The sequence below is a fragment of the Excalfactoria chinensis genome, chromosome 3, assembly GCF_039878825.1.
Source record: "Excalfactoria chinensis isolate bCotChi1 chromosome 3, bCotChi1.hap2, whole genome shotgun sequence".
In the NCBI taxonomy this organism is placed as follows: domain Eukaryota; kingdom Metazoa; phylum Chordata; class Aves; order Galliformes; family Phasianidae; genus Excalfactoria; species Excalfactoria chinensis.
Genome location: NC_092827.1, coordinates 99,200,474 through 99,443,956, shown reverse-complemented (window position 1 = coordinate 99,443,956; position 243,483 = coordinate 99,200,474). Strand labels below are relative to the sequence as shown.

At 41.0% G+C, this 243,483-nt stretch overlaps 3 protein-coding genes and 2 long non-coding RNA genes across 5 annotated transcripts; 1 reads left to right on the top strand and 4 right to left on the bottom strand.

Moving 5' to 3' along the window:
- Window positions 1-24,463: 24,463 nt before the first annotated feature.
- Window positions 24,464-119,577, top strand: PCSK2 (proprotein convertase subtilisin/kexin type 2). The gene is made up of 12 exons (XM_072333809.1): window positions 24,464-24,804; window positions 43,595-43,699; window positions 70,205-70,318; window positions 71,582-71,690; window positions 73,830-73,867; window positions 93,583-93,659; window positions 99,844-99,932; window positions 101,859-102,034; window positions 111,422-111,637; window positions 112,898-112,998; window positions 115,354-115,581; window positions 117,883-119,577. Exons 1-12 carry the CDS (start codon window positions 24,607-24,609, stop codon window positions 118,367-118,369), a joined length of 1,938 nt encoding a protein of 645 aa, XP_072189910.1. The 5' UTR covers window positions 24,464-24,606; the 3' UTR covers window positions 118,370-119,577.
- Window positions 119,578-122,475: 2,898 nt separating this feature from the next.
- On the bottom strand, window positions 122,476-138,508 carry BFSP1 (beaded filament structural protein 1). Its single transcript, XM_072333054.1, has 8 exons — window positions 137,972-138,508; window positions 133,390-133,450; window positions 129,701-129,796; window positions 128,751-128,843; window positions 127,980-128,087; window positions 126,781-127,001; window positions 124,891-124,976; window positions 122,476-123,832 (listed from the first exon to the last, which is right to left on the bottom strand). Exons 1-8 carry the CDS (start codon window positions 138,340-138,342, stop codon window positions 122,895-122,897), a joined length of 1,974 nt encoding a protein of 657 aa, XP_072189155.1. The 5' UTR covers window positions 138,343-138,508; the 3' UTR covers window positions 122,476-122,894.
- A 1,249-nt stretch (window positions 138,509-139,757) lies between these two features.
- Window positions 139,758-168,888, bottom strand: LOC140249945 (DNA topoisomerase 2-beta-like). Its single transcript, XM_072332221.1, is given in 29 exon segments — window positions 139,758-139,919; window positions 140,115-140,212; window positions 141,076-141,192; window positions 144,414-144,524; window positions 144,837-144,916; window positions 145,419-145,608; window positions 146,428-146,586; window positions 147,832-147,976; window positions 148,529-148,550; window positions 149,153-149,328; window positions 150,260-150,343; window positions 150,509-150,664; window positions 151,310-151,401; window positions 151,536-151,731; window positions 152,808-153,008; window positions 153,516-153,650; window positions 154,959-155,190; window positions 155,763-155,911; window positions 156,695-156,816; window positions 158,730-158,841; window positions 158,937-159,029; window positions 162,643-162,752; window positions 162,986-163,091; window positions 163,175-163,285; window positions 164,193-164,318; window positions 164,985-165,142; window positions 166,464-167,345; window positions 167,461-167,528; window positions 168,515-168,888. Coding segments are annotated over 29 exon segments (4,767 nt in total).
- A 29,186-nt stretch (window positions 168,889-198,074) lies between these two features.
- LOC140250690 (uncharacterized) lies at window positions 198,075-202,546 on the bottom strand. The gene is made up of 3 exons (XR_011903239.1): window positions 202,411-202,546; window positions 198,876-198,959; window positions 198,075-198,209 (listed from the first exon to the last, which is right to left on the bottom strand). It is a non-coding gene; the product is annotated as an uncharacterized lncRNA (long non-coding RNA).
- Window positions 202,547-213,033: 10,487 nt separating this feature from the next.
- On the bottom strand, window positions 213,034-230,372 carry LOC140250689 (uncharacterized). Its single transcript, XR_011903238.1, has 3 exons — window positions 230,326-230,372; window positions 213,461-213,546; window positions 213,034-213,326 (listed from the first exon to the last, which is right to left on the bottom strand). It is a non-coding gene; the product is annotated as an uncharacterized lncRNA (long non-coding RNA).
- Between the last annotated feature and the right edge of the window lie 13,111 nt (window positions 230,373-243,483).

Here is a 243,483-nt window from a genome sequence, read left to right as displayed (position 1 = left end):
CTGTTTTCTCCCCTCATCCTCTCCCAATTTTTAATGAGACAAGCTTATATAGAACAAAATTATACTTAGAAAGCTTTTAATTCAGCTTGATTGGAGTATCATGAAGATCTTAAGCTTATATATGCAGACAGAACTGGAAGCAAGAATTATCCAGTAGCATTATCTTTTAATGGCTGTTTCTATTTTTGTTCTGAATTCATTTGCTTAGAATAATAGCTAAAATCTTATGCGGTGTCTGGAGAAAGCATCACGGATGGTTCAGTTAGCAGACAAAGGGATAAATAGGTTTAATTTCATGGGAGCTTTGTTAGATGAATTTTGTTTAATGCCAAATCAACATTTGGTTTGTTTTTAGCTAGAAATAATTAAGCAGGATTGATGGCTAGTATGCTACCAGCAGGCTAAAATGAACCCTTGGCAGAATAGATGAGTTCAGGATGAACAAAGAGCCAAGGTCACTGTTAAATATCTTGATTATCTCAAGATATCTTGAGATAAGCAGTTACTCATCTTCTAAAGTATCCTGCTTTTCAGAGCTTAAATTTTTTTTAGAGATGGCAGCAAATTAGACTGAATATTCATGGCTGTAAGGGCAAGTAACTGAAACCTCTTTTTCTACAGGGTAGGTATTAAAAAGATGGGATTTGTGGTGGTTGTTAAATATGTATACAGTTGGGAACATTGCATTTTTATTGGGTTTCACTTCGTCTGTTTCCTTTTTTTCTCTGCAGGTATTCTATAATGTATGAAACTTGGGCATATTTTTATAAGGCTTTGGGCTAAATACTGAGTCTGGGAACTGAGGTAAGATCCTTCTTCTAGCACTTATTGGTGTGTTTACCTCATCTCATAGAAATAGGTGCTGATTTCAGGTGCCCTAAGGTTTTCAGTTTGGGTTTTCATTGGTCAGTTATATTATTTGATGTTCTAAAGATGAGTTTCAAAGATTAATTTCTTTCCGTCTCCGCACTGAGATCAGTTTTTATTGTTTTCTTCAGCTCAGTCTTCAGATTATTGGATAATGCCGCTGCTAGTATTCTCTCCATGAAACCAATTGTCTTATGAATTTAAGTGCTACGAGGCCCTGTGCTGGCTGGTTTTATAATAACAGTTTTCCTGTGAAAATAGCAGCACTCTTATTCTCGGATTTATAAATGCGTGCTATTCAGAGCTTTATGCTATACGGTCATTGGTAAAGGAAAAAACAAAGCCAGCCTAGGCAAAGCTCTCCATAAGCAGTAGGTAGAGCTCATTCGTATCACAATATCACTTGGAAATGGATGCTGCTGAAAAATGGATGTTGCATAAGTAGCTGCCATTTCCAAATGTCATAGAATTCTATGCCCTTAGAGGGACAGAGTGATGCCTAGAGCAGGTTAGCTTTAAATTTAATATGGCTTGTTCTCATAGTATATCCAGGCTTAGAGCTGAGGGAGGAGGAATGGATATTGATTCTGTAAGCTGGTTTGCTATTAATCTTGCAATATTATTATTGGTCTGGATAAATTGTTTAATACACACTTGCAAAATTTTCAGCCTGCATCTTTTAGTAGGTCTTTTAGTAGTTTTCCTTAATAGGCTGATGAAGAGCTAGTGAACCAACTGCAATAATTCAAACATTGAATCACACCTAAAATGTATTGGCTTGTGTCATGTAAAGAAGTGAACCAGATTTAGAAGAGAAGTCAGCCTTGTGCAAAGATGTAGGAGTAGAAAGAGAAAAAGCTGACACGGGGATGGGGTTTGAAATGCGAGAATAAAAACATGAGATTAGAGGAGGAGATGGAAATTAGATTTCTAGAGTACCCTTCTCAGGTAATCTTTACATAGATATTACGTTTTAATGAAGGAAGGAATTAATTTTCATTGAACTTGGGGATCTAAGTCCCTTTACTGTGTTGAATAGAAAAACTATTTATAAATCAGCTGGGCAGAGTTGAACCTTCCCACCATTATCTGTAGAGCATCACCAAATGTGTCCTATGGCTTTTCTTTTTTTAACCTATGAAGCACAGTTGTTTTGATGGTGCATGTAACACAGATATGCTCCCAAAAATAACATATTTAATATATGCCAAGTTGTCTGCGTTAGCAGTCTCAAACTGAGAAAATACCAGTTGTGTATTTTTAGATAGGTATAAAGATGTAGATACATCTTCATGCATGTTTCTTTCCTGGCCTCAGCATAACAGAGTCCCTTTCTTTAATAATTTACCCCTTTACATGAGGCTTCCAAGGGATATTAAAGGCAAACTGAGCATAGTATTCACATTCAGTTATCAATACCAGCAATCAATATTATGTGATATCAAGGCTTGGACAGCATACTGTATCCTGAATAAGTGTTTTTATTCAGTAAAGAACTTGGCTGAGCCCTGATTCTCCTTGGAGAACTTCAGAAAAGAGGATTTAGAAAAAGATTTATACGTCTATTTTGTGTTCACCTGAGAGACTGGAGATTGCTAGCTGGCTACAGTAGGTTTACCTCAATAGACTGCATAAGGAGATGGTCCTCAGCCCATCTTCATTCCTTCCACTTGACAAGTCATTTCTGCCTATATTTAAGAAGTGAAAAATCCTACTTCTCAGGATTTGACCACTGCTCTGAAAGTAATGCCTCCTGTTTCATTATTTGGTCCATGGAATAAGAGACAGATGTTGGTGGTATGGCAGTAGAGGTTAAACCTTCCCACCAATATTCCACTATGTTTCATTGCTGTGTGACAGATGGGCAGCAGAGGGGAAGTCTGACAGAATGGTGTCTGGCATGGAAGTGTGCATAAAGCAAGGAGTTGGAACTGAATGCTTCCATGTGGAAGAAATGGCACCAGACGTTCATCAACACTCACTGAATGGAGACCCAACAGTGGCTGTGAGCACAATGAGGTCAGGGGTGCATTTCAGCAATGGTGACAGATTTGTATAAGCACGGCATACAGGCTCTTGTTCACTGCTTGCAAAAATGCATCACTAATGGTAGTGGCTGTGTTTAAAAGTGGTGCTTTGTAGCTGAGGATTTGCTTTATCAGATAGTGTTATTGTGATCTTTGTATCTGTTTTAGTTTCCGTGGAAATAAATGGAGGGCATCACTTTCAGACCAGCCTATGTTTGTTGCTCTTGCTTTTTTCAGTAAAGACCTTCCTTGGCAGAAATGTGCTTTAATGTGTTATTTCACAGGTGAGCAACTCTTCTGTTTTAAATAGAAGCCCAAATCCCTACTGCTGATCTTGTCCTAAGTCAGATCTGCTTTGGCTAACAGAGACAGAAGGGAGCCTACCTGTGGAACGGCTGTTATCCTGAAGTGTGTTGGGAATGATGCCTCTAACACAAGAGGTGAAGTGACCAAATAATTCAAACAAATATTCATAACATTTTCATAGCATAATACTTATTTATAGCATGCAGCTCTTCTCTGTCTTGCTCAGGATCAGTGTGCCAAGCACACAAAATACCAATATAATACAATATACAAATACCAATACAATACTGTCTAATACCAATGTCACTGACCCTGGGGCTATTCTGCCCATTCTTAAATTCTCTTTAATCCTATGGGACACTGTGGGAAAGCACACAGTTCTTTTGTTTTAATTTTATTAGCCTCTGGTGCTTGATTCTGATACTTCGAATTTATGCAGAGACCTCAAATGTTCTGGTGACTTGGAAAGAAAGTCATACATGAAATTCAGTATAACAAAGGCATTCCTGAGGCAGTGGGACCTTTTGGTTTCCCTGGCTGGATCTGTAATTTGAGCAACACAGCAAATCAGTATTTCATTGAAGGCTTCCCTGGACTGGGGATGTATTAACTGTGCGTGTCAAAGGAAAACAAGTGTGTTTTCATTGAATGGCAGGTTGCTTGCAGAGCTGACATGGGAAGCAGGTAATTGAAAGATAAGCACTGAAGAACAGTCATCCTACTCCTGGGAGGAATGTATAAGGATATTCAAGTAGTCTTAATCTAAACTGTGTTAGCCATTTTCTATCTAGCATTTGGTTCTTCAAAAACCGTTACCTTTGGTCTTATGCTACTTGACAACAAGAGTAACGAATCAGGAGTGTGTGCATGTTCACGTTCTCCACCATTAGTGGCTGATAAATAAGGTGTTGGGTGATGCTGTGTACTTGGAAAGCAAAATGGGAGAAAGCAACGTTATAAGAGGAGACAGTTCTACAGGATGAAGACAGCCGCTGAAGGAGCGCAATGCTGTAGCTTGCTATTTGTAAAATACTATTTCAGTTAGGTATCTGTGGCAGAAAGATTTAGATTATAGGATATAAAAACATAGCAGATATGGGTAATCAGATAAGCACCTGTGTGGGGAAAAAAATCTATGAGCAATTGTTTTCTTGTTTATATTGATCTCTTCTCCATCACAAAGCCTGGCGTGTTTCTACCACAATTAAACCTTCTATAGCTGTTATTTCTGTGAACTGAGGCACAGTGAAACCCATAAACAGTTTTAGCAGTTGGGAGGCATCAAGGAAATATTAAATGTGCTGCAGGGGGAGTCCTGTAAATATAGGAATATTCTTCTAAAGCTGGATTGCAACATTTTACATGTAGGAATTAGAGCTGACCTATCTCTTCGCACAGTAATGAAACCTCAAGCTGTCTGTAGATTAAATCTACTGAGGGTTGTTTGGTCTGGATAGTTAGCTTCATTATTTGCTCTGTTATCCTCTTCTCATAGTCCACTCTGGTATATTAAGCATCGTTTACCTAAAGGTACAGCCTTACTAAAATGAACACAAAATAATAACTTCATGTCTTTCCAGAATTTTTTCTCCTTGAGCGTGATGGTGGTCTTTGCTTTCTAGTTACATTATGTAATGCTTTATTTAATGTTAAAACACTTACTGGGTTCTCCCTAAGTTGGTTGTGTATACATGCTTAAAGAATAGGTATTTATACAAAAACTAATGTTATTTATTTACTGGTTGGTTGGATCTTTGGGATTATTTTCAGCACGTTGTTTACACAGAAAAGTTTCACATCTGCTTGATACTGCTTTTAATGCATCAGCAACGAGGATAACTGATAGCATGTACCATTGCCAGGATAACTTCAGAGAGCTGTGACTGACAGCTGAAAGTTGCTGAGCTGATTACCTGGAGCATTAATGCATTGCCAGGTCTTAACCCACCCTTGGCACTAAACCATGGTATTAATATTTCATAAGATAAATCTCTGATAGCAAAACATTGTGAATACAGATTGAGTAGCAAAGAAAATGAGAGAAGCTGTCTGGTCAGATCCTCAGCTGTCATAATTGGCCCCATTGGACCACAGTGGTGTGCTGTGTTTTGACAGTGTTCCTTTGAGATCTTCCCACTGGACAGCTGTAGGTAAGAAAAGTGGCTTTCTCTAACTATCAGCTATGGAGAAAAACAAATAAAAGTTCCCCCTATACTCCTGTTTACAGTAGCTGGTAACTGGCTGCACCCACTTTTCCAGTTGCTCCACTAAGGTTCTATGTCTCTGTCCCAGCCCTTCTACCTCTCTCTTTCTCTTCCACTCCTGTGACATAAATGACCTAGCACAGACTGGCCTCCATCTTTTGCCACATGATGAGAAGAAATCTTATCTTGTTCTGGTTGCTGACATGAACACAGGCCCAGCTTTAGGCGTCTGTTAATGCCTTCTACAGAGCTGTAGCAGCAGACCCAATTGAGGCTGTGTGTGCGTAAACCCCCCGGCCTTTATCAAGTGTCTTCCTTGACTTGCCAGCACTTTTAAAAGTAGATAAACCTTTGGTCTTCTTTGAATCAGCACCATGAGCTCAAGGGGCATGATGGGGAGATGCTTCTATGTGTTAACAAACCGGTTGTGAAATTCTGATTAATTTTAGGCACAGTGTCAAATATTTCTTTACCAAAGAGATTGTGTGTGCACTTCACAGGGACAGGCGCTGTGCTTTACCTGAGCTCATCCAAACAGAGCAGAGAAAAGCTGTGCTAAACTTGTCTGAACCTGACCCTAACCCAAACTATTCTGTCTTAGCAGCAACATAGCTAATAAAGGGCCATGAAGACTTAAATCTTCTACAGTTTGTGTAGATATGGATCCATTTCACTTAGAGGCAGGAGCATCTGATTCTTCCTAACTTTTAGAATACAATTGTTTGAAGTCTTTGGCGCAGGTAAAACAGAAAACCAATTTTTAGTCAAGATTTAGCAGTGAGAGAGGCATCCATTTAATTGTTTTTAATATAGAGGTTTGGTCGGTATAAGAGAAGCAGTAAAAGTAATATTTTCTCCCTGCGATTTTTATCCTTTGTAATTGAAACGAAATTGACTGTAGTAGTGTTTTTTTCTGTAGCTGTGAAATAAATGAGTGGGATTTTCAGAATATTTAGAAGGATGAAGCCTGTCAAAAGTCACTTGGGCAAATCGCATGGAGAACAACCCAGGTGCTCAACTCTTCTTGAAAATCAGAGGGTGTGAGGTATGTATTGTCAAATCCAATTCACTGAACTGGGTGTATTTTGCTTTCTGCAGAGTGTTTTTAAACCTTCTCCTAATGGAAGACTCCTGGGTTGAGTGAGGGGAGGTGTATTACTTGAGGCCGCATCTAGTGAGTCAGGTACTTAGAAATCAGCCTTCTCATTTGCTCAGGTGGTCTGTAAAGGGCACAGAGAGTTTGGTGTTAGAGAAGAAACCTAAATTCTAATCCAAACCACCTAATAAGATTTAAAAAGAGGTAGAGTGAGTTGTGAATCTGTTTCAGATTAAGACCAAAAGATTTAAAGCTGTCCAATGGCACCCTATTCTGGTAGCTGTTTTTATTTCATCTTACTGAATGCTCATCCCCTGCTATCCCACATGCCTTTTACTTTTCCTGACAAACCAGCATTTTAAAGGTGAAAACAGTTATCAGCTGATTAAAGATGTGGTGTGCCTGGCAATTTCTTGCTAATGTCTCTCATTGTGCTCTCTTTAAAAATAACAGTCATGGTATAAATCCCATAAGTGCTAAGCTCTGAAAATGTCAAATACCTCCTGCTGTGTGCAAGGACTCAAATTTTATGGCATCAGACATTAGTGGCTACCTAAGTTGTTCACCTTTTTATCCTTTGCCCAATGCTTTGTACTTTCTTCTCTGCCACTCTTGATGTCATGAACCATTCTCATAGAAACAGTGCTTTAATGGGAGGGTTGATGGTCTGAGCAGTATCACGAGGAGACTTGGAGTGTATCACTGCCATGTCTTACTCTTGACCTCTTCTGAAAAATGTTTCTGAAAGCTCTTGATTGTTAGCTGCACGCTGAAGTGTAATGTAGCATTTACAGTAAGTGCTAGGAATTTTGGAGCCAAAATCAGTGCTAAATTTAGTCTCCATTTCAGAACTCTAAACCCTAAACACTTCTGGTCAGTGTCCTACCCTATGTCCATGGAAGGGTTTTCGCTGATTAACCGTAGGGCACACTGTGTTTTTATAAGTCACTGTGCTCAGAAGTGTCAGAGGGTGAAGGTAAATACGCAAACTGTAAAAAGGAAAGATCAGTTAGCAATGAGAACACGGTGAGATTCTGCATTAAAAAGGATTTACCTGCCTGCTTTGCCTCTATCCATCTCTGCAGATGTATGCGCTCTGTTTTTCAGATTAAAATCATTGGTCGGACTGCATTTTTTCATCAAGTTTTTCTCAGAGACTAGATGCAAAATTTCCTTTTTCACTGCCATCATTGGTTCCATTGGAAGACAACTGCTAATGCACTTGGGCCTTAATTCTAGGAAGCATTCAGTTATTTAGTTTCCTCTCATGACACCCCTAGACAAAAATGTCACTGTTGATATCTCAACCCAAGGGATAGCCAAGGGATACTGTGCTGCTAGCATCTTCAGATACATCTAAGTGCCCTGATTCTTAGTTTCAGATGCGTGTTCCAAAAGCTCTTCAAATACAAGCAGCAGAGAGTGTGTCAAACAAAAACAGAGCTGTAGGATCCCTGTAGTGTTGAGAAACAATATAGTATTAACTGTACAGGATGGAAGGCTGCTCATAGGACAGCTCTCTGAGTTATGGTTGTGTTCCCTTAGCCATGTAACAACTAGTGGGGGAGAGGGTAACTACTAGAAGAGGTGCACAGAATTTCCAGATAGTTGGTTGTGGATGGGATCTATTGCAGTGACTCTTAGGGGTTTTGTGTTGTGGTGGCCTTTGTTTGTTTTGTGAGACAGGGAGGGCTTCTGCTTGAGGAGAACTCTGTTGTGCTTTTCAACCAAGGCTGCATTCAGCTGCTGTCTTTGAGGAAGTGCCCTTGGGTTGTGCATGCTCTCACTAATTTCCTACTGTAAAAGACCTGTCAGAAAGAAGAAAATACCTAACAACTCTCATCTTTTCACAGCTCTGCAGCTGGGAGGACTGCCACTTTTCTGTCACTTCACTCAAAAAAAGAAAAAGAGCTGTAGTTTCTTTCTGTTTTATGGAAGCTTTCGAAAGCCAGGAGCAAATAAGTGTTGGAGAAATAAAGTAGTCTTATGAGTAGTAAATTTGCACCTTTATGACCCAGACAGCAAATGCCAAATTCACTTTATGTAAGCAGCCCTGCTGGAGAACTCTGGGTCTATGTGAAAACGCACTTTGAGCCACAGTCTGTTTTATAGATGTTTACTGGCAAATGAAAAGAGCGCATCGTTACAATTTGTTGTGCCTCCTTTGCAGCAGTGACATTTCTGTTGAACTCAGTAGGGCTTGTGTTGTGTAGTAGGGCTGAGCACCTTTTCTGTTCCAGGAATGGTGCAGTTTAATTCATTTTAATGAATGGGAGCATCTGATGCTTCAGCATTTTGATATTGCGACAAAGACTGGGTATAATTCAAGTCACCTCTCAGGAATTTGTGTGGTGAATCTAGTAGACAGATTTACCCTTATTGTGACTCTAGGGAATTGCAGGATAAATTAGCAACTGTTTATCCAAAGGCTTACACGTTCACTCTAATGGTGCTGCATTGCAGCCCTAACAGATGTGCAGGGACTGCACTAGCTGATTAATGATTGCAGTATTGCTTTTTGTATTTAGAGCTGGTTGCAAGATACTATGTCAAATTATTGAAATCAGTAGATGTGGAGATGAGTATTTAGGATTATGCTCAGCTGTACCAGGAGAGCAAGATACTGCTGGGAAGTGACCTGGAAGGAGGCAAGGGGGTTCCTTTTGCTGTAAGAAAGACACCTCACTCACATGTTCTCTCAGCTTTCTTTTTCCCACAGCAGTTTCTCACACTTTTCTGTTAAGGCTTTGCTTGGGTTTTGGCATGATCTCTCATGATCTGTGTGTTTCTTCCAGTTTTCATGCCATCTTTCTTTTGTTTTATCCATCATCAATTTCTTTATCCCTCCTCCATCCCGCTCTGCTCTCCCGCTACCTTTTCTCCTTGCTTTTCCTTTCTCACTCTTTCATACGCTTCTTCTCTTTAGTCCCCATTTGCCTCTTGCTTTGTTACTCTCACCCCTACATTTTCCAGGCAAAGTGCAATGTTCAGCTGATGAGATGCCATCACTGTGGCCATATCCAAATGGAAACAGGGCTGAAAGCTTCTTGAGACCTCAAACTATTGCATACTACATGTTCACTTTGAGGAATGAGAGGGCCAGCATGTGGATCCTCCTGCACTAACAGATCCAGGTAACATGCTGTACAGAGCAGCTCAGTTTATTCTCTCTAGAGACTCCAGGACTTTGATAAAAACCCTGCTCTTACATATTTGCCTTTATTCACTGTGCATTTGCAGCAGCAGTTATAACTGTAATGAAGGAAAAACAAAGTTTAACAAACTTTTGTTGCAAATCTCTAAGGGGAACAAAGCTTCTATGCAAATTGTTTTATGCGTATGTTTCTTCAAAGATCTGCCTTATGTGACCCCACCTTGTTATTCTATTTTAAAAGAAACACTGGTACAAAGAGCTGTCAGTACTCTGCAAGGTTAGTAGTTCATTTCAAAGATTCCCAGTGCAGCTCATCAAATGCTTGACTAAAGGGAGACCCTGCTTTTGACTGAAATAGGAGGTAACTAATAATTACCACGACTGTCAGTAGAAAGATAGCTGGTAAATACTTCTGAATTTCAAACACTCTATAACTTTGCAGAAAATACTGTTTTTTGAGACACCGTTTCCTTTAGATATGTGTGAGTAGTTCCCACAATGTTATAATTATGTCTTCTTTCCAGAAGTCATTCTACTTGCTGGATTTTGCCTGATTTTACCTTTTACATTCCATAAGAAAAATCCAGATCTGACATTTTAGCCAAATCCTCTGAGGTCAAGAAAACTGTAATTAGCTCATGTGCCCATCACCGCAATGCCATCCTTCTGTTGTGATATCACATCTCACTCTTGCTCTGATTTCTTGGTGACCTTTCATTTTAGTGCCCAGCCCTGTTGAGAATCTCATGAATGATACTGCAGAAATAGATTGAATTGCTTCCTAAGCAGAAAGAAGCCAGATCTTATCCCTATCCCTGCAGCCTGGTTAAGTGGTTAAGAATTATACAATGATAGAATGGTTTGGGTTGGAAGGGACCTTTAAGACCATCTAGATCTGACCCCTCTGCTCTATGCCTATATGTCTAGAGGGACACCATTGAATGCTTCCCAGGAGGGGGCATCCACAACCTCACTGCACATGTTCTAGTGTCTCACTACCCTCACATAAATAATTTCTTCCTGTTATCTAGTCTTCCAGTTTAAAGCCATTTCCCCTCATCCTATCACTACCTGCCCTTACAAAAAGTCCCTCCCCAGATTTCCTATAGGCCTCTTCAAGTACTGGCAGGTTGCTATAAGGTCTCCTCAGAACCCTCTCTTCTCCAAACTGAAGAGCCCTAGCACTCTCAGCCTGTCCTCATAGAGGAGATGCTCCAGCCCTCTGATCGTCTTTGTGGCCCTCCTCTGGACCTGCTCCAACAGCTCCACATCCTTCTTGTGCTGGGGGCTCCAGAACTGGACACAGTACTCCAAGCAGAGTCACAACAGAGCAGAGGGGCGGAATCACCTCCCTTGACCTGCTGGTCACACTTCTCTTGATGCAACCCAGGCTCCAGTTGGCCTTCTGGGCTGCAAGCGCACATTGCTGTCTCATAGTGAATCTTTCATCAACTGACACTTTCAAATCCTTCTCTTCAGGGCTGCTCTTAAGCCATTCTCAGCCCAACCCGTAACTGTGTTTGAGATTGCTCCAACCTAGATACAGAATCTTGCACTTGGCCTTCTTGCCCTTCATGAGGGTGATGTGGGCTCACCTCTCAAGTCTGTCCAGGTCTCTCTGCACGACATACCTTCCCTCTAGCATGTCAATTGCACTACTCAGTTTGGTGTTGTCTGCAAACTTCCTGAGGGCACACTCAATCCCACTGTCCACATCACCTACAAATATGTTAAGTAACACCAGTCCCAACACTAATTCCAGAGGAGTGGCACTCCTCACCAGTCTCCACCTGGACACTGAGCTGTTGACTGTAACTCTGAGTGTGACTGTGCGGCCAATTCCTTATCTAGTGAGTGATACGTCCATTTCTCTCCAGTTTGGCAACCAGGATGTTATGCAGGACAGTGTCAAATGTTTTGCACAAGTCCAGGTAGATGATGTCAGTTGCTTTTCCTTTATCCACTGATGCTGTAACTTCATCAAAAAAGGCCACCAAGTTTGTCAAGCATGACTTACCCTTGGTGTAGCCATATTAGTTACCATCAATCACCTTCCATGTACCTCCTGACATTCTTACCTGCCTTATTTTTTCTCAGTATACACTGCTTCTGGGCTTGAAGAGATGCTTCTTAAATACCAACCAGTTTCCTTGGGCCCCTCTTGTCTCCAGGGCTTTCTTCATGTTCCCCTGCTATACAGTTCCCTAAAGAGTTCAAAGTCTACTCTCCTGAAATCCAGCATAGCATATTTGCTGCACACCCTCTTTGACACCCTGAGGATTTTGAACTTCAAAATTTCATGGTCGCTACAGCCAAGACTGCCCTTGAACTTGACATTACTCACCAGCCTCTCCTCATTGGTGAGGACAAGGTCCAGCGTAGCACCTTTTCTCATGGGTTCCTGCGCTACTTAGAAAGAGAAAGTTATCATCAACACATGCCAGGAGCCTCTTCGGTATCTGCCATCCCTTTAACACTAACCCATAAGCTCCCTTTGGAACTCCATGAACTCCAGGAGGTCGTTTATGTAGAGGGCAACACCCCCTCTTCTTCTCCCCTGCTTGTCTTTCCTAGAGAGTTTATACACATCTCTTCCTACATTCCAGTTGTGAGAGTCATCCCACCACATCTCAATGACATCAAAGCCCAGCAGGCACACACATACCTGCAGCTCCTCTTGTTTGGTCCCCATGCTCCACACAGTGGTGTACAGGCATTTAAGTTGGATTCCCACTAAGGCTGATTGACCAGTGAGAGGTCCCTTATCCTGTACCTCCAAGAAATCAGTGGCAGACCCCAAAGGGACTTAATGTGTGTCTTAAGTGCCTTAATGTGTGCCTTAAGTGTAGGCATTTGAAGCACAGAGCTCACCTCCCTTTGCTGAATGCATTCTATCACTGCACTGTGTTTTCTTTTTACGTTCTATTGTCAGCATGCTTATCTGTCATGTATATGTGGGCACATTTATTAATACATTAGATGACTAATGTATTAGTATCAATCTCTACTCATCTTTAAGATGAGCCTAATTAATTATTCCTCAATGACATAATATGTACACTCAGTCTGTGTCTACATAGCAGTGTCGAGCCATAATAGTCACCTGTTAACCACAGTGGCTGAACATCTGATTTTCAGAACCTAACCTGTTTCTAAATCGATTCAGTTAAACTGATGAAACTCTTTTTACTGTTTCTTCCTCCTGCTGTGTGTTCAAGGCCATGTAGGCTAAAGACAACACTTGTCATTAGTGCTAAGCTTCTTTCATCCCTATTACTGGAGTGCTTTGCCAGGATGAGTGTTATCTGATTGAACAGCTATGCATACCCAATTACACAGACCTGAAGCAATTGCTGGAGAACCTGGTGAATGAGACTTAGGCTGCAGGGGCTCAGATAAGGGGAAAAGTGCCTTGATCAGTACCTGCAAGAATCAATCGTCAGAACTGAAAGATGCTCGTGGGTGTGTTTATCAAACAGAGCAAGAGGGCATTACAGGAGGTGTGCAAATGGGGGGAAAAAAGTCTTTTTTATAATAGTTCACGGACTTCTGGAAGATAGCTATTGCAGAAAGTGAAAATAACTTTTTGTTCTTCAGACTGACTTGATTTACTCTACTGAAAACCACTCTGTCTTTGCTCTGAAATTATGTTAAAGGAGCTAAAATGGTCATATATCCCCTCTAAAAAGGAATGATGTAACTGCTACTGATTGTTGTATTCCTATTACCGAAACTGCTGGAAATGAGCACGGCTGTTTGTAGAGCTATCCTGACTGCTTGGCACTGATTTGAGCTCAGGCAAATGGGAAGGATCCACTGTGCATACAGTGAAGTTAATTTGTTGAAATGGACGCCAACACAAATCAGCTCATCACATCAATGAAGTGGACAGAAACATCAAGGCATAGAATGCATTTTATTAAAGGGTGTTCCTTGGACAAGAAGGAAAGTCTAGCAGTGGGACTGAGGCTGTAACTGTTAACACGTTGAATGTGCAGGGGACTCTTGTGCAAGGCTGACTGTCCTCACTTGACATGTCTTGCAAATACAAACGTGTAAGGGTTGTGATTTCTCAGTTGACATCTAGGATCCACAGCTGAGAACAAGGAGTTCTGGGGCCTAGTCCCTTAACGAGCCCCTTATTTCTTATCCAGTGATTTATAAATATGAAGTGTATAAACATTAATTTTGTTTATTTATTTATTTTGCCATTTCCATGCTTTAGGTAATTACAGAGGCTAGTGGATTTTAAGGATGGCATTACTGGGCATGGTTAATTTTTGCATGTTTGAAGCTTTAAACCCTCTTTTTGCTACAGTGGCATTGCACATAGGTCCATAAGCCTTAGATACAATACACAGGATTTAGTTACTGAAGTCAGAATGAGATTTCAGTAGCGTCCAAAATTGAACTGGACACACATTTTGCTAAGGTTGTTTCGAAATGGAGCCTTGAATTTTTGTGTCGCTTCTGATATTTTGAAAGCTTCATTCAGGTTTAGAGGTAATAAAAACGCTCGTGCTTTTTACCCCACTATTTCACGCTGCCAGATTTGTTGTTAACAGCTTTCACAGACAGTTCGGCAGTTCAAGTAAAAGAAAAAAGCAGAAATAACTTTTTAGACTTTTAATATATATATATATACTTTCCAAATGCCATGGGCCAATGAGCCAACACATTGGCAGAGGGAGTTGGTAAAGAGCACTGGCTTCACAGCCATTATACAACTCTTGAACGTGGCCTAAAATCAACAGTGCTTTGCCTGATGGTAAGATCTGTGAGGGTGAATGATGGAAAAGGGAAGCCATCAGGAGGAGCTGGGATAATTTTCTGTGCACTTCTGAATAGGTGGTGGTTTGGGATTGGAATAGCTGAACGTCTGGTTAGGGACTGTGTTTATTTCTGTAGTAAACAGAAGAGATGAGGTCAAAGTTAGAATAGAATCTCTTAACCAGACAGATTCACTGAAGTGTTGTACACATTCTAAGTAGCGTGGCACCATCTCTGTGAGACCAGCATGCATCACTAACTGCTAAGTATTACCCATATAGCTGAGCTCCACAGACAGCTGTTGAAAGATTTAGAGCAATGCCACCTAGTGATAGAATATAGTCTCTTGAAATAAGTTTTAATTGTATAGATTTTGAGATTCTTATTCCTTTATTGTACTTTCCAGCAATTCCACTTGCTAGCATTGAACTTGGACAGCAAAAGTGCTTTAAGGCATAGCTAGATCTTGTGTTCAGCAACAGCTCAGGTTTGTTGGTATGGCTCACATGCCACCAGGAGCAGCAGGCAGAGCTGAACACAGAGCTATCTCAGCTCATTTCTTTTGTCTTGTCTTACACCAGTTAGTTGCTAAATGCTGATACCAGTATTTAGCAGGAGGACGTACATCTGAATCTGACCATTTTTAGCTTCTGATGCCTGATAGTAAGTTTTTTTTCCCAACAGCTGCTTGAATAAGATGACCATCTGTTCCTTGTAACAAATATATATATATATATGTATATATAAGATGCATGACGATTGCACTGCAAATAGAACGTTGCAGGCTCTTCTTTCCTTTTTACAGCATTCATTTTTTCCTTTGGTTTTCATATATCTTTTCATTATTACCTGGGATTTCCTAGTAACAGAAACAGTTATTCAAACCAAAATACATTATAATAACCCTTTAATAGCTAAAATTATTTGGACTGTTCCATATTATGAACTTCGATGAGAAAACTGAACTGATGGGTTTCTCACTCAGTTTACTTTTGTCCTTGATACCCTTCATGATGTTGATGATCCTGGTGCTTTATTTCATCATGCAAAGTATCCCTGTGTCTTCAAGGTAGTGGATTTTTAGAGCAGCCTGAGAAGGATTTGGCTAAAAGAACCCGCTGAAGCAAACCTTTGGGCAAACCAGCAATATACATTTGGAAGCCCAGATGCTTTAACTTTTTGGTGTTATTACATTAGATCCAGCAAGATCAGTATCCTATCATATCTTCTAGGTGAGGTAAATCTAAAATGGAAAATCTGTCATAAAAACTAGCCTTCTTGTTTTCTCCTTTCCCAACAAAAGCCACTTGTTTTGAATTGGAAATCACTGATTTCAAATGAAGAGTCAACCTCAACTCTTTCTCTGATATTGTTGCACCCTCTTGTCTAAAGTGAAAATCAAACAGAAAATTTGCTGAATCCTAGGTCCTCCCATTGGACATTGAATCTGAACTGTTTGCTCTGCACCCATCGAACACTGACCAGAGTTAAGGGTCACAAAGAATTACCCAATTACTGAGAAGCCTCTTAAACATCTCCCCTTAGCAGGATTGTAACTCTGTTGGCAGAAAGGTTCTCATTCCTTAAAATCCCCTTAAAAACTTATTTTTTGCTGTTCCCAGATCATTAATGAAGACTTATTATTGAAGACTGTAGGCTACAAGTAAATTAAGACGTAGCCAAGCACCATTTTTTCCTCAGTGCCTTAGAGATGAGCTCTTGAGCTCATTTCTTGTGAGATGTGCATTACTGTTATCTCACAGCAGAAGTAATTGCAAATAATGAATTTCTTCAGGAAGAGAATGACTTGTCCCTCAGAGCAATACTAATGTGTTTGTCCTAATTATTTTATTTGCTCTTTTTTTTCTCCCTCTTTTTGTCTTGCTCTGAAAGAAATGCCTTTTCTCTTTCGTTGCACTCTTATTTTTAATCTGTCCAGTTACTTTGTCAGTGAATTGATTGGGAAACTACAGTATTGCTTAGTGTAACAATATGCACATATAGTCTTCAGAGTGCTTTGGGCATGGGCATCACTATGGAAAAGAAGGCATAGGAATAGATATGCTTGATGTCAAAAATCCAGATAAAATTGTTTCTGATAGGGGAGAATCTTAAAGAAGAGAGAGGCTTTGTCATCCATCTCCCACACAATTTGAGTAGGCTTATACATGTTTTGCCTCTTCAAAAACCCTTCATATTTCTTTATTAAAAGAAAAAAAGTTTATTCTTCTTGTCTACAGTGCTGTGGACCTCAGACTGGAATTAGGTTTTACTGTGAGAGCAGTCTCAGTAGTCATTATATGAACGAGTAAAGGGAAACATTCAAGATTTTTGTTCTCCCTGTACCTTTCCCATTGCTAATCTATCTTGTCAGTGCTCTGGCCTCTTGCAAGCAGCTCTTTGTGGCACCATGTGAGGCAAAGCACCGGGCTGATGGGTGATGGCAGCCTGCACTCAGTGCCACCATGTCATGGGACGTGACATGACAGCCCTCATGTCAAGCTAGTATCGGCAGAAGACTATGCAGCATCCTCTGAGCTTTGTGTCCCAGCTGTTACCCTCTGGCAGCATCCCAGTTTCAGAGCCTCTGGGCCTGGAGTGTGGGGGAACTGCTGATTGCCAGGAGAAAGCTTTTATCACCTGGCCTGAAAAGGTGATAAAATCTAAAAGTAGCAGTGCAGGGATCCTGAAGGAAGTGAATCATGATGGGTAAATAGCTGTTAACTATTATTTCGGCAAGATGTTTGGGATTTTTTTTTCTATTTATGTATTTATTTTTTAGAGTGATGATTAAGACTTTTTAAATTCATGGTGACAGGAAGGAAGAACTGCTGGTCTGCAGCCTTCTCCAGGGAGGGGGATGAACTGTAGGCATATGAAATTGGGACAATAAAGAGCACGGACAAGTTCATCTCAGTCTCATATCAAACTGCTTAGCTCTGGCAGGATTTGGCAGCTGAATTATGAGAAAAGTGATCCAGGAAGTCCAGCAGATATGGTGGAGGTGTTTGTTTTTCTGCCTTTGCCTCTACTTTTCAGTGGGGTGGAAGTCTTCAACTAGAAATAGAATATACCTAATTTTTCTAAGTCCCACCACAGGGACTTATACACTGTTAAGTCTTCTAATATTTATTTTCCTATCAACCAAGAGAACAAAGTTAATGAAAGAGTTCAGTTTGCCCTTTAGAAACTTGAAATCCCAAAGACAAAAAAAAAAAAAAGACCAACCCTATATGAATATGTGGTGCCACATCTGTAACTTATGGAAACAACTTTAATTCTGCCCACATAGAGCTCTCAGCTCAGATGGGAGCATCTTCTTTTCTTTGTTCAGACTTGCCTTTATGAGTTAGCTTGTGATCATAACCCCCTTTTAGCACTTAAGTTAAAAAAAAAAAGCAACACACAAAAACACAGCTTTCCTAATTACTTTTTGTTCTCGCTTGGAAACAAAACCCCAGATTTTAGTGGAATGGAAATTAAAAGTAAGATTCTGAAAGCATACATTTGTTTCACACTGATGACTGCTAACTACTAAAGGAAAATTATTAAGCATACTACGGGAGTATAATGTATTTTAATGAATTAAATCTAAAATGAAGTGGACAACAGTAAAACCAAAATTTTTCAACATTATTTAATTAAGAATCAAGCATCTGGTTTTTACCCAACAAAATTGTCATGGCAACTGTCAACACTGCATATGGGTTTGAGTTGTAATGAACTGCTGTTTTGTCCCACATTTCAGCCATACAATAGCCACACATTTACAAGTTAGTGCTCCAACAAAGCTGAAGAGCTGATTATTAGATGTGTCACAACTGTTTAATAGAATCATAGAATGGCCTGGGTTGAAAAGGACCACAATGATCATCCAGTTCCAACCCCCTGCTATGTGCAGGGTCACCAACCAGCAGACCAGGCTGCCCAGAGCCACATCCAGCCTGGCCTTGAATGCCTCCAGGGATTGGACATCTGCAACCTCCTTGGGCAACCTGTTCCAGTGCATCACTGCCCTCTGGGTGAAGTTCCCTGTTCTTCTCTATCAAATGGATTAACAATTAGAAAGGCACCGGAAGCTGAATGAACTGTTATTACCTCCCTCTCTACCCACCTTCTCCAAGCCATGCTGTAATTCACTTGGGACACTGTTGGGATCTGTCCAAGGCAGATCTTTTACCCTAAATTCACACAGCTGGCAATTTTCCTTTTTCCCAGTCATTCCCACTGTTCAGAGATCTTGTTTACCTTTATTTTTTTCTCCCCTTTTCCCTCAAGTCTGCTGGCTTGTTTGTTTGTTTGTTTCTGTGTTTGTTTTTCCAGGTCTTGCTTAGGAGCTTTCTTTCACCATTGTTATCTCCTAAAATGTCACTGAAACCATCTGCTTCAAGCTGGCTCTGCTAAGCAGCAGTAGCTCTCTAATATTGTTTGCACAGACATCCTTTCCAGACAGACTCTGTCTTCAGCAGAGAACTCAGTAGCATAAAACCCAAACAAGCCTGGTAAACCTGACAAGCGTATCCCTTTAATATAAATGGGCCACATATTTTCATTACTTTTAGTACCTCTCTGCCGTGGCTGCCTGAGCTGAACATTTGTCTATGAGGATATTAAGCACTGGCTAAGAGTCAGATTCAGGAAACGACTTCAGCACATGGGTAATCATATTCCCATTTAGTGAACAGACATACATGCTGTAGTACCAGGGAAATCCATGAGGCTTTCATCATATGCCTAAAGTTAAGCATGAGAGATTGCTTTCACTGCTTACCTCAATGCCTTTCACCTTCTGCCTATCAGACACCATGTTACGTAGCAGCCCTTCTGTTGCTCCTTACATCTAGACATAATAAATAAAACAAAAACTGATTGGGAAGGAAATTATGCCTCTCTTTGCTCAGCCCACCTACCCTGCAGTCAATGTATGCTGAAAACCACTTCTGATAGTCTACTATTTGCATTACCGTGTCATTAATTTAGTAGAATTATTACAATTCTGGTCTACTCTGGTGCTTGGCAGTAAAAATTTAAATAGAAAAATGTGTGTTGTGGGGATTATGCCTGCAACTTGAAGTCTAACTAATTAGAAAGTGTGGACTAGGCTTCCAGTCTTCTGGTGTCCTGTAAGTTTGCAGTGTCTGTACAGTCCCACACAGTGATGGCATGAAACATTTCATCTTTGTTCTTCATTTCTGTGTCTGGTAGCTGCCAACCCTGCTGGGTACGCATAACTTACCTAGAAAGTGGAGCCTGCTGTAGTCTTGTCTCTCCAATAAATGCATTTAACGTAAGGTATAGCAATCACGTTAATTAATGTGTTTATGACAGTAATATTCCTATAGCATAAAACGATGAAAAAGTTCAGATGGGTATTTTGAAAAGGGCAGAAGATCTTGAAATTGCCTAAGTTAGCTGTATCCCAAGTTCTCTAACCTAGAGCCTCTCCATTAAACCATCAGTTTTTCCCAGCTTCAGCATTTTGCAGTCTTTCCACCATTGTGCTCAAATGGCCCAGACAGCCATGCCTGATTTGGCAGTCAGCCCGAGGTGGAGCAGCAGTGGCCGTGCTCTCTCTCAGCTCATTTATTGTGGTCTGCTTTGCTTTCCTCATCTCGATGCTGCTCAGTATCAAAATAAGCCAGTGCAAAGCTTGCTCTTAAATGCTGTCACCGGATGAACTGCAGCAAGGCTGATGCGCAGTCGTACCTTTAAGACATTTGTGCAGGAATCTTCCTAAGTGACTTTAATCCAGTGGGCCAACTCACAGCAGTGGGTCAAAGGGAAGTTTCTGGTGGCATTGATTCTTGATCGATTCTGGTGGTACTTGATTCTCTTCATACTGTGTATTCAATTACACAGATACTCGATTGTTTTGGATATACAGAGAAAGTAGGGCTCTACTTGCTTTTCTTTAGATACATCTACTTGTTCCCTGTCCTAGTAACTTCTAAACAAGACTGTCAAGCAATACTCCCATTCTCTAAGCCATGCTTTTCTTTTTGTAATATATGCATCCCAATCTTTCCTTTGAAATCTCTCCTCATGCCTTTTTAGCCTCATCTGCGTTGCTCCAGATGCAGGCTTTATCATTAAGCCTGCTTCAGGATCCAGTTAAAGCCTGGTTATATGCATGGTTCACAGCTTCACAAAGATAGGTGTAAGGGAGAATAAAACTTGTGCATGAAATTGTGTCCATCTCTTGGGAATGCTACTGCTCGCATACCTGCTAGGATGACCAATTGAAGATGTAAGCAATGTCAGTCTTGTACTTAGGACTCAGTTGACTTCCACACTGAGGAAACGAGTTCTTCCAGCTTCTGGTCTTTTTGGCATGACACTATCCTGTGCGGTTCCCAATAAGAGAAATACCTATCATGGTACTAGTTTGATGGCCTAATGCTAAAAGCCAACTACTTGTTGTAAAATAGTCATGATGATATGACTTAAGTGTTACTTAGAGATGTAGCCAGCAACCCATGTGGGATCTAGAATTGTTAAACTAGTGTTATATTACTTTTTAAATCACTGTTGTAGTTTTAACTGGTAAAACTAGTAGTGTTGTTTGCTAGCCTCCTGTGAGATGAGCCAAGATGTATGGGGAAGCTTTATCTCTTTTACTGGATGCTCTGATGTAGTTGGAAAAACAATATGCAGATTTTTTGATCCATCATATCTGCTATATTGGTTGTATCTGGGAGACACTTGATATCTCATGATGCTGATGAGTAAATTGGATACAACCTCAAAATGGCATTTGTGAAGCAGACTAAAACATGATTAAATGCTTAAGTAGAGTTACAAAGTGGGAATCATTGTTGAAGGTGATTTGTTTCTGGAGATGTTCCAGAGAGCTGGGGCCAAGAAATGATCTGTGTAAGACCTTGCTAAATCCAGTACATCAATGTACTGATAAAGTTTGAAGGTTACAGAAGGAAGTCATAAACAATAAATGAGAGAAGTGCTGACTGATCTGGATTGTTTGGAAAGCTCCATGCAAGTAAATTATATCTATTTCAATAAAGTAGAGTAATATATATATATAGGGACAAAGGTCATCATCCATGCTGCATGTAATAACAGCAATCCTGAAAAAGGCTTGGGGTAGATGAGAGATGTACAAGTTGGCTTGGGTAGTCTGCTAAACATCTGGGAGTCTCAAAGAGAAGGAGACTGAATGGACTTCCTGTTTGATTAAATGCTGGGTGTCCACTAAGAAAAGGAATGATAGAACATCCATTTAGCACCGGCCTGACCTGAAATATCTGGAGCTGAACAATCTGGAGCAGTTATAGTTCACAAATCAAGGAGATTAAATGGGAATTGTTGAAGGGGTGGCAAATGCGCTTTCCATTATGAGACTGAGGGAGTGCTAGCTAGATGTCTCTATCATCACCACCTTGAAGTTGCTGTTGAAGGGGGGAGAAGTGTGGTAAAATTTCAGAACATCAGCACAGAAATTCATAATAAAAACACTGTCCAGTAGTTCATGTGGAACCAATCAGTATTCTAAAGAAGAGGCAGAGTTACAATTTTTCTTTGCAAATGACTGTAAGCAATCACTGTAACATCTCCACTGTGGCTGTAATGGAGCAGACTTGATTTTTAACTCAAATCTACCACATCGAGTAGAAAAAAAAAAAAGACTACAGACTAGAGCAAAAATAGATACATACAAGTTCTACAGCTTATATAAAGTACTGGGTTAGAAATCCCAGTGGTGCTGTCTGATCTTAAACTGCTATAAAGACCAACTCAGAAAGACCATTTTTGTTTGAACGGTATATTGGAACTGACTTTTCCTGGTGCTATTCAGTTTTGATTTTTTAACTCAATGTTTCATAATATTTATGTTTTTCACCCCTTTTTATAAACATAATTGAAACCATCCAAGCTCAACAGTGTGAGGTTTACGCGCTAGAACCAGTTGGTTCCACCACCTCATCAGCATAATGTCCCAGGCCTATATGTTCTTTGGTAGCTTTGACTTGCAGAACAGCAATGTCAGGTGGCAGCAGAGAATGAGAGAAGATAGGCTGTGACTAAGTCAGATTGCTTGCCCAGATCTGTGAAATGGACCTTGTTTCTGAATGTGTGCAAGATCTTGCTGATTTGATGGAGCCAGGAGGGCTGCTCCGTTGCCTTTGTTATTGGTGTTACTCCTTCTCTGAGCTGATAACAAAACAGATGTATAGCAAGCAAAGAAAGATTGACTGTGAGGAAGGAAGTCTTACATATATCCTCATATATAGGAAAAAGTAGAGAAAACCCCACTTGGCTGCTTCTGTTTTAATTTCCCTCAGCTTCTCGTCCTGAGAAACAGCTGTGGATGGAAACCAGAGGGGCCTCCATTGGCTGGTGAGACACTGCCAGCAGCTGTTACTGGTCTGAGAGCCTCACAGCCCCTGAGTCACCTGGAAAGAAATCAAACTGCAGGGTCTGCTTTAATGCTGGGGGAGATGTGAGGAGAGGTATTGTTGAATATCGATGAAAGCAAGCAATTCGGCTTTAAGAAATATCATATAAAGTTGTTTTAATAACTGTATACGCTAAGAACAAGCATCGAAAATCAGAATTCTATTGATGTAGTGTCTTAATGAGGCTGCAAAGATGTTTTCCTTCTTTATTGTGCCATTTCTCATATTTTACCTTTCCCCAGTGTTTGATTTTATTTTATTTTTCCCCGACATCAGACTTTCATTTACTGCGCTTCTGTTGATTTAAGAGGGCTTTGGATCAGGCTCTGAGTTACCATTTCCCTTCTGTTTGAAGAGGGATTTTCTTTTACCCAGAGGAAGGAAATCAATAATTAGTCATGGCAAACTAACACTCATTTGGAACCACAAGCACATGGTGAGCTTTTCTGTCATTTTCTAAAGCTCTGGAGGTTAATGGAAGAAGAGTCCTGCTTGTGATCTTTGTTTTCTTTTGTTTTCCCCAATTGATTTAGGTACCATAATCCACCGGACCATTTGTAGAATGGATTGTGGTGAATGTATCACTATTTGTTTTAAAAGCAATGCTACCTTCCTGTGTTTTCTGTGTCCCGAGTTGTTTCCAGGGCACTATTCAGGGATCAATCTGAGGATTAACTTTTTTATTTCATGACATATTAACAAAGATAGTTGTAAGAACAGGTTATTGTATACCTTGATGGAACAGTGAATACTCTGTGCTGTTCATTTCCACTTGGAGTTTTGAACAGAGCAGATTTCCGTTCAGCAGAGCTCCCTTTCCTTTAGGCATGGCCGCCTCACTGAAATCCTCCCAGCACACCGACCCCCCATCCCAGGCTGTTTGCCTGGTACAAACAAGGTACAGGTACAAACCTGCTGTTGGCTTCCCTGCATCTCACATAGAGTTTATTCCTCAAGCCCAGAGCCCCGCACTTCCACGTGCCAGCACACAGTGATGCTCCCAGCACAGAGGGGACCCCCGAACCGGTTTTTTTCCCCTTGGTACTTCTCTGTGCATTGATTTGTGCCAGAAGGGGCACGGGGACATCTTGCTGCCCTGCGAGTAGCTGGGCAGGGTGCACTTGCTGTTCATCGGGCTCGCCACGGGAGCCAGCTGCTGGCAACGGAGCGCGCAAATTGCCAACACCTGCCCAGGTGCGTTCTGCTAAAGCAATCGACCCCCGGCCTTAAAGCTTTAGGCAATCAGAACCCGCTATGCGGGATAGCTCTGCGCCGGGACCCTCCACCCCGCCCTACGGGAAGCAGCGCTGGGGCTCGGGGTGGGGCTGCCGGGATGCTGAGCTGGGTGGGCTCTGGGGTGGGGGGGACTGCAGGCTGTGCGAGCGGCAGCCGCGGGCGGGGGGGAGCAGGGCGATCCTCCCCGGCCGTGATTGGCAGCGCGGCGGTGTCCCCTCCCGGCTGGTGCTTCCCCTTCGCCGGCTCCGCGTTGAGGAGGGGCCGGGGCTGCAGCGCCGGCAGCGCGCACACCGCCGCGCCCCGAGCAGCCCCTGCAGCCCGGCCGCTCCCGCCGCTTTCCTTAGCTTGGGAAATGTTTTGATATTTATTTATTTATTTATTTATTTATTCATTTATTTTGCTTGTTTCTTTCCCACCCCCATTTCGCCCCCCCGCCCTCCCTTTCCCCCCTTCCATCTTTTGGCCGCTTCCCCGTCTCGCCCGCCCGGCGCCCTCCCCACGGGCTGCCTCGGCGGGCGCGCAGCGCGGGGCCATGCCGGCGGGGCCGCCGCTGCTGCTGCTGCGAGGCGCCTTCGTCCTCCTCCTCCTCGTCCTGCTCCTGCTGCTCTCCCTCGGCGCCCCGGCCAGGGCAGCCGTCTATACCAACCAGTTCTTGGTGGAGCTGCACGGCGGGGACCAGGCGGAGGCCGAGCGGGTGGCGGCGGATCACGGCTTCGGAGGGGTGCGCAAGGTAAGGGCTGCCCGGAGCCGCTGGGAAGCGGAGATTGAGCTCGGCTGCGTCCTGCAGCCGCGCGGTTTCGGGAGTCCGCTTCCCGCAGCAGCTGCACGGCAGTCTCCTGGGAGGGCGTTCGGCTCGGACTGGGAGGAGAGGAGTCTCCCACATGCTGGCTTGCTCGGCGCCTTTGGACTTCGCTGCGTAAACATCCTCCAATTGAGCTCCCATCCTGAGGGGTTCGGGAACGGTGTGGGGCAGAGCGCAGCGGGGGCCGGGCCGCTCGAGAGCTTCCTGAGCACGGCTGGAATTGAAACTGCTCCGAGCGCTGAAAATAATTAAAGCTGCATCTCCATGGAGAAGCTCGCACACGATTTAAATGGAAGATTTCTTAGGGATTTTGACACATAAGTTTGTGAGGCTGGCAGCTTCCTTCATGTCCCTGTTATTCTAGCGGAGAAATAGGACATTGTCAGGGCAGAGAATCCACTTGATATTAAGCGTGGCACGCAATCAGTGCTCATCACAAATTGATGTGAGTTGGAAAACTTCGAGTTCCATCGGAGCCTGTTTTCTCTCCTGAGGTCATAGAAAGTCCTCAGTAGCTTTGGTGTCAAGGAGTCCCTACCTGGCTCCTGGTGCCCTTTTGTGTTAGAAATCTCTCACACTTCAATAGTAGTCAGAGCTCTGAACAGTTTAGGATACAGTCAGTGGGTCTAATACAGTGCTCAGGTCGGGATGATTCCTGGCAGACTCAATGCCGAGGCAGTACTTGGTTGGAGGAGTGTGGAGAGAAATAGAGTTGTGTGAGCATTACTTGATTTTCTGTTGTTGTTGTTGTTTTCTTTCCCTAGTAGTTATGCAATGAGATCCCGACCTGACTTCCAAGGAAGCGAATGGGAATTGCATGCTGAACTTGACTAAGTGAAATTATGCAATCCCCTGGTATACCTATGCGTCTGTCCTATGGAGAGAGACTCGCTCCCTCAGGCTGCCTTGTCTTGACTCTGGTGTGGGCTTGTTACAGAAATGAGGACAATGTCATTTTTGTTTTAAACACCACTAATGCCTGCTGCTGATAAGGTGCTTTTGTTTCGAGTTTGTCCTGGTGATGGTGGGGCTGCTCTTCAGCTGCCTTTTGGACAGGAGCTATTATAGGGATTTGGTCTTGTTACCTGAAACTTTGTAGATAGTGTTTGCTCAACAGTTTTCCCTTGTTACTGTGCTCTGCCTGCACTCCCTTCATCATATTCTACCCTATTCTGGGGGTACCTGTCTGATAAGGCCTCAGGAGGAGGGAAGAATACCTTGCTGTAGAGATGAATTTCTTTTTGTTTTAGCAGGATGCCTACAAATGCTGCTGTTTCCATATTGGGAAGAGATAGGAGGGGCTGTAGAATGAAGAAGAGCAGCTTCTGGGCTATTACAGTTATCTTCTCAGAGCTTGTTAGGATGTGTAGCGATTCCACACGGAAATCAGTCTTTTAGCTCGTCTTGGTAAGAGCTGGAGGGAGGTCCTCTGGGTATGTGGGAGGAGAGGATCTGCTTTCCTCTATGTGTTGCAAGGATGCTGTGTCCCATGGATGTGGGAGTCCCGAGGAACTAAGCCTGGCAGAGCTGTGGTGCCTTCTGTGTGTGCTCACAGCGAGGAGGAGGTGGCCAAGGCTCTTGTGCTGTGCATGTGCTGTCCCAAGAGGTTTTCAGGTTACATCATCCCAGTCCTTGAAAAGCTAGAAAGCCTCCCACCCCGTGCCTACAAATGTGAGAGAAAATAGCACCCTGCTGTCTGCAAGGCAGGGATTTTAGGGAGCAGGAGGAGTCCCTAGAGTTGGGCATTTAGCTGTCTGTGTCAGAGGATAATCCATCAGAGTCTGGCAATCTGCAGGGGAAATCTGAACAGGGGGATAGGTGTGTGTCAGGTGGTGCGCCATCTACACTGGTGTCTCCTCAGTTCTGCTGAACAGAAGAGCCTCCTGATCTGTTTTGCTGTCATTGGGCTTATCTAGCATCTCGGCTTACAATCTGCAGGCCTGGCTTTAACAGTAATAACAGCAGTGCAAAAAGTTGAACACGGGCATGTATGTGTATGCAAACAGCTGTGAGTGGTAAACTCTGGGGGAAAGTTTCGCGTGTAGAATGTGCTGTCTGCATTCTTGGGAAGCAGGGAAAAATGATGCTGCAAGGAGAAGTGATCTTTCCATGCTTCCCTGAGTGGATGGATTTAAGATGTGTATAAGAGGGATCGCCTGTATACTTGTTATGTATCACAGATGTGTGTTCCCGTGACTTTGTGGGAGCTGATTTTTTTTAAGTATTTTTAATGCTCGTGGCTTTTCCCCCAGTAACACACAAACTGTGAGCAGGTGCTTATTGCAGTTATTGAATAACAAACTTCTGCAGGAGTGCAAGGAAGAACATTGCCTTGAAGATTAATGTCACGAGCAGCGTGATGTGCTTTCTAATTGATTCCTTGGCCGTGTTCCCTGCCATCATTTCGATGCTGCTGCAAGACTTCAGGTGGGCTAAGATGTGTGATTTAAGCGCGGTGCCCATTTAGTTATTTCAGGAGGGCTCAGCGCTCACACAAACAACTGCCTGCATTTAGATTTAGGGCCTTAACATGAAGCGGAGTCTCAAGAACGCTGACCAACTTGCTTTAACTTTTCCTTATTCAACCTCAAATATGGACCTCTGCAACTATAATTGTGCTATTTGATATCTATATTATTTTAATGTTTGCAGTTTTGCAGTCCATTTGTACTTATTTCTGTATATTCCCTATGAAACAAATGCTGTGATAAAGCATGTTCTCCTTTTAACGCGGTTAGTCTTGCCGTCTTCAAGCAAACAGGAGTCATGAGGCAACCCCCTAATAGCTGCATCATGTTAAATTGTGAGAAATATGAGAGGGACAACTTCCTTTTTTCTGTTTGCCTTCTGGCATGCTTAGCATCAGAATGCATTTCTTAATGCAGGCTGAGAAAAAGGCTTCTTTTTGATCTTGCACTGCAGTTCTTTTCCCTTTCTACCAAGGGGAGATGAAAGAAAGGTTTGGATAGGTCTCATAACTGGAGATCAGAGCTCGGGCATCTCTTCCATTTCACCAGCGACACTGAGGCAGATACAATCTACAGAATGCCACCATATCTAAATACTCTGCTGGTAGCATTGAAGTGAAAGGTTTTAAACAGTTGGTGTTGAGTGGCCTCAGATTTTAGTATGGTGACTCATGGATTTCAGAACATGGGGAATCTTTGGCTGGTTTTGTTTTGTTGTTTTTCCCTTGATCCATTTATTACCTGGTCACCTGCTGTCTCTAAATCTTGCAGGAACAAAGGTAAACTGTCACAGTTGTGACTTTCTGCTTTCTGTTTTTTTGCTTAGGAGGCTGCTGGTTGAGGAGCAAGCTTTATGGAGCTGCCCATGAGTTTCTGGATGAAATGGTGGGAGCTCATGTGTATTTACATGGCGCAAACACCATTTTGCCTATAGCAAAACTTAACACATAACTAAGCCAGAATTCTTACTTGGGCAGCCCAATTCTTCTGCTTCTAATCATAGAATTACCCAGGTTGGAAAAGACCTTGATGTTCATCAAGCCCAACCACAGCCTAACCATAGTACCTTAACTCTAACAACCCTCTGCTAAATCATATCCCTGAGCTGCACATCCAAACAGCTCTTGAACACATCCAGGGATGGCAATTCAACCACCTCCCTGGGGAGCCTATTCCAGTGTTTAACTACCCTGTCTGTAAAGAAGTGTTTCCTAACGTCCAACCTAAACTTACCTTGGCGCAACTTGAGGCCATTTCCCTTCGTCCTGTCACTTGTCACCAGGGAGAAAAGACTTGCCCCGCTCTCAGTGTGAGCACCCTTCAGATACTGGAAAAGAACAATAAGGTCTCCCCTCAGCCTCCTTTTCCCCAGACTAAACAGCCCCAGCTCCCTCAGCCTCTCCTCGTAGGGTTGATTTTCCAAGCCCTTCCCGAGCCTTGTTGCCCCTAATGTGGAAACAGATGTTGCAGCAATGGAACATCCCACGCAAGGAGGAGACAGGGAACCTGTCCTCCCCACATGAGCCCATTGGAGTCTGAAGACTTGACGTCAAGCCTCAGACTGCAGTGTTTCCATGCGCTAACATGTTTAATAATTAATTAGCTTTGCATTTTATGTTGGCCTAGAGGAAAGGGTGTTTGTTTGCATGAAGTAATCCTTCATTGTAGAAACAGAAAAAGCCGTTCTAGAACTGGAGGGTACAACGTAACTAAGGAAATGCATAAGGAAACTAAGACAAGCAGAAGTAAATTCCTTGCAAATACTAATTGTTCAGCTACCAAGATTTCAATAGGTCTCACCATAAAAGAAAATGCTTCCGTTTTCAAGAGAGAGTTTGAGTTAATGTGTTCAAGTTAAGGGGAAGATGCAATTAACTGCTAGGACAAGTTTGACCCTGCTGTGGTAAGACGTGCTGCTGTGGGATGATGGATAGCCCAATTTTCCAGAAAGACCCTCGAAGAAAGTAATTGTGGAGAGAACAGCCACCAGGGGCTGGACCCACATCAGTTCCATGCCTGCAAAGTGCCGGCAGCGTATCGCTGGGCCCAGGCTGGGAAGTCCCATTAGCTCCTGTTTACGCTCTAGAGAAGTGTTAGAGGAATTAATTCAGTTATATGGTGGCAGCAGGGAGTTTGCTTCATATGTGAAATAGCATATTTCTTTCAAAATGGTGCTTTTTTTGGTTGTTGCTGGTATATTCTATTTTGCATTCCAACTTGGACATAGGAGCAGCCCCAGTAGCAAACACTTCAGATGTACTTGCTCATACATATGAAAGCTGAACTCTATGCACATAAAGAAAGCAAATGCTCATGCACATCCCTAAGTATCTGCTGAGCTCCTTCCCCATCAGAGACCCAAACCAGCTGCTTGCTGGCAGTGTGTGTTCTGGTTGGGGTTTAAAATGATTACCTTGTCAGCTTTCTGTAGCATTTATTCTTTGAATGCAAAACAAGGTCAGACTCCCCTGCTATGGATCCCTGCCGTAATTGCTCTATTACTGTTCTGAATATGTGGTGTAGTTCTGTTTCCTGACAAGACATGCAAGTTAAACCTTACTTTCACAGATAAGTTTTGTTTTGTTTACTGTGCTACAGCTCAGATGAAAAACTGTTTGCTTGTGAAGCTGCCTGTGTTTTTATTTGTTCCATTTAGCCTGAGCTCAATGGCAAAATTGCATGTGTGACAGAGAACCAGGATGTGCAGTTATTTCTTTTCATTTACATTATAATTAGTTTTTACCAGTGTCAAGGAGAAAAACTGAGAAAGCATACATAGAAGTGAACAGCATTTCCAGATACAGTGCTCACACCAGAACAACATGGTGTGTTACAGTCTAGCTTGAGCCTCTGTTTGTTGCAGTGTGATAGCAAGGCACCGGGGATGGTTTTCTGCTGCAGGATGCAGCTCCAGGGTCTGAGGACCTTAAACTGCTGAGGAACATCAGTGCCTGAAGCCTGGATGCAGCTGGCTGCCTCCTGCTGCCTGCTTCTTTCCATCCTCAGGCAAGGAGGGCAGCTCCTGGCTGCCACCAGACCTGAGCAAGCCTCCTGGGGCTGCATGCAGCATTGCATGTAGTGACTTCAGCCCCCCAGGCTATTTCTGTCCACGATGGTACATGGAGATCTCAGTGCCACACGTGTAAGGTTTGTGTTCTGTACCAAGAGAGACAGGCTTAGTATATAGAAATAACTCTCACTTTCTTTCCTTTGCTTCGAATCTGCCACTGGGCTATTTCAGACCTGTGCTGTCAAATTTATAGTTGAGTTATTTTAGTATTGGTGCTAGGTAAACAAAGACCATTAACATAGTGTCTGCATGTGAGTATACCATCCTGCTGGCAGCCTAGCATCTCCTACCTTTTGCCCAGATAGCTTTCCTACATGACTTTCAAGCTATTTCTGGATGCTACATCGTATGGGTATATTAATTGCCTGTATGCGCTGAAGCTTTTGTGATCCCTATGCAGTGGCTCTGTCTAGGGTTCTGTCTGGTGCTGTCATTCCTCTGGGCAGGTTTTCCAGATGTTGAGAGCAGCCTGATGGCTGTTCCCCCTAAGAAACAGTGTACATATCTGTGACTGTTACCTATGCTTAAGTCAAATTTGTCTCCAGTCCCAAAGCTGTGTAACAAAAGGATAACTGCTTCTGTGAAAGAACCCTGTTTTGGATGGCTGTTGTTTGGTATCAGAGCAGATGGACAGATCTTACTGCCGTGTAACAACCAGAACCAGATGGTTTCATTTCCTCTGTGTAAAGGTAGAATGTTTTGTTTCCAACTTGGGTGTTCAAGTCCATTCAGTTCTCTAGCCCAAAATAACTAAGTTGTCTGTGCTCTCCCAGCTCAGAGTGCTTCCATATGAGAACCTGAGGAGTCCCCTGGTATTCATTTGTTAGCAGGTAAATGGTCCCAGAGACTGATTATGCTGCTAGGCTGGGTGCCTTCAAGAAGCATGGAGATAACTGTAGGATTCCTGAATTTATTAGATGCGATCTTTTAGAAGGGCCAACTGGTGTGAAGGTGGAAGATAGCTTTGTGTTCTCCTCACAAAATATGGCAGGTGATAAGATATAACACTACATCCATTCTTAGAAGACTGCTGTAACAATACTAATGTGGTTAAAATGGGGAAAGCAAGCCCAACTGCAAAGCTGCTATCATCAATGTAGGAGTGCTAACATGTTTAACAAATGCCAGATCAGAGCAATAACAGCATAGATTTCATTTTAACTAGAACTTTTAACTAGTAAGCCTGTGCTGATTTAAAAATAAATAAATAAAATACATCAGGCTTCCTGGAACAGTTATAGTGGTAATGCTTGATATGGCAGCAAAGTGGAAGTTTGCATGTGATCCTTTTCTTCATCCATCTATAGAATTATTCCAGTTAAAATGAACCTGTACGAAGCAAGTGTCAAAAGCTCCTAATAAAGCACTTAGAAAGAAGCTGCTGAAATATATGTAGGATTTATTTGGTAGGTAGTTTCAATCAGTGAGTTTTGAGATGTGAGCGTGTTCATGGAAAATTCTGTGAGCTGGAAATCAGACCAAAATGATGAAGTGAAAGATAAACTGTGCCAGCTCTTGTTAAAATATTAGAGCAAGAAGCCATCTCATGCAGGTCTGGTCTTAGCACAAATGGCTAATTTCTGCGTGGGTTGCAGTAATGAACAGTTGTATGGATGTGAAGTTTACCTTTGCCATGCTGTGCTGTCCTAGTCAACAGAAAGTTTTGTTCTTTTTTCTTTGATTTCAGCTTTTCAAATAATTAATAGGTCAGGTTTCTACAGGATGCTGGCTGCATCTACAGAACTGTGGCTATAAATATTGCAGTGAGCAGCCTGGTGCTTCCATCTATCACTGGCCTCTGGTGGGAGGAAGCGAAACTGCTTGACTCTTTGTCACAGATGGGATTTCTCCAAGTAACCTGAAGTAGTCTGGTGTGTTGGTCCTTGCTATAAATCAGCGTGAGCTCTGTTTAACTCTTGTAAGTTCATTGAAAAGGCCCTGGGTTGTGCTTTGGGACGGAGTGAGCTGTGTGAAATTCTGCACAACCACCTTGTGCTGTTCTGCGTGATGAAACCTGATGTAGACTTGAAGTGATAAATCACTCTGAGTCTAGCTCAGCTGAGCCCTGGCTGTGTTTTCAAGTAGTGTCAGCTTCTACCTGGAATTAGGGAGTACAAGCTGGCTCAGCATTACCATTTACCACCATATGCGGGGCTGTAAACAGCTCAAGTGGATGGCAGTAGTGCTACTTTATAGTAGTGAACTGGGACATAATGTTCTTCATCATGCGTTATCTACCTTCTCAAACAATACTTCTGTGTAAATGTTACATCCTTAATTTCTTTGTCCACAGAAAGCAAATGGAAAGAGTGACCTCAGTGTTTGCATCAAACCAGTCAGCAGAAGTGTGTGACTGAACTAGATTATTTGCTTACCTGATGAGTAAAAGGGTACTGTGTCACACCTGGTTTCTCCTTGAGTATGCAGTGAGACTGTGAAAATTGAGAGACCCAACAACTGTTTATGTACTAATGATAAAGAAACTGGCCCTGTTATAAGGGAAGAGTATTCGATATCAAACTAGAGCTATGCAGTTAAAACTCGTAGATAAGTAGTTTTTAAAAAGGGGGGGAGGAGAGAATGGGGTTTTGTGTATGCTTTGTTTATGATAGAGTATCCTCCTTTCTGCGTATTCATCCTTTCTGAAACACAGGTGAAATGAATTGGTGCAAGTCTGAAATAGATGTATAGCTGAACCCTTCCTTTGTTGTTCATTGTGCAGAGCTGAGTACGGCAGAAGCTTCTGCCTAAGGCTTCTATCTGCATCCCAAATATGGTGAATTAGCTATAACCTTTACTGGTCCCCACAGGGACCTTGTGCTTTCCCATGATAGTTAAAAATGTCTGTCAGTTAAAAATGTCTGTCAGTGAAATTTAGCAATTTAGAAGTTAATCTGAATCAATCGTTATGTATAATCGTCATTTCTGAGTTTGGGTGGAGAAGTGTGACAAACCAGCGCCTGATCATATTTGCAGGCTAGAGGGGAAAACAACATAATGACGAAAATCAGTTGTTTACACTGGTTAAATGAATTTACACTGGTTAAATGAAGGCTGTGAGTCTGGGAATCATCTGAAGATTGATCTTTACAGCATTTCAGTCTATCGATTTTTGCATTACCATTTAGACCCTAAAACTTCACAGGTGACTGTACTTTTCTTTTAGTTGCAAAACATTTCCATTTCTCATGCAATTCATGTATAGTTGAGAACGTCCAGACAGAACTGATACGGTTTGTTTTCCCTCTTCTTTCTGATGGGATTAAAATACTCAATTTCCTTATGTAAAATACCTTTTTTCTCTTCTAACTGAAGACATTTTATTCACATTAAACATAGTGGTAGAGAAACCAATATTCCAAGCTCCAAAAACTGAAGCATGATTAAGAAATTAATTAAAAACCTATATTTTCTATGCTTAACTGATGTAATAAAGAAAGATCAGCACATGCTGGGTTGACCACAATTCCTGTCAGCAATAAACTTTTGTCATCCATCAGTTGGTAGTAACAAATAGTAAGAAGAAATTTTGTAGTTGACTGAAAGGTCAGTGGAGAAGGGAAAGAGGCAGTGGTGGATTTTGCTTTCCTTTCTCATAATTAATGCTAACATCGAGGCAGATTTGGTTTATCTTTTATTTATCATCTAACACAGAGCTCTTGAACCCACTCACAGCTGTTAGTCTGTTGTGAAGTGATGATCATACAGTGACTTACTGGAGCTGAGTTGTCTCCAGTTCATGATGATGTGAATAATGGACTCATTCATCTCTGACATGGTCTTCTATTAATATGGATAAATATCCATGACTTTCTGCTACCACAGTCAAGCAACTTCACAAAAGCAAGGAAAACAGCAATGCTCTGAAATGTCACTTTTCCTAGGCTCCACTGAAAATGTCTTCTCAAAGTTATAAGCCTGTCTTAAGTGTTAGGAAGGGCCAACATCTTTGCGTTAGTACAGTTCGTGTTTTTTGTGCCTGCTTGAGTAGTTCTTGTCAGTAGCCAACTTATTTTGGTCTGAGCTGCTTTTATATAGCTATATTTCCTTAGAGTTCATGACTACTTCTAGGCACTACATTAGCTGAGCACTTGCACATACTCGTCCTGCACACTTTATTCTGTAGACATTGATTTAAAAGCAATGCTGAATAATGCTTTGCAGAAATCGAGTGTCCTTGAGTAGCTGTGTCTTACCCCTTCTTCATCTCTGAGATGCAGATACCAGTTATTTTTAGCAGGGTTAAGCTATATCTTAATGCCACATTTTGAATATAACAAACTTTATTTCAAGTGTTCCATCTCTGTGCTCTTAGAGCTGATGTCACACTAGACCTTGGAGTAACAATGGTTACATCCTTAAAAGGACAGAGAATTGTGTTGTAGACTGGAAGAGAGGGAAAACAACTTCAGTGCTAATTGCTGTCAGTACTGATCTACCCTTGAATTTTCTCTATGGCACGCTGATAGAAAGATATATTATTTAATCATATTAGGATATTTACCAAATATCTGTCATTAAAGAGATACCTGATATACATATAGATTTACCCACTAATAGGTATTGACAACGGCACTTAGCATTTTATAATTTCAGTAGTGCTGTGCAAATATTAATTAAATGAATTCTATCAATAAGTGAAATCAGTAAGCAAGTACTTATTAGACTATGCTATTTTAAATGCAACTGAAACAAGAATATAAACAGCTGTAATTGCCTAAGATTCTCCTGGTATTAGTAGAAACAGGGGCTGCCCAGCATCACTTGCCAGGGCTAAGCTGCAAGGAGTATTTAATTTATAATTGAAAGCCATGCCCTGTGAGTCTTAGTTCTGGTTCTGTCCTATAAGTACCACCATGGTGTGGAAAAAAGAACCAAGAGGGGAAAAGGAAAATTAAATGCTCCTAGAGAGGATAATCTTGGTGGGTAAGATATTTGAGGTGTGAAAAATTTCACAAAATATTACCATCTTGGGAGATGCTTTGAAAGCACAGTATGGCCTTGAAAGAGCAACAAGAGACCCAGAGGCACTTCGTTTCTTCAGTTAGGAGACAACTGTGAATAGCATTAGTCTTGTTAGCCTTTAGTTGTAAAATAGAAAAGCAGCAGATCCACTCCTGGGATCCCATCTTTTATTTTCCTGATTTTTCATAAAGTGTTAAATGAACTAACTAGTTAACTGGGTCAGATACGGACCAGTTTTTTGGCTGTGATGTAATTTATGTGGCACAGTTGAGCTACTAGCAGGAGAAAGTTAAGGAAGTTAAATTTAGGGACAGATAATTCTCCAAAGAATGTCTGGAGTCTAATTTCTGTTTGCCTTTCTGGGTATGGGTTTTATGTTTAGTTTTCACTTGTTTTGTTGGTGCTTTTCTTCGCACAGGATTTTCAATATCTGTGTACAAGAACATCATGATGATTACTGAGCCTTCACTTAAGGCTTTCAATCCAACAGTAACAATCACCAGCTCCAGGTAATGATGGTCTGGATCAATCCATATGGTCCAATTTGAGTGCTGGTGTATAAGCAAGAACATTCATCTCTAAATCCAAGAAGTATTCTGCTTTGGCTGTATTCAGCAATGCACGTGATAGAATCAATAATGTGTTCTGTGGTTACTGGGAAGTAACAGATAAAACTCTAAAATGCACAGATCCATTCATCTAAAGTAAAATGTCTCTTTTAAAAGCCTGAAATGGCTTGTACAATTCACTGATAAAACTCACAGCAAATCCACAACCTTGTTGCTGATGACTTACATGACTCTTGCAGGCTTTCAGGATAAAGCTCTTCAGCGATGAACTTAAGTGATGTGAGCACAATAAAACATGAAAGCTTAGAGTCATTCAATTGTAAATCAAATTCCAAACATTGTGAACTCGAGACCAAACCAACGGGACAGTTTCTTGTTAGTGCTTGCAAGCACCGTGTGTGATAGTGTGAGATCAATAGTAATGAGAAATTGAGAATTATACTTGTGGTATCAGAATTGGCCTACCTGAATATGGATGGATGTGCTCTTACAGTCTCTGGAGCAAAAATGATGCTCCTGGGGCACAGCTCTGTTCATCTAGCATGGCCACCTGAAATAGGTCAAATGAATCATGCTCTGAAAGTGCCTTTTCTTTCTTTTTCTTTTTTTCCTTTTTTTTCCCCAATGAATTGTACGGGGAGCTCACATGAATTCTGAATTTCATGTGGTCAGACTGGACATCTAATAGTAATTCTGATCAGTTAAAAAGCTGGTTCCTTTTCACAGAATCGCAGAATCATAAGGGTTGGGAAGGGACCTCCAAAGATCGAGTCCAACCCATTTTTTCCACATTTTACAGACCTTCTTCTTTCCCTTTGAGTTTGTGCATGAGCTCCTTGCTCACCCATGCAGGTCTCCTGACACCCATTCCTGATTTCTTGCTCACAGGGACACACTGATCCTGAGCTTGGAAGAAGAGCTGTTTAAATGCTGACCAGCTCTGACAGGCCCCCTTACCTTCTAACACCCTGGCCCATGGGATAGCTCCAAGTAGGTCACAGAAGAGGTCGAAGTTGGCTCTCCTAAAGTCCAGGGTAGCAATCCTACTTTTTGCTTTGCTTCTTCCACTCAGGATCTTGAACCCTAGCATCTTGTGGTCACTACGACCCAAGCTGCCCCCAATCTTTGCTTCCTTAACAAGTTAGAGAGAATAAGGTCCAGTAACACCCCTCCTGTTGTCGGTTCCTCCACCACCTGCATCAGAAAGTTGTCTTCAACACACTGAAAGAACCACCTGGACCATGCGTGCGTGGCCACGTTGACACCCAGCAAATGTCTGGATAACTGAAGTCCCCCATAAACACCAGTGCCTGGGATTGTGACACTACTTCCAGTTGCTTATGGAAGGCCTCATCAACCTCCCTCTCCTGATCAGGGGGGCTGTAGTACACACCCACAACAGTGTCATCCTTACCAGCCTGCCCCTTGATTCTGACCCATGAGCTCTTCATTGCTACGTCACTCTCCCCCAGGCGGAGTTCAATACATTCTAGCTGCTCTCTCACATGAAGAGCAACTCCACCACCCCACCTCACCAGTCAGTCTTTCCTAAAAAAGCACATAGCCCCCCATGACAGAATTCCAGTCATGCCAACTGTCCCACCACGTCTCTGTGATCGCAATGAGATCATGGCCTTGCAACCACAGGCAGATCTCCAGCTCTTCCTGTTTATTTCCCATTAGTGTACAGACACTTTAGGAAGCAGCATCCTCCCACCCCTCTCCATCCCTTTGAACTCCACCCTCCTCATCCATCAAGCTCTGTTTTGAGCCTCAAACTACCCACTCAATCCCAGTGGCCCTTATTTTGTCCTCTTCCCCCTTCATACCTATTTTAAAGACCTTTCAGTGAGTTCCACCAGTTCCTCAGCTAGGATCCTGATCCCAATTACATTTCAGGAACCACTGGAAACTATTATTGGCGGCTTGAGAAAGACTTAATATAATGTCAAGGGTTAACCTAAAATCTACCTGCGCCCGTGACAGTGTTGCCATGTTCTTAAAGATAACCAGTATCCTGAGAATGGCATATATCCTTGTTACCATGTATGTTATACTATTTCCATTGACTTCTGGAAAAAAGAAGAACAGACCAATGATCACTCAACCAAGTAGTTACAGTCCTTTCTTATTACTGCCTGTGGATTAGAAGAATGTACAACATAGATAAGAACATATGTAAGTAGCTAAGCCAGGTGCTTCTGAATTAGTCAGTAGAAGACATGCCGAATTGTGTGAGTCTCAGCTGACTTCACAGGGATCATCTTGTGTATAATGGATGTTTTAATGGGATTTATATGTTGGAAGAGTTAAAGCTGTGGTGAACACCTCCACCTGCTAAATTTGCCAAGATAAATAGGATTGGGTTTGATTATTACTTGGATGGAGACAAATAGCTAACAAGTAGCACAGTAAGTACAGTGTAAAGTGGTCAGAGCATTCAACCTTGGCACTTGGTTGCGGCAGCTTTCAACACTGTTTGGTGTTTGTGTAGATTCTACCTGAGCTCCTTTGGTTGAGGCTTTTGAGTAATTATAATGAACTAATGAGGAAGTGTGAAATCCTTGCCTGGGGCCTTGGGCACACCAGGTTTCACGTTGAGCAAGCTCTGGCAAAGCTTTAGCCCTCTGTGCTATTCCACACTTCCCTACCACCATTTGAATTATCCTTTCTTATTCATACTTTGTTCTGTTCTACTTCTGTGCCTCGAGCTGTCTGAGTTTCTAGCTGGCTCTACTTGTATGAGGTCCTCGTCGCTATAGTGAGTGAGTGCCTTTGACTTCAGATTTGGCTCCCATCTGTATATTTAAAAGTAAAACGATTTCTAATGCTAATCAGAGTGAGGGAAAATGAGAGAAAGAGTTTTAAAAATTCATATTGAATATTTATAAGCATCCTCGGTGCATTTGGTGGAGCTGGGATGAAAAGGTTTCTAAAAGGTTTCTAATTTCTGCTGTGAGGCACTTCGTTGTGCTTCAGCTATAATGGCAACTGAAGGAGCAGGGCCTGAGGGGCCCGTGAAGGCTCCAAACGCATTTTCTTGTGCCAGGTCTGGGTTGTATAATTACTGAGCAGTAATGAGATGAAAACTCACCTGCAGAGATCTATGGCCCCTTTTGAAGGCAGGAACTGTGATTGCGCTATGTTGAGAAGAGATGCTTTGTGTTTGTATGCTTTTTGTTTTCTTTTAAATTGAGGGCAGGTAGTTGTTGTTTGTTTTTTTTTCCCCTCAGAGCAGATAAAAGGTTTCTTCAGCACCAGTCTTGGTTTGTAACCCTGTGTACTAGTCCCATATTTGTGCAGGTAAGGAGCCCCAAAAAAAATCTTTGTCATCTTATCTGGATAAGGAATTTCAGTCAATTTTACTGACAGATCCATTTATGCTGATTTCAGTGGCAATCAAGAAAGGTGACGCTGGGGTAATTGTTATAAAACTGCTTTTGCTTTTGTTTTTTAATTATTTTGCTTGAAAGAAGCTGTTGCAGACTGTTGTCTCCATTGCAGACTGGGGAGAGCAACCACAGCAATAGGTTCAAGTAATTTGTTTATTTACTATTATAGAGTAATGTGATGTTGGGGGAGAATCACTGGAAATGAGACATGAAACCCAGCAGAGCACTTCAGGGATGTTGGGTTAAAGGGTGCACAGGCTGCCCATGAAGCCCAGGCAGAGAGAAGACCCATTAAAACTGGACAGAGCTATCCAGTCTGTTCTTGCTTCCTGTGTGTGCCAGAATTTGCTTATAAGATGTATGGGAAATAGAGCCCTGAAGTGAGTCAGTGCCATTTGATGGGAAAGATAAGCCTGGGAAACAAGGTTCCTCTATGGGTTTGCATTGCATTTGTCACCTCTTAAATCTAAAGACAGGCTGTGAGTAGTCGATCTTACTGTGTCAAGGTAAAATAGTGATCCCACTGATGGCTTTATTCAGCATTTTGTTAGTTTCTAATGTTAGCGTTTATTGGTGCTTTATAATACATGAGTTGCAAACATAAACTCCTGGCTAGTCTGTACCTTTTTTCTCCACTGTTGTGTCTCTCCAAGGTAGCCCAGATGCTACTGGTTTAGGTAAGGGACACAACTGGAGTTTACTCTTTCCATAGCTTCTTTTCTTTAAACCCCTTCACTGTTGTGCAGCTGATCTTGATGCCCTGTGCTTTCAGATAGACAAAATTAGATCTGATGCCAATGTGCATTGTCCAGCACAAGACTGACAAGGAAATGCAGTTGGACCTTCTCTGTCAAGCTGACAAAGTGGGATGGACATCCACTCCAAGGGAGCTGCTTGCTACCCTGACCTGGATCAGGCGCCTGTGAGGAAGAGGATGTCATATGACATCCTTCTTGGAGCAGATCTTCTTGGAGCAGATCTGCTGCTGGAGGTTCAGCAGTGTGCTGAGCCTTTTGGACCCTTTTTGTCCCTTTCACTATTGCGGGCTACAAACCCTGAGCCTCCATTAGGAGCAGTTTGCTGACAGGCTGTAACAGAGTTCAGCGGCTCAGAAGCAATGCAAGCAGGGTAGCTGCCTATTTGCAGCCCCTTTCATTGAGGACTGCATTCAGGATAGCACCGAGTAAATTTCCTGCATGGGAAAGGCTGCATATGAAAGGAAGGGAGTGCAGAAAGACTATGGACCATGAGTTTATCTCATTTTTATTTCAGTACTAATTGCACCCATACTGCTCTGTTACAGCAGTAATCTGATAAAAGCGAAGATCCTAGCCATTTCCATTTCTAGATAAGCCTCTTCCATTTAAAGAGTTATTTTCTTTCCTCCACTTAGTTGAACACGAAATTTCAAACATAATTTTCTGGTCCTCATTCTTTTCTGGAAGGAGGTTAAGTACTTCATCAAGGCAGTTGCAAAGCTGAAGAAAAGGTTGGCACAGATTGACGGATGAAGGCTTGCTCTCCTTGCTGTGTTCAATTAGTGATTCTGTTTTTGCTTGTGTCTTTTTCACCAGTAATTTTATACAAGTCATTACATAATCCCTGAGTTTCTTGGAGTCTGCCTTATTTATACACCAAGGCAATAGTAGGCCTGCTTTTTTATTGCTCTTAATGATCCTTCTGACTTTAATTTTCAAGTGCTTTCCAGCAATTAGTAATCTTACATAATTGCTAGTTTTTGTGTGAGGGCAGGAAGCTTTGCTTCTTGCAGAAAGAGCCACAAGATTGAGTGAGTTATTCTACTCCAGTTCCAGTTTTACAGTGAACATATTATGAAGTAAACTTCTGCTGGTGAATCTTCAGGGCTTGTGGTGCACATGAGCCCTTTGGTTTGCATTTCACATTGTTACGTGCAGTGTTTATATGGTCATGCTGAGCTGTTAAGCAGAACTGAGCTCCCAGGGAACCTCATGGCAGGAAAAGCAATCCAGCTGTCAGGTACCAGCATCCTGGCATTTGGAGTTTTGAGTCAGTATCAGCAATCTGTCAAACATGAAGCACTTCCGTGGCTTCATGGATTTCATTGCAGAAACCCTCATCATGTGCTGTTTTTAGGTACTTTGCTGGCATCTGACTTTCCTTGCTTTCCTATATTTTAAAGATTTCTTGGAGAGTTGAGATTCTTCCTGCATGTTGCTATTTTTGCTGTTATTCACAACTGATGATGTTTGATTATGCCATGTTTCAGTTATTGCCTTAGCCCCCTTCCTTTCTATCCACCCACAGCTTCACTGAAGGTGTACAAAAACTGCAAACCGTAAAACATCTGGGTTTCCTGAACATTATTGGGATATCTATTAGAGTGATGAGGCCCTGGCACTGCTGTCCAGAGAGCTGTGGGTGTCCCATCCCTGGAGGTGCCAAAGTCTAGGTCAGATGGGCCTTGGGCAGCCTGAGCTGGTGGGGGGGCAGCCAGCTTATGGCAGGGGTTGGGTGGGCTTTGAGGTCACTTCCAACCCAAGCTATTCTATGGTGTATGGAAAGAGCAGAATATTCAGTTAAGTGCTTCAGGATTACCTGTGATTTTGTATGTGAATCTGGTGGCTTCCATGTGATGCTGTTATTGCTTTCTCGTGTGATTGGACTTTAACAGACTGACTATAAAGGTTTACTGGGTGGTGTATTTCCTCATTCTAGTTGATACTAATGCTACACCAAAAATGAGTAAGTACCTGTCATGTATCTTCAATATCCTTCCAGATATCTCCAATATCACGGAGAGCTTTTCTTAAAGGAAGAACATTGAGATCAATATTTGACTGGAATGGATTTGAGTGTTTGATACTGAGACAGGAAGAAGGGAAACAGCCTGATTTCACTGAGAGAGTTAGAGAGGAAATTGAACCACAGCTTCTAATGGATGGTAATAGTTAGCACAGCTAGTTGTATTTTAAGGTTTAACTGATCTGCCTACTTAGATTTCTTTTTCCCTGGTTATTTTTGAGGTGTTATATTTCCTACATGAGGGAAGAGACATTTTCTCAAGAGCCAGATCTATTGACAAACTCTGCATCGTAAAATTACCTTATTATCCGTTTTGTGGAGTTACCAGATCTATACTTTTAAAACATGAAACGTGGATCCGCTTATTAAAAAATTAGCTAAAACTGAACAGAATTGGAGCCTTAAGAGATGTAGCCACGAGGGTAGATGGAGGTGCTGGAGACCTCTATGGCCATTTCTGGGAGCTTTTTGTGCTCTGGTTTCCCCTTCAGATTCAGTTGTGTTGTTTTTCATGTGTGTATGAAGCTGATACAAGATATTCTGGTTATTTTCCCAGAAAGCTTCTCCAGACAGAGCTGAGACTCAGCTCCAAGGGATCACAATGGTTTTGTTGAAATCTGCTTGACCTGCAGTTACAAGGAGGTCTTTGTAGCAGAATGGAATGCTTTGGTTTTATTTTATTTAATCCTTAAAGTTCCTTTGCATGAGTGCATCACATACAGCGGGATTTTAAAAGTCAAAACGGAACACTTTGATTTCATTGACGCAGACTGTTTGAAATGGTATAAAAAGACTTTGCAGGAAGAAAAAGTCATTTCTGAAATGTGCCCAAATTTTAAACTTCCAGAATTTCCTGAGGAACTGACATTCCTACTCTATTCCACACAAATGCCAAAATACATTTGCAGAACTGCAATAGATACTGTGATAAATGTAGTGAAACATGAAATAATATCATAGCAGGAAGACTATATCTGTGAATGGCATGTGTACGGGTATGGTGTCTCATTTATGACAACAGGATCCTGCTGCCCTTATTCATCCCAGGATATGTCAAAAATGGCGTTGCCTCACATGCATTCTAATGACTTGGAAAGGCACTTGTGTCATACCTTACTGTTGGAGGACAGTTTGTGGTAGTTTCAAATCATTTGCAGTTTATTTTGTTCTTTTACTCCCATCTTTTTCAGGAAGTAGGATATTGCCCTTCAGAAATATTAGTGCTGGTAACCTTAAAGGGAAAATAATACCATGCATATATACAAGTTATACACTGTAAAACTGCAGCAAATAACCTTAATGCTGCTGGGGCACACCTCGAAGTGATGTTCTCTAGGGTGATTTGGGCATTGTGGTGTAACTCATCACAAGTCTTGTTTTGTTGACACCTGAGTCACTTCACAGGTAGCGTTTTCCATGACATCTATATTAGTGGCTGATAACTCTGTGTTTTTTCTCTGTTTTCCTCAGCTCCCTTTTCTAGATACTGGCTACTACTTCTATCACAATGGCATTGCCAAGGCCAGAAGAAGACGGAGTCTTCAACATAAGCTTCATCTGGAAAAGGATTCCAGGGTAAGTGTTTTTACATTATTTGCACCCATCACAGGCTGCTGTGTTTTACTTTTTGAAGTCTACGAGCTGGCAATAGCACACTTTTGTTTTCATCTGAGCTGTTGGACCAGAATAATACTGGGCTGGAGTGGGGCCAGTGACACAAAAAGTGCATTTGCTGCCCAAGTAAAGTAGGTAAGCTTGAGGAGAGATATCATGACAGCAAATAGATTAATTTTTAATCCTTCAGAAGGCTTAAAACTCTCTGTGCTGTAAGCAAAAAAAAAGAGGAGAGAATAATTTTATCCAGAGAGTTTTATTGCCAGATATTATGGAACACTTAAGAAAATGAAAAAATGAATAGAGGTGGGGAAAAAAAAAAGGTTACATAAGATTATAATTATTGTGACAGCACAGGAGTCAAGATCTGATGAATTCCCAACTTAATTTTCCCACTTCTGCAGAAGTTACAAGTGCTTCTTGACCCACGTCCAACAGGGATGTGTGCAGCCAGTCCTGGGCCTGCTGATGCTCACTGCAGCCTCAGGCTGAGCGTTCCTGTACTTGTTCCAGACTGGCAATTTGATATGCTATCTCTAGACTTAGTGTGTCTAAGAAAGTATCTAAAAAAATCTCACGTGAGTCTATTTTCTTTCAGGAATGCTTTCTTTTGCAGTCTTCCAGTGCTTGTGGTCTCTAGACTTTTAGTTGGTTTCTGTCACATGCAATGAAATCTCATTTTTGCTGTTATCTCCACATCTGATTAATGTTGATAAGTATCTAAAGGGAGGTGGGAGGCAAATAGATGAGGTCAGGCTCTTGGTGGTGTGTAGGAAATAGGACAAGGAGTAATGGCCTAAGACAAAACTTAGGAGTTCCATATAAACATGCAGAAGTAGTTCTTTATGATAAGGGTGCCAGAGCACTGGCACAGGCTACCCAGAGAGGTGGTGGAGTTTCCTTCTGTCGAGATACTCAAGGCCCATCTGAACACCTACCTGTGTGACCTGCTGTAGGGAACTGCTTTAGAAGGGGGTCGGACTCAGTGATGCCTTGTGGTCCCTTCCAACCCCTGCAGTTCTGTGATTCTGTAATTCTTTCTGGTGCTGCACACCAAAGGCTTTGCTCTCCTTGGTTTTACTGAATAAAGCCCTGTGTTAAAATAAATTGGACTATTTCCTCTGTGAGGAAAAAGAATGATCCTAGATGTGCCCCAGCCTTGTGGGTTGCAATAGGAGATGGAAGTGGAATAGGAGCACTATTTCATTTCCGTAAGTGGAAAGTGGACAGTTTTTCATCTAGCCCTGTTAGGTAGTCTGAGTTCTAATGATACCATACAAGTTGATTGGTTTTTGTAACAGAGTTTGAGAGCACTTAAAATCGTCACTTTTATTTTCCTCCTTCCTTTTGTACACAGAACTTGGGGGCAGTCATTAAAATCCCTGTCATTTTCGTGCGTAAGTGGAAACATCAGTTGTGTTGACAGTTCTTAATTTCAAACTCCAAAAATAATTTCTGAATTTAACGGCAGTTTTCTGGGCCACTTATTCTCAATTTTGTTTAGCAACAGATGTCAGCACTGTCACGGTTAATATGTTAACGCATGAAGCCAAAAATAAAATGTTCCTGTTGCTGGGCTAGCGAGGAAACAAACTGATTGCTTCCACCACACAGCCTTCCAAATCTCTTGGGAACCACTATGGCAAATGTCGTCGTTGCTTAGCCCTACCCAAATTCTGTGAGATAGTGGGCTGCAGTTGCTCTGTATACTTTTCACTTTTAAAGAGATTACGATTCCTCACTAATCTTAATTATTAGTTGGAAAACAGCACAGATGTTCACTCAATTAATTAATGTTCTTTAATCAAGGAAGTCCCTTGAGGAGCCATGTCAGTTTTTCAAGAGCCTGGAGAGATAGATGGCAGAGTGCTATGCAAACAGGTTACTGCATCATCTTCATGCTCTACATGTCTTTTAAAATGCTTCAAAAAGCTTTTATGCATAAAGTTTACTGTATGTTTTTACCAAAGGAATTTGGAGATATGCTAAACATACAGAGCTGTCCCATGGTAAAAGTCACTGCTGTCCAAAGGGCAGGAGTGGAATGTTACTAAGATAACTTCCTAGAAGAGATCCAATATTTATTTGTCGGAACAGCCTCGAATATGATTAATTTGACATTATTTTATAGGACAGTATCGCTGAGGCTTGAAGCAGTGCTGGCAGCAGGTGAAGGCATGCATAATAGCATCACATGTTGCGCTATTGAACTGTTTAAGGGGAACATGAAGGCTCATGAAAGCGCTGCGCCTTTGGTTTCCTCTCAGGGACCCTCGCTTTCGGGATGGCAAATGCCAGACTGAGCTGAACTGTTTCAAATGGAGGCTGTTTTGTTCTTGATATTAGAGTCTCGGACATACAGAGAACCTTCTAGGACAGGTTTGTTCATAAATCCCTCTTTTGTAATCAGTTGCAAATTTCCATAGTTTGTTATTTTTAACTTATGTACCTTTGAGGCCAAATAGATTTTGGGAAACAAACAAACAAAAAAGGCCTCCTTAATAATTTTTCCATGTTAAAACTGAGCTTTTAATGACACAAGGCATAGCAGAACGATATCCAGTGATCACCATGAGAAATTGCATTTTCATCTGCCTTTATTTATTAATGGTTTCAGCTGTAATTTGTCAGACCAAAAGATTAGCCATTAAGCTTGGTTTGCTTTGGGAAACTTCACTTATGGATCTGCTGTTCTTTGCCCCGAAGGCTTCAAGCAGTGGGGTCATGGACAATTGGAAAGCAGAAACAGCAGGGTGACATTAGGGGATAAGTGCCAGGGGTGACATAAAGCCCAAAAGGAGCCAGAGTAGGATGGGACCAGACATCAGCATGAAGGTGAGGACAGAATGATTGGGACAGGCTAGAGCAAGAGCCCTTTCCTGCTCCACGGCTAAAAGAAAGCAATGGGATTTCCTTCATTTTGATTTTCAAAACAGATTTGGATTCTTGTCTCCTATAGAGAGCTTAAGATGAATTATTAATACATGTTTTGAAAAGTGACCACAAAAATAAAAGGAAAGAAAAAATACACTGTCTTTAGTTACCTTTTAGAGCTATACTTCTGTATTTTTGCTGTTGTTGGGTGTCTTCTGTTAGTAAATAATCTTCCACTGAAGGAGCAAGAGTTGAAACACAGTTTGTTCTAAGATTATTTTGCTTTCTTTCAAGTTTTAGATAAAACCATTTTCCTCCCACACAGTCTCTGCTGTCAGACAGCTGCCAAAATTAATTCCAGTCCAGAAAGAGGCTTTAATGCACAGAGCAGAGCCATTTACTGATATCTGTATGCAAGTGCATCTGTTTTGGTGTTAGGGGAATAAATACATATGCGTGGAGGGGGAAGGAGGTGAAAAGAGAATCTTCCACTGAGAGTGAGTGGGTTTGGCGCTTAGATGATGAGTTCTTAGGTTATAAACATCTCAGTGATGGCAATTGTGAAGTTTTCTGACAGGGATTAGAATGGGAAACTCTACTGATGCACATGGTGGTACAGCAGTCTGGGGAGGGTAGGTGCATAGTTTCAGGATGTCATCCCTAGATGCCCAGGGTTACCAGTTCTGTCATGAGACAAGGGAAGAAAAGGAGGCTATAAATGCAAAAGCTTTTAACAAAACAAATCACCATCATTATTCTTCCTCGCATCAGGTACCTCTTGTGCCCCCTTAATCTGACCGGCTTTTGATTGGACCCTTGCCTCAGGTGCGATGACAGTAACTTTGGGTGCTGCCCCTGGGCTTTACCTTCACTAACTTCATCAACCTTTGTCAGTTCTCTAATCATCTTGCTATCTTTTAACTTATTTTCCCTTCCTCTGGCCTCTGGTTTTCAATGTGCAGGGACACATGGTCTGAGCCCCTAGCTCCCTCACTGCTCCACTGCTGCTGTATGAGGGCAGAAATGCCTTCACACAGTCACCTTCAACTGGAGGAAAGAGGGTTGGCAGCTTGGGGAGAGTCACGCTTAGCAGGCAGCAGCCCTCAGCAGTGGCTGTGTAGCATAAGTCAATTTTCTCTACCCTTTCTGGCAGCGTTAATGAGAAGCTTGAGATTAAAGAGGGAGCTTTTTATCCTACTCCCTTTGCCAGCAGATCTACTTCTTTGTAGAAGTAAAAATGTTCCCAGTGAGAAGCCATTTTTCCACAGCTCTCCAGCCACAGTAGAGCAAGGCGACCTGGGGCCTCGGGGGCCAGGAGCCATTGGTCTGTAGCTTTCCTTGTGGGTTTGGTCAGGCCTCTCTCTGATGAACTATTGATGAAGGTTTAACCTGTTTCTCCAGCCTTCTGTACTGGTGACAGGCAGTTCTGTTCCTGAAACACAGCAGTAGGTGTATTTTTGTTATTTCTGTAAAAATGGCAAAAATTGACATCTTCAGTGTTGCTCCATGCCCCACTGTTGCTCCTGTCCAGTTATGGTTATTTTCTTTCCCTGTTAAGCTTCTGATCAAAGCTCTGGATGTTTCCTGAAGTGCTTTGTCCTTCTGAGAAGAAAGCTGTCTTGCTCCCAGAAGCAGAGGAGCGGCCACACTAAAATCCATCCCATAGAAATGGTCATTGCTTAACCTGTGCACTGCAGCGCTCCTGCTGTTGGCTGTTTTGCCCTCACAAGGATGAGTTTCCTTGCACTTCACCACAGCAGTGACACCAGATCTGTCCAAATCTTTCTACTTCTCCACAGAGAAGCATTATATAAAGTGAACTTAATGCCAAAACTCACTTCCACGTCTCAAACCTGTAGAGGAGGCATCATGTCTCCCAGCCACGTGGGGAGGTATGGATGAGTGCATAAGGATAGACAGGAGAAAACGGTAGGATAAAAAGCTATTTACGTTTTCAACTCTTATGTAAATTTGTGCTGCAGTTGGTAGAGATGCTAGGATTCCCAGTGAAGGCTCTTTGGAGTTTTGCCCTAATACACGATATGCCTAGGCTGGCATGCTGGTAGGGCTACACCTGAGAAAAGTTTGGAGTAGCTGTCAATTTTATGAGGCTGTTGGGCAGTATTACACAAACACTGGTGTTATCCTTTTGGAAGGAAATGGAACATTAAGTAGTAAAAGCTCTGTTTAAGTACCTGTAATAAATATTGAACAGCCAAGGAAAACTCATTAGAGGAAATGTCTTCTTTCCAGTGCTGGAACAAAACCAGCCACCTTCAAACCTGCACACTATTTGTTAAAACTGCACTGCTAGTTTGATCACCAAACAAGAACTGGAGACATTTCTGTCCTAAATCATTCTTATAAAAAAGAAAAGTATATTGTGCACAGAACAGTATCTTCCAGGAACGGGTCACTGTCTTATTTGTGGAGTAAGTTATCTTGCACTTTATCCAGTGTTAGTGAGGAAGGGTTTCCACACTTGAACTGCCTCTTAGGAGCTCCTATCTCTAGCTGTCCCTGGCCTCTGTAAGCTCTGCATGTTCCCAAAGAGAGGTTGGTGAGAATGGACATTAGAAGGCCCTGCCCAGCTCTGTTTGGCATAGCTGACCGACAGTGCCTCCGGCTTTAAAGCACGTAGCTGCCTCTTTAATTGAGGCATCACAACTATTGCATAGGAGTCACCTTCTATAATAAGAATAAAAATAACTCTGATCTAAAGAGGCCTCGAGTCACTCAGGTACTTAATCTGTCACTTAGGTTGAAAGAAGTATGCTGAGCATGTGCTGAGGGGTTTCCTAGTTTCCAAGCTTGATTTCCTGATGTGATGTGCAGTGTTGCTGGCTTGTTTACTCAGGCTGCACACTGCATTGTAAAGTGAAATATCACAGCACTATGGAGCGAAGAAAATCAAGTATTTTGAGCAATTTGCTAGTGGAGAGGATACTGTTATATCCAGCAGAATGTAAAAGCTGTGCTGAATTGATCTATTACTCTGTGACTAGAAATACAACTGATGGGGGAAGCAAAAAGCAATCCAGCAATATCAGCATTTAAGAATGCTGGAAATCTTGTACAGCTATGTTGTCTATAAAAGGACCATTAGCTCCACATAATAAAATAACAGGCTATCAAAATGACATTGAAGTCAAATGTGTGTGGTTTTTATGGAAACACTATGTAACTAAAATTACAGGGTAATCTAGAACATTAGAAAGCATATAAATGGATGTGCTGTAAGGTAATTGACTGTGAAGACAATGCACTGTGCAGATTCACGTGGGGTTTTCTGAAGATAAAAGCAGTCATCCTGGGCTTTGAGGGAAGGTTGGGCAGTGGCCCTAATGAGCTTGGGCCCATGAAGGGGATCTTGTCATTGCATTGCTTCCTGTCATATCATTTTTATGGCTCAAGGTGATGACTGGGATAAGGTGGGGTAGGTTGGACTTTATTCCCCAGGAATATTTGTAGCTATGTGAAAGTACAGTAATTTTGTGAATAACTGTTGAGACAGCTGACCTCATTCAGCCTCTGCTCTGCTGCCTGTAAATTGCTGAGTTGGCATGAGTTACATCTATGCTTTATTGTTGAGTTCTGTTCTCTTGACAGCAGCCTCCTGCTCCAGTCTCCCTCTGCTTTTTCTGCCCACCTCTTGTTTCCTGCCTTGCGAACTAAGTCTGTGTTGCAGAGCAGGCATTGCCTCCGTTATTTGCCTGTGCAGTTTGCAGCGTTGACTCTTTGATGTGCTCTGTTTAATGTTACCATGCAAGCAGTGGCAGTGGTGGGAATATATGCCCTGTGCTGATGGGATGAAGGCAGAAACTGTAGGGGTGCAAAAGCATGCTCTCTCCCTTCCCAAGTCGCCAGTGTTTGAGTAATGGAAGGACCCAGCCTCCCACATCCAAACCCATCTTCAGAGTTTGCTTTACCTTAAGTTTAGAATGCTGCTTATATTATTCAGTTATACTTCCTTATTTTAGAGATGAATTCTTCTGTGCTAAAAGAGTTTCCCCAGAAACAGTGTAAGGCATTTCAGTATCTATTTTCTTTGGGCAAATCACTGAGTCGAAAAGAAAATCAGGTGTACTGGTGCATGGAAAGTTGTATTTGAGTTGAACCCTTTTAAAAGTTTGGAAATACACTAGTTGGAAGTCTATAGTGTTAATTAATATTATTGTACCACTGATTGTGTAGGATGCTCCATGTATTTTAGACTACGCCATGGTAGAGTTAGAATGGAACAAAATGGATTTCTAACAGTTCATTTTGGTTCTTTCTTGACTTCAGAAAATCATCTGTTAAAGCACTTGGTGTTTTTTGTGTTTTTGTTTGTTTGTTTGTTTGTTTTTGTACATTTGATGTGAAGAGCCATTTAATTTGCAAGACTCTGGCAATAATTACAAGGCAGTACAGCTAAGGATGTACTGTTAAATCAAAAGCAACATGAGGTTGCAGCATTTTTTGCCTTGGTGTGGTTTTCTAGGGCATATGAGCATGCCAGGAATTACATCACAAGGCTGTGACATTTAGAAAGCAGCACCAACAAAAGCAAGCAAACGAAAATCACAAACCACCACCTCCTTGCTATAAGACTTGATCTACAAGATGTAATGGCGTAAGTTATTTCATGAGGTATTAGGTAGTGCATCCGCTCATGCCATTTAGTGTGCTTTACTATTGTTCAAAATTTGATGGTGATTTCCTTTGTGAACAGCATTTTAGCCTATTGGTTTTTTGCAATCTGTTCCAAAACACTGTTGCTACAAGCGTCCTGTGTTTCCAGATCTTCAATGTGTGTGTGTGTGTGCAGTGTCCCAAGCGTAATATTAATTTATTTTGCCACAAACTCAATAGCCCAGGAGCCACCAAGGATTTATAAATACATCTGTGAAATCATTGCCTGTATGCATGATGCATTCTGCGAATACAAAAAGGAGTTTATAAAGGTCAGGGAAAGCTGATTGTGGTATTTGCAGATAGGATGGAGATGAAATAAAGGTTTGAATTGAAAATGTTTCTGAAGAATTTTCTGCAGTAATGATTTGACGCTGCGTTAGAACATGGCCTCTCAGTAAAGTGATGCCTCTAACATCTGAGAATAGCCAATAGTAATTAAAATGCAAATACACATGTCGCAGGGGTGATGGAGTTGAATAATGCTCCCTGGCCTTATAAACTTCCATCCTGCAAGGCAGAACAAGATTGGGTAGAATAAAACATCATGGAAAGACTAATAAGTACTGTACCATCACCAGATGAAATTTGTTCCCTTAGTTGCATAATGTCAGCTCTACGCTGTCACAAATGGACTCTGCTCAACATTACAACTTTACTTACGCTCTATGAAACAATATCTGAATGGACGTGTTTTTATTAAGATACTGCTTCATGTTCTGCATTGGTACGCATCTGCTGTCTGAGTGCTGAGAGAAATACACCTATTTTGCATCCAGGCTTAATACCTTGTAAATAGTCTGTCTCCATTCATTTAATCTTCTTTGATTCCAACCATTATTCTTTCATACTGAGGAATATGCAGTAATGGGTCCACGAGACTTGCAAGCTTGAAGTCCTCGCAGAAGATCCTGAATTGCCAGATGTAATTGTTTCTTTTATACTCCTGGTCTTTCAGCAATATCACTAAGCTGATTACTGCTTGGCTCTGGCTTATGTAACACTGCAGTACTCCTCTGAACATTAATAGCTGGTCCTCTTTTTCTTCGTCCACCCTGCACATGCTCTCTTTTTTCTTTGGATGAAGTCCAGATGCATTGGTTTCATCCTTATAAAAAAGATAGAAGTGAGAGAAACCACTGTGGCTATAAGGTGCCTTGTTTTGTCTTGAAGGCTGAGGCAGAGTGATTTATTGCACTTGTTCCTGTCTAACTTGGCTTTGTCATCTAACAAATATGACAAGCTTTGTCTCGATCCCATCTTGTGTGTTATTCCACTGATTTCCTTGGTGCTCAGCCAGCTTTCTCCTGTGCTGCTCCTGGATCCCTGAGCTGCTGTTGTCCTGCCTTTGGTTCTACCCACCTTGCTGTTGCTGTGCCTGGGGGTATTTTCTCCCTTGGGGAATGAGGAGCTCTCAGCTCCAACTGGCAGCTGCTATCTCAGCCCCTCTGCTTGGTGAGGCTATGTTTTACTCAGTGTATGTTGTGCATCTTAAAAATGAGAGATACCTTTTGTAAGCACCATCATTGATTCTGTTTTCTTCAACTCAAAACAGGCTGAACTCTTCTTATAATAGCCTGGCCCTCATGTTATCTGGATTTGATACTGTAGGGACAACAAGCAAGCTTTAACAGTTTGGACAACTTTTCTGATTCTTCTGGGGCAGTGGATACTGTCATAGTTGAATGCTGCTTTCTTTATTTTCTTTCACAGGCAGTGATGTTATCCTGGGAAAATCTTCACTGGAATCCATTTTATTTGTTTTCCAACATGAGCTTTGCTTGGAATAATTCCCTTGCCTGCTACAAGAGAGTTTCTGTTTGGACTTTGTATTTTCTGAAAAGAGAAAAGGAAACCTCCATGTTTCCTCTTCCTTTTTTTCTTTATTTCCAGACCTAACCATATTCATACCTTGTAAATTTCAAGAGTCTTTTCCTAAATTGTGTGAGGCAAGTTATAAGAAAGGCTTGTGATTTGTTTTCTGTAAGGCAATCACCAGACTGAAACTACAATTATTTTCTTAAAGGAAAAAAATATACATACTTTGAAGCCTTTCAGTGTTTTGTTTCTGCTAGCTCAAGAAAAAGTAATACAAAGAGGACCCAAACCTTCATCCTTGAAATAATGATTTGAGGCAATTTATTGAACCAAATGGTTTCATGTGTTAGAAAACAAAAATGAAACAAAAAGTTTAGGTTTTGTTTCAACATTTCCAATTGAAACATTTGTATGACTTTGTTTCACAGTCGCTTTTGGTGAGTTTCTTCAGCTTCATTATTTCCTTCAAAATAAAACATCCTCTTTCTAATTTCTGTGGTGATGGGGGAAGTAACATTTCGTGTGAAGACAAGTAGACAGTAAGGGAGAGCCTCTGAAACAAGTGTCTGATTATTGCTCTAGACTGCAGTCCATGCTCATAGAACTGGGCAACTCATCTAAAGGGGAAACCTTTTCTGCACGGAGCAGCTTGTCATAGGAAAGAATTGTGTGTGTTTTGTTTAATGGCAGAGGTGTGATGTGCAGGTCTCTGTGCAATTTGGAGTTTGGTTATGAGATGGTTCTGCTTTTGCATGTCAACATAAATTTAGAGGAAAATTTGAATATGTGAAAGAAATGCAAATCCCAGATTGAGATTGGAAGGGATGAAGAAGAATGTTGCTTAAAGAGTGTGAGCCCAAATGAAGTCCACTTGTGTCACACCATTGACTTGGCGTGAATATTTCTTCATAGGGAAAGAACATCTCTTAGCAAGGACAGCTGGGAACGTTACCTGTCAGCCATATTGTCCCATTGTGCTATTTGTATTACCACGGTGCTTAAGGAGTGTGTCCAAGGTGAATTACCTACCTGACCTGAAACAATGAATATTTCAGACTAAACCAGAAAGTCCAATAAATCCTTGCTAATACTCTCTATCTGCCTAAAAACAAATAACAACGAGGAGCGGGTGGACCTGGTGGTTTTAACACTTGCGGATCTCCCACTGCAGCGATCTGTCTGTCCATCTGAAATAGCTTATGGTATGTAATGAATTAATCTTTAACTACGTATTTCAAAACATGTTTCAAATATGGATTATGCCTTTTTAAAAAAATTCCCACTGTTTATTGCCAGCATTTTTTAAAGCTTCCGGAAGGTTATATAGCAAAGAAGAGCAAAAATAGGAGTAGTTTGCTCCTATTCCAGATGCCCAATCTGCTGAAGGAAAGGGGGAAACAAACAACAAGAAGTTGGATTGTGGCCATTTCTGCTATTCAGTGGTTTTAACGGTACCTGGGCAATAAGGAAACTGAGATGAGAACAGAGGGGAGAAAATAAAAACAAGAGATTAGTGCAGATCCTCTGAAGCCCAAAAGACTTAAACAAACGACAGTAACCTTAAACTGTAATTACTGTTGTCATTTAGTGTTTCCACATGCATGATCTGGAGGCTCAAGGGAAATTACTGTGCTAGAGGCTATCTAAGCGTAAAATAATAACAAAATTGCATGGAGGCATTTGTCCCTGGGTATAATGTGGCTCTAGTGGTCTTTCCTCTGCTCCTGCCCTTGCTTCCCTGTGGCACATTGCAGCTTTTCCCAGGGCTGTGCCTCTTCATCCTGAGTAGCAGCAGCAGATGGAGAAAGAACATTTACTTCTCTAGCATTAATAGAGTGTTGAGTAAGAGGTCTTTGTGCTCAGGAGATTCTAACCTGAACATCATTTTCCTTATTTCTTTCTTTGTTGAACAATAAGTAAATCTTTTGGATTTTTTTTTTTAATTATAGATGATGCACAGTTTGTTTGGCTGAACATGCTGCAGTTTATCCATATACAATATATAGGTGCAGCATTTCTCAGAATGTAAAAGCCAGCCTCCCCCCCTCCGAGCCCTGGTATTCTCAGTTGGTACTGCAGACCTTCTTTAGGCTCTTCAAATGTGTTGGAGTGGTTTCTCAGAGAGATGTATCAGCGATTTCTCAGCAATTAGGGTTGTGTAGGTGTAGCACAAGTATTATTATTATAATACTTGCTTGTAGAATTCTGAGCTCTCTTTAGTCTCTGCAAGGAGAAATCTGGCCCTAGCTGCTATAGGAGCATCAGTGTAATGCCAGGACAAGGCATCTTCACAGCACTGATCCCAAAGTACAGCACTGCCTCCAGGCCGATGTTCTGTCTCCATTGAGTGTATTGCTCATAGATGGAGCTGTGCAATGAAATGATAAACAGTTTTCATCTCCTTTAGGAGGTAATTTGAAACCTCTTTTACTATGTTTTGTCCGTTTAAAACAGCAGCCATTTATCTGCTCTGACCAGTGATTTTGATGGAAGACATGATGAACAGTTTCCTGCAGATTTGTGCAACTTTCCGAGTTAGAGTGAGGAGGCATAGCAGAAAAGAAATAGGAGAGGGGTTTATCTTTGTTTTACTTCTTCTTCTTTGGCGTATTTTCCATAAGTTAAAAGAGGGAAGATTTAGGTTGGATGTTAGGGGGAAGTTCTTTACTAGGAGAGTGGTTAGGTCCTGGAACAGGCTGCCCAGGGAGGTTGTGGATGCCCCGTCCTTGGAGGTGTTCAAGACCAGGTTGGACGGGGCTCTGGGCAACCTGATCTAGTAAAGACGTATGTTTGGTGGCCCTGCTAGGCAGGGGGGTTGGAACTACATGATCCTTGAGGTCCCTTCCAACCCGGGTCATTCTGTGATTCTGTGATCTGTAATAATTACTTTAGTGGACAGGACTGTGGCTTTCCAGGACTCTGAGTACATAGTAGATGTCGAGAAGAAACAAACAAAATAGCCATCTGCTTCCTTCATCCCTGACCAAATCACAACTTTCAACCCAAGCCGTTCTGTGATTTTATGACTCCATTAGATGCTTGTGAAGAGCTTCTGCCTCCTTCCTGTGCTGTGAGTTGTGATGAGAATAGAAATGGCTCTGGAGTTTTCAGCACCTATAGGCACCTGTGGAGGAAGAGGGCATCTGGCTTAAACAGGAGGGAGGAGAAGCACAAGAGTAACACATGCTTCAAGAGGGGATCACACTGGAATTTTTGAAGCACTTATGTGTAAATGTGCACAGGCACTTACGCTGAGCCCAGAGGGACATGCTGGAGAGGAGCCGCTTGCAAAGCCACCTCCTAAGTACTGGTGGTTCATGTATACAGCAGCAGTGCACCTACACAAGGAAGCATCCAGGTCACGTCCATGAGCTATTGCCGCTTGCAGTGCTGTGTGTACCAATTCACATGCTGCTCTCAGCGCTTTGCTCTCTCATTCCACCTCAATACTTCAGCAACTTTTCCCTACCAGTGGGTTCTGTTCTGATCTGTTTACTTCTTTGGAAATAGACACGCTCCCATGAAGCAGAGAATCATAATTTGTCTTCATGAGTTCAGCCCAGCATGATTGAACCTGAGTTTAACTGGAGAGAGGCTTTAACAGTTTTCCTTCTCAGAAGAATGGCATTAAATGGAAGAGGTAGATATTACGCCAATTTGCAGCAGTGAAAAGCTGAAATTCACTGAAATGGATGGAGTAAGTCTGTATTTACCCTTGGGCAAGAAGAGATGGAGCCTGGGTCTTCACACTTCTGGAGGAGAACTGAATGTCAGCCAAGGAGCTAATAAATACACACTGTTCTTCCACTATAGCAGGTCCATCCAATGTTTTTAGCTATCCCTGCATTCTCTGTCCTCCCTGCTTGTTCCTCTGATACCATTCCCACTTCTTGAAGGAGCAGCTGTTGTTGGGGAAAGAATCTGACTGCATTTTAAATATATCATACAAAGAAAATGATTCTGTCCAAGCTGGGTCATTTCTGTGATCTCATCAGTTGTTTAGACCAGGGATGGCACGAGGTGAGGTAGAATAAGAGAGAATAACTTACAATGGGTTAAGCCCTTGATAAAAAGGAAGTGATTGTAATTTTCAGTCCTTTTCAGTGTTCTTGTTTTCTTCTATTTTTTCTTAAGCGTTCCCTGTTTTGCAGGCTGCCGTTGTTACCGTCAGGCTTATAAAATGATATTTTAAGCCAAGTCTTTGGCAATTTAAATCCTTAAGTCCTACTGTGTCTTTGGCAGTGCTTCACTAATCATTTTCACTTTGTTATGGTCATTTATAGGTACAGCTCACCTCTCTTTTAAAGGAAAGGACATTAGGTCAGGTGCTGTTGTGTTGTATAGTCCGTGATTCTGTATTTTAGCACTGGATGTTTTACATTTCTTTAAGAATCCAGGGTATGGAAGTGTCTGTTCAATCTGTCACAAAGATGATCATTCAGCTCTATTAGCTTATTTCCTTAAATCTCCCTTTCATTTCTCCTTGGTACAGTCGGTCTCAAGTTGCTTCTTCAGTGCTTGCCATGCCGCAGGTTAATGTTGGCTATTTGGAACTATGGAGGTTCTAGTTCCATGCACTATAAAGGAGCATGGAACGGGTGCTGATGGCATTAATTACAAATTCATCACTTCTTATATCAAAGAAATGTAATTTCATCAAGGAGGCTTTTGCATTCGTGTTTTATTGTGTGGAATCGTAATACGAAGTGGGTCTCAAAGTTTGGACACAGAGCATTCTCTGCAGAATTTGCATGCTCATTTTCTGATTGCCTGCTGGGTGAAGCCTGAGCAAATAGGAAGAGTAAGATTTTTGTAATGAGGGTAGTAGTTTACAGGACTCTATGGAAATCTATGGTGTTAGGAAGAAGTGTGTTCAGAGTTTAGATTTTCTTGGTTCCTTGGGGTCGAGCCTCTTTTCAATGGAAAGGTTCCTATAAATATTGATGCAAATTATGTGTATACTCTGGGAGGAAAATATACTCCAAAGCCTAATTATTTTATGCTAATAACTGAGTTGCAAAGATATTCCCTTGTCCCTGGCCAAAAAAATATAGCAGCAGTTCAAAGATTTTAGAGCAGGATGATTGCTTCAGCACTTCATTTAAACCAGCCTGTGCTGTGGTCCAGTGAGAACAAGGGAAAATGCTGGCACTAAAACCCACAGTAGTGCACATGCAACTGCAATTACTAATGAGTTTTGTAGTCTTTGGGGTCTACTTTTCAGTGCTGCAGGCAATGGATAAGCAGGGGGACCTGTGACATATCTGAACCAGCTGAACATCCTATGAAGTCCAGCCAGAACTCCTTTGGTTCTAAAATACTTGAAAATGATTTTAATTGTGCAGACATGCTTTGCAAAGAGCCAGTAGGACAGGCTGCTGGAGATCATGGACACTCATGTAAAAAGCTTCTTAGCTACAAGGCTTGTCAATAAAACCCATAGGGAATATTCAAGCAGCACTTCTACTGCCCTATCTCTGTAAAGATCTATGGCAGCCAGATTCTGGGGAGAAATGGGAATTGCCTCTTAATTGAGATCTGCCTGCTTTGGTTGTGCTCCCTGCCACAGCGCTGGGCACCAGGGAACTCAGGAGCTGTGTTCTCTGCAAGCTCCCTGATGGAAACTGAAGGAAAACGTTCAAGGATTAAGATAAAGGATTCTGACACAGAGTGTCATGACAACCATCATGGTTAGTCCTTTGAAAGTATCAAATTAACAACCTGTTTGGGTAAAAGCTAGAATTAAAGGGCATGGGCTGTTTCTTTTCCTTCTGCAAACCAATCCCTTATTTCCCAGGTTTTCCTGTCTTTCCTCTTGATACAAAAATGATTCTGTGGAAACCCTCGCATTTTGATGCTTCTGTTGTGGCAGATGGCCTGGTACTGGCAGCTATACACTGCTAACCTGATGCTGTGCAGCAGCGATGCACAAACCTCTGCTGATTTTATTAATATGCTTTGTGATGGGGATCCATCAGCCTCTGAATCTGGGAGCTGAGGAAGTGCGTTTGCAACCTTTACAGTATACAGCCCCATCAGTGCAATTTCCAGTTACTTCCTAGTGGGCTGGGAAAGACATGCAAGGGAGCAAAATCCTTTGTCTTTTCTGTCCAGAGTATTTATGGTAACACAATAAAGAGGTAGCTGTGCTATACACAGCCACTCTGCTGCTGGATGCAAGAGCAGATACATGACTATGAGCAGCAGCATAATTGTGGCTTCCCTCTGTCATAAGATTGGCTTCTGTTTTCTTTCTGGTTTCTAAATATGATGTTTGCTGAGAGGAGACATTGTGCAGCCTATCTAATTCCCACCAGGCAGCACTTCAGGAAGAGCAGTGTTCTGTGATTGCATATCTCGTCACCACTGAGATAGCAACAGATCTCTGAAGGTGTTAAAAACGGGCAAGAAAGACTCACTAACATATCACTACTGCTCTTGTGAACCTTGAAACTTAAGTATTGCAGGTTTTAAATATTAGAATAAAATTAGACTTTTTTTTGGCAGCTGTGCTGTATCCCTCCAGGAGGGCACCTTTGTAAGAATAAGCTTTGTTTTCTTATTAAGGCTAAAAAGGTCTTCTGCAAATGTTCTTCCCACCTGGCTGGGGAGGTGCTGACAGCACTGGGCAGCAATCATTGCTGGCAAGCTGTTGCTGTAGTCCAATGGGGATGGTGACTCCAGCACCTCCCTAGGCAGCCTGTTTTGATACCTCACCACTCTTTCTGAGAAGAAATTATTCCTAATATCCAATCTGAACCTCCCCTGGGGCAACTTAAGGCCACTACCTCTCATCCTGTTGCTACTAATCTGGGAACAGAGGAAGACCCCCCGCCTCACCACGACTTCCTTTTAGGTCATCATAGAGAGTGATGAGCTCTCACCTGCACTTTCACTTCTCCAGGCTGAACAGCCCCAGCTCCCTCAGACACTTACCATAAGATTTGTGCTCCATGCCTTTCATGGCTTTGTTGCCCTTCTTTAAGCATGTTCCAGAGCCTCAATGTCTTTGTGCCCTTTTTGAGCTCAGGACTGAAAACACCTGTACATTCTACGTGATTGAGCCAACCTTTTCTCCATTTTCACCTTATGGTTCCACATGTTGAGGAGCCACAGCTGGTTTTAAGTTATTTTTACTTCAGACTTAAAACAAATTGATTTTGGCCTGGTTCATGCACTGTGCATAGGACAACAGCACTGACGTTAGTTAGCCTTTCTTAACTCCTAATGCCATGAGACAATTTTTACTCTGGGAAGTAAAAATTTAGTTGAGATTCTGGTGATGTTTTTGTATGACAACTTTTCACCACTGCTAGGTGCAGCAGGGCCAATCTACTTGGAAGGGCCATAAGCATCAGAGGATGCTTCTCTAAGCCCCGTGGCATGAGAGAAGAACTGCAAAGAGCTCTCAACACTGTTACCACATCTGAATACAGTCAGTGAGCTCTGGGGGCAGCTGTACCAAAATGTCTAACTTTTTCCTTAGTCAGAGTCCATTTAGAAAAGCTTTATGTGTAGAAGGCAGAATGGTTACGTAAAGCACATAGCAACATGTAATTCTTCAACAAGTGCGACAATATGGCATGTTTACTGCTGATGTGAGAAGGGAATAATCCATGCCAGTAATTCCGTGCCAGAAGTGTGTACTGTATTTTTCCAAGCAGATGTTTCTAGGCAGATGATGAGTTGTTTGGTGCAGTTTGAGTGGGAAGTGGGCTGTGGAGAATGAAGCGGAAATATTGAATTATGATACAGGTCAGAAGCCAGTAAGTGCAAATCTAGGTATCAGTTTGGAGATAAGGGGGATCTGTTTTCAATATGTGTTACAGACTTGCTTTAAGGTTGAGTTCTCTTCTGACTTGATTTCCGTAAGAAAAGATGCATGCCTACCCAGGCCTATGGCAGGGCTCCATATGGAGTACACTTAATGTCTTTAAAGCAAATTGGCATCTTCAGAAAGAAAATGCATGACGTTAGAAGTAGAGCTGCTACAAATGATGCTTTATGACTGGAAATGAGTTTGGGCATTATGACAGAAATTCACACATTTGCAAGGTGTGTCTTCTCCCTCAGGATGGGTCAAGGATATGCTTCAGCAAAGAGGGTCATTTTACCTGACAGTCAAATCTTTGCATATGAACCAAACCGAATAGGTTTTTCTCCAAGTGATATTTTCTCACAGTCCTCATTTATCTGAAGGCTTGTTTCATGAAGTAAATTAACATAAAATCAACAGAATTAGAGGAATCTTTAGCCTTGGAGCAGTTCTGTTCCCTTGGGATGGATCAGATAACATATTCATTGCTTTTGTGGGAGCAGCAGTCTTACTAATAGAATCTTTACAAAGGAAGTGATGTAAAGGTAGGCTCCGTAGTATTTCTCTCTATGCAGGACCAATGAACTATTGTGGAGCAGGAAGAAAAGTCCATTGAGTTGGAGTGCCCAGGATTTTAAGAAACAGACCAAAGCAATAAAAGATGAAATGATGACAGAGAATTATTAAGTTAGAAGATCCAGCAAGCAGCACTCTTCTTTGTACTGCACAAATGTACCCAAAAGCCGTTCTCAATGCCAAATGGTCTGCAGCCTTAAAAAGGAGCTACACCCAATTCCCATTTAAATTAAAAACATTTTATGCCACGGAGAGTGCAAATGTAACTTAAATGTGCTTTGAGTCTCCTGTGTCAGCTCAAAGATTGGTGGTGGCCTTAGTAATAAAAGAGAATAACTCCCTGACAGATTATTTTTTACTGTTGAGGAGGAAGAACAAGGTGTCATTTTTCAAACATGATGTTTTAAGACAGGTTTATTTGCAGTAATTGGCCAAGGTTTGTAAGGGAAGAGTGAGCTGCTATTTGCAGCCCCTAATCTAGCAGCTAAGAAAGGAGAGCATGCAGTCAATAAAATGCCCTACATGCAAGAGGCCTAATTCTTTTCTCTGTCACTAGACACGCTGTTTATACCTGCACAGAGATGTGGTTTCTCTGATGGATTTGTGTGTGGCTTGATGTAACTGCTGAGACAGCAAAGTTGGAAAAGTCGCCCACATGCTGCTGATAAAATGTCCCTGTAGTTTGCACTCCGACCCACTGGTGAGACACACACATATGCAGTTGCATCCCATCTCCATGGAATTTCATTCTCACAGCTATCTTGATTCTGTAACTGGGATAGCTGTCCTGCTGTCTTGCAAAGAGATGTTGTTCAAAATACAAATTACTTTGACGTTTCTGTCATCATACACCATAAAGTGTAATGGCACCTTCTCTGGGTAGTACAACAAGCTGTTTTTCATTCCCTTGGAAACACCTTAAGATTTCAAAAATGCTTTTGCTCCAATTTTGTTGGGTTTTTTTAAGTGCTGAAAAAAAAAAAAAATGTGGAAATAAGAACAGCGTTCCTAGAATAGCCAACACCTGTGATAGTGCAGTTCTTGATATGACCCTCATGCCAAACTGAGGAGAGAGCAGAGATGTGAATCAGTTTGCTTGCTTTTGAAAGCTGCACACTGGATATCATGATATTCAGGGCTTTTTCTCTCACTCTTTCTCTCATAAATCCTACCCTGAGAAAAAAAAGCACCATCTAAGAAGGCACAATCCTATGAAAATTTCAGTTTTACCAAATTGGCATTTTCCTTCATGTGCCTTCCAGACTCAGCGTTCATTTTACATTGCAGCCTAAACAATTCACTTGCATTTCAAAGCAGAATCTAGAGAAGCACTATTGATTTCTTAGTTGAGCAGGTTGAATATGATCCGAAGCCTCCTCTTACACATTGATTCCTTGTCTCTTTACTCACTGCTTCCTGAATGTCACTGAACTGTGAGAGACCTGCTAAATGGACAAAAATATTGATTTATTTTCCCCTTCTTTTATTTTTGAAAGCTCCTCATTTACCAAGCACTGAAGTAGTATCAGGAAAATGAAAGGTCACAAAGTAAGGCAGAGGCAAGTTGGTTCTGGCATTACTTATTTTTTTTTAATATGAACTTGGTTGACACATGAGTTCTTTACATTATGTTTCCTTCAAAAAGGTTGATTGCTTGAGTGGAACCTTTGAGCTGAGGCTGTTTACTTTCATGTCTTACTGTTGTGAGATGGACGCTGATCTTCTCTGATAGTTTCCTAAATGTCCATACCTCTGGGTGTTATGGTTTTTCAGCAAGAAGTTAAAGACCAGTGCCAGCTATGCTACATTTTACTGTGCAAGGCACAACAAGGCTCTGCAAGAAACAGCCTTTCTTCAGAGAGTTCAACAGTGGTAATATTTTACCCTTGTTTTATTTTACTGGGAGCATGACATTTTTTCAATATTGTGTCCAGAGAGTGGAGACAAAAGTTCAAAAGGCACAAGCTGAAGCCAGGGGGAACTGAGAAGATGTCTCAAGAGGGATGGCTGGAGGCAGTCTCAGTGTCCAGAAGGCTTGAAATCTGCTGATGGTCTACATAAAGTTAGAAGCGTTTGAGCAGTCATGTGGGGCTTATTAGGGAGAGTGGAAAAATATGGCTGGTACAGAACATCCAAGTTTAATAAACAAGAAAAATCAGCAGCACTTTGATATTCAGCCATGCTGTTTCAGCTAGTAACTTATTTTTTCGATGTACTAATAGTGGATAAGAACAATGAAAGATGGACACATTTTGTAGTGAAAATGATGTTTGCTAGAAGTCAAAGCAGTTCTCATGCTTCTATGCTAGTCATTAAATAAACATTAATAAATTCATTAAACAAAGCAGTAATACAAGAATTGTAATGGAAGAAGATACATTTTTACTTTGATGAAATCACTCAAATCAGCAACGATTTTATTCCTGTGTGTTTTGCTTCAAAAATCACAGCTATAGTTGTGCTGATTAACTTTGGTTGATAAACGTTGTCCTTCAACAGCTGCTGTATCTTTGTTGCAGCTATTCAGATTGTACCAATCAAGGTGGGGGAGGATAGCTGGAGAAAAGGATCCTTGTATAGAAAACTCCCTGTGGACTGATGAAGGTAGAGAAGGCACTTGGAGAATCTTACATGAATAAAACACCAGAGACACCTGTAGTTACCAAGAGGGATTTGTTCCCATATATGGAGAGACTATGAGAATCTTTGAAGTAATTAGCTTGTTTGAGAGGAGTGACTGTCATTTAGTTAATAAATATTGGGTTATTACTGACACACCCGAGCTCCCTGACATCCCTTCTTACTCATTCTGGGCTTCAAAATAGGTTCAGAAGATTTAAAATCAAAAGGATAAATCCAAAATACCAAAATAAATGCCATCAGTTTTCTGCGTGTGGACACAGTCTCCTAGCCTTACCACCTCAGCTTATTAATTCAACAGCAGATGTCAGAAATCCCCTTCGCCAAACGTAAATAAGAATCATGGATGAATCATAAGTGAATGTAGGGAAGAACGGTAGAATGGGATTAAGTGGATTTCTGGTGCCAGGTGGAGAAGCTCTTCAATCAGGCAGTACTTTCCTTCCAGTTACCTGCTCTTGACTTTTACAAACGTGATTGCTGATAGTACTTCTGGAGTCACTCATACAAGCCGTGATTACCTGGAGATGGTCCCTCTTTTCTTTGGGATGAGTTTGAGAAGATGGATTAATAATTTCAGAGAAGAGGAACTGCTATATTGGAAAAAAAAAATGGCTACATTAACTACCTCTGCTTGGAGACCAAATTCTTTTGTTATTGCTGGGAGAAAACAATAGGTTTTTTCATAGACTGGGAGCAGCTATTTAAAACACTGGAGGGAAAATCCCTCCTTGTGAGAGTGCAGAAGATGGGAAAAGATTGCTAAAGATTTGTTTTCAAACGTCTAGTTTTAGTGTTTGACTGATATTTTGGGTATTTACATTTACAAGGATACATACTGACCTGGAAATAGCAGCAGGAGCATTTTGCTATTGGCGCTCTGCACTTTTCTCTTAATAATTTGCAGGCATTTTCATTGCCAGTAGCAAAGTGTAATTTGAAGAAAAAGGCTGAGTTTTCTAAGCTGAGAATGGCTGAAGTCCTTTCTCTGCATTGGAGCCCTGGTACTGCTGCTTTGTCCCCTGGAGTGTCTTCAGCCCCATCCAGCTCCTGTATCTGTATGTCAGAGCTCAACTTCCCATTGCTTACAGGAGAATCAGCCATTAGGCTGAAAAGTGAAGTGCGTGTCATATGTTGTCAGGCTCTCTGCTTTTGAGAATTGTCCCTGTTTGTTAGGGAGCCAGCAAGTCTTGGAAAGAATGGCTGATTGATAATGGGTAACACACCATAACCTGGGAGCACTGCTTAGTCACATCCACTCCCATGGAATACCCTGCTAACATTTGGTTTTGTTTGGTTCACCTGACTTCAGCTATAGGTCACGTAACAGTAGGTCTGAACTCTCTCTAGTGGTGATGGTCAAAGTTATTCTTTTTACTGTGTAGTAGAAAATCTCACAAAACGTCATTACTTTGGAGCTTTAGGAAAAATACACACCTGCTGGGGACTGGGATCAGAGAGGGGATGACATTTGTGGCTAAGACCCTGACAAGGTGCTGTAGGTGCTTCATATCCCGTTCTCATTCCTTTTTGGAGGCTATTAGGCGTGAGGATCTCACAGACTCACTTGAACTTTTGTCTCCATCTTTTGTTGTCACAATTTGTGTTTGATAGCAGCAGTCAGGGCTGCTGTCCAGTAGACAGAGGTGGTTTGCTGGTGGATGCCTTCAGGTATGTAGATGTGCTCTTCTGAGCCACCTTCATGGGAGGCTGCTCCTCTGCATAATTTGTAGGGCTTAAGGCTAACCAGCAGCTTGACTTCTTAATAAACATGTGCAACTGGCTTTCAACTTATTTCTTCACCTTCAGCAGCAGACCTATGTTGATCTCAGGCTTTAGAGGGAAAAGGTCCATCACTTAGAATCATAGAATCATAGAATCGCAAGGTTGGAAAGGACCTACAAGATCATCTAGTCCAACCGTCCTCCCTTTACCATACGTACAGAAAAAAACACTAACCCATATCTCCTAGCTCCCTATCTGGACGCCCCTTGAACACTGCCAGGGATGGCAACTCCACCACCTCCCTGGGCAGCCATTCCAGTGCCTGACCACTCTCTGAGAGAAAAACTTCCTTCTTATGTCCAGTCTAAACTTCCTCTGATACAACTTGTGGCCATTTCCTTGGGTCCCGTTTGTTGCCTGGGAGAAGAGGCCAAGCCCGTCCTCATCACAGCCTCCCAACTTCTTTGGGTTAATCATCTTACTGCTGTGTGTTTTGTTTTGTTTTTCTATAGCTGTGCAAGTCATACTTGTTAGATGTCATCACCAGGACTGTCTTTTTCCATTGGAACTTGGCCTGAATTGTCCTGTTTTCATGTTCTTGATTCTTAAGGTTGGAGGTTGTGTATACTGTTCCACTCTTTCTTACCCACTGGTATAATTTAGTAAATCTGTCATTTATGCTCAATACAACGGACTCGTTTAACTGCAGGAACTCAATAGTATAATTAACCCTGTTCCTTCAAAATGAGGAGCTGATTGTCTTGGCATTCACAGGAGCATAGAGCACAGTTAGAGTGCTGTGGTTGCTGGCCTTCCCAGTGCAGTATTGTAGGCAATTGATTATTGTGTTAATTTGTTCTGCATCAGTATCCTGCTGTTATATTATCATCCACATGGCTTAATGCACCATCCATAAGTACAAGTATATTAAAAATCAATACTTGAACCTCTTTCCCATCATCCATGGACTGTACCTTCTTTGATACATGACCTTCTTTTTCTGATAATAACACACCTAGTAACTTTTGCTTGATCTAGACACATGCTAATTAAATATGTGCTCACTTCTTAATCTATCATAATGAAGAAGAAATGAATGTAATAAATAAATCTATCATAATGAAGAAGAAATAAACAAAAGCTGTTATTACTGACAAGCCTAAATTTGAGACAGTGAAAAACAGACTCATTTTGAAAGGAAGTCTTGTTCCTTTGCTAATTTCTAATAAGTGTCATGCTTAACAGGCTCAAATCCTTTAGAGATGCTATTATCAAAAGTCTGTCTTACAAACACTGCTCTTCCTGCTTTAGTTAGTGAAAGAAGTATTTAGAAGATGGCATTTCTGTTATAAGGTCAGAATGTTCTTTGGTGATTGTGTACCTTTCCACATGCAAAGATCTGATTCTAAGTTCTCTCTTATATGCATTTTTAAAACTTATTACCTGCAACAAGATACTTAATGCATTTAGGTTACAGATATCATAGGGAAGCCTACTCTTCAAGAAGAAATCCTTCAGATAGAAGCAAAATAAGATGTGCTTCCTCTTCAGATCTAGGGTCAAGGACAAATTCACAGCTGAGGAAAAATACTACTCTTCTGGTAGACGTACCCCATTGGCAAGAGGACAAAGTTTCACTCCCATCAACTATCTGCTAATTGGCAATTGGGATTTTTTGCTGGACTATATGGATGGATGTTTTCTGAACTTAGGATAGCATTTTCATCAGGCAAGCTTGTTCTTCTTGTGCAGGAAAAAATCCTTACACAAGGCAACTGAATGAGGCATTTTGTAGCTTCAGTGAGGGGGAAGGTGCCACGGCTTTACCCAAGCCCTTCAAATCGTTTCATGACAAGAAAGCCTAGTCTGTTTTGGATGTGACTCTAAAAGTTGTCATCACTAGTGAAAGTAATGAGAAAAGCCTTGTTTCTGTAGGGTGTAGGAGGCTTCAGACATTCTGAAATTGTTACTTCTTGTGCCTTATGTCCATGTAAAATACTCAGAAACCAGCCTGTTAAGAGAGGTTTTAGTTCAGAGAAGTCTATACCTCTTTTTCACATGTATTTCCACCTCTCAGGGAATTACAGTATCATGTAATGTAATACAATAGAAGATACAAGTTATATTTTATTATGCAGATATAACAAATCAGACAAATGAGAAGATCCTCAAGAGCGAAGTCAGCCTGTGCTGTTTCTGCAAATTGCTCCCCACTTTCTTCAGCTTGTCTTAAAGAAAAGCCAGGGCTCCAAAACATCGCTTTTTAATTAGTGGAATTCTTTTTGTTCTGAATCCTAATTCAGTACCTTAATGCAGCTGGTCCTGCAGAGCCAGCAAGCTTGCGTGGGAGCATAAACGCATGAATCTTTTTCTCTGGCATCCCTCTAACTGAGAGTTGGCTTCTGTTCATAATTATTTCATCTGGTGACAGCTCTGGGTTTGCAATTGCAGGGTGGTAACGGAGTAAGGCATAATGACAGGTGATTGCTCTGTTGTCTCCATGGCATCACTGAGCCTTATCTTAGAGGTATCAAACAGTGTGCTTACACCTTTCTTTATACAGATACCTGGCACCACAAAGTACACCTGGTATGGTTCCTACTTAGTCACTGTCTTCTTTTCAGCTTATTTTGTATTAGTTTTTCACATTCTTTTCAATCTGCTTTGCTTTTAATGAACCTGAACAAGTAATAGAAATGCATATAAATGAAAGCACCCAACAGTTCAATATTTTATCATTTTGCACCTCTAGTTTAAGGAACTGGAAGTTATAAAAGCAGGTTTTTAGAAGCATTGATACTGCCTTTTCAGAACAGATCAGTTCTTTCTGGTATCCTCTTTCTGAGTGCGTCACATAAGCGTCATCCTGCTCACTGTGAACTGGCATTAAGCTCTCAAGGTTTTAATGAGGCGACGTGGTTGTGAGGAAAGTAGCTGTTAGCCCAAATCAGTTGGATCCCAGTTTCATTTTGGTCATAGGCATCTCACTGAGCCCTGTCCTTTGAGGTTCCTGCTTTAATTAACGGAGATGGAAGGACACCTCCAAGAATGACTCAACTCTTCTAAGGCCTGATTTGGCCTTTGGAGGAATTTCTCCTTTGTTGAATTTTGTCTGGTACTATGTGAGTTACTGTGGCACATCAGGGGATACATCTTCTTAATCAGAGATGCCAAAGCCACGCTTGTAGAAATGGCTACATAAGTTATGAGTTTTCCTTGATAATCAAGGGTTGTTTTGGCATCGTGGTGGTGGTGTTGTTTTCTTTTAAAGTAAATGCCTAAAAAAATGCTAGTTTCTTTGCTGCCTGGTTTCTGCATCCAAAGCTTACTCAATGTATAGTTTTAAGCTTTCCTCTTTGATCAAGAGGGATGAATATATATATATATATATATATATATAAATGAAATATGTTAAACATATTATAACGAGGATTAGGACCATTCAGTGGTCTCCTACATTTTTGCAAATAAGATGATTATGATCTGACATTTGTAGTTTCTGCCTCCAAAGATGCTTGTGTGTCTAACTTTTCTTGCTTTTTATAGTGCATAGGAACATATTGTAGTGGATTTTTTGTTTATATAGAAAAGGATCTCAAACTGTGGCAGCTTGTTTTGCATAGCCAGTATTCTCACATTTTACACTTCAGCCAGCTTGGTCCATTTAGCGGCCATTTTGCCATCTAACTTTTCTTGCCAATGTATTTATTTATCACTTATTAAAAACAAAGATAAGCCCTGAAAGTGCATCTCTCTGGAAGATGTGCTTCAAAGAACCTCAGGAGTACAATGAGGACACATAGCCTTGCATACATTCCTCCCAGCAAATCAGTCCAGCAGAGAAGGCTATCATACTCTGAAAATACCCTAGAGAAAAGTATGGGAAAAAAAAAAGTGTGATGGAGGCCTACATCCTCATTTTATCAAATGCAGCTTGGAACATTCATATTGGGAATTAGTTACATAATTTTATCTCCTAATAATGAGAATGTTTTGATTCTAATGGCTAAGAGAAAGAAAAGTATGGCAAGAAGGTCCACGTGAATGATGTCAGAATAGGGTCTCTTTCTTGCACAGATCCTCTGTTATCTATTACCTGATATGTGTTCCTCCAGATAGGGCACTTTTGAGTGTCTCATCTCTCCATAGTCGCCTTCCCTAGAATTATATTATTCCTTGAGCGCTCTCTGCAAATCTTGACAGAAATCTGCCCCAGGTTGCTAATAAGTGATGCAGACACAAATGATGTGATTTAATAACCTTTATCTCTCCTGAAAACAAAGCCAAAAAAATCTTTATGATGACGAACGTTGAGCTAACGATGTAAAAATTAATCCTTTCAGGTCAAGAAGGCTGTGCAACAGGAGGGTTTCAGCAGAAGAAAGCGAGGATATAGAGACATCAATGACATTGACATCAACATGAATGATCCTTTATTTACAAAGCAGTGGTACTTGGTAAGTTCTGAAAGAAAATCACAGTAAGTATAACTAAATAATTGGCGTTTGAATTATTTTGTGCTGGAACAACGTCTTGCAATTATCTTAAAAGAACTTGGGAATGAATCTGAGGCTCTGCTGTGTTGTTTTTAACTGAACTTTTTTTATGCTGGGAAGATCCAGCAAGTTTCAAGAGCTAGATTTCATTTCAGTCAGTGGAAAGATCCTTAGAAGGTTAGAAAGAAAACTGTGTTGGTGTCCTGCAAGCATTCCTGGTGTGCTGATGTGACCCCTAAAGCTACATGTGAATCATGTCCTTGATTGAGCTGTTGCCAGGTAAAACACTGATATAGAATTATATCAAAAAGTTCTAGTGTACTTGCTAGAAAAAACACAAGGTTTTTCTTTCCTTTTGCAAATCTGAATACTGCTTAATTGATTTTCTTCAGTCAAAAGCAGAATTTTGGCTTTAAGCCCATGTCAAAACAAATTAATATTTTACTGAATTGTTTCATTTTTAATGTGTCATATTTTACAGGGAGAAGTTTTTAGTCTTGAAAGATTTTTTTTAATTATTTTTTTTTACATAAAAGTAACTAAGAAAGGTGTCTTTCTATTAAAGCTTCAATAAAGTCATTTTCCTCAATTTTAACACTGCGACATACTTAGAATTTTGTAAGTACGGTACCATCTTGTTCACTTACGTTGACTCCTTTTGTTTATGAATAGTATTTCTCAGTCTCTTTCATGAATGAGGTTGGTAAGCATGACTTCTGTCTGAAGGGATTGCCCTTAGGAATCATTCCCACACAGGGACCCCTAAAGTCCAACTAGCGATCCTTCATGCTTAAAGCAGGCCTAACTTTTTAATCCACAAAGACATTTCTGATATTCAAACCAGTGGATCTGAATTTCAGTAGTTCCCTGCTTTCCATAAATAAATATTACCTCTTCATAAAGAAGTTCTTTGTAGTATCCACTAGTGCAGCTTTTGCTAGCTTAACACTCTACATTGATATTCCTGAGGAGAAAAATATTCCTTTGAGTTGAGGAGATTCAGAGTTTAACCAAATCTTATAAGTCACAAAGAAGTGAATTTACCACCATCACTCTTTTTAAAACTTAAGGCAGTAGATGTGGTTACAGACTAATACTCCAAAGCAGATGTGATTTATTTTCCATACTAGAGATGCATGCAAAAACATAAAGACAGAATCAGTGTCTGTGGAAGTGTGTCTATCAAGTAAAAAGAGCTGTTCTTCTTTTTCACTGATCTATTAGATTAACACTGGTCAAGCAGATGGGACACCTGGACTTGATCTTAACGTAGCTGAAGCGTGGGAGCTGGGATACACAGGGAAAGGAGTTACCATAGGAATTATGGATGATGGTAAGTGAAGACTGCCTGCGACTTTAATATTTTTAAGTAGCTTTTTCCATGCAATCAAAGTCAAAAAAAGATTAAAAAGTAATAATGGATTGCTTTTAGTGTTGAGACTACGAATCTTCAGGGAAAATACATTATGAAGTCTCCACTAGGGACAGAGAAGCACAGATATCCAAAGCACTCATAGTAGTATGCAATTATCAAACAGTGATCTTCAAGGGCACATTATAATGACCATTAAACCAAAGGAAAGACTCCCCTTGACTTCTGTAGGCACTGACTAGAGGACTTAATTGCCTCACATGAAGTACTTTACAAAAACATTTTCTGGGTTGCATTATTCTCAAAGTCATACTTCTACAGCTGAAATAATTAAACACTTTCATGCTGAATGTCAGTAAAGACCTGCATATTAAATACATTACTAATTTGAGGCTAAGTTCAAGGAAGATGGAGATAACAGGTGCAGCTGAAGTCGCAGCTGCTCTTTGGGCTAAATGTCGAATCTTTTGCTTTTAGGATGGCTGAATAATATTAAATATAAATAAAGAGGCTAGATTTATGGATGTTTTCTGGGATCAGCTGACACGAATCCTCAGCAATTTCTGCTCCTCATTTGCTCACTCCTAAGACAAAGATCTAGTGGAAAAAAGACAGTAGATTCAGACATCTGTATATTGGTGTTGTGAGAAATACATTTTCACTGTTCCCACAGAGGCAGGAGTTTGCTTTCAGAATGACTAGACGTGATTAAGCAATGGGGATGACAACAAACTGATTAAGCTTTAAGTCAAAGAAAGCTGTTGAGAAGTGTGAGCCTATCAGAAGTAGCTTTTAGAGAAGGGAGTAATTTGATCTGTATTCAGTTCCAGTAAGTATGAAATACAGCACCTGCGTGAAATAGCATTCTTTCTTCATTGAGTCTTCTGTTGCCAAATCCCTTTTGAATCAGCAAGGGCCTCCATAGGTGCAAAAATCCCTTCTTCATAGTCTGGTGCTAAGTACCCTATGCATAATGGAAGGTAATATTTTCATTGGGATAATAACAATAATAGGCCATTGTACTTGGAGATAAAATTAAGCACATAGTAAAATGCTGGTTGGAAATATAGGGCAGGGTAACGTTCAAAGCAAAACATGAAATTGGTGGCCATTTCTTTGTTCATTTTAACTGAATATCTAATAGGTTAATTTATCCCATCTGAGTGGATGTAGTAGCAGCAGTAGATCTGCTGCTTCTGTTGTTCCATCCATAGGGAATTGTGTATTTATCAGCTTTGGAAATAATTCTTGCATTAGCACAAACCAGTGCCACACCACTGCCTTGTTCCAGGGTTTAGCACACTGCTGATCCTGCATTTAAACTCATGCTTTGTGAAAAGCAGGATTACTATTTTCTGTATATTTTCTTGATCCTCTGGATACAGTATTCTTGTTTTCTTCTCAGCTGCAAGCTAAGTGTCTGGTTTGCTTAGAATTCCAGGAATCTGAGAGTTCCTTCTGGCATTTTCAGTGCCTGTAGTGTTAAGCACAAACCAGATGAGCTCCAGTGAACATTTAGCTTGTCTCTGTTTTGCGTCAGCTTTTTGAAGCCATGTATGGGAATGCTCAGAATCTAAGTGTCACCGTATTGTATCTCATGAAGCCCAGATCTCAGACTGCAACCTACGCTCAGATATTTTCTAGAACAGTCTAATCATGCATTTCCTCTCTACTTAGTTTACTATTATCAGTGGTTAAAAATAGCATTTCTGTGTGCTCCATTGATGTAGCATTTGCTGATGTTCACAGATTTGGTGCACTTTGGTGTACGTGCCAGGTCTTTGTATATAGATACACTGTGATTTAAGCTAGTCTTACTAAACAAATATGATTCCATTGATAAAACAGGCCAATAAATGTCACCAAGCTCACCATCTCAACTGGCATCTGTATTTTGGCACAAATGATTGACAGCTTTTATCTGGGGCTACATCAGAAGTGATGTCTCAGTTTATAAATCGATACAAAACTGAAATTTCAATCAGTGGCTTTATTCACTGTGATTGTTTTCCTTGTTTTGTTTTGTTTTCTGTGATGATTAGGAAAATATTTTTGAAACTCTTAACCTTCAGTTTGTTTTCTGTCATTATTTTATTGCAGGAATTGATTATCTGCATCCTGATCTTGCCTCTAATTATGTAAGTACATGCTGACCTTCTCTGTAAAATGTGAATATTCTTATTGTTATGGCCCTTCTTTGTTACAAAACTGTAAGCAGCCAAGAGGCTAACGGTACAGCTGAACTGCTGATCTTGGTGATGATACATTTCGTATTGAAATAAGCGGACTAAAAATGGGGCTGCCTGTGCAAGGAATGAAAAGGTTGACAAGGCGTTTTGTGAAGAAATGACAGTGCTGGCGCACATTAAATAAGCTGCAGTTTGCAGGATTGGATTTGGGACAGAAATGAGTAACCTGGGAATTGGCTCTAAATCCTGCTATTAAGATGCAGAATGCACCTGTCACTTGGAAGGCCGTGGAGCTGTGGGCTGTGGCAAGGCTGCTATTGTTCACCCTGGCTCAAGCATGCATCAGTTTTTGAAACCTCCAGAAACAGCTTAATTCCTTTATAACAGGTGATTTGGTCTCGGTGCTCTAAAGCATGTGCAGGGCAGATTGTGTATAATCAGCACACACAGAATCAACTGATTGTTCCTCAGACATGCTTCAGGCTTACCTTTAGACTTGCAGCTTTTAATCTTAATTCTTCCAGACTCTTTCCAAACCCTCATGGTCATGGGCACTCGTGTCCCCAGTTGTCTGCAAGGGCTCCCAGCACCCTCAGACCACAGGCTGCCTTTGAGGTGTGCTGCTTTCACACTGTGTTTAAGGCAGTGAGAATCAAAAGCTGTGGTTGCCTGATGAGTTGCAGTGTCTCAGCTTTACATCTTGCTCCTTTCCTGCAGTCAGCAGCTTTCTCTCAGTAACCCGGGCTTCTTCAGTTGAGCAATATTGTTTGGTTTTCAACTGCAGTTAAATGAGAAGAACAAAAGCAACTGGAAACTTTGGTAAAATGACCCATTCAGAAAAAACGGCTCCAAAATTAGAAAGAGTGGGGCAATTACTCTTACATATTAGTTGTTACAACTTGGAAAATAATAGGCAACACACAGAATGAAACCCTGTTTCTTGTAGTAAATACTTAAGTGCCTCTGGTGGAGAATATATAGGTAGACAAGGTGTTGATTTTGGACAAAGGATTTGGGGAATAGCTGACTGGAGAGGCAAAGTGCAAGATAACCTGTTTCACTTGTTATTAACTGGCTTAATAACTCGATAGCAGCTAATTAAACCTTATGCCCTAACTGCAAAACCCTCACCCAGTAGGACGTTTCAATAAGTTTGTATGAATTAAAAATGTTATTAAAAGATAGCCTTTATCATCCCAGGAACTGTTCTCAGCATGTATCCTTTTACCATACGATCTAGGGCCAGAATGTGCTTTTTGCTCACTTACTTGCTTTTTTTGCTGCAGCAGCAGCAGGCATGAACAAAGCATGAGAGAATATTCTGTTTCTAAAATAATCGTATTTTGAATAAACAAGATGCAACTGTGTACCAGTATCTGATCTAATGCAAAATAGGAACATTTCTGTTGTTAGCAGTGAACCTAGGATCATGCCCAGAAACTAAAAATAGATATTTAGTAATACTACGTTTTGTCTTCCTATTCTAAAAATGTTTTCTGTCTGATGGATAAATACTCTTCAGGCTTAGCAGAATGTGTTCTTTTTAGAATGGCAATAGCGAGCATTTTAGTATCTAATGGAAAATAGAGTAGAGAATGTCATGACAATGAAGATATCATGCTAGAAGTCAGAAAACAGCGGAGCTGGAGATAGACAAAGAATTGTTGGGCTGAAATAGAAGAAGAAAAGCTGATTGGGAAAGGGGAAAACAAATATTTAGTGGTAGGTGTGGAAGACTTGTGAAGAGACTGATCTTCAGGAGAGAATCTAACAAAATTCCGTGTAGGAATGGCTTTGTTTAAACACAGATTATTTGGTTCTGAAGCAGTAATCAGGCTGTTGAGGGGCAAACAGCCGTTACCTGGCCAAGGCCTGGCTTGGGTAGGGCAAGCCAGCAACAAGGCACAGAGGAGAATGCTGAGGAACAAAGGGTCAGTTATCATTATGGAGCAGCAGAAACTCCATCTGAAAGATCACAGACTTACGGTAGTTACAAACCCAGTGCTTTTAATATAGGAATATGAAAACATGGGCTGAATTTGCCAGAGGATGCTGCCAGGAAATGTGCTGATAAATTAGTGCGTTATATGCAGGATAAGCAGGGAGAGAGGCTGGCGGTAGCTGTGTCTCAGAGGTGGCTGCTGAAAGGCAAGGTCAGGTCCTGCTCCTGCTGCTAAATCTGCCAGCTCCTCACTCGCTGAAGCACAGCACAGCAGTTGCAGGGCTCAGTTCACCCCTGCTTTACCTCTTCTCCTCTCTCTGCAAGGCTGCACACGCCTCTGAGTCCTAGAAGACTCTGCTCTGATAGCTTCTGCTTCATCTTAGAGGCCACGAGGGCATTATTTCCCAGTTGGTAGTAATTTGGGCATGAACTAAAGATAAGAACTTAAATCCGACCTGGAGGAAAGATCACTTTAGACCTGGAAAGGCAATGAAGTCAGTCTCTTAGGAATGGATCTTTAATTCTCTTCAGGTTGGCATAGCAATTGCAGTCACGCTTGCACAGTTCCTGTACCACGTGTTTGGCATTTCATGGCATTTGCACTTTGGGACAACTTTCTTTTAGGCTGTTTATATTTAGAAAATTAAAAGTTAATGTTTCTGAAGTGCATAGATGCCTGCAAACCATGGCAATATCTGTTCATTTTCTTGGAAAATTAGGAACAATCAGGAAGTTTCTCAAAGGTGATGCTTTCAGCACATCAGCATTTTTCAAGTACAAAAACTTGGCTTTGGTTGTATGGCTTCAGTTGGCTTTTATGTTTTGACTTGCTGTTTTGACACTGACACGTCAGGCTGGTTCAATGGCAGTGGCTGCTGTGCTCAGTGAGCCCCCAGGTGTTTGTCAGAGATTTTTGATGACATTTTATTCCCGGTGTGCTTCATCCTGGAGAACGGTTGTCCACGGATGTACATACTGCCAAAAAGCAGTGACAAGAATAAGGCAGATTGTGAACAGAACACTATTTCTCCCTGCTAAGATATGTTTTAGAGAAGTCTGGTATAGAGACATAATCAGATTTTTGAGCTGGATATCTCATTGCAACTCAAAACATTGCATTTGAAAGGTCGCAGGTAATCTATTTATGTCAACTGAAAATGGAATCTCAAATACAACAAAAAAAAATGGATGGGTTTTTCTTTATTATTTTTGAGATCTTGAAAGCTATTCTCAAATTCCTTTATCATTTTGAAAGAAAGCATGGCTGCATATTTTTTGTTGTTCACAGGGCTGTGTTTATGCAGTATATCACAATGCACACAGTTATTTGCCATAACTGAGTCAGCACTACGCTACACCCTCCCTGTGCTCTGGTTTTAGCCCAGGGCTAAGCCAGGTCAGGCTGCTCAGTGAGGCAGAGCTGTCGCCATGATGGCATGGGACAGGAGTAGGCCGCAGGACAGGCTGGGCCACATGCGCTGTGTGGGTCATAGGTTGGACACGCATGGGATAGTCTAAGAGATTACTCTTATGCAAATGAAAGTTTCTAATTAGGATTGATGAATGTCTTAGATATCATTTCTTTTAGAAAGTCTGATATGTCAAAGTTGGTTTTTTCCCAAACTGGAGTGCGGAATTGATGCTGCAGCCACAAAAACAGGAAAGGGGAATGAGGAAATGTGTTGTTTCTGGAACTTTGTTCAAAATATATGTCACGTTTCCCAGAGTTAAATATTTCCTTGCTTTTCCTACAACAGCCCAAGAAACCCCAGAATTCAAATAGGTAACATCTAGTCTTTGCATGCGAATGAAATAGATTCTCCATTTGTATCCAGCTCACGCCAACCAAACCCCAAATGCCCTTTCTACTTGGCCAAGAGAGTTATGAACCTTTATTCCTTCCTGACAGCCTTCCTAATATGTATGAAAAGGAGCGTGCTTTCTTGCAGTCTAGTTGAACTGCTCTCCCAGTACCCCTCTCAGCAAGCTGCAGTACAACCAGTTGCTCCTCAGGGTTTTGGGGGTTATTACAAAGCCGGAATTTTCCATTCTGCGCTGTGAATGCAGAGACTCATTGTCAAAGGATCGATATTTTCCTCCACGCCTTGGAAACCCTGCAGAGGTTCAGCCTTCAGGAAATTATTTTTTTTTCCCCACAAAGAGAACCCTTCGTTAGAAACTGATAATTAAAAAGCTGAAGCCTAATGCACTCCGTGCTTTTCTTTCAACTCAGACTGTGCTTACAAAGCCAGCAATTTTCAGGACTGACTTCTGTGAGATGCAGCATCTGAGCGAGAAAGAAGGAAAGTAACAAGGGCTGCATATTAGATGTGTCTAGTAAAAGAGAACAGCAGCGGTGGGGGTTGAGCATTACAAACCTAAGTACATTCTTTTAAAGAAAAGCCTAAGGGAGCAAACAGATTTGTTGTGCCATGAGCAGAAATACGAACTGATCTCTCCCTCACATGAGTTTGTATTCTGTAACTCTCATACTTCACTCATGTCTGCTGGTGAAGGTCAGCGTAGCTGCATTATCCCATTTACAGCAGCAGGGAGCTGATGATCTCGTGTAAGTGGATTTATCCCCGATTAGCACTGGTGAACAAAATCAGTCCCACCAAGGCACTCGGACCAGGAGTAAAAAATTGCTGGTTTCAATGCCTGAACTCTTCCAGAAGCTAAAAGCCTTTTAAAGAAAAATGAAGGAGGGAGCGAGGGAGAGGACGTGTCTAACATGTATTATGGAAGAACAAGAAGCGACTGTTTGAACAGAAAACTTTTTAAAAAGTATTGATACTTGTAAAATGGGAATCATGCAGCAGTTCTTAGTGATCAATAGTAATATAATATGTTCAGATAACATAACTTTCTGCCTTTTCTTCCCTGTGGACTTGCCTGTCTTCTCTCTCCAACTGACAACAGCTCAAGAGGCAAAGCAATCTCTCAACTTTTGGGGCCTTGTCACCAGCAGTTATGCTAACAGGTGCCCCCGTCCTGCCAAGGGGTACACAGGATACTTTTAGGATGGTTTTCATATAAGCAGAGAAGCTATAGAGCATATAGCAGTCTGCTATGACCTGGAATTTGCACTGTTTACTAGAGGAAAATATGCAACACTGAATAATTTTTACAGCCACAAAAGAAAGAAGAAATAGAACAGGCAATAAATTACACACTGTGGTATCTGCAGTAAAGTTAGCTATGGTATAAAGGCTCTTTTTTCTTAGCCTCTTTTTGCATGCTATCACAAGGGTAAGCAAATTGGTCTGGAGGTTGTATGTCAGTGATTTAGCACTGTAAATCATCAGCATCTCTCCTAAAATTCTTCCTAATGATGAGATTTTGTAAGTTGACAGGGCTCCGTTGACAGCTGTTGAACCATGCTACTCTGACCCTGTTCATCTACCTCAATGAAATCCCAACTGATGTAATGTCCAAGTCAAACAGAATTCACTGATAAGTGATGGTAAGAAAAACATTGCCCTTCTAAGATAAAAATGTGGAGGAAACCCTCTGAGGGCCTTGAAAAGCTCCCGGAGTTTCCATGCTACTGTTAATATCAACCTAGGGAATCCAGAGGGAACTTAGAGCTGAGCCATATCACAGTCATGCTCTTCCCTGCCTGGCATCAGTGATTTGAGTTACTTAGAGGAGATCAGGTTCCTACAGAGAGAACTTCAAAAGAGCCTGTCACAGTTGCAGCTCCTACTACATTTCAAAGGTTTATTGAACGCATACACTATGCACTTAATGTCAATAAAGCTTTATTGCTAATACATCAAAGGTATTTCGTGAGCAAACTCTACATCCTGGTCATTATTGCTAGTACCTATTTTTAATTGCAATGTTGAAATGACATTACCATATCAAAAGATAAAGAACAAACTGTTTCAGATAGTTCAATACATTGCTAATTGGATTTTAGATTGCTTGGGTTCTTTCTTTTTTTAATGCATTGCTTTGGGATTGGGTATTTTGCAAATAGATTTTCTAAAATAAATGCTAGCATATCCATTAAAAATTATTTGCCAAAATCTGGGATTAATCGCATCATTCTAACAGTTTGCAAATTCGCTCTGCACACTTTGATGGATGTTCTTGAAGTAGATTATGGCAGAATTTTCATCAAGAAATTGCTGAGAGAGAAAATGAAACCTCTCTTTTGCCAGGCTAGAAGGATGCAGGCTGGCTGATGCCTTAGCAACAGAAACTGATGGCCTTCTGTCAACTGTTTATGTTACCCAAATGGCTTCTAGCAGCTGAGAAGCTAGTTTTAGTGCTTGGAAGATAATCATTAAGGATATGCAAGACGGTGAGATTTCATTAGCATGAATTAGAATTTACTGGGAAGGGAATGAAGATCTCCGTGTCAGACTTGGCAGGTTGGGTTTTTTTTCTGTTACTCCATTCAGGATCAGCTTCTGGACTCATCTCTCTGTTCTGTGCAATGTTTTTTTCTCTGAACATCCAGAAAGGTGAAAAAGAGCTGATGCCTCCTCTGATAAGATCAGCCAGGCAAAAGGGGTGCTCTGCATACTTGGAAGGCTGGTCTGGGTTTGCCATGTACAGAAAATACTTAATATCATGTAATGCATTATGAAGCCCCTCCAACAGTCCTTTCCTCCTCCCCTGCTCCCTGCAGCACCTCCTTTTACAGGTACATGTTACACTGGAGCTCATGTGCTGCAGTTTACCTAAGATGGCTGCACAGTTCCTCCTCTCTGTCTTATAGCTACTTAAAATAGTGACTGCTGTTGGGCGAGAGAAGCCACGGTGCTATGTAAGGGAGACATCAGTGTCTCCTTACTTCATGAAAAATAAGAATGTTTTGTAATCATAGATGTTATCAATGCATTATAGCTTTCAATTCAATTAAGAATGGAAGAGCCAAAAAGAATTTAAAACTCTTTCTCCTCTGGATTATTTAGTGTGGCCACGAGCGATAGAAAGAGGCTTTTGCTGCAGAGGAGGCAGCAACTTGTGAAGGAGTCACAACTGACCTTAGCAAGAGACAGCTTGTGTCACACACAGAGCTGTTTTTGTAGCTGAAAACAGAATTTCTCATATCAAAAGGTGTTATGATAATGCATTTCCCAAAGCCCATTGTGGGAGATGCAGGCTCCAAATATTTGGCTCTTTCCACGTGCTCGGTGTTCAGCACCATCTACACAGCTGAAGCTGGCATTGTTCCATGGATGTGAACCTCTTCAGGCCAACTATGCTGGCTGTAGAATAATCTTAAAGTACAGTTCTTTCAGAATCAGAAAGATTCATGTACGGTAGCTGCACTTACTTACCTGAGATTATTTCCAAACAATGAATGCTGCAAAAAGTTTTCAGCTCTCTGCTGTATTATAACCACCTGAAGAGGATATTGTCATGTTAAATGTGTGCCTCGTGTGTAAGCAATGTGACGTGGTGCCAAAGATATCCATTTTATAAGCTAAGGACCACACATTATCCACAGCAGTTATTCTTCCCTGTAATCCGTGTATTTAATTAATCAGCTGCACACCGAGAAAGTGTAAGGTGGCTAATCACTTTAATCATTAAGCAGTGGTATTAGTTTTCACTTAAGGCATCATTCAGGGAAAGTAAATTAGGGCTTGAAATGAGAAATGTGCAGAGGTGGAAGAGCAGATAAGGGCATTTCTTCATCAGTTCTGACAAGCACTTGTAAAATTGGCTTGTGCCTCTCTCCTGCATTCTCCAAGGAAGTTTATTTTGGAATTAGTTCCTTCTTTTATTTAGACAAGGCAAGTAGAGGAAAGATATCAGTCCTCACTGTTTGCTAAGGAGGGATCTGATATTGTTCTGTTTCGGTTGTATATTACATTCTTTTCTGGACACCATTTAGCTTTTGGAACCAGCCAGAAATCTTCCAATAGTACAATATTCTTTGTCTGCGAATATGAGCGTTTTATAAACTGTGAATGTCCATGGGGTAATACAAGTAAAATATTTCTATTTTAGATCGATTCAATTCTCACTTTAAGTAATTGTCTGCTGGAACTTTCTGACTTAAATCAGCAGCAACAAAATACCGCTCTAGTTCGTGGTCTGCTTAGGAGGACAGGTTCAAGTACAGATTTTCCTGTTGGCAGTTTGTATCCTGTAATATTAAAGCAATGTCCAGCAAAATTAAATAAGGAGCTTCTAATTCCCCAAAGAGAAAATGACACATTTTTAGTTGGAAAAAGGCAAAAATATTTTTTGCAGTTTTCGCATTTGGAAGTTCCTCTTTTTTTAATGAAAATAGTTATTTTAACTGCCCGTCCTGTTTCAGATGCTACTGATGTTGAAATCTTTCAGCATTGAAATGGAACTCCGTTAAAGTTCATGTTGTAGTTCCATTTTGTCTACTTAAGGTCTTACCAGGGAAGTCTGAATTAGATGTTGCTTGTGAAGAATGTTTAGCCCTCAAAAAAGCTTCATAAAAATTTGATAGGTGCCAAGAATAGACTTTTAGACCCAGTGCTGAGTTGGCAAGAAGCATCTCAAACCCTCTGTTTATTAATGGATGTACAAATGACAAACAGTGGTATGCAAAAGGGAGTTTTGGTGGAGCCCTTTGGATAAGCCTCCAGGAGAGGAAAGCGAGAAGACATAAGAAACCTGCTATCATGTGCAAACAAATGCTAGCCTAAATACAGTAAATAAAGATGCAAAAGGACTCCAGTATTTAAACACCTCTCCTTCACTATGCCTGGAAGTTATTTTGGTTCATTTTTGGTTTTGGCACTTCAGCTTGATGCAGCTGCTTGCTTTGCATTGTTTAACTTCATTGTATGCATTCATGTGTTCCATGTTAATAGTTCTCTGTAGATGAACTAGTGTGCTGTGTAGATTGTTAAGATATTTTTTGAATGTCTGCCTGATTTCACATTGCTTTGACTTAAAAATCATGTACTTTCTGTTGCGCTCCCAACAGAAGCAATGCAACTAATGAGTGTTTCTTACAGAGCAACAAAATAGCTGTGCACAATGTCTGATAAAATGTTGGTCTCACTGAAGTAGCCTTTCCATTAAATCCAGAGCAATCAGTAATTTGGCAGACTGTACAAACAGGTTTATAGGATTTCTACCTCTGTGTATTGCTTTTTTAATCATCGCAAGAGACAGGCTTCATAGCTTCAGCAGAGCAAATAAGGATCCCAAAAGCTGTAGAAACATGACCAACCAGGATAGTGTCTTTCACTACAGGATAGGACCTTGTATTTAATGAAGCTTCTGCTCCTTCCCATGCTGTGTAGCTGCTGTTCAGTGAAAGTTAAATGGGTGTGCTAGTGCATAACTCAGTCACGCATTCCCCCTACTCTCTACTCTTAGGTTGTGTTCTGCATTTTATTAAAGGAGATGCCTCTCTTTGAACGTGTACAAACGAGAGCACAAAAATGTGTGCTGTGTTTAAGGACATCGTAATTTCAACGCTGTGTTGTGCATGTTTTAAAAAATTAATTGCTGTGAGAAACAAAATCACTTTAATTCAGTGCAGCGTTTAATTCAGTTGAAAAATGAGTCAAAAGCGATACCAGTCAAAAGCGATGTCTGACTGATGTAATTGTGAATCTCTCATTGTCAGCTAATGATGTCTAGGACATTTCTTCAATTTATGCACCCAATAAATTACTGTGAAGACATCAGCTGTTAATCAAACAGAATAATTTAAGAAAAGAGCCTGGAGTGATCACATACTGTTTGAAAGCATAAATGGTGTCACAGTACAGTGTATGTAGATCTACATGAGATTGTTCTGCAGTCTCACCTTATCTCCCTGAAATTTGGGATTTATCTGTTCAGTGGTTTCACTATCTCTCTCGTAGAATAAACAAAGGAAGTGATTTTTAATTAATAGAAAAGCATATAAACTAGTCCATTAAAGTTCCTGAGAACAGCATGACTTGATAGATTTTAGATTTAGGAATACTCTCCTGCAGTGCACTCAAACTATGCTAATGAGGTCATAAAATCATAGAATCACTGAGGTTGGAAAAGATCTAAAAGGTCATTCAGTCCAACCATTCACCTATTACTGATTTAGCTCCCACTAAACCATGTTCCTCAACACAACATCCAGTTGTTCCTTGGGTTCCTAGGTCAGCACACAATTGGAATAAAAGAGTAGATCTTCGAGACCTTGTAACTCTAAGGCATATAAATCAGCCTCTGTTTGCTTCTGTGGTGAAAGAAATGTAGGTAATGGTTTGCATTATGTTTTCTAAGTCTCTGGACTGTTCGCCTCCTTTTGATCTACCTGCAGTGTCATCTTTTGTGTCCGTTTGTCATCATCCATACTCATGCCATTTAGGTGAAACTGCTTGAGTGCTTGTTAACAGATGGTTCTTCTCATCTGAGAAACCTTTCAGAACAAGGAGAAACCATCCACCTTACTGTCTTGCCAGTTCTTACTTTTAGCGCTCTTGTGTAACAAGGTTAGCTCTCCCAGTTCTCTTCCCCACAAACACTATCAACTAGGCCTATCTGTTGTCTCTGCCTCACCAAACCATCTAAGACAATTGCTTTCCATCTTCTCCAAAGCTGCAGTTTGCCTGTTTTGTACAAACACAATTACTGTAACTTGTTTAAATGTCCAGCCTCAATAGCCTGCCAGTTTTGTTTTATGAGCTCTATTACAACTGTATGTCCAGTATCCGTGCACTTTGCTGGAAGCATTGCTGATAACTGATCAGTTTTTACTGACTCTGACTGCAATGCCTCTGTGGTCAAGGAGGGGGCTGGCCCCATTCAGCTGCAAGGCAGCATTTGCTCTGCCAGCACAAGCAGACTCTTTCCCCTGTGTCATGCTTCAGAATTGTGCATGAGTTACTGCTGAGTACTGCAGACTCCGAGCTACAGATTTTCTTTCAATGTTCAAAAAACTTGTGCCTTACAAAACCACGTGGCACTTAAGAATGAGGCCTTTGTGTTGGATGTGATCCAAATCCTGCCTGTGGTATTATGGTATTATGTGGCTGGTTTTGGTAGGCTCTGAATTGTGCCCATTGAGAGGAGTGAGAGAGAGCTTAGCTCCCTGTCCTTCCAGCTCATCCCTCACAGAGGCTGGAAGTGCTGGCTGCCATCACAGCTCTGCAAACACAACCTTTACTGCAGCTCAACACCCAACATGATATTGGTGTATCAACAAACACGTTGTCTGTTTCTTACAGGAATGTAAATAAGAGTAATGGACCTGAACCTTGGTGCTCTGCTGCTGGCTTCATACCTCTTATTATTGTCCCAGTGTATTAGATCACTTTAATACAAAAGAAGAGTAATCTGAAGGGGGAAAATATCCATGTATTGGTAAGGGAATGCAGGCCGGGTTTTTAATAAGACAGAACACCTAAGCTGGATGAAGTATGTGTTAACAGTATTTTTCAGTAAAATTCATTTTGCTCTTCATATTTGCTAACATCATGAAATGGTCCAAGGGCTTCTCTGGTTCTGGCTGCTCAGATGCCATGTTTTGTCTTTGCAAATACCTTTGCCCTGAGTTAAAGAAATCAAGGAGTTCATTTCGTAAGCTGAAGCTGTGTAGCTTTAAATTTGTCACTTGCCCTGAGACTCATTACCTGTAATTGGTGTAGTAATCGTCTTCAGTAACATGCCTACCTATGAGCATTCAGTATGTTTGAGGCATATCTCAGAGTTCTTTTGCATCCTCTCAACTTTAAGCAGTGCTTAGCTGAGTAGAAATGTCTCATTTTTTTTCTAAATTAACTTGCTTTGAAGAGCTCTCACTCTTAAGTAATTAACAGCTTTGATGCTGTTCAGGTTTCTTCCACATCATCCTGAAAAGTGTGGAGGAAGAATCAAAAATGTGCTCACTCTTAAAACATTAATATTAACTTAATTTCTCTCTGAGTTTCTGTGATTCTTTTTCTTTCCCTTTTATTTTTTGTCCTGTTTGACTGTATACCTCTGAGCCAAGCAACAACAAAAAGCAGCCACAATGAGCTAGACTTCATGTAGCTGAATGCATCTGGTTTACTGTACTGGGAAAACACTCAGCAGTCTTGATAGCTAAAAATTGAATGGATTGTTTCTTTTATTATTTGAAGCCTGAAAAACTTGGTTGTGCTTAGATTGATCTGTTTCACTGCTGCACTTACTATATAGGTGCTTTATCCCCATGTGAAACAGTTTGTGAGTTAATTTTAGCTGCAGGCTCTACTTTGAGGCTGTTTACATGCCCAAGAGTGCCAGCTGGCAATGTAACTCATCTGGGATTTCTGATTCATTTGTTTTTTTGATCTGCAGGGGAAGCAGAAAAGAAATCAGTGAAAAATAAGATAAGTGGTAAATAAGAGGTAGCGCCAAATGAGATGAAGAGAACCTGATCAGTTACTTGACAAAGGAAATCTGTCTAATCTAGATAAAGAATGCATTTTAAGATATCTTGTTTTTAATACCTAAGCTGTGCCAGGTTTTCTGCTTTGCAAAATAAGAAGCAATATCACAGGTGACACAGTGAACATGTCTTCCTATAAATTTTGACAACTGGATTATTAGAAATGGTAACATCTGTTACCTCAAATGCCTTCACTCTTATAAAAGGAGCATTAGCCAAATGTTGATAATAGTTTATACTCTTTTGGCTGTAATTTACCTGGTATTTTATCTAAACCTAAATTTTTGAGTGTTAAGGGAATTGAGGTAAGAACTTTTGCAGTGGTAACTACAAACCTGTCCAGTTAAAGAAAGACTTCTCACCCCCTTAAATAGATCCAGGAAGTTGGAAAGTGATTTCCTTAGCAGCTAACAGGCTGCTTAAGAACAAGACTAATCACTTGAGGGGACAAATTGGGTCATTCGTCATTTCCCCAAAGTCAGAGCTTCCTCCAAAACCTTCTACATTTCCACAAACCAGCTTTATCCAGCAAATATTGCAAGGAAATCCACACTGCTGTAGAAGTAGGGCAAACTAATTAAGAGCAATGCAGTGATAGTAGCTACCGATGAAGTAATGGTGGCTTCAAAGAATCCTATTTCAGTAATCTTTCACACCTTTTTATTTATATTACTTACTTTATGGTGTTTTATTCCACTCAGCTGCTCTGTGCTGTGTTGTGAAATCACCATTGTGGTATACTGAGTGCTTGCTCACTTGGTGGATGAGCAGAACCTCTAACAAATAACTGAACCTTGAGTGCTAGGATGGTTTATGGCCACCTTGGATAGTATTCTGGACCTGGCACGCTTCTCTACTCCATCTGTTTCAAATGAGATTTGTATTTATTTTTCTGTGACTGCTTTGAAAAGGAGAAAAGTGTGCTGCTGTCTTATAAATTATTCAAGGTATGACTGAGTATTCCTTCTTTTGTAATATACCTGTAAGAACTGGGTAAAAAGCTTATGTCTCTGGTGGGAGATGAAAGTATTTGCCAGCTCTTAATGGTTAATATATTTGAATGCAACTCATTTGTGGATGTGTTCTTGATGTTGACAAGGTCCTGAATTCAGCTCTGGATTTGCTGGATAGCAGTCTGAGACACGTAAATTAGTTCATGGAAAAGCAGAGCTACTTAAGAATTTGCAGATTTTTTGTTTTCATTCCCCACTTCTGAACAAAACAAGATGAAAAAAGTCCAACCAACATATAGAACGGCATGCTTCGCATGGTGGAAAGAAGATGGTTACCGTGTGACTACTGACTCAGCAGCTGTGACTCTTTTTCATTAATGACCTTTAAGCTTTATAGCATTCCTCCTAGGCAAAATATCGTGTTGCCTCTTCCTCTTTGCCTCATTGCAAGCATGTTCCATTTTCTTAGGCTTGTGTCTACAAAAGTGAATTGCACTTCCCACCATATGACATGCACTGTTATTTCAGTAGTTTCTCAAAGACGTGGTATGTTGTAATTTGAGCTCGGGGGTTTGCTCCCCCTTTGTTTAAAGGACTCAAACAAGCACAGAGTATCTCACTGTCTCATCTACAAGGAATTGCAGTTTCTTGAAGAGGGTAAGACAAGTGTCACTTGTGTTAAAAAATATTTCTTTTGTTTTAAATCTCTGAGTTAAATTCATCAGTCCTTTAACATTGTTAATAGAATCAGATTGTGGCCAGCAGATGTTTGTCTTTAATTGTTTGTTTCATGGACTTTCATGTAAGTATAGGCAAATTAATTGAGTTAAGGAGGAAAAGAGAATTATAAGTTTGTGTGCCTCCGGTGGCGCAGCGGTAGAATTCCCGTTTGCAACACCAGGGGGCCCGGGTTCGAATCCCCCCCTGTGGAGCAGGGGGTAGAAGTGCCGCTCTGCTACACAGAGGGCTCGAATCCCGGGAGTTGGACTCGATGATCTCTAAGGTCCCTTCCAACTCGCACAATACTATGATACTATGATACTATGATACTATGATATGTGAATTACTCTTTAGAGGCTTGTAAAGCTATATAAAAATTTATGAGCTTGCTGCATTACTCAAGGTACATAATTTTATTACAGATCTGAGCAACACATGGGACAATTGATTTACTGTTATTGTTGTATTATACAGAATGAATGTTTTACAGAGAAGACGGTACTGCATATATTTCTTAAAGTACAGGGCAATCCCTGGGTAGGCAAAGCTTATTTTAAGGAAAGCTGAACTTTATACCCAGGTAAAAGTCATCCATTTGTGTCCTGATATATAAACCATTACTTAGGAAACGATTGAAAGAATCTCGTCAACATTTTTTCTTAGCGTCTTACTTGGGATAAAGATGTGGAAAGCTAGATAGCAAAAGTAGATATATGCCTTTAAATACAAAATAATTGCTCTCTTTCATAGCAAAACAGCCATCTCTGTTATATGGTAGAAAATATTTATATGTAATTATGCATTGATGGTGATAGATGAAGGTCAGGTTTAAATCATTTAACAACAAGGAACTGGTATTGATTGAACACAAGAGGTAGGATTTTTCTTGTTCTAATGCCATGCTTCAGGACTTGTTCGGGTCTAGACTCCAGCCTAACATCAGTGCCTAAAACTGATGGCTCTGAGTTGCTTCCTGAATCTGATCATTCCACTGATGGTAAAAAGGACTGGGCAACCATCTCAGATACTGACAACCAAATATCAGATAAATCAAGCCTAAGAGAAATACCTACTGGTAGGACATTAAAACTGGAAAACCAGATCACTTGAGTTGAAAGGCAATGTACTTTTATTTCACTATGCTTCTGCAGATCTTCATGTGCACTGGTTTTCATTGCCACCTCATTCCTGAGTTAGTGATAAGCAGACTCTTGCTGCCTGCTGGAAGGGCCAGCCTGTGGAGGAGAATGGCAGGTCACAGATTTTAGTGTTCACTTCCCAAAACACAAGGTGATTCATTTTGGCTACCAACTGAAGCTGTTCCTTTTCTTGCTGAAGCTGTTCCTTTTCTTGCTGTAGGGGTGGGGGAACAGGGTAGGAAAAATAAAATACATTCTAGCTTAGATATTTGAGAATTTGATCATTAAATTAGGAACCTGAAGCAGTCCATTTGTACTCGTCAGTGCTGTTTCATTACCAGTTCTACTGCTTTCATAGCGTGGGCAGAATGTTCGCTCATGAAGATGAAACTTACCGTCTTTTTCCAAAGACCTTAATGAAGATAAATCTTGCAGTCAGCAGTTGTTTTCTTTCCAAGAATTCTTCCTAATTTTGCACTTTGTCAATAGTTCCTGTTAAATTAGATATCTTTTTCCTCCGAGTGCAGCCATCCAAAATCAAGTGAATATATACTGGAAGATTTGGAAGAGTGTTGCAAACTTGGTTTGTAGCTGTTCTAAAGCAAACTTTCCATAGTCTGACTGCTGGTTACATGGGGCATAGAGCAGAGCTTCAGTCTGCGGCAATATGCCCAGGTGCCCAAGAAAGCCAATGGCATCCTGGCTTGTATCAGAAATGGTGTGGTGAGCAGGACTAGGGAAGTCATCCTGCCCTTGTACTTGGCATTGATGAGGTCTCACCTTGAGTACTGTGTTCAGTTTTGGGTACCTCAGTGCAGAAAGGACATGGAGGTACTGGAGCAGGTCCAGAGAAAGGCAACAAGGCTTGTGAAGGGCTGGGAGAATATGCCCTGTGAGGAGAGACTGAAGGAACTGGGGCTGTTTAGTCTAGGGAAAAGGAGGCTGAGGGGAGACCTTATTGTTCTCTTCCAATATCTGAAAGGTGCTTACAGCAAGAGCAGGGTTGGTCTCTTCTCACTGGTGGTGGGTGACAGGATGAGGGGAAATGGCCTCAAGTTGCACCAGGGTAAGTTCAGGTTGGATGTCGGGAGAAACTTCTTTACAGAAAGGGCTGTTAAGCACTGGAATAGGCTCTGCAGGGAGGTGGTTGAGTCACCATCCCTGGATGTGTTTAAAAGTGTCTGGATGTGGAGGTCAGGGACGTGATTTAGTGGAGAGTTGTTAGGGTAGCATAGTTAGGTTGTGGTGTGGTTGTCGATGACCTTTAAAGTTTTTTCCAACCTGAGAAATTGTATGATTCTATGAATCATTTGTGCAATCCATTTTCCCATCACCATTCTAGATACAAGTGGTACATCTGCACAGCTAGAAGGACTTTTCTTTCTGTAATTCTCTGCACAAGGAAATTAACAGTCAGTAGTGGTTGATAGCTTTCATGATGTGCTTGTATATCCCATGTTTTCCTGAAAAATCAGCTTCAGCAGCCCTCCTGTCAAATAGAACCTGTCAGTACAACTGCATTTCTTCCAGATGAGGAAAAATCTGAGCTGACTGGCAACTGAGTTTAAATTCTCATCCATACAGTCATAGAATCATAGAATCACAGAATTACTCAGGCTGGAAAAGACCTCAAAAAACATCAAGTCCAACCACAGCCTAACCATAATACCCTAACTCAAACAACACACTGCTAAATCATGTCCATGAGCTCCACATCCAGACACTTTTTAAACACATACAGAGATGGTGACTCAGCCACCTCCCTGGGGAGCCTATTCCAGTGTTTAACTACCCTTTCTGTAAAGAAGTGTTTCCTAACATCCAACCTAAACTTACCTTGGTGCAACTTGAGGCCATGTCCCCTTATTCTGTCATCTGTGAAAGTGAAACCAGGAATTCTGAGTAAGGAACTGGCAATATGTTGAATTACATTTAGTACCCAGTTAGCTCATAGCTGTTTGAAAAAGATCTGAAATCACTGGAACTGAGCTTAGTTATCTGCAGTCCGAATAGCTTCCAGGCCATGTCTAGTCCAAGGCAGCAATGTAAGAAAGTTTATTTAATTTGGGATTTGAATTCATTTATCTCCAAAGGTTTCCAAGTCTAGACTGACAGAGTAGGCTTTGTCTTCTAATTAAATTGCTCAGAGTCATCATTTCTATTTTAACTTCACCATAAGATGCATTTTTTCGCATTGTTCTACTAGCACAATATACTGTGCTTGTTAATAAAGAACAGGACTGGATCATCTGTTGACAAACTCATTTGTTTTTACTGATGCTCATTTCTTCTTACTGCCATGTCTGGGATGAGACCTGGTCCCTTGTACAAATCCTTGTTGCAAATCCCTTGAACACTGAAGAATCCAAACCTCCTTTGTTTCACTGCGATGGGATGTTTGTGCCACAGGGCTTTTCATAGAATCATAGAATGGCCTGGTCTGAAAAGGACCACAATGATCATCTAGTTTCAACCCCACTGCTATGTACAGGGTCACTAACCACTAGATCAGGCTGCCCACAGCTTTTGTCACACGGGACCCTAGTTGAGGTACATCATCCATCTCTTGTATGAGTTGTCATATCCCACAGAACAATTGGTGTTACTCATGAAATTCCTGCAACAGTAGAAAGGGTCTCCAGCAACCGCCAGCCAGGAGTGGGTGCTGGGGAAGCAGCGTAATCACCAGGCCAGAGGCTGTGAGATGCCTACATGGTTGTGTCCTCCTGGCTTCCATTGTTTGCAGTTTTCTGGACTACTGGAGAAGGAGGAAGCACAGCGTCTAATGCCCCTTCCAGATTCATCTTCTATTAATTTGTCTAACCTCTTTTTTTCTCAGGCTTTTGACCTCTGTATTGCTGGGGGCCAATGAATTTTGTAACTCATTACATGCTCAATGGGAAAGCACTTCTTGCTGTTTTCTGCTGCTTCTAAATTTTCCCTCTGGTAATTTCTGTGGATTCCTACTAGTTCTTGCATTATGAGAAGTAGTAAATAACCCCCTGTCCACCTTCTCTGTGCTGTTTGTGATTTATAGACGACTGTCAAGTTCCCCTTTTCCCCTAGCTGAAAAGTCATATTCTATTTACTCTTTGCTCATACAGATCCCTGCCATTCAAAGTGCTAAATAAGCAGTTGTGATAATTAAAAGAGGTAAATTAAACATGCACCTGGGCGCAGAGGCTCAGAAGCTCTGAGAACCTGTGGCTACATCGTAAATAATGAGCAGGCATCTTATGGCAGAAAATCAGGGCCTTAGTTTAGAGATACTGGCTGATCAGTAAAGATACTCACGAAGGTATTTGGCTATATCTGAGCTGGAGAACAGCACTGAACCATGTGGCTGGCATTCTGCAAGCCTGGACTCCATTCAAATACTGCAGAATATTTATTGTCTATATTGGATGTAAAGAACCAACCTTTCTGTAATGATGACCCAAAAACTCACTGGACAGTGACCAGAAAGATACTTCATTTTACCCTCCAAGGGTCAAGGACATCACCACTGAAACATCACATCTGTTTCATTCTGGCACAAGAGTTTTTGGGAGTTTGGGATTTTGAATCTAAAATTCAAAGACTTTGGTGCTACCAATGGACTGCCTATTCCTGCACCCCTGGAGCTGAGAATTTGCTGAAAAGGAATGTTTTTAGGAGCAAAGCTATTCAGACGCGAGTCTCAAATTATCTTCAATAGCATGCTCAGCCAAATCTTAAAAAGAATGTAAGTACATTAATTAAGAATTAACATAATTCTGCTCCTTGTGTATGGTGTTTATTAAAATACAAACTCTGTGATCATACAGTTGGGAGGAAGCTTCTAAATATTTTAATAGCTTAATTTTCAGTCACCCTTAATTTATTTCTTTTCATTGAGAGAGAAGAAAGAAGATGTGCTTGACTTTCTGAAACTCTCCACTTGCTTCTCAAATATAGCATCAAAAAGTTGCTGAGTGTCCTTAGCTTTGCTGATGGGGCAAAATCGTGAGTGATTTAGATTGTGTGAAAAGGAGAGCCATGGTATGGTATTCTCAAAAGGGTCCGACACGCATTTATGAAGCTGTTCAAACAACTGAAGGATCAAGAAAATATGCCAAGGGAATTTTGAGACACGTATCCTGAACATTAATACAGTTTTCATGTTAGAATTTTGAGGAAAAAAAAAAATCATAGCCATTGAAATGGTTTAGAAATAGATGGAAGACCCTGAGTGTGTGGTCATTTCCAGTACGGATTGGAAAACGATGTTTAATCTTTGTCCTGCCACACCGAGTAGCCTCGTAGCTCATGATAATGTTGGTGAGGTGATCAAATTAAGCTGAAACAGGACCTTAATCATAAAGCACTTTTGGGGATGGTGTTGAGTGTCCAAAACGGTGTTTGCTGAAACATAAACAAATGGGGCTCTCACAGAATTTCACAGAGAGGCAATAACATTTTCTTTTCCAGGGGAGAAAAAAAGAACCCAATACTTAATGAGATCTTCTATAGATATATGTGCCGTGCTTTACCTAGAATGTCTGCTTTTTTGCACATTCACTGAACTTTGTGTTTTGCAGAATGCTCAAGCAAGCTACGATTTCAGCAGTAATGATCCCTACCCCTACCCCCGCTATACAGACGACTGGTTCAACAGGTAAGTGGGTTTCAATTAACCTGCTCTTCACTTCCCTTTGCATAGGAAATCAAAAGTATTTGCTAAGATTTGTGGAATGTATACTTTCTGCTAGATTCTGTGCTGGCCAAAATGGTAGCTTCAATCTCACAAGAGTATATAAAATTGGATGTTACTTCTGACTTCATTTTTCTAGATAATCTCTAGATAATGTCATTTCATAGATGGTTTAAAAGTGGTTCATTATGGTATTCAAATGAAGATGCTGCTCCGTAAGAGTATGTATTTAAATTGCTTTTATGGGTGATAGCCATGTACAATTTTCTGTCATCTATCCTATGGCAATATAATAAGCCAGCTCTGTAAATTCAATACAATTTTGATGGGTTTCCCATCTGCCACATCCGATGCTGTATGGCTGCTATTTAATTTTGAAGAGAGTAAGCTGGAAGAAGGAATTTTATGCAGATTGGAGTCTGACAGGAAAAGGCTTTGAGGTGGGAAGAAATGATTCTTTCACTTGATTGTAAACTAAGAAGGCTGAAAAGCAGCACGGTGTAGAATGACCAGCTGAAAAACAATTAAGTCTTACATAAGTTCTGAATCATCTGCCTTTTCACCACGATTTAAGGACTGTGCTGGAGTAGCATTTCAGGCTAGGAATTGAAGTCCTTGTATACTAGCTGGGAACCTGTTATCTTGTGTTTTATGTCTGGAATCAACAGTGCAGCTGTGTTTATTGCTTAGTTTATCCGTAACACATCACGATTGCCCAAAACTCACTTTTCCTTCTCTGGCTCTTCAGCCATGCTCCCCAGGGTCTTGGATAGGTTCTGGCTTAGATTTGCAGACCTTGTTTCAGAGCATTTCAAAGGAGGTTTGCAAATGTCTTCTAGGTTTAAATATAACTGATGTCATCAGAGTTTATATATCACCAGCAGTGAGGATTTGGAAACTCGTAGCAGTATCAGGGCTCAGTCATAGTACTTACAGAAATACTTTAGATCTATTTGATGTAGTTTTCATCTCTCAGTACAGCTGCATGAATGGCCTCTGAGTTTTGGATGTGCGGATCTTTATTTCATTTTGCTTTGTTGGTTTCTGTTTTTAAAGAAATCACAGAATGACCCGGGTTGGAAGGGACCTCAAGGATCATGAAGCTCCAACCCCCCTGCCTGGCAGGACCACCAAACTTCCACATTTACTAGATCAGGTTGCCCAGGGCCCCATCCAACATGGCTTTGATCACCTCCAGGGATGGGGCATCCACAGCCTCCCTGGGCAGTCTGTTCCAGGGCCTAACCACTCTCCTAGTAAAGAAATCAGTGTTACTTCAGTCACGTAGCACAAGAAAGATTTGGGGCAGCTGTGCTTCCACCTCAGACACAAGCTTCCTGGAATGGATCAAACGAATTTAGGAGCTGCTGTGTCCCCATTTACCTCTTTTTTGAAACCAAACCAAGATGCCAATGATATTTCTCCTTTATTTCAGGAAAGGACATCTGACACTTTTAAACTAGCATGGATCCAATTAGTGAATGGAAAGTCAGGGAAAGATTGGGGCTCTAATTTGTGAAGGTCTGCTGCCTTTCTTGCTTTATTTAAGAGAAGAATCTTTGTAGCAGAAGGATATCACTTAGCAGTGGAGCGGCACAGAGGAAAATTAAATTTAGCTTTAGCGGGTAATGGTTGATTTTGTCACTTTCAGTGTGGAACTTCATAAAACTATGTGTGTTCTGCCAAGCCCCATTAACACCAGTTGTGCTGCTATCAAGTATTTTATAGTAGGGCACAGTTTACAGTCCTCACATGTTCGGCAAGGTAGCACCAGAGGCGGAGGTACCTCCTGAATTCTCTTAGGAAAGCCTTGAGCATCCTGGATATGGAAGAGCCCCCGGCCTCAGGGCTTCTGGCTGAATTCAGGCACCCAAGGGAAGAATTGAGAGTAAGAAGCATGGTTACCTGCACCCTGATCTGTAAATATTGAGAATGGCATTCTGCTTTGATGCTTCATCTGGAAGAGAGAGAGTCAGGAGGGGAAAAGTAGCAACTGTTTTGCTGATTTTCTTCTTGATTACTTTTTCTGGAAAAATAATACCCTTTTTTTGTCATGAACCATAAGGTTCCTTTGGTGGGATGGGTGATTTTCTGCCTTGCAAGGTAAATCACAGAGCAGCACATCAGTTAAGCAGCCATTTCTTGCCAGCACAGTCCAGGATGTCCTCAAGATGCAGGAGTTCACGTTATCCCCAGACTAAAACATGAACCAACTGTACTCAGTTGTTCAGGATTAGTTGTAGCTATGTTTTTCTCTACATGTTTCTATACTACATTGTTAATAATGCTGATGTGTCCATCCATAGGCTATTGCCATAACTTCTGATTCCTGAATTATTACTACCTGGTGGTAATAATGGTATGCATGACAGTCCATGCATGTGTGTAACTGCACAGGTGCTTCTGGATAGACTGCAGTTACACGAGAAAACCATTCAAAACAACCTACAATAAAGACTCCATTTTGTTCAGTTTGCAGTAAGTTCTTTATTCACCCATTGAATTTTATGCATGCAGGAGACCAGTCTCAAAATAGGATAATGTCCCCTTTTCCATAAAGAATATGTTTCTGTATAAGCAATTCAAGAATAAGAACCAGAAGACTGTGTTATAGAAAGATGAACCAAGGGGCTTTTGTGTACTGCCAGCTGCACGTGCAAAGTGTCATTAGTCTTTAAGAAAAAAAGGAAGAGGTTTTTGCATGGAGTATTTCATTAATTCCAGCTGCTCTGCTTATAGGCACAGATTCTACTTTGTTCTTTCTAGGGTTGCTGGAGGCACTCTGGCCTTTATTGAGAGCCACTGGCTCTCTGTGAAATCAAGTAGAGTGGGTTTTAGAGGGGGACAACTTGGTGCTGTGGGCAGAAAGCTGCAGGCAGGCAGTCAGACTGCTGTTAGGGCAGAGGCACACAGGTGGTTGGGCACCAGTGTTACTTATTCCCATTTCTATTGCACCATCTGCATGACTGCTCAGACCCACAGCTCGGGGACCATGGGGGTGGCATTTTTAGGATGGGGGGTGCTGAGTGCAGAAACCTGAACCAAGCCCAGTTCCCAAAAGCAGAGGAAGCCCCCAGAGCTCAGAGTGCTTTTTTAGCACCCGCTTTAGGAACTGGCAGCAATTTTAACACCTGCTGCTGCGTAACGTTTGGGATGTGGCAGGTAGCATGTTGTGTGGTGCAGAGGTACCTATGGGAGTCAGGGGCAGCTTGGCCTTTCTGTACAGCCCTCTCATTTTGTGTTGTGGGCATGCACAAGGCCCTCTGTCTCAGAGCACTGAGCTTTCTGTCAGGATAAAAATAACTATTTCCACTGCTATTGCTTCTTATTTTCTTACTCGGTTGAGAGTTTGCTGGGCAAAAAATACTCCCTGTCTTGGAAATCCATATTCTTCAGAGGTAAAAAAAATAAAAATAAAGAAAGAAAAAAAGCCTTTATTTATTATGCATTCTAACAGAATCCCACTGAGCCTCCCTTTGGTTTCCAGACAGTGCTCATTAACAGAGCAGAAGCACCTGCTCCCCTCTTCTTCATTTTTTTTTTCCCAATCAATACACTGCAAACAATGCACTAATTGAGAGTTGTTATAAGCATATCTAACAGCTCTTTCTGCCTGCAGCATTACCCTGTGAGGGAAGAAGGAGCCACAGCATTACTGCAGGTTCTTTGTGCGTTCAGATGCAGGTGGAGTGGCTCCTTCCACAAGTAGATCCCCCCTTAAGCAATGCTCTCCCATTGCTCATAGGCCGAGAGCATCATGCAGGTGAAAAGAGTGCATATGGCCTGCAAAAATGTTCCTCTGAGCTCTGTGTATTTGACTGCTGCCCACTGCAAACACCTGAGGCAACCACAGGTGCTCATCCCCACATCTGAGCCTGCAGCTCAGCATAGCCGTCCCTGCAGACACTTGGCGTCAGGGAGACAGAATCCTGCCCTTTGCTGTTTGCTGATGTATTTCAAAGCAGGAGAAAAACAACCTGCCCTGAAAACTGGGACCACCTCTTTTTGAAAGCATTTAGATAGAAGAAACATGCAATAAGATTGGCAGCGGGCTTCAGAAATAGAAATGGTTTCCAAAAATGAAGGACTCAGATTTTGATAACAAAGCTGTTTTCCAGTCCACCGTGGTTTTTTCATGTGTGTTTGTATAAAATGTTTGCATTTATAGAATGCTCATTAAAAAAGCTGCTCTGTGTGCTAATATCCAGTTTGCCTTTGGTGTGTCTCATTCGTAGATGAAAATATTCTCCACTATTTTTTTATCTGCTTGTTTTAAAGACCGGAACGCAGCAAAGAGGTGAACACTTAGAGAAGGAAGCTGTGATCTGTGCCCATGACACAGGTCACCTCGTGGAAACCGCAGTGGATTCATCAATGATACATGAACAGCAAATAGGCCTGAATTAGAAAAGTCTGTTATTTGCCATTAATAATTCAACCAAATGCATTTGCAGTAGTTCACGTGTGACTTATCTTTTCCCCTCCATTCAGCAGCACATTACCTGAACCCCAAGCTGCTGGAACAAGGCTTCTTGCAGCATTCTGGGTCAGTGTGATGGGAGGAAGGGGAGAGGACCTTCCAATAGTCCTATTTTTTCTCTCTGTGAGACAGAGTCCACCCGATGGTACCACCCATATTATTTAATTGTTTTTGCACCCCAGCCTCAGTCAAGGCAGTTTTTTAACAAAGCTTTGTGACTTCTAGCTGGCCTCATAGGCCACCAGATGACGAATGCCTAGCAACGGTGTGTTTCCTCGCAGCTCCTTGAACGAGGGCACAAGGGAAAGCCTGCTTGGTTGTTGAAAGAAATCTCTCCAGCAGCTGAAGAAGTCCTCACCACTCACCTCTCTGCTCCCTTTCTAAAAGGAACTTGCCTGCGATCTTTGCTCTTTCGTGATCACAGCACTGTGTGCATTTGAAAGCAGTCATTTTCTTTCTGGAGGCTACCTTGAAAAATATACTCTTCTGAGTCAGGCAATAAAAAGAATGTGTTCCTTCTCACCCCTTGATTAATTTTACACTCACCTTTGCCAGAGGTGCTTAAAAAGGACAGAGGGAGGAAAAAAAAAAGATGATTAAAACAAAACAATCCTGCTGCCCCTGGGGATGGTTCGTCTGGGATTCTCCACAGCCTCTAGAAGACAGCAGTGCTAATTGCACGAGTCCTTAGCATGCTGTAGGAGCAATGCCAGCTGGAACGCAGAGTGGATGGATGTGAGTGGCGGAAAAGATTGGTATTGACGCATCTCAAAGGAAACCAAACTGACAGCAGCATAGGTTTCACTTGTTTCTCTGCTATCTCTGCTCTTTGTCTTAAAACGAGATTATATTGCCCTTCTCTATCTTCTCTGCGGTTTAATTTCTGTGGTGAATTAAGAGGAAGAAAAATGTGATCTGCCTTCCTGCAAGTCTGCCTTACAGCCACCAGCAGCAGCCGGGTCTGCGCTAAGTGCTGTAAAGCACTTCAGAGATGCTGAGTGTTCTTGAAATGCTGCGTGTCAGGCTGAACCTGGACCTTGGTGTCAGAGCAGAGGCATCTCACATTCAAGCTGACTGCAGGCTATCTGGGCACTGATAGCTGCAGCTCCGTGCCAGCTTGTGGCTCTCAAGGCAGCTGGGCACTGAAAGGGATGGATGCCCCTGGCCTAAGCTCTGCTGCCAAGGAATGTGCTGGTCCTTGTGGTTTTCTTCTCCTACTCCAGCTTGATACTGCACTGCCTCTTTCCATAGCATTCTTTGTGGACAGATATGCTCCTGATATGTGCTTGAGGAGCAAAATGTATTCATGGGGCTCAAAGTAATAGAGGTCACATGGCCTGGTCGCAAAAATGCGTGGATTGGTGCTAATCTTAGTCTTACACTGTTGTTTCCAGAAATGGTTCTGCTGTCTAGTAGCTGGTCACCAGGCAGAAGCTGTTTGACAGGCAGAGTTGAAATGGGCTGAGTAACTTCACAGCTAAACGAAGGTCTCTGTGTTAACCTCAGAGCAAGCGTCATTCATGCTGCAGAGGGGAAACTGCTTATTTGCTGCTTGAGGATGGAGTGAACTCATCCAAGTATCCTAGTGATACTCCTTGATCCAGCACGTGTAGAGTGACCGCTGCATTAGCTGGGGGTAACATGGTGTCTCTGTTTTCCCCACTGTAGCCACGGGACCCGATGTGCAGGAGAGGTGTCTGCAGCTGCCAACAACAACATCTGTGGCGTGGGAGTCGCGTACAACTCCAAGGTGGCAGGTACAGTACCAACCTGAGCAGTCCTTACAGCGCGGTGCCTCATGCAGCACTGCTCTGCAGAGACAGGGAGCATTGCCCAGTGCAGGCTGGCATCGGGCCATGTGTTTCTTACTTCTCACACTAGCTCTGGAGAGGAATTTCTCCATGGCTCTGCCGCCTCCACTGAGGGCCCTATATAGCTTCTTCAATGACACTGCAAAGGAGCAGCTCCCTTCCTCCTCTTTCTAACCTCTGTATTATCATTTAGGGAGGGAGTAGCAAGTGGAGATGGGTGCTTAGGAGTTACATTCCATTACCCAGTGCTAGAAACTAGAAACTCCATCGTGAATGCACCCACTGCTTCCTGGGGAAGGTGTTCTGCTTGGCCTGGTTCACTGCTGACACAGAAGTGTCAGTGGAAGGCCACATTTTGCCTGTCAGCTGCACAGCCCAAAGCAGAACCTCCAGGACACCAAACTATGTGTGCTAAGCAGTTACCCCCATAAGTGTCACTTAAGAAAGAGTAACTGGCCAAGGAGGTCTGGTGCTTGTCTTTCTCTGACAGTAATGGTGATGTGTCCTCCATGGATGCAGCGTTTCATGCAATGTACATTCTGGCAATCACTTTTAGAGGACTGTGAGTTGAGACATGGGAATTTAGCAGGACCTCATCTTTATTCGTAGTATAATCTACTGCATCAAGCTGGTTGTTTAAAAATCGAAAGCTGAAGGCCTTTTCTGGAGACAAACAGCCGTTCAGATTTGCCTGCTCTTAAGCAAGATCCCCAGTGATGTGGGGGAATGTTGCTTTCCTGTGTGAAGGCAGTGTGCTCCTGCAGCACCACCGTGTGGTCAGTGGAAAATGAATAGGAGCTGGTAGTCCTCTACGGACACGATTCAGAGGTGTGTTTGCAGGTGGAATTAGAAATTGGTAAGCAAGGATCTAGAGAATTTTGTGCTTTCTTTCTTTTACCTCTTTTTTGTTTGTTTGTTTTTGTTTTTTGCCCTGGAGTCAAAGCAGATCTCTCTGCTTTGCCTGTTGTCCCTCACTTCCCTAGGATCAGTCATTAATTCTTTCAGTGCAGACCTGCATTTTACAAGCACATCAGGGAATTTCGCAGTCACTGAGATTCATTTTATAGGTTCTAGCCTAAATTAGCAGGTCAGTAATGTACAACTTGGGTCAGTTCTCCAAATACCATTCTTTCCAGCCTTGTGTTTGGCACATGGATTTTGTATCGCATACAGCAAAAGCACTGGCTTCCAAATCAGGCTCCCACTGACATTCACACTGTTTGGCTCTGTGGTGCTGACTTCTGCCACATCTCTGCTCTAAAGCTGTTGGGAAAAACATCAAACTTCAACTCAAGGCCATAATGAGATCTGGAATGTGTCCCTGGCTGCTCAGGTCTCATCCAAAGGCCCAGAGTTTAGCTTTCAGCACCACTGTCCTGCATAAGGGAATATGATAGATGTAAAGGCTTGCACTGCCTCTTTCCTACACTCTGCCTTGCTTTGGGACAGTGCTCTGACGTTTTATAAAGTTGACATATCCTTGGATCATATCATTGAAACTCTGACTCAATTCCTATGTTAAAAATATGATCTACCTAATTTTAATATAATTTGACTATTATAAAACACTGAGATTGCTTTATATGAATGTTGTAAGGGTGTTTTCAAATAGCAGATTCATTATACTATTAACTTAGAAAGCACTTAAGTGTTTTTCTTCCTTTCTGGGCTGCACCACCTTGCTGTGACTGGGTATTAAAGTGCTTGCATCCTGCTGGGTTAGCACACCCTAATGCAAAGTGTATGATGGGTGTAGAACTGCTAAGTGACCAAGACTGCCACTAGGTCTGTGGGAGTTACCCTGGTGTTGAGCTTTCATCTTCTGCTAGGTGATAGATACATAGTTCATGTTTATGCTAATTAAATCCACAGGTATTCGGATGCTCGACCAGCCATTCATGACAGATATTATTGAGGCTTCCTCTATCAGTCATATGCCTCAGGTCATAGATATCTACAGTGCAAGCTGGGGACCAACTGATAATGGAAAGACTGTGGATGGACCTAGAGAGCTAACACTACAAGCAATGGCAGATGGCGTGAACAAGGTAACAATCCTATTGAATAACTGAGGTACTGGGACAGGGGGTTATGTACACATTTGCACTAAAACTAGGAGCTTAGACATATGTGATAGGTGTTGCAGAACACAGTGCGATTATGTAAATTGTCTCAGCTTTCAGTGGATTCCGATGATGTTCTCTCTGCAATATCTTGGCTTTCTTTTTTTAATCATGGTGTCTCAGGATACTATGCTTTCTTGCATGGAGCTGTTTTTATCTCTGTTCAGATTACATAGGCTTTTTTATTTGCCATCACAGCCAAAATGGAAAAGCCTGATCACATCCTGGCTCCAGAGCCCTGTAAATGTTCCCTAATCTAAAAGATGCCAGCTATACTACTGATGTAATATTGTCTTTTTTGATGTGCTGCCAGTTTAATTGTCATTTTGAATTTACTGTGCCTTTAAGGTCACCCACATAGTCTTTATTGCAGCTGTAATTGTACCACCACTGTCTGTGGAGTAATAGTCTCCAGTACCAGGACCCTCCTTGTTTTATTTCTATCCTTTCACCTCTTTCAAAGACACTCAGTATTATCCCAGTAAAAGCTGTACTTTATTGTGAAGTCAGGTAAAATGTGTGCAACAGCTCAGAAAGAAAACAATCTGGCTCAAAACAATATATATATATATATATATATATATATATATTTATAGCTCCATCACCTCTTTGATGTCATTCAGGTGTGCCAACCACAGTTATTCCTGGTGCTGCAGGGAATAAGGCTGCTCCTCCTGTTGACTCTAGATAATGAGATGATTTGAAATTGCTCAGAACACCTGGGGTGGTTTTGTGTGGGAGCTCTGCAATTATTCATTTTCCATCCAAATTACTTCTTCCTCTTACTTGTGCCAGATTCACCCACTCTTCATTGCCACCTCTCTGTGAACAGTTTACCATGTTTTGTGGCACTGGAATTAAATCTGTTACAGTAGTACATGGTAAAGCATCCAAAGCTTTCTCAAAACTGGAGTCTCTAATGTTTCACCTATAATAGATGAATTGTGGATATCTTTATGCTCTTACACATGAATTTGCAACCTGTGGGGATCAGGTGAGCAAATTCCATCCTACTGTAAGAGTCAGAGGCTACCTAAATACTTCTGTTTTGGGGGGAATCCTTCTTCAGTGTGTAGAACAGCTGTATTTTTAGCAGCACCCTGATTTGTTATTGGATACTTGATTTTCCTTCCATTAATGATGGATGGAACAGAAATAATCTCCCACTCTTCCCATTTTTGTTATTCTACTTCCATGCAAAACCAGTCAAGAAATAACAGAAAAGGCATGAGTAGCCCAGGAAAGGTAATGCAAACTAATCTAAAACGAGGTGTTAACCCTCCCAAGAGAAGCAGGTTTTAATTTGGAGGGTTTGTTGTGTTGAGATGTTTATTGGTTTTGGCTTGTTTCATTTGTTTTGTTTTTCCTAGGTTAATATTTAGAAGAGCTTTCAATTAACTTGCTGCTGTGTCATTATGTACTCTTATTTTGTGGAGTTATGCTGACATTACACCTTTCTGAATGCTTACAAGAGAATATGAGATTTTTCTCCTCTGTTGTATTGTCTGGTCACGTAACTTTTTTAATGCCCTCCCTTTAAATGTGTTTGTTAGTCTAATTAAGAAGTACTTCACAGTATGAGGGTCAGAAGGGATCAGGATATCTTAGACTGCTTGCTAAGGAGAGAGAAGGGTGTTGGGGAGCTGCCCTCTGGGAAAGATTGCTTTCATACCGTATCAGAAGGCATGAAATGAACAGAAGAGCCCAAATTAGGAAAGCAGCTCTGTCAAACAGCCTCCGTGGAATTGGATGGCAGAAAGGATAGTATTGGATTGTACCTAAGGAAGATACTGTTGTCTAGGAACAATTACACTTAATTTTATTGTGGCAGTATCCTAGATATCTCCTGGCAATACACGCATGAAAGAAGAGATAGCTTCCCCGTAGATAACTCCCTTTGCATTGTGGTCATAGCTTTATCTACCCTAATTATGTTCATTACATTTCCTGTCACAGACAGGTTTGGGGATATAATTTGTTCTGATTTCTTTCCATGGAGAGCCAGATTTCCCAAAGGCATTTCATCATTTCTCTGGATGCTGGGAACTCTCCATGGTGCTTTGAAAAACCCACTACAGGCTTCCCTGCATGTAAGGGAAGATTAACAAGCCTTTGATATAATATCATTCTACCTATCTTAGGTCTACAATCTATGCACAAATTCACTACTGAGTATACAGATGTAAACCTCACTTTTCAGAATATATATATTTTTTAAGACAACACTTCCTATTAAAGAGAAAAATAGTATACAAACTGAGAGAAATAAATGCAGGAACGCTTTTTCTCAGTCTAGGGCTGATTCTCACCAGAGTGATGGTTCATAAATTAGTGATGAACCTGAAATATTGGCAGGGAGGAAGCAACATGCTAAGAATAAAAATGTGTTGTTGAACTAAAAGCAATACTTTCAAATATCCTGGAAGGAAATGGAAGATCTCTTGCACAGAGCAAGATTAATATCCTTGCCTCTAAGGCAATAAACTAAGAAGAAATTGGGAATGAGATTAAATTCTTAAAGGGAATATGCAGTTAACTGAACTGACAAGCACTGGTAACATTTGCCTTGTTGCCACCATACTTGGGAACTCATCTCCAGGAAAGACATGAGTTTTATCCTTCCCCAAACTCAACTGAGGCATCTTGTCCTTTGGCATTCTCCTTCCAGAGCTGCTGGGCTGCCTGGGGTAAGCACTCACCTGACAACTGTAACATGATGATAACAAACAATAGTTTGTGCATCTGAATATGTGTGGTTTGAAGCCATGCATTCATAACCAAGTGTAATACATGTAATCAGAAAGTATTTTGCTGTTTTTTGTTATTAGGCCACAACCGCACTTGCTTTTCATACAATCTGCTCTTCACTGCCTTATCTCAGGACTTTTGTTCAGGGGCAGTAGTCAGCAGTGTGACCAGGTCACTGAATGGCAGTTGCATTGCAAAGATGTATGAGCTCACTGATGAATTAGCAGGCACTTGAGGGTAGAGGTTGAATTAGTTTTGTACACAAACATCCTTGAGCTGCAAGGCATCTGATGCTGGCTGCCCACTGTGACGGGCAACTGTGCTAGGCTGTGCCTGAGTCACACATTCATTAGGGTAGCTGCAGTGGGCTAAGGGACAAATGCAGTTCTGTCTGGTGAATGTGCTCTGTTGCTCCCTCTTTAAACACAGTTGCCAGGAGCTGTAATGGATTTATTTAATGAAATGTTACTGTCTGGCTTCTAGGCATCAATTGTGGACAGCAGCATATTGTGGCATATGGGGAGAAAAGGGTTGTATTTCTTTACAGGCTCAGTAAATCACTGACCTAACATTGTTCTGAATGTCCTGAAATACCTTACCCCTGTACCAACCAGGCTTCTTATATGCTCAGTTGCATTGCCCCTAATGCATTGCATGTTTACAGATATATTTCTTCAGTGAGCTATGGAGGGTTATTATTCCAGGTGCAGAGCTGCAAAGTAGAATGCAGAGCAGGGCCAGAAACTGTGGTGGTAGATTTGGGAATAAATGTCACAGTGTTGAGTAACAGCTGTATCATGGCTGAGAGGAACTTTCATTTTAGAGAAGGGGTGTGAGCCCGTAGTAGCATTCTTGTATGGCTGGACAGAGCAATGCTGTGTGATTTTATGCATCCTTTGACCTGTGCTTACCTGTTTTGGGGGCTGTACAACTTGGAGGGACAGGGAGGCACAGAAGGTTTCCCAGTGGGAGCACAACTCTCTTAGTTGTACCTTTTGTTCACGGGTACCTTTCAACCAGAATTATATTATCAGACATCTTAAACTGTAAGGTAAGAAAAAAGTAACTAGCTCATGAACTAATTCCCCCCATGCTTTACAGATACAGCCCATCTTTAATGCAATATCCAGTAAACATTTCATACTTGCTGTTTTATGAGTTCAATATTTCCAGCTTCAGCAATTGGAATTTAAGGCAGATATTTAAAAAAAAAAAAAAAAGAAAGAAAAAAAGAGAGAGTAATCAAGCTAAGCTAGTCTCTATCTATTGCATATTTTATGATATAGGCTTTTATATTAAGAGGTTGCAAGGAGTTGCTCATGAACTGAATTAATTTCTTGAGACTTTGCCAGCTCATCCAGGATATATAAGACATGATCCATTTGTGCCTCTGTTGGTGAAAATGTTGCTTCCACAATATGGTTCTACCTAGGAAAATGCTAAACAAGTGCAAATTGCCAAGGGAGCAATAATAAGAATTTATAGTCTCATCATGGCTCTATAATTGGGCTCACCAGTAGAAGAAGAAAGGACAGCATAGAAAATGAAATGTTTGTCTTTTGCCTCCATCCAAAGCCAAGCACATTGCATTCTTTCTGTTTGAAATATGCTGATGTTGGCACATCATTAATGTGTATGCAGCTACATCTAACATTGTTTTGTTGGCTCAATAGCCAAGTGAGGATAGGGAAATTATTTTATGACATTGCAGCCTTCGGATTGCTCCATTTCTAAGGAAGCCTTACAAGCTTCTTTATAACTCTACGTCCCTTTACTGTCATATTGCTATTGTGTCTGGAATATGCATTGTAATTACACATCTTGTCTTACATATTTAAGAGAAATCAAACCAAATTATAATCCCACATGATGTTAGCTTTTCTGATGTTGCCCCATTTGGCTGTAGTGGGATACTTCCAGGTTTTGGTAAAACAGCATGTGCAACTTTTCTAACCTAGTGGTGGGATACATGCCCCATCACCATGAACAAGATCCGGATTTGGAGATCAGTCTGTGAGCATCTGCTTTCCTGCCACAGCTTAGGGAATGGATATACGTCTCTTGGGACAGGACAGGTGTAAATCCCAAATCTCATTGATTTCTCTTGTGATATCTGCTGCTTCAGGCATGCCTTGGTCAGCTGAAGGCCTTGGCTGTTGTAAGGCTTGTGCTCCATGTGGTCCTGTGTCAATGTTAAATATTGCCCTTCACAAAGATTCAGATGGCTGTCACATAAGGAATAGAAAACTGCTGTACTGCAATAGCTTGGACCAGCATGGAGCAATGGGATTGATTTTTTACAGATGTTACCAGTATCAGAATTGTACTTGCAGAATTGTTGGGCTGTAGCGATGTGTTCTCACTTGTGATATGCAGCTCAGGAAACAACAAAATGGAATTGCTAGTTTAGGCCGAGCCAGAGCATTTCAGTTGATGGATTTTGCTTATTTTATCATCAAGTTCTCGCTTTTGTAAAATGGATCAAATTTAAGTCAGAGAGTAAATTTTGAAGAGAAAGAAGAAATGTTTGATTTTGAGCAGGCTGATTTATTTTTAAATAGAAGCTTTTCTCTTGGCATTTTCTAAGCTCCCTTCACATTTTCCTGCTGGGCTGAACCCTAATTGAAAGCTAATGCTACTTCTCTTCACCAAAACTGTATTTTTCCACGCATTTCTCTTGGCTAACAGAAGCCTATCTAGTTTCAGCAGTAATTTAGGCAAAGAAAATAGCTCAAGCACTATTTTTAGAGAAAGGAAGTATTAACAATTGCACAATTAATCGGGGGTTGGTGGATTGGAGTTCAGTATTCTTCTGTGACCTAATAAAGACTGGAGTTAGTTATATAAAGCATTCTGTTCAGGTTTGACAATTACAGGGCTTAGTTCTTTGAGAATCTCGTGCACCAAAGTCTCATGTACTTTGGTGATTATTACTTGACCCAAATAGCTTTAGAAATCTGCTAGGAGGAACCAGTCAGCCAGCTACCAAAGTCGACAAGGGCTCAATGGGCTGCGAGCTGGCAGCAGGTCAGAGATGCAGGAGAACACAGGCAGGTTACAGAAAACCCTGGCAGTGCAAAAAAAAACCAAAAACAGAAAGGAACAGCAACAGCTTGGCAGTCCCAAGGTCTTGCTGACTCCAGCTGGCTTAAGCCACACAACTGGGCTATTTGCACAAGGGAGAGGTGGAGAGGACTGAAGAGCCCAGCCCAATGCATCCAGCAGGCAAATGGTGCTGCAGCTCTTCCACTTCATTCCTTGCCTTGGGGTTCCCCAGCTGGGGAGAATGATGGAAATTTCCAGTGTTGCAAAGCTCCTTCAAGCAGAGCAGTGTGTTCTGGGCGCACCATGCCCTGGGCTGCAAACCACACTTCACAGGATAATTACCAGATGTTATTGAAGGATGCAGTTGTTAATTACGAAACATGTGAGGGTTTCCAAATAATTCAGTGCCAAAAGCTCTGATGATGCTGTTGAAAGAGAAACAAGCTCTCTTGTAAGAGGAAGTGAGAAATAATGAAGAGTGGTAACTGGCCAAGTCCTATCCAAAAGTTGCTAAGTCCAATGGCGAAGACTTGAAAAAGCTGTAGATTTCTTTTGCTTTTCCTGGAAAAAAACAGCTCATATCATAGCAGGAACAAAAATTGCTATTAAACTATATAGAGGTGCAGGAGCTAAAGCAGAGGCCAAGCTGTGTTAGGTGCTCAGCTGTTACTCACCTGTACACCTGACAGCCTTTGCAAGAATGGACAGGGGAAGCCGAAGGAGATTTATTTGCCAAATACCACCAGTTTTTATCTGGAAAATGTGATCCAGGAATAAAAGCTTAGAGGAATACCGGCTTAGGCAGTAGCCCAGCAGGCATGATGCATGAACACAATAACAAAGTGAAAAAGAGTTCCAGGTGTACCTTAAGTTACATAAAATGGATTAGCCTGCAGTTCCCTGCCTGCTCACTTTTGCAAGGTTGTTCAGTAAAGGCATTTTTCCTGGGATTATGCTCTTTAGAAGTTGAGAAAATGGATAATAAAGCTCCTCAGGGATATTTTTTGCCAGTAGCAGATCTCACGAAGAGCACTGGAAATAGAAAACCTGCTGTTGCTGCCAAGAGAACTTCTCAGTAGCTGTCTGTGACTTTCTGAGCATATAGCCTTGCTCAGGATTTCATTCTGCTTAGTGTGATTTGAGAGGTGAGACTCTTTTAGGCTTCTCCTCAATGCACTGAGATCCATTTTCAGCTGTGAGTGCGAGTTATGGCTTCAGATGGCTCAGAAGTGCAGAAACTCTGCATTGCTTTTGGGGGGGAAATGAACAGATTTCAGCAAGATTCTGGAGAAAAAAAGATACTCTTTAAAATGTACCTTCTTGTCTTGCAGTCTTTCCTCTTATTTCTGAATCTTCATTCAGGCTCCCTCTGGTGTTTCTAGTGCCTATTACTAGCACCTTGTCCAATCTTTTTTTCATCCTAATCTTACAGCAGCCTAAGTTGAGTGACACCACTGAAATTGTTGAGGTTCATAGAAAGTTGAGATGCAAATAGAAGCTTTCAGTTGGCTTTAAATGCAATGCTTGCTTGACCCCAGTGAGATTTTTCTGGTTTACATGAATACCATCCACAGAACTGAATATTCACTTCCTTTGAAGCCATACATTTCTGCATGGTACTTGGTGTGATGCCTGAGGACTGTCAATGAGCAGTTTGTCTGCGCAAACACGCCCCAGGCATCATTGCAAATTTGCACTTGGGCTGCTACCAGTTTGTTCCAGTAGTATTTGCCTCTTTCCAGTCTTGGCTGAAAGGGAAATGCAATAGGAATTAAAGTACTAAGAGGTAATTTAAGAATAAAACAACAACATAAAACACCATTACACCACACTTGTGGGTGCCACGCAGGGCAAAGTCTGCTTCCTGACAAGGAATGAACGCTGTGGAGGCTAACTGCCTGGCACCAGACTACTTTCCTGAATTTGTCAGATGAATATAAGGGGTTTCATCTCCATTCAAAATGGCTGGAAGGAAAGACTTGTTTAAGAACAGGCTCACACTTGCCAGACATCCTGTTCCTGGCACAAGCAGCATGCCTTCTGGGGACAGGCGGGTGCTCTAGCTGTCACTGAGACTGTCCAAAAGGCACAGATGGTGACAAGGTGGTGTGATGGTGCATGTGGGCAGGACGGCAAGCTTGTGTTGTAGCCTGGGAAATGAGTCCAAAGCCCAGGTAGCAGCAGTCTGAGCACAAGCTCATTATTTTGATTTTATGTATTTTTACAACAGCATCCACTTCCTTTAAAGCTAAAATGATTGATCTCAGATCTTAGTAGGAGTTCTCAGACTGATTTCAGTATGCTTATTTCATAGTCATCATCTTAATTATGAAAATCTCTGTCCTGAGGTGTTATGTACCCCAGTGGCAGCAGACCTGCTGTGCAATTCAATGGATTATAATGCAACTCTCTAACATGCTTGAAATAATGAGGTTGCTCTGTTCAGTGAGGTATGATGAAAAATAGAAGCTACTGCTGGGAGCTCAGATTTGATTTAAATTCTTTGCAGAAAAGGTTCCTATTAAAACGCCATTGCAAGTTGCTTTGTTTGCGTATGCATTAACTTCCATTTCTTGGAGGACAATGAAGGGACCTGAAAGTATTTTTTGTCGTCTTCTGCCCAGTGCACACAAACAGTGTGGTTAATGGAGGCCTTGCACCCTTGTGATGCTGCTGAAAGTAAACACTGGCTTGCATTAGACTAAACACAGAGAAATTCTGGCTGTGCTGGAATCACTGGGAGATCCGTGCTTGGTTTCAGTGGCATTGATCTTCCTCCAAGCATCAAGGCTCTAAGACTTTACCTTTTTCCAGTCTTAAGAAGGCAGGAGATGGAGTGGAGGTGATCCCTTCCCACTCCTTGCTTACCTGGAAGTGGGAGAGAGGATACAAATTTCTTTAACAGGAAGGTCGTAGCTTCAGTATCTCCCCTTCATCTCTGGACTTTACAGTGGTTTTGTTAGACCATCTTTCTGTAGATGATTCATTTGATTTCTTATTTTCTGCTCGGTCATAGAAGCTGATTTGCCAGAAGAAAACAGCTCTGTGTCAGTGATATTTACAGAGAAAATCTATATAGAGGGAAAAGATGCCAGCTTTCCAGAGTTTGTAGTCCTTGCCCAAACCTAATTAGATCTCACAAAGCCAGTGTCTGAGATGACCTATATCACTTTTAAAAGAACACCTTTGTTATAGCATTTAGACCTTGACATAAGCACTAATGAATCTATAAAACGTCTTAGCATCTGGCACAGAAGCCTTCAGGGCATCAAGCAAAACAGGAGATAAATGGAAACGCTCCATGTGCATGAAGTTGCACAGTTGGCTGTGGCTGCCAGTTAACCAGATTTAATAACCTGCAGAAGCCCATTTTATTTCAGCTTACAGCTGATGTATATTTTGTTTGGATCAGTTTTCTCCTTTAGAGATGCTTAGTTTCATTTACGTCTGCTGTTGAGCATAGGTGCCGTTTTCTATTTGTAAATTTAACCCAGGAGGGCTAACTTTCCCCTTTCACAGGGCCGGGGAGGGAAAGGAAGCATCTACGTCTGGGCCTCTGGAGATGGGGGCAGTTACGATGACTGCAACTGCGATGGTTATGCATCAAGTATGTGGACAATCTCCATCAATTCTGCAATAAACGATGGACGGACAGCTCTGTATGATGAAAGCTGCTCTTCAACCCTAGCCTCCACATTCAGTAACGGGAGGAAGAGAAACCCGGAGGCTGGTGTGGTAAGTCCAGATATTATTGTGGTGTTGCTGCTGTCTTTTTGTACTCCCACGACCCATTACAACTCTGACTGCTTTGGAGCTCCAGATGGTCCTTTGTTGAGATGGATATTTCCTCATCTGCAGCATGTGATTGTGCCAAAGCTGTCAGCTGAGGAGATGTGGAATTAACACTGAGAACAGCAGTGATCTTCCATATCTTAGAGATTCATATATTTTGTGCTTTCCTTTATCAGAAACCAGATTTAGAAGTTCAATTGCTCTGTTTCTAGAGGACAGTATGACAGAAGGCTTCTGTTTAAAGCTAAATGAAAGGGGTTGACATCTGAAATCATCCTTAATTATTCTGGCAGAGCAGTTACTAACCAGATTTCTGCTGTTCTAGAAGCTGCACAGGGCAGACAGACATTCAGTTGCCTGTAGAGGAAATGTGGATGTTCAAATTAACCTCAGAGATACAGTCATGTATACTCAAGTCCTGTACAGGGCCATATTTATTAGTGGAAAATATGTGGTTCATGTTCTAGCCTAGCTGGGATTCCCTTCCTATGTACTGATACTGCTCTCCAGCACCTACAGACTAGCCAGGATGTAGTCTGATTCACAGAGGGGAAAACTGCGTTGCAGTAACTCAAGGTCTGCCCTTGCCAAAAGCCATTATACATTTTCCTTAACTCTTATCTCAGGCTCCAAAGACTTCATTCATTTTAGGTAGCATCCTAAATGCCTGTGTGTAATAGCAGATAGAAAAATACTGGTTTCTGTCTTGGTGTCAGCACTGTGCTGGTGTCAGCTGAAGTGACACCTTTGTACCAATCACCATGAAATGCACTTCTGAGGTTTTCCTTAGGTCTGCATGAAGGACTGCAGCCTATCTTGGCTTTGGAGTTGTATAAATCTTAGAAATCTCAGTACTGTTAACAATTCTAGTTTCCAACCCTCATGACAACCACAAGGAAATTTAAGGCCTTTGGTTAAACTCTGCTTATAGGAAATAAATGATATCTGTATAAGTTTGAATTATAAGTGTTAGTGAACAATGCTGTCATACATCGTAACTTGTTCTTGCTCTACCTTCTATAACTATGTCCCCTAACACTTCTAAATTCATACACAGTTCTAAAGAAGACCGATCCTGGGAACAGATACACAATTACTCTGAAGAGCAAAGGCACAAACTCCACTTTTCATATTTTTCTATGTCTGCAGCTGCAAGGAAAATGGAACAGTTCATTTCATTAATTAAGTCTAATATCATTGCAGGCTACAACAGACTTGTATGGCAACTGCACCCTGCGTCACTCAGGAACATCTGCAGCTGCCCCTGAAGCAGCAGGAGTGTTCGCCTTGGCCCTGGAGGCTAAGTATGCTGTTAAGACATTCCTTGTGAGCTCTGGAGAAGAGTGGGCCTGGGGTTTGTTTAATGTTCATCATATGAGCACATCCTGCTGGAAGGAGCAGGATGAGCAGCTGACACGCTGCTGGATACAGTAAAGACATGGCTGGTGACTTTCAGGGGGAGCTATGGTCTTTCCAAAGCCACAAGCAGACACATTTTGATTGATTTGCTCTCTATGTGTCCTCTGTATCCAGGGGTTCATCTTCGCAGCACTATTTGAGGGAGAGGTTACTTCATTTTTCCATGTATTTAGAGGAGAGTGCCCAGCTTAAGAAAGCAAAATAATGAACCTGTAGTATCAGGTCAGAGTTCACCTTGTCCCACAACCTGTTCACAGTGAAAAATACTCAAGGGACTGAGTAACAAGATTAAGAGCGATCTTGCACTTCAACAGCTTGGGCAATCAGTTGTTTGGGGAGGGAGCAGTCAGCCTATCCCTTTCAACAGCCGCAGGCAGAGTTCTCTTCCTCGAATATGTCCGACTCTTTTTCAGCTTGTCAGTGATTTGGCATCTGCATCATCCAGTGTCAATCAATTCCACAGTAATAATAATTGTTGGCACTGGTGTGGGTTGCTTCTTTTGTCCTCCCTTATCCCATGTCTGGTAATCTGCTTTTGTGCTGTATAATTGCTGTGTTATGTGGAAAAACAAATATCCAATATCTATTTACCTTCTTTGTGCTACTTATGACATTGGAGAGAGACTTCTAGTACATCTTGCCTCATTATCTTCTTTTCTAATGACCAGGAAAAGTTTTCCTTACAATAATCTACACCATCTAATACCTTTGTGTTAAACTGTTTCATGAAGTGAAAAAGCATTTGCTTAGCTATACAACTTCAGTTGCTGTAATCTCATGAGCTTAACACTATGTACATAGTTCTCTTTGACAGTACATAGAAGAATGAAGATTTAGCAGAGAAGACAAAATTTATATCATCAATGGATAAATGATTATTGTGCTCAGAGCACGACTTGGACCAATTCTCATTTTTCAGGTTTTATGTGTGTCAAACAAACATGCCAAGTATCTTAACTTTGGACCATCAATCCTTCCACTATCAGATTTGTTCAGTGGGACAGCCACAAAGTAATAAATTAATATGGCTATACAAGTATAAAAAAGTAATGAATTTTTGGACCATGTTTTGCATGTTTAACTTGGACCACAGTCCTAATTTCTCAGTAATAATAATCATTACTCTTTATTTGGGCTGCCTATCAAGTGTGTAATAAACCTTGCCAAACTGTTTTGAGTAGAAATTAGACTAATCCCGCTGGTCTGCAGCTGCTTCTCCAGCCTTTGCTGAGAAGGAAAGAAAGAAAGAACTGTCAGTGTCTCCTTCCACTCTGGCTGTAGTAAACTTCTGTTGTATTGAGCAGAATTTCTCTGGATGAGTAAGACTTGCCTTCAGAGGAACGGCTAGCAATTTAACCATGCTGGCTGCTCTTGCCTGCAGCGTGTCTCTCAGCTCATATACATGTGACATGTCTCTCAAAACAAGCTAATCTGCAAGATGGGAAGTTCCATTTTAAGATGTAGCAGCTCTTAAAAGTTTGCAGTATGCATACTGCAAGTGACCTTTGGTTTTCTGCTATCTCATGAAAAAATGAAAGTAATTGGTTATTCTGGTGTACATTCAGCATGCATACATGCATTACTTGGGGCACAGATAGCTGAAAAACAGATCCTTTTGGGCTGAGTGTTTGAATCAGGCATATTATAATGTTGAAAGAGTTCCTCGTAAAACAAATGGAATAGCTTCAGTTATGTAGAATTAGACGCCAGTTCTAAGTCTTCCAGAATAATAACTTATAAGTGCCCTTCCTGTCGTCATAATCACTGCAAAGCTAGGAGGACAAGAGCTGATGATGAAAAATGATAACAGAATTTAGACAAATGTTCCTTTACTGCATCCATCTGTGCTAGCAGATTATGGGTGATATAGCTCTACTGTACCTCACAACGCAAACCTGCAGCCACCCACAGCTCATATATCCGCATTCACAGTCTGCTGAAGTGACCAATAGCTTGTTTGTTAGAGCTCACCAGCACCATGCTGCTCTGGATGAACCTTGGGAGGTCCATGGGAAAAGCAGGTGGAGCAGGCAAGGAAAAGAGGGTGAGATCTAAGACAAGGGGGATGCAAATTTGCTCCCTTGAAATTAACAGAAGCTTTTTACTGGTACTTGTATAAATACAATTTCTGTGAGATTTACAGAAGCAAATTTCAGCAGAGGACTTACATTATTTTAGTTAAGATCTGTGAGAGAAGACTGTACTATTTGTTTGTTTTTCTCTCCGTTACTCACTCACAGCTCTGATCTGACCTGGAGAGACATGCAGCATCTGACAGTTCTCACCTCCAAAAGGAACCAGCTTCATGACGAAGTTCATCGGTGGCGTAGGAATGGTGTCGGGTTGGAATTCAATCATTTGTTTGGCTATGGTGTCCTGGATGCAGGAGCGATGGTTAAGATGGCAAAAGATTGGAAGACCGTTCCTGAGCGATTCCACTGCGTTGGGGGGTCAATACAGGAACCTGAGTAAGTCCAATATATGTGTTTTGCTTCTTCAATCATTAAAGAGATCACAGGCATGCAGACAAAGAACTCAATAAGCCAAGAAACATAATGAACACATAATAAACACCAGAAGAGTTAATAGGAGCATCCATTGCTCATAAGTGCATGCAGGTATGTTTGCACCAAAGTCTGTGAGAAAAAAGAGTTTGTGCATGAGTGAAAACCTGGGAGGCTTGCCCCATAAACTGCCTAAATTGATGCCACATGAAATACTTCTCAGCCAAGTCTTGCTGACCTATCCTAGCAGGTAAATTTATCTCCAGAAGAAACAGTCATCTATAGGTACCAGCCATTCAGTTTGAATGTAACAGCATTTAATTGTGTTTGGTTTATGTTCTTCAAGTCACTAATTGCAGGCCAGGTTGTCAAATTATTTTCTGATTACCTTTGCGTGCTGAAGTGAATGAGTCAAGAAGTGAATTAATACTACTTGACTACAACAGCTATCATTCAATTTAATTATTGAAAAACTAACCTAATGATGGCCAATTTATGTCTTTAACATTTGGAATTTGACATTTCAGTGCCATTTTTGAAAGCGTCATTTTTCTGTCGCAAGAAGAAATGAATCCAATATGCTGCCCTAGTAGGTAGCTCAACCAGGCAAAGACTAAGTTTGCTCCCATTGTCCAGACGCAATTGCATTTTCAGGATTCAGAGTTTCTTGCTAATGAAATTTCTACTGTTCTTCTGCTTGTTTTTCCAGTTTGATCTCGCAGCACCAACATTTGCTAGATGTATTCTATATGTAAATACGTACATAGATTTGTATATCTATTTTCCCTACATACTTAGGTAGACAAGAATGGCACAGAGGTGTGTACCACAGCAGCATTAGCCATTAGCAGAAACAGGATACCATATTTTGGTGCTGATAGAGTATGCTCACACTGTGAGGTCCTCCCTTATTCGCTGCTGGAGATACAAGCAAGGCAAAGCATTGTTAGTTGGTATCAGATGATAACAAGTCAGATTGTTTTGTGTCTGATGCTTCCCATGCAGAGAAATATCAAGCAGAAAGCAACCATGAGATGATGTCCTTCACCTCTAGCTGCCATGTAGTAGTGCATTTGCCTTGTGCTGAGGGACACAAAATGCATCTCAAGGGAATCAGACTGAAGTGTTCAGATACTTCAGCTGTATAATATTTATGTTGTACCAGCTTCTGCATGCTGAAAAACATTAGTCTGTTCAAGGTAAGTGTTTGAATGCCTTGAGGATCTAGCCACAAATGTGTTTTTACTCTGCAAGCATTCCCAAGAAATCAACCCTCTAGGGAAGGAGGACAGAGACAGGGCTGAGCTGATATTAGTAATGTACTGAACAATACTTGGAGCTCATCTCAGGAAGAAGGATCTCCTGGAAGTTAGGCTTGAATAAAACACTTTTGCTGCTCTCTGAAGAATGTTCTATTTCAGTAGCCAAGGGAAAGTTTGGATTTACACTCACATTTCTTTTGGAGATAAAGCATTCTACTTATAGCATGGTCAGTGCCCCTTGAGATGGACACACTTCCTTATTTCACCACAAAACCTAGGTTCTGAGCAGGACTGCGAGTGCTGGGAAGGGGCTGGGTGCAACCTGCTCTGCACAGCATGCTGGGGGCAAACCCGGACAGTGTTAATGCTTCCCCAGGTTTCCTCAGCTGCATGGGGTGCAGTAGTATTGTGAGTGCATGTGTGGTTGGCATCTCAGCAAACAAGTGTGCTTCCTTCCTGAGCACTCCTGTTCTGGATCAGCTCAAAACCAGTGATTTTCTTGGAGCTGAGACAAGGTTTAATATTCGTGTTAGTTTCTGAATCACAGCAAGGATACGGACTTGAAAACTGCTGCACTGAATTTTTGTGCAGCAAAAAAGAGTGGTTTGCTGCTGTCTTTTGAGGTGACTGACTACTCAAGGCTCTTTAACTGAAAACACACATTATTATGCAAATACCCAGTAATAGCAGTGAGAAGTAGAGGCAGCTATTAGGTAAATGTTAGCGTTTCTTAAATAGCAGTTATGTACTTCTTAATAGTATTCTTTCTCTCCTATGTAGGTGTACATTTCATAGTGTATTTTCAAATTAGGGTTTTACTATCATTTTCTACAAAGAGAATGTTTTATTCCTGGCTGGGTTTGCATCTATTATTTCCTTACCTTTCCATGTGTTAATAAGGAAAACAGTACAGTTTTTTTCTCTAGGGGATCAATAAGAAGTGGTTTTAGAGTAAGTGCTGTGTATGTCCTTTTAATTTGCTCAATTTTCTTTTGACCTGCAGAAAGATACCACCAAGTGGCAAGCTGGTCCTCACGCTTACAACTGATGCTTGTGAGGGGAAGGAGAATTTTGTTCGCTACCTTGAACACGTCCAAGCAGTTATAACTGTGAACTCAACTCGGCGAGGAGACCTCAACATCAACATGACCTCGCCAATGGGAACGAAGTCCATCCTACTGAGCCGACGGCCAAGGGATGATGACTCCAAGGTGGGTTTTGACAAATGGCCTTTCATGACAACACACACGTGGGGAGAAGACCCCCGAGGCACCTGGGTTCTAGAGATTGGGTTTGTTGGTGGTGTGCCGCAGCGGGGTGTGCTGAAGGAGTGGACACTGATGCTGCACGGGACTCAGAGCGCACCATACATAGACCAAATAGTAAAAGATTATCAGTCCAAACTGGCCATGTCCAAGAAGGAAGAACTGGAAGAAGAGTTAGATGAAGCAGTGGAGAGAAGCCTGAAGAGTATACTGAGTAAGAACTAGAGCTGTTCTGCATGACAGTGTCTTTCCTTTCCCGGATCCTTCTATTCACCTTTCTACTATCCAAACCTCTGTGTTAGACATATAACAATGATCGTCTCTGTAGCCAAATTATCACTTTCTTGATTTTAAAGTCATATATTGTCAATAATTATTTTAATCACCACCAAAGCAATCATTTTTTTTTACTCTAAACCACAAATATATTGTCCCCCACCAAATTCTATGTACAGTTTGTGACTGTAAATGATTTTTCTTTTGTGTCATACAAATAGGTAGTACCTGTAAACATGCTTGTAGCTATTCCCTTCATATTTTTGTGGTTACTGTTGTTTGTATTAAAAAAAAAGAGAAAAAAAAAAAGGAAAAAAGAAGAGTGAATTTTAATATTGGCTGTTGATGATAATGGGTGCATTTTGAACAATTATTGTGAGAGAGGGAATTTACAAAGAGGTTGGCTGGAGAGGTCTTTGAATGTTTAACAGCTTCTTTGGAATCATGGTCTTCTGTGGGACTTTTCCCACTGAGGTCAGCAGAAATAGCACTAGACCCTAGAAAAAGAGATGACTCAGAGTGGATGAAAAATTATCAGTCCCAATTTTCAGTAAACCAGTTTTAGAGTTTTCTTTAGTATATACACATAGACAATATAACTGTTAACACTTCTGCCACAGAATGGTTCTGCAACAAGCATGCAATTGGAAAGGTAAGGCAATGCTAGAGCCAGGTGATAAAGGGAAGTGCACTGCAAAGAGTCAGGGCATTCTAGAAGCACAAATTTCAGGGTGGTTTGGTTTTTTTTTCTTTTTAATGTTGGCCATTTAAATCAGTTTACCATCTTACATTGGTATGAGTACGTAGGGAATGATCTGTAGGATTTCTTGCAGCCCATGTGCCAAAGTGCATCTGCCCACCTCTATACTTAACGCTCTATACTACAGCAGCAGAAGATGCAGCCGTGTCAGCATTTCCAATCTCAGACCCCTGTTTTCTGGGGTTTTCAGCCTGGCTGTCAGCAAATTGCTGTGGGAAATACGAAAAATGCAGCTTGAGTCCCCAAACCATTTAAATTCAAATGTCACTTTTAAAAATAGAGATTTGTTATTTTTGTGTTATACAAATATATTTAAGGAGAAAAAATATGCCTATGTAACTTATGTGTAATGCAATGTTGGCCTTCTTCGGAAAATAAAATATAGTGCATTTGGGAAGATTTGTCAGTAATTCTTGCTTTTGGTGTCAGTTCCATCTTCACCTTTCATACGTAAGTCAGTCTTTCCTGCCTTGGGTTCTGCTCTGGCTGTAGCCGCATCACACTCCCCTCTGTGTGGACAAGGTAACAACCACTAGAGGTTCTCATGTGTGAGAGCCCAAACTGAACCTCTGAGAAATAAAGGGTCCTGATTCTGCAAGTACTTAGGCACACAGTAACAGCAGCAGACCTATTGAAGCACTGATGTTAAACAGGTGCTTGAGATGTCTGCAGAATCCAAGATCCACTGCTTAGAGATCCACTGTTTTAGCAGTGACTGGTTTCAGAGTTTTATTACGTATTTTTAACATACAGAGTATTCATCTAAGGTGTTTTACTAAGAATTTTCCTGGCTAATCAGGTGTGCAGTGGCAGAGACATAGTAAGCAAATATTTATCGAATACATTAAAAATGTAACCCAAAGGTTATATGGTACATACTTTTCACTTAAGAATGTATAATTTCTTGTTACTCCAAGTGAATATCCATATTTTGTCCTTCCATCAGGCCTGTTCTTTCCTTTCCAGATACAAATGCAAAATAAAGAGCTAAACCTGCTCACAGTCTATGTGAATTACATTGTAAACCCCAGACAAGCAGCCTCATGCTGTTCAGAGACAGTAGGGTCACATTTGGATAACACAGGTGTCAGAAGGACAAAACCCAGTCCCCTGTGTGGTTTCAGTTTTTAAAGCGCTCTTGGTTATCCGTTCAGATATATTACAGCATCAGCTGTGTTTAACCTGCAGATTTAAGAATTAAGCCAAGGACAAGATAGACCCACTTGAAGGGCCTATAGTGACAGCAGGAGGTGTTCAGGGAAGGCACAGAAAGAGCATCATATGCATGTCAGAGGAAAGAATTTACCATATATATTTGTATTTATGCATACTCCTGTAAGTCTAAGTGCATAGAACACCCCTGTGGTACTTCACTATGTTAAATACAATCATACAATATGTATGCTCAGAGTATGTTAAATACATCTGCTTATCACTATCTAAAGAGTACAAATGGTATGTAATGTATATAACACATACACGCACCTCATTACCTTTCCATTGCATCCATGTAATTCTGCAATTCTCTTCAGTCATTAAATAACTTATTTAGCAGCAAAATGCTATGATTGATCATATTTTCCTAATGCTGATGTACTGTAGTAAGTGAAAGATCACAATAATGGGTGATAAACAGAAATGAGTTTTGCTATGGGCACATCTAAAGCTGCATTATGTGCAATATAGAGATCTACTGCAGATTCTTCAGCATTTTTGCACCAGGGAAATCACTGAGAAATATGTCAAGTTAGAGTAAGTTTTTATGATATTGCTGATGGGAAATAAAGTTAATTTGTTAGAGTTTATAATAAGGGGGAAATTGACACTCTTGAAAGAGGTGAATAATGTTTAACCAAAGCGCTGTGGTGATGTTTTATAATCCAAGTGAAATAAAGAGCTGTTGTAAATTGGCAGGGCTTATCAGCATTGCTTATCTGACAGTACATGGGAGACACTGTGCTGCCAGTGGGGTGACTTCCTAACCTTATGCCTTTCATACTGATAAGGAAATCAATATCCCACCTTGGTTACTGAGAAAACAAACACGATCCTGCAAGAGTGGGCAGGAACAGAAGAGCAGTAGGCTTGGTGTTAACTTTGTGTCAGGATGGGACAGAGAAGATTAAGGATGCAGGCTGGAAAGAGCCTTGGGCATTGCTTTCATGGCTCAAACCCAGTGGCTCCAAGGGAAGCTCTGCTTCTGTGTGATTGCTGACCTGCTACTGTCAGTGGGGAAGGAGATGCTCAAGAAGGAAGACACTGGCATTTTTGCACTGTGTTTCATACATAGTGGCAGTTCTGGCCCTGAGGAAATAATAGGATCTACCACAGCAGTATTTTTTTCCCTCTACCTGCCACCCATGTTTTTTGAGTAGGTTTTAAGCACACATCGCTCCACAGTACAGCGTATGGTTGGTTTTAAAATAGCCACAGCTGTAATTTCTTACCAAATCTCTTCATCTAGTTCTTCTCATCACTGAGGTGACAACGTGTCTGTTGTAATCTGTCTTATTCCAGGTTCCTGAATAAATGCTCGCACATATTTCATTGCTACGCCTCAGCGTTGGTGTTTGACAGTCTGCATTTAAAGCACTGGATAATCCATAAATCACGGGATTTACTACACGTTGCATCATTGTCATTATGAACAATAACTTCCTAGTGTTTTTTCTCTATTGTTTTCCTATATGTTTAAATAAATATGAGGATCTACCCACTGTCTGCTGCCATGGTTGTGGCTGGCAGCTCACAGAGCATTACAGAATTCAGGCCTTACTTTAGATAGTGCTCTACATTAGCAAATGCAAGTGACCGGGATGCAACAGGATCACACGGAAGCATCAAACTCTGCACAATGCTACAAGCTAAGGAAATAAGCAACGAGAAAAAAAGAAACAAACAAAATGAAGAGTGTTTTGAATTGCCTGTGATCTGCTCAAAAGCTTGTTTGCACTCAGAAATGCCTCGGGTATACAAGCAAAGGAAAAAATAATGCCTTTAGAGTATTTTAGAAGGGTTTTCCCCTGCTTTATTTTGAAGGAACTTCAATTTTTGTTCTGAGTAGATGCGCAGTAAGAGCTTATTTCAAGAGCAGGGGGTTTGTTTTCATACCCAAAAAGAGTGCTCTGCCAAGCTCACCTCTAGTTGAAGTACAGCAAGTGAGAGAGATTTGGAATGGGTTAGAGAACTCAATTTCCAGCTCCTCCTCTGGAAAGACTCCTGCACACCTATTGGTTAACTTTTAGCAGTACAGCCTGTTATTCAAAAGTAAAGGCAACGCAAACCCACAGCGGGTACTTTCGGTAGAAGGAAAAGCTTTTATTAAATGAATCGGATGTCACAAGTTAACATTTGCAGCTGTCTGGGAGATGGGGAATCCTGTGGCAGCTATAGGAGAAGTAGAGGAATATGCACTGGCAAATCTGCCCTGGATACTTTGGAAAGCCAGGCAGCTCTGTAATGATGATTGATTTCAACTTGTACTTATTGTGAAAATAAGTTGCGTAGGATGTGCCCAATACTCCTTGTCCTGGAGCAGTCTCACATTTGTTACAACAGAGGTGAGCCTACATCAGACAGAATTTTGCCATCAAAGTATCAATCTGTTCCATACCAAACAGCAAAAATCTCACTATTGTATCATTCGATCAGGAAAAAAAAAAAAAAAAATTACATCATTTAATAACTATGCCAGACAAGTTGACTGCTTGTCACTTAAGAGCTTTTGTCACCCGGTTTCTTCTTGCTTGTCTTTTCTATCATCGTCTCCACAATCATAGCTGTCTCTTCATATGTTTGAATTCTGTCATCAGAAAACTTCTCGATGGACTCCACCACCTCCACCTTCTCGTAGCTCATGGAGCCAGGCAAGCCTGCTTCCCGGAACAAGAGGCCCTGTTTATCTTCTCGGTCACGCTCTGTCTCCTGAAGGACTCCTGGCTCAGCTGGGCTTATCAGACCCGGGGAAGGAACTGCCTCGGGCTCGGAAACGTCTGAATACTTTGTGACTTGCTCAGTTTTCCCCCTTATTTTGCCCCATTCGAACAGGTCTTCTTTCTCATCCTCTTTCAGTTTATCTTGGGTTTCAATCTCGTCCCTCCTTTCACAGACGTCCCTTTTCTCTTTTTCTGGTGGTTCAGTAGGTTCAGGCAGCTCCGGTATGGGCTCCACATCACCACCAATCGTTACCTTCCCATTGCTGGTAGAAACTGTGATTCCTCCCCCAGCTGGGATGGATGAGAAGCAAGGTTCTTCATAGCTTTCCTCCCCTGTTACCAGCACATAACGCCCTTTGGGGTGGGAATCAGCTTTAGCCTCTGGTCTCTTGTAGACTCTTATTTTCTCCCTCACAATGTTACACAATTTATCAAAGGCTTTACTAATCTGGGCTCCATCGGGTACGTCCTCTGGGACTGCTTCTTTTTCAACAAGTTCTAATTCCTCCTGTCCAGGTTCACATGTGACTGAACCTTCATGTCTAAATTCCAGCTGATCTTGGTCAAAAACTTCCACAGTTCTTTCATACATTTTTTCAGGTGAGAGCCCGTCAGTTATGTCTTTAGACATGATCTCCTTTTTCCTGGATAGCTTCTTTGTCAGAGCTTTTTGCCTGGGCTTTACACTGGCAATCTCTTGCATAGCCTGGGTGATATCTAGGGAGAACGAAAACAAAGCAAACAACAGACAGTTCTGAACACAGCTGCTGCAAATGCTGGAGCCATCTCTCACTCTCACTGCCTCAGGTAGAGAGCTGAATGCAGCAGCAAACGTGAGCACACCTCCTACTGGTACATTAGACAGCCTCTTCTTTTGCTGGGGCCCCCTTGGCCAAGCAGTCATTTCACATCTGAGATAGTCACATCTATAACCTGAGGATATGGCCTCATGCCTCATGGATCCTTTTCCATTAAAACAGCTAAATTTCACAGAACAGTTAGAAAAATTACTCCTGTACTCCTAAAACTGGCTTGTCTTCATTCTGAGGGGTGGTCTGATGTCAATAAAACCCCAGTGACCTTGGATTTAAGCTGTAGTGAGTGATGCTGTATGCTAGTGCCTACAGCATCTTGCTATGAAATTCTCTTCTTGTAAAGCATGTTCTCTCTATTTGGTCCTGGCCCTCGTCACTGGGTTTACAAGCATCCTAATTCAAACAGGCAATCCTACAACACCATAGAAACACCTCATTTAGAAGCAACCATGTCAAGAACTGTGGAGACATGGCACTGAGGGATGTGGTTAGTGAGCATGGAGGGCACAGTCTGTGGTTGGACTTGGAGATCTTTGCAGTTTTTTTCAACCCGAATGATTCTATGGCCCACAAACAGGACCAGAAAGTGTTCTCTGCCAGTCTGAAAGCACTAGCCACATCTTGATGCTGTCCATACATGGCTGAAATTTGGGACAGCAATTTGTAACAAGTCAACAAAATAAACTGCAGCTCCTTCAGTAGTTTTAGGTGTCCTTTGACTTGGTTCTGTTTATTGGCCTAAGTAGTAAATTCCAAAAATAAGCAAAGAAATTAGTTGGCTTGGGATTTTGGCCTTGGACAGCTTGTCTCAAAGCCAGCTGAGGAAATTGCTGCATTCACTTAGTGAGCCTTGAGTCAGGCTGTCGCAGCTGGTGTTCGTATAGAAGACAAATGGGAAAACAGCTTAAATGACAGTGATGCTGCTCATGACAGACACAGGAAGACATGTCACAGGTTTACCTCTTCCCCTCGAAGCTTGAGGCTGGACAGGTCTATAGATCTGCGTGAAGAGTGTGACTGGCGTTCCTGCTATAGCAGAGTTTAACCTGCCGGAGAAGACGCGCAACAGTCAGACCTCTCCCCCTCATTTCCACCGTGAGCAAGTGAAATTGTGAAAAATTAAACATGGAGATTGAAAGAAGAATATATTTCCCTGTGGTGAGGAGTTATAAAGAGAGTGGTGAGAGCTACAGTGCCTCCATAGGAGCTGGGCTGGCTTCCAGCAGCAGGAGCTGTGGGATGTACACAGATAGTAAAGAACTGCAGCATCAAGTTGTAATTTATCACAACACCTTGAAGGGGAGGGAAGATTTGGATGGCAAACTGTCCATCTATGCCTACCCAAAGCTGTGCCTCTGCGAGAGCTGATGTACTTCCCATGCTGAGTCCCCCTTTGGCAAAGAAATCAGAAGCCACAAGTTTAGTCAGCTACCGTGGTTTCTGAGCTTGTCAGTGCATGGGAGAAGTCTTGTACCATAACATTTGGTTCAACTTAAACCAACTTATACAACAGTCCTCATTCCAGTGCTGTGAAGGAGATGGAAAACTGCATGCGCAGCTTTTTCAATCAGTTGCCTCAGTGACCCTCTGCAACGAGGCAGCTTTTCTCTGCATTTACCCCAGAGCTGGCTGAGTATCTCAGAGAAAAAATGCTATCATTTGCCTTAGCATCTGGTATCCAAGATATGCTCATATACATTATTTGACCTCTATAATATGAGAGTAACTTGGCATCAAAGGAAAAAATAACGGTTGCAGAGGTATTACCTACATTCTCCTACAGCCAAACCTCTAGGAGGTCCCTGTGCAGTTGGGATTTTTCTCTCTGAGGTAAATGAAATAGATGTGATTTTGTCAAAGAAGGAAGGACTGACAAATCTTTCCTGAACAGCACAAACTCTCTGAACGTTTTGGAGATTGTATTCATCAAATGATGTCATCACGTTGTAAAAGCTGGACAGTAAAGAGTATGCAGTTTGGTAACGTTTAGACATTACCTGCTAATGCCTGACTTCAGAGGGGCAAGAGGAAAACTGAGCAGTCTTTTTTGGAAAATATTTGTGGAGTTGATAGCGTTGGGGTTAAAAAAATGAAAACAAAAACAAACAAACAATGAGAGGCTGGCTTATATGCAAACTGTCACCACATCCGTGGCCTCACCAGTCTGCTCTGCCAGAATTTGAGAGTATTTCTGTCTGTTGGGAGGATGTGAATACAATCTGAAGGATATCTCTGTGCCTGGAGTAGGGCTGCAGCTCCACCCGCAGTCAGGAGAGAGAGGACCAAGACATGGGTTTCAGCGCAAAGAATGACCCTACTGGATACCCCTCATCATAAAGCACTGTTCAACATGGGGTGCTGAGTCAGCCTCTGGAGAGGTGGATGGTTGACACTAGAGGGTGCCAGAGTTCCTCAGTAGACCTCAACACAATCCAAAGCTTTGCACATTTCCTACGCTCTGTTTCCCCTTTGCCTACAAGCAGTTTTGCTGTGGAGGAGTGATTTGCTTTGCAGGAATTTTGCCCTGCCCGTCTGGGGCCCTATGAGCCTGCCTAGAATGCTCCAGCAAGGTTCACTGCACACAGGCAGTGGAGAGGGCATTCAGTTGGCTTACATGTGGTTCTGACCTCTGTGCACTGAAAGGAGAAGCACAGAATGGCACTGACCCTTTCATTGGTAGGGACATTAGCTTGTTTGGAATCTGTGTAAACCGTTGTTGCAAAAATACCAATGAAAGGTGTAAATTGTCCATAGGTAGATCATATGCCCTTGGAAATACTACTCTTTGTTTTCAAATGTGGTAAGAGAGACCCCTGGGCCCTCCAGCAGAGTGCAGGAGCCCGGCCTTACCGGCTGTCCTCATTCTCAATGATTCTCTTGTAGCGCTCCAGCTCATTCTCCAGGGACTGCTGGTAGATCACCAGCTGGCGGCAGTCAGTCGTGTACTTCTCCAAGGTCCTCTCTGCTTCTTCGATCCCCTTCCTGAGGTTCTCAATCTGCTCGTTGTAAAGCTGAATTTCGTCATCGTAACTCTCCTGGGTGTTTTTTATCGCTTGCTCCAGCATAGTTGTCTGGCAAACAAAGTTGGTGAATAACAGAATCAGCTCTGAATTATTGGGTATCCCCATATGGTTGGTATTTCAAAGGGGATACAAGGCAAGACATGATCTGTTGAGCTGCACAGCTGGCACAGAGATAAACAAAAGTAATGTCTGCACAGTAAGTCTTAAGTGCCAGTCACTGGAACATAAACTAACCAGGAGGTGGCGATGAGGCCCTTCCAAAGCAAGGGATGAGATTTGATGCGAGCTGTTTCACCAGCTCTGTTCTGACTTTCATCTGATGTTTGGCTACTTATTATAGTTCATCTATCACCTGGGATTTTTTCCCTTTTCAAGCATCTTTTATTATAGAGATACATTCACAAAAATGTGGTGGGGCTACAACTGGTTAACAGATTCTTCAATAATTGAATGATATCTGCATTTTACAGGCAGGACTTCCAGAAGCCTTTTAAGAGAATAAATTTAGGATCTAGGATTAGATCTCTAGGATTAGAGAATAATTTAGGATCCCTTGGCACTGATTCAGTTATACTGTGGTGTAAGAGCACTGATGAGTGTACAGGTATGTATGTTCAGTGCTGAGAAGGTGGAATCGATAAACTCACTGCAACATGGTTGTCATGTTCAGAAAATGAAAAGCAAAGGACCTCAATGACAAGTCAGCCATCAGATCCAGCCTTCACTGTCACAAGCAACCACGTCATAAAGTTATTTAACTCTTAATCTCAAGGCCTGAGAACGAATCAATTAAGAAATTCTTTCTAAACGAGATAGTCCTATCCAGTCCTATCTATCAACTAAGAAAACATTCCACTTCACAGAGGTAGATGTGCCATATGCAATTCTACATGACTGGTTTCTGTTCACTTCTGCTGCTCCATCTCTTGTCCCCTCTTTCCTCTCCTCTTTCATCTTTCAGTTTTTAACATGTGCCCATAGAAACTATAGTGTCATAGTCATATTTATGTCTAACAATGGCAGTACCTCTGTCTGCAGCTTGTATTTTTGAGCCTGCAGCTGGCAGAGGATGCTCTTGTATTCCTCCAGCTGGCTCTGCAGAACAGGGATCCTCCTTTCTGCTACGAGTTTTTCCTGGTTGGAAGAAAACAACATGTGTGCAGGAACGCATATTTCTATTAAATAGAAGGAAAAGCTACCACTGAAAGTAAAACATAAACACAAACAAAATGACAGTAGACGAATGGAAAGTTGGGTACTGAACCTCAAGAAAACCCTTGTGGCATGACAAAAAAAAAGCTGTGATGCAGTAGTGCTGTAGAAGCACAGCTCGTGCTGAATGTAGACTGTTTGTTTCTTCTAATAAATGCCCTTTGTGCAGCTACTCAGATTGGTGTGAATTCACAAGTTTTCATCCTGTTTGAAGCTGTTTATCTACAGTTACTCGCATCATGCCTTGTCACAACAAGATTTACTCTCTCTGTATATATGCATACACATCCTGCCAGCTCCAACTCACACCTGAAGCACAACTATCACATTTGAACTACCCATTTTTGCAGCTAATACCTATGCTGACATGCACCTGTCTAACACAATGACCTGTCTCTTGCTCACTTCAGTTTTCCAAACCTACAATTAACTTTTTTTCTCATATTCAATATTCAGTACTCAATCACATTTATTGCAGTTTTCATCTTATGAGCTGAGGGATCTGGTATGCTTTAAGAATCAACATGGATTATTTTTCACTTGTTTCAGACCCTGCAGCATGCATTTACCAACAGCAACACCTACCTCAGATATGCCAGTAGTTATAGGGGACACGCGAGGGGTTGTCTGGATGATCTGCTGTAAAATGTTGACGTAGGTCTGGATTTCCATGAGGTTCTGCGGTAAAGCAAAAAACATTTATCATAGCTGCCTATAATACTCTACATGTCTGAGAGTTACTCCTAGGTATTTATTTATTATTTCAAGACATGGAAGTCCAGATCATGTTAAGACTTGATTTGCCAAGTAATTTTAGGCCTGGTTTAAACTGCTCGTGTCCTAAGAGTTTTACTGTGCTTGGGGTGTGTTACGGGTATGTGTTTATGTTACTACAAAGTCTTAATTGAAGGCAATGTGATTTCTAGCTTTACAGTACATTTTAAAAATGAGGACCAAACAATATCTTTGCATGTGGTCTAAAAAGGCAAGCTTCTTTCAAAAGTGGCAGAGATGGGACTCTGGCCTGCTACAAAGTTCCACTGCCCTCCCAAGGAGAAGGGGGGCGCATGTATTAAATTTGGCAGCAACTTAATTGTACAGCCATGGGATAATATCCACTGACTAACCAGAATGCTCTAGCCTAGAAAATCAGGATCTCTCTCTTTCATGAACCCAGTAGCTTCCTAGCATGAAAAGTAAGACAGCCTGATCATAGGGTTGAATCATAGAATCATGATAGAATATCCTCAGCTGGAAGGGACCCACATCATGGTAACAGGTCAGTGAATTCAAAATGTTGCTACTGCTCTAGATTCTGGATTGTGGGTAACTCACTTCGAGTGCCTTCGGACACCTAATTACTGGGCTTCATCCCACACTGTTGCTGTTGTGATCACTGACTATATATAAATTATGCACTAAAACACAAGCTAAATTTCCATTTATTAGCCACTGTAACACATCATGGAGAATGATGAAGCTTCACACATCTCTAGAAGAAAGCTCTAAAAAAGACGGCAAATCCAGCCAGTTACCTTCTTATATCTGTCTTTTGTGGCATTAATGTCATCCTGCAGGAACTGGGACTCAATCTGCAGCTCCAGGTTGCACAGTAGTGCTTCATCCGCTTCCTACAATGCACAGAGAGACTTGCAGTCAGTACACAGGGCTGGAGTGACACTGATCCACCATGTGAATCGCTTCACTGCTGCATGAAGAACTAAAGTCTACTGGGAGAAATAAAAATATTTTGAAAGCAATGAACAATAAGCACTTTAGACATCGTGTTCTCCCATTGTACGCACTGCTTTTCTGCATAAATATAATTTATGGTACAATTTAGCACAGGCACTGTCAAAATATGCTTACCGCATGCTTTATGAATGCTGAGATCCGAGTAATAGGCACAATAAAAAACTGGTCAGTGATGCTAAAAGATTGCAATGGCGCATGAATCTTAAACAGATGACATCAACAGAGTAAGGCACTGATTTCTCTAGTGCTCCTGATAGGGCATCTTGAGTCATTTTTAATATCCTTAGTGAAAGGTTCCCTTGAAAACAAACGGACCAGTCCAAAATATTTCCACTTCTCCTTTTGGTGTTTTTTCACATATCACAAATATTTGTCAGATTTGGAGCCATTTCTGGAACTAAAAATGACAGATGAGCAAGAACCAAAAAGCCGGTCTGCTAACTTTCTGTTATTTATATGTCAAAGTCTCAAACTCATCCTTGGTGCTAGAGATAAGAACAGACCAACTAAGCTGAGTTTCACCATCAGTGTCACTCGTGATAGTCCCAAAGCTGATACAGTTGTTGTTTCTGAGAAAACTTTGCCATACTTCATAGGACTTTGACTGCACAGTTCATCGGACTGAAAACTGGTGGATATAAATCCTGTCTGTGGTGCTTTATAGCTGAAAAAGCCTCACTCAGCCTCAAGTGATCATACCAAAACACGAGGGTATGCATTCCTTCCCCAACTTCCAACTTCTTTTAAAGAGGAAAAGCTTAAGGAGGAGGAGGGCTGGAGGGCTGAGCCAGTGTCACCCCTCATGTTGCTTTTTTAAGAGCAAGAGATTTTTGACTCTTGTTACTAAAATAACAAGACTAAAAGGTGAGCAGGTCATGGGTTGAAGATAAAATGCTAAAATCTACAGGCACAGCATGTGACTGGTAGAAGCGAATTGTTCTTTTTTAACATGCAAAACATGCACTATTCCAAAAATGTGTGGATGCTGCTGTTTCATTATGCTGCCAAGCCTCCCAGCCAGTCCTGCTGACGCACTGGGAGGCTGCCCATGGACACACTCTGCTCCAGAGCCATCTCTCTGCTTTGTGAGGCAGCAGCTCACTCAAACCAGCACATTCGCAGCCAGTCATCATGACTGCACCCTGCTTTTCTGCATCGGAAGCTGTCCCATTGAGTAAAAGATCAGTGCAACAATGGTGACATTAGGAGGCTTTTGGACAGCCAAAAAAGCCCCTAGGTCCTTAGGTAAGCACATATTTCTGCACATAGTAAGCAAAAGCAGTGTTCAGCTTTCCAAACATTCCTTCAAAGGGGAAAAATACTTTTGCTTTTTCTCCTTCTTTCAGACAGACTTGTTGCGTTGACAGTGCTTTATAATAAAGCAATGCAGTGCCTATAGATCTTCTCCTGAACTTTGCAGTATTTGCTATTCACTTGGCTTCCAAACAAAAACCATTCTACCTTCGGTGTTGATTCCAGAAAGTTGATCCAAGTGATAAAGAAGCATCACCAGAACCACTGCTGGCTGATTTCCAAAATGATTCTCCTATCTGAAAAGGCAAACGCTTACTTCTGCTCAAAGGTTTCGAGGCTACATCTTGGGCACTGTGCATACAGTCAGCCATGTTCTCCTCACTGTTCGGTGCCCCAAAGCAAAGAGCTGCTGCAATGAGGGCAGCTGGGAACAGCCTAGCTGTAGTCTGAGTTAAAACACTCCCTGCAGCACAAGGTCACCTTGGCTGTGCCTGGAGTGGCACATCCATCCTCTTTTCTTCAGCCGCAAATCAGCTGAGAGGAGTAATGAAGGTGGACCCAGCAGCTCCAGCTATGCCTTACAAAATATTGACCTCCACCAATGTTTAAAAGCTCACAGGGTGCGTGAGAGCTCTGCTATCACTTTGGGAAATAGCACCATTGCAGGAGGTCTACAGTTCCCTGGAGACAGAAAAGCTAAAACACATTTTCTTAATATATATAAAGAACATGCCATTGTGACCGTGCTCACACGAAACATCTCCTCCCATTTGTCTAGGGGAAGAAAAAAATCCACCAGCAGTTATTTCTCACTACAGAAGATGAAAGATAAGCTGTGAGAAACAGAACTGAGGAAAGACATAGTACAACTTCCTTCACTCAGGTGAAAGCTATTAGCAAAGGAGAATGAATTGGGCTGTCCCACAGACCTGGTCTGGAAACTTCCTAAATACATTAGCAGACTTTTATCTGTTCTCTGACCATTTTTTATTATTATTAATAATACTACTTTGAGATTAGTTCAGGAAATGGCAGCTCTGTGTAACCATTCCTCATGTTGCACTAAGAAAGGAACAAATCGTGATCTTTTCTACCTTCTTTTTGTTTTCTTTATGTTTTATTATTGGCTCCATAACATTTCCAGAACATCATTCCCAATCTGAAATCTTCCATCATGCAATAAAGAGCACCTATTTTGAGCTACATATCTAGAAATAGGCACTAGGTGAGGTTTAGGAGGATTCTTAAACAACTGTGATCCTTGGAGACATGAGCATCATAGTAAACACATATTTAGCTCTATATTAAGATAACTGTCTGTAAGCAGTATGAAAGAACATAAATGCAAGAGCCAGACTAGAAAAGTTCTTTGCTAACACTTAACAAGAAGGCAACTGTCGTTAAGACCACAAAGCTAATTAAGACCTCAACAGAAGATGAGGGCTATAATCCTGGCTCTGACTCAGCCTACTTTTCTTAACACCTTCTGGCTTTATTAACACTACATTCTTGCTTTGAAAATCCGTGCGCATGCCGTTATGGTGCTCCTTTTCCTATTTCTAAAGCACAAGAAATAACTTGAAAACGACATGTAACCTTAAATAAAAGGGAAACTTGGATAGAGTCTTCAGTGTTCAAGAGATGTTTGGTGAATTAGTTACATGACAGATAAAATAAATCGTTGCACTGCTCCTTAGATCGCTGCAGCATGATGGCATCTGGTCATGGTGACTGTGGGCTCTGGACAGCAATACTGCCTTCTCCTTTTGCACAGACAGAACAAGGATGTAGAGCCATACTGGGTGGGTGACGTCAGCCTTTTCCTTGTCTACCTGTGTCCCAACCCACAAGGGAGAGGCTGGCTGGCTCTCACAGATTAACAGCCAGCACAGAGCAAATATATACATGTATAAATAGGGTGTACAATGAGATCTCTTGGGTAGAAGATACTTTAAACTCGAAATGGAAGAAAAAATGGCAATGAAAAGTTCCTTCTTTATTTCTTTCCCATTTTGCTGGGTCTTTACCCATACCTTCTACCTGCCCGTACCATGCTCATGTGGAACTTTCCATTCTGCTGACACTGATACTTTAAACAAATTCAGATGAAAAGCAGCTAGGCACCAGTAAGAATTCTCAAAGATACCTAAACAGTCAAAAAATCAAAGAGAAAAACTGATGAAAGGCCTTTGCTTTTCCATTTTCCCAGGTTTACCTTATTCAGGCGTTCAAGGGTTTCTTTTAGTTTCTGTTGATATTCACGTTCATTTCGGTACCTGCAAATACAACAAAGGAAATGAAGTTCAGTGGCCAGTCCTACAAACTGACTGCACTATCATGCACAATATATGCTTCACACTAATGCAAAATACGAACCTGAGGAAGTCCCAGAAGATATATTATGTATTAGTATACTGCTGAGTATAAATCCAGAACTGACCAACTTCTTGTACCTGGCTTATAGAACAACAGGCAACTGTAATGAATTGATATTGTGCTACAGTGACCACCTCTCATCGCTGACTGCTACATGGGTATTTGCTACGCTGGCACATTAGCATTTCAAAGAGTCATTAACATTAGCATTTAATTACATTATACTTGATCTTCTGTTCTAACTGGTGTTATTCGATAACCACTGAAATAACAGAAACATGAAATAGAAGATGCAATTTTGAACACTTCCAAGGGTACGACCAAGAATATTCAACTTCAAAAGCAAGACTGCATTTGTTTCTACTATTCATTAAATAAGTCACCTCCAACAAATTTTCTATCTTATAAATATTTTGAGGACACTTGGCATTTTCTGGCAGCTGGGCAAGAATAAAATAGCTCATGCCAGTTTGGGAAAATCAAATGTGTGCCTACAATATAAAGATGGACTTCTGCTCCTATTAATACACAAAATCCCAATAGCATCAGGGTCTAAATCTCAGCCCCAATGCCATTCAGGCCTTTTCGAACCTGGCTAGCTGCAAGGTCCTCACTCAAAAATTCTTCTGATAACTAAAATGCTCAGCTACATTTTCCTTGCTTCTCAAATAACCCAGATCTCTGCCATGTCACATACACAGAAATCCACCTGTCAGCTATGAGCTGTGGATAACTGTTAGTGTTCTATTGTTATTCTCTGAATGAGGATTGCTTTTAAGGGATTTTAATGTACTCCATGAGCTCAGTGCAAAAGGGTGAAGGACCTCTTAGGAATGCTTCAGAGATCTCATAATGCAACACGCAAGCCTCTCTGCTGCTGAAAGGTATGTAAGTGTAGTGGCTAACAAGCTTCATGATCTTACACTCCCAACCTGATGTCCAAGTTCAAGTAATTAGCAGGAGATGCTTAAAGGAGGTCTGCATTTCTTAGCTGCTAGTTGACCTCCCCTTGACTTTAAGAGCCATAAGATCCATTTGCTTCTTTAAATGAATAATAAAAAAAAAAAAAATCCTCCTCACCCAGTCAAATAGCTTCACAGCTTTAAATCTTTTTGGACTCTTTAGAGAAAGCATTATTTTTTGCATAGAATAAAATAGAATGGAGGTGGCTGCCAGGTTCAAACACAGCAGAACAAAGCTGTAAATAATCCCATTAGCTCACCTTTCTGCAGCTAGTAGCTCCCTGCTGGGGTACTTACAGATATTCATTGAGGCCCTTGAACCCTTGCATAGACACAGGCATCAGCCCTGTAAGACTGATGGGTATGCAGGAAAGCGATGCTGCAAACAGCTTTTCCCATCTTCTGCTTCCAGGCTGAGACCGTTCTTGAAGGACAGGGCAGAGAAGGACCCTCTCATTCACACACATTCACAGAGAAAATATTCACAATACATCCTAGTGAGGTTCAATGGCCAGATACTCAATTTAGTGTCAAATCTGTGTCTTTAATATATAGAGATACAGGAATGATGCCTCTCTGTTGAGCCCTGCTGAGTTCTTCCAGCAATACAGGAAGCTTCTCACACATCACAAGACAAGACAAAACTTTTCTACTAGGTATAAGTTTCCCTGAGGCATTTCACCAGCCTTTTCTCAACAGAAACAGCAGTCATTTGAGCACCAAAGAGAGCACAGACTGCAAAATGCCAGTCCTACGAGGATGACAGACAGACTAATAATGATCATATTTCATGCCCTGACGACTGGGATGAGCCCTGTGTGGGCTCTGCTCTGCTGATCTGTGAGCAGATTGGTATCTGCATTATTATTATGCCAACAAAGTGCAAGGTATCGGCACTCTGAGGGGTGAGTGGAGACAGACAGGACCTCCTCATCTGCAGCTTCTGAAGGATAACACTATGGCCAGAGTAGTGGCAGCAGTGCAGACACAGCCCCCACTGACAAGGCTTCAAGACAGTTTTGCCAGCACTCATCAGCCATCATCAGCTTGGCAGGTCCCAGATCTGATGCTGTGTTACCTGCTTGCATTTCCCCTTGTCGGCATAGTTTCTCTGCTGCAGCCCCATTGGGCATCAGCCTGTCTGAGCATCACTGTGTAGAAGGGAGAACCGAGTGCCTATTTCTGTGTCTTGTGACTTCCAGGAAATCATGTAATGTGCAAAACCCACCGTATTAGCATTGAATGAATTTTAAATGGAATGATTGATTAGCAAGACTTAATTTCTGAAATTAATTAATCCTGCTCAGTTGAAGGTGCTAAAATCTGGGTTTCAGCTTCTTTCCAGATATCACACTGGGAGAAATACTGTCCTTTCCCACAAACAGATGTACTGCTGCTGTAATAACAATGCTCTATAAAAATGAGCATAATTAGCCTTTTTATGAGTCGCATCCAAACAGTTCCTCACTGTGATTTTTTCTAACTTCTAGGGAACAAACTCTCCCCTGGCACAGTCTGAATTGTTCACATTGATGTGAAAAGCTATGGACGTGCCTACAGAGGGTATACAAATAAATTTAAACCTAGGATATACCTTTCAGTGGTTCGCACACCTCTAATTTTACAGGCACAGTAATCCCAAGGCGTACTGTATTTATTATAAATCTACTTCCCTAATGATGAATGTGAGTAAAAGAAGGGGTTGTGAGAGCTAAAACTCTCTGCCTTAGTGAAAAGCACAGACACACTAGAACTGGTTGCCCAAGGAGGCTCTGGATGCCCTATCCCTGGAGGCATTCAAGGCCAGGCTGGATGTGGCTCTGGGCAGCCGGGTCTGGTGGCTGGTGACCCTGCACACAGCAGGGGGTTGAAACTGGATGATCAGTATAGTTCTTTTCAATCCAGGCCATTCTGTGATTCTATTATATGATTCTATGATTACTCGATACACAACTTTCAGTCCTAGCACACCATAAGTCAGTGCTTTATGCTACAAAATGAATCAAGAAACCCCTATGCTGTGCTGCAGACTGAAGGCAAAGGCAGGTAGGAGAGCAGCTCTGTACTAGGTCCTAAACCTCATATTCTAAAAGCACTGTGCCTTCTACGAGTATTTCTGACCTCCAAAGCCTTGCTTTCTTCCCCACCCATTCACAGCCTATGCAAAACACCACTAACAAAAAGCAAGTGAAGCTGTGTTGGATCCTGCTGATGAGGGAGCCATACAGGTCTATCTAATCCACAAACCATGCAGTTGGATGCAGGAATCTGTCAAAAGGTATTTCTGTCCATTTTGCACATATTTTTAACTAATATGCAGCTGGCACTGAGTTTAGTCAAAATCTCATAGATACTGCTTCATTAAAACATACAAAAAAGTATCAAAGTTGACAGTTAAATTACACTACTGGCTCTTAGCTGAATGTCTTGCATACAGTTATTGGAATACAGAACTGCCTAACCTGGCACTCATTACTCATTGACTCACAGCCAGGGAGTCATGAATTTCTGACCACTTCCAGCATTACGCCTCAGTGCACCTGCATGGGTTGTTCTCTGTTGTCAGCCGAGAAACAGAGATAAGGGTTTGCGATTTATTTGTGCTGCAGCTCCCACGAGCTCTCTCTTCCCAATTCTGCAAAGAAAATTCAAACAAACACAAACGATTGTATAAATTGAAGGGGAAAATACAACCAGTTTTATACTTACTAGTCCAGAGGAGAGGGAAATTCATAGAGGAACAGACTGAAAAATTATGTGATTTGGTTAAGGTCAGACCAAAGTCTGTGGTGGTGACAAGGGATGAAATCTCAAGTGACTCATATATTTCTGTAGAAGCAAGACAGTTCTGCTCCAGCTGATTCACTTCCTCCCTTCTTAAAAATGTTTTTGTTGAGTCCAGTGAGCACTGCCTGGGAGCAGCTGGGTTTCTATCAAGACTGTTTCTTGAACATACTTTGCTTGCCTCCTTCCTATCCTTGTCAGTGAGAAGTGTTTCTAACCCAAAGTAGCTTACATGGTATTCCTCTCTCACCCTTCAGTGGGGAAGTGAAAAGTTTCACTTCAGCCTGTACACTGCTGCCAAATTTTCCCTCCTCTTCCATCATCAGTTCTTTTATCAGCAACATTCACCAGGTCTTGTTGTAAAAGATATTAGGCAACAAGGCCAAAACTGGCTGCTGCTGAAGAGAAGGGATTGCATGTGTCTAGAGGCACTTGCACACTTCAGCTCCTGATTCTCCTGCTCTTATTTAAAGAGCCAGTGAAGTTAAAGAGAAATGAAGTTTGAGGAAAATTTTCTTACAGGTACTGATTAAGTACCAGAAATATTGTTAAGTACCAGAAAAATTGTGCCAGAAATATTGGGATGCAAGGAAAAAAAGGAAGGTAACTAGGCAAACCTGTTAGGACATAACTACAGAAGCAATACTACCTCCTCCCTCCCTTCTCCAGCCTTACTTGTTGCGGTACTCGTCAAGCATGCGCTGGGCATCCTTCTCCTCCCGCTCCAGCTTGGCCCGGTCAGACGCCAGCTCCCTCATTCTTTGGCGGTTGAACTCGATCTGCCCAGCGAAGGCTTCATCCAAGCCCACCAACTCATCCATGCGCTGGAAGGTCTCCAGCTGCTTGCGCAGGATGGTGTTGCGCTGTTCCAGCACGCGTGCCCGGTTGATGTAGCTGGCGAAGCGCTCGTTGAGTTCCTGCAGGTTCTCCAAGCCTTGGGCTTGGGCCAAGCTGTCAAATTCAGGGGAGCCCCGCAGCTCATCGTAGGCATCTGAGCGCTCGTACTTCTCCTTACGAACCTCGCGGAGGAAGCTGCTCCTGTACATGGCTTCGGGGGGGCTGTGTGGTGCCGGTGTCCCCTCTTCTGTGCCTGCCTGTCTCTCCAGTTTGGATCTTATTTGTGTCTGGGGGGTTTGGGGAGGAAGAATTGACCATAATCACCCACCCAGAAGATTAGGACTTGTCTCCAGGGCTGTTTGTGGCACTAAAGGCATCATCTGCAGCAGTGAACTAAATAAATCCCAATGGCCCCGCCTTGGGGCTGCCCACCCAGGCGTCAGCAGTTCAGAAGAGCCTTCTTTCTGAGCGTTGCAATTGCATAGGCAGAATAAAAGAGCAATGTCTAGCTTTTGCCTGGTGGATTATCCATGGACAACAAAATGAGCACTTTGCAGTTTCAGAGGCTGAGTTCAAAGCCTGTTCTGGCTATGTTGCAGGGAAGAGCTTTGTCCCTTGTTGTTTTCTCCAGGCACTGTGTACAGGCCTCTTGCTGAGCCAGGATTTTGGTCCGAGTGGATGGAATAGTTTGATTTTTATTTTTTTTTGGCAGTTTTGCAGTTGTTTGGGATTACATTATGGTATATAAAATCAGCATGGCTCATGCTCCAGCTACAAAATTTGGCCATTTGGTTCTCACCTCATAGTTCATCATATCAGCCTTTCCTGTGAATTATGTCTACCAAACATGAGACATATGAAAGCAGGAGGACCACAGACATACTTTAAAGAGTACTACTGGGAGTCCAATGTCTTCGGGAACAGCTAAGTGCCACGTCCCTTCATGGCATGGCGGACATCAAGTTACCTCATGGGAGATCACCATCCTTCCTTCCATCCCTTTACCCCCTCAATAGTTAAGTCTCACATGTCACCATTCCCAGAGAGGCTTTAGTTTCTCTTATAGAGATAGATGCACTTCCTGTAACTTTTTCATTTGATGTCCTTACCTCTGTTTTTTTGTTCCTCCAGGAGCCAAAAAGCCCAACACCAAGACAGTCCAATATTGACATCTCTGTTAATAATTCATCTATGTTTAAGTCACTCTTTTATTTTTTAATGGGCACATCTTGTAAGGATATTTAGATTGTATTTCTTGAAACCTTAATAGAGAGTGGCCTCACTGACAGCAGGTGCAGAGGAGAAGAAAGACGCTGGGTGCTCAGGTGATTCTGAAATTCAGCTGCTGTGTAATCAAATCTGTACCTAGAGGAACAAAAAGCCCATTGAGGTTTTCTGCATCTTCCCTATTCTGCTTCAGATTATTTGGAAATGCAAATAGGGTAAGATCAAATGATCTTTCAGAAAATCAAAGTAGAGTTTGTGCATGCATCGAATGACAAAGAATAAAATATTTATTTTAAATAATATTTATTATTATTATTATTATTATTATTAATATTTATTATTATTATTAAAAAAGCACCCGTGTAGCAGTCGGTCCTTCTTTGTGCTCTTTGGGCACTTAATTAAACATATCAAAATCATCATCTTCATCGGACTCTGCAAAATATTTCTCTTCTTTTCTAGCCCGACCTGTCCGGGGCTTCGGGGCAGTTTCGGAGGCAAAGCCTGACTGGAAGATTTCCACATCAGAATCCTGGTCGAAAGCGGCCTTCTTGGATTTCTTTGGAAAACAAAAGACAAATCCTTTGTGAAGCTCTGTGCGTTTTGCATCGTGACATTCAGTCCTGAAGCAACTCTCCTCTAACAGATCTAACATAATCACAGCTACACCCCGGTTACTACATCAGCACCCCGCCATAAGAACATGCATCTTTTACTGAAGTGAAAAGTGGAAAGGACCATTGAGAGGACTGACCTTGCACGGTGTTGATTCAGGTGCCTTCTTCCCAGGGTTGTAATCACCTTCATTTTCTGAGCCAGATGCTTTCCTTTTCATTGCCCCTCTCCCTTTTCCTAGGTGAGAGAACATAATTTCAATAAAACATCAGAGTTCAGCACGCTGGAAAAAACAGCAGTGATATTGTTACATCTCATCATGTCTGTGTGTAAAGTTGAAATTCAGTTTACAGCTCAAGCTTCTTCTCAATAGGCAGAAAATACAACGTAACAGTTGATTTTCTTAGTTTTATCTCTCTCTTTCATACTTCTTCTGGAGTTACCATTCTCTCTACCAATTCACACTGTCAGTTCAAGACAGGGCCAAACTTTGTCAGCTCAACTTCTTCCAGACTTGCAAAGTACTGCAAGTCCTCAGTAAGTTTTTGTGCTGGTAACACAGCATTCATGCACCTTCACAGCTTAGGAATTTACTGTTCCTGGCAGCTATCAGCACAACCTTTCCCTTTAGAGTGTTCCGATGAAATCACTGGCTGTGCTGCGGTGCTTCTGTCATTTTCTTCTTAGGACTGAGAACTGGAAGACCAATGAATTGGTTTCAAGAACCAGAAAACCTGACTTAATAGAGCTACCAACCATCAGAACTTCACTGACATCTGGAAAGGTGAGCTCACAGAATGAAAATAAGCAGTATCCAAGAGAATGGATGAGCAATTAAAAGGGGCTTGGAGTCATTAAATTCCCAACAGCGAAGGTCACTTCAGAAGTTCACAGCACTGATTGCCAAGAAACACCAGTGAACACTTTCTGTCATAGAACAAGCTCAGGGCTGAGTAATCCGCTGGTGATTCATTTACTAATCAATCAGTGTGGTTCTTTTAGAGACTCTCTCTGCTTCCCTTGAAATATAATCTTGAACCTGTGTTACAGAGAGCACAGACATCATGTGATGCTAATCAACACCACACCTAAATTACTACCTTTGGGTGCCGCAGTCTTCTTTGGAATGCCAAATTCCAAATCCGAGTCAGAATTTACTGTTTCCATCTTCTTGGCCTTGGGAGCCCTTTTAGGTTTAGGTGGTACATCTATTTTTGCTGTTAGAAGTCAGAGATACCAAATGTGTTACATTCACATATTGCTTAGAAATATCAAATTTTAATAAATTACAGAATAAATGGCAGATGTTAAAATGAGATGAGCCTCATACACTTGAGGAAAACATACTTCAACTTTTATGTTAGAACTGTGAGAAATAAACAGGAATCCTCACTGAATTTCCATTACTGCTACACAACCTGTCTTGCCATCTTTATAATACAGTATTTATATTGCTCCGAAAGCAATGCCTCCTATTCATTCTCATGGAAATTACAATGAATACAAAGAGCTCAATAACACCATTCAATAGTGTTTTCATTCTCTATGCCTTTTCATTGTCGATGAACAAGAGCTGTGCTGGTAAAAATCTGCCCCAGCAGAGGTGACCTACTGTCAGTGTCAGCACTGCTGAAATTCAGAACCCCCCACTGCCTCACTGTGCTCACTGTTTGGTGTCCATAAACATTCAGCAAGTGTTGATTAATGTCAATGGGTGCAATTTTTCCACACAGAAGAATTCATTTCCACCCCTTTGCTTCACCTGCACTTCCACATCAGACACCGTTTTGTCAGACTGCCCCTTTGCTGCCATCTGTTACATTACAAGGAAATGGAATGGAATACTGCTGGGAAGGTTCAACCTCGGCTGCCACATCACCACCATCCACCTCTGATATCGCGGGCCAGCGTAATAAAACAGGAGGCATTGGTCTCGGAGCAGCTCTCATACATTCACACCATGGAGAAGTAATGCACTCCACATGTTGGAAGTCAAACCAGTCTTTAACAAAACCCTCTGCTTCGCTACTGACCTATGTGTAATCTGTCAGCTCTGAATACCTTAAAGATAAGGAGCATGTAAAAAGCTCCACATAGCAGGAATGTGAACACTGGTGAGTACTCAAGCTTTCATCTGTGATACTGCTAAGGGAATGTCTTCAGACAGATGAGCGTCTCCAGAATCTTTTTGGCAGCGTTGCCTTTAACTGCTCCCTGCTGGAGAATCAGTGTACTGCTTTGTGTGATAGATGGTACCTACTAAGTCTTCCAAGTATCATGGCCTGCTAATATTAAAAATAAAGCTTTCTTTGGCATCAAGGAGAGGCTCCGGCAGCCTTTTAGATAGATCTTGAGAGTGAAGAACTGATACTTAGGTCGGAACTTGGGAACCACATTTGAAAACAACAAATAGGTCTCTATAGATATCATAATTAGAAGACAAAAGAACTATATTAGCATAAAGCAAGTCAGAGTCAGTTGATGGCAGAGATCAGAAAATTTCATATCAAATTGATCAAGGTCTGAGAAGAAATTTAACTCTTAACTATTCCTTTATTGCCCCTGGACTGAGAAAGGAATGTAGCCATACAGGTAACAAGACAGAACAAGTAGTCCTTCAGTATCAGCTTCCTGTCCTCCAAAATTCAAACTCTCAAGTCACAAAAAAACCCCACATACGACTGTTTGTAGTAATTGCTTCAGCTACACAACAGACATTCCCCTGTGAGGCACTCACCAGAGGGTGAGTGGATGGAACATTGCATGAACACAGAACTAAGGACATGACTAAAAGAATACCAGCTGAGTAATAACTGAGCTATTAAGTTAGCACTACACTGTCAAAGAAATGATGATCATGTACAGTTTGGGCAAAGGAGAGATGATGAAAACTGTTGAATGCTGTGAATTTTCATGAACCAAAAGGGAAACTGTGTCTCTAAGACTACCATGGAGACAAAAGTAAACTCTTCTTCCTTGAATGAGAGCCTGTTTATACCTATTTTGTAAGGGTAAAGGTTTATCAGCACTCAGAAACATCACAGCTGCGTTTTGAAGTGTCAAAGTTATGTTAATGACAACTAATTGCATCCACACCTTCAAAAAAGGGGAAAGGAGAGAGAGGTTGAATGCTAAGTTGCATCCATACTACTATAGACACAGTTCTTGTATTTAAAACAGATGTTTATCATAAGAGACTTAAAATAATAATAAAAATAATCTTCATTCGTTGTATTATAAAACCTTACTGTTGATGATTAAAAACTATTTGAAGTTTTAGGAAATCAATCAGACATTCAATTAGAGTAGCACGATGTCAATGAGACAGAGATTAGAAATGTAGAAGCAAATAGGGAGGGTGGATGGATGCTGCAGATACCTGGCACCTAACTCATAAAACAAGAATTTTTTCCTCATTTTTCATAAGGTAAATTAATTAGAGTAACTGGCTGCTTTCTTGCAGATTTCCTGGAGGTATGTTTTTGTGATGTTAACGTACTAAGTTCAGCTGTAAGTTGGTCAAAGAAGGCCACCATATTACAGCAAAAAAAAAAAAAAAAAAAAAAAGCTTTTGGAGGAGCTTCTTGCTTCTATTAAGAAGCAAGAAAAAACAAAGTCATCTGAAAGAAATAGGAGAAGCAAGGCAAAGATTTGAAGTCTGTTAACTGCTAAGAACTCTATTTTTCAACCTAGGTAGAAAAAACATTATTTGCAGCATTAATTATGGCAAGCATTTGGTATAATCCTTAAAATGTACTCAGAAAGAGGCTCCAAGCTCTTCTGTAGAAGTAGACAGATAACAGTGACTATGCCTATCTTCTCCAAGGTACACCTTATTCCTACAAATATCCATGCACGACTAATGAAACCAATACAACCAATGAACACGCTCTTGGAACTGTCCTGAATTCCACAGTTTAAGAACATGCAAGTTGTCACTTCTAAAAGCCTCACTAACAAATGAAGAAACTTCTACCTCTGAAGTGTGAAGATAACTTTCCATTCCGTGTATCAAAAAACCCAGTTAAGTACAACTATGCCAAGTACATGGTCTGCTTAGGACTTAATGTACTTCTTGGGGATTCCTCCTTTGCACAGTTGTTTTTACTTCTAATGTTAGTAAGTTAGATGCATTATAGAAGACTAGCTTCAACCACAAGGACATCATGTCTCATTTATTCCACGAGGGTTAAACCCTTCCATTGATTTAACTAAAAGGCTGAACTCCATACATAGTAAGTATTGACATTATGGTAGAAAGAAAGAAATTAATATCATTAAGAAGCTGGAAGAAATTCACACCCTCTCCTGCAGTGCCACTGAATTTGAAATAAATGAATGCTCTTCCCACTTTTAAGATGATGATGGTGAAGAGATGATGCAAAGATGGAAATGAAGAACTTGAAAAAACTTATTTACGTGGTAATCCTACACTTACCTTTTTTAGCAGCTACTGTTTTACTTAGAATTTTCTCTGTTTGTTTTGAGGCGAAAGGTGATGAGAAAACAGGAGTAGAATCCTCCTCATCACTGTCCAAATCTGTTGTATCTGTAAGCACAGAGTATGTTCAGAATAAGATTTGTTCACAGCGTATTTTAAATCATCCTTATCGGTTACAGTCAAGATCAATCTCACAGATACAGCTTTCTGATACTACAGCTAGGCTATGTGTGTACCATGTGCCTACAATACAAGCCATGTTCCTCTAAGGATCAGAACCTCTTATTTCTTTTCCCCTGCATAAATCTCAATACCATAACTCTTAAGACTACTGCATTAAGTTTCTATTTATGACATAAAACCCCGTACGTATTCTGTAAAAACTGCTAATGGTAATCAGATCAGTGAAAACAAGCTCACCATCATCTGTCTTCTGAGAGTAGGATGGGAATGAGAAAATGTTCCCAAAGTCTTGATTTTTCTTCTCTTGAGACATTTTTCTACTTCCAGACACAAGAAGAAATTGCATTAATTGCATTAACTCCATATTAAAATATGCAGACATTATAGCATCCATAAGAGATTAAATTATTGTTTTCGCATTGTAACACGAATCTAGCACTTCAACAGACAAATCCTTAATAAAATCCCTATCCTGTCATGCATCATAACCATCTTAAATTAACAGCACTACATTTTTATCAATAGGTGTGTATACCTGTTGGTACAAGAAGTAAAACAGAAATTTTTACTCAATACAATTAACAGATGACATTACTGACACTCTATCACAATTCGGTGAGCCATGTCTTCCCTGCCCAAGTCAGTTGCAATGGTGAGATGATAATATACACTTTCATTCCTCCCCAGAAACATGTACATTTTATTTTACATCTTATGTGTAGATTAATAATTAATTTTCTGTCAGTTTTCTTTAGAGGTTTCTGTATTCAAAAAAAAAAAATTATTTAAAAACATATACTGCTGAGTTACAGTACTTACTCTGGAGATGGCTTTGTTTTGACTGGAGAGAAGTCGTATTCATCTTTTTCTAAACTGTCTGAGGGAACGAACTCCTCCTCTCTGTCACTTATACCTGGAGAAGCTTTTACCATAAGCTCATCTAAATCATCATCATCATCGGCATCGCTGTCTTCTTCTGAGGAGTCAAATGTATATTTGGACATCTCAGCTAAAAGAAAAATACATTTTTACATACTTCAGTATAGTTATGTTACCACATAAACAAATGCAAGGGGAAGTCACTCAGCAGGGCCTGCCTCAGATTACAATAGAATTTGAGGGAAAAAAAAAAAAAAAAGTCTTGTTTGAGTCTAGAAGAATAGAGGCACATAATTTAAACTGCTACCAAACATCAGAAGTAGTGCGACCAGCAGGAGCAGGGAGGTGATCTCCCTGTCCCTCTGTAATCAGCTCTGGCCAGACCGCATCTTGAACACCATGTTCAGTTTTGGGTCTTTCACTACATGAAAGAATCCAGGCCCTGAAGCATGTCCAGAGAAGGACAACAAAGCTGTGAGGAGACTGGGGCACACATCTTATGGTTGAGAGAACTGGGATTGTTCAGTCTGCAGAAGAGGAGGCTCATGGGTGATCTGATCACTCTTTACAACTGCGTGAAAGGAGGTTGTGGCGAGGTGGGGGTTGGCCTCCTCTCCCAGGTAACTAGAGACCGGATGAAAGGGAATGGCTTCAAGATGTACCAGAGGAGGTTCAGTTTGGATATTAGCAAAAACCTCTTCTTTTTTTACTAATTTCTACTCTAGTATTTTGGATAAGGTGAAAGATTTCTGGATCAAGCTACAAAATCTTTCACAGCAACTCTTGGTCTTGTCATTAAGGGCTTTTTCATAAACATCACAGAGAAGAGAATAAAACGCAAGTTAGCTGCAGCAGATAATGTCCTTAAGGAGCGCTGCAGTCAAAGGAAAACACAGGTTAGCAGTTTAAACTTTTTGCCTCAGTACACGTTTCACAAAAGCTGGAGTACCTGCAGGTCTCCTAAGCAGTGAGTCTCTTGTAATAATCACAGGCTCACTCTCTTCTAAATCACTATCAGACTTGGATTCATCCTCTGACCAGGGGTTTTGTTTCTTCACTTCTTTTGCACTGGATTTTGTAGATGATGGCGCTCTTCTTACTCTAGTACCTGTAACAAGTTAAAGCATCTCTAACAGTCAGGGGAAAAAAAAACCACAACTTCTGCCTTTCCTAATTGTTTATGTTGCGTAATCTTAGCATAATTTATCCTTAAATGTTTTCTTTAAACATTATAAGTTTTGTTTTACTCCCTAAAGGAAAAATTAAGAACGTGATGAAAATTTCATATAGAGGTTAACCAGCTGCTGCCAAACAAATTCGCTCTAAGACAGAAAAGTGTAGAAGTCTCTAATTTGAAGTTATAGCTCCTGAGCAGTCAAATTATTGTTTTTAAAAGGTTACTGGAGCTTTTCAGGACAGGATAAGAACAGTTTTCCATTATTCAGAGAATTGGGGCAGGTAAGGTTATTGGACAAATCCATTAACACGCAAAGCAGAGGATACACTGTTGGAGGTAGTACAATACAATTGCAGGGCAAGCTCAGGTAAAGCTGGACTAATTGACTCTGGCTCAACACTAATGAGGGTGGTCATAACCGTACTCAGGGTGCTTATCTATTTATGGGGGTTATCTATTCATACTCAGATCTTCTCTTTATTCCTTTAGCTTTCTGTTTTGATACTGCCTGTCATGACTCTCCCCCAATTAGCACAATATTTCTCAAACAGTAATAATAAATTCCTATTAATAGGAAAAAAGTTAACATAGACATTGGTTAGTTTGCCACACCATAGTGTGCATACTTTCTAAAAGTCTCCATGACTGAATACGTAAATCGGAAAATAAGTTGGTTTAATCAAGTTCTGCAAGCTGTACTGTACACTGAGACTGAAGATCGGGGCTTGGTCCTTCAGTGGCAGAGAACATACACGTCATATATTTTCATTTGTACACAATCTAATTATGTAAAAAATAATCTTTTTTTTTTTTTACTCACATATTCAACGATTTAGATCCCTCCCCCTCATAACCATATGTAGAAAGCAGAAAATCCCCATCTCAAGAGAAGCAGAATAATCAACAGAAATTTCAGTAAGTTACTACAACTAGAGAACCATAATAGATGTGTCCACATGTTTAACTTGAGCATTGAATAGCTCTGCTTTGAATTTCCATGTATGCTGAAAGTAAGACAGAAGTGTTTTGAAGTATTTCTACACATCTCTTTAAGGAAGAAAATCAGATGAAATACTTATTGTGGTATATTTCCCTTCTCATAATGTGTTAAAAATACAATTAATGCAAAATTAGTACTCATTCGAGCTTAATGATGACTGCGTAAGGATATCTCACCAGGCTCCTCCTTCTCTCTCTTCACTTTAACGATTTTATCTGCTGGGGCTGCTGTATTCACCGAGTCATCCCCACCAACCTCAGCTTGTGCACCATCAAATTTTTCAGCAGATATCATTTTTATTGGTACAAAATCAGCATAACCCTAAAAATATTAACAAGTTGGTCAAAATAAAATTATACCTTTATATTTCAACAATAAATATTATAAATAAATAACAACCGGTGGCGCACGGTGTTAGAACCGCCGCTTGCAACACTGGAGGCCCGGGTTCGAATCCCCCCTGTGGCGCAAGTGATAGAACTGCCGCTCTGCTACACTAGAGGGCTCGAATCCCAGGAGTTGGACTCGATGATCCCTAAGGTCCCTTCCAACTCGCACGATACTGTGATACTGTGATAAACTGCAGTATAGTTTTTAACAGAGAATAAATTAAAGTAGACTATTCTATTGCCAATTTTAATAGTATTGGAAGGGGAAAAAAAGCAACAAAAACACTCCAGCAATAAGCAGTCATAATAGGCTTTCAAATATAAAATAAGGCCAGCATTAATTTCTTTACACATTAAGTTAGAAAAACATCATACATACATACAGTACTAATGGGGTCTAGTGGGATCTAGTCTTTGGATTTGCATTATCAGCACAGAAAAATATAGCAGTTAAATAATGTCACTATAGCAACAGTTAGTTTACCTTTTTCCATTCCAGCAATTTCCTACTGGCATCAGCTTTCATGGTAGATGTAATCTGAGGAACTATTCTTCTACTGTTTGAGGGAACGAACTCCTCCTCTCTGTCATTTATACCTGGAGAAGCTTTTAATTTAAGCTCATCTAAATCATCATCATCATCGGCATCACTGTCTTCTTCTGAGAAGTCAATTGTATATTTGGACATCTCAGCTAAAAGAAAAATACATTTTTACATACTTCAGTATAGTTATGTTACCACATAAATAAATGCAAGGGGAAGTCACTCAGCAGGGCCTGCCTCAGATTACAATAGAATTTGAGGAAAAAAAAAAATAAAATAAAAATTGTTTGAGTCTAGAAGAATAGAGGCACATAATTTAAACTGCTACCAAACATCAGAAGTAGTGCGACCAGCAGGAGCAGGGAGGTGATCTCCCTGTCCCTCTGTACTCAGCTCTGGCCATACCGCACCTTGAACACCATGTTCAGTTTTGGGTCTTTCACTACATGAAAGAATCCAGGCCCTGAAGCATGTCCAGAGAAGGACAACAGAGCTGTGTAAACTATTAATAGGAAAAAAGTTAACATAGACATTGGTTAGTTTGCCACACCATAGTGTGCATACTTACTGGCGTCAGCTTTCATGGCAGATGTAATCTGTGGAACTATTCTTCTACCAAAAGGTGATGGCATGGTCTCTTCCAACTGAAGCTTCTTCATCTCGGCTTTACCAACTTTACCTTTTATTGGCTTGCCAATCATGGCAGCCAGAATGTCATCTCTTTCCTGTGCTTCTACTTTCTAACAAAAAACCAGGGGCGAGAGGGAAACATGTTCATTTTCAGTAAAGGCAAAACGTGGTGCTTTTTCAGTCTTTATTAACATGGAGTAGAAGACTGCCCTTAATTTTCAGCTGAATTCTAGCGCACATATTACTAATGGAAAATCAATCACTTAATCTTGGTAAATTCTTCCCTACTTCATGTGGTTAAAAACTACTTTTTTTTTCAAGCCCAAACAAATGAAAACTTTTGGACACTTTGGAATATCTTTCTTTCATCAAGTTTCCCTTCCTCACGTGTATCTCCAGGTACTGATATAACTTTTCAGTCCTTCGGTGTTTAAAGCAAGCAGTGAGCTTTTAGATTAAGTTTTATAAGGCACATTTTCCAGTCCTTTCCAGTTTTTTATTACAGAAGTTGAGGTTTCAGCACAGAATACTTCCAATTGTATCTGCACCATGAACGTGCAGAGAAATAAACATCTTATTTGTATTATCCTGTGTTACTTCAAAAGATTACATCAGCCATTTTCAGGAAACACTGAAGGTTGAGGCTCAGCAAGTTACCCATCAATACGCCTTTACCTTTTTGCCAGATATACTAATGAGGCAAGGTGAAAGCCTTTTGTCTAGCACTTCTGCTCTACATGCTTTGTTCCCAAATTTGTGGCTTTACATTTGATAATGCTTCCTCACTTAGAATTGCTTGTTACTACTCCCAGTTTTTTTCACATTTGAAAACAAATTTGTTCCTGGTAGTTTTTCTTTCACAGACTTGGGAAAAGCACTGTACTGTACAAATACAAGAAAGAATCCCTGAGAACAAAACAGATTTCCCACTTGCCCCTCTATTTGGAGAGCAATCTGCTTTTTGTTTTGTTTTGTTTTTTGTTTTGTTTTTGTTTTTGCTTATTTTTAATATATATTTTTAGAAAGATTTGTAAAACATACTTCAAGCTCTTCAACAAAAGCTGCTAAGTCTTCTTTCCAGAGATCTGAAGCAGATTTCCTTTTAAGGTCATTTAGTTCTCTCTCCTAAAATGTGAAAGTAGCATATAAAATATAAGTTTTTACGTTAGGAGTTGGCTGAATCATAAGTTACAAGTAACTTAGTAAATACTATCTGAACTGAACATTCACAATTGGGCACATCCGTAATTATTAAATCGTTTCAAAAGAAGCCTCTCACAGTGTACCAACCTTTGAATCTCTGTGCTTCATGAGCTCTTCCACTTTCTCTTTTGTGAGAGACCACAGAGACATGTTTAAGATATAGTTAAAATCAGGGCTAGAAGTCGATCCAGAAGCAGAGGAAGCATCATCATTTGGGTTTTGTGGGTCCTCCTCTTCTGCTGCCTAAAGTGAAATATTCAGAATTAGACATATGAATAATCTTAGCTCTGTAAATGAACAGCAGCAATTCCCCAAAATACCCTGATGGATTACTAAGGTGTTTCCTCGTGCATTCAGTAACAAGAAATTTTTTCTTGTCTTTTCCAAAAAGCCACGTTCCTGTCATTTTTTATGTCTGGACTGTTGAGTCATTGATGTAAGAATACAAAGCTGAACCTAATATTAGCAATATGCACTGTATCCCCCTGGCTACAGAAACTTGTATTTTCCTACCCATCTCACACAGGATGAAGATCTTTGCTCTCTGGACATGCACGTACATCTGTTTCTTTAGAAACGAGTACAGTTTTGTATAGCAGTATGCAAAGTGCTATAAAGACCCTGAATGTATGAACTTCTCATTCTCAACCTTTATATTATCTAGTTGTCTTCTTAGAATTATCTATGTGGAATACCACCATTATGCAGCAATATTTGTATGTAAATTCGTATTTGTAAGAATGAAAGCCAATAAAAAGTAGTAATGAATAATCTTGTTAGAGTGTTGTGTCATAAGTTAATCAGACTACTACAAAACCAAACATCTTGATAAATGAATATCATTTATAACAACAGCATCAAATGTATCCAGAGATTTCTGATCCTCACCTTTTCCTCTGCTTCTTTCCAAGCTTTAACTGGATCGGATTCATAGCCCCTCTGAACCAACATTTGAATCAAGTCTCTTTTTGATCTATTCTCTACAATACAAACAAAAAACCAAAGTCAGTAATCAGTGTTGTGAAAGTCAATGTCTTACATACAAATACATTTTACTACATTTAAATCACTTCCAGATTTCTCCCCAGTTCTATTTTAGAGAGTGTTAACTCACCTATGGTAATTTTCCCTTGTATCTTCTCTAGAATGAAGCGAGCTTGGTTGTTTAGCTTGGTAGATTCAGCACCCAACATTCCCACAAGCCATTCCTTACGTAAACTATAATAATGTAATCGCAAATCAAAGAACTCCTTCAAAATGTCTTGCACGGTTTCATACTTCTTTAAACATCCCATATGATCAAAGAGCACCTACAAAATAGATAACATATGGCTTGAAAGAGATTTCATAACTCAAGATTTTTAATCTTCGTCTATGAGTTTATTTCTATTGCTCTCACATGCACACTATATGAAGAATAGCATTTTGAAGACTGAGAGCTCAAACCTTCCTCTGGGACTAGATAGCACATAGCTAGATAGATTATATTTTTAGTCACAAGTAAACTTAACATAAGATTTATGATTATATCTTCAAGCAAGAAAGCCTTGGAGAGGACACCAAAATTCAGCTGAAACTACAATTCTATCTAAATTCACAATAATAATAATAATAATAATCGTATAACAATTGAAGAGTATTTTTTATAATCTCTAACCTCCAATGTGAAAACTGCCACTTTAAACATCTCAGAAATCCTTCAAGTACAAAGAAATAAATCATTTTTACATCACAGGCAAAATCAACTCTGCCTGACTTCTGACACCTCCAGTTCAGACATTTATAGGTGGACTAGTCACCCTGGGCACCCCTTTATAGTCAGCTGAAAGAAATAAATCCCTCTCTAGGGGAATTCATCTGTCTAAAGTATCTGTTTGGTAGGTGGGTGCATAATGGACTCACACAGGCATCTAACTTTTTAACATGTTTACACCAGGACAGATTGATTCCTACACAAATACAAGCCTTACAGAGAGATTCTAGCAGTACTCCCTACACTTATTCAAACCTGTGCAAAGTACAGTCACCTTGATCTGGTGCATTTGCTTTTCAAAAATAATCTACACAATAGATTGAGCAAGGCCATTTTCAACACACACACGTGTGTATTTTTGCTTTGTGATAATGTTTGAAAGTAGTACCTGCCATAAAAAGACTAAAATTCTAGACAATTCCAGTGAACTTTCAAAATTCAAGTAGCCCAACATGGTCAAAAAAGCAAGACTTGCATTATCTCCAAGACAACTGAATTCAAACAGTTCACAATTACTTTTTGTCAGCAGCAAATATGAAGATTTGTTCATTTATGCCAAAATCACTACAAAAACATTCAAGTTTACAACAAGACACTGTAAATATTCTGATAGCCAAACAGAAAAAAAGTTACCATAGAATTATAAGTAAGACTTGTTTGAAGCTTAAAGACTTTGTGCAATCCAGCAGCTTCTGCCTGTGCAAGTTTTTCTTCTGTCATCTTCACAACAAATTTCACAGTCGTATCAGTGTGGTATTCCTTGTAGTCAGAAATTAATGCTGGAGTTTTTTCAGTTCCATTCAACATGGGTTCCAGAACCTGTTCTTTGTACACCTATTAAGAAAAAGATAGCAAAAAAACAGAAACACTTATTTAAACTTCTTTAGATTCCTAATTCTTTAAACCAAGCTCACAACCAAGCTAAGATTTCAACTTGTGTACCACAACTGAAGCCAGTGATAATTTACAAAACCAATATAACCTGCAAAATGAAAACTGGGATTAGAACAAACATAAGAGCCATTCTACAAGGTCAAGAAAGGTCAAGAAAGTCTACTTAAAAATAAATAAGTAAATAAAAAGACGGGGGGGGGGGGGGGGGGGGGGGGGGGGGGAGGGAAGGGAATTATGTATTAACTCAGCAGAAGAAGCAGTTATTCTTTGTAGTATGGATAGTAGACGAGATGGTACAAGTAGAACCCTCTTCTACAAAGGCAAAGAAAAGAATGAAACCATGTTTCTTTCCAAGTGCATCAAATGATCAGAAGTGGACTAAAATGTTCTCCTGCGTGTAGGATAAAACTGTTTCATTTAGAGCTTTTTTTCTTTACTGTAACTTACCTGGGTCCATGTTCTTACAGGTAGCTCTGTAATTTCTACAGTGTTTCTGTCCACCACAAATATTTCACCACTGACCACATACTGGTTTTGACCAAGTTCTTGAATGGTTCCTCTGAAGTTTTTGTAGTTTGGAAGCTGAAATTGCAATAAAAATCAGTGGAATACTAAGAAACTTTGTAATAAGATACGGAAGATATTTTTTTTTCCCCATGCACCATACAGCTATCACTTTATACTGTGCTAATCCATCAACCAGCCCCTCATGCTGGTAATAATCTTATGTCATGGTTATCATTACCAAAAAAAGCCAAAAAGATACACATGTGCAAGTGACAGAAGCAATTACCTTATTACCTAAAGAGTAGGTACATAATTAAGATGTAGCTGAATCCAGAAAGCTGGTATTTGTCTTTCTTTGGTTTGTTGGTTGTGAGATTCTTTCTGTTGGTTTTGAATTTTTTTTTTATTTAAGTGGCTTTTTTTTTTTTTTTAATTTGGTTTTCCTTTTGTATGATTTTTTTTTTCCCAAAAACAGCAAACACAGCTAACACCGGACAGAAAGTCCATAAATAGCCCAGTCTCACTCTAAGTTTACATCGGCACTAAAAGAAATGGAGAAGCTGGGCTACCTTCCCTAGTCATTTACTTTTTTTATTCATGTGCTGTTTGGCAAAGATAGTGGAACCCATTCAGTTTAAACATCAACTAATGTGGTGACAGACTTTTAACTACTGTTATTATTTATTTTAACTGAATTGATTCCCTTATCCAGCTTACCATGCAGCCACAAACACATACCAGAATACAGAAAGGAGACTAAAAGAGGCAGTTCTGCCACCATCTATCACAGTGAGGCTTCAATTGACTTTGAGACTACACAGAAGGCCTAAGAGTTCTAAGGGAAGGGCAATGGATTGCATTAATTAAAAAAATTCTAATTATTGTTCCCAAGTATTTGAAAAAGAAAATTCACTGAGTCATGAAAACTGATATTGCACATGAAAACTGATTTTTTGAACAGTGCCAATACCTTCTCCTATGCTCACAGATGTGTTGAAGATTTGGATAAGACGGTGGAAATTTTATATTTGGCTGAAGATAAATACTTGCACCTCGTAGAAGAAATAGCAGCACAACTTTCTACTCTACTCCCATGCAAAATGACTATCTTTACGACTTGAAACTTTCAAGTCTTACTGTCAACAGAGAACAGAAAGTCCTCTGAAATAACTGGAAATCCACAAATTGCACTGTTTCTTTTCTTCAAGATGAACTTCTCCACATCACTTTCCAACAGTCAAGTAAGGCAAAATTACCAGACAATTCAACCAATTCAACTACTTCAATAATCAAGCATTCATGGAGTTATATGACTACATTTCCTAAGCACAAAATTAGATTTGATTACCAAATGTATAAAATGCTAGTGTATATTATCTTTACCATGGGATGGGGATCTAAGCCATCCAGCATTCGTCTGACGTTGTTTACAATCTCTCTGGTATCATAGTTTGGAAGTTTGCAAGCCCATCCAGTACCGATTCCTTCAGCTCCGTTTACTAAAACCATAGGAATGATGGGAATATACCATTTCGGCTCTACACGTTGGTTGCCATCATAAAGGAATTTCAGCAAGTTGTCATCCACTGATGGAAAAAGAAGCCTGGCTAAAGGGCTTTAAAAAAGAAAGAAAATAAAAATCTGTTTAGCTGGAGTCCCACTAGTTTCATGTATAAGTGCTTTAACCCTCAGAGTGTCCAAATATGACCTATCTTTTTCATGTCTTCTATTCTTTGCCATTCTGAAGCTGAAATTACAATGTAATTTCACACCTCCTGAGAAAACAAAGTTCTTCCCAATGGAATGGCATACTAATAACAGATGATGTCTGCTTCCTTCCCAATTATACATGTGCATAATACACTAACAAATGATCACACAGCACACAGACCTAAGTCTACAGCATTTTCAGTCTTCATCTTTATAATTCAAAGTTTAATTCCTTGAAAGCTGCATTTTCTACAGCAGTTCTATGCGTAGAAAATCTCTGCAGAAAACTCGAGATGAAAAACCACACTTACAAACATAAGGCAAAATTTGAGCACTAACAGCTATCAAAATAGACTAATCTCCTATTCCTTTCACATAAAAAAATAAAAATAAATAAATAAAATACTTTACTGTTGTGAAAGGACTACTTCAGTAATAAAGCTTCTCAAAAGCTTAAACCGTTGATAATATGTTTACCTTAGCATAGTGAAAATATAGTGAGGGCTGGCAACATCCTTTCCACCATGACGCCTGGTACCAAAGTGACCAATAGGTTGTAGAAGATTAACATTGTTACTTCCAACAAAGTTCTGAGCCAAGTTGACAATAGTCATCATTAATGCTTCCTGCAAGAAAATACACGTTCACAGAAATAAACATTACAAGTACACTCTTTCCTAAGCAGTCAATAATGCAGATTTTCAATGCCCAGGAATTCTGTGACTGGCCTGACCTCAATTTCAAAGAAGACAGCTTGAGGAAGAAATATAGCCTCTTACTAGAGCTACTGGCAAAGCATAATGCTCCCTCTTCCATAGCCACATTGCATCCCTGAATTAAATGTCCTTGTACTCAATGCTTAGAAAAACCCCAAGTTTTCTCGATTTTTTTAAAGCACTTCTCTGGAGTAATTAAAGGGGCAAAAAATGATTGCGCCTGCTTTCTCTTGCACAAACTACTTCTCACTGCATTCAAAGGCAAAGATGAAAGGATGGAAAGAGAATGAATACGGCAACTCATGTTGATATTCCAGATAAACACAAATAAACAAGAGAAAGAAATAACCATTGTTTCAATATTGTATCAGGTTTTGGAGAACACTGCAGTCTATTTTTTGTTCAACACCAAAAATTTCCATTGCATTGATTGAGAATCTGGAAGAAGATTACTATGTAATTATTTACTTGCCATTTCTCCATAATCCATAAACTACGTGGTAATTCCACCTTGCATAAGGACTTGGAAGGAATGGAAATACATTTTCTTTTCCAAGTATTTACTGCTCGGCTCAAACTCTTTAAAATTAAATCTGTAATTACTACTTTGAGTCCAAAGATTCAGAATTTTAATACAGTAAACATTGTACACAGGCTACAAATTCTCACAGCTTTTCTACTCTTCGTACTCACCTCCCCATGGTGATAAGCTGACATTTCAGCAACAGAACCAGCCAGCTCAGCAACCTTTACTTCACGTTTATCATTTCTCTTAAAGCAAGTGAACAAAACTTTGCGCTGCTCTGGTTTTAAACCTAGTAAGAAGAAGATGCCATTTTCAACACATAAAAAAGCATTGGTTCCCAAGAAAAAAAAAAAAAAAAAAAAAAACAACAACGTGATTTTGCTTTATTCTCATCTCTAAACTCTGGAAAGAAGCTTAAACTTTAGAGGAAAATTGTAATTTGAACAAAATAAATTCTTTTCAATTATTGTAAAATAATAGAAATAATAATAAAAATGATTATTATAACAAAAAGTCACCCAAAGAGTGGAAACTTAACCCTTTAAGCCAGTAGCACTCAACACTATTCTAAGAAGTAGAACTTCATCCTAAATGTACCTCTGCAAGTTAATAGTTGTTTCTTTCCAGTATAGCAAGCAAAATCTTTTTCCTAAGAATCAACACAAATCCAGCAGTGACAACTGTAATTGTAGCTTACACTTATTTTAAAGCACTCTGAAAGATAACTATTTCTGTTAAAATAAAAAGACATGCTATTTCTATCCCTTCTAGATCTTTTACAGTTTTAAGAAACCATTCTCTTTGATCTTATCTTTATCATTTAGGTACACTTGATGTACCCGTACACTTGAAGTACACTATCTTTGTGGAAGGAACCATATAATTTTTCTGCATACCATCTGTAACTGATAACCAAAACATGCTTGTTCATCTATTCATTGTTTCAACTCACATACACTACTAAAATGCATTAAAATATGCATTACTAACCTAGGTAAGAGCAAAAGTTGAAAAAAAAAGACATGACTTCAGTCTCCGCTTCATTTAGGTACATAAAATCAATTTTTTTTTTTTTTTTAAATAGTGGGTCTGTATCATATTCTCTAGCATAACGACAGTAACAGGATTTCCTTCACAGAGGAAAATCACCAGGAAATAAGGAAGCTGTAACTGTTAAGAGATGGTCAAAATTTTCTTTTTCTGTATTTTTTTCTGAGATTTGCCAATAGAATACCCTGTTGTTTACCACCTGTGATAGTGAAGAACAGAAACTACTGCTAGAATCTGACCTTCTGAGCAGTTCAGAGATCCATGAACAGAAGCAAAATTAGACCCAAAGCTAACAGTGACATGAATAGCAATTATGTATGTTTACATGTTATATACATATACACATAGAAATTATATTGCATTATGTATACATGTTATTTATGTGTCTATAAAATAATATAATACATGTGTTCCTCATATAAAGGTTCCCTTCTAGTTTTCTTACACTTCTGTACAGATAAATGCTCTTGCAGCATTAGATATTTTGGTGTGAGCTTGTAGCATCAAGAATGCTGAATACCACTGCTATAAAAAGTTGGTTGGAAACTGGAGATAAATGCTTTTTCTTTTTTGTCTTAGGAAACCTCAAGGTCTTTTTTACCATATCTTCGTAAGCATATTTATACTGACCAAAATACAGGCAGAAATTTCTGTTCATGCTGCCTGCAGACAGCTTTACACATGAAGCACAAACTGTGCAGTAAGAGCTGCTTCTTTTCATACGCCATTGCAAAGGAAGAGTTAGTAAATCGGATTTAGAGAACCATAGGATGACTGCATGAAGGATCAGTAAGCACTAAAAGAGTGTTTGTGCTACATGATGGGAGAATACATTTCATCCTTTCATTTTTATCTCAATTCAGATGACAACCTGAATTGTAATTATTAAGCACTTAAAAGACTTGCTTTTTCTGACTGCTTAAGTAGAAGCAAAGTACTTGCAATGTCCAGGGTTAAGCTTAAAGGCTACAAAGTAACAGTTTAAACTTCTTCACAGAAGAACTGTCAGAAGTCCTCAGCATATAAATGACAACAAAAACACAGAAGTCTTCTAAACTCTGTCTAAATAGATTGGCTTTCAAACCAAATCACAAGGTTAAAAAAACAATAAAAGAGAATATTCCAACAAATCATAATAAACTGTCAGCTTACCATCAACAAGGGAGGGAATAGATCTTTCGTCTGAATTTGAGAAAAGGATCGACTCCTCGTTAATGAAGTCATTGTAGGTCAAATGTTTTGTCGCTGTACCATATAAAAATTGCTGAAAAAAACCCACATACGTTATTCACTCAATACAAACACCTTGTTACATTTAAATCTCATCCACAAGATTTGTTACTATTGTTTAGGACTCACTTCAGGAAGGCCATGTAGCTGACGCTGTCGCCTGTCCTCCATGAAGTTTGTTAACCGTTCTTTTTGATCATCAATCTGCTTCTTACTGAACGCCTGAAAAAATTTCAGTTTCATAATATTGTAAGTGTAGATATGTTTGTATAAACATATAAACAGATATGTTTGTATAAACACCCAGAAACCAGAGCACAGAAAGTTCTGCTCGAATGTGCACAAGAACTTCTTTACAGGGAGGGTGACGGAGCACTGGACCAGGCTGCCCAGGGGGTTGTGGAGTCTGGAGATATTCAAGACCCACCTGGACACCGACCTGTGCGACCTGGCGTAGGAAACTATCTGATCAAGTATTCAGTATTTAAATAGATAAACCATGTGATTAATGCTTACATTTATGCAGCAGTACTTGCTTGTGACCTATTGGACACTCCCGCAGGAGGTTTTTCTAACTCACACTGACAGCTTAACAAAATTGATGATTTATAAAGACTAAATGAGAATTTAGGCTAGCTGACAGTCTTTACAAATACAAGGCATCACTTTAAAACAACAGCTTATCACTATAAAATGACACAAAAATGTTCTGAAAGACTGATCTGTTACAGAAGTAGAGTTCCCATCCAGTCAGTTTCTTCTCCAAAAAAAAAGAAGAATGCATAAAGACTGAATATGCAGTTCAAGTAAAATTTTAACTACTTTGGGAAAATTCTGTGAGTTATTGAAGTACTACGTTTTTTATTATGGAGTAAAAGACAGAGATACCATCATTTCAAGCACTCTCCTGCATAAGAGAAAGGGATAAAGTCATATCACCCTGTTCAGCTTCAGCTTGGCTGCCTCTGTGAGCAAAGCTCAACAGTTTGAAAAGTCAGAATGTTAACAGTTTTTGGCTCAAAGCTTGCTCAGTGGCAGCCATCTGAGATAGAACCTGCTCAGCAAGCTTTTGGAGTTAATGGTTAATTACCATGAGCGCAGTGGTAAGAGGATGGATGTGCTGTTCCTCCTGACGAGCAAGATGCAAGTACGAGCAAGATGCGAGTACCTCAACTGCTACTGCCACTGTGACAAATAGAACACGAGGCCCCTGGTAACTAGGGAGTGCCCCAACAAACAGGTGTTGCCCCGGTAACGGAAAGGATGCAATAGAGAGGATAAAATCCCAAGGAAGAGCAGGTACCCCTCTACCCAACTGCATATCAAATGAGATACCACTGACCAACTTGCTGCCTCCCTGCAGACCAACAAGACGCCGCTGGATCCCTGATGGGGACTATCCTTGCTCTATAAATCATTTGCTAGAATTTTTCTCTTTTCTCGCCAACTTTCCCATCTTCCCCACATCCCTTTGTTGCTTAGAACTTGTAATAAATCAATTGGAAAACACTGGCTTTGTTTGCATCTTTTTCTGGGTATATATATGTATGTATTGAACCATCTCTTCCAATAATTGGAGTGAGACACAGACCTCTGAAGGCTTCAGCTTAAGCTTTTGTAAAAACATGGCTAAAATCCTACAGTTTTATTCTGGATCCTTTCCATGTGTCTATATAATTCCTAGACCAATTGAGTGAAAAATGACCAGAAGCATTACTAGGAAAATAAGTCCTTATGAGCACGGAAGAATTTAGAATGTGAAATAATATTTTTCTTGTCATGAGATCTGGTAGGACCTACAATCTTAAACCCCATTATACTTGAAGTTGAGCTTAGGGCTTGGATTATAGCTTGCAGCAGCAAAAATATGGATGGGAATACAAATGAAGCTTCTGTTAACAGCATTAGGAGTAGTCAGCAGTTCTTCCCTGAGTAATAGATGACTAATTTCATACAGAATTGACAGGATATCATTTCAGACAATAAGTATCAGTCTTAACAGGTTATTTGGCCTCAGACATAATTTAAACTAATACCATTCTGTACATAAATAGGCCAACTTTATACAGCCCTGGCATATCATGTGCAGTTATACCTAGCCTCTGAAGATCAGACTGAAGACAAGCTGAAGAATGCAAAAAGTAGAACAGAGAGCAGAAGACTAGATCGTCTATAATGGTATGTAAGCACTTGGCAATTGTACTGATGAAAAATGAAAGCAAGTAATAAAAACAAAGGTACTACAAAGAATTCTTAGTAGGAACAGAATCTGCCTCTAGGGTAAGACTGGCATCAAGAGTGACTCCAGTCTTCACAACTTTAATTGCAATCGAATCCTGCTATGTTTCCTCGAAATATCCATTGAATGATAATTCTGGTGTATGTTAAAGTCCATTTGCAGAACTCAGATTCTTAATCAGGTTTTCCAGAGTATCTTAAGGAACAGGTTTAAGGGAAGTCCTAGAGAGAGTTCAGTGGAGGGCCACAAAGATGACTAAGGGGCTGGGGCATCTCCTGTATGAGGAAATGATGAAAGATCTGGGACTGTTCAGACTGTAGAAGACTGAGAAGGGATCTTAGCAATGCTTGTTAATATCTAAAGGAAAGCTGCAAAGTAGATGTGGCTAGCCTCTTTTCAGTGATGCCCAGCAAGGGGGTAATGGACACAAACTGGAAAACAGAAAGTTGTGTACAACATGAGGAAAATATATATATATATATTTAACTTGGAGAGCATCAGAGCCCTGGAATAGGCTGACCACAGAGGTTGTGAGGTCACTTGCTCTAAAGACGTCCAAAACCCACCTGAGTGCAATTCACTGTAGGGAATCTGCTTTAGCACAGGGTTAAGACTAGCTAATATTCAGAGGTCCCTTCCAACCCCTACATTTCTGTGATTCCATAGCAGACATGCAAACATACAGATTCCTTCCTATTTAGATGAACACACTTTTCTGAGATAGATAACTACATATATGAATTATATTTCAGTGCAGCATGGACAGAAGTAAAGTGACAGGTACAAATAACATTTGATACATCAGGTTTGTTCCTTCAACAAAGCAGGCACCTACTGTCTTCTCACGTTTTCTGTTAGTAAAAACATACTCTTTTATTTGATCCATAACATGTTGTTAAATGTTTCTATATGACTTTCATTACATACATATAGATATATCATTTCTGAATACAAGTATTTTCCCAATTTTCATTCCCTTTCTTACCCCTTTCTCTTTTTAATAGCATCTAAAACTAAAACAGAAAATACATGAAAGATGAAAACAGTTTCATTCCAGACACTCCTGTCATTTGTCTTTCCTCAAGTTCTGTGAAACACAACTTCCTGCTGTACTGACTGAGTCTGTCGTGTCTATAGCATCTGAAAACAACTACCTAAAAGATTTCAGATTCAAATGTGCCAGACACATATGTGAATAAACACATGCCACACTGATAAATCTTCAAAGAATAAATCGTCATCTGATCATATTTACTCAGAAACAAAAATCAGGTCCCCTAAGCAGCTGTGAGACATCGTTTGTTTGAGCTCTATTGCCTTTCTCAGAGCACTCTTTTGTGTGTTCTGACTCTAAAAGCAACTTTGAATGTAGTGTTCCTTGATCTTCACACCACACAAAAATGATAGAAGGCAGGATTAATTTTGTAGCATGGATAAAGGCTCTCATTCCAAAATCGGAAATATTTACCTTTTGTTTGTTGTTGGTTTTTTTTTTAGTTATGGCAAGAAAAGCTGATAAGATTTCTTTGTGTGCCATTTTCAGTGAACACTGGAAAATAAAATATATCATAGAGAATTACTTCTATACATTCTCACCAGTGTAATGGCAGCATCATCTTCAGGACCAGCATATCAAAATAAGATTCAATGTCTCTCCACGTCAGCAAAATATTCTTTTGCTTCTTTAGCAGTGCTGGTACCCAAACCTGTACAACAGAATACAGCAGTTACTCCATGCTTTTCAATTTGAATTAATTTAACTTAAGAATTAAGTTTTAACCTTTTACCGCTTGTATATTTCAGCTTTAACATTTTATCCCTTAAATTATATAATTACAGAAGAAACTGTCGTGAACACAGCTACAAAGAAAGCTTTGTAACATTAATTTACTAAGTATTTTTAGATCCACAAGGTTAATTTATTTATTTTTAAACAAACCTTTGTAATATTTTATCTTCCATGCTTTATGATTTTCCATATGTTTCTTCCACTCGTCAAGTTCAGGAATACTACAGAATGAAAGTTCTTGCTTATTTTTGCTTGTCTTTAAAAAAAAAAATCAAAACAAAATCAACTTTTCTGTTGCACTGTACATAAAAAATAAAATTTCATTAACAGAACCCATACCTTTACAATAGGAGTGATGAATTCCTCAAGAAAACCATGTTTCAGCAGTGATGGCCAATTGTGATGAATAAAGTTGATCAACAAGCCCTTTATGTGAGATCCATCCTGATCCTAAATTAGACATGCAAATATGAAGTTATCTCATCAAATGTCAGATCCCACAAAGCCACACACACCACAGGACCAAAACAAGAGGGCTAATGAAGGAAGAATTCTAGTTACAAGGATAAACAGATCACACTGGCCAGGATACACCAAAACAATATTTGCTGACAGAAAACAAAGAAGGGAATAATTAGGTTTAATTGGGATTCTGAACTAAACTTTAGAATCAAATAGACACTTACGGGCATGGTCCCTTAGCTAACAAATAGCTCTTCCAAACCACATGCGCAGCTGTGACTTACAGAGTTCTTTGCCTAAGACATGTTTTATCTGAGAAGTAGACAGCACTCCTGGCCAGCCCAGAGCTAAATCCATGGGAAAAAAACAGGCCTGGCTCACACTTCTCATTAGTAATAAAATGTTTGATAGCTTGACCACTTAAAGAAAACAAAACAAGACAAAAAGCATGGGATAACTAGACTTTTACAAATCAGAACAACAGACACACACTTCATGAGAATGCATAAAAATAACTGTCTTCATTCTTATCACTCCCAGGCTACCTAGCATTGTAACTTCATCTACTGTTCCATTTTATAAGTATTTTCAACATATTTTTGATTGATCAGAAGCATTCTTGTTGATACGTGTTTTTATTATTGCATTGCTTATTCTTTATGTTTGGCTTCTCTGCTACAGTGCAGCAAAGTTCAGCTGTTCATTTGGAGTAACAAAGACAACATACAGTTAAATTATTCCCTAAAAGAAATCTCATACATGAGGGATTTCCTCTGAATACATATTGTTGTAAACCAGTCTCAGGCTATAACGTACAAAAACGGAGCCTACAAGACTGCAGCAAAACACATTTTAAGAAGCCCTCTATATTAAAACCTGTGAAATTCAGACTAACCTGATCTGTCATTGTCATAATTTTTCCATATCTCAGACTTTTTAGAGATTCTGGGTCTTCATAGCTTTTCTTGTATTGCAGTCCAACTATTTTGATGATGTTGTTGATTTCTGCGTTTTCCATTATCTGTATGAAAAAGTTACCTCCTGTGGTTAATACAAAAAGCAGAAATTCAGAAACATCCCAATCTTTCTAATACAGGCTTTATAACTATTGTATCTAAGTAACCCTACCTCAAAATCATAACTGTTCCAACCCAAACCCTTGCAGTCTCATGCATACAAGTATTTCTTCTGTATATGCACGTCCCTGAGACTATACCACTACCTTTCTCCTCCACAGTTCCAGCACTTTGGGTTCAGAAGGCAGAGAGAAATGTGGATATAAACAAAAAGTCATCTCACAAAAATGCCTTTTCTTTCCATAATTTCTTTAGGGATCTACAACAAAACTCTCAATAAAGAGAAAACATGGAAGGCAGAAGAATCAAACAATTAATAGTGCTACTGCCTCATGTTGGAAGTCAATGAAATTACTTGTCAATAATTATCGTATTTTTAAAGTGTTCATGCAAGCTGTTAGTCATAGCATATAAGTTGATCATCTCAGCATTCACTTAATAATTCCAGCTCAGGATTTTATCACAGGCTTCAAAGTAATTGGTCCTTTACAAAATCCTGGCCACAAAATTTGCATGACAAAATAAAAATGAAAATGCAACAATGTGCCCTTTGAAATAATAATCACAACAGATCCACTCGTCAGCTAAAAGGAACTGACAAGGCTACTTACCTGTTTGTGAGAAGCTTCTCGAACACTGAGAATTTTACCCCTGAGTGGGAATACTCCGTCTCTGTCTCGGCCAATAACACCTAAGCCAGAGACAGCTAAAGATTTGGCAGAGTCTCCTTCTGTTAGTATTAGTGTGCAGTCCAAGGAATGTTTGCCACCTGTATTTTAGGAAGAAGTAGAAGCAAAGCAGAAATACAGAAAGCTTAGTGTTTCAGTTCAAATGATGGGAATACAATTGAGCCAGTCATGAATATTATTCCTAAACTGCATGGTAGATAATTTAAATTATTTTCTATTTTAAGGATGACTTGCCATACTATTAAAATTATACTTCAGGAAGGAGTATCTCTGCCCTTAGCAACACACAAAAGATCACTCTGGAACAAGGAGCAAATTGAAATGCACTGGCATGTCTTATGTAGTGGTCCCAACAAATCTACACAAAAAAAATTACAATAACAAGAAAAACACCACCACAAACTACAACCAGATTGTTTCTGTACCGTTACTATTTCACAAACTATCTGAAAATTACTCACACACATACTTCATGCATATCTGAGATATATGTGGGAGTTATTTCACCTCCTGAATTTGCTCTTTCCTCACACTATGCACTTTTGTTTGTTTGTTTGTTTGTTTTTTGTTTTAGTATTCTGCAGAGGCTGAAGCCAGGAAACTATAAAAACAAGTTTGGAGTTTGGCAGGAAAGCTCAAGTTCAGAACACTGTAGCTTATTATATATTCTCAGAAATAAATATTAATTGCTAGTGCAATTCTGAGCCTCTAAAATGAATGAATGGTATTTTCCATTTGTACACTGTATCCGCATGGCCAGTGCGTGGTACAGAGCCCAAGTAGAACACCTGCTTACAAAACAGAATAAACTACCGAGGTTAGCTCTTTTAGGAAGCACCTTTGTTTCAATTGATGCATGGTCATATTTTGAAAATCCCAATTAGTGAGATGAAAAAGAGTTAATCATTTTATATTGAAGAATCATCCCTTTGTCCAGGATTTTTTTCCAGGGTTTTGCATTTACAGACTAAGAAGAGGTTAGTTGATAGGCTAATAATATCATAACTGAACATTATTAATACATTAAAAGAGCTATTCCCATAGATTCCTACATTGGTACTAACAAATCCTACTTAACTTATATTTGATCTATTATCAAAACAGGAAAAACACACAATAATCTAGATAATGCTTAATAATTCTAATTCTTAAATTTGTACCAGTAACGCAGAGGAGTAATCCACCATGTCCTACCATTACTAAAATTATTATTTGCAATAAAACAAATTATAAAGCAATACCAATGAAATAAGAAACATACAATCACAGTCATTATTAAGGCTGGATGCTATTTTTCTGCCTTGAGATGAGGCCGAACATATCGTGCCGGTACCCATGTAGGGCCAGTCCCTGTAGAAACACAAGCATATCCACGACCCCAGGTTATCAGTGGCAAAGGACCTTCCCAGTGCCCTGTGGCCATATTTCGAATGTGAACCATAGGCCGTTCCTTGAGCACCGGGGAGGCCCCAAAATGACGATCCACGCGAGTTGTGTTTGTATGATCACGATTCAAAAAATTCAGCACAAACAAAGCCTTACATAATCTCTCTTGTGGTGTGTCTCCCGTATTCCCCCTTTTTTGTTTAATAAGAACGGATTTCAATGTTTGATGAGTACGCTCAATTATAGCTTGTCCAGTGGGAGAATGAGGGATGCCTGTAATATGTCTAACCCCCCATTCTTGAAGGAAAGTTCGAGTGGCCTTAGAGGTATAGGCAGGCCCGGGGATTCCCATAGCAGCATAAGCTGATAACCAGTGTTTACGGGCGTCGCGACTGCGTTCACCTGTATGTGCTGTGGCAAATATGTAAGAAGAATGAGTATCTATCGTTACATGTACATATTTTAGACGGCCAAATTCAGGAACGTGAGTGACATCTGCCTGCCACAGTTGAAGAGGTGCTGTGCCACGTGGATTTGTCCCAATTTGAGGCAAAGGGGCAATCGCCTGGCAGTCTGGGCATGTTAGAATAATGTTATGGGCTTGATCCACTGTCAGTTGGAACTGTTTTTGTAAGGCTCTCCTGTTCTGATGGAAAAATTGATGGGAGAGTCGTGCTTGCTCAAATAATTGTGGAGTAGCAAAAGCGACTGTGGCTTGATCAGCCTTACGGTTGCCCTCAGTTAAAGGACCAGGCAATGTAGTATGCGGTCGAATGTGCATAATAAAATAAGGAAGAGTACGGTGAGAGACATAATGCAAGACGTGCTTAAGCTGTACAAACAAAGCCAGGTTATTAACTTCCTTAAGAAAGGATTCTTCAATCTGTTGAATGATACCTGTAACATACAAAGAGTCAGTTATTATACTAAGCTTTTGGTCTGAAAACATTTGAAAAGCTCGAGCTACTGCAGCGAGTTCTACAACTTGAGGTGATCCATCAACAACATGTACGTCTGACTGCCATCGTGTAGCAGTCGCACGCCAGAGAACCACTGCTTGGTGTGTCTTGCCAGAGCCATCTGTAAATACAGTAACAACATTAGGTATTGGAACATGTGAAATGAAAGTATTAGTAGTAAGGGGGATATCAGCCAAGTTATGTAGTAACTGATGTTTAGGAGGATGGGTGGACAGTTGTCTGGTATAGTCTGCCATAACAGTCTGAAAAGCAAGTGACTGCGCAAGCACCCAATCTAAATCTTTTTTAGTAGCGGGTACATATATGCAATCAGGGTCAAGAGCTCGTAAAATTTGTAGACGATGTTGACCTCGCTGTATTAGCACAGCAAACATTTCCACTCGTGATGTAATAGTTTTTGAAAGTGTATGCGATAGAAATACCCATTCGAGGATAATGAGAGGATCCTTCTTTGAGGTATCCCATTGACATAACAAGCCGTATAGGTGACAGAAGTTGGATATTATTATGAGATGTACTGGAAGTGATAAGCAAACACGATGGTTATATTGGTGTTGCACTGATGTTATTACAGAGTCCAAGCATGGTTGTGCTTCTGGTGTTAATTGTCTTTTAGAAGTTAGATCTGGGTCTCCTTTGAGTAGTTTGAATAAAGGATGCAGCTCTTGAGTAGCAATTCCCAAAAGTGGCTGCAACCAATTGATGGTTCCTAATAACTTTTGCAGATTGTTTAATGTCTGTATGTGATGTACCATTTTGAGGATTTGTGGCTGATCCAACACAGGAAAGGCTTGCCATGTGTCAGCATCACCCTAAATATTGCTTCTTTTCTGCACTGCTCTAAAACACCGCGGTTCGCTGTAGAAAAATTTGTCGTTCCTGATCCCTTCAAATTATCATCAGGAAGGGATGCGTCTGAATCGCCTTCTGGATCTACTGGACCGGGGTCATTCGGTCTGTCCGTACTTTTAACCACATTACACGCGGGCTGCAAAGACGCAGCACCGCACGACGAGGGGGGGGCGGAGGGCGAAAGCGCAGGGAACGTCGTGGGCGGAGCAGAGGGCGGGGGGGGCGGCGAGCTACGTAGGCGGAACGAAGGGCGGGAGCTGCCTGACGAACGTCGGGGGGGGAGCGTGTGATTTTTCTTCTCCCCGGATCGGGGGGGGGTCGGAGCCGCCGATAGGATCCGGGCAGGGGCCGCTTCCCGCAGCGAGAGGCAGCGGCGGGGGTGGGACGGAGGGCGGCAGGGAACGGTCGGAAGAAATTCTTCCTTGTCGAAATTGCTTAAGCCCTTCCGTCATCCGGCTCCAAACGGGCAACAGCTGAGCAGCCTTAGCAGCCGTTCTGTCCTTAGCGAGAGAAGCCTCGTAGAGTTTGGAGCCGATTTTGTCCCAAAGTTCCCCATCGAGAGAGAACTCAGGGAATTCAGGGACATTTTTACTTATCCACTTATCCATTTATCAGTTCCCCATTCCTGTGTCCATTCTTAGTGTGTAGCATTGAGTGAGGGATGTTCAGAGCTCAAAGCTGGGAACCTTTCAACGATTTCACCAGTAGGTGGCACATTTACCCACTCTAGAAGCATAACAGCCTATAACTGCCCCAACTGTTGGTAAATTTTAATACGAGACAGAAAAACAGCCTCTAAAACTAGAGGGCTGCTAATGATTATTATGGCTATGTATTATGAAAAAGAGAACTGTAATTACAAAATCTTTTGTTGTTGTTGTTTTTCCCCAGAAGGCAGCCATTATGGTAGAATCTGTTTTAAAAATTTAAGATGAAAGCAACTAAAATCTTCAAAGTGAAACAAAATCTGTTTCCTGTATGCATCCCACTAATACTGCCATCAGCTGCCTCCATGAATTCTGAGGTAAGCTATAGTTAAACTGTATAAGCTGATAAGCTTTTTATACAACAAACAAATTCAGAAGCTAATGATGAATTTGAAGTTATTACTGAATCAGTGATATAAGTAAACCCTATTTTATTTCGCATTATGTCTTTTTCTTTTTACATTACATATAACAATTTGTATGGCAAGCTCTGCTCATGGAGGTTTAATCAAGAGCTTCCATGATTTAAAAATCCCCCACATTTAAGATCATAGAGTGACATCCTGCTTCCTACAGATCGCCAGGACCTTGAAGAACCAATGGAAGTGGATAAGCTTCAGGAACCGTTGCTTGAAGCACTGAAAATTTATATCCGAAAGAGACGACCCAACAAGCCTCACATGTTCCCAAAGATCTTAATGAAAATCACAGATCTTAGTAGCATCAGTGCAAAAGGTGAGTGTCCCACACTCACTCCCAGTGGCTCCCGTTCTCAGCGTGTTACTTCTCAGAGGACGCTGGCCTGAAAACCTGGGTGGTTGGTCCCGTGGGTGCTCTTAACACAGCTGAGAGGTCCTGTTGGCCTCTCTTTTCATTTTGTTCACGTAACTGCCTGTTGAAAGTGGTTCTACTTCAAACGTACGCGATGCCACGTTTTCCATGCAGTTCCTGTAAAGTCATGAATTGCTTCCCAGTTGTGCTTGCTCCTTTGTTCCTGGCAGCTTATGTCAGTTCTTAAACTACTCCATCAGCATTCACCTGGAAAGTTATTAATTGCCTTTGTAATGGTTTCTCTCTAGGAGATCTCCCAGTCTCTACTCGTATCTGGGATTGTCCCAATCCAAGTGCAACACCCTGCACTTGGCCTTGTTGAACTTCATTAGGTTCAGGTGTGCCTACTGTTTGAGCCTGTCCGGATCCCTTTGGATGACATCACTTCTTTCTGTTGTGTCATTAGCTTGGTGTCATCTGCAAACTTGTTGAGGGTGCATTCAATCCCACTCTCCATGTCACTGATAAAGAGTTTGAAGAGCACTGGTCCCAAAACAGACCTCTGGGGGTCACAACTCATGACCTGACTCCACCTGGACATAGCAATTTGACAGCAACTCCGTGGCTGTGACCATCCAATTATTTCCTTATCCACCTAATGGTCCAGCCCTCACATCCATCTCTCTAATTTAGTTTAAAAAAAGTTGATATAAGCCAAAAGGCCATTTTAGGAGCTGCACGCCGTATTGTGGGGCTTTTTCTCTCCCTAAACTAGTATCACTTATTGGCTTGTACTCTGGGTAATACAGGTTAACTTTGTAACTTTGTTTAATCCTACACATAACAGCCTGCAAAGCCATCTCTAGGTAAGAACACCGGCTGTTGTTGCACTTGGGAAGTGCTGAACAGTCGGTTAACTTCAGTTACATCAGATGTAATCAGGGTTTCTGTGTACTTCTGCGATTAATTAGCTGAAAACACCTGCAACCCACAGAAGGCAGCTTCGCCAAAGTATCCTTTTGGCTGAGTTTCTTCTTTTATAAAACAAGGGTTTGTTGAATTCTGGTTCTTACTCCACAGTTTGCAGTAAGGCAGTATTTACTTCTGGCATTGCACTACAAGTGATTAGCACAGAGCCCCCAACGTTTTGGACACCTGCAGGCTTTGCAGATCCCGTCCAGCTTAGGAACTGTGAAGTACGTTCCAATTTATAAAGCCTTCCAAGCGATCTCAGTTCCCTTTAATTTCTCAGCATCATTTGGTACCATTTTGGTGTTGTAGATGCTAACGAGGCTGAACCTTGTAGTATTTGGAGGGGGGGGAGATGTTGTAGGCATGTAGGCTGTAGCGGGGCTTTTCGGGATGTTACGGTGATAGTAGCCCCCCCTCTTCCGTCCCCTACCTTGTGATGTACCTTGAGCGCGCATTTCAAACATGCACCCTAGGGGGCATAGACAAAGTAATTAAGGTATATAAGGTGTTGATTACTCCTAATAAACGCCATTTTTGCCACCTTCCTTGATGAGTCACGGTGGTCTTTTTGGCCCTAGCGGGGATTTCGCTAGAACCTGGGCTAGGGGGGTTTTGAACTATAATTGTACACGGCAACATATGGGGTTTTTTTGTTTGTTTGTTTGTTTTGTTTTTTTAAAGGTGAGATCATCCCAGCCAATCGTCCACCTACCACCAGCATCTCCTCATTAACCTTGTCCCTTAGCACTAAACCATGTCCCTTTGAGGGAACTCTCCCACTCTTCCTGAGGCTGGAAGCCGTGCTGGCTCTCTAAACAATAAACACAAAAATGTCATGTTGTGCTACAGGCTGCATTTCTCCAAGGGGAATTCCTGACTCAGTATAAGTCTCACCTTGGGTTGTTTCTCTGCTGGCTTGTTTCTCTGCTGGCTTGCTGCAGACGCTGCTTTACTGTTGGTGAAGCAAGTATGCCTGGCTCATGCTCTGTGCTCATGGCTTCCTGTGACAAAGACTCTGACTTACAGCAAGGGAGCATGAGGAGACATCCCAGCCTCCAGAGAGCTCAGTCTTACTTCAGTGCAGCAAACCAGTATGACAGACCCTTAAAGACAAAAAGAGCTTGGCTTAGATTGCAGTTGTTACCATTTCTTTTCAAACACAGAATGTCAAAAGCAATATGGAAAAATCAATCTTCTGCTATGCACTGAATTATTTGGCTCATCTAATGGACCACCAAGGTGAATTTCATACAAAGGGATCCTGAAGGCTGTTTCCTGCTTAAGAGATGACTCAAAGACCAGAAGACTATCAATAAACACATTAATGAAATGTCTGACAAATTGATGCGTGGAAGCTTCCTAGATTTTTATCAGTGCAAGTGTATTAAAAAGTCACTTATATACATAGAATCTTTTTTACCCAATGCCCACAATATCAATAAAAAGGAACAATAAGAAACAATTCCTATCTTCCCCTCTTTGTTCCCAGGGTACGTGTCTTGTTCTTGCAAGAACAAAATCTGAAGGCTGGCTCTTTGCATTGTAAATGTGCTCCATGATACATCATTACCGCCCCAGAACAAGTGTTTACCTACTGCTGCACAGCTCAATAAAGCCCTGATACAGTGGGTGCTTTGCTTCCTCTTTAATTGCTTGTATTGCCATGAACTCCCTCGCAATCTAAATTGGCTATAACCCTTACATACAATATCAGCATATTTCAACAGCGCTGCACCAACCTGCTTGCACTCCTCGCTGTTCAGTTCTGCCAACGCAAGTTTCTCATGCTAAATCAAAGCAATTTAAACCAAACACACAAAACACAACACAACCATCCAAACAAAACCTCTTCCTGCTATTTTCTCAGTAAGACCATGACAGCTTGTTGGTCTGCCTACTTGGCTTCCATGAATTGATCACAGACATTGGTCAGGCTTTACACTCTGTTCTCTCTTGCTGTCCTTTGAAGTTGTTATGCTTTACTCCGAGTGTAACACTAATAGCCCAAAGTATCCTGTTCCTGTAGTCCAGAATGAAACTTCAGAGCAGGCCATGCTAAAGAAATTCCAAATGTGCATCTCATGGCAAGGTCTCATTAGGCAGAAATTGAGATAATTCTTCATGTTGAGAACTGAGGTTATTCTTCACGTTGAGAACTGATGCTCAAAAGACCACGTCACATCACATGGCTGAAAAGAGCGGTGGTGCAAGGCATTCAGGGCACATCTTCTCTGTGAGCATGAACACGACTGATGAGAGAGATGAAATGAATTGAGGCTGATTAGCTTTAAGGAAGATTCAAAGGGATGTAACTTCAAATATGAAAGAGTCCATTATATAGAAAAAAAAAAAAAAAAAAAAAAAAAAAAAAGGTTTCTTTTCCACGTTCATAGTGAATAGAATAGAACACGAAATAATGGGTTTAAACCGTGTAATATAAGATACAAATGAGTTATGCAGAAAGTGGTCTAACAGGATGAATAATGAAGCACTGGGATAAAAGAGTGCAAAATCTGCCACTGAAGCACTTTACAGATCAGGCTAAGCAAACAGCACAGGGCTGAGAAAGGTTTCATTCCTCCAGCTGTAGGAATGATGATGGCTTGCTGCTGATTTCCAGGGGGACACAACAAGGGGATTCCTTAGTGCCCCCAGGGCCCTGGCAATGACTTCTGAGTCCTCTCCCAATCCTGTAACAGCCATACTCTCCCACTTGTAAGCACCCTTATTTGCAGTCTTCCTATATGCTTTAGAAATTGATCTCTAGTGGGTGACGTCCAGCACACTGCAGCGCAGCTGGATGCTGACTTCAGCCTGTTTATTTTTACCCTGAGTGAAGCAAAGGGCACCGTGCCTAGCCCAGTGGACCACATAAGGTTAAAAACTACAGCTCTCAAAAACAAGAGGTTTGTTCAGCTGCCCTGATTTGGGGGTCAGGCAGAACAGCATTTGTCTCTAAGGTAATTCAGAAAATAACTGTGTCATGTTTCATGTATAAACTTAGAGAGCAGGGATATTGCTATCCCTTCAGGCAGCACCAGAAAGGTCAGGGCTCAGAGCTGTTTCAGCTCTGTGGTTAAGCAGTGGTCATGTACCACCAGAGGGCTGTAATCCAGCAGCCTGAACAGGCTGTGGGTTTGAGAATCTGTGCCAAAAGCACCAGCATCTGACGGGAGTAACACCTGATTCCTACAGAGAATTTGCTCTGAAATAAGATGGACTTTGTCCTCCTTGCAAAAGTAGATGTGCTGAGTGAAACGTGCTGCTTCTGGCTAAGGAGACCCAACATTGTTGGAGTTTGGAAAGCCCCTGATGGAGATGAATGTGCAGCTGTGAAGTTGTGTACATGCTGCACTGCTCAGGACACACAACAAGCTCAGATCAACACCATGAAATTAACAGACACTGGGGACAGATCCTCTGCTGAGCTGCCCCTGTGAAGTCAGGCCAGCATAGGATTACTGAGAGCTGGGCCTACCACAAGGAATCAAGGAAAAGAACACCAACAATTCTCCATGGCAATCATAAACAAAAATAAAACCAGCTTTTCTCCTTGCAGAAATAACATTTGTTTGTTAGGATATTGCTTCAGAAAACGTTAAGTAAACTACTGTGCTCATCTTCTTGGCACTGCAGAACAAAAACTAACTCATCCAAACACATCTTTCAGAATGTCTCCTAGAAACTTCATTTTTCAACCTCAGATTTTCCATGTAAGCTTAATGTTTCTGACATTTTCTTTTCTAGGGAAAATCATTGCAATCAATAACTAATTTTGATGGGGCCAATACTTTGCAATACAGAAGAGTGAAAACAAAGACAATCTTTCCCCAGGGAAGATGAAAGACGTGGTGTGGTTGATAAACCACACGGCCTTTCCTTCCACCCAGAAAAAACTCAGTAGGAAGATGAGTTTTTTGATAGAGTGTTTGGTTGGTTTCTTAGGAAAGCAAACAAACCAGAGGAAATCAAGTCGGAGTGAATTTGGACTCCAGTGAGCTCTGGAGATGAAATCTGAATTCCTGCAACAGACAGAACAATAAAAGCAGGAGTGCGAGGAGACCCCTGGGGAAATGAAGGCTACACCTTGAATGAATTGAGCAGCAGAATTAGGGAAGGGCAATAAGAAGAGGCTGGAAAAGGATCCAAAGGCAGAACCTCAGTGGTAGGCTGGTACACAGCAGCTGTCTGGCTATGCCAGCCTGGCAGTTTGTTGCTCATAGTGATGAAGACATAAAGCTGGTTGTGTCTCAGAAGCAATGGTGATGGGATGTCCAGCCTAGCACAAAGGGCCAGGAGCCTCCAGCAGGGGGCTAGAAGAGAATGGGACAGAAGGAAGCCCCACTACTCTCCTGCCCTTGTCCTGGGGTGGCTTGGTGACAGCCTTGCATGCAGGCAGGTGGTGTCTTCAGACACCTTCATAGAGGAAGAGAAGCAGGACAACAAGTTGCATGCATTCCAACACGGACAAATCCAAAAAGCTATCACTGGTCCTTCCAGCTAATAAAATCACCTATTCTCTGCGTTAAACTAGCATTCAGATGCAACAAGTTCCTCCTGCCCCCAAGGACCAAAAAAAGGATGGGATGAAGGCCAGGCAGCACCATGGTGTGCACAGCAGGTGTTCGTCCTTTTTTCTGCTAGAGAAATCATGGTCTGACCCCTGGCAAACAGTGATTTTCTCCTAGTGGCTCACATGCAGGGAGGTGTCTGCTCAGCTTACAGAGCTCATGGCAGATGCTTCTTCTCTGCAACATCTGGTTTGGAGCTGAATACAGACCTGAAACAAAGCATTACACACTCAAAGCACTGAGAAAAGTAGATTTTAAACATACGCCAAAGATTTTTCTTTTCCTTCCCTTGAATATTCATCGAAGAATGGTTAAAAATTCTGCTCTGGAATTCTGGAACTTAATCAAACTAGATGTAATACTTGAATTCACTGATAGCAAACACATAACGAAAGGTACTGAGCCAGGCTGATTTCCACAGGATCATGTCCTCGGTGTATCTTCATGAAAGCAGAGCAGGCAGCTTCTAATTCAAAAAGCAATTTTGGAAACCTGCAGTGTCTTTCTAGGCAACCATTCAGCCTCACAGATCTGTCAAGGGCAGCTGAGCAACGAACTGAAACCCAGGTAGAGAGAAATAAACAAACCAGGGGGATGCGTCTGGGGAACAGGAAGCTGAGAACTCACCAACTGCAACAAAATTGATCTAGCAGAACAAAAAAGCTGAAAACACAACTAAACGAAACCCAACAAGAAAACACCAGGTGCATGGGTGGTTTTCTTCTACTTCCCTGATTTCTTTTCACTGAAAATGAAGGAGGATATGTTATAGCATTGTAATGGACGTAGAAGGACGAATTAAGGAATGAGAGCTGAAAACAAGATTATTTCCCTTTCTGTTTGTATTGCTTTTCAATCCTTCTTACCACAAGTTCCATTAAACGCAAAGCATTATATAGCACTTTGTTAGTTCTCCTTCACCACAAGTTCAGGAAACAAAAAGATAATGTCTGCGACTGGAGTAGAAGGCCTAAGTAATGGTTTTCAGAAACAAAACCTATGCTATTGTTGAGGCAGTGATACATCTGTTCACAGCCACTGATGCTGATTGAAATGGTACAGCAATCAGCTTGTTATTGTTGCTATGGCACAAGACAGATTAAAGGACACGCAAGCTATAAATTTAGAAAGAAATTAATCAGGTTGATGCATATTGTGGGAAACATTAGTTATCGACATAAATCCAAAGTTTTCCATGTTATAAAGTCATTTACAAAGTCTTCTGTTCATCTCTTCCTTGATTGCCTGCATCAAGGAAAAGCAGGTTCTGGCTGGTTCCTGCCATGAGCAGCTTGCCATGAAGGGCTCCCATGGCTATTTTAGTACAGCCTGTTATGAACCATCTGCTTTAGACACTTTGTCAGCTCTCTGAAATACACTTCAAAGCCACCATACTTGGCACTTGTTGGAAAACTTAGGAGTAGCACTCGTAGTGTGAAGTGCATACCTTCTTCTGTCTCTAGCTTCAACCTAAATGAACACTACTGGAAAGTGCCTTTTCAAGGTCATGGCCCTAATTGGCCCTGTAAGTGGAACTTACATCCTGATTGTCCTGCACCCATGCTGCTTTAGCCTGAACCATCTGAGGTTTCCTTGCTGGTACTTTTGACTGTCATCAAACCTCCAGTCTTGATTGTAAGCAAATACCCACAGCAATGTGTAGAGTGGTAACTGGAGGCAGCTGTCATATGGATCAAGCTTCCAGAATGGATTCCCACAGGATCAGGAAGAACCCTCCCAGCACTAACACCAGAGTTTTCTTTCCTTCTTGAGAATCCCCAGAGAGACAAAAAGGCAAAAACGGTATCTTTGGGAAGAAGAAAAAGAAGTAAAAAGGTCAGAAATGTGAAGGATGCAGAATGCTAGAATACAAGTGTTACACTAATTGGGTTTATCAAGGTGCCTGTCACACTGTGAAAACACTCAAATCACTGCTTCGCTCTTGAGAAAAATAATTACTTGTTTCCCTGATTAGACTAACACACAAGTTGCTCTGTGAATACTTATTAATCATCAGTCTCCCAGAATGCAGAAAACAGCCAATATGTGATAACAGAAACCACTCGTGTCACAACAAATCATCCAGCTTGAGACTACAAACACAAACACAGAAGTCTTCTGCTGCACGCCTTCATGAAGTTAACAAGGTGCACAAAGAGCCCAAATGGGCTATTAACTTCCAAGGAGACTGCTACTGATTCCAGCACTAAATGGATCAGATCATTATGCAAATAGATCCTGGGGTCAATTTAAAGCACTTTGCAGCTGGGGAAGGACCAGCATCCTCCCAGATTAATGCAAGAGGCACAAGCAGCAATCCTGAGCAAGAGAAAGACCGTTGTCCTCAGTCCTCTGGAGCGGCACAACAAAGTCAAAATGTCAGGATTGTGCAGCCTGAAATAATTACACAGCATAGATGATACCAGAACAGGTCAGCAACACCGAGATCTCTGGCAAGGGAAGGTCCTGTTTTGGAAGAACCACACTGCCCCAGGAGACCTTGCCTCTTGCCACTCTTGAACCAAAGAAGACGTGCTGGACTTCAGGGCAGTGTCACATGGAGTACTGCTCCCGGCACTATGGCCTTTGCTTTTCAAAGCAAGAAAAGCATCACTTGGTGCTCACTGCAGCATTATTTGATGGCCTCCTGCACTGACTCAGCCTGAACGCCAAGTATTTTTCAAGGAGCAGTTTTTAATCACAGGCTTGTGCTGCAAACTGCCTGTTTGAATCACAGAAGGTGACTGCACCCTGAACTACACACTGGGATGGAGAAGAACCAACCACCTGACAAAAGGAAAACAGTTATAATTTACTCCAAATTCATTGTTTCAGCTGTTAGAGAAGATTTCCAAAACACCTGAGACAAATTCTCCAACACAGGCATGCAGAATTACCCCAGGGTCTGTACCAGTTCAACCTAGAGAAGAGAAGGCTCTGGGGAGCAGAAAACAGTGATGCCCTGGCAGTGCTGCCCAGAGAGCTGTGGGTGCCCCATCCCTGGAGGTGCCCAAGGCCACGTTGGATGGGATCTGGGCAGCCTGAGCTGGTGGGTGGCAGCCAGCCCACGGCAGGGGTTGGGGGGGTTTTGAGGTCCCTTTCAACTGAATGCATTCACAGATTCTATGAAGTGGTTGCTACAAATCTGCCATCTGTTCAGGAGATAATGGGACAAAGGAGCCTTTCAGTAGTCTGATAGCTCTCAGGCACACGGCATGTCTTTTCCCATTGGAGTCCATTCCACTGGAGTGGCCACCACCAGTTGCACCTGCTAGGGGAAGGATTTGGCCGAACCTGGAAGCTGCAGATGCCAATGCTGCTCCTGTCACTGACTCCTGGCCCTGACTGTCACTGCTCTACCCACTGTCCTTGCAAACTGGGAAGGGGAACGCTAAATGTCACTTGCTATCTGCATTTCCCTTGTCTTCCAGCTCTGGCTTCACATCCGAACAGGCTGTGCCCAAGTTACATATTCCCAGCTGTCTTAAGGTGTCTGTACCGATTCATCCTTTTGTCATCACTTATATTTAGCACATCCCCTTCCACCTCACCCATCCGCTCTTTGCTCTAACATCGTACAATTTTGACACTATCTTTTGCTTTCCTAGCTCAAGGCTGGACTCACTGCTTTTGTTCACAACCTTCCACACATATTTTTGCTGTGCTTGCTTGTTCAGCCCTGTTCTCATCACCTCCACAGCAGTGCTGTAATTCCCAGTATTCCCAGCAAACTCATTTGCTAAATTCTGCTTTTTGCTCCCAGTATTTGCAACTGTTTTTACATTTACAAGCCATTTTATACAAAAAAAAAAAAAAAAAAAAAAAAAAAAAAGACTTCTTGCCATAATATATATATGTATATATAAAGATATGGCTACCATTATCTATTTATTAGCATTAGTAATTTCTTTGTACTGTAAAATTCACCTATTGTTAACTCTTGAGTTCAGTATCCGATGCTTCAGGCAATACTGAGCTGCAGTGAAGGCTCCGTTTCCACCAACAGCAGTGAATTTCAAAAGAAGTGATTTTTATTTTGTTTCCTGCAGTCATTTAAATGCTGACCTTCACTGTGAATGTTTCGTGTTTAATAAAGTGCATTTATCTCCTCGCTGTGAAAGGTTTGTGCAGGGTTGAAGCACCACAATTATTTTAAATGGCATCTTGAGCCACGTTCATAACAAACTCCCCGGTACGTCTTTTCATTTTAAATGGTTTACAAATGTTAAAAAACCAACATAACAAAATAGCTAAAGAAATTACTCTAAATTATTTACTGCAGCTGCGCACCAAAAGCAGTAGCCCACAGCTATGCTTAACAGTCAATTTATGTCCACCTAGCTCCAAGGTAATGTCATACACTGTAAATGAGTCTAGCTGCGGGATGGATAAATGTGCCTCAACGTACATACAGATTTCAGACGCACCATCCCAGTTTGTTCCCTTGGGTTCAGCAGAATGCAATCATATTTTACCCAAGAAGGGGTAAAATAAAACAAAGCAGGGATTGCATTTTGGCAATGGCAGCGTAGTTGCTGGTAGCCCTGGATTTTGGAAGAAATCAGCTGTGTGAGCATTGCACAGGGCTATGCTCCTGCTCAGCATTTGGGGTGTTTGCAGAATGGGTAGCAGGCGTAGGTTTACCCTGCTCCATCCAGCTCTTCAGCAGGAAAAATTGCAAGCACTCCTTCCTGTTTTTTGCTCTTTCTTTAAACTTTTGTTTGTTTGTTTGTTTTATTTTTAATTGTGAGGAAATACTCAAAAAGTGACCTGCAGGGCTATTTTCTATTACAGTCACCTAAGGCTAAAGTGTAAGTACAGTGTAAGCATGGAGCAGTTGGACTGACACCAGCACTGATTCCAGTAACCAGGTCCTTAAGACTGAATGCTGGGAAGAGGAAAACACGTACATGCAAAGCTACCGCTGCTTGTAGAAAGAATGAGGTGTTCTGTTCTCCACCAGAATGCAAGCTTAGATATTTCTCTTTGCTGTAAGTCTATTTGTGCACATAAAATAGTATACAACAACATGTGGAATCTTCCCTTAGGAAGGGTAGAACTGATCTGCATTCGATCCATGGCAGCAAATGCCAAGTTTCACTATTCCCTTTGCCTTACCCGGCATGCACAGAGTAGCACAATGTTTCAGGTAATTATAGCCTTTGTGCCTCTGCTGAGACCACAGCCTGATGCACTCAGAAGGAGCAGCACACCCACACCAGCAGATTGCATTCCCCTTCCCCTTGATTTATTAGCCATTTCAGAAGCAGAGCTCAACCAACTCAAAGGATGAGACCGAGTCACTCTGCATGCAAATAGATACTAATTACTACAGATACACAGAGTTATAGATGGCACAAACACCCTCAAGGTGGTGATCTTTGATCACCAACACCCTTTTATGGTTAGTTGTGTTCACGATAACACACTCAGATTTATGTGCTTTTAAGGAACCAATAAGTGTATGCATATATATAATTTTTTTAATAGCTTGACAGATCCCTCTTGAGTACTCCTCAACCTCCTACTCATCTTGCTTCCCTCCTGTTATCAGTTACAAAGTCAAGGCTGAAACTCCTGAAAGCTACACCTGTAATTTTAGTGGCCCACCAACACTGGAATTAAAAGATCTAGTCTTAGTTACTGAGCCCTTTATCACAAGTCTATCCAGCTTATGTTGCTGCATTAGTTGACCAGTTTTCCTATTGCTTAGCATTCCCTTTAAACTTACAAGGACTGTCACTGGACAGCCTTAATGAAGCAAAAGGGGTGCTCCCATCTTTCCATATACCTTTGCAAAAGGGAGAGAAATGTTATCTCAGAATGGGTAGGAGAAGAAATGTTTCTTTGGTACTTTGGGAGATCTGCAATGCTGAAGATAACTTAAATCCCAAAAGAACCTTTTCTTTTTTTTTTCAGTCCTTATAAACTACAGAACAACACGCACTCAAATCTTCCCAATCCTACCTGGTACCGCCTGGTCCTGCCTGTCACTCTGTTCTGCTCCAGGATTTAGGCACAAGTAACTCCAGCGTTTGGCTTTTTCCCTCCTTGAGATAATGCTCCTTGTTGCCTTCTGTTAAAAGAAAACCATACCTGTTTTTAAGTGTGCCCTCTCTAGCAGCATCTCTTTAGTATCACAAGCACCTTGCTCTATTGATATCTTTATTTTTCTAGTAATATCATTTAGGTACTTTTTGCTGTCTCAGGTGAAATGAAGGTAATGATTTTGTTTTTTTTTTCAAGCTGTGTTTTCCCAGGCTGCTCACATCTTCACAGAAGGGGAAAAGAGAACAGAAAAACAAAAGGCGCTATGAAGGGTAGATCAGAAGCTTGTCCTTGAGGGCATACTATGAGCCTCGGGCAGCTCTTCTACAGAAGAAATTGCTTCATAGCCTTTCCATAAAACATTCATTTGTTTCTTCCTCTCCAGTTACTATGACTAATACAATGATTTCTGTCCAAGCACAAACAAACCCCAAATCATAACAAATTAAACTGACTGAAAACAAGCAATAAATACTGCCAACAATAAACAGCCTTTAGTCTCATAAATTAGGAATTGCAAGCCAGTAAACACCTCGCTCAGCTCTTCCTTTTCCTCACGTAGCTATCAACAGGGAGTTTGTATGACTTTAGAAGCCAGAAATTTTCCCCCGTCCTTTTTCAGCTAAAGAAAAAGGGCAGATTGCACCATCTGCTTAGAAAATATAAAGATACATTGACAGAAATATTCCATGACACACTATGTGCAGTCAAATTACAATAGTATCAGTGGTCCAGCAGACACGATGACATGTTATCTAGATCTATTTTTGTGGTTAAAATCAAGTTATCAATACTCTCAATGTATTCTTTTCACTTAGAAGCAAACTCTCTACTACACCGCCTCTACTACACACTCAGTCCTCTTACGATAGCAAAATTTGCATCTCCACTGCTGTCAATAAACACACATCAGAAGAGCTGTAATTTTACCCCAGTGTCTGCTTACTGGGATAGATGAACGTACTATGATTAGAATAGCTACTGCAAGCACACTCTTGCAAAGCACAAAGGTGTTACCATGACTCCAAACTTCACTAACAAAGCCAAGGTACGCAGATTTCTCAGAAATGCCATTCCTTCCTGATGTTTTCATACCTATCTTGACTCATTCCAGGTACAGATTCCATTATCAACTGAGCCTTTATTTCTGTTTCCTTCACTTCAGATGAGTATCTAACAACACAGATGACCGCAGCTTTGATTTCTTTTTCCCCATGATCAGGCACTTTTTTATTGCTACCTCTTGTTTTCTATTTATATCACTATTGATGAAATGCCATTTCATCTAGTACAGTCCCTGGTTAATTAGGTTAGCTGGAGAGTTTCTTAGCCTCCTTGTTGGGTTCTCCATTTCCCCTTAGCAATAACTCAACTGGATTTTCTTGTGATGGCGAATCTCCACAAAGATATTGTTTTGAATGTAAATTTGTACATACTTTTCTAGGACTATTTAGGACAAAATTCAGAACACTTAAAAAGACGCAGGGGTGGACTGAAGTGTAGAAAGGCCAAGCAGAGAACCCTACATTTAGTTTATAATAATGATCTGCCAAAGCATGAGATTAGGAAAAATCAGGTAGATGACAGTTCCACAGAAAAGAATTGATGGTAATAACGGGGTTGATAAGTTCACCGGGAGTCAGCAATATCCTCACATCTGTAACTGAGATAAGCATCTGACTGGGACATCATGCACGAGTGCTGGGTGATTAGAGCAGTGAGAGACAACCAATAACAATTGGCACGTGTGAAATTGATGTCTGTAGGGTAAATGAATAATCTAATCTCTGTGTGTTTCTCTAGGAAAGACAGGCAGTGACCCCATAACAGTGACAAGGAAACTCCCACATTCATATGAAATACGGGAAGTTTACTGCCTGTTTTGACATGCAGCTCACATGATGGATGCCTCCACTTTGATGAATAACATCTGGATGGATGTGTCATTTCAAGAGGACATGCATCGAACAACTCGCATCTGGTCTTTGGTTCCTTTGTTACCCAACAGCGGAGGGAAAGAAAGTAGAATATTCTGCTTTCTCTCAATACAGAAGTAGGGACTTAAAATGGAATCATTTCAGTCAAGTAAACATTGAGAAAGGAATTCAGGGAAAAAATCTGTAGGGAAAAATAAAAAACAACACATCTGGATGACAGTAAAAAGAAAAACCAAGTCAAACTTCTAGAACAGTAAAAAGACACGACTTGGCAGGAGCTGGAAAATAACAAAACTTCCAGGAAAAAAAAAGAAAAAGAAAAAAAAGAGTAGTTTAAATTACTCAGTATATGTACAATAAATAACACCTGCTTCTTGACAATGAATACAGCAGATAAGACTGATGAACTGTTGGGGGAAAAACATACCAGAATTCCTCCAGGAAATAACTTCATCTTCAAGACACTTTCAAACAGATGCAGCGAAGAACAAGTAGGAAGGCTGTGAAAAGCTGTAAGTAGCAGTTCAGCAATCAGAATATCCTGAGGAGATAGGGACACCCAAGGGCCATCACGTCCAGCTCCTGCAATGATACCGACATGATTTGTTGAGGTGTGTTCATGGAGCACAAATGCCTTATGTCTTAAAGATGGTAAGCCTGTACAGCTCCCAGTGCCATTCTTGCCAGAATTCTTGCTCCTCATAGAGACTGGAATGTCCATTCTGCACAATTACCAGGCTCCCAACCCCAGCCCAGGCTATTCAAACTCCAATCCCAAGCCCCACATCTGCCCCAGATCCCCCTCAGTACATCCACAGTAAAGAAAATAGTGATTGTATTCAAGAAGGATGTTCCTATCCAGAGTGGATCCAGATCTGGTGGCCTGATCTATGTTTTGGTACCTGCCTCCCTCCCTTCTTTTCCAAGCCTTCACCCCTGGCCATTTTTCCCTACCTTTCAACTCTCACCAAGTAATTATTCCTCTTCCCAGAAAATCCTTCATCCTATCAACATCTTCCTGGTAATTGAATGAACAGAAACTGTTGTGTTGTTGCATGGAAAGTGGTGCAAGAGCGGAACTCACAACTTTGTGATCCATTCAGAAGACCACTTCTGAAACAGTCCTCTGTTCCTTTCCCACAACTCTATTGTCTGCTGCAGTGCTTTCTTTTTTTTTTTCTTTCTTTTTTCTTTTTTTCTTTTTTCTTTTTTTTTCTTTTTTTCTTTTTTTCTTTTTTTCTTTTTCCCCTGCATGTGATTTACATTTTTGCTTTTCCTTTTACGTTTATGAAAAAGAACATGATTTGCTCCTCAGGGTTTCCAGTTCCCTCCTGCACCTGCTGTCTTCTGCACCTTCGCAGCTCTCACTCCTTTTTTTCCACCCACCTCCTCTGCAGGGTGCAAGTTTCTGTCCCTTCCCAGAATGAAGTTGATCTTATTTCATCCCATTTTCCCCTCCTTCTGAATGAGCTTTTCCCTTTGAAGTGGTGGAACCCCCAGGCAGTTTCATCCCACTCTCTAGGAAAGGTATTAGAAAGGACATCAGCTATTACCATTTTCCACAGCATCTCCCTAGAGATATCTTGTCTCAGCTTGGGTCTTACATATATCATTGTTGCTGAGTCTTTCAGCCATTAGTCAGTATGTCAAAGAAAGCTCTTTAGTCAGTCAATCTGAATATTTCATGAGCTGCTGCGCAAAATAATTCACTGAAATTCACTTCTAAGCAGCTCAGGTACAAACACTTCCTTATCAAAGAACATCTGGCCACCTCATATGAAAGGACCGCACTTTTATCTATTTCCAAATTTGCCATAAAAATTGAACTGTGAGATTAGTACCTGTTACTTTGTCTTTCCTTCTAATCAAGTCTAGTTACAATTCTTACTGCCCCTCACTTTAGTCTGAGGCTGACATTACTCAGCCTTTCCTATTAGGCTTCACAACCTCATATTTACGCTAGTGCTCCACTGCCCAAGTCTCCACCTGGACAGCACCCTGGGTATCTCACGAGGGACTACTTCAGCATAAGAGTTTACTACAGGGGACATGGTGTTATGACAGCAACAAACTAGTGCAAAGCATCGGGGGCAGCTCCAAGTTCAGGGCTGCCTGAAATACTATGCCTTGCTGTGCAATGCACGTGAAAATACCAATGCATGATTACTAAGATCTCTGCTTGAAATATTTTCAGAGAAAATATTGATATCATAGTTCCTCTACTTCCCTTTTGGAAACACAAAGTAGTTTTGATATCACAGCATAACAGAAAGGCAACAGCACAAAAAAAGGTGCTATTCACTAAATACACAGATTAATAAGAATCCTTTATATCCAGTTCTGCTCTGAGATATATCTAAAAGCCTTTTCTGCTTCTTTTGTCTGTGAGATCCATTGACACTATTCATTAAGGTTGTGGTTCAGTGAGAAGCCCAAAGAACTGAGATCTAATTCACTTGGAAATTCATTTGCTTCATAATTCCATTCCATAATTAATTGCTTTCACTACCATTAGTCACCTCTCCACAAAAGCAATAAGATCCCGCACTGTCTGGTTTAGAATTACAGACTTTATTTGCCGAATTCCGGCATTAAGATCTGCAACACTGATAGTTCTTATCACTGGCCTCTGCTATCTTAATATAAGCTTCCAACAAGACTGCAGGCAACAGATTTAATTCACTGGCCAAACTACTGAGGGAATGGAGCCAGGAGGATATTAGGAAATACTAAATATCATTAAGATTTTAGAAATAAATCTGCAGCTTCACAGCTTACCAGTGAGGAGCAAAAAGAAAAAAGAAAAACAAGACAAAACAACAATAGCTGTGAGTTCATATTAACAATTCCACTCTTCATCATTGAACGGAGGAGATACAACCACCAGAGACACCAGAAGAATAATGACTTCCATCTCTGCCTTGTGTAACAAATTGCCCTGGATTGCAGCCTAGCGCTCTCCATCACCACTATGATTAACAGTGTCACAAACCAGGTACCCAGAAGCCATAGCATTCATAATTGCACTACGATTCATTATCACTTTAACTCTATACGCGGAGGAAAAGCTGAATCGAACTGAGTACTTCTCAGCCTTAGCTTGCTCTTTTTCATTTATAGATCTCGAAGTGTTAAAGGACACGGTGAGCTTTCTTAGCTGTCTCAACAGAAAGCTGAGGCCCTTCAGCCAGAGAGTGCCTGTATTCTCTGTAGGCTCTCCAGTCTGTATAAGGCCAAAGGAAATCAGAATGTTTGGTTAAAAGAAATATATATATATATATAGTTTCAAATGACTTAGAATTTTTATTTATTTATTTATTTTTAATCTAATTTTTATATCACGGTGGAGTTCCACACTGTGAATTTCATCCCAAATACTTAAGGGTTGGTTGAACCCTTTCAGAAGTTGCAATTAGGGAATTATAACAGGAAATCTATAGCAACTACAACAATAGCTTGTTGAGAGGAACAGGACACGAAGAGAAGCAGTGAAAGCCCTTTGGAGCCGCCTTCTTGGGTGACACATGGCAGAGCAGCATGACAACTCCTCATATGCACCTCCATTCCCATGCAGGTATCTGCATGCAGGTTTGTCATTCCACACCTCCAGCTCTTACAGCAGCATGTGGATCTCAGGATCAGCCACAAGTTCAGCCAGCCAGGGAGTGCTTAACAGCAGATGTCCATCCATGGAACATCCATGCTGCTGCTCTCTTGTGTATTTACACAACTGATTTGCACTTCTATTTCACACTGCCCTTGAGATGTATTTCTTTGCCCTTTTGTTTCATCAATTATTTGATGGGAACAAGAGCTGCAGAAAGCACTTGCCTTCACTCTTCCCTGTCTCCCTTTGTAAAGTCTCTTTAGTGTCTGCTTCACGATCACAGGAATATTAACAGCCACAAACTCTCAGTTCTGGATAAGCAGACAGAAGTAGGTTTGCTCATTTGTCTGGGAGCTTCTGCAGGACACTGATGGAATGTATTGGCCAGTGCTGTTTCAACAAGGCTGCAGGTACTAATGGTTTCCAAAGCTTGGTGTATTAAATCACCCTAAGTACAGCCTATTTCTTCTACTGTCAAGGAGTCAGTAGGAAGCTTTGCAGTGCATTATTCCTTAGAAAGAGCATAGTGGGGAGCAAATTATTAACACTCCAAAGCCACCCATTAGACGGGCAGGCACATGTATAACAAGAATCAGTGCTGGTGAGTGACCCCACATTGAAGTAAGACTTGAAAGCAGCTGCTCAAACATTCCTCAATGAGCATTTCTGGGCACAGTGCAGGGCCACAGCAGCCTTATTCATGTTTCATGACACTTCAGCAATGCTGTCTGACCAGATTTATGTTCTTTGCTTTAATGCTTCTGGACACCAGCCCCAATGTGGCACAGCAGCTTGCAGAATTAGTTCTGCAGCTGTGTGACTGGCTGGCACCAGCCAAGGGTGCAACTCTTTCACTTAGCAGATGTCACTTGATATTAGTCAGCTGCCAGATATCAGAACTCTTTTCCCCTGACACCGCTGTTCCTTTTAGCTTGTGTGGCTTTTGCAAAGGCTTGACCCTGTTTGCATTCATGCCTTATGAAGCATTTGTAAGCAAAGACTTGCATTTAGTTCCACTTTTAACTGAGCACAACTTTCACAACGTTCACTAACATTGTGACAGCACCGTCTTAAACCATTCTTACCAAGTGGCCGCAAGCTCATTCGTTTCATCAAATAGGCACAGGAAAAAAATCCCTTTGACTTAACTTTCCAAATGACTTCGGTTTTAATTCTACCCTTAGGGTTCATAATTGTGGCCACCTTCTTCTCCCACATGTTACCTTCACTTTCTAAGTTCGTCTGTTGCTTTTGCTGGGACAGCAGCCACACGCAGCCAAAGTCTCTGTGTTGCTGATGGGCAGACAGTGGTCTGCCAACACATGAAAACACACACACCCCTCATCGCAAAAAAACTATCAATGCTTCCCTACTGTCCTGTACACATCATATCATAAAAGCACTTCTTGAAATGGCACAGGCTGTCCTATTTCCCTTAATTAAAGCTAATGCGGATTCTTTCAATGAAATGAGACTAATTAGGGCTTATCAGTGAACTAGCACTAAAACTCTGGGCTGCTAAAGCTGAGCTGCTGCACAACAATGCGATTACCCAGTTAGGGGGATAGTAACATGCATTGTGCATTACCATGAGATTCCAGATACATTACCAAAAGATAACAGCTCACAGTTCAGCAGCAGCCCATGTATGCAGTCCCCTTTGATGCACCTTGTTTAGTGCCTACAAGGTATGGATAAGTTATCAGAAAAAGGATATTCCCCCCCCCCCCCCCCCCCAATTCAATATTCTTCACAACATTTTATTGCTAAAGCAGGTGAGTTACCATCAGTAAGACAACTTCTGTGCCAAAATGCTTTGATGAAAGCTAGGTAAATCAGGTAATGCAATACACCAGGTCAGGGGCCAACCACTGAGGAGAGAGGACCAGAAAAAAACCACATGAACCAGAGATACCTCCTACGGGACAGAGACAAGCTTAAAGGAAAGAGACTTATATCACTGGCTTGGCTGAGGTCCATATGTCTAGAGAAGCAGCAGCACAACAGCTCTAAGAAAGTTCTAGATGCCCAGGGCTGACCTTAATTAGAGCCAGAGGGTGTGAGTGAGCCCCAGTTGAGGCTGCTCATGGCAACAAAGCTGGTGGTGCAATAGGGACACTGGCTTGCTTCTGCAGTTGCTTTTAGAGGCATAGACTGATGGCAGAAACTCAGCAGTAAAAGACTGTGAGCTGAGACCTGTGCTAGGGACAAGCAAGCTGTGCTCCAGTGGTGAGAAGCTGGTGATTTGCAGAGGCTGCCTTAAAGCTGGGCTTGGGACTTATTTGTATTGGCCAGGCTAACTAAGAGAAATGCTCCTCCAGAGCTCCAGCTGGCATCAATAATTGCTTGAGCTCAAGAAACCTTTAGAGTCATACAAGGCCTCTGCTTAGAAGTGGCAGCTCCTTGCAGACATACAGGGTGCTCTGGATGTTGGAAAACAAAGCAGCTTTTTAATTATTAGAAGATACATTCATCAACATTTATCACACACAGTCTTTACAAGCTTTGCTCACGTCAACAAAGATAATTCCCCACACCAAACTCATCACCACAAAGTTGAGCAATTTACATAATAAGTTGTACAAAACCAGGAGTCCCATCAAGCTTACAAAAGACTACAACCCTTATAGGATGTCTCCCACTGAATATCACTTCTGTGCAATGCTGAACCCTAGGGGGTACCTCAGCGTGACTTGCCTGCTTATCTCAATGATGGCAGCATCTCCCTTCTGAATGACAGAAGTCACTTTTACAGTGAGGTGGCTGTATAGGCCTAGCATATTGCTTTGGCAGTGTCTGCTCACTAGAAATCTTCTTAAGCATCCCTTGAACTGAGAGAGACAGAGAGAGAAGGGAACACTCATCAGGGGTTAGAGCTATGAATCAGATAAATAAGAGAAGAGAGAATTGACAAACAGCCAAAATTCTTCAGCCAAATAAAAAGAATATCAAAAGCATAAAAGCAGTATTTTGCCTTTGGCAGAACCCTTAATTAAAGGAACGTTTCATCTACCTGACTCAATTAGTTTGCCTTCAGTGCTACCGTATCTGGCCCCACTGCATAGATTGCCCTGTTCCTGACACACTAAAGATCACTCCTGTTGTCTGTGACTTTTCCTAGAGCACTATATGCTTAAATACTTGAGAAGTGACACATGCTGCGCAGACCACAGCCATTGCTTGCACACAGAATCATCCAAGCTGCCTTCTTCTATGCCAACTTCTCATAACTGTTTTAGGAGAACAAATGTAAAAGGAAGAGATGGGCATCAGGGCTGTCCTTTGACCATGTTAGCAGCTCCTCCACTACCACTGAACTGGCTGAAGGTGGCAAGGAGCAGTGCCCAGCAGTGTTCATTTCTGGCATGTGCTATATAGTACTACAAGAAGTACTTTAATACTATGGTGGATTAAAATGTATTATATGGATATCTTCTGGCTCTCAAAGAGTTTAACAAAATAGTTAAGAAGTCACCTTATACAATGCAGTGCAGCTGCAACTAAGCCAAACCAAGTCCTCATTCCTCAAATTCCCAGCTGTTTCCTTGCGACTACTGAAATACTGTCTGAAAATGAAAAGGTGTATTTTTTTTTGTGATACCAACAGAACAGAAATACCTTCCACTGCAAGGAGTCCCCTGAGCATGCAGTGCTGTCCTGAAATAAGGTCAGTCATCTCCCACTCTGTGAACTACACTGAGAAGTGGGAATCTTGTGGCTGATAATACCTGAACCATTATTTTAAAGATAAAGATGCTTAACGTACAATAACAAGGCACATAATGAATGTCCAAATGAACAACATTTTCTTCAGTTTTATATTCCCAGAAACACAGAGAATAATGGCCACTAAGTCAAGTCATTCTATTCTAAAACCAAAAAGAAAAGCTAAAAAGCCCAGAAACACTCATTGGTTTCAGATCATTGCTTTGAATTCAATTAAGCTTAACTTCATCGGTGCTACATGAAAAGGGTGTGCAGTTTACCCTTGTATTTCATTCTGAATAGATGAACAAGCTTGCCCTTGTAGAAATGAAAGTAGAAAAAGAAAGAAAGAAGGCACATATAAAGAACTTTTTCTAGAATAATGAAATCATCACACTTAGGAAGCACCCCCCTCATTCAGGTACAGACATTCCATGCCCTTGCAAGCAACCATAAACACAAATGCATTTTGTAACCAAATCGGTAAGAGAAAGAACATTTGGTGGACAAATATTTCTTGAGGAGCAACTTCTGCAGATAAAGGGCAGAGCTGCTCCCGGGGAAAAACAGCAGGTATCAGAAGGAGGCAGCCTTGGTGACCCTCCCTACATCCAACCAGCAGTTGGCTACATCTGCAGCTTCAAACACAAAGAACCAGTTTAGTGGGGCTTTGCTCCCGGTCCATTGTGCCCAAATCTGTGCCACTTCCTCCCAGTGGTGAAGGCTAAAAAATAAGTGGCACGTTGGAGCACACAAGAAACAGTTTTGCTAATTAATAGTGAGGAACAATGCCTGTTCAATGCTTTTGTTCCACCATTATGAAACAGTAAGTAACGTGCTCATAAAGAGATGACAGAAGGTGAATTCATCCTTGAAATTACATCCAAACCACTTTCTTTCATGATATACATCACTGGAGATATATGGCCATGTGCTTAAATGTGCTTTCAAGGATGTAAATCTGGACTGAAAACGATGGGATTTTCCAAGCATACAAGTAAGGCAGAGCAATGAGGTGAGACTTGAAAAGACACCCACATTTTTGATCCTTCTTTCTACCAAGCAGGAAGGTATGTTTTGCTATAAGTACATTTAGTGTAATACCAAGAGAAAATTGCCTTGCAGAAAGACAGTAAGCTGGTGAGGACTGAGGTCTGCCTAGCTTGCAACCAGCTCCTGCCTAAAAAAGGGCCTCATGTGGTTCAAATAGAGGCAACTGATAACAAAGGGAATTTTTAGGGCCAGGGACATGACTTAGGAGGAGGAAAGGTTTGCTTAAGAAAATGCAAGTACCTGAGATGCCCAAGATCAGGATCTTGCTTTTGGCATGTTGGGTGACTACAGCTGTACTGGGTGACGGTCTGACAACATCACACTTGTCTTTCTGAAACTGGCCATCTTGCTCCTAGCCCAATATTAAAGGTACTGTTTCCCTAATAAACTCATGCTGGAGGTCCAAGGAATATTTCTCATAACTACAATCTGAAGGATGTATTTTCTGAAAACGAGGAATTGAACAGAATATTTACCTACTGCAGCACATTAATCAATGCAAAACAGGAGCATACCTCCTCACTTCCATTGTGACAAGAGGCAGGTTTCCCTGCCCAGACCATGCTGAGACTTTATTTGTAATAAAGAGCTTCTCACCGCTGGGCTGACATAACACCCCTCTGCCAGCCAGCTGTTAATTACTGACATCCAAGACTAATTTGCTCCTCCTTTTACCTCCCATGCAGAGTAGCTCTCTGCTGTTTGGCTGGCTGCAGCTGTGCTAGTTGAATTGATCTCTGAGTAAGGCTGCTTTCATTTGGCCATTTGCTATTTCTATGTCTTGAAGACGAGCTTCCCTTTCACTCCCTTACCATAACCATTGCTCATTCCAGCTGATCCATAACATGCAGTATCACTTTAGGGGATTTTTCCTCCAAGCTGCAAGATGGGAGAAGCACCGCTGGGCATGGAGATGGGATGGTGCTATCTGAGCCTCCTTCACAGAAGTACACTGTGATCTAGAAGGTAAACACTATGTGCTAATAGAGCATCAGAAGTGGTGTCTTTTCAGCGGCAATGTTCCTCACAGTAAATATAAATTCAGAGTATGACAGATGATGTATTTCATTAGTCAGGAGCTCAGAGGCCTGCTGAAAATAAAGCAACAGCAGAAGAGCTCTTGATACAAACATCTCATCCTTCCCATTAGGAAGCTGATCCACAAACACAACCTATTAATTGCCTTTTGGAGGAAGGGCATTCAGGGGAGCAAACATATCATAATGAACCAATGATGGATCTTGCTACTGGACTAATATCCCTCCAATAGAAAGGAAGAAAGCAGGGACTGTGTGCTGGGCTCTCATCTTGTATGGTCATGCACTCAACACATGCCATTCTGCTTTCAACTCAGTTTGCCTTGGCTGTTAAAATCTTTGGAGGCAGGAAACATTCTCTACACTCCCAATAAAAGCAACGTTAATTGTTTAAAATCAACAGTGAATCTTTCTAAAAACGAGAACTTTGAGAAAAATTAGCCAAAGTCTGGATTTATTTCTTTCTCTTAAAGTGGTATCAGATAACTGAATGCTGTCAATAATTATAGAAAGGAGGTCAGCTGGGCAATGGTCTCACTGCACTCTGGTGGGGAGGTTGAACTCTTCGAGTGCACACTAGTTTGATGAAAACAAATCCTTCCATTTCAGCACAGACCCCGGCGTGAAGCTGAGAAACGAGCGATAGCATCTTATCACCCTGGGCTGGGGGTTGCTTCCCTGAAGTACAGCAGACTGGAAACTGTTACTGATCACTATGATAGAAGCAGGAGAAAACCAGCAAAAAAAAGTCAAAGGCTGCACTGGAGGTAGTCAGAAGAGAAAGTTCACTAACAGTTGACTAATGGGCTCACACAGAATGAAATTTATTCTTATGCTCTTCTTGTTCTGCAGCAGGAAATTGATAGCTCACTGCCTGCATGCACAGCAGCTCCTGGTAGAGCTACTAAGAAATGAGATAAGAACTGTGAACAGAATTAGCAGTTACAGTGTACAATTCATCACACGAGGGATGAAAATATTCCTCTCTAGCATTTCTTTGCTTAGGAATAGGGGGAAGAGAGAGAGAGGACTTCCAATAAATGCTCTTTATCTCCTTCCCTGTGTCCCCATTTGTTTGTTTTCTTTCTCAGTCCTCAATTCTTAGCTGGCATGAGAAAGGCAGCAGATGATGTAAAGATCCCTGTATTCCTTCAGTGCATCACATTCATAAACATCTCACATATCTAAATCTTCACGTTAGCTGCCTGGCAAAGAACTGCCCTAAGCTAGCCCGGAAGCTGTAAAAGCAACGATTCTTAACAGTGGTAAATGGAGGTCAAGATACATTTGCAGTAGAATCAATGCCCACTGCTATCAAATAGACTTATGACATCGTTACTTACCAAAATGTCCAGGAGCTAAATCAACTGGGACAGTCCTGAGATCTGGAGATCTCAGCAGCCTGCTCTGACAGATGTGCAAATTATACACACAGCTGTTTCCCAGCAGGATCTGGCAAAATGCAGAATTCTAGTCCTGCGTTTTCCCCCCACAGAAAAGCAGAAATTTACTCAAAGGCTTTAACAATTTAGAAGGAAAAGTGCCATTGGCACCAAGTACTTGAAGGAATTACAGGAATCATATTTTTCAAGCATTTCGTTGTTCATAACCAGGTAGGACTAGGCATCCCTACAACTTTCACTGAGTCTTCAGGCTAGAGGTTCAAAAATGCTTTTGCATTGGAGTCCAAAACAATTTAAGCATCTGCAAATAGACAAGGCTTACAGACTGTAAGGAAACTTATGCATCTAACAGTACCAACAAAAATCAGTATTTTTCCAAAACACTGATATCCCACCTACTACTTTGACAGAATAGTGCTTTATCGAAACAACCCCACTGATTTTCCTTGCTTTAAAAAACAACACTAAAATGACAGCATGTTTTGAGCCAGATCTTGGGATTTCATCATCCAGCTTCGCCAACTGAAGCGTTTCAGAAAGGATCCAGATTGTCAAGCTTCAGAGCAGCATAATTGTTCCTCTGAAAAAAAAAGCTAAGTATACTTGCAGATGCTCAAAACTGAGCACTGCTGTGAATTCTGCTGCATTCCCAAACCTTTAACACCATATCTGAGCAATCTGGAATGTCAAACCCCACCCGTCAGCACCAAATATTTTTCTAAGTGCAATCAAACATAAGGTAACAATTGGTTCTAGGGCTCCTGCACAGAGAAGAAAATATGTATTGAACCTGAACATTACATTCGTACTGACTGCAAAAGCCTCAAAAACAATCCTATTAAAAAAAATCCATTACATATAAATTTTGGGGGCCACTTAGAGGCAAAATGCATTAATCTAGGATGGTAAAATAATGCAGTATAAGAAATGGCCTTGTGGTGCAAATCCTGCACAGGTCATTTATGGCACATTGCCCAGTGTGCTTAGATCTTCAGCTGTTAATACTGTTTACCAAATCACCCTAGTCCTCCAGGAGCATCAGGTCAACCTCTAGAGCTGACACCCACTACTCTGAAACACCTCCCCAGACATCAAGGAAAGCCATAAAAAGATGTTTCTCAACTCACTGTGGACAGTGAGAGAGAGTCCTCAGTTATGGTTTCTCACATGCATTTCAAGCCCCATTGCCTGTCTGCTGTATTTCTTTCTCCTCTTACCTCCCAGTATAAACAGGTATTTTCCCTCCATGACAGCCAATAGGTGACTGCTTGTGTGAGGGAAAACACTGCTTTGCTTGGGAGACATAGAATCTGCCTAAGAACAGAAGAAGAGTAAAGTGTCAGGAAGATTTAGGAGATTAAATTCCAGGGCGATTATCTCCTGAAAAATAAATTCAGGTCATTTATATATCCTATCAATTTATGACAGATAGACAGGCCATCTAAAGAGAAAAACCTTTTAATTTAAATAGAAGGTTTGCCTCCAGGGAGGGCCAGCCAGCTGGTATTTTGTATTTCTAGCACATTTGTCACTAGTGTTTTCTTTGAAGCTTTCACTTCTCCGTTGTCGGCAAAATTACTGTCACTGTTCAGTACACGTAACACATCTCGCACAGATCCATTCTGCACAAACAAAAGGGACTGTCACATCTGAAATAGCTGCCCTTGCAAAAAGGGCCCGGTAGGAAAACTGGATACGATTGGAAAGTAGCACTAAAAACAGTTTGGTTACAGCTTAGTTGCCCATAATGAGGTAAGCTGGTATTTTTTTTTCAGAACACTTACGTGAACCAGCCTTTCATATTTTAATAAGCAGGTGCAGAAAGAAAGAATTAAAACTTTCCACTTTGTTTGGATGCGTTTAAAAGTGCGTTGCAAAGGCTGCACGATGCAGTCATAAGGTTTAAAATTACAGCTTTGGGAAATTCATTTCCAGGCATTCAAAGGGGGCTCCAAATAGCTTGCTTTGGGTGTCTGAAGTCTGTCATATGCCTTTTTCCTCCCACTGTTCCAGTATCTCCTAGAGATCTGCATCTCCCCAGTCATTTCTATACTTTGTAAACCTCTGTTAGACAAACTGTCGTCTTATTCACTGCTGCAGATCCCATTCCCCAGACACAGATATTAAGCATTTGCAAGTGGGGAATAATAATAGTAAAGGCTGATTTCTGAAGATCTGAAAGCCAGAAAATCACACAATACATTAACTTTCTTTTTCCTTGTGAATTGGCTGAATCTTAGTGAATGCTGGATCAACATCCAGCCACTTCAGATGAGTAGGATCAGAATGTCAGGCTGTTGTTTCCAGAAGGAGGCAGTTTTTAGCAGCAGTCTTTTCATGTCTGCTTTTCACTAAATATTGTAACTTATGTTGAAATGGCTTCTGTAAAGGTGCACGGTATAAACAGATGGCATTTGTCATTTTAGAGAAGGGCAGTGGAAAAACAGACATCAGCCAATATACCAACTACTGAAAACTACATAGGAGTAAACTTCTGTTCTATTTTGCTTTTACAGGGGCAAGTACAAAGATGAAATCCAGAGAAGCCGTCAGGACAGGCTCTGTTAGCACCTCTTAAGACTAAATACTTATCGATTTCAACAAAGAATTTGCCACATTTAGGATGATTTTTGTGCTGTTAGCAGGTCTGATGGGATAACTGGATTTCTGAAGCTGAAAGCTGATGCCTAGGGATAATTCACAGAAAAAAACCCAGAGCTTTTGAAGTCTTACAGCCTCTCTTAAGGCTGTAAGTGAAGACAAAGGCAGGTACCTTTGTAATGCAGCACAAAAATCTGTCTTCATACACCATCAAACATCATCTCCAGTAAGATATTTAGGAACATCTAAAGCTATTTTGCAACAGCTTATATGAGAAATGGACTTCAAGCTTTTTGAGCCCAACAGATTAAGTTGCTTCGCTCAGTTTGGCAAAGCTACCTGATCAAAGTAAGGATCAAGAAAAGGCAGCATTATTTAAAATTGAACTTCACCTTCATTCTTGTATCTTCCACACTAGCCAGCTGCGATTTTCCATCGTGGAGCTCTCATTTTAATATCCTCAGGGTTAAGCAAAGCGTGGAACTATTCAGTAAATGAATTAATGTTGCAGGAGTCATTTTCAGTCTCATATCTCCTAGACAGCAAAATTCTTGAAAACTAGTACAGTGTCAGTGGCTAATGATTGCTGGGAAACACATGGATCCATCTGAGCTACAACCACAGTCCACTTTTGATAAGGTTTATCAGCTTTCCTCAGGTCCAACTGAATACAGCTTGGAGGACAGGATAAAGCATAAAGGATCACTCTCTTTTGTTTTCTTCCCCTTAAGAAGGCAAGCACCGCACACAAAATAAGAGCTCCCATTTCTGTGAATCTTTTTCTTTTGTGGCAAAGGCAAATATATTTTCTCAGACTGATTAATATTTCAGTTACTTTTATCTGTACTCTCAGTTGCTGTTGAAAACTCATGACTTTCTTTCCTGTTCTGGGCTATATGTACTGAAGCTCTAATGAGAAAGCTCTCATTCTTGAAAGAGAACGAGGGGATGGTCTCATTTACTCTACCTCTGCACTTGTTATCTAGGTGTCTGTTCAACAGCCAGTGCTGAGAACAACACTGACCTTGAACCATATGTTTGCAGCAGCAGAGATCTGAGGTTACAGAAGGAATTATATCCCACAGCGAGTCTTTGAGGGAGCTCCTCATCTGCCCTCCTGTTCTTGGCTGTCCTGCTGAGAACGCATTAGCACACTCCCCTCCTAAGAACAGCAGGTAACAACCGCTGTCTCAAGTCAAAGCTCCTCTTCATCCTTCACTTGTGCCCACAAACAATTTCCAGGCATTTGAAGAAAGACCAACAAATTCCTACAGAGACCAAACTTCATAATGAAGAGAATACCTTATTCACCAGTGACTGCTCAAGGAATCTTATTTTGCAACTAGTGTTGAGGATCTTATGAATCAAAAATAAAAAAAGCAGGGAAATACGTTCCATCTTTGCCAACCCTTAAGGTTGCAAAATCTTTCCACTGCATGCTCAATTTCAGACTTTTCAAAGGATGGTGATTGCTCACAGCTCCCAGTTTCAGTGCAGCCCGCAGGACACCTCAGGTCCTGTAAAAGCAAAGCACGTTTCCTTTATCCCTCTCCAACATATGCTCATCATAGCCAAGAATGATCTTAAAACTTGTTGAGAACTAATTAGATGTGAAGCAGCAATCACAAGGAAACAGCTGCTGTAACTCTGACCATTCAGTGTGCTGCCTTTTATTATAGCTTGCGTTTCAGCTCTGGCACACATAACATCAGTTTCCTCAGTCCTCCTCCCCACGCTGAGGCTCCCTTTTTATTTTATTTTTCTTCTTGGAAAATAAGTTTTTCAGCATTTTCATTTTCCTTTCTGTGAATTGAACAGGCTTGGATCAACCTGCTGGTGCCAGATGCACTGTCTGAGGGATGCTTCAGTGATAAATTCATAGCTACATTCTCTGAAACGAGGTCAAAAGGTGTGGCAAGAGGTACCACAAGCAGACCTGAAGGCATATGGGTCTGTCTTGCTAGTGGTGCAGCAAAGTGCTCTTATCCATGCCAAAGCCTCCTTTTTGATCATTATTTGGCAGTACCATCCTATCTGCTGGAAGATGTCACTTCTAAGGCAGAACATTTTCAGTTGCTGCAATCATCCAAGGGAGCAGAGGGAGCAAAGCCAATATAAACCATTTTTTCATAAAGAGAAATGAAATGAATATGCAACTTCTTATTTCTAAGCGAATTCCTTACCATGAATCATGAGTGCATTACTGCAGCCTCAGTGCTGTTAGGACTTGGCAGAGATCCCTCATGGGTCCTTCTGGAGGACAAATCCTGAGGAGAGGGACACCGAGTCATAGGAGAGATATGATTTACAAAGCTCATATTTCTCACATGCAATGCACAACAAATAGTTCCATCCTATAGCTCCAGCTTCAGCATGGGCACTAGCTTGCTGGGGTAGGTTGTATTGCTTATCTACCTGCTACTCCATGTCATGTTCTCTAATGAACATGCTTTATACTTTGTTCAGTTTCTGTCCCCAGCTGCTGTCAATAAGCAAAGTATTATTGATGTTCTTGAGAGAGCCAGGCTGTGCGTGCTTAGGCCATGAGTGCAAATAAGGGCAAAAAGGGCTTGCTGGGCAATGGCCTGCTATTCTGTATATCACAAAGAGCAGTGGCTGGCAGAAAGTATGAGAACAGGCACTTTGTGATACCTTTCTCACCCTCCACTAATTCTTGGTGGAATTATACCTCATTGTCACCAAAGAAAGGTGTCAAAAATATCAAAACAGGTAATACCCTTTGAACAAGCAAAGGTGAGAGTAGCATTAAGCCCACTGCTCTGTTCATGAAAGAGTTAAGCATTCATTGCTCCAAAAAGCTCCTTCACCAGGTCTATACACCTTTCTGTAGGATACCTGAATGGCCGCCAGTCCTTAGGGAAAATGAGATGTTAGCATCTAATACTGAAAAGTAATGCTATCACATTTCAAGTATGTTGTTCCTCATGAAACCAAGGGAAGGAAACTGTATTATTTGCTTACCATTTCCTTTCTCTTAGCTGAAGAACAGGAACTGTTAAAATTTGAAGGCAAACCCTAGTGCTCTCACTTGCACCTCATTAGAAAAGGCATTACATTTATGAAGAGGTATAAAATCTGTCTAGTTAGTACTAACCAGGAATTCATATCTCCCTAGCCTGTTTCAGTGTAGGCATATGTACATGCTCATGCTGAGTTCAGGCTGCAAAAGCAACAGGAACTTGGAGCTCCATAACATTGGGTCCAAGTAGAAAACTGTTTTCTATCAGGTCAGCACCTGAATACTGATCAACTCCAGTCCTCATGTGTGTGTTCACCATGAATAGCAAAGTATCTTGTACATTACATGTGCCTGGCATCTTTAAGCAGCAGAAATTTGCCTTTTGGCAAGATAAGACATGGCTGTTGGTGCTTGAAAAAGAGCAAAACTTTGGATGAATTCAGACTGTTTGTTCCAAAGCTGCACCAAAGCCACACCCCAAGAGATGCTGAACTCCTGAAGCTCTGACTGACCTCCTCTTTGTTATTAAACAGTGTTGTTGATGGTGCAGAACTGCAATGTTACTTATAACTTCGTTAAAGCCTTTATGATGTCTGGTTAGTTGCAGCCTACCTGTAACCCAATCACTGTACACACGAGACCAAGCGTTCACTGTTTGTTGATAATACTGTCTCATTTGATGATCAGTCTCCCAAGCACCCTTATTCCAAAATTAAGCAGGAATACCGCTGTATGAGTTGCTTCTGTGTAGTTACAAGCTCAACAGTTTACCAGTGCATTACCTGTTGAACATGCCTCAGATTTTTCAGCTAATTAATTCCCTATTCTAATTTTAACCTAATAAGTACTGATAATACAGATCAAGAATGTGGAAGGCTTTCAGGTTGCATAAAGCACCTTCAAGAGACCAAAGGGATTTTCAAATGCACTTAGCCAGAAATTGCTCTTTGGAGCAGATATCTGTCTGCAGAATGACTGCTCTGAAGAGACTCCTGTAGTAAGGTAGAATAGCTGGCTACTCTTCAAGGATGCCCTCCTGAAAGCACAAGAGGTCTCCATCCCTCTGAATAAGAAAGTGGGCAGACAAGGTAGGAAACCGGCATGGCTCAGCAAGGTAAATTTTAAAGAACTGGTTTCAATGGATGAAGAGAAAGCTGAGGTACTGAATGAGTTCTTTGCCTCAGTCTTCATTGGCAGCCAGGATTCTAGTCTTTCTCTTGTCTCTGAGCCCTGCATCCCCAAACCTCTATGTGGGGACCAGGGAGGTAAATCCCTCCCCACTACAAGGGCAGAGCAAGTCTGAGAGTTCCTCATGAGACTGAATGAGTACAAGTCTGTAGGGCCAGATGTCATGCATCCCAGGGTCCTGAAGGAGCTGGTTGAGGTGGTTGCCAAGCCGCTCTCCATCATATTTGAGAAGTCATGGCTGTCAGGTGAGGTCCCAGATGACTGGAGGAAGGCTCACGTCACTCCCATATACAAGAAGGGGATCAAGAAGGACCCAGGGAACTACAGGTCGGTGAGTCTCACCTCTGTGCCTGGGAAGATCATGGAACAGATCCTCCTGGATGATGTGCTCAATCACATGAGGAATAAGCGTGTGATCCGAGACAGCCAGCATGGCTTCACCAGGGGAAGGTCATGCTTAACCAATTTTGTGGCCTTCTATGATGGAGTGACGGCATTGGTTATTGAAGGGAAGGTGACCATCGTCATTTACCTGGACTTGAGCAAGGTCTTCAACATGGTCCCCTACCACATCCTTATCTCCAAATTGGAGGGATGTGGATTTGATGGGTAGACAACTCGATGGATAAGAAATTGGTTGAAAAGCCGCAGGCAGAGGATGATGATCAATGGCTCTATGTCCAGGTGGAAGCCAGTAATGAGTGGTGTCCCCCAGGGGTCTGTCTTGGGACTGGTGCTCTTTAAAGTCTTTATCAACGACATTGATGATGGAATGGAGTGTACACTCAGCAAGTCTGCTGATGACACCAAGCTGAGTGGTGCAGTTGACACCATTTCAGGGATCAGGTAGCTGGTGCCCCCATCTGTAACTCCCTGGGGAGTCTGTAAGCCAGCATTTGACCCATAATAAGCAATAAGGCACCAATATGATCTCATTAACCATCAACAATGAGACATCCTGCCTTGCTGTGGTGCTGACTGCTGTGGCTTCAGGATCAGCTGATTTCAGGGTCAGACAGGGCGGAGAAGTTTTATGTGTGTTAATAAAAGCCAATAAATGAAAATAAACAACTAAATAAAAGAAAGATTATATTGGCCTGCTCTGTAAATATTTAATTCTGTCCTGGCAAATGGACCAGCTTCAGTGTGAGGGAATGTGAGGACCAACCCTCCCAAGTAACCTGCAGCCTTGCTGTTTTATGGCACTTTTCTGCATTTACCTGTTGTCTCCCCATCATAAAGCCAGCTGGCATTCACTGGCAGGTGAATTTCCCTTGTATTTCCTCCATAAGGAAGAGAGAGACTTTATTTACTTACTTTGTACAGCTCCCTGCCATCTAATCAAAGAGACAAAAATCCTTGCCTTACAGGTATATCTGTTGGCTGTTTTAAGAGCTCAAGAAGAGCACTTATTTTTCTCTTGGAACCTCAACCTTTTCACCTTTTGTTTTTATTTTTCTTCATCCGGTGTGTCATTTCTCCACTCCCCCTTCCTATTGCAAATGCCATTCAGACTTTTCCTTACCCATTTACCCTCCCAAACGACTCACCTTCTTTGCAGACTAATCTGGAGGAGCTGCCTCTCACGTTCACAATTCACTGGGTTCCCCAGGCTTCATTTATTTTGATGACTAGCATAAATTCAAACGGGCAGGGTGCAAGCTGAGTCAACCAGGGATCCATCTCATGCCTTTGCAAAAGATTTTGATGAGAGATTTTGATGAGCCTGAACTGTTTTAAAGAAGTTACTTAACATTCACCTATTAGTGCTCTTTGAAAATTTAGATCTCCAGCAAAAACAGACAACATTTTTAACATTGTTCATTTTGTTTTAGCAGATCCCATCCATTCCAAACGGGTTTATAATGGAAAGATCTGTGTTATCTGGTCCTGGAAACAGATATTAGTGTGGTTTATGAGAAAACAAACAGCAGGTGAAAACAGGACCAAAATCACTCTCACAAGCAAGCAATGGGGCTTGAGCCATTACAAATAATTGCACTCAGTCTTGCATTACTTTTCTGTCAATTGGTTTTCCTATGGGGAAGGATTTAGGATATGTTCTGTAATGACACTAAAAGTGAACATTAACAATTAATGCAATTCATTATCACACTATTTTAAAGTGAGTACTAATTGTTTTTTGATGGGTATCTAGGCTCACCAAATTGAGTAACTAACAGCAACTTACCTCTTTGTGGTACTTAGCATTTACTGAAATAAAAATGCACTACTCTAAAATTTATGAGAATTGATTTTAATGTTTTAATGAACTATTCAGAAAGGGCAAATCAGGAGGGGTAGGATGCTGACACTCTAATTGGCATCCAAGAGAAACAGGTTATTCCAAGATAGTTATTAGGGTCCATTAAGGCCATCTGAAGAACCAAAACAAAAGTGTAAGTAAACACATAAAAATTTGGTATTACGTGGTGTTTCTCAGTTGTCAGAAGCCCTGCTGTTACTTCATTGAACCAAAAACACTCACCAGCTCTGACTACCTACTTACAATCTCATAATTGCTTACTCTGTCATTAATGGTTAATAGATGAGTTATAGGAAAGCAATCATAAGAAAAAAATAAATGCAAGCAGGAAATACACAAATTGAGAGCCCAGAACTTGCTAATGACTATTTCTAATTAAGTACAAATGCATGAGAAATGTCTGGCTCTAATTCTCTTGTCAGGTCACCACAGGGTAACAAAGCGATAGGATCACTTCACAATGGCAAGCAGGTTTTCTGGAAGAAAAAAAGTAAGATGACCAATTAACTTATTTGTATTCTGCTAAAGAAAAGGGAGCAAGATGAGTTTGAGAGGCAGAGATGTGAAGCTAAACTCTGGTCATAGCTCATAACCTTACAAATACAGCAGGGCTTCATGAAAGCGTGCAAAGAGACAGATCAGAGAAGGTGAACACCTCCTCTCCATCAGGTTGAATCATTAGTATAACGGATTATATTGTTTACAGCTGAGACTTTTGTAGATCTGAATTTGGAAACACACAAATGGATGTGTTGGTCACCAGGGACCAAGGTCTGCTGAGAACAGTATGCAGCAATTTGGTAATACATGTCAACCAAATATGACTAAGTGAGCACAGGTGGCTTTTTCCACACTACACAAAATGAAAGTAAGAAAGCTGATTATCTCGTGGGAACAGACTTTAATTAAATGTCTTGTATTTTACTGCCCTTGCTAATCACAGTCAAAGCAATAATAGGAGGAAAAAGAAAAAAGAAAGAAAAAGAAGCATTTATAAAATCTAGCAAAAGACATTCAATTCAAGACTGGTTAGTGGATCCTCATACAGAGCTTACACTTACACCTTTCAGTCTACCTTCACAGTTGTCTCCAATACCTTATTATTTCTTAGTGTTAATTTTATCATCTAGCAGCAGGGGAATAAAAGAGTTCACATTGGTGTTCACCATTTGAAAACTAACATTCATGCTGCAAGAGGAGAAACTCTTCAGCTTCACTCTAAGCCCACCCCATTCCTCATACATTTCTCTAGTGCCTTCCCAGCATAAGGAGAACCAGTCTGTTTGATTTAGTACCTCAGGCATGTATGAATTGGCCCACAAGCAGAGGGTAAAAGCAAGTGAGTAATTGTAGCCTATGCATGGGATTCAAATGCTGGGCTCATCTCTGTCACTACTAATCAACAGTGCTTCTCTCACTCACTCCCAGTTGGAGTGATAATATAGATAACAGAGATCATTTATGGTCTCAGGAATGATTACCTGCCTAGAAGTGCTACAGATACCACAGCTGTACTTAATTTCTTCTCATGTTTATTTATGACTTGAAAGTACCTGTGTCAGAAGAGAAGTAATCAGGAACATCTCTTTTTCTTTTGGAGGAATAACTGTCTAAAACCTATCTAATCCAAGCTTTTGTGGTTGGTTATAACTTGCAGAATCTTGCACAAAAGCATGCAGCTTTTAGGTTTGTTAAAGCAATAGATAATTAATCATAATAATAGAAAAAAAAGAACCTGGGGAACTAGGTAAATTTATAGATATTACCCTAGGACAATGCTTCTATTCTGCTGGAAAATGGACAGAAAACATCTATCACCTGTTTTCTCTGAGCAGCCAACTCAATTATCTGCACTAAGGGATGGCTGTACTCCCTTCTCTTCCCCAACCAGTCCATAAGGGAGAGCTTCATCTACCTCATGTACTGTTCACTCCATTTACTCAACTCCAGACTCAGGGGCCACAACTTGAAATTAGAGAGAAGAGGTCAAACTGAGGGTCTGCATAAGTCAATATTCTTTTTCTAACTGCAAATACAGAGGTAGGCAGTTCTGTGTGCTTTTTATTACCACATGCTGTCTCCTGGTATCAGTTGTTTTCCAGCTTGTTTTTTCACTTTCCTGCCCCAGAAGACTTCACTGATTTGGGAGATGTATACCCAGCCCTATGAAGAGCATTCAGCACGGACCATTGAGCACAGAGAAGAACTCAGCATCAGAGCAAAGATAGTGTCAGACATTTCCACAGGGGGTTATGTCCCAGCCACACCTTGACCTGCAGAGCGTTCACACCACCTGGGTTTACTCTCTCTCTCGAGCTGCAGAGAAGTTTTGCTGCTGTGTATCAATCCAAGCATAAATCTAAACTGCTAACCATGACCTGAATCTATAATGAATGACTTCTGAATCTCTTCAGAAATACTCTATGAATATTTTAGTTGAAATAGGTAATAACTCAGCCTATGAATGCAGTTTATGTAGACTTGTATGCTACATGAACAATGAACGGGCAGAGTATGGTAACTCAACACAGCACTTCTTTCTGTTTTCCAGATAACTCCTGAAATTTCTTCGTAATTTCTGACCACGTGAAATGAGATCAGCAGCAGAAATATTAGTTAAGAGAGGCAGGAAAGATAAATGGAAAACTTGTCATCTTAACTGTGTTCTCAACTAACAAGGAAATAAAACAAAGACAAACTCCCAACATTTCTTTAAAAGCATCACATTGATCTTAAAAACAAGATATCAGTGATGGAGGCTATTCTGAAACACTCCTTGGGAATTACAGCTATGCTGTGTGTCTGAAAAAAGTGTTTTGAGGCACAGAGCTGCTTCTCTCCTATTGCTCTCTCACATGCTCAGCACAACACATCTCAAACCCACCTGCAAAAAGACAGCTAGAATGATTTAAAGTACAAGTATTGTTTCAGGCCTTCGTAAGCACATCCCTGGTCCTGGAAAAATGAAGCATCTCTCACTGGTTTTTACTCTACTCCCACTCATTTCAGTGGGGCTGGAGGATGGTCAGGACTTCTGAACATTAAGTCTTACTTGAGCTCTGAAATTTGCAAGTTTGCAGTAAAGTTTTATCTTCACCTACACAAACAAAGCTCTCTTTCATTTTTACCTGCATCTCATCAAAACCAAGCTTTGATTGATTAATATAGAGCAAAAATAATAATTAAAAAAAAAGGTAAGCACCAGTTGTGGGTTCAAGTCTCTGTTTTACTCCTGAGTCAATGAAACACCATGCAGCAATGGCAGCCCTGAGCAATAAACAGCGATGCAGAAATAACCAAACATCAGGTATGTTTATACTCAACCAATACCCATTTGTCACCTGACTTCCAGAAACCAGATGCCCGCCTCCCTGCTGGCATCTTTGAATATCTCCTCAAAGCAATTTCTCAGAAGTCTGCAGTTACTCAGCACAAGTGCCCCCCTTTGCAAAGCTAAGATGGTGAAGTGCATTATTTATGGATTCAAATGGCATATTCTTCCTCCAAAATAATCACTGTATAATTGGGATAATGCCCTCGATTGTTTGCTCTGCCCTAAGTAACACTTTGGGCGGTAAATAACTCTTGGCTTTCAGCCATTTGATCAATAGTTGGAGCTGTCTGGAGTCTTCCCATCAAGGCATTTGAGAATAATTTTCAAAGAACTGAAAAATTTCACAGAAATACTCATCTTCCTTAAAATGTGTCACTTTTATCAGGTCAAAAGAAATGTAAAATAAATCTTTATTCCTATCTTGCATTTGCAACAACGTGTAAAGCAGTTATGAAAATCCACTTTCTGCCCTCATTACATTCTTGTTAACCCCCTCACTTAAGTGGATGAACGTCAAACTGCAACACAGAGGCACTCCCTCTAGAGTGCCTTATACTGCTGCAGACCTGAGAAAGGAAGCAAGCTAAGAAAAGGTATTCAGATGTCAGAAATTGATTGAATTTAGGGTGTGGAAGACTTACAGCTATGATAAACATATTGGGCATATCCACAGTGCCACCACTGAAGTAAACATACACATGTTATCCTGGTGGTACTGTGGCTGGGTAGCCACAGTAACATGTTGCTTGGCATGTCAATTAACTTGGAATTAATTAAGTCTGAGTTTACAGAGCTTGTAAAGCAAATCCTGCAGACAGTGCTGAGCCTGGATTTTGATCAGCTGAGCGTGCTGAGAATTCTCTTCTTGTGAACTTCGAAGCCATTTGCTGATCTTTCTCTTTCTTTTCATGTCTAGCTCAGACAGATTCTCCTTTTGATAGGTGAATGAAAAGCACCCTTCCACCCTGCACTGCAGAAAATAATATTTCAAAAGCGAGTCCTAAAATAGGCCTTGCAGAAGCTGATATGAAAAGGCAGGGACTTCACCACTGGAATATCCCATTGATAAAATAAAGACACCAACAGCTACAAACACCTAACACCTATTACTAAAGATCTGCGGGGTTAAAGAATATTGCTCTGGTACCTGTGACTACATGTGGGTCTGCCTATTCTGGCTCAAGTTTGGGCAACACTCAAATGCAATCCATCAGACTCTCTGTTATTGCTTTAACTGCAATTTCTTAGTAAGCCCTGCACAGTTTCTCATTAGTGGAAGCATGGTTCTTTTCTCTTAAGAATCCAGCATTTCTATTGGGATAGCTGAATCCCTAGCTGAACACATGCGTCTCCTGTGAAGTTTTTGATATATGAAGGCTTTTACCAGCCTCTGTTTTGCTACTACTGTGCAGTAATTGGTTTGCATCTGTTGCCATCTGTCCATGTGGGTGGGTTTCCCTGTTTGTAAAATGAAATTTTAGCACTCTTTTACATTACAAACACGTTATTTGGGTAGATGGTTTCAACACAGTGAGCAACTTACAATTACAACAACACTGTAGGAGAAATCCCCCAGTCAGAATTGTGATTCAAGTAAGTAGAGAATCAGTGATGAGAAGAACCCTTCTAAACATTGTCCCATGTGGGACACCAGTGGGCCAGATTCTCTCTTCCTCCTCTCTTTAATATTTGGCTAAAACTCATTTCTCTTTGGAACCCTTCCAACATGGCTCCCACTACCAAAAATCATACCCCTTCACATGAACTCTCAACTCCCATTTGCAGTCATCTCATGCAGTGCTGTGTAAAAGTTCAGTACTATGAATGTAAAGAAATACGAATGGAAGCTACGACTTGAAGGAATAATTCTACATCTATTCTGCATGCTGTATAATAAATGTAATCAAGAAAAAGAGAGGGAAAAAAAAAAAAAAAAAAAAAGACCTAGGAACACTTCTCACAAAGATTTAGCATTAAGTTGGATTTATCATCTCATTTGGAATGTGAAAATGTGGGACTGCACAAATGTTAAAGAGTGCTGAAAGGACACTGAGCTAGCTGCCTTGTGGTGCCTGGAAGATAGCAGGGAGATGAATCTACTGACTTCACTATTTGCAGCTGTGGCACGTGGTGTTGAGTATTACAAACATTTTGTCAGTTTTATGGAGAATAAGGGTCAAGAAATGCCAGCAAAAATGAAGACTGCAAAGAGAGCAACTAGTATAAGTTAAATGGAGCTGTACGATAAAGAACCGAAATATGCAGATGGATGGTAATTTCCTGAATTTAGAAATCTATATACAAAAGAAAACAATCAGAGATAGAGTGGAACAAACAGTTTTATAATGTAACAGTGATAACTGACATCACCGTCAGGTTTGAAATCTGACTGTAGTATTACATACCAAATGGCCACTGATTTTCAGCTCTATTTTCAGACTGGATTAGGAGGATAAAGGAAGAAATGACAAAAATACAACAGTCAGTGGGAAGTTGGTTCCACAGGTTTCTGTTTTAGCAAAGATGCTGAGGGAGAAAAATGGTCATCACCAAAGTCTTGCCTATTGACTTATTGATCTGTCTCATAAAAGAATCTACATCAAATATCAAAATAATTACTTATAAATGTTGATGATAAAGATCTTTCAAAAATGCCATAAATCTTCTGGGATGATTAATGTGATCTTTTAAAATACCATGATAAATGTTAATTATATGCAAATGACAGCAGTACAGTTATTACAGCAGGACCTGGAACTCAGTGATTAGCACTGTTACTCCTGGTTCCCTTGACCTTACACAGTAAGCCTGAAAACATATGCAAGTCAATAATGTAATGATCAGTGCACAGCAAATTATTGCAAAGATGATACAAACGGTACACCTCCTTGTATCGCATGAGACTTAGAAAAGGCTAGAAACTCAACTCATTAAGCACAGGACCATGCTGTAAGATGTTATAAAAAAGTAACCAGTGTCTCATTTTGTTATCTTTCCTTCATACAGAAGGTTTCTCTTATCCTCTGGCACATCCACTCCTACTCCCTAAACTGTCAGCTTTCACTAAATAAGGAAAAGCACTCTTAATCCTTCAGTTTAAAACAAGTAAATAAATGGAATGATTTTGTTTGCATCTTCTCAGTTGTGCCAGTGACATTTCCCCATTGGAAGAGCAAAAATGTTTCAGCAAAGAATAACCGCAAGACTCCATGGACACATGAGATACTTATCCTTTCCCTCTCTCCTGGAAAGGAATGGAGAGCTGCAGAGCAATGACTTTGATGCATTCAGTATTCATTTGCACCAGGGCCAGGCTTTCTGTAGCATAACTTTAGCAAGAATCTTAAAAGAAAGTCCTTCAGAAAGTATTTCGGTCTCCAAAAGATCAAAACGCACCAAGGATGCTGTGCCCAAAGAACTGCAGATGTTCAACAATAGGCTGTCTCTAGAAAGAGAAAACTCTAACAACACCTTGCAAGCTGATCAGGTTTTATGATTCTCATTGAACTTGTAGATCACTAAATAAATTTGTAGGTTCTTCAATGACTTGAGGAACTGATTGTGGAGGGTGCTCACAGGCAACACACTCAGGTCCTCCAAGTGACTGCACTATCATAGGGCCCTACAGAGACACTGCCTGTGGGAGGAAGAAGGCCTGATTCATTTCACAACCACAAGTTGTAAGCACCCACAGCCCAGTGATGACACGGCAGGTTGCAAGCACCAAGAAAAGCAAAAAAACCTCTAAAATAAACCTCAGCGTTTGAGGAAACTAACGCCTTGGATACTTTCAAGGCACAGAAAGCATCAATTGTACAACTGCTATTAGTAGTTTTCTTAACATCATTGTATGTTATTCTTCCTGTTCCTGCTGTGTTTCTCTCCATTCGATGGTAACCGCAGAAACCAGAAATTAAACAAAAAAAATGAGCTCTCAGCAGCAGAAGCATGGTGATACTGCACAGATGGATACTTTGTGCAGTTGTTGTCTGGGAGTGTCAGGGAGAGGAAAAAAAGGTTTGCTTTGAGATGTGCATTTAATCTCAGGCTGTCAAAGCAGAAAACCAAAAATACAGTGCGTACAACACACTTCTCAAGAGAGAAAAGCAAAGAATTACTTGAGGAAATAACTTCAGAACAGAAGGCTACATTTTTACTTCAAAGATAAAACTCAATAGTTGTATGCCAGCTGTCAGAGAAGGGTTGGCTCCATCAAGTACTGAGATCTATGTGTTGTTAGTGGTTTGTAAGCTGCCTACACAGGTCAGGAGTCACTGCTTGTGGCAGAGTGCCTAGGACATGCACTCAGATGGGAGCAAAATTCATCCCCTCTTTACACAAACAACATCACCATCCTCGTCATAACACAGCTAAAATACTGGCAGTCATATATTTGCCAATTCTTGCATAAGCCTCCACTTGCACAAATACAAACTTTTACATCCAGTCACAAACACTGCTTGTTAAGTTTGGGGTCAAAACAATTGAGACATGGGCTACTTTTTAGAGACTGGAGATGTAAGCAGTTTCAGGGTTGCTTGAAGATCCAGTGGAGGGCCACAAAGATGGTGAAGGGCCTGGAGCATCTCCCCTATGAAGAAAGGCTGAGCGAGCTGGGTCTGTTTAGCCTTGAGAAAAGAAGACTGAGAGGGGACCTGATCCAGGTCTATAAATATCTGGGGTGTGGGGGGCAAAGCAGTGAGGCCAGACTCTTTTCAGCAGTGTGTGGAGACAGGACAAGGGGAAACATCCAGAAACTGGAGCATAGGAAGTTCCTCACGAATGTGCACAGGAACTTCTTTACTGTGAGGATGATGGAGCACTGGAACAGGCTGCTCAGGGGGGTTGTGAAGTCTCCTTTTCCAGAGATACTCAAGACCCGCCTGGATGCCTAACTGTGTGACCTGGTGTAGGGAACCTGCTTTGACAGGGGGTTGGACTCAGTCTCTGGAGGTCCCCTCCAAGCCCTACAATTCTGGGAAAAAGCCAACCTCAGTCAGAAGCCCTCATACAAGTTCTTGCACTAGCTGAATACAGACAAATCTTTAGCGCATAAAATGTTTCCACTTCAATAAATGTCATTTGTTTTCAGTTTTCCTAGTTTTGCCTCCCAATCTTAGCCCTGCAACTCTCCTCTTTCCTTCATATTAGGAAGGAGCTTTGTCTCCTCTCTTTACAGTAATTACCAGCTCTGAGAGTCCAGAGGGGGACTCCTCACAGAAGCCATAAGATCAACCAACCAACCAAAAAAAACCAACGTATAACAAACTATTCTAAAAATAATAATGATGTTCTTCCCTGGAGTTATGAGGACCAGGAGCTTAAATTTTCTTCTGCCTTGCTTGAATAAGAATATGAATCTCTGCCACAGGTTTTTACAGGACTGTCCCGACAAATATCCTAATGATCTCTGCTGAAGCTATTCAGGATGGCAACACAGCCCATTGCTTCTCCTCTAGTTTTCTTTTCCAGTTTCATACCCAGCTGAAATGCTCTAAGTACAAAACACTCAAGTTAATTTTCTTAAGCACGCGGCACAGGCAGAACTTCAGAGGGAGCAGACCAGACAGACACTGGATGTTTTTAAATACCCAATTTTTCTGATGAAAAATGAAGTTCCACATTAATGGAGACTGCTGCCGCTTAATAAGAATAAGTCCTGCATCTGGAAGAGAGATAGCAAAAGCAATAACTGTACCGTGACTCTTACCCAGCACTGGCTTCATAATAGCAATAATATTTATCTGTTCTGCAAATGCAAAGATTAATTGATGTTTCTGCAACACCCCAGAAATTTCAAATGACATCTAGGAGGTTAAGCTAAGTGCTCTTCTCTCTCCAGTTAATTTAATGCCTCTTCACCCCATGCTCACAAAGGCCTACACTGGCCCTTTCTGCAAAGGGCACATGCTGCTCTATGGGTAGACATCACGGCCCATGGAAAATCCCCACCAGTACACTGGCCTTTCATTGTCTTTTAAATTAGATACCAACTAACAGACCTTTTTGTTTTAAATCACTGAGGGTGTGCCCAGCCTCTTCCTACCAATGAAAACTGAACCTGAAACACTCACAGGATGAGTCCATTTGGAAAAAGGGAGACCCCCCAGAAAACAAGTTAGCTACACACAGGCCTATAGTTGAAGTATTTTTGCTGCTCTCTCTCTTCACCACATAGTTTTTACAGGAAGTTGTTCATCTGTTTTTAACTAAATTAGTCCCAGTGAAATTCAGTTTTGAGGAATTTTGCATGTGAACTTGTTTTAAGTTACAAAGCTGCAGAAATAATTTATATTTCCAATAAATACTGCTTTCTTGCTTCTTTTAAATCACTTTTTGCTTATACAAAAGCTAAATGCTGGAAATGAAGTTTAAATGAAGATGTTTAATCTTTTTTTAAATTATTTTCAAGTTTTCCCTGCCATTAAAAATGTCATGAATGAAGACAAATATTTTTGTACTGTATTAAAAACACACGGAAGTACTTTATTGAACATGAGTCTAAGAATACATCATATAATCATTCGGGTTGGAAGGGATCCTTGACAGCCATCCAACCCAACTACCCTGCAATGAAAAGAGACACCTATAGCTCCACCAGGTGCTCAGAGATGTGGTCTATGGCATCTAGAAGGCCTCCAAAGAAAACAGTATCTGTCTTCTGATTCGTTTGAAAGAGGAGGGGAGAGAGGGGAAATGCAGTGAAAGTTAATGAAAGTCATCAAGTACAACCCAGGCTATTTCCATAACAGTGAATGTAAAGGCTTGTTCTAGTCCTCTTTTCCCCAGCTCAGGATGGGATAAGTCATCACCTCCTTCACACAAGCACCTTCCCTATACAGGATCTGAAGCACAGGAAAACTGCTCTGCAAAGAAAAGCCCAAGCTCAGACCCTGTCAAAAACAACAGCAGGCTCTGAATCACCCCAGTTGTCAATGTGTTCTGGAGCTTTTAAATGGCTTTATTATCTTCTAAGTATGGCACTATGTGCCTGAGTTACCTTGATCTCTGGGAAAGAAATATGATGGACTTGCAGTAGAGCCCTCTGCAGGTGTCCAGACATTGGAAAAAGCATTTCAATGAAATCTAGAAAGGAAGATGAACAATCCTTAAGGACTGAGTTTCAGCCCTGGCTGTTGTAACACCCCTGTGTGACAGAGGGATGAGTTCACTTGCTGAGCCCATCTGTGGCCACATGTTTGCATTAGCAGATAGGAAATGCCTGCCCTGAAGAGAGCAGACACACACACGCACACACTCTTTTGAACCAGGTAGGCACAAGCAGCCCTGACTTGAGAACAATTGACTGCTGAACTGCCGGGAGGTAAAAGGACTTGCCTGGGAACAGACCCACATCAACTCAATGAGAACTTCTAGTCTGAGCCTGGTCACATCAGTGCAAGAAGAAAGCCTGAACCAAGCAAATGTTTGATGGCTGCATGTTGCTGCCAAAGCACAGCCTGCTCATCACCTGTTCCATACCAGACATGATTGGGAAGGAACAATAGCCAGGCACTCAGGTTTGCAAGTCTGATATATCCTATTATTATTATTTTTTCCTTTCTTCTTAACCCTTAGAGATCAAAACCTACATTATGAAACACAGCACAGTTGGTACTCCCAGCACACTGCAGGAATCACATGGAAGTAATTCTGCCCCTTCCTCTTCTCCCCATGCAGCTCCGAGTAAATTAAACTGCAGCAATGACTGACCAGCAAAATATACCTGAAGTGCATCCCTGTGTGGTGGGTTAGATGTTGGCTGAGAAGGGAAGAGGCTTAGTACGGATGTTTCCTTACAATCCCCTGTCCACACACCAATTTTTCCAACACTTGGCTTCACGTGGGCTGCCTGTCAGATGCACACCTCAGTACACGTCATGGCCCAGTTTTAATTTCACTCAGATTGGCAAGCAGGTCTGTAGACAGCCAGCCCCTCACCAGCCCCATGCACAAAAGCAGCCATGGCCAAGTCAGGAGAAGGTACTGCCTTGATCACACATGGACCACAGAGAGCAGCAATCCTGGGCCATATGCTGCAGTGGAGCTCCAGAAATTTGTAGTCTATTCTCACAACTCACAGAATACATCAAGAGCTACAGGAACAGTCCCTTAAAATTATTAATTTAATGAAACAATAATTAAAATAATTAACTTTAGAGATGTATCAGAAATCGTCTCCTTCTGCAGGATTTCAGCACCTGACTTCAGTGCCCTGAGGCCCAATAGGATGCGGAATTCCACCCCATATGCGGCTTTGAGGGATTCACAGCACTGAAACTGCAACACTGGTACATTTGCACAACCCTGGAACTTTCCATTTTGGAAATGGGCTGATGGAAAAAGATGCATTTCAATGAGCCTCAGGTTGAAATTTCAAAAGGTATTTCAGTGGCCAGCAGTCACAAGTGCAAGGCATTTTCTGATCTTTCTATTCCGAGCACTCATTTATTATACATCTCATACAACAGCTCTGACAGATACCATGGTAGCTCCTGACTTCTGGGGCACTAGGGCCTGCTCTGTCCACACAAAAACTAATGAGTAATCAGAAGTAAAGAAGACAAGCAGGATTTCTAGAGTCCATTTACCACGCATTGAGAGTGCTGAACTGCCCATTGATGGAAGCCAAAAGTACCATCTCCACAGTACTACCATTAACGAAGGAGTGCTCAAAGCGCTGATACCAACAGATGATAAATGAGTATTTTTAAAACATAATTTTCCAAATCAAGGTCAACTTGTGCTGAGCAGAGGACACTGTATCTATTCAGTAGATAATATTCAGTAGATAAACGCTGACATTGCTCTTTCCCTCAACCTCCACGACTATTTGTGAAGCAGGACCTGCACAACTGCTAGAACTAGGTAAGTGAAAAACAGACATGCTGAATACTCTCAATGTTTTGGAAGGTATCAGAGCAGAAAACCATGAAAGCACCTCACACATCTAGTAAGTAAACACTTCTCAGGTACTTACATAAAAGAATTTTCAAGTGCATTCAGAAAAAGTAAAGCAAGTTATTTTCCAAAAGGGAATAAAATGCAAGTTCACAGATTGCACTACGTTGTTTCCACTTGCTCCCCCTAACAGTGCTGAGCATCTTCTGTGGCATGAAAAGACCAGTAGAATGAGTATAATGAGAGCACTTCAGTAAAGAGAACACTGCAGGACAGCAATGCATGCTCCTTACATTGAGAGCTCTGTGCCAACATGCACTCGTGCTTACGCGATCTGCCAGCCTGGACTGAAGTTAAACTGGGCTGAACTAACACTTGCCATCCTTGCTGCATATCTTACACAGAAACACAAATGTGTTTAATGGTTTTTGCTGCTAAAGCAATACAGTTTTGCTTGTTCATTTTAACAGAGTTGACAGGAGGACTACAGAGCCCAGACCCCCCCCCCCCCCCCCCAACCAAGTAGAATCAAACAAGGCAGAGTCCTGCAGAAAATTCAGTTTTTTGTATACTTTACATACTTAATTTGTTGGTTTAGGATCACTGGTTGAGAGATTCAGTCTTCATTTTTTACTGGCAACACCTTAAGATGATATCTAATGAAATTTGAAACTATTTTCATATATTATACATGAACCTGCTTGAGAGCATGCAGAAAAGGGACAATAAAATGGCCTCAGGGATGGGACGCTTCCCCATGGGGACAGGCTGAGAGCTGGGGCTGTTCAGCCTGGAGAACAGAGGGCTCCAGGAGACCTGAGAGCAGCCTTTCAGTATCCAAAGAGGGGGGCTGTGAGAAGGAAGAGGACAGGCGCTGCAGCAAGGTCTGTATGATATGACAAACAGTTTCAAGCTTAAAGAGAAGAGATTTAGGTTGAATATAAGGAAAAAGTCTTCTACAGAGAGGATGATGAGGCACTGTCACAGTTGCCCAGACAGGTGGTACCCCCTCCCCTGGAGACATTAGAAGTCAGGCTGGACGGGGCTCGGAGCACCTGATCTTGCTGTAGGAGTCCCTGTTCACTGCTGAGCAGTTGGACCAGATGACCTTAAAGGGCCCCTTCCAACTCAAAGGATTCTATGATTATCATTAGGCATAATACTCAGCACAAGAAATTGCAGTGAACAATCCAGACATCCCAGCCTCAAAAACAAAAATCCCTTTTATTCTTCTTTTTAATCATTGTAATCTGAGACCTATATGATTTCTAGGTACAAATATATCTCAGCTGAAATCCTATTTGATCACAAGCTTGCGTTTTCACACAAGCGTGACACTGCAAAAAGGTTGATGAAGAAAGACAAGAGGAGCAAATGCTGGGGGAAATGCCTAAATTGATCAGTTTCACTTCTACCAACCATTTTCAAATGCTTTAATTCCCAGTACATTTGCATAGAAATTACTCTCACTCTAATCTACCACAAGTGCAAGAAAAAACAGCCATGGCAAGGTTGGAAAAGACTAGTAAAGATTATTAATTGGTACTAATCTGCAGTCAGACAAAGTGCATTTCCTTGCATAAGATATAAAATGTTACGATCCTGAATTGACAAAGGAAAATGGTTAAAAGGTTCTAATTTACTAGAAGTTAAGAATGCTGTATTTTGCCAGAAAAATTTAGTTACTGATTCTGTCTCCAGCCTCAGTGACAGCGGCTGAAAGCTTTCCTGTTCTGATGGAGAAGAGGCAGTAATTTAAAGATATATACATCCTAACATTTGGTCTTAAAGCAGCACTGAGTGCTGCAGTCAAAAGGCAGAAGAGCTGTTGTGTACTGAACGAGGCTTTAAAAGGTGGCATTTTCTGACCTCGTGCATGTCACTGTTTCTTGTATTGAAGTAGTATCCAATAAGTAGATCGAAGATGAAACATTTTAGTTTATAAATAACCCTTTTAGCCTCTCATGGTTCCCTAGAAGTGTCATCCTTCTTAGAAATGAAGAAGAGGTAAATACAGTACACACAATTCAGAGGAGAGAAAAAAAGACTTACCTTATGCTCATTAAATGCTAAATACTACATTTAAGCTTCCAGCAGACCCATTTTATCTGTACCCTACTGTCACTTGAAAGCATGCAGAGAAAAAGAGTCAAGGATGCCAAGGAGGTATCTTGACATTTGTTGCTCAGCTGCTCTGCAGCAGAAAGATGTCAGCTGAGAGCTGACTTCTTCATTAAGCAAGCAAGCTGCCTTCTAGGGGTCAACCACCTCAAAAACACCTGCAAAAGATGCTCCCCTTTTTTTGAAGGAAACATCCAACCTAGGGCAGCCTGCCTAAGGTCGAACATCTAACTGGGGGACACAAAGTTAGGGAAAAACACTTTCACACACAACACAGAGTATGGCTGAGAAAAGGAGAGGCCTGACCAGCAACACCCAAGGGGTCAGCACAATGGGCGTCCTGCTGGGACAGGGATGCAGCTGGGACCCAGGCAGTAGATACTGAAGCTGCCCATTGATGGCTGCAGGGGTCACTAGCATCAGTCCCAGCCAGCCAGCACTCTGTGGCAAACTATCAGAGTAAGGTAAACTCAGTCTTTCTGGCTACGCCATAAAATCCTTCCCAGAAGTACTAAAACTTTAATTGAATTGCTGTTTTCAGTCATTCGATTTTAAAGACCAACCTCTTTTCTGAGAATATTGGGTCTTTAACAACCCTAGGATATCAGGGCGGCATACTTATGTAATTAAACCAATCTCACAGCAATTTCCAGTCTGAGTGCACAGTACAGCAGCCCCTGGACTGTCCACACCTCACTCGATAACTGTTCTTCAGTTAGACCACACTTGGTGCTGGTAGAAGAATATTTTGACCCAAAGAGGGAGGAAAAGGAGAAACATGTATCCCCAACAACCTGGCCCCTCTCCCATCCAAATGATGTACACCAAATCCCATCCCCTCATTTCAGGTGCATGAACGTGGTTTACTAAACACTACACACAAACAAAAACTGAATGCAAGTGAGGCAGCCCAGCACTTCTGCAAGTGCTGCTCTGCATACTGGAATAAATCAAAACAGCTACCAGGAAATTAATTGGAACTATACTGTTGTGTAAGCAAGCAGTCTGGTCCGTCTGACATAAACAGATTTCAGCTTATTTCCCTGGCACCTCAAATTCAGAAGGAGATCATTTAAATCAAATACTATGCTTTAAATCTTGTTCTTCTTGAAAGTAACTGTTATTTACTCCCCAATTTCTTTGCAGATAATGCAAGTCCTCATTATTCAAGCAAAATCACAAGGGAAAAAACAAATGTTCTTCACGTAATTATATTTCAAATGCTTTACTTTCAGCTCATTAGATCTCTGGTATCCTCTTCCCATCCTTTATGCACACTCTCATTTTTTATTCTCTTCAATGGCTGCTGTTTATCCAGCAAGCCTTTCCAGATAGGGAACCACTCATACTGCAGTTATGTCTATTCCACAGCACCCAGTAAAGTGCTGAAGTAGCTGGAATTATTGACCATGAACTTAAAGCAGTGCTTGCTGTTATGCTGCTTAGCCATATCCCCAAGAAAGGCCAACACAGTCACTCTTATTATTTCTCTTCAACTTTTTGCCCTATAAAACATTGTCAGAGGCTTTTTTTTTGTACTGCCTACTTAGTCATTAACACCTTTAAGTTCAGCATCACAACATGAAGAGAAAGTTGCATTAGCATTAAGTAGACAGCAGGACTGCAGCAACCCGACATCAGTCACCACCCCATCACAAGGTGCTATGAAAGCCAATGAGGCACCTGCAGCCCTTTGCACAGTAAGGAAGCAGTGCTACATTCTCCAGCCTCAGAGGCAGTCTGAGACTCCCTCGCGAGACATAAAACAGTGCCTGAAATATAACTATGGAAGTTTGAGTGCTAGACAATGAACCTTTTAGAAATAGGTTTTCAGAAGAAAACAGCCAGGCGCTACCACAGACAGAAACCTGATGAGCTCAAAGCATCTACACCTCTGTTAGGAATTTTCTTCCTCCCCCTGCCCAGAGAATATTAATGTTTATGTGGGTATCTTTCAACACAGCACTCATAAAGAACATGAGGGCCTTCAGCACAGTCACAGCATGATGAGTGCAGCCTTCCAGAACTGATTGACATCTGGCTCACACAGTACTGTGGAAAGAAATAGTTCAAACAGCACTTTAGATCCATAAATAATCTGAGTAAAGAACGTAACTAAATGTGAGTATTATGATTTTAAGGTGCTGATACTACCAGCATTTAAGTGCCTGGTAAAACAAGGCAATTTCAAAGCATCCAAAGCCTGGGAAACACAAAGCATCGGTCTGAAGAATTATCAGAACAGTACTTAATGAAGAAGCAAATCTGCTGCCAGCTTGAGTGCACTGTAGACTCTGAAGGAATTGCACTGATTGCTCTTTAAAGCTCTTACTGTCGCTTTAAGTAAATAAACATTCAGTCCAACCAATAAGATCTTTCCAAAGAGACTAAGCATCATCACAAAGTGGATTAATTAGAGCCAATATTCCCCCCACACACACACACACCAATTGTTGATAAATAAATATCCCAAACTGAGAGGACAGTCAGTAATTGAAGCACGGCACATTTGTGTTTAAAATCAAAAAGCACAGATGGGGTGTCTCCAAAAATCAGGAGGATTGTTTTGATTCTTGTTGAAGAACAATGCTGATGAATGGGATCTGCAGAGCTCCCCAGCTCTGCTGCACCAGTTTTATGGCTAGAGTCAGCTCAGCACAGCCATAACAGAGAATGTCACTGATTTCCTTTCTTCAAAATAAAGGACTGAGAATGCGAAAGACATGTGCTGAAAAGCCCTCTGAAAGATGATAAAAGCAGAAGGAGAAACACTAGAAATTGTCTAGCATGAATTAGTTTTCTTTTTCAACTGTGTATTGCTCATGTGGTCAGCTGCTGTTGTCACACAACAGATATGTCAGCATCGTGATAGAAACAATAATGAATCCCCCAACGTCAATGCAAAGTTTAGGACACTGGCCTCTAAAGCATATAAGAAAAAGGATGGAGAAGTATTTATTGCTTTATAAAAAGAGATGTTATGTGAATAGATTTAAAAATGCATTTGCAAACTGGTCTGGGTTCTAGCCATGCAAAATGTTAGATTCATTTGTGAAAGTTTAGATGATTAGAGGCTTTGATGTACAGGGTATTACTAGAGGTGCATTGATGCAACTATCAGAGAAGTGGAAGTATACTTAAAATGAACACAAAATGTGTTCAGAAAGATTCAATATATGACATTCCCGTGGAAGCAAGGAGCAGTTATTCTGTCTGAATGTAGCAGCCTGGTTTTGCTTCACTGTCTGTATCCACTGCATTGAGGCTGAAAGCTTATATCGCCAGGTTCAAGACAGAAAAGAAATTCAGCTCCTTTAGATGCATCTCAGTCAAGTGTGCTTTACTCAGCCAAAAGAAGTATATGGGAAATAAAAAACAACAGAGCTAGTGTTTAGGATTCTGGATTTTTCTTCTTACAAAGGGAAGAAGGGGAGAGCTGATGTGAGGTTAATGTTAATGTTCCGCATTCTTTTGCAATTATCACAGTATGCACACAAAAAAATCATTGCAATTTTTGAGTGCAGCAGCTCAAGCTTAACCTAGCAGCAGGCAGAATGCTATAGCATGAGGTATAAAAATGCTGAAAAAGATAACCAAGAAAAAGTATTGATCAGGATAATAAGAAATAACTATGATACCTGAAGATGATAAATAGCTATTTTCAGTGAAAAACATTATTTCTAACCATGTACAGAAGTACTTTGTGTACAGACAGAAAGATACATTAAACCACTGATGGTCACATCAAAACGTCTGGTTTTAATCCAGCATTTAACCTTTAGTCTGTGGGGGGGTATCAGTTTTTATCCAAAGAGAAGCAAACCTCAGCTGGTTTCCTTTTCAATGCTACATTTTGCAGGGCAGTCTGAAGGATTATTTTATTTGATCAAGTAAAATGGATTTTTAGCTGCCTGATATGCATGCATCCAGCCTGGCTTCCTCATTTCCCACTAATAGTCAGTGTGCAGAGGATGGATAGGCAAACACACATTCATTGCCAGTGGGCTTACCCTCCAATTGCATACAAATATAGGAAAGGGGGGGGGAGGGGAGAGGAAAAGGTACAGATGAAGTCTCCAAGTCACATACATACACACACACCCCCCAAAAGGGAAACACTAATGGCTGTTGTCACAGCAGTTAATTATAACACAGGACTACCTACATCAACCTGTCATTTAAGATTTAAAAAAAGGCAAAATTCATTCTAAATAACTCTACTCTCTAGAATAATGACAAAGTGATTTTTATGGAGATACATATATAAAAGAGTATTGAAATGATTTTCATTTCCAATCTTACAACTTATGCCAGTCTCCAGGAGGAAGAACAAGAAAAGAAAAACCTAAGATGGAGCATGTTTCTCACTCCTGCCTGAGAAGCCAGGCATTCAGGAGGCAGGAGAGCTGTTCTACCAGACTTGGCAAACTGCATTATCCAAAGCTGGAAAACCCATTTTGATCCATCTTCAGTACAAGCGTACTATCAACCCTGAGCTTGTTTCTCAGCCATCCATGCTATTAATTAGAACTGACCCTTTGTGTCTCTCTAAATACTTGTACCGCAGAGAATAATAATGTGCTGGAGAGCGTGAGACCATTTGGGATATTTTTCTGTGTTTTTTAAATTTATTTCGCTTCTTTTACATGTCTTATTCTGCTGCACAGAAGCACACAGAAAATGAGGTTTCTCAGCACACTTACAGATGCACATATTTATGTGATTTCTAGGAATATTATCCCTTGTGTGACATATAAAGGCTAGCTCTTACTGTGACAGAAACACATGGTGCCTCAGAACTAAGAACAGACCCTCAGGGTCCATGATATGGCAAGTGATAATGAAATGCTACTTCATTGCCAAAGCCATAAAATTCAATGCCAAAACAAAAATACGGTGCCCAGCTTCTATGCAGAACTGTTTCTTCCTTTGCCTTTCATATTGCTACATTCCTTCCAAGTAGAGGTAATCTGCCCCAGAGATCACGACTCAGACAACCTAAAACTGACCTTCTGCTGGTTTATTTTTTTCCAAGAACATTGCACCAAAATTATTATCAGGCCAGAGCACTCACGTACAAATGAATCTCTTTCAGCCTCTGAATCAAACCACTTCTGAGCAGCAGCAATGCTATCAAGACACAGCAAAGAAGACAGACCAGTTTATTTATTACTCTTGTATCAACAAACCCGACGACCTCAACACTGTACTAAGGGCTTCAGAAAGAAACTAAGACATTGATTTTTCAGAGAAGAAAGGTCCAGAGGCAGCCACCTTCCAAGCAACGTTTTTAAGTAGAAAAATTTCACTCACCACAAAGAGCTTCCAGAAAGCAATCCCACTATTTTAGAGCCCTCTCATCCAGAAAATGCATCTCCTCTGAGCACTGCATGGGACCAGCATTATGGTGAACGTCACAGATCTGGGTTCATATAACAGAGGCTGCAAAGAATTCATTCTAAAAAAAATACCCCTTCTCTAATGACTACAGCAACTTGAGCCGAAGAACATAACCATGAATTTACAGTGGTTTAATTCCCAATAAAACTACAACAAAGTTGATTCTCCTTTACGCCCAAATCTTTTTATGGTAATCCTTCCAAATGAGGTAGTAACATTTAAAGGCCTTTTATATTACCAGAGTAGCATAAAGAGCCTGTAGGGCATGAGAATCAAATGCTATACACAGACAGGGAAATAAAAGCAAAACCCCCTCAAGTATCTACATCTATTTTTATCATATATACATATAAACAAATAAGCACAGGGTTGAATAAAAACTGTGGATGCCATAAAGCTATCCCATAGGTCTGGCTTTACAAGGATTTTGGTGGGTTGGGGTTTTTTGTTGTTGTTTCTTTAAATAAGGAAAGCAGCTGAGGTGCCTGAAGGTTTTAATAACTATAGCATGATCTCCATCTGTATGTGATATGTGAGAGCCGAACTGAAACAGCGCTCAGGTTTCAGCAAAGCTGTTGGAAAGGGTGGACATTCAGCAAAGAAAAAAGTAATATTTATCAATTGACAGGTCATTTATATATTTAGTACATTAGATATATGTAAAAACCCTACAAGTTGTGCTTTTATTTGAGAGCTAAGCCTCATAACTGAGGGAGGGTTTCTTTAAAATCTCTTTGGAGGAGAATAACAAATGCATTTGCTTAAAGGATTAACCATAAAAACGCTTGAGTAAAGGATTGGATGGAACAACTCCATCCAGAAAACTGATCCAAAACCAGCAGGTGGTTTTCAGAACCTTCCCCATATCCAGAGAGCACTTTAGCAAGGCCACATTACTGAAGAGGTAAGTGTGCCATCAGCACTTGGCAGAAGACTGCCAGAAGGTTCAGAGAGAGACATCTAATGGCCGTGCCTTATTCCAAAGGGAGAATGCTGGGGCAGACAATGCAGCCATTACATCATCAAACGTGTTAAGCCTGCAGAGACCAGAGCGGCTGCTCCTGCAAAAACTAATTATGAAATACCACATATTTTATAACTAAGTTTACTCCCAAGAGATGTAAGCAGAGCAGTGCACGCAATTAGAATTGAAAGCTTCAAACCAGTGACACCTCCCATCTCACACTAATTTATGCCAGTTCAGGTCTGTTGCTTTGCAGTATGAAGTTGAACCCAGAGGGAGTCAAGGCATATTAGTTTTCTGACATGCTTCATCCTATCCACTGTTGTAAAGTAACTTATTCAGTTTTATCTGCAGTCCCTCATCTGCTTCAGTGCTACCCAGCTCATTAAGAGACCAATGCCTTTCTCATTTTCTCTATCTTCTTTTTCTCTACTACATGTTCAGTTCTTTTTCTCTTCTCTCCTTTCTCATGTCAATCACACATCTCCCTTATGACTCACATTGTATAGTTTTGTTTTAAATAGAAATGCCTAAGACTAAGAAAGACCATAAAAAAAAATGTGTTTCAATGAAGCTGCACATTAGAGTAATGAGAGGAAAGCCACTGTAAACAAATAATTTGGTAATTTCTTATTAAAGTCATAGGAAGTTTGCTAATGTAGCAAGATACCACCCACCAGGAAGCCTTCACAGTGAACTAACAGACTCAGTGTCATTATAGAGTCGTTATTAGGATATGCAGATCACAGCTATCTCATGTTTAGCTGAGTTACTAGAACAGAGTTAAATCTGCTTTCTTCCCAAGAAACAAGTAGAGAAAGCACTGGCAATCTGCATTAGATTGTCTTCTACCTGTCTTTCTTCTTTTTCCTTTACTATTTTCCTTAAATTGAAGCAACATCTCCTTTGCTTTGCAACTCTGATCTGTCTTACATGGTCTCCATCTGAGACCAGGGCTCCCTTCATCATCTAAAGCAAAAACAAATGAAATCCATTTATACTGCAGATGACAATACAGCACTGAGGTAAGTGAGCTGGAGCAGGTAATGGATCAGAAATGAAGTGGTTGTTAACACACAGCTTATGAGAAACAGAATAAATAAGTCCACATAAGCTTATCTTGGTATCCTACAGCAACCCACACCAACCTGTCCTATGTGCAGCACCAGCCCTATGCCCAACCACAACCAGAGAAAGATGGGAACAGAAACAACGAAACAACCTGCTCCTCTCCTGTGAAGGACATGGATTTAGGAGCTAGTATGTCACATGCTCTGTCACCCAATGCAGTTACCTCTCAACTGTGGTTGAAACACAATTAGCATTAGCTCCAGTAGTGATGACGCATTACATGGGTTTGAAGGCAACATTCATCAGCATATTTCCCTCCCCTTAGGAAATGCTTTGCCTCACTGGATTACTTACTACATCATGCAAACATCATTACTCTGTGGAACATCGGATACCAAGAAAACATACCTTGGTGAGCAATGGGGCTGCTTCAGTCATAATGAGATTCCACTTAAATGTGAACCACATACCTACTTCTATCCCTCTATACATATTACTTGCAACAGCTCACACCTACCTAAATACAGTTGGATCAAAAGTTTGTATGGCACATCTTTGAGAAACATCTCAGAGATTCCTGCCCTGGGATATTCCCAGCCCTATAAGAGAATGACTGATGTCAAACAGAATGAATCTATTAATGATCCGGGCAACTGTAATTACTAAATAATTAGGGGAGAAGCATCTGTTCCAGCACATTTCAATAGACTGCATAAAGAATACTCCTACTTTCAGCAACATCCAAGTAGATGAAAAGTATGTGTTTTGGACCACAGAAATAGAAGAGAATGGTTGTTGTTATTGAGATTTCAGTTTTATAAAGCAGTGTTAGCACAGCACTGAATCTCACCATCAGTCATGTTTGCATTCTTCACTGAATACCTTTAAATACACTTAAAAGTGATTCCAAGGATTAGTTCATTAATACAAAAGCAGTCCTCTCTTCAAAAAGCATGCCAACAGGTATTTCTGTCTGCAAAGCACATTGCTCTGGGGCACCCCACAACTATTTCTTGAGTGACTGCTTGGCTTTCAATGTTTGCTAAGGACCCACCTTCAGCTGTGCTGCTCATCACAGCATTTCTGCTGTAACTTCACATACACACAGCAGGAACCCCACAATGCTGATTTTAAAATGATAGGCTGTCTTTTCCAGCAGTTCTCCTGCATAGACAAATCAAACCAGCAAGTTGTACTGCTGTCACTTAGACTGTGGAGGCACAGCTAAGAGATATTACAGCAAAAATGAATGTGTACAGTGCAAAAATACATCTCAGAAACTGACTTAGAGATCAGCTGTAGCATTATTGCTAATTAAATCCTATCTCTATGTAATTATACAATCATGCAGCATACTTGGGTGATAACACAAAAACAGATGATCTAAAGACAAAAAAGCCAGGCCCATAATTGTGACTGAAGCACATAGGTGGGCTGTATTAAAGTGCCCAGCATGTGTAACAGTTGTTTCAAACTGGCTCCTGCACTTCACAAGTAGAGTTACAGAAGAAATAAATAGATTTTACTTGAGCAACAGGTACATTAGGAAAAGGCAAAGCTAGCTTTGTTTCAGCTTCATAAGTTGGTAGAACAGAAGGTTGCCTCGGTCCCTGCTATACTTATTTCACCAATGTTCTTTGACACCTCTTATCCTGAGCCTGCAGAAGTCTGCTTGCCCTGACCTCAAGGAGAGCAACAAATCCACCTCCAGCAGTAACACACATTACAGCTGTCCTCTCCATGTGTTCAAAGCTATGGGAAATCACACAGCCAGTTTCAGACTCTCCCATCATGGCTGCCTGTCACACCTGGGCATGCAGAGAGGCTGGACATCTCCATAAGATTCCCCAGACCCATTTTGTAGTAACAGGCTCCTTTATAAACCAGACTCCTGCGCAAAGGACTCCAAGTTGTAAAAACGCTGCAGTATTGTTAATAAGGGCGAATACTGAGAAATGAAACTACTTTTAACATGTGCTTTATTTGCTGGGTTCCAACTTTCTCTGTGCCTTCCCTCCCCCTTTTTCTCCTGTACCCATCATCAATCTTAGGTCTAAAATAGCAGCAGCTGAGTACAGAGCACAAGCTGTCCTTGTCTAAACACGGAAGGTGAGTGTATGTGAACTGCAGGACCATTTCATGGCTGGGAGTTGTGAATACACAAAAATGCATCAATAAAAATTAGCTTCTCTCATCAGTATCCACCTGGGGCAAGTTTCTGTTGTAATTATAAGAAGGCATTAACTGCCGTTAAGGACTGTACTGCATCAAACATAGTAGGACATTCAGACTGAATAAGGAGGAAAAAAAGAACACTAAAACAACACAATAACTACAATCAAACACACAAATCATTATTGATTATTAGAGATGGTTTCAGACCAAGGGGGTTTGCTGTGTTATACATAAGCACCCTGTAATTCCAGATGAAAAGGCTATGCTACATTTCTTCAAACCCCTCTCATTAATGGTAAAATGAGGCAGTAACAAGAGAAAAACAGCGGTGGAAATAAGGATGTTGCCTGTAGCAGTATTTGGTGCCTATAAGAGGGAAGGAAAAAAAGGTACTCTTGTTCCTAATAGAACATCTTGTTAATGATTAGAAAGTCACTAACAGCCATACTGTGACAAGGAGCCTTCCTAGCACAGGTAAGACATTAAGACACATGAATCAAAGCTTCCTCAGGGCTGAGGATTCTTTAAAGGAATCTTAAGTTGCTTTTCAGACAGAATGTGCAGCATGGCAGCCTGAGCTGTTCAGAAAATACTTGCATCTTAACTGGTAAGATCTGAAACTTCTCATCTGTCAGACATCAGAATTAACAGAGAGTGTCCTGTGCTTTGCCAGAGAAGTTCATCCATGTAGTGAATCTGGCTGGCAATGATTTGTGGGACACAGCAACATCCCTGCTAACTTGGGAGTACTGCTGCTAAAGCTATTCATATTGACCCCAAACCAGTCATGGAACAATCCTACCTGCAAGCGTAGAAGATTTCACTGTTTATATAAAGTGGATGAGTGAGAAGAATAAAGGCTGCATTGGAATGGTTGATTTCTCACTGAGAAAAAAGTTCTTCCTTCACACACACACAAATGACAGACAAATCCCAAATGCAAAACAAGCTTGCCTTTATCCAGCACAGGCATAATTCTAGGGCTGCCTGTGTCTCAATATCCAATGACATTCTTCCTCCCACAGAGACAAACAGATTACCTTTCCCAAGTGACAAAATGCACAAGTTATTTGTATCCACGCCCCTTGAGACAATCTCAAGTAATCAAAAACAAGCAGATAATTACAAAAGATCAGGGTAGGCAGATACAAAGTGTTGAAACTCAGCCTCCCTGGGAATGCAAGTTCCTGCCACCAGATAGATGCATAAGAAACATTACTTTTTTATTGTCTGATAGGTGGTGGAAATACTTCTGAAGATGCCCTTCTCAGTTCTATATTCTCCGTGGCCTTAGTCCTTCTCCTTGTGTAATTCTCTCAGCCTATGTACATGCTCCACAGTGTTCATAGCTCAGGCCAAGCATTAACTCGAGCATGTCAGAAACTCCACCTTGCTTCCCATGATCTTTTCAGTGAGGAAGAATACATCATAAAGCAATCCTTGCTAAGACTACAAAGATACTCTGACCTTTGGCAGCCCCAGCGTGTCCCTGAGAAGACTGGATTTTCCCTTTGGTTTTCTCTGCTGGATACCCACTGTTGTAATGCCCAGTTCTGAACTTAACTCCTTTACTATGTAGGATTTCACTGAAGTCCTTCCTATGTTAAAGAATGCTTTATAATTGTGCTAACAACAGCATGATAACTGCTTGGTAGAGTTGGTACCAAGATTTGGAGTCAAACTTAAGAAGCCCTTACATTCAGCTGTAAGTTGATATTAAACACAAATTGTGGTTTGAATAGAAGACACTAATACAGTGGGAAGTGGAAATGGGATGTTCACTGCATAGTCTGAACTTTGTGCCATTTTTAGCATTGATAAGAAATGAAAATTCAAGTCCAAGCGCTGACTTTGAGATTGCTCCACTTCCTTTTAGAAATAAAATGTTTACTTGGTGCCCTATCTTGAGTGTGACTGCATCCATCATGGTGACCAGCAAGCCCAGAAAAGGCTTGTCAAGAACTGAGCAGGAGAGGGCAAAATGCCACTCGGGATCAAAGTCACTATCAGCTATTCCTGAGGATGTTTGGTGGGGGATATTTGGGAAACATCCCAAAATGTGACCCATTCAGGTCTAGAAGGCAGTAAAAGCACTGCACCTCATCTCTCAGTTCATACACACTGTAGGTTAGCTCAAGTGAAACACATGGAAGGTTATCTCACAGCTATTGGTGCAGATAAGTAAGAAAAGCAGGTAGGAGATAATCATATATATATCTATATATATCTTCCTCACTGCTCTACTATGAGCTTAATTAGTTGAAACAGTTTATTCATTGCACCTTATAGATGAAAACAAGTTATCTGATGGATTAAAGATAAGCAAGCATCGAATACTAGCTTGTCTCCTCTGCAAAATGGTAGGTCAGGTGATACCTACTATATAATGCATCTTCACACAGTGTAGTATAATCCTTTCAGAAGCCTTCAGCATTTAGACTAGTTAAACAATTTTCAAAGTAATTACCTGACAAGTCAAAGGATACAGAAGTAGCACTTTGGATGCCACAGCCCAGCCTGCATGAATTATTTAATTAAATTCACTATTGAATAGGTGACATTCTATTATCCAGGTCAGGGCAAAATGATTTCCAAAAGTTGTGTGCATTGAACTATCACTGTTGGCAAAGTTCAACATATTTTCCTTCCCAATAGAAAAAAATAATAATAATCATATTTCTATATCCACAAGACCATTTATTTGATATGAAATTAACAAGAGCAATTAATTTCTTCACAAGTTCTGCAAATCTGACACTTGGCAGCAACTGGAAACTCAGACTAATCAAAGTTAGAAATGCCAAAACAGAGACCAGTGCAACCCTAACTGGAAGAGAAACACTCTGCTCCTGAGGTAGGGGATCTACTGCTGAGATAGCACTAAAAACTCTCTGTGGTTACCTTCTCCAACCAACCAATAGCATGTTTTCTACTAGCACCATCTCATAATCCCACCAGCAGTAACTGAACTAGCAACTGTAATTACTGAAGGCACAACCAGAAAGAATATTTTTGAGAAGGTTATTTCCAGATTTGACTTCTGTCTCTTTCAGCCATTGCTTTCAGGGCACGGCCATGTCTCATATATTCAGTTAAATCCACATTGTTTAACAGAAAATAGGGACTGCTAGTTGTTCTGCTCACAAAGAAGTGAAATTAGATCCAAATCTTGGCAACATCAGGTAAAGCATTCACAGGTAAACTAGGAAGCACACGCAAAGAAGAAGGCTTACCCAGCTTGCAAAGGGGCTCTCTAGCTGTACAGCACTCCTCAGCAAACATCCCAGGTCCAAGAGCTGCTCCCCTGTCAATAGCTGGCCCTTATATGAGCCCAGGGGAGGGGGCTTTGCTCTGAGCCCACCCCTTCTGGTCACCTGGGGAGCACAGGTGCAAGCAATTTATCTGTGCTCCTTGTGCAGCCACAGCCCTTCACCAGGTGTGCAATCACCAGTTCAAGCCTGGACCTAAAAGTTCCCCTATGCCAGTCTCTCTACAACATCAACAATCTTAAACATAGTAATTCCTTCCCATAAATGCCTTATCTCTCCAATTTCAAAGCCAGGCAAACATTTGTATTATTTCCTATGCATAGTCACAAGCAATCCAGTCAGCTTCAAAGATTATCGTGATTATAAGGCAGCAGCAGAAGTGAATGGGGAAAATATACGCTTGTGTTGGAACCAATAAATAGTAGATAAGGGAACAAAGTAAGTTCTTCTCTTTTTCATGAGTTCTGTCACAAAAATGGTGTTTTGGAACATGAGATGTTTGCATGCTCTGGCCAGCCAGTAGAAAAGGCTGATGAGAGGCTCACAGACCCTGATGGAGAAGGCTGAGCAGCTGCATCACCTTACAGTCACCCTTGTCCTTCCATGGCCAAGACACTGAGATCCTTGGGCCCCCACCGCAGGGCACATCAGCTGGGCACAGCCACAGCCCACAGGAGACACTCTGGCTGCAGCTGAGCCCTGCCCTAGGATGTAGAAGCTGTTCTGTAGATTGCACGGGCAACCAGAATTGCTAACATACTGTGCTCTGCCTACATCCAGCTGTGAGATAGACCCATCTGCGCATCCTTCTACAATCTGTTTTTCTTCTGATGAGGAAAAAATGTAAGTACTATCAAATATGCTAACATAAATAGCCCTTCTATAGACAGACTGCCTGAAGTTTTACTTCGCCTCCAGCCCACAGAGGAAATATTAGTGTGGTCACAGAATTGCTTTTCCGCAGTTCTGGTCTATGACAGAGTTACTGGCAACACAAGTGCTACTGAAGAGTAATGTTCTGTAACTCAACAGCACTTCTGATGCATCCCAGTCTGTTTTCCAAAGAAGGCAAAAAGGCAACTCAGAACCACTCTCTTACTGGCATGCAAGGAGTGCAATATCAGTGTTGTCAGCTGATGTCTGTCTGAATGAAATCCCCGTGAGGCATGGCACGCTGCCACAAGGCTGCAAAGTGAGCAGTGAAGAAGCTCGTCTGGCATTCTGCACGCAGCTCTGAGGCAGACTGCTTCAATAGAGTGTGATACAGATGGTGTGAACGGCTAGACACAGATAACAGCAAAAAGAATAAAATAAAACTGAAGACGTGTAAAAATATGCAGGAGGACCTAAAAATTCACAGAAGACCAGAAGATCAGGAAAAAAAAAAAGAGCTACATGAACATTTTGGCACTAAAAAGAAGCATACATCAATTACTTAACAGTGAAAGGGGGAAATGCATAATACAGAAATCCAATGTTGTAAACATTTAACACATACTGGCCTGCCATCCTTAGGAAATCATGTTGGAGAACGTATAAGGAAAATGTAAGAACTAATTCATCTGTTTATTTCAGAGCTTGCTAGTTTCAGTAGAGTGCTACAGCGCTTGAAATGACTTTGCTCTACCAGAAATCCTTTGCCTTTCTGCCACATGTAATCAGGATTTGTGAGCTTTTTAGTTGGAAGCCGGACTGGGAGTCTTCTGTGGTTACACAGGAAATTGAGGGATGCCCTTGTCCTCAATCATCTTCTATCAACAGACTCATAAATATGAGTTTCTGACATGCTGATCCTCCTAAGTATCAGGAAACCTAGAAGGTACCTTAGGCCTCCCCACCAAACCATGATTTTCCATTAACTCCCAGTTATTCTTTCCTGCTCCTCCCCGCATCTCACAGTAGGCAGTAGGAACAGACCTTCAGTCCTACTAAATCTGTCTGGTGGTGGAATGCCAAGTTAAAAACCTAGGCAGTAACTTCAAATTCCTTTTGCCAAGTAAGCTGCTGCTCAGAAGGGATGGAAATTGAATTGCAAGCTTGTCTGAAGTGTCTGAAGTAACTCACATTGCCGTGAATAAAATTATATATATACACATCATAGGCTTGATCCTTTATTTTATTTTAAGGTGATGTGGAACAGTATGCAAACAAACTCTAGACATGCTACTTTGCCCCTTGGATTTTAATAAGACTGAAAATATAAACCAAAATGCGAGAACAGAGCAATAAAAGTAATAGAAAAGCGAACAGTATCTATATTATTTTATAGCAATTTGCCAGTCACTGAACTTCAACAAATGATATTGTTGAAAATACACCTATTACGAGTTTGGTAACAGCTTCTCACCTCCTATCCACAGAGCCTAAGATATTCCCCTGTTATTGCTGCTGTTCTCAATGTGCTCTTCAAGCAGAATTGAAGAAATAGCAGTTTTCAGTTGTGAAGAGACAGTGAGATAGGCCGTGCTTTGGTGCAAAATGTTATTGCTTAGCGTTACTGCCTATGCAAAGTCATTTTGGGTTTTAAATATTGTAAATCCACGTAAAATTCACCGAGCATTCAAGCTGCCATGCAATGACAGTGCAGACAGATGAGCTGTGATGCTTCGTTGTTAACAGATGCTCTGTCAGTGTTAATGAAAAAGAGTTACTTAAGACATTGAGATCTGTTTACTACTATGGAGCATCATCCCTCTAACTTTGCAGTGTTCTTGCCATTTACAGCACTCCAGATAATCAAAATACTACAATTTCTGCCAAGTGAGACTCCCTCAGAGAAAGGTCAGAGCGGTAACAACAAAGCTCAGGTGCTCTGAATATAACTGTCCTCACAAAGGAAATAAATCACGAGCAGTTATTGCACATCTCTATTGCATGTTCCGCTGCGATAAATGCTGAGGTTTAGATAGAGTCAGCCATCTATCTCAGGGATGGCCACAAGATGATTATTCACAGAAATCCTGACAATTCCTCTGTGAATAGCACAGCAGCTAATGCAATACAATACACATAGAGAAGAACATTCCAAGCCAATTAACTATCTTTGGTAACGTAACTACTCATTTTAAAGGTTGTCACTCCCCTTGGATCAAGGTTAATCCACTCAAAACCACTGAATTCATATACATGCACTGTCAAGGATCTGTTTTATGTCTTCTCACTCCAACAACCTGAAGCACTGCCAGCTGAACGAGGAGCAGCATGACATTTCATACTATAGATCTAGGGAAAAAAAAGGAAGGATTTGTACCATTATCTGTGGTTTTCACGCGATATTACCATGGTCTTTTTAGCTATGCAGGAATAAGAACATTTGGAATTGGTTAGCAAGTCACAGTAGGATAAAGCTAAAACAAAGTAAAATAAAACATAGAGAAACTGGTACCCTACTTTGTTTGGTTCTCCCCATCACTCAGCAAATAACAAGCAGATAAAAGGTGACCAAGCTGAGCCTTAGCATTCCCTAATGTTGGAAATGAGTGAATGCTGAATCCCTCCCTGTACTCCCTTGCTAACAAGCTGAAGGTTTATTTTTGCTCAGATTTTGTGTACTAAGTGATAAGTATCTAACTGAAAGATATAAAGATTTCCAGTGAACAACCCTGCGCTACAGAAAAATCAAAGCCCTGTTCTGCTGTTCGTCTTTTTGGAGGAAATTGTACTGAAAAACTGGCAGAAGACACATGTGTCCATAGGAGTAGATAGGCTGCTAGGTAGCTTTGAGAATACAACGAATCAATAATGGTTTTATACCACCTGAAGATCTGCCGTGTTCCTCTATGATAAGAGCATAACTGTCCTGTCCAACAGGCTGCAAGCTACCTGCCAGGCAGCTTGTGAGAGTGCCGTACAACTGTCCCAGCTCAAAATAATACAGAAAGCCACTGATAAGCAGAAGATAAATGCTAATTGAAAACTGTTCCCTCCCCAGCCAAAGAGAATTGTTCTAAGGCTTATTAATCGAGGCTAAGTACATTTAGCAACCTGCAAGCGTTTTCTGCTGAAAACGGCTGGATTTGAAACGTTAAGCCTCAGCTTTGATTAACTATCCAGCAATCTCTGATGGCAGCTTTAAGATGTAGAACGGCTTTATCTTAACAAAGAAAGCCAAACGTTTTCTCACATTAACTTCTTTCAAAAGCTAATGGGGGAGGCAGCAAATACGCAGATCAGATGACCAGAGAATGAGACACTGACATTTTACTTTTCTGCAGCAGAAGTGAACAGCGTAAGTCTGAGATGAATAGTCCTACTTCACTGTTACCAGAGGTATTTTCAGTGCCCAAGATAAAACTCGCAGCAGTGGAACATTTAGCTTATACGGTGCGTTACCAAAGGAAAAGCCACAGGTTGTGGCTGATTAGCTTATCTTACACCTAATGAAATTCACAAGATCCTCCCTGTGTAAAACGGCTGCACTGATTACCTGAACAATCCCTGGGAGCGTCCACAGGGACGTGAAATGAACAAAGTAATGGATTCACAGCTCTGTGCCCTGAAAAGCTGATACGTGCCATTCCAAACAATCTAGTAAATCAGGTTTAAAATAGTCTTTAAGGGAGACTGCAGCGAATTTAAAGTTCAGTGAGTTAATCTTCCAAAATATGCTTTCCAAAGCAGCATTTTAAGGGACTACAGAATCACCAGGCTCAGATAATTACAAACATGCAATTAAGTCACACACTTATTGCTAAGGAAAGTAACTGAGGCTTTTTTTTTTTTTTTCACAAAGACCTTCATAGGCATCTCTCACTTAAGGTTCTTAAATTCACACAGGAAAATGCCATCACTCTTAAACTCCACACATGCTGCCCCATCTCACAGCCCAAGGACTGGGAGTTTCTTCACCGAGATCTGGTGAGTACTGGGGCCTCAAGCAGAGCTGATGGAGGACAGGCGTTGTACTCAGGTTAGTGCACACAAAAGCACATGTAGCCTTGGCACAGCAGGGAAAGCTTCTGTTCTCGAAGAGGCTCTGCCTCTATTTTCCCCTTCTGGCAGAAACAATAAATGGGCAGGATTTGGAACTAGGGCTGGACTCCCAATGCTTGATGCACAGCCAAAGGGACAGAACAGATACCGTACAGAAGCAGGTATGTTGCACCTAGCTTCCTTTTTGTAGAAGCTTTTCTGATCCTGGTAAATAACATTCCCATTAAGAAGTTAGGCTGGTTTCAACCTTTAAGAGATTGACATTGCTTTCAAAGGACTCCCACAGGCACTTTTCCCATATGCAGTGTTTCTCAATGTAAAATTTCACAAAAATTCAGTATAACCATATAATACCAAGACAAGGAAAACAGCAGCAAGCTTTCCACCCAGTAGGAAAGGACATAGAGACACAGCCACGTGTCTGTAAGAGTTAAGATAGTCCTGAGTGTGACACAGCCAACACAAGAATATGAGATGTCCGAATGGCACAGAAAACACTTCATGGGAAGAAATATGCTATCCAAACAGCCTTAATCATATTTGCTGTTCATCTCCAGTTAATTTAACCCACATGCAGCCTTCTGAATTGGCATTTCTGCAATCCTTAATGTTTGAGGATTTCAACCTTCCCTTCTGAAACAGGCAAATGGAGATGAAGTCTTCAGTGGATCAAACCCTCTCCTTATTCCCATAGCTCCACACCAACTCTTCCAATAAATTGTGTTCCTCACCGCTATTAAATGTTCAGGATCACAGTGTGCTAAACCAATCGTCTGCATTACTGAAGCTAATATGAAATTACCAGTGAGATTTTAAATAGCATATCTACCAGCATCATCTTAATTTTACGGGGTGCACATGAAGGCATTATAAAAATCTCTCTGCCCTTGGGAAGAGTGCAACTTGCTTCAACTTTACGGCATCATGGATTTACTTTATCTTTCCTAAGAGCGTTGGAATGATTCTATAAATTTCATTTCTTATCTTGCAAATTAAGTCAGAGCTGCAAACATGGCTCTGGAGGCTGATTCTCCCTATGTCTGCACTCTGTTTAATTATGCTCAAAAAAAAGGAGCAGCAGCTGAGGACAGACAGCTGCTGCTCTGCCAAGGAAATGCTCACCTTCATTGGAAACAGGCATAAATGTGCTGCAGATGCAAGGTCACTGAGGATCTGAATGGAAAAAGCCCCTAGAAGTCCACTAGAGAAGGCACAGCAAGTGGAATGGCAGGTACATAGAAATACATTATTTATTATTATTATTATTATTATCTATTATTAGAGTGTAAGTCTTGGGATAACACCAGAAGAAAAGTCAAATGCTGTTAAGTATCCCTCAGTTATTCATCTGACATTTTGGAGCTTGGGGAAAAAAAACAAAACACATGACCTGAACAGAAGTTGCAATCAGCTTGACATTGTGCCACCAGCCATAAGCGTGATTGATACTACATTGGCTCCATTAGGTACAGTCCCTATAAGAGAGTTATCTGCACCTTAAGAACAAAACCACTTTCCAAATGCTGTTTTCAAGGTTACCTTCAGCGTATACCAAAAGTTTTAATTGAAGAAATCTTCAGTTGGAGGTTATCTGCCCCAGTGGGGTTCTGAATCTTCAGCCTGAACTGTACTTTGTCCCCATTGCCACGCTACATTGACTTTTCCATTGTCCACGTTCATCTCCCAAGCAGTTCACATTCTGACAAGTCACCCTTTGAGATTAACATTGCTTACATAATTTTCTCTTTCTACTCTTTGATATTTTTTTTTAATTTTTTTGCTGCTTTTGTCAATTGAAAAGCTTTCAAAAAGCCACTTTCTAGACTAATTTCTCCATTATTCAGCTTTTAAAAATGGCTCCTTGATGGTTTGCTATGGTTTTTTATGGTACAGAGAAGTTTATTCTGCATTGTAAACAGATGCAGAGATGGAATTAGACAGCCCTTTGGAGATCAGGTCTGGAACGTTCTTCCAATCTTCTCAGCTGTTCCTGTTCTGCTGACCTGTTTTTCAAGAGTGTAGCTACTAAATTAATAGGCAAAGTGGGATAAGCAATTGTGAGGAATCATACTAGAGAACGTAAGTGTTTACTTGATAAAAACTTGTGTGATATGAGAGAAACTTCAAGGCAAAAAAGACAGCTGCATCACAGCTTATAGAAGAGGCTTATAGAACTAGCAGTTGAGAAGCTGAGCAAATATGGCAGATTGGAGATCTGATTTGTGTGGACACGATCTTACTTTCTCTGGCAAGAAAGAGAATGCACACTGTTTTCAGACTGTATGTTTTTAGCAGCATTCATCATTAATTGTACTAGAACAGACCTGCTGGGAGATACCTTAAACTGCACCATCAAACACTGCTGATAAGGACTGCTTCATTTCAACAGCACTTGTTTAAGCATCGTTCATATGACCAACCATCTTGTTTAATGCCAAGTTCATTCCCTGAAAAAAATCTCTTTTCCAATACTTAAAAAGTTTCCACCACTTTCATATGCATAGCACAGATTTATTAAGTCACTGAAATACACACATTTCACTGCCAGCTTTCCAGAATCTTCCTGACATTGCCTGAGGATAGCAGCCAGGCCCTGACCCCACCTCCCCAGCACACATAGCGATGCTTGCTACCCAGGAAGCATGTGCACTATTATTCAGCATCAGTGGCAAGTCAGGCACCACTTGAGACAAGCACAATTACTTTACTTTAGTAGTAAAGCCGTGTGCCTATTACGGCCTATAAAGAGAAGCAAAATTAGTTTCAAGTGGAGAAGGACCAACCTCGAGGACCTTTTGACTTGAACACACAAAATCAGAACTCCCCATTAGGCCTATTCAAAAACAATAACAACAAAAATCAACATCTGTAATTGTTTTTTGGCTCAAGTTCTTCTCAAGGTAAAGACAATACTCTGTAAGCATAAGGTTTAACATCAAGTTGAAAACTGTTTTATAGTCTTCTTTCACCAAACATAAATAATTCCCACTTTGCCCAGTGGAGAAGACAACCCCACAGTGAATTAAGCTCTGAAATATGAAAGCATGGCAAGACATTTTGAAAACACAGTTTGTGATGGTGAGCAACACATTGCTAAGTATATAATTAAGAACAGAATCTGTCCCGTTAGTAGCTTGTAATTGCTGTGCTTTCCCCTGCCAGGTAGGTTTTAGTTCTCCTGTCAGCCAGATTCCCACATAGCAGAGTTCTTTTGCAGATGATGAAATAAATTAATTCCTTTATTTCAAAATACCTGGAAAATGTTTATTTCCCCAACAGTGATTTTTCTGTGGGGAAAAACATTAAAAAATTGCCTTCTCTTGAGAACAGCTCTGTGGAACAACAAAGTAACCCACTGATCTACTGTTTTATCTCTTTCTTTTCAATTCACATTTTTATCGTCTCCTTCAATGGTTTTCTTCAAGACACGTTATCAAATCCTTGGCATTTATATCAAAGGACTTTAGCTACTCTCCATATTACCAGAGGTTGAACAACCTTACATATCCTTTTATCTTGTCGCTGCATCTTACTGCCTCTACAGTGATTCCAGAGGCCAGCCATCACAACCACAGAGAAATCTCTTCAAAGAGCTATTTTTTAATCGAGAAAAAAACAGGATCATTTTAAACTTTGACAGACCTTGAAGAGCTTAAAGAAAATTGGTTCTGAAAATTTCCTTCCACGGTCTTTCAAAAGGAAAAAGCAGTTTCTTCCGTGAATTGTGCAAGCCTCAACCTCAGGACAGAATAATGAATGTTACTGTACCAGGAAAAATAATTATAGAAAAACATTTGCTAAGACATTTATGTCTGCCATGACACCTATTAGAAAATAAATGTTAAATCAATGTTAATGCTGACTTCTACCCCAACCCAGTATTTGCTGATCTAACAGTTTGCAAATGGATTCACATATTGGTCAATGGTGGTCTGAATCGGTATATCATCCAAAAAATAAAAGTAAAAATCAATAACTTCCTTCCTGATATTGCAGTAATCCAAAACCTGTATTTGAATGGTATTCACTTCTATACACTGCCAGATACAAACCCATTTCACCTAAGGAACTGCTTTCCAGGCTAACTGTTCTTTCCTGCAGATGACATGGGTCAGTTTACTAATTATGCCCACACCAGATCAAGGCTTGCCCAGACTTCCCCTGCTTTCCTGCACCAGCCACAGACAAATCCCTTATCATAATACAACTATATAACCTTGCACATTTTTCTTGCTATTATCACCACCTAAATACAAATCAGTCAAGCTCAGTTACACACTACCCTGAACTTTCAGCCAATTAAGACTACCCGCTCTTGCTTCAAGAGGATAGTAAACTTAATACATGTAACAGACTTCATAGGAATAAAGCACTAACACACTAGAAATTTCATAATTTAGATGATATCCTATATGTTGCTTGTCATCTTCAGATACTGAAACATCTGTCACAGGACACTGATATTATCCTTTCGTTTCAGAGGTGGGAAAGCAAGGTAGCATACAAATTACCCACAGCTATGTAGTAAGCCAATAACCAAGCCAAGAATAAACTGTTGTTAAATTCTCTTCCCAAACTCCCCATATGAAAAACCACTGGAAATGCAATTTTGATGCTATGACCTTAGAATTCTAATACTAATAGTAAAACTAACAGCATGGACCTCTGACCTCCGTTCCCTGCCTTGGGCCACGCATTTGATTCATATATCAAGACAAACAGGGGCATATTTTAGTATATTTTCTCTTTGTTGCACAGAGTTTTGACTTGATTTGGGAGGAATCTTTGCCCCTCGGCAAAAATTACATGACAGATTACAGCAACATCAAGTAAATGCATTTTACTGAACTTCCCTAGATACAAGACAAAACATTGCTAAATCTTAATCCCAGAAATAATTGTGGATTTTCTTTTTTTTCCCCCTAAGCATCACAATTCTTCCATAAAAATACTTTGTTACTTGTCTATTCGAATACAGTTCCTAAAGCTGGCGCATACACGTGACTTCATCTTTGCTTGTAACATTGCACGCGCAAGGTCATAGAGCACATGAAATTGCTTTGAAAACAAGTACCTGACTCTTTCTTGAGCCTGAAGATAACAGTCAAGCTAAAATTCACATTTCCAAACCAGTTCTTAATGCAAGAGTTTCAGCAAAGGATGATTTTCCAGACAAAAACTGGAAAGCAAGCTGGAATAGCTCAAGGCAATTCCAAAAGCAAAGCTACAGCATAAATTCAAGGTCCACCCAGGAGGCAGATGGGAGATGGACACAGCTGTAATGTGCTTGGGGTAGGGCAGGGCAGAGGACAGAGAGGTTTGCACCAGACTGAGCCGAAATTGGACTCCTGCATATACCTGTTGCGTATGTGGATGTAGGCTCCAGGTGAAGCTGATCAGAGCTATTATGAGCCTGTAGTGCCTACAGAGTCCTGATACTGAGTTAGAGGAATTAAAGTTATCAAAACCATGTCATAGTTTCAGGGGCTTTTCACTGTCTGTTTTAGGAGCTCTTTTCAAAGACATGAACCTTGCTCAGAGTGCAGACATGCCTAGAGCAGTGGCTGCATAGCCAGAGTTACCAAGTCTGTCTCCTCTACTTAATTCAGTATTATGGGAAATCCACACTCAAGGTATGATAAATGGTGGAGAGAAGGAACTGTTTGGACATTTGTATTACAGCTTGACAGGCTCTATTAACCCCAGTTCTGTCAGGTACACTGAAATGATCTTTGAGGAACTGTGAGCAATCCTCACATTAAAAATAAATTGACCTTTCAGGAGACAAACAGAAATGTTTGACAATATGCAAAAACTTGTGGAAAACTCAAGGTCTGGAGTTTATTTGCTTTTGGATAAACAATGTCATGGATAACATCTTACTCTCGGAATCTGTTGTGTCATATTTTCTGGACAAGAGTTGAAATATTTTTCTGTAAAAGTTAAATCACACTGTCTTTTTAAAGAAAGGAATTGTCACTTCCTTTGGTGGCTGAGTCAAGCAGGTATTGATAGGCAATGAGGGCTTTGACGTGCCTTCAAATACATCATTTCATAACACAGAGTTACCACAGCAGACTCACAATGGTACCAGAGAACTCCAGCAGAAGAGCCCCTTTGCATCACCCTCCCTCCCCACTCAGTAACAGTTTTCCCTATGTGAGCTCTGAAGAGGTTTACCCCACCCCCCACCCCCCGGCCCCTGAACAACCTTTTGATTAATTTTTTCTCATTAGATGTTTCTCATTAGATTTTTCTCATTAGATGTTTTTCAATAGTTCAACTTTAGGAAGCAGACGGGTGTTGTCAATGACCAACAGCTTGTGCTTTTAGTTACAGAAATTGTTTTAGACTTGCTTGCTGTGGTTCAAGCTTTAGATTTCCTTATCAGCACCAGAAAACTTTGAAAACCCAGCAAAAAGGCTGCCTTGGGCTATAGGAAAAGGACAGTGCTATAGCATTGCAGAGATTTGGTCAACCTGAAGATAGAGGAAGATAGAGGAAGGATGGCTGCAAGAACCCTTAAAATGATCGAAAGAGCACTTTTTTCCTAAGTTATTCTGATGCACAAGACATGCCAGCAGCACTAAGACTTGCTCCTGACATAGCTGAGACTTCTCAGCATTTCATTCTTCACGTCTCATCTGCCATACCCAGACTCCCTCATGGTTGGTACAACTGCAGCTGAGGGGGAACTTGCATTCACAGGAGCAGGTTGGCACATTTCCATCCAGCTGATGTTGAATTTTCTGACTTAATCTCTTTAGTCAGATGTACATATGAGATGGGGCTGGAGGATGCCAAGTTTCACTGTAAAAAAAATTATGCCCTGAGGCATAAAAGGCTGTTGAGATATTCTGGGAGCACTTGTCCCTTCAAAGTGCACCTTGAAGTTGGTCTTCTGTAGATGGGGACAGAATTAGGCTCCATGCATCCCAAAAGTCTCCTTCACACGGTGTTTCACACCATCACATCTGTGCCTTCCTTACTAAGTGGGCTGCAGTAAATTCATGCATGGTCTAGTTATATGTGAGTTTTAGCAAGTGAGCTCCTAACTCAGTCGGCCAAACAGAAGGAAAACACAACCACAAAGTATTCCTCTACCCATAGAAACAATGCGGAAAGCTCAAGAAAGTCCATTCGTGCTGGAAGAAAAAAAACACTGAAATGTCCCTGTGTAATGAGGAGGGGATGGCTTTTTAGCACCTTTCACTGCAATTATCTTTGGCTAAAGACAGGGTCAGGTTCAACATGGAGCTATCAACCTGGAACATGCAGTCATCTCTGACAGTGAAAGGTAAAAATATTGTATCCATAAGGCAAAAAGACCTTTGATGGTATGTGTGTTTCTGTCAGATACTGGACAGAAAAGCATCTGAAGGTGATTTAAGAGAGTGTTAGTAGAGGAAACAAACTTTAAAAATCTTCCTGAATTGTGCTCAAAATCTCCAATTTTTCATCCTTTTCTCTTCAAAATGAGCTCCCTGCAGCAAGATTACATAAACTACAAGACTGGGAAACTGATTTTTTTGTACAGCTAAAGTGATTTTACAGGTGTGCTTCCTGGTGGTTAATGACAAAAAATTGATTAATAAATAATTTCATTTGAAAAGGACAGCTGGCCTTACATAAGATATCTCCTCTGGGAAGACTTCGAGCTTAAGATTTCAATCTCATTTAAATAAAAGTTTGCTCAGAAGAATAGCATGGAAAAAAATAGCATGGCAGTCCACCAGCAAGCCGTCTTGCTGCAGACACAGAGCAGCAGCTAACGTGCCAGTTTGGTGATCTGCTCAATCATCCTGCTTCCTCCAGTTACACAGCTCCCAACTTATGCTCTGATTTTCAAATAGCGTTATGCTGGTCCCTGTATTATTTGCCATGGGATGTTCTTTCTCACAATGAACTAACAATTTATTCTGCTATCACTAGTCACCAGGTCTGTGATTGTGTCCCTACAGATACTGGGACTCCCACCATGTATTTGCAGAGTGCCATGGACAGGCTGCAGCACATGAGCCCCACCATGTTCCTGGTAGCTCACACAACAGTCAGTCCTGGGAAGTCTGGGAGTGGGCACAGCTATCGTATCAAGACATAGATGTGAACCTTCTGGGATGGATTTGCTTCACTTCCAGCTAGTTTGTGAAACAAAGACGTACCTTTTGTCTCCTCTCAGAGCAGTCACTT

What these genes read in the sequence shown, in the direction of transcription:
- PCSK2 (XM_072333809.1), top strand. Translation starts at nt 24,607, where the DNA reads ATGCCGGCGGGGCCGCCGCTGCTGCTGCTGCGAGGCGCCTTCGTCCTC. An exon ending in ATCTGGAAAAGGATTCCAGG is followed by an intron (nt 43,700 to 70,204) that starts GTAAGTGTTTTT and finishes TAATCCTTTCAG; the next exon opens with GTCAAGAAGGCTGTGCAACA. An exon ending in GAAACCCGGAGGCTGGTGTG is followed by an intron (nt 111,638 to 112,897) that starts GTAAGTCCAGAT and finishes ATATCATTGCAG; the next exon opens with GCTACAACAGACTTGTATGG.
- BFSP1 (XM_072333054.1), bottom strand. Translation starts at nt 138,342, where the DNA reads ATGTACAGGAGCAGCTTCCTCCGCGAGGTTCGTAAGGAGAAGTACGAG. An exon ending in TAACTACTGGCATATCTGAG is followed by an intron (nt 128,088 to 128,750) that starts GTAGGTGTTGCT and finishes TCTTCCAACCAG; the next exon opens with GAAAAACTCGTAGCAGAAAG. An exon ending in ATTGAGAATGAGGACAGCCG is followed by an intron (nt 124,977 to 126,780) that starts GTAAGGCCGGGC and finishes CTTCTCCGGCAG; the next exon opens with GTTAAACTCTGCTATAGCAG.